At 43.5% G+C, this 260,035-nt stretch overlaps 4 protein-coding genes across 4 annotated transcripts; 3 read left to right on the forward strand and 1 right to left on the reverse strand.

The window, feature by feature from the left end:
* Positions 1–7,069: 7,069 nt before the first annotated feature.
* Positions 7,070–122,531, reverse strand: LOC128713991 (division abnormally delayed protein). Its single transcript, XM_053808865.1, has 8 exons — positions 122,249–122,531; positions 35,484–35,645; positions 28,146–28,719; positions 27,840–28,026; positions 9,134–9,318; positions 7,665–7,869; positions 7,371–7,494; positions 7,070–7,242 (listed from the first exon to the last, which is right to left on the reverse strand). The coding sequence occupies exons 1-8, from the start codon at positions 122,529–122,531 to the stop codon at positions 7,070–7,072; spliced, it is 1,893 nt and encodes a 630-aa protein (XP_053664840.1).
* A 2,469-nt stretch (positions 122,532–125,000) lies between these two features.
* Positions 125,001–126,259, forward strand: LOC128714513 (transmembrane protein 43 homolog). Its single transcript, XM_053809387.1, has 3 exons — positions 125,001–125,096; positions 125,166–125,389; positions 125,452–126,259. Exons 1-3 carry the CDS (start codon positions 125,001–125,003, stop codon positions 126,257–126,259), a joined length of 1,128 nt encoding a protein of 375 aa, XP_053665362.1.
* A 1,688-nt stretch (positions 126,260–127,947) lies between these two features.
* LOC128716208 (protein ECT2) lies at positions 127,948–191,306 on the forward strand. The gene is made up of 13 exons (XM_053811127.1): positions 127,948–128,179; positions 170,412–170,646; positions 177,277–177,412; positions 180,021–180,127; positions 180,203–180,452; positions 182,805–184,292; positions 188,710–188,841; positions 188,940–189,305; positions 189,386–189,782; positions 189,869–190,029; positions 190,134–190,676; positions 190,794–190,943; positions 191,169–191,306. Exons 1-13 carry the CDS (start codon positions 127,948–127,950, stop codon positions 191,304–191,306), a joined length of 4,335 nt encoding a protein of 1,444 aa, XP_053667102.1.
* Positions 191,307–206,343: 15,037 nt separating this feature from the next.
* On the forward strand, positions 206,344–241,147 carry LOC128713190 (sodium-coupled monocarboxylate transporter 1). Its single transcript, XM_053808051.1, is given in 12 exon segments — positions 206,344–206,584; positions 206,679–206,882; positions 206,993–207,141; positions 211,086–211,247; positions 222,026–222,141; positions 224,288–224,451; positions 225,291–225,486; positions 229,936–230,058; positions 236,972–237,119; positions 239,147–239,430; positions 240,836–241,083; positions 241,086–241,147. Coding segments are annotated over 12 exon segments (2,097 nt in total).
* The last annotated feature ends 18,888 nt before the right edge of the window (positions 241,148–260,035 follow it).

Consider the following 260,035-nt stretch of genomic DNA (forward strand, 5'->3'; position numbering starts at 1 on the left):
AGTGCTATCGAAAATAGCAAACGAAACCATGAATAACACAACAACCGCATAAATCAAAGCACTTTAAATCAAAATATCATCCTTCCACCCATTCCTCGCGGGAGGCTAGAAAGGCGAAAAAAAACCCGAAACACCATTTGCTAAAACGTATTGCGCAGGTTATATGGTTGCCAACTTTCCTAAAACTGGTTCCACTATAGAAGATCCGCTTTATGCTGCTTATGCTCATTCGCTTGCAAATGCACTAAGCTGCAACTGAGAGAAACGGGTGGGGCAAGGATATAGCAGTGGTTTGTCGCAAGATTGTCCCAGCGGTGGCCCTTAGTGTGCCGTTTAGTGTGACGATAGTTTTTGGCTTTTATCGGTTTCTGTCGAGTTGTTTAGATATTCCCCACTCAGAATGGGTGTATTTATTTATTTAGCCAGAAAGTTTTCACTACAAATCATTAAATAGCGGGAAGATACGAGCATACGATTCCGACTGCTGGAGGGGTGGCGCAATCGGAGGAGAATTTTAAAAACCCATTCCGAAATGGTGGGGAAAATCGATGTAGAGAAAAGTGCAAGAGGATAGCAAACAAACAAAAATGATTCATTCAACTTTGAAGAGCCATAAACGACAGAAAACGTGGAAGAATGTCACAGACAGATATTAAGAATACTCAATAAATACGGGCTGTTTTATATTCACGCTTGCCTTACGATAAATCTCCAAATACTACACCTCGCTGCTCTTGACAGCTTGTGATTTACCATTGAAAAGCGTGACTATATATGGGTATTATTAAACAAAAATCCTGATGCCATAAAAAAAGCAAATAAAAGAAGCAAAACACAAGAATAACAGTTTCAAAAACATTATTTACCAGCAAGCAAGATTTTTCCAACACAACAAAAGTGATTTAATTTGCGTACAACAGTGCACTTTTGCTCTCAAAAGTAGTGCTTAAAATATTCATATCACAGACTACAGCGAAAAAGGTGAACACAGAGAAGCAGGAAAAAAACCACACAAAATGTAACAACGACACCTTGTTGTTGTTTTCCATCGCTAGGGAACAGCTATAAAAACTGTAAAAAAAACTTGTATCTGAAAACATATTTCCCAACACCCTTGGGGGAGGCTGAAGGCTCTCCAGAAACATATCGAAAGGACGCATTTCAAGCTTCACCAAACTGACCACGTAACAAACACACGACACCGCAGAAAAGTCGGACCAGGCAATGGCCATCCACGGTGACGCCACACTGTTACCAATAAATCAAGGATGTTTTTTGGCATCGGATCAGCAAAAATTGACCCAGTTACAAGGGTTTACATCGTGAGCAGGAATAAAAGAAGCGTAGGTCAGGACGGTGGAATCGGCACTCCATGCAATGGGCGGAATGTGCAGTAGTTTGTCATATGTAGCGAGTTAAAGCAGAACGAAATGTAGTATCACACAGATAAGAACCACATGAATGGTGCTGCGCTTCGGGGGGCCAAAGGGAAACAAATGGAACCAGTTTTTGCTCTAATGTTGCGTTTTTATCCCAAACAACCAACGCGCTTCGTTGGAGTGTTTTAGGGACGATAAACAGTGTCGTTCTCACGTTTTATTAGTTACAAACGTATATTTTTTGACGAATAAAATAAAAACTTTCATCTCCCAGCTGCTAGTTTTGGTAGTAGCAGCTCTCACATTTATATTTATCATTGGCGTAATAGTCCTTTCGAACGCAATGCGTCTGCTTTAATTTTAAGGCGCCTAAATGTATGCATTCTTCAGAAAAGTACATGTCTAATACCAGGAGATCATCCTCGAAGGCAAAAACACTGATTCTCATATGACGGTCTCGTATTATGTTACATTATCCATTACCCTAAGTATTAAGGATTGCAACACTTATGTTAAAACTTGAATTAAGCTTTTGCATGATATGAAATATCCTTGGTCTGAGAAACCAAAATCAACAGAAAATCAACACCTAATGAACTTTAACAATCACTAATTGTAAGCAAAAAAGCAGCAACAGAATGAAAGAGGCATGGTGATTGGTAAAACTGGCCATGTTAGCAGTATTTTACACTGCAAATAATGGCAAAATTTAACGAAAGAAAGTGTGATAAAAAGAAATGCCAGAAATTGTTTATCATAACACTTTGTGATATCTAAAAGCCCAAATAAACAAAGCAAAGTTTACGTTTGTTATTCATTCAGAATAATATGTTTATTGTTTCCGCTTCCTTATACACTTTACCAGTTGGTTTTGACGGTTTTGCGTGCCAGTTGTTGCTGTTGCACTTGTTTCATTACACTTTTTGTATGTTTCTGTTTTTTTTTTATTGCAGCACTTGTGCTGTGTTGTGTGCTAACGGGTTCAATTTTTCAGCAAATCGTTCCTATCATCATGGTATTGGCGTGTGTTTGCGCGCATTTCGGTTTGGTATGAATACGCTCTTGCTTCCATTTATTTGCGTCATCCTAGACATTGCACCGATGTTTTCTCGCAAACGGAAACAAATTAATTCAAGTGGAGTAGGACTCATCATTTAATGGGCTCTCATCGATCAATTGTGCCGTTCGGATTTGCACTTCGGATATGTGCGCTACACGAGTTTCGTGTTCTCCTTTTCCCAATTCCCAACTCTATTCATGTTGACCGGAACCGGTATGTGTGTATATCTGTGTGGAAGGGATTTTTGTTTAATCATTTTTTTGTCAGCACTTGCTTTTTCCTGTGCTTTTCATTTTGTTTTATTTGTTTGTTTTTCGCAAAAAAAACCTTCATATCCTATTTGCCTACATATAATACACATTACTCTTCATTTCCACGACACAATAGGCGTGCATGCTTTCCATACGTTTTCTTCTTACTTCCGGGTAATTTGGGATAATTCTACCCAACTGATTCCATTCCTTTCGTGTTCATCATTCACTCCAACAATTGCGTGCATCAAACTATATTTAATATATATATTTTATATTACCTTCCTAATATCTACCTTGTTTATCCATGTTTTAGTTAAATTAATTTACTTGCTTTTTTCCTGTGTTTGAACTGTATTTATTAGATAAATACAAAATAAATTGCGCTCTTTTCTTTTATTTTCTTTTCTTGTTTCATTTTCCAAACTTTCTTATTTTTTCTTCGACTTCATGATACACACTTACACTTTTCTCGGCATTCAAAGACTTCTAACACTTAATGGTAATAATTTTGAAGTGTAACTTCTCCCCCACTCCTGGTGACGACTGTTTCGATCGGATCTTGAGAAGATCCGAGATGATCCGAGCAAAACAGAAGAAGTTAAGGGAAAGGGGTGTTTGGTAATGGTTTGTTTTGGGTCCTTTCAAAGTGTCCTAAAGAATTCGCCATTCCGGGACACTCCGTACCGAACAATTGATTGTTTTTAGGAAGCATTGAAAGCTAAACTGCAGAATAAAGATGTATGTTCTTTTATTCTCCAAATCCGACTAGAATCCGAACCGGATACGCTAGCACAAGCTCGGAAAACTAGAGACAGAGAGAGGGAGATTGTGCAATTGAGAAAAAATAAGAAAAAGCATAATTGATGTATACTCAGCATACTTTCTATCAAACTACGGTAGATAAAGGAGAGCGGGATCTCTGGGCGGGTGGGGAAGAGGTTCAGGATGACTCACCATCTTCATTTAGCGATTAAGGATTCGGCAGATGATTTGTATTAGTTTCTTTTTTGTTTTAGTTTACAGTTATGACTCGAATTTTGAAGTCTTGATTACTTTCACTACCGTATCGGGTCCAAACAAATGGAAAGAATCAAACATAGGACAAAAATGAAGGGGACAACATAATGTTAGAACGAATCGGGAGGATGATTAAAACCGAAAAAAAATAATACAGAAACATAATCATTGCAAACTTAAGCCTAAGATATATCACTGGAAGTGGAATTAGCATTTGTTTTCGTATTCCCATCCGTATTCTTTTTTCTTCTCTTGCTTTCGTGTTTTGCATTGGTTTTGAAACTCACGTGTGCTTCGTTTGCGTCTCCACGTGGGGGGCGTTATATGCAGAAGTGTTGTCACACCTTTCCTCTTTTGACAGTTTGACTTATAAATACATTTTTTTCGTATATGTATTTTTTGTTTCCTCTTCAACGTTCCATTACAACGCTACATCCGTTCTGCTGATCCGGATATTCTGTGGGTAGTCACTTCAACGTACGGAATAGGGGGTTCATGGCACCATAAGATTACGCTTCCGCACGAGTGTGTCTACGCGTGTGTGTTACACAATTCGATTCTTTTCCCCACACCCTTGCTTCCTCCCTCCCTTTTCTTTTAACCCTCTGAAAGATCGATCTGTCGTAGGGATCGTTTCGTATCCGGTTCCGAACGAGTTTGCACCACTGCATCACCAATCCACTGTGTAACGTAAGCGGCATGTAACGATGTGTTCAATTTAAACTTACCCTTTTTTCTACGAAATTTTGGACTCGGAAGCACACGGATCAGACTGCGTTTGATACGTGCCTCTCCCTTAGTAAGTAGGCCCCCGGGGGTAAACAACAAACTACTAACAATAAATTAATTTTCCTGTCCATAATTTTTGCACAACACCGGATTGTTCATTCTTTTGCTATGCATTACTTTTGCTCGCATCTTCGCAACCGTGTTCCGCAACACCCGACTCGCTTCTCTTTCACACAATCACAGATAGTTCAAACAATTGGGTTAGCATTTCCAGCGATATACTTTGTGTTTTCATTTTTGTTTTCCAATATGTGTCTCGGTCTCGGTGTTAATTGCCGTTCCGTTCTGGCAAAACTCTTCCCCGATGATTAGAACTCCCGCAAACATCGCACTATTGCATAACTATTGCATGAACGTACCCAGAGCACATCAACGCTTAACGACACGTCCGTGAGCACTACTGTACAACGAATCATTCCTCATCATCCATCACAAACACGTCCACACTTGCAACACCTACCAAAAATGTACACTTTTCTTCACATCTTTCATTCCTACTCCCTCTCCTCTGTCCGAAGGTTGCTACTGATCTTGGCAAATGGGTTCGTTGGCCATTGTGCACTTCATAATTCTGGATACACTCTGACTTACATGCACATGCATCAGCGTTACGTTTTAATTGAAATCCATCTTGTTTAGTGAATGGAAAAGAAAAGGACTTTGCCTTGCGTTTATACCCAGATTAAAAACAAAAAATATTGTTATTGGAAGTATGAAATTCAAAGAAACTATCAGAACTAATAGCGAAAATCATTTTTGGGTAAACATTTTTTGCGAGTTGCATACGTTTAGGCGCACCGCATTATGCCTCTTAAATTAACCTTACGACGGTTTTGTTATAAACTTGTGTTTACCTTTGATTTTTTACGCAAAGCTGGAACCGGGAGTAATGGTTGTACCTTATTGCCCTTGAATATTTTCCATAATATCGGCACAACGATACAATGAATGTGTGTAAATATCAATTTTACGATGTGGTGATTCTACAGTTGCATAATTAAATGGATTTGAGTGGTGAAAGAACTAAACGTAATAAAACTATTAACGGTTCCATTTTTGTTCTGACCGACGTTGTACTAAAACTTCGTTCCCGTGGGCTTTGTAAAAGCCACGGAATTATCCATTCTCTGTCTCTAGACGAATTTGTTAACTAGTGAAGAGTTTATGCGTAGGTTGCTTTTCATATGATTCGGGTTTTGCGGAGCTTGTTATACCTATTGAAAAACGGAAAGAAACTCCCTTTCACTTTCTACCCTTACTACTTCTTATTCTACGTTGGTTATCCCATTTCATCCATTCCGTACAGTGTCTGTGCTGTTAGTTATTGATTTAAGTTAAATATTTACATAATATTTTCATGCCCGTTCGATTCCTCCATCTTTTTATGCTTAACGTTTTGTGAGTGTGTGTGTGTAATTTTTTTTTCGTTTCATTTAGTTTGAATTAGTAGAAATAAGAGGTTTATATCATGTTTCTAGCATGAGTTTTGTGTGCTTCTTTCGTTTCATAATGGTCTAGCTACGATATCGATCGGGGTTTTCTTTTTAACGACTATATAAAGTAGACGCCGAGAAGAGACGATAGAGAGAAGGACGAAAAGGGACGCGTCAGAATGATTAGGTGACCTTGTAAACCTTACGCGCACAAACCAAGTGGTTCGCAGTACGGCTCGTGGTCGAATTTTATGAAAACGACTAAATAAATGACAGTGGAAGAATCACGGACTAAATCACTAGAACATCTCTACAACATTCTCCTGCCTGCATGTAGCTGACCGTATGACTTCTGAAATCTTACACCCACAGATACACATACACGCGTACGAGAGATCTTTTCGAACGGGATCTTTCGGTTGAGATTAGCTGAGCAGGCGGCAGCAGCATGCCACAATACGCTAGAACAATTGACTGCTTCCAAAACAGGATGTTGCGGCTGATAATAAAGTAATGCTAGGACTTTGCTGCGGCTGATCCTATGGCTGACGGTTTTTAACTTCCTATTTGTTCCAAAGAAGTAAGATTGCTTCGACGATTGCTTCACCTTATTCAGACATTGGAAGCATCTATACGCTTCCTCCCTAACTTGCTAGCTGCCGGAAAGCATAACCACAATGTAACCGTTCGCATAAGAAAAGTGCTGTTTGTCCGGTTGGTAATATTAAACATGAAGTAGTAAAATCGATTCTATTGACATAGCAGCCATCATTATGCATCAGTAGCTGATCTGCGTCGGGGTAAGAAATACTATGCTTTGACTATAGTGATTGCCTACATTTAGGCGCTACTGAAACATGCGTTGTACACTGCGTGTGGTTGACGGTTCTGCCCGAAATATGACATAAGAACTTGTGACAGTGTTTGGAAGAAGATCGTGTACGCTACGAGTGGATGTGTGTACGCGGTAGCGTGCCTGCTAAGGGTACAGGGTATGCGTTTAAATTTGTTGTATGTTTCACTGTAACACTTGCATGCGTTCGAAACCACAACACGGTGGTACCGGAAGTGTGTTTCGGAGGTGTCACCTATCGTGTGCTAACCTTAATTCAAGGAACAGAAGCGTCCGCCAGCTTTTCAGTGCCTGCTGAATCGATCGTTCAGCAATAGCAGTGGCAGGGACAGGACGAACGTGGACACGGAGAGCAAACTCCAGCAGGAGCTGGCCGAGATTCGTTTCGAAGAGCTGATTTCGTTAAAGTTGGGCGTAACATGGCCGGAATCTCTGAATATAGTGCGTGGACTGACATCTATGAGAAAAAAAGAAAATTAGAAAGAACCATAATGAAAAACAATATTGAAAAAAGCAATAAAAACAATGAATATAAGCGTTCGTATATCACGAATCGTATATATAACGCAAGCTGTCGATGCTTACCATCTCCGGATCCTGAGGCCAGATCTCCATCCTCATCATCATCGGAGGGATAGGAATCACCTGAACCTTCCGCCATATCGGACTGCATCTTATCGACATCACTCCTAAAATTGTTCGATGAGTACTGTGATATAAAGGTGGATTAGAAGAACGAAAAAAGAAAAGATTAATGACATCCCGGGCTACATCTTAAAAATTTTGGAAAGCAACATTTGTTGACTTTTAAAAGATTTAGAATCGCCTAAAATTATGCAATCCAGCTAACAACGATAAATTTTTTTATCTCACACTTACCGCTTTGTTAACGGCCGTCTTCAGATTAATAAGTCGATCGACCAACGTCTGCATGTGGGGTGATACGGTGGCGCTCGCGTTGTACATCACCTCCGGATTGTACCGATTGCCGATTGTCATCACCACTTGCTGGGTGTAGTCACTCAGGCTGCTGCCCGTCCAGCAATCCTCATCCGTCGGATGGTAGTCTTCATCTTCGCAGAGCCTGAAAGTACAGTCACGATGGAGGCAACATGAGTTTGCGGCCAATTAAAATCTCATCCCGCCGCAAACGTGATCTCGGATAGGGAAACGCGTTCGGTTTCCAGGAATTCTACCCCAAAACCCACACATAACTGCACGCTATACCTTCGTACCGATGTGCGCACATCATTAACATTGACACCCACACGTCATCTTTGGGGCGCAGCCGTGCAGCTGTTCAGCTGTCGGCGCGTGATCACTTCGTGTGTTCCACCGGTACGTTACCAAACAATGGAACACGATTGTTGCATGCCTCTGTCGGCACGCTTGCTCATGTGTGTTTCCTTACAAACCAAGATCCAACCGCGCTGCGATTGCAACAGTGCATCGAAAAACGGCCACCAAACAAAAACAAAAAAAAAAAAACCCCTCCAAACCCCGGCCTTTTCTTTCTTGTTGATTTTATAAGTGTTGCGCACGCGTGCAATTAATCGAATCGATTGTTTTCTAACAGGGATGTACGGTGCCGGTGTTGTACATGGGTGAAGAAGGTCACGGTCTTTACGCGTCCGCAGGATGGTGGCGGTAGTGGTTGGGTTTTGCACTTCCAGCGGTGAGGATTTTGTTGCAAATTAATGAAACGCATTCGCCGCCTGTCAGCGTGACGTGTCAGTGTTTCATCATGGCGTGTTTCGGTTGCATGCTGTGTTTTGTACATGCTACCTTCCGTAAACCTTTACAACTATCGATTGGTTCGCTGTGAAAAGATTCCTTTGTAACATGCAATGTCTCTAGGCAGAGTATAAACAATGCTCATGTCAAGGCGCTCGATGAAGTTGCTTTTAACCTTTGCTGTTTTATTGGTGGTACACAAAACAAAAGTTTATACGCAAATAAAATGGTGTAATTAAAATAATTTCCCAATCTGACAAGATTGTAGTAACATAACCTCAACTTGAGCGCCTATAGAAGGCAACCAGAAGGTATCGTGCTGAGCTGTCTTGCAATAACGAGACAACCACTTATAAGTGCAAATGTTATCCTGCTCACATTCGAATAAACAAAACGACCCCTCCTAATGCTCTGCCATCGCCATTAATACCCAATTATCCCACACCCATCTGGAATTGCTTGCAAAGATTGCAATCGGCATGAGCTTGGGTGGGTGTGGGCGAATGAATAAAAACTCAACTGCATGTCAACGCGGAAGATCACAATTGGCTTGGGTTATGGAGATCGACCGTGTGGAATGTTAATTAATATCACGCCCGATCCCAGATACGTACGTCGTAGACAGCTGAATGAAGAGATCCTTGTTCTTGTCGATCGTCATCTCGAACTGGAGCATCTCGCTGATGGGTGCGAGCATCCACTTACTGGTGCCGGCAAGCGTTTGCGGCGTGTCGTCGTAGGACCCATCAGCCAGATATTCGGAAGGCATCATCGATGGCACTCCGCATGCTTGTTCCACCTTGAGGATAAAGCGAAATAGAAGAAAAAGAAAGGATTAGATAATATTTACATCTAGGGTTTCTCATTTAAAATCTACCGAAGTTGCAGTGTCTCGATCGATAATCATGTTTCAAAGTTATACAATATCGGGTATAGGAACCAGTTCAATGCAAATATCACTACCGACCGGAAATAAGGAGTGCTCAGTTGATCGTGGACCTCATAATGCCATCATGGATATTATACAGCAATGGCGCCATGGTTTTTTGGGAGTCTTCCCGCTTCGCTGCATGCAGATATGGGTTGCATATTAATATTAATCAATATGCGGAATTAAATTTCGTTATTCAATCGCAAAAAGAGTCACTCCAGCAACACTCCACGTCGGGCAGGGTAACGTGGGGTATGAAATTAGGATTCGCTAGCGCTACTTGTTAGATCATCATCCTGGAGGTTTTTGGGCGGTATGGTTCGAACAACTAGACCAGAACAGAAGGAAGAGCACCATCCACCGTTGGAGCGCACTTCGCAGTCTTTCGTAGTCTAAAAAGTCATCCAAAATGCATACGCAAATATAAGCACGAACTGCCTATATGGCGATGTATGGGAGGAGGTTTTTAAACGAGCATGGAGAGATTGTCCGTTGGTGCATAAATGGAATGCAAATCAACCGGGGGTGGGGATCGGACACTTGCGTTGCACTGCCAAACCCGATGCGGCGGGAAGATGCAACACAACGGAAAAGCAGCACGGTGGGTTGAATTATTTGAGTGCTTCTGAATGAAGATTAATGTCACGGGCATGCAGATGAGATTTGGTCTCTTCCCATGTGCGGAATTGCGTCGCTTCCGGTGCTGGCTATTTTCACATTTCCACACATTTCTCGATGCTGCTCGTATTTAAATCGTGTTGACTCGAACCAGATTTAAGGCATATAACATTCATTCAATTTGGCCATCGTTCTCTGAAATGAGCTAATAGCTTGAATGACTTATTTTCGTGTAGAAGTTACCGTGCCACGGTCACGGGAGTAGAACTTCCGGCTTGCACGATTCGCACCGTTGCCTCCGTTGCCAGTACCTACAAAACCCTATACACCCGCCGTCACGATGCGCGCGTGCTTGGAATTAAAAATTAAAACTCTCCGTCCAGTGACCATCGACTTCTGGTGCTGTCGTCGAGAGCGTACGAGCGCGCGCGCGCACACACAACGCGGACACGTCAAAATATAATCTTCTCCAATCCCAATTTTGTGCCTGCATTTTTTTTTTGAATCGCCGTTACTGCATTCTTACGTCTCCAGTTTCTGTGTTATCCACCAATTACTCCAATGGCCGGTCCAAAAAAAAAGCGTCTTTCCTCGATGCTTATTGCACGGCTTTCCGGCGTGCAGCGAATTGCTGATGAAGGCTTAAGGAAGCACTCAATCACTGCATCGTTTGTTGCATCGCCAAACGCTGTTGAATGAGAGCCCTTCTGCCTACTCCCCCCCTCCTGTTCCAAAATATGAACAAATCCACTGGAGAATCCCATCCCCTCCGTACGGGGCACGATCGTGAAGGAAACGCGAATACAATTCGCCCATCTTTCCGTTCGGCAGAGCTCCGTGTTCCGTGTTTAAAAAATTGAAATAATTCCTAGCATCAGCATCAGCCCGAAAACTGCGTTCGGAAAGACGGGAATGGGTCTGGGCAAAAGGCAAACAGCGGGAGGAAGGAAAAACAAAAACTCGGAACTGGTAAGGCATCCGTGCTACACGTAGCGATGTTCATGCCCGGTGCAGTACTGCTAGCGTACCGGTTTGGCTGTAGTGTGAACATATAAATCAGATTTATGCTCAGACAAACACGCGGTGGCACGCGTAAACATTGCGCAACCGAACACATACACGCACAAGTACTTGTTCCACATGTTGGTGCGCCGCCCGGAATGCCATTCCGCGATGATTGCGCGATGCGAGAATGATGATTGCGAAGGTGATGGATTAAGTACGTTTGTGTGGAGCAATTGCGTGTGTGATTTATGCTCGGAGTACCAACGCCCGAGAACATTGTGTTGTGGCGGCGTGTAGGAATTTAGTGGATGGATTAACGCAAACCTCGCACAGGGGGCTGCAATGATGATATGAATTATTTCTGCAATTGGGGCTATTTTTTTGGGGGGGTTATGTTTTCTCTCCACCTATACTGTGCGTGTTGGATTGACTCCATTCAACCGCCTAAATACGTGTCGCCTTTCCGCGGAAGGGTTGGAGTGTGTTTTAATGTTGCACTTTGCAAACAATTTTAATCGCTATGATTGAATCCGACTCGTGCTGACGTTTCAATCAATCAGAGATAATGCGGGATGCAATCAATTTTAGAGGTGACGAGGCTTATGCCACTTTTTTATTGCCTCCTGCTTAAAGGGAGTTTAATGAGCACTTATCACATTTCACTAAAGCAGTACTTTAGTAAGTATGTGCACCCGCATGAGTGGAACTCGGAACGTACAAGTGAAGTAAAAATTGCTCCAAAAAAAAGCATCAACTTTATTACTTCCACATCCGTTCCCATGCGCCAGACGCCGCGGTCAGATACGGATGTCTCCATTCTGCCACCGGTATCAACTCAATCAAGTGCCGATCCATTCACACCCAAAACACAATCTACTGGGAGGTGGTTGTTGGGGTTTTTTTTTTTACTTCTCTGGTTCGATGGTGGTGTTTTCCCCATTAACAACCATTTACGAGATGAGTTTTTCTCGCTGTTGTTGTTGTCCTGTTTCCATTCGCTGCTGTGAGATGTTATTATTCCTATTACCATTCTGGCGATTGTAGGTGTATGAGGTTCAGTTACTCACGCCATGGTAAAGGTAACACTCTCAATTAGCATAAATTAACACCTTTCTGCGTAGAAATGGGTGAGGTAAGTCGGGGAAATGGTACAGTACAATTGTATCTGGTGGTGGTTTGTAAAACGACAGTATTTGCACGCCTAATCTAATCCCATGAGTGACCGTCACCAGCATAGATAGTGTGATTTTGCAATCAAATCAGATTATACTATAAAATATTTATAGGATCAATATTGTGATTGAGCACTTTGAAATGGTTCGATGAAATCAGAAAATTCATTAGAAGTAATGGATACCAGCAGGATTGGAGTATCATACCATCGTACCAGCTAGATTTTAACTATAAAACTCATCTTAAATATGATATTTATAAGTGTCGTTTTAGCAACTAATTTTGCTAAAACTTTTAAATACTTATGTGTTTAGCGACTTCTACGGTGAATGATTGAAAATTGCACAGTGGTGTTAGTATCACAATAAAGAGTAAAGAGTTTGACACCTCAATAGCACGAGGATTACAAACTTTCTTTCCAAGTTCAACTATTTGAACTTTCCCTTTTAGACCTTCTAGCATTTCTTAAAGTCAGTTCAAAATTTAACGCGAAAACCACCGCACATCACATAGAATTTATAGTTCAAATTCAAATAAAAAATGACAACAACGGCAAAGTGGCAAAATAAATCAATTTGGGATAGTGAATTTTACTCACCCAAATAACCCATCATAACTTGTACTGTGCATCACTATGCGCCACCTGGGTGGTTACAAAGTACCCACCGTAGGGTATTGAATTTATCCGTGACATTCAATGTGTCACGCCGTTGAATGATGACTTCGAGAAATAAGACCCCTTTTGTTACTACGAATGTCTGCAATGGAGGATACCGTACCTTTTCCAACTACCAAATTTCCACCCATTTTCTGTTGCTTCTGTGCTGCACCAGAGTTGGAGGACTTCCTAACCAATCACTCTCATCACTACCAAAACGTGGCTCGGGTGCGGGTGAAATGCAATTTCACAGACATGATGGCGGCACCTTGTGGCGCATCGTTTCCTTCCATTGCAAACGCTACGAGTTGCCTTTGGAAAACAATAAAAATCAATCACATTTTGAGGTTGGTGATATTTTGCTCTATATTTCATCCACCGATTCGAGAGAATGTCTTAGTACACGAATTGATTGATGTTCGTTTTCCACTTAAGCTACGTGATGGGCTTTTTTAGCTTAACCTAAAAGGTATTTTGGCAGAGGCTAGTGATTGCACCTAGTTTGGAATATTTGAAATGTACTGCGTAACTGCTTTCATAAATCGTTCGATAGTTTCAAGGTGAAGCATTGTTTCCTGTTATTTTTCTAAACTATGTCTTCTAGAACAAAGCGTTCCATACTTAGCTGGCGCCGCTTTGCCATGTTGGAAGATTGGAATCTTTTGCACACGTTTTGCATAATCCGTCCCTACAATACCGAATTCCACACAGAACAACGGAAAAAAATGCCACTGCCATAAAAGATCATTAGTATCCAGTTATGTACGGTGACATTATTCCTGTGTTTATTGTCTACCGCGTGCCGTGTTTGAAGCGCTTTCCGATTCCAATCGGAGAGCTTTGTGATAATTTATGACTTTATTTGATTTTTTGTTGCTTTGCAAAGCAGAACCAAGCGCACTGCCCGCAAACCCGAATGAAACACTTCCAAATAAACGAACGGTGAACGATGAATGTAAAATCGTTTGCTTTTATGAGCACCGCCGTACGATTTGGTGCGTCACAATCGACAGAGTTGCCTTTGGGACCCAGCAGCTGGAATCAGCGATTCTGGAGAAGACCTAGATCAATTTATCGACCAATAATGCGACACTCTGAGCTCATCCGAAAAGGTTTGCGGTGGTGGGTTTCGTATGCGTCATTATAGCCCGCTCACTACAACTACTGATTTCTCGGTGATCTTATCTTTGATGAGAGATATAAAAAGGTTATTTCTAAAACAGGGCATTGCAACCGATCCGGTGGTTGCGTCCATATCATTAATGAGTAGCGGGAGTTGAAAGTGATAAATCTTGTTCAAATTAATTTTCTCATTTTTTGTTGATGATCTTGCCAGACGTGAAAAAAAACATTGCAAATAAGCAACCGCAAGATCGAAGATCGACATCGAGCAGTACCAACGTGACCAGATGAAGGTGTAGTCATCGGTGCTGTATTACGAGTTTGAAAAGTGCTACTGATACCATCAGCAGCAACAGAGAGTGGAACAAATAAAAAACGTTCGCAAAGAATTCACTTCAAATTGCTGGCAAAAAATAACGTCCCCGGAGAGTTGTTCTGTATCTCGCTGGTCAGACACTGAGGTATTGGGGTTAATCTGATTTTTGGCCACCAAATCGGTATAGTTCGAACAAGCGACCGAAACCGAACACCGAAACGCTTTCAAACGGGGGAAGCGGGGTTGGCGACTTTGATGCATTGCTCGCCCAGGCGTCGGTAAAGTTGAAAAGTGTCACTTCTTATTAATGGCAAAATAGCGAGCCCGTCGTTACCGACCGGTGGTTCTACCGCAACCGAGAGACAACATGAAAAAAAAATGAAAGCGAAATTCATTTTCCTCTCGCTTACCCTTAGTTTAGCGATCATTTCGTCATCCACAAAATTGGGCTGCACGTCGGTGGTATTTGCGATTGCCACAGGTTTGAATGTCCTGACAGTGGGCCACTTCGGACCATTGTACCCATGCAGCTCTCCCTTTTCGCAACACCATTCCGAAACGGTCAAATAATGCGATCAGTCATCTTTTTTTTCTCTCTTTACCACAACACACACTCGTCGGGCTGATGAATTCCAATCGATTGCCGGCCGGATTGTGCTAGGGACACTTCGAACGAGCGAGCTTCGAATCGACAAACGACACGGAAAATGACGCATCGTCGAGTAGCACCGGCATGAGAGCCACCGGGTAAGATCGAGAACCATTCGTCTTCGTCCTTTTATCTTTGATCTTCAGGAGAAGTTCCGTGCCCGTACCCATTTCTGCCGCACTTTTCTTCGAGCGGGATCTATTGAACGCACATTCCACCAAGGTACAAACATAACCGGGACAACGTTGGTCGGGTTTTCGAACTGGGAATCTTGTACGAGCGATCAACGCGCATCATCGTAGACACACATACACGCATAAACACTTCAAGTTCACTCTCTAGGATTAGTTTGGCCTATTAGTTTGGTTACGTTCGATCACCGGTTTTTTGGGGTGATGCTTACTTCTGCATTTTTTGTTTGAATACTCATTAATCATTTTCGTTCCGAAGGAGAGTGATGTTACGGAAGAGCGCAAAACGAACCGGGCCGGATCAATAGAAAAACCCGACAGACGCAGCAAAGCGCTTATACAGAGCGGTTTTGTTCTTGTTCCACAACAATGGACATTGAAATTCTAAGGAATTTCGAGTATGCTTCATCATAGCATTATCGAAAACATGTATTCACGTGCATATCCTCAAATGTTTGGTAAAGATTTTCACCGGCTAATAGAGTAATACTGTCGTAATGCTAGGTTTGACGAGCGGGAAAAAGATGCAGGAATAAGTTACAAGAGCGAAATTACTGAGATCCTAGGCTAAGTTAAGTTCTATCAAATCAGACTTTCGAACTTATTTCCGAAAAATTTAAAACCCAAGATGTCTTATACTTTTCACGACTTGAGTTCATTGCACCGAACTAACTGGAACAAGTTGGATGTATGAATTGGAATTCTCTTAAATAAATCGAATGCTGAATGAATTTACATAGATATACAAAAATATTTAAAAAAAAGATCTATTGCAATAGTTGGAGAATTTCACACATTTGCTTGATCATCAACCAAACATTCCAATCTAAGCCAAGGTCCCACCATAACCCGTACCAATTCTTCACCATAGAACATTTAGCTTTCATAGATTTTTCTTCTCCTATTTTCTCAGCTATTTCCCACCGCAAGATTGCTTCACATCAGCAAGAAGAATCTCGATTCCCAGCCATTCGGCACATTATGAATGATAATGCAGTTTTGCTCAAACCCTTGGCTTTTGGGGTAAGCAAAGCAGCCCTATTTGACTTAGGTGTGTATGTGTGCATGCTGCGCCGAGTCGGAAATGGTGATCATCTTTGTCCCGGGCCGGGTCGTCTTCTTCGGCCACATAAGCCTACGACCATTATACATGAGAAACACAGGAAGATCCGATCCGATGACCGGTACAGCAGCACCGCCCGGGCATCGATTGTTAAACCTTCAAGCGAACCCTATGATTATCGAAGGTTTTTATTGTTTCCCTTCAGAGCCCAGAAGTCCCGTCCGTTTTATATTGGCGAACGCGGTCGGTGGTTTGTGTTGAGCATACGGAGGCATCTTCAGCAGCAGCAGCAGCAACAATAATCCGCTACTCTCGTTCTCGTGTGAGACAAACTATCGGGACAGGGCTCGCGCAGCGTAAAAGATGCTGTCTCATTATTTTTAAATTTTCCTCCATCTATCCTCCGTTTCCCCCGAGGATCTCCGGGAGTGTGTCCCGGGCCGAGATTGGGACAGCGCCATCAACCCGACAAAGTCCGATTGCTCGTCATAATTTTCTTGCGCATCCCGCAGGGCACTTCTCCCGCTTCCCTTTTGCGTCCCGACCGAGGCTCTTTCGGAGGACCCATTTAGCGCCGTAAAAGGTACCATCATTTCCGTAATTCCACCCATTCCACGGAGAGCACGATAAAGATCGGGGATCGTTAGAAAATGACACGGACTCGGACAATGTGAGGATGAGCTCCGTTTGGGCCGATGACCGGATGTAGCAACCAAACCAGGAATGTGGACGATGCTTTTTCCGTGTTTGGTAATTGCCTCTCACTGGGACGCAACACCGTTAGTGCATTAGCCGGAGCTAGGGCCACGGTTTTTTGGGAGTATCAATTATTTCATTAATAAAACATTGTTTAAAGCTGCGTAGGTTGAAAACCTGAAACAAAACAAAATCGCAAAACTGCAGTGTCATAATAAACACCCAATTTGGCTAGATTGTTTGCTTACTGCTACATAAAATAAAACAAACCGAAAGGAACAACCTTGTGGTAAACTTGATTTTTAATGCGAAATTTGTGCAACGCATAGCAGAGCAGAACAACGGAAAGCAGGTGAAAAAATGTCCATAAAAGTGTGATATAATGTGATAAGCGTAAAGCAGCAACCTGCTAGTGTGGCGGTGAAAATGCCAAAGTATTGCAAGTCTCCCTGCCGGAAGGAATGCAACAAATAAGCTAACAAAATATTGAAGAAATGATAAGTGTGCATAATAAGCTCAGAACACCTCGGGGGAAAAGGTTTAAGGCATTTTGGAAAGATATAAACCAACTTCTCCCCTCGGCATTGGATCAACAAGTGGATAAAGGAATGGGAATAAACTATATACTTTCTTTCTCTTTCTTTTAATGTAGTTTGGCAGTGGCTTGTCGCCTTCGCTTTCGCATCCCTCCCACAGCGGGCTTGATCGCCAGCGATCTGCGCATGTTGTCGCTGAAATCCGAAAATCAGAAGAAGTGATTCATTGCTAACGTTTCTCACACTTTGCTTCACAATTTTCCACCGGTTCTCCATGTTCGTCGTTACCGCGCGTCTTGTTTAGCGTGCGTTCCCTTTTTGTTTTCCTCCATTCCAAATCATTCCCGTGTGTTTTGTTTCTGTTTTCTGTTCTGTTTGGGATCGTCCCGCGATCCGGCGAGGCCACGCGGCAGCGCCCATTCCAATTTACAAAGCAGGCGAGAGACCAGGCAAGAAAGCCCGAACCGAGTTGCTAAGAATGCCACAGGTCCGGCACGGTAAAAGGAAAATCTTGGTCCGAGTTGAAGATGCCAACTGCAACTAGGCGACGGAGGGTGGCGCGTGGTGCGGTGGATTAAATTCCATTCTTCCCTCTCCCTTTGCAAATGTGTGTTCGTTGATCGTACGAAGTTGGAGCGAGGGTGGGGGTGGAAGTGCGTTTGGTTTCTTTGGAAATTCTTACGAAATATGATCATTTATCATCACGTGTGTGAGTGTGTATTGTGAAGCAAAAACGGCATACACAAACTCTTTAGAAGTTGCAAACGAGTAGAGGCTGTACCTATCGTCTGGGGTTGAAAGATGCCGCATTTGTGGCTGTGTTGGAGTGCATATTTTTGCAATCGTATCAGATTTAAGGGATGCGCATAAAATCGTTCCGAAAATGTCTGCACAGCGCGGACCTTTCGGGCGAAGCTTATCATGGTACATTAGTATGGGAAAGATTTAAATGACCGTTTTGGGCGACAAGACACGAACCCGCTATAGCAATATTTTGGAATTAGTGGAAGGGACTGAAGAGAATAAGTGTGTTGGATAACATTTTTTAAACTATTGGAACGTCGCATCTGTATCAATTTAATGTTCTTAAAATAAATAAAAATGTGTAGTTGAATTTCAGGATGGCTATTTATTGTTTTCCGCATTTTTATTTTTTTTAAATGCCATTAATCGATCGAAGGCACAAGAACTGTAATGTTTTTATCATTCTGCAATGTTTTCGTTCCGGAACAAATTTGTGGCAATTAACGCCATGAATTAGCACAAAAGTCTGACATAATCACCATCAATGCCAAACTGCGTGCAATCACTCAATCAACCGTAAACTGCATACTTCGTCGTTTGATAGATTAGTATTGATTAGTAAAAAAATATATCATGACGCAAACGCTTCGTTTACATGTACCGCCAACTACAGAAGTTTTAAGCGAATGACAACGCACAACATGATACAAAGTCAAAATGGTCAAACATGAACGATCGCAAAGGCTAAAAAAACGCTCCTACCATGTTTTGCCGTTTTTTGGTTGATTAATACTTAAAAGATCAAGTGATCAAGGTGATCACCTAATCTTGCATGCACCAATGTGCACAATGTTCACACAGTGTGGGCCAATTTCGGGGGTGTGATGCTAATTCTTTCAACTTTTCGTCCTCCACAGCGCCGGCAGCCATGTTTAATGGCACATTTTTCATCTTTTGCAAATTTTCTGCGGGAATAAGATGACCTTTACGTATGTACAACATGTGCAAGTGTGTGTGTCCCGCAAGAAACAAATTCAATCACACGTATAATTGATTTTCTGACGAGTCTCATGGACAATAAGGAAGATGATAAAAACACCCCGTAACGGCACAAGTTTACATCGTTACCACAGCGATCTCGGCGCAGGGGGCACCGAAAGTTCAAGGTGAGCTGATCCCATCGCACCGAACGACGAGTGGTAGCAAATAAAACCCATCATTAATGTGCAGGAATCGGGAAGAAATTACTGCTCACTCATCGTGCCGATTAAGCAATGTGCCATCTTTCGCGCATTAAAGGGTGCAAAAACTGATGCGCAATTCCACAAATCACAGATCGATTAGTGCAACCGTTTATTAAGTTTATAGCACATTGTGGGTCATTATAATGTTCCGCCATGGTCTCAATGTCCCGAGACGCACGGTGGGCCTACAATCAAACAATCATAAGTCACAGACACGACACTTATGGCCGTGGTGGTAATGCGCTCACGCACGTCCGCGGCATCCGTGCAATGTTGTTACACATTTTCTGGAGTGTGCAGTCGAGGTGTGCAAATTGATCCGAGGAACTGTGAACATAAAGCGTTTCTTGTTGTTGTTGCTTGGGTACTTCAAGGCTGTGTGCGTGTGAGCCAACTTTTTTTTGTAACAGAAAAAATGCAGCAAACAAAACGCACCATGCAACAAACATCCCAAAAGGGGTAAGTGCAGAAACTGGATGATAAAACAGCGGTAAAGAAAGAAAGAGAATTAGCGGCACCGACGGTCACTGCAAAAGGCGAGCGTTCCGTGGGTAAGCTCTACCACTGCCAAAAAGTATAAACCGGTGGGATTCCAGGATTCCCAAAAACTATGCCGGATGTACACAAACGGTAGACATCGGGCTCCAGAGGCCCACGTGAAATGCGCTCGCACAAAGGTTTTCTTTTTCTTATTGAGGTTTCCCGTTCTTCCCAGCCTTTACATATGCCCTTAAAATGTGCAACGCCAACCAGGGAGCATGGGTGTGTATTGCCCACAATATGGGACCATGGGCACGGGGAACGCAACCAACCGGGTCGGAATCGACAACAGCATATCTTCGACCGGCACAGGACGTGGAAAGGGATGTGGATAGAGTCGCTGGCAAACGGCCACACTAGGAGTTGGTGATGTTGATGCTGTTGCTGTTGCCGCCAGGGTGGTCAAATCCCGATCGCGGGAAGAATGTTGAGCGGCCAGGAAGAACTCACTAGCAAGACTCGCAAGAAAACATCCTCTCCGTAACAAGGAATACCGAGGGTGATGTTGGCTGTGTTGGGTATAAAGGTGCTCCCCCAGTGTTTGTGTGTGTGTCTGTGTGTGTCCTTTTGTCAGCCAGCCCGATCCTTGCTGTCTTACCATTGAAAGGAAGAATGTGCATTGCAATTGTTTCTGTTCTGTTCGCTCGTTTCGTTTTGTTCTGTCATCCCACAGCGGCACGGTGGCTTGACACCATCCAGTAACAAGAGCCAAACAGAGAGAACTGATACCGGGTCCCACTTCCAACAAGGAACGACCCTTTTACCACACAAGCATTAATGTTTAGCCTACCGAACCGCTTACAACGCGGCAACCCGGCTACAAATCGAGATGGATGGAAAATAAATAATAAAACGATTCGAAATCGTTCCAAAACGGGCCAAACGAACGCCCAGGAAAGGGGCTGGGTTTGTTTCCATTTCCAGGTGGATGTGGGGTACGCAGCATGCAATCCCGCAACATTTTCGACGGTTCAAGTGGCTTCTTGCCTAGTCTTTACCGATGTGTGTTTTTTTTCACTCTCTCAGCAAACAACTCATCCATGAGTAGGACATTGCGTCTGACGAGTGAAGGAAACGGGGAAAGGTTACCCATCGAGCGCGGGTTCATAAAACGGTTCACTTTGTTATGGTAGCTCTCGTATAGAAGTCTTCGGATGTTGATTCTACTAATTCGAGAGTGTTGAACATGATACAGGTTTGGCAGCTCCGGTTTGTATCTACCTGTTCCACCAGACAGACAGTAGAGTAATCCTTTTTTTTTCAACTGTTTCTGGCCACTCTGGCGAATGAATTTTAAAGAACAAATTCAATCTGGATACTTCAACAGTATTGGTGAATAACAAAAAAAAAAAAACAGATGATTTCATTGACTTCAGTTTTAAGGAGACATTAAGCTGATTATTATTTGACAATGCTATTAGAATGATATGTTGCAGTTAAAGAATGTGTGGCTGGTTTGCAGCTTGCAGCAGCAGTCGGACACAGGTCACCGAATATTAAAGAGCTAAATAGAGATAGAAGTTTAAGACTATTGAACTTTGAAGGATAATTGAGAGTTGAGGTAACAGAAATTTCTAAATTCCACCAACACATTGATGAACAACCGATTCAAAAAGCTAAGCCGGTTCATGACTTTAATTAAGTGTAACCAGAACGATTAGGAGTCTTAGCTTGTGAGTGAGCTGAAAGTGAGTTTCATTCTAATGCATCTTCTAATCGCTCAAATATTTAACAAATGTAAATTTTAGATTGTTCGCCATGCGTTACCATCCATGTAACACGAAAGTAGCGTGCGTGTACCGCAACTCCCATCTGCTACGGTCGTGGAAATGGAAATTCATTCCTCCCGAGGGCCCATGACTTCGCGTAATGAAACGTGTAAGCGAAGATTACAGCATCGTTAATGGCATATTTCGAATAGATGTGCTCTGCCGTGAAAGCCATCAATGAAAACGATACGGTGGTTTGTTGTGTATGTGTGGGAATGTGAATGAAACCCGAATGTGTGGCATAGAAGCGTATCGGCATGGGCGCCAATCTTGCTGCCGTTGCTGCCGAATATTGAACGAGAGTCAAAGAAATGAAGATTCGATCATGCAAGAGAAGCGAAATATATATGTACGGGAAGGAAACAACAGGAACAAACAAGAACGAAAAGAAAAGTATTTTGGAATGTTTGAGACAGTTGGAACTGGACGGTAAGCGAAGGGGAAAATGGAAAGAAAAAAAAACAGAGCTAAATACAAAACAAGATTCGCAACTTCAAACATAAAGCTACAAGAAAAATGGCAACACATAGAATAGGAATGAAGCAAGTAAAAACAAAACAACGAAAAATATGCAGCGAGCGAATAGAAAAAAGTTTAATACAAAAAGGTAAGCAAGCAACCAAACAAACAAAACTAACGATCGACGTGAGAAAGACAGCCGTAAAGCAGGCGGAAGAAACAAAAGCGCAACGCTGCTTCTAAAATGCGAGAAGGAGAAAAGAAGCGCTAAGAACAGTGAAGTCTCGTTCGAAAATTAACAAGCGTTCGTTCGGATGGGGATGAAAGCCCCAAAAACCGAACCAGGAACGTTAACACTGAAAGCTGCCAACGAGCAAACACCATTCTGCGTGAAGCAAACGATGCTTTGCTGTGCGCGTAGCAATAAGGAAAGCAAATGGTTGATAAGAGTTCAACGAAGGCAGGAGGGGTGGGAGGGGGTGCGTAGTGTTAAAGTTTTGCAAACTTATAACCTTTTGTAAAGGTGAAGAACGGAAGAAATTACTTCCTTGCTCCTTTTGCACAACTGGTCAGCAGGCAAAAGGTGAACTCTATCGACATCGAAGTGTAGACAAAGCATTCTATGGTTGCGTACGCTTTACATTCAATTGTCTTTAAATCATCTCTACACGGTCCGGGGCTCACCGTGACCACCACTTTAAAACACCCGAAAAGCACCGGAGGTATCGAAACGTCAACTGGAATTCCATTCCACCTCGCAACGGGTGGTCACTGGCGTACCACACAGACACACACGCCACTCACGGGGCGAACGCAGCGACAGAACGATCGCATGCACACCGGTGCTGCAAAGTGGTGCCATTCGCAAGAAGTACTGGATGGCACCAGCTTCTTTGGCCGGCAGTGAGCAATGATGCCCGCGGACGGAGGCCGCTGCAGTTGCGAATGTGCGATCACCGCGCGAAAGAACAAAACTGCAATCGGTCGAAGAATGTGTTGCTGGTTCTACGGAGCAGCGCAACAAGCCGAAACATGCAGGCAGGAAGCAGAAAAGAACCAACAACAACAGCACCACAAACAAGACAGCGCACGTATCCAGTTAAACCTGTTTTATGTGTGTTTTATTACTTTGACCAATAACACTTAACGAGAAATTGAATCTTTTCCACGGTTTGCACGACGATTCCGGTCGGTAGGCTCTGGAATCCCTCAACTTCAACAAACACACTCACCTCCTGCATACTATGTGTGTGTGCGTGTGTGTCTCATGACGCAATGAGCTTTAAATAAGACGATCAGACACAGAGACACAGAGACTCACTAGCATCTCTCATCTTCCACACTCGTGCACACCCCTCAAAAGCCAAGATGACTAAGAGCTGGAACTGGTGTGGATCTGCCCCTTATTGGCATTCGGAGACCTGGTGCTGAAGCTGCCCCAAACCATCACAACCGTCACGTCCTCCATTCGTTTGGAGAGGATTTTCTGGTGCGCTTTGCCTTCACCCGGGCTGCTGAAGTCGAAAGGCGCATTGGAACATTCCTTCATATGCTCATCGGAGGTAGAACGAGCAAACAGAGACAAAGTGTCGCGCAACGAAAGTGACCGGGAAGAAACAAAACGTGTGCACATGGTGGAATGGGCACGGCAAACGAGGACGAAAGAATTTGTGAACGAGATCCAAAAGCGAAGGAAAGAAAAGTATACGCGCTTAAACGAGAAACGGAAATCGTTGGTTGAGGAAGGTTAGAAAGGCCATAAAGACGGCTTCAATCGCAGTGCGTCACAGCTCGCAAATGACCGCACGGCTGAAGTCTTCATAACTACTGATGAATTGATTGGCCAAGATTATCTTCTACTTCGACTGCTTCCATAACGATAGATTCTAATGACATGGAGGCTTTTCTAAAAACGCTAAATACAATATCAAGTGTCTAAAGCGCAACACTTTATCATCTCCTATGATTTTCCAACGTTTGGAGCATGACAAAAAACTAACCTTTTTTTTAAATTCAAATGCTTCAACTGAGACGCTTTTGGACGAAATGCAAAAGGAAAATCAACCACACACATGGCCCACAACAACCAAGTACGGGAGAGCGTATATTTCGCAGTGTCAAACTTTGTGCAAAAATCGAAAGAACGTTTCCTTCGGCGCGGTCCTGCCAGAACTTCTATCGTGCTAAACGGTAAAGGAAGAAAGAGGGGGTGGAGGGATGGTAGGAGTGTTGCAAAAAGAAGATGCTAACACACACAGGCAGACAGAGGCACATGAAAAGTCTGCAGAAAAAGTCCCCACGAACGGAAAGCACCAGCACACACCTTACTAAAATGGAGATAATTCATTGCACAACTCGTTCTCTTTCCTTCTCTGGCCTGTCCCGGTCAAACTTTAGCCCGTGACGGTCGCAGCAATGGGTGGAATGAACCATGAGAACCACTTTCAAGGTCTCCCCTGTGCCACCCACCTTCAAAAGAACAGGCACACACACACACACTACCCGGTTCGATCTTTTGCCTGACGGAACAATTTAGATAACGCTCTTCAAGAGCTCCCCCAATGGGATCCCTCGTTGGAGTGACTACATTGTCCTCATCGGTAAGTCTTCCTCCGGTCCAATCTCTCGAAAGACATTATGAGGTTTGGATAACGAGATGCTGGTTGAACGAAATAGAACCATTTCCCAGACGGATCCAGGTTGTACGGGTCGTACTGCTCCACGCAGCCGAGGATAACGACCACAATTAGGAACGATTAGCATGAGTAGCGGACGCTACTTCGACGGTCGATTATCCGTCATCGGTACTCGTTCGATTAGTCATCGAGGCGATGACTCAGGTCCCGCAGACCTCCCCGATCGATGGGAAGACGAGCTTTGTTTCTCTTTTTTTTTACACCACTACACCACACCGGTGAGGCAGGGTGACGAATCGTTGGCACACAGCTGGCGTGTTGATTGTGGTTTGAATGGCTGGAAATTAGTTTGCCAAATGTTTATGGCACTTTCGTGCGCTGACTTGATGTACCCGGAGGCAAACAGAAATTGTTGTTAGCAAAGTTTAGGGCACGGACGGTGGGTAGTACCGTTTGATCAGCAAACTTGATTTATGGTATCTTTATATTTTACCATTTATCCAATCCCAAAAAAAAAAATCTTCCCGCATTACGCATTCGACGCTTCGGAACGTTTCACCACTTTGGGCCGCAACTCTTCAACATTAATGATTAACATAATTACAGGAATTCTAACGAGAGCTCATCATTCAACGAAGGGCCATCCAACAACGTGCCACCACAGCGTCCAGACGATGAAAACTGTTCCTTTCCAGAAGGATGGATAGCACGACTAGCTACAAAGTTAGCACGAGGAAGCAACAGCTCGGTGGCTACTTCTGCTATTGCTATCTAACGAAGTCTAGGTGAGCCGTGTGTTGGTGTCCGTGTATCACCCCGCCGGTTGGTCAGAAACCACTTCTCGGCGGTATGCCGTATGGTACAAATGCTGGAGGACCGATTACTCTCCCGATTTCCAGCAGTGCCAGCGTACCATCTCTCGAGAACCATAAAGCACTCGTTTAAACTGAATTAAACATATGTTATGCGCTCGTTACGTCCAGTAGTGTTTCTCACCGTCTGTTTACCACTGCTACCGGTAAGCTTGAAGCGACTTCTTCTGGTTCCCTGGAATTCTCTCGAGATTGAGACAACGAGAATCCCGTCCCGTTCTGCTGCCGGTCCATAAAGGCGTAGTACTCTAGACAGTGCATTACACACACCCGTGTGCAGCCGTAAGCCTTGTTGTTCGCCAACAAACTGCTGCAAGGTCGACGGAAATGGTCTCTCGACTCCCTGTGTCAGTAGTGTATCCCGAGCGTTATCTTGCGTGGGTCATCACCATCATTTGCTATGCTGCACGCTGCTGCTACAACTTTATGACCATTGAAACAATCTTCACCACTGAAAAGGGCTTTCGCTTAAGAGTCTATGATGAAGTAGGAACTCCAGCGGGAATTCGGAGTTCGGTACTTATTTGTTGAAGATATTACGAAAACAAAACATAAAATTAACTTAAAAAATCGAAGGCGGTCAAAGCGTAAAATTTCGATTTGAAAACTGTCTCTACATGAAATGTTTCAGTGAGCGAAGGAATCAACAACAATAAAATATGCATATGTCGCAAAATAAACATACTATTCAACATAGCTATTTAAATTGAATCTTCTTTCGAGTTCCCTTGTCGTCGGGGTCAATGATTCTAACATTGCTGAGCCTGTAAAACCATCGAACCATACTTGGAAAAATTGCTAAAAGGAACTAATAAACAAAAATGGAGAAAAAAAAACCTCAGTGAAAACAATCGAAACATGACCTGGGCGCTGTTTGTCAGCAGGTGATCCAATTGGCAGTGCGAGAAACGTGTTTTTGCTACGATTTCCATGTTTTGCTTAGGATGAAACGTTCTTTCAAGTTTGTCCAACTCAAACGAAGTGCAAAAATTATAGACAAAATGTTCTACCCCTGAATTTCTGGATATTTTTTATCAGTCCAGAAAGTGCTAGATCGACATTACGCCGAAGACAGCCGCGGCATTGACTGTACGTTTCCGTAACGTTGAAATGTTGGATTTTGTAGATTCGATTTTTTGTGAGAGTTCCTTGCTGGCAAAAAAACGTTTTTCTGCTGTATCGTGGGACAAGCGGATAACAATAGTAGCGCAACTGCCAAAAGAGCATTAGTGCGTTACTGACTTTTGCTGACGCGATGGTACTCGCGATTCGGCGAAACGTTGATTGAACTCGATCGTGACAATTCTGACAAATGTAGCAAGACAGGGAAATATATACACTTAACACACACTCTCGCGGTCGGACGTCCGTGGTAACAATCTCCGATGTCATTGCAAGCGACCAGGAACAGTTGAGTGGGCTACAGTGCTAGCGTGTCTCTACTTCTGCCTTTACCCTTTGCATGTGCTCCGAAAATTGCTTGCTTCGATAAAATGCACAACACTGAAGGGGCAGTTTTGTTATTTTTTCAACCCCCTTCGTCCCCAGGCCGTACAGCAGGCTGAAAGGGTGTGATGTGCTGATTTGCTGATTTGTAATTACCGAAACGCGGAATGATTAAACAAAACCATAGCACATTTGCACACAAATTGCAATCTGAACGTTGCCCAGTTGCTTGTTTTGAGTTCGGTTTTTGGTTGTTTTTACCCAGTGTGTGGCGCGTGTTCGAACAGTGTTGATTAATTTATCCAAACCCGGTGGTGATGGTGACGTTTGCTAAATTTAGCGGCTAGATGGTAAAACAGTTCCCATGAATAGACTATTCATTAACGCGAATTCATTCACCTCGCGGCCCGATGTATGTGGCATGTGTGAATTTTCATCTATTGACCGGTTTGTTTCATCGTCAATGCAGCAAATTGTGCTTACGCGGTTCGTGCGGGTTGATGCATTTGGTCCATGTCTACCAAAACCGGCACCATCATGGGTTCAAATTAAACTAAGTGATGTTTTCTTGAAACATAGCAAAGGCACGATTTTCATCGAAACCGGCACCGCACCGAGTGTTGTTTTCCAACGGACGCTTCCTTGCTCCTACCTGTTTTTCAAGCTGCGGTCCAATTTCCATCGCGTGCATGATGGCGTTCGATAGTTTACCGTCGAGGGATTTGATCTCTGACTCGATACCGTCCTGCGAACGGACGGTACCGATTAGTGGAACGATCGCTTCCGTCAGCGTAGACCAACCCTTGTTCAGCGCACCGACAAACTCAATCAAGCAGCCCCTGGAACAAAAGCAAAACAACGGAAGATGAGATTAATTTTCATTTATAAAAAATGCCTGCTGGTGTTTTTTGTTCGTTTGTCGCCATTTTCGATAACTTTTCATGTTCGCAAAACGCACCTCATCACATTCTGACACAAGCCGGAGCACGGTTTCGCGTGCAGATGGTTGTATCGTTTGCAGCTTCCGCAGTAGTTCATGCGTAGCAGCGCTTTCCGGCAGCTCGGTGCCGATACACCGACCTCTTCCAGCTTAAGCAGCACCTCGGAACCTTCCCGTAGGGCGCGCAGCAGCACAGAGGCCGAACTGACGGAAGACACCAGTGAGCTGGAAAGTTGCTGCGGTACCATACCGAACGGTTTCAGTTCATCGTACGTGTGGACTAGACAGTTCTTGTAGTCACTGTGAAAGTCGCGGTTGCTCACACCCGCCGAGGCTGATCGGCCCCGTTCCGTGCCGTGTAGGACGTCCGAATGGATCGCATGGTGGTAAGCCACCGGGAACAGGTTGCGGAAAAACTTGCCCGTCACCAGCTCGAGATCATCCCCGGGCCGGTCGGCAATCAGGTTGAGCCGGATGGTTTCGTACAGCTCGCGGATCGGTTCGCGGGACAGTGGTGACATCTTGCTGTAGACGGTCGAGAAGAGGATGAGCGTTTTGTTTTCTGACTGTCGCATCAGGTGCAGCAGGTAATCTGAAACGAATGGAAACGATGATGAAATTGGATCAATGTTGGTTTGTTTAGCGAGCGGGTCGATGATTGAACAGCTTGACCTAGGTAATGTTATATGTGAATGTAGTGGTATCTATGTTTCTCATAGAATTTATTCATTTGTGCAAACTGAGAAGGGTCACGTCAACAATCACTTAAGAAGATCAGAAGGATTATGTAACCTGTTTCAAGAGTTTCAGCTAAAGGTTTAAAAACCCTTCAATCAAATGGAATAGCAAGACATTGGATACATTAACGCAGTTAAACTAGTTACTGTCATGCTGAAACATTTTTGATAATCTACTCGCTAAGTTGGTTTTGATTAGTGTATTAAATGAAGATCAAGACTATTCCAAAAGAAATTATGCCTCTCCATAGTCCCAACTCTGAGCTCCAAAAGGTAGATTAGCTTTTTTTCGAAAACTGTCTCGAATGAAAAGAACAAATGCAAACGAAAACAACATTTTCCCAACGGGTCTTGAAATCAACTGCATTCCAGACACAGCATACGCTTAAGAAGTTACAGAACAACACACAAAAAAGACCCTGAACTACAAAAAGGGAAGAACAGAATGGATAAACGGGGATGAATCAGCTTGTAAAAAAGTGCTTTCAATTCCTTTTCTTCCCTGTCCAATAAAGAAGTGGGCAAGGTGAGAACGCGGACAAGAAAATTGCATTCCAACTCTGATGTGCAAACGATGATGCTGAAGGCGAATGACTCAGACCTTGAAGAATTCGATCAGTGCGATGATGTTAGCAACGATATTGTGGTTTGGCACATGCTGAAGGAATGTTGTTGAATTTTGCTAACTAATGCGAAGAGAATTTTATCCTAACGGGAAAATAGTTGTATCAATTTTAATTCAGTCAATATTGCTCTCAATGCTTCAAAAGTGTTTTGGGAAAAATAATACTACAAATTTAATATTCATATTTAATTTAATAAAGCAGCAACAGATCAATGTCCCAGTTCGGAATGTTTTAGCTAAGACGTGAATGAAAAACTTAAACAGACCCCGGCGTTCGTGAGCGTACCGTAACTGGAGATCGGTTTCTAACTTTCATCCGCCCAGCATATTACGCGGATGCTGCGAAACATCAACCAATATCATCTATTCCTGCCCAGTTTGCATCGAAGATTATTAATGCAGTGCACGTGAGTCGCAAACTTTACTGCCGTGGAACTAGGTGCTATAGTTGGGTCGGTTAGATTCATCCGATGACCTGCCACCGTCACCCCGCCACGCAACCCTCCTGTTGGCTCATGATAACCATTTGCCCGGGCCAGAACAAACAAGAATTGCCTTGTGACACATGGCCTAGCCACCGGCACATGCCACAGCACAACTTTTGTTCGGTTTCGCGGGTTGGAAATTGTGTATTTCACACACGACAGTAATTCCAAAGGCATTTGTTAGCCGAGCTGAAACGAACGGATGAGCACAAATTTAACGACGAACTGTTCCGCTTTACTAAATCGTTTCCGGCCACCGGGTTGAGCGTGTACATCCCCATTTGTTCCTGCGTTAGGGTACGATGGGATGTAGGGAACCGGTGCCATTTTAAACGAGCGCCGTGGAATGTGCAGGGAATTCTGGAGAGCCAAAGGATGGACGGCAATACACGCGCGACACACACACCTCGCAGGTAGCAGGGAAGGAAAATTTGCTGAAAAACTTTGCTTGGGAAATGTTGTGCCGTGCTGCCAATGTTGAACGTTCAAGTTTTCTGACATTTTACAACTTGGATTTTGAAAGCAAAAAAATACCAGTCAAACTCGTCAAAAAGTAATGATTTACAGTTCATCAGTTACATGGCCCGCAAAAACAAAAATGTTTGTCAAGTTTTCTTGCTTTTACATTTATATCATTTTCTTCACATGGCCTACATCAAAATGATGAAAATGCTTCAACATTCATTTTCAACGTTATTCAACGCAAAAAAAGATCAGTCTTTTTAAAAGCCAAACCTATTACGGCAATAAAAACACTAAAAATTGTTAACATTGTTAAAATAATATATTTTCCATAATTGAAAAAATTGATCTCCCTCAATCAGTGCTATAAAACATAAGCATGGATTGCTTTGGTGGTATTTTTTTTAACACACAGCGTAATTCAAACTCCACGAGGAGAAACAAAATGCAAACATCATGGAATATTGTACCAAACAATAAACAAAAACTAGATCGAACGCCGAATAAATTGCGTCCCCTTTAGATGATGTGTGTGCTATAGCGGTTGACAAAAAAGAAATACACGATTTATTGTCACACACCCAGCGACCCCGTGTGCTTGATGGCGGCTGTTACCAATTTGTTTCCTTTTTTCCCCAGCTACCCGGTTTGATTTTTTCATTTTTTTCAAAGCAATTTTTTCACCCCAACACAACCGACGCCTCGAAAGCACTCGTAAAATTTCGATTTTGTCGTTCGAAATGACATTGTCATAAAAATTTATCCATTTTTCGTTCATCACAAACCAACGAAAGCAAACAAAAAAAAACACACACATACAGCGCCAGAAAGGCATGAAAGGAAGGAAGTTTGCTGGTGCAAAAATTATAAAATGATAAATCACAGCTTGACGACATGAACGAAAGGTCGATATTTGCCCGGGTGGTTCTCTGGGAGGGGATTTTGTTGTTGTTTTGGTGAACGCTATTAAAATATGTTGCACCTTCGCCTAACACCTCGCAGTTTTTTTTGGTTTGTTTGTGGCTGCTCCACTGTATAATGTGAAGGAGAAAAAAACTGCCAAACTCGCACACACAAGCGTACATTTTAGAAGCGACGTTTCCTCGCCAAATAAGGGTATCCAATTAATGCGACCCCATGGATACGGTCGTTTTCGGAGATGTGCGCCATTGCCTTTCTTTGGTGCGGGAAGCCACAAAAGGCATGGGATGCCGGGAGGGCGGCGAAGGGAGTAATGTATTCCAAACGTGCCACCACAGCGTTCCCGGTGGCTGGGAAGGAAGATCACCGCTAAAAGACGTTTAATGGAGGATATCGCGCGAGCGGATTATACGCTTGATGTCGGATTATTTTCTTGCAATTAATTAGATTATCGAAAGCACGTCAAATATGGGTGTTAGATTGTGATTGGAAAAGAGGTGTTTTTCTAATGAATATTAATCTCGATATGAATTTTTAAAATTTGCCCAAAAAGAGACGCCGCATTTTGGGGCTGGCAGTGAATTTGAATGTAAGCCAGAGGACTCGTTTAATCCGTCAGTGACAAGAAGAATAATCAAGCTCCCTGGATTAATTGAGCTTATTCTAATGTAACTTTTCAATCGAAAGGCTCCACAGCAAATCTCTATTTTTTATCATTATCATTGATTTTCGGCCCGTAACAATGATGATGATTAATAATGTATTACACTAGCTCATATACCGGTTAGATCGGACGCTTGCGGATGGATTACGTGTGCATTATACAGTAAAAGCGATGCAATATTTATTCACTTTTGAACGCACCCGAACCAATCTAAACAGCTAACCGGCATGCATATTGAATTAAGCCATCATACAACCACACAGCCACGGGGCAAGGTAAACCCAAATGCTGCCCATTACTTTATGACCGTTAGCCCCTTCTTCGGCGGTTGCAAAGTTTGGGATGCAATTTTCGACTGCATAAATAATTCAATTGCAATGCACTTCTCTGCCACCGGGATCGATTTTGGGCACTGGTGAATTTGGACACCGAGAAGGAGAGAGAGAGAGAGAAAAAAAGAGAGAGAAAGAGAGAAAGCTTGCTACACCACCAACCAGAGAATGAACATTGGTTGTCCAGTAATAGGGATGCATTTTGCGGGTGCGCAAGAGTGCATACCAACATTTCCCACCCAACCACCGTGCATGTATGTGAAGGCAATGGTTCGTTACTGAAATTCAGTCTCCGGTTCCGACAAGTACACCAGACTGTCCCGCGGGACGTTTGCCCCGAAAGCAGATACGACTCCGGGTGTGCTGCAGAATCACCGCGAGTCAAGTACACAAACACAACCAGCCGTGCCAACCTGGTGTAGACTACCACGGGGTATACCTCGGGATTCGATGGGAAAGTTTAAAATTTGCATAAAACCCCCCGATCCAAGGCAGGTTCTGCCGGTTCTTCTACTGGATGTGCTGTGATTGGTGTTGGTTGCAGATAGGGCGCGTAAAGCTTTAAGGCTGAAACCTGCCAGGAAAAGAACCGACAGACCGTATCGTGGCGATGTGTTACTCTGGAGACGCATTGTTGCATAGATACGTACGTACAGAAATGCAATCCTCCATATTCACCTGCAGTGCCACCGAGAACCGTGGGAAGAAAACCTTCTAGTTACCGGGATTTCGAGCCTTGGATAATGTATAGGAGGTTGGAAGCAATGATACTAAGGCATATTGATGTAGAAAACGAGATCAACCGACACAAAGCAAAGAATCTATTTCAAACTCTACTGGTCTGTGGAGTAAATTTTCTTCGTAATGTGTTTTTATTTCCAAAACAGATTTTTTTAAAACATTTGTTTCCATAAACATGAGAACTATTAACTGCCAGCGCCGCAAAAGTACATCCAGCCATGTCATGCGGCCCCTAAGTACTGTGAGTTGTAAATTGCTCTTCAATTATGTTGTTGTTGGTCGTTGTTGTTTTTTATCGCCCATTTATGACTCAAACACCCACTGGCAATCGACAGCTCGGTATCGATGATTGTTCAAACAATTAGAGCAATTTTCAATCCCTAAACGAATTATACATCCATTTACAGGAAGCATGATGATACCGACACTCAGCGGTACTTCAGTGCAATTGTTATAATTATGTTGTGTTCGATGGAGCAAAACCATACTTCCCACCCTGGAATACACACTGACTGATACAATAAGGTCAAGAGAGTGTCTGTCCGTCCGCCCATCCGAAACATCACCTACTGCCCACAAAACAGAAGTGATGTCACGCATAATTATCACATTAATTGAGGTGTAATTGCGAAGTATTAATCATCACTCGAACGGTCGACTCCCTTCGTCATTCCATCGATGGTAGCGCCAGCATGTCAGGGGGTTTGGGTCGACCTAGTGCACAAGGAGAAGGCTCCATTGGCTCTTGTGTAAACGTATTCCATCCGGCGAACGGTAATTTACATCGTCAGCACGATCATAGAGCTATTACTACCGTTAGACATCGATTTATGTTGTTTGCTTTCCTTCGATGACATAAACATCGAGCTGTCAGTGCGAACGCTCTACGACAGGTTTGCTACGGTTAGCAGTGAATCGAAACACTGATGTCACGGCGATGATACATTGGATCCCGTGTGTCGATCGATTGACTGGTCGAGATGCATAGGAATAGAAGAAAGATAAAAAGCACTATCGTGTCAAGCATAGAATAGTAATCTGCATAAGGTAAACCTGTCCTGCCTTCGGTGAGACAAAACATCACCGACGGACCGAAACTGCTTCAGTTCACACGTTCGCTGTACGTGTTCGTAGTTCAGCCCGTTTAACTTACCCATCCGATCTGATGCAGTGCGAGTGTGTGTGCCATCGGAATAAACGGTGGTAAATAAATTACGGCCAAATCCAGCACAGAAAACCTGCAGCTGCAGTAATTGATCGCATTAATCAATGTCTTTACGGAGAGGTTCTAGCGACCAAGCGACGATACACAGAAAGAAGCCCATCGGAAGACCATATGTACAGGGTGGGAACAAGTGGAACAGGACACGTAGAAGGGAGGATATCTAGTGTGGGCGTTTGCTGCATGTTGTGGCGTAAGCCGGTCGATCCATCTGTCCACCGGACAGACTGCCAATCGAGAATCAGAAAAGGGGACTGCCAACAATAGCCCCAACCAGCGGTGGACTATCTGGCGACTTTGGCCTCGGTATTCCGGTCTCGTAGCGCTCTGGGGTAGGACTCAGGTTTCGGTTGTCTCTGGAGCATCCAACCCACCATTTGACCACGGCCCCCAGAGCCTTTACACCTGAATGTGTTCTCGCCATATAACCGTTCGGTTAAAGCAGTGTTTGATCGATTGGACCTCCTTTGGCTTTGGCGAACGACCACAGCGAGGGGATTAGCGAGCGGCAAACGGTTCTCTTCCCTGCATTTACATTCGGATCTAATAAATTAAGCACTTAACCTTATACGGTCGTACCCGCATGTACGGTGCAAGTAAGGAAAGGTTGCGCCTTTTCGCACGTAGGTGCTGTCAGAGGCTTGGATAGTCATAATCGTACCGCAAGCGTGGCACGATTGATGAGTTATTTTATGGCTATATCATAGCGATTTGTAAAGCGTTGCCGGCCAAAACGTTCTGGGTTTTGCATCAAAAACGAAAACAAGGCTCAGAAGCTGTTCCTTTTACCTTGAAAATAAACACAAACCTAACAACTAAATAAGCTTAATTTATTTACAAAAGTTGAAAAACGTAAGCTTTGAGCTTAAGCTCGGATAATGTATAGGTGTTTGGGAACGATGATACTTTAGTAGCTCGCAGAGGAGTTGCTTGATATCAACGAGTTAATTCTCCATATCATCTTGATCCTGCTGTAGTTTCTTTAATTATTAGTTTTAAAAACATAGCTGCAGGAGCAAAAAGCCGTAAAATTTAAATTATTTTCCAATAGACAAAACTTCTCTCCGTCTTAGCTAACGACTTTGCTCAATAGAAACGCTCGAACTGCGAAAAAATATTCGGCAAGAGCTCTTTAAACTTCTAGCGTTAATTCGCGAGTACACCTACCTCTGTACAGATTAGCCGCCGTTTCCCAGTGCCCCCGTTGGCTTCGGATGTGGTGTTTGACTAGTCGTTCAAAGTTTTTCGTCGCCTTTGCCTGCAGCTGTCGTTCCGTTTCGGCATCGCAGCAGATACCACCGCACACGGGACCTTGGTCGTGCTGGGATCCTGCAGAAAAGGAAGAGAAATGGAAAACACCATTCCGTTAGCACACAGAATACACAAAATATGTATCAACCAAATTTGGAAACTTCCACAATCGGCATAATTGATGCAATTAATTACTTGAAAAATTATTTAATTTTACCTTTTTCGCCGTGCGACGTTTGGCGATACCCATCACTACCTACCAGAGACCTTGGAAGCGAGTATTGTGAAGTATCGTTAAAGAAGTACAGAACTTAAAAGACTATCCTCGTTAAATTATACTCGAGATGTGTAGTGGCAGGGAGAAGACCAAACTCGAGAAAACAGTAAACACGTGGCTCAAAATTTATATTCGATTTGTTTTTCTTTTTTGTAGCTTCGTGTTTGTGTCTGTGTTGGTTTGTGGCGCGATAAGAAAAGCGTCTGATACTCAAGTGTGACGCAGTCGTACCTCATTAGCGCGGAAACACTTTTGCACAGATTTATTTTCCGAAACTCATCCAACGCCACTCTAATCTACCAACGATGACTAGAAATGTGTTGGTGTAGCTACTGCTCGTTCGCCGTATATCAGATTGCGCTACGTAAGTAATGGAAAATGCGAGATGTGCGGTACACTCTTTTCATCACTAACTTCATGTTTTGCACACACACACACACACACACACACACACACACACACACACACACACACACAAAAGGTAGAAAACAAAGTGGATACGAGAGAACAAACAAAATTCGAGCCTCGAGTGTACGAGATTCGCGCGCGAAAACCACCTCCAAGAGTATGCGAATAAAGGATATAAAAGGCGTATAGATGGCATCGTCGTCGCCATCATCATCATCAACACCACAAGCCCACCGACGGCTGCTGGAGCTGTATCGTGCTCCAGAACTGTAAGTAGTTTTCCCGTACCTCACTAGGTGTCTTTTTTTTTGGTCCGTTTTATCACACGGCATGGTCCGGATGAGGACGCAAAATTTGCGCATGTCCATCGCGAGTCACCATGTGCCTGCACAAGGCTGTTGGTTGTACTGCCATTCAACCTTTCCAACATTTACCTATTTGCTGAATCATTTTCCATTCTCGCGCTAGTGTTGCGTAAGAGAATTAAATTAGGTTTCTTTTGCTCTAATTTTATATCATCATGATGCCTTTTAGTGTTTCCGAATTGTATCATTGTCGAATTGTAACGAGTGAAGCATGGTGAAATAGTATTACACATCCCTATCCCTATGTAAACCTCTCACACGTTTCTGTAGTCCTTACTTTTCTATTCGTTAAATTAACTGAAAGCGTTCGTGCCATTCCCCCCGCTGGAGGAGTCGTCAACAAAGATAGTCCGGAGCTAGAACGGGTACAAACAATGGCGAGCATAACAATCATAACAACCCGCTATCAACCATCGCACAGCGCCCACAACACCCACGATGCTTCGTTCGTTATAAGAGGCTTTGGGAGAAGCTGGCATGGGGTTTTTCCAATTTCACTCGGAAGGAGGCTTCTAAAGCCATTCTAAAACTTCAAGCAGCACGATCCCTTTGGCCGATACGACGGTGTAGTGGCTTCATCTAGAAAACCACCGCTTCCAGGCAGTTTCCTCTCGACCTTTTTCCGTGCATTCTCTGCAGTTCAGATGTTCCCCCTCGTTGACTGTGTAAAAGTGCGCCTTGCACGAGTGTCCTTATTTTGTGAGAATTTCCATTCTTTTCTTCTAGATGTGTGGTTACACCTAGCATAGCGTGAAGGTTGTCACTTGCGGTGGAAATATTTCGTTTTTTTTTCGCAGTTTCTCTCCCATAATCACAGTTCACACAGCCTCATCTGCATCATTGCGGTATGCCATCAGTGCGGGGAGAGCGAGCGAGAGAGAGAGAGAGAGTGAGAGACAGTTATGCGACGAAGCGTGTAATAAACCCAAGTGGATTTGGAGACTACGCGGTTTTGTTTGCGAATGCATACATGGATGGGATTATGTAAGTGTATTTTAATCCTCCTCCCAATATGGTGTTAATCAGTTGAAGGTGAAAGTGAATTTTCAGACCGACAGAAAATGGAAATGTAATTCAACAATGGTTGGGTAGACTTTAAACAATTCGTGATAATCGAAAATAGTGGCAACAACTAACTCTGAGATGGGAATTTTGCACATCGAATTGAGTTTTTTATTTTGATTTTCAGACATTTTACGTTTACGGACTACCAACGAAAGAATGACGAAACCTCGCTAACCCAATTCGCTGCAAGCAACAGTTTATTTTTCCAACGTTTTCACCACAAATTATGTAGCTCCGGATGAACCGAACCAGCACACCGCTATCAAATCAAAGTGAAATAGAATCTATCCTGTCTGTTTTTCTTTGATTTAAGCTCGTTCGCTTTCGGCCGCTGCTTCTAATGTTGCGCTTCGTTTGATTCCGATACTCCTATCCATCCGTGCAATGAAAGGTAAGGACAGCGACGGAAAGGAGGAAGAGTTGAAGGGGCAAAACCTGGTGCTGGGCAAGGTTTTCTTTTACGCCACTCGGGATGCTGTAATCGTAGAACTTCATTGAGCACGTGCACCATCTGTTACCGCCCGAGTATCGGAGGTATCTGCCCAACGTTAGGCAAAACCCCGAACCACCCTAGCCGACATTCATCCCACGGTTGGAAAATGCTGAATTGGTGTACTATTTCCGCCGTTCGTTTTCTCCTTAGTTTTGTTGTTCTATGATTTTTCATTCATTCATTTGTGAGGATGTGAAGAAGATAGAAAAAAAGGGAATATTCACACATACACACAAACAGATTCGAAGAGAATGCTGGTTTATTTTATCCGGTTTGCTAAAGTTGAGGATACGAACTTTTTGCTTCGTTCATTTCATCTCGAACGATATCCGGGACCGGGGATCGTTGGTTTAGCGGGCGAAAATTTCCACGGCAAAAGAATCCAACGCACAGTAGACACTCGGGCGGTGGCTGTCAGGAAATGGAATTGTCATTTTATTTCACATTGCTCCAATTTCCTGCCATTGTGCCCATGGTGTTCCATCCATCCCGTTCCCTCCGACCGGTTCCGCAGACGGTGGATTGTGTGAGGACAGGCAAACCCAATCTAATAGCTTTCACCACTGCTAGCAAACGAACGAAAAGCACATGCGATGATGTTTGGCCGTATGCCTGACATTATTGGCCGACACAGAATTCGTATCTGCTAGTGTAGCACTTATGAGACAACGCAGCGACAGCGGGAGAGGGGAATGCACACGAGCGATGAAGAGTAAGAGTGAAGGTAATGGCGTGATGCTTTTAATGCAGAAGGCACAAGGGAAAATGGTTTTACATATTCATAATGGAAAATTTAATTTTAATTCTCTAAAAAATTTCCCCGCTTCAAACGAGATGATGAGCCTGCACGAACAGACAAACGTTCGGATAGGAAAAGGGCTGAGACGGGACGAGGGCTGAATGGTGGCCGCATTTGGGGTAAGCTTGTTAGGAGTTTTCTGAACTCGACCCAAACTCAATTTTCAAGCAAGTGATTGATGGTGGAACATCCTGGGACCTGAGGCCCAGAACATTTCCAGCTAACGGATGCTTTGACGCTGTTCGATCGATCGGATGATGCTTTTCAATCTGTTTGCGTGAAGCGGGATGATGGATTGGCGGATTGGAGGAGGAGGATTTCAATTAGCCTCAGTCACCTATCGATCGCAAATTTTACACACACACCAAGCTCCATACCTCAAAGTGGTTGAAAGACCAGGCGTCTCCATGAAAATGGACGGAAATGCAGAAGTAAAATTATTAAAGCGGTTGTCTGTTTAGAGGGAAATGGCAGTAGTATACCATTTGGAAATTCTGCCTCAATGTACCGCTTGTGCCAGTATGTTCCAATTCGAGGACATCATACGTATTGGTCCGAAATGTGTCACTGTTACACAAACTCCATAAATCATAAATATGCACCCTCACAACATGTGCACATCGATACTAGCTGGTTGCCCGTACAGAATGGACTCTCGCCTACGGCAATATATCCAAAAAGCAGCAAAAAAAAAAAGAGAGATCACTTTCCGAAATCGCAACCAAACACAGCAAAACCCATCTCGAGAGACCCATTTGACCATGAAGCAATACGAAACGAATTGCTTTCCTGTGTGGTTGACAGGCGAGAAGGAGGAAACGGGTGCCATCCTCCACATGACGAAACATGATGTAGTATCCCCCTGGGGGTAGGTGAAGGTAAAATGTTGCCACATATCTTTTCGCCCGACCCCATGAGTCGGATTTGTGCCACCTGCAATGAGCGATGATACGTTGATTAGAATCGAATGTGCAGCACATCCGAAACTGGTTGCCAAAATTCGTGGTCCCTTAGACCACAGTTCCACCGAGAGTTGCTAGTAGAACTATTGCATGCAAAACTGCTTACATCTCGACCTTCCGGCGTAGGAATTGGCAATCGTGTGCATATATTTCCGGCCTAACGACATTCCACAATGGCAATAGAACAACACTGGGCTAAATAGGTCACTGGGAAAAATATAACTATCCCAATCGGAGTGTGGAAGCAAAACAAAAACGGCTGCCCAGGACACCGTTCCTTACCGGGTGCTATTATAAATTCGGTCTGCGGTAAGAGCTTTTGTTTTTTTTTTGACGGCTATTTTTTTCTCCTTTCCACTTATTTTGGGGTGTTGGCCGTGACCGAAGAGAAAACGATTTGTTATGGGAAATGCCGTGTTATCGGCCTTGTATTTCACTTCCGCAAACCAGCAGGGGCACACACACACATGGAGTGTAGAGAGATAGCACATGGCCTTCATGGCGCCATAATGGAGTTTGCAATTTGTGCCCGGATGACGAACATTCTGGAACCCGCCTGTGCTGGTCTGGTGGGTAATCTTTACCCAGAACGGAACGTTTGTCAAATGGGTTGCGCACACTCGGGCCGGGAGAAGCTGGGATTAGAAAATCATTTCTGGCCGTTACCGAGCTGTTTTCGAATTTCGAAGGGCTGGACCAAAGCCATAAGACCAGCTGTGGGTCGTAATTTGTACCCGAAGCCAAAGGTCGATCGTTTCCGGAATTCGTTTCGGTACATCTTCCGGGACGGAACATTTGGGGTTGGACAATTCCTTCCTGCACCGGTGGTACGTGTGTATTGGCACGAAAGATTGATAGCTCTACTGGAGCTTGGTGAATCCGGGGAAGATTCAGAATTATCTGGCATCCGTATCAACGTCTAACATGCGATCTTTTTTTTCCTTTCATTCTTACTCCTTGCTGTCCAAGAATTGAGAAAAGCTTTATCGACGAAACTGCCTAATCCCGGTTTTGAACCACTCCGACAACAATCCAGAATCTTCGCAACTCATTCATCATTTTTTTTATTTTTCTTCCATGCGACAGCTTAATCTTGTTCGTCGTTTCCAAACGGAGATCCCCTTTCATCTTGCCCGAACCGTAGAACACTCGGGACAAGTTGTAAATGAAGCAGAAATGCGTTGGAAATCCTTTCCCAATCCTCTTGCTGCTTGTGGTGTAATGCTTGGGGTTTCCAATTCACTAACCTGCCTACAGATTGAGAAGGGATTACTATACCGTACGTAGGAATGTGCGTCTGTGTATGTATCATGGAAAGGAGATGGATCAATTTACTTAAACTTTTTTACTCCTTCCTTCTACCAGCAACTTTTTTGTTTTGCCTTGGACCAAGTTTTGCCTGCCTAATGGAGCAGGAAAGTTTTTCAAGCTTGAACTCATCTCTCGAATGGGACCATCACATTTTGTGTACAGTAAAATTGGTGCCTTCTTGGTCCATCGTGGTTGGACACAATTTTCGGTCCTTCCTTCTCATCGACGGTTTGGTTTTATTTTTACAAATTTTTACGCCTTAAGCACGTAAGCTTCTGACGGTGTACAACTGTTACACACTTCTTCTTTTAGGTTCTTGCATCGTGCTAAGATGAAAAATTGAACATTGTGTTTTACCATCTACCTCCCGGGAAGTAAATAAAGTGTAACAACCGAAACGAGATTTTTATTCCCGAACAACAGCGAGCGTGGTTCTGAGCGCTTTAATAAAAAATCTCTTTGACCACAGCGGTTTTTATGGGTTTTTTTCGGAGATTTAAACAAAAAAAGAAAAAAAAAAACGTGTGACGTCTATGGGAGTTTGAAGCAATATTTTAAGCACGGCCAAACCCAGCCTAAACTTTTCCTACCGAATGCAAGGCATGTTACCTTGCAGCATGTGGCCGTTATTGAAGTGGAAAAAAATTTCACTGATTAAAACGCTTCAGGCTATTCGTGTGAAGTTGGGAATGGTCAAGAATGCTAGTAAAATGGAACGAAACTTTCACGATAGCGAGAAAAGATGAATCCATTTTTATACAAAAATATAGATGAAAAATATATAAAAAAAAAAACACACGCACACATTCAGCTTGCTTGAATTCGATAGCATTTGCTCAATATTCGGTTGTGCAGCAAAACCGGTTGAAAACGACACAAAAGAAGCCAAATCGTCAACCACAGGCTAATGGAAGCTAACAAGCGTGATTTGATGATGACAATCCGAGTTGTCAGGATGAGGCCAAAACCTGGAGATATGTTTGACATCGGAATCTTGGCAGCATCTATCCTTGCATTGGAAAGCCCACTTTAAACACGTCGGAACGATGAGCAGATATAATGGAGCTGCTTTTCATAGCCAGTGACAATCGAGAGACGTTTGTCATCTCCTTTTCTGGATCACTTTCCAGCTGAAAGCATTCTTTCAAAAAGATGGAGGGGTTTTGTGTGTGTTGGCTATCCTTTAACTCGTCGGTTTGACTCGGTAAAAAATGAATCGATGAAAAAAAACGAACGACCACATTTAGTTCAAACGATGAATGCATCACTAGCTAGAGTTGACGCTTGAACGATGGGAACGATTGTAGATGAGAGTTTGCTTTCATAAGAATGCTGCTACACTGAAATGTACGAAAACGGAGATGGATTTCTATCTTGTATTCGTGTTATGGTAAGAAAGGACAGAGCATTAATTAGGAAGCTTATAGCATATTCGAAAAGATTTTGCTTGGGGGATTGGGGGATTTTGGAGAAGAACTCCAATTAGTCTATTGAGTTATTTTCATTCAAATCTAAATTAAAGGATAACTAAATTTAATATGGCTTTTATCGTTATAAAACTCATTTAAGGTATAATATTTTTTTCCACTGAGTATATCCTTCACACTTCTTTAAATTCAGTCGTAAATTAAACAATTAATAATGATGTTTGAATTCATGCATCTAAAGAGCTACGCTACACTCTCTGGGGACGATATTGGTTAGTATCAAAGCTAAGCGAACCAACCTAAATCAGACCGCTTGTGGTTAACTTTTCCATCCCGTCCAAATTTCAAAGGATAGCGTACAGATGAATCCTTCCATGAGTATTCAAATGATGGCACCACTTCCCAGTACCCATTTTCCTTCAAAGTCAGCTCCCAAAAGTATGGGACAAGCGCACAGGAGAAAAGATGCACAAGCAAACATTCGGTGAAAGCATCACTTCACCCGTAGGCTATTTTTAGAAGAAGGAAAGGAAAACGATTCTTTCATCCCTCGACTCTTACACCCCCAGAGGGGTTAGTTTGAGTTCGAGTTGCGGTGAACTCACTTGACAGAAAATGGTAATCAAATTATGTGCTTCAAGTGATGCTTTCTAAAACAAATGGGTACAGCGGTACAGTAAAAACATTGCCTAACTTTGACTTCGTTTGGTGTTGGGTGGTAGCAGAGTCAGTATCGTGCTGCCGCACCGTGCGTGGTAAGTGGTTCGGAAAATCAACCATACGTCAGACGACACAAAAGCGTTGCTTTATCGAGCGAACACTAACTTTGACTGGTAGGTTTGTCAATCCGAGCGTGTAATATCGTTTTTCACCTGAAGCAGTTCAAATTTTCCGGTCCTTTGGCTGTACAATTATTATCATTTGCTTTTAAATTTTGAAACAATATTCCATCCCCATAGTATGGTGTGTAACTTCATGTTGACTACTATCATCTAAATATGCATTTAAGTATTTAAAGACCTAGCGTAAAACGCTGATATCACTATAACTTTTCGAAGATCAAAACAATATATTTACGCCAAGAATATTGCATTACATCTTCGCGAGCAATACAGAGCAATCACTGACCTGCAACACTGAAAAAGGTCATGCATCATCATAATCTCCATGCACCATCGTTGGAGTCATTTGTCGTTGGCTAAACGTTTCAAATTCATCCAACCTAACTAACGACTCACTTATCCCAACCACATGTCGTGGAAACACTAACTTGTAACTTGTCGGAAGTTACTGCCATATTTTGCACCATGACTTTTTTGCGTCTTTCGTATTGTAAGCATAAAAAACTATACATCTTCTTCCTTGCTACACTTTCAGACAAGATATAGGTCCACCCAATGTACTCCAATAGATGGCCCTTTGTTATAATACTCGGTACGGTATAGTATTGAGCCTTATGCTGTCACTGCAGCTGTCTCAAAGTAATGCTGCTACATATCTTTAGGAAACAGTTACATCCAAAGCACTTACATCCGGTGCATTACATCGTCTGCGAAGAATGACCTTACTTCGCTTACTTTCTTAATGCCATCGGTGTGAAAAATGGTTTACTACGCCAACAGAAAATGGAGAAATTGGTTCACTTTTCTAGACGGAAGGTGCCTTTTTTAGATGGGAGGTTGTTGTTTGATGTTACAAATGTAATCATGAAAATGTTGAAACGGTTTCTTCTTTATCCTTCCTTTCGTATTCTATTAAACTTAAGGAAAAAGGTTCGAGAGGCAAGTTAACTCGTTTTTCTCAAGATTCCTACTTTTTAAAGTAATAATATGAGTTATGTTATATCCACTTCGGATAAGCTGCTAAAACACTTCGTAGCAAACAGTGTGTACCAAAAACTGAACAAAGAAAGAATTTAACCTATCTCATATTACCAGTCCACCATTATTCATGCTACTATTGTCTAGTGACTCTTCTCATCCTAGCAATTACTTAACCCCTTCCTGTCGGCAAGCTAATCCAAAAAAGGGTTCTTTGGAGCGTACAACAATCCTGGTTTTTTTTTTACCTTAGCTTAGTAAAAGTTTTTGTACAAAATAATACGAAATGTGGTTGACCAAAACTGTTCGTCCTTAGCAAGACTCACAGAAAATCACGAGGAATTTAACAGCAAAAAATCCTTCGCAATACTTTCCAGTATGGATTACTGTCCTTCACCACTTGCCGCAAGCGATGGTGATACAAACTGACTATAATTTATTAAAGCGTAAGACTTAAGCCTGTCGCTACAAAATACACACCAGGCAGACGATGGTGCCCTTTTTTAGTGGAAAAAAGGATGAGCGCCCGAAAGGCTCCTGGTAGCGATGTGTGAAGAATAAAATCGCAAAATATATTAAACAAATGACAGAAAAAGTAGACCATTTCCCACCCCTAACACACGGCCAATAGTGCCGGCAAAATCGCACAGGAAACCAAATGACAAATGGTGCTCCCGCATCGGCTGGTGAAAGAAGCAGAGCGTCCGACGAAAAGCTTCAGTCCGTTTTTGTTGGTTTCGTTTCTTGGGCAGGAATTTTATGGGTTCTCCGTGAACTCACACCACCCCGCCAAAGGACGATCGGTCGCTTCCTCCAAACTCGATTGTCCCGGAAAAGAAGAGGCGCAAAAAAAGGAAGTAGTATCCCACGGTAAAGCAATCTTCACGAAATACCGTGCACTGGTTGTAGTCTGCGAGAGTTCCAGACTACGACGCTTGGACGCTTCCGGCACCCGCTGTGCAGGCTTTTGGCAGACCGGAAGAAAGGCAAGGAAGTCTGTCGCAGAAAGGACAAGGAATGGGGGAAGGAGCGGAGGATTTATGACGCTTTCATCGTTACTAGAGCACTGCATACAGTTCCGTTTCCGTTCGCCGGAGGCGGCAATTGCTACACTCTGTTGAAGTTAGCGAATGTATCAGAAGTCCTTTAAAAACGATAACACGGAACGGTGGCAGCAGCCACATTCCATCTATTTTGCATGGTACGCGCTCATTCGCAATATTCATATACATTTAAGCAAAGGGAAGAGCAGAAACTGGCAACCATTGAAACGGTTCCGTATTGCTAGTGCTGGTAGGAGATGTTTCAAAATGCTGATTGCCTTGCCGATGGGTGCTCGTTCAAGAGGCAGGCTCTTGATTACAGTTTAATGTACTCTTTGAGGGTCGTCTACTTCGTTGGAATACAGTTATATCGCAGACAGGGATTCATATGACACTTCAGAAAAAAAACCCACAATTGCATCATATAGCAGACATTCGATAACAATCTAGAGTTATCCATCCCGTCCGGATGTCGTGGATGTCATAAGAGCTCAGCAGTTATATATTACGTAGTAAAAAAGAATAGATAGCGAAAATTAGACTAATTGCCAACCAAATTTGACATTAAAGATATCTGCTGTGTATGCTCAAGGTCTACTAATACGAGTGTTCAAAAACGAAGCACATCGTCTTAAAAACTCTTTAATCTATACCTGAGGTTCCCTCGAAGGGTGCATTGAAACTAACCGGAAAAGACTTAAGAAACTACATGAATGTAAACTTACTCCTCTTGTGATGCATCTGTCCAGCAATAAATCATTGATCAACACCGCTTGATAGAACAAAGCCGAAAGAGCGAAGTACGCGGTACCAGGTTTGAAACTTTGTGCTACAAACTCCCAACAGGTCTACCCATTCCACGCTGTCGGCGATGCAAAAGCTGCACCAAACACCGTGGCTAAACAACTGGCAGTTCCTACCACAAGCAACAGATTAATGTCTGGCTGGTTGGTTTTGCTCGTAAGTATATCGATGAAATTTCCTTCTGCTTAAAGGCTACTGAAGCATTAGTGGAAAATCCGCTTTTCCCCTGTTATACACTAGCCGTGTGGAGCTGCCTAATACTCTCACGAGGCACTGCCGTATCAAGCCAGACCCGTAAGTTACCCCGAGAAGGAAGTTAATTATTTTGATGCACTTCACAACATGCGGGGGACTAGCAACGGACACAGTGAGGCAAGCGTGCCTGGCGCCGTACAAAATGGGTAACGTTATTGAAGGTGCCGGTACTTGTCATCTTGTCACCAGTGTGTATTATGTGGCCTTACATTACGGGAGGGAAATAAGAAAGGTACCTTGGAGTGGAAAATCCTAAAGGAAGGCTGTGGAACTTTCGCTCCGCAAACGTGCTGCTTGTTCCGCCCGCTGCCCCGTTGAATTCTCCGATGCACCGGTAGTGATAAAGCTCGATGACATGCTGTTACAACAAGGGCAATTATCTTCAATCTACTCGTCAAATTGAAAATTGATGTGACGTAGAGCTTATCGCGCCGGTGCTACAAGTGAGCAAACTTGCGTTGCGTCTGAGTGTCGCGTGAAACTAGAATTTTGTCTCATTCTCTCATATCATTTAAAAATCAAACGACGCTTCATGCAATAAATGTTATAGACTATAATAAAAAAAACATTAACTCATTTAATCCATTCAACCTTCTACTTTCACCGATGTCACTCTGCTATAATAAGTCTTATTAACATTGCGCATGGAAAGAGTTGGTCACAAAACGGTTGGTTTAAGTTATCCACAAGATCGCTGAACAGGCGACAGCCAAATTTACGAATTTAGGTCAACAATAATCAGTCATCGTTTTGTGCAACTTTATGTCCTGTTTCCCATCGCCTAAGGAAGCCAAAACAACGCGAACCAGCTGATGCCGTGAAGTGTGCCGGAATTGCAATCATCGTCGCGGTCGGAAGCGAACCTGTGCCCTGAAGCGAAAATTGAAAATTGATAGCATTTTGTCCGTGTACCGGTATATTCAGCCCATTAGCTGGTTCGTATTTCAAGCGCTGGAGGGATGCAGTGTTTAAAAGGGTGCGAGATGTGACAGAGCATCTTCTTCCAGCAGACAGAAGGTTGGCTGAAGTGCAACGACACCCGTACGTTCCAGCCGGTGGTTCCATTTCAACCGCACCGATCTACATCCAGCAGCTTTGGCATTATCGCTCTACGAGAAGCTTAAAGCTTGTGCACACTGGGCTGTTTGGTGCGCTTTTGAGGTTTTGGCGTGGAACGGTTTGTGCGGTGTGTGAGCGTGTTTGCGCTGGCTATTTATTTGCGGTAAACGCATTCCCTTTGCTGTACTCTTGCACATAAAAGCACGCATTAATACTTTTTGCCGGAGCGCTAAAACCAACTAAAACGTGCATCACGCTGTAGCGAACGCTGGTAACAAAGCATGGGAAAAATCCTTTTATCGCTCCTTAAGTCTTAGACCCAAAACACACAAAACAACAACAAAAAACACCGCTCTAGGGTTTCGCAGCCGTTATGACACGGGACGAAGTGTTTGTACACACATGAAAGTGGTTGCATATTCTGTTGCTGGTACGACAACGAATACACCCGTAGGCGAAATGCATCTTCGAGGCAGAACGGTGACAAAAAGAACGGGAAACATTTACCACAACTTGGCGGTTTTGTTGGGTGTGCTATGTCCCTAGTGGTTCTACAGAGGATAAAATCGTTCAAGTGGTGGAAAAATATCTCATATGTTCATTAAAAACTGAACTGAACTTAATGATGTCGTAAGTTGATCATTAATAATTTATGTTGTACTCCAACGGTTCTGTTAAGCATTTTCGCTAGGTTCAGTAGTCTATCTCGATGTACAGATGTCATTGGTTTACTCAGGTGCATACGGAGCCCGAAATACAAAGTGTGGATAAAAAAACCGCGCCTGGATCCCGAAATACAAGCGGGATCGCAGAAATTCGGATTAAGATAATTCACAGTAATGTCGGTTTTAAAACTTTCAAACATGTCCGATTATGCACCCTGATTCGACATACGCATACATCCATCCAGCCTTTACTACTGTACCTTGGAAACTAGTAAAAGGTGATCTCAGCATTGTAAAATAAGTAAAAAAAAAAGTTTAATGGAGTTTCGAAGACATTTTGTCTGGCATTATCATAGTACATAATATGCCTTTTTAACGTCAATCTGTCTCGTATGCTGTCCTTGCTACTGGTTCGCTGGTCCGCTCAGGTTCGGTTGGAAGGACAGAGCTACGTCAAAAACGGCTCAATTAAATCCTTCAGAACAGCCACTTTAACAATCGCACTATAAATCACTTTCCCGATAGCAATTAGAATTAATTGCATAACCACCCAACCCAACAGGAGCGAATTAATTAAATTGATCCTGTCGATAGCAGAATTAAACCATAAAGCTCCAATCGCCGGCCCATTCCGGCATGCGGTTACTCTGACCTCCTGCAAAAAGCTGACCAAAAAAGGAGTCAAAATTATTACACTTTACATTGATCGATTACTGTGAGTCGCCTCACGGTACAGAGGCAGTGACAGGCAGCACGTAAAAAAATTGAAGTCTGATCCCACCGGGGGATCGTTACGATGCGAGCTGGGAGCAAAAAGGTAAGCAAACACAACAGTAAATAACAGTGGGTTCCATAAATGGGCACCCAGAGGTTACTGGCTCGAGGGGCTGCAAGAGATTGAAGAAGAAGAAAATGAAGTGGAACAGCAACAATAACAAAAAAAAAATGGTGCAGATGAGAAGAAGTAGAGCGTACGCAACCTTCGCAAGGCTCTCGATCAATTCCCACCGAGCGGGTTCAAGCTATGGTCGTTAATTTACGTATCGCAACACGTGTATTACCCCTGTGTTGCCATTACCCGTTTGCCGACGCTTCTCCATTCATGTTGTGTTTAATTTTTGTTTTGCCGTGTTAATGGTTTTTACGTTTTTCGCAGACGACTGGAGGTGTCCAATCGAATCGAAGGCTTCGGAGACGAACATTAGCCTCCTTATTTTGCTAAATTTCACTCAGTTTCGCATAATTCCGGTTGCTCATATGCTCGAGCTACCTACGCCACCGACTGTTTACCGTGCCACATGTTGAAGAGCTTTAACCTCTTGAACCGTTTTTTACCGCCCCATACATATCCAGTGCGGTGGCGGTTCCTTCGGCTACGTAATCGTTCCACATTATTGCGATTGCAACACGGATTCGCAGTCGTCGAACGGAACGGGTTGCGACTACCACAACATACAACCATCGTGGAACAACAAAGAGGTAGGCACAGTATCATCAAAACACTAACAAATGTTTCTTTGACGTTGATTTTCCACCTCAAGGGATGCGTTTCAGGCATAGCTAGGGTGTTAGGCGATGCGTTTGCGTTGCCGGTAGTGCGCTCCCGTGCTAGGCTACAAACTTTCATGCCTGGAACGCTATCGAAATGGCTCCAAACGGAACACCTGGAACATTTGGAGGGAGTGACTCGATCTGATCGAGGTATCCTGGAAGCAGAGAGACGATGTGAATTTCTTCTGACGCGTACACGTCCGCATTCGTACCCCTCCAAGTGTTGCGCTGGTTGCGTTGGCCACGTGTTATCCCGCTGTCGTTCGAATTGTTTTGTTTGCTGACCCCTTTTGGATGAAACGTTTCTCTTTCGCTGCGCCGTGTTTGAACCGCTTTCGTTCTTTTGCATACGATGGAACAGGAGGAAGAACAAAACAAAAGCATTCGCCAAAACAACATGTGTGCACGCATGTTTCCACGGAAGAATCAAAACGAAAGGAACAACATGAATTGCTCACATGCCGAAAGCGAAACTATGTCGATAGGCTCCGCAAAACTACCTTTGTGATTTGTTTCCTTTTCTTCGTGCCATTTCTCCTCAATTTGTATGCAGATTGGATACAAAACGGGGAAATAAATAAAGGGGCACACGGATCAATACACGCGTACACATTTTAAAACCAGCGTGCCAAATGCTATAATGGGAAAATAAAAGGCGGATGGGATTGCATGCTGGGGATTTTTTCTTGGCACATTGACAGCTTTAAAAATAGGATTGGCATTGAACAATTCTACGGATAATTAACTTGGTATTCTGAAGTTGAAGTTTTAAAAAGAGCTGTTGAATTAATAACTCCCTTAACTAGGTGCCCAGTTGGGAGATTTTGGCAAGACAAGATTACTTGAAGGTGGATGTCAAACTTAACCCATTTCAAGGACATACCCAATACCCCTATTTATTCAACGCATTAAACACAGACACCAGGTTTCAAATCAAGCCACGAAAAAGAAACCAATGAATCGAATATCAATATTCAGCAAACAGATCATGTACCCGCCCAAAATACAACTACAGGCTGAACCATCCCTTGACACGGCGTGGCGGCACTTGCGCTTCACGGTTTTGCTTCCTAATCATTATGCAAATACATCTCAAGCATCAATCAAACAGAACGAAGCGCCCTAATTAAACATTACCGGCGTTGCGAGCGCTAATTAAATGCTGTTTAACTTGATGTCCTTATCGAAGTGTACACACACCCGCTTACGACGGTCTTAGCTTCTCTCGTCCGCATGTCCTTAGTCGTCTTTCAGTCGGCAAATAACCTAAGTGAAGATGTCTCGTGCGACTGTCAGCCATTTCCGTAAAGCGCAGAAAAATGTCAAACAGGAATGGGTGGGCCTAACTGAGAACAGGGCTTGCAAAACCAGATCTACAGCAAAAAGGTGGCGCTAGGGAAAGATGGAACGGCCAGACACCAGACTCGCGACATGAAATTCGCATTTGTGTGCATCGCGCTTCAGTTGGGTCTCCGGTGTATGTGTGTGTGTGTTGTGTCGTAAATAGACCTCTCTAGGGCTGTTTCGCGACTCATCACATCGATCGATAGCCGTGCTAAGTGCTCTGCTAGCTGATGGATGGATGGGGCGACTTGCGGTTGAACAACATTTGTGGAAGAGTTCGATCTGTCCAGCGTAGGATGGACGTAATTAAGCTAATGGAAAATCCGTCCCGTTACTGACAACACTTCATCTCGGTGGTTCTTGCAGAAGCGAGACATATAACTAGGATAGGTACCATATTTACCCTTCATAACGGAGTTATTGCACAGGGGAGTTGGAGCCGCAGCTCGGAAGTGTTCTAGAGGGAAAAAGCTTCAAGTACAATTTGCACACAGTTTTTGTAAGATTTATTGGAACATTTTCTCTTGGGGATTATTTGATTCGTAAAGCCCTTAAAACTTGCCATAATCTTTTTTCCTCCCACGTGCATCGTGATATCATCAAACTTTGATCTCGAACAGTTTTCCGACAGAACCGACGTAAAAGTCAGCACAAACATGCTCACCGTCCCCGCGTCCTACTGATGTTTGCCGTACACGTGCGTATTGGAAAGGGTTGTGTAAGAACGATCTGCCATTGAGAATGATTTTCGACCACTGTTGGCAAACATTATTCCGTACACGATGGCTCAAATATGTGCTTTGGAAGCAAACAGGACGGAAATCGAACTGCAATATCCATAACCACTCATCGTGATTTCTGCTCCAATCCGTCTTGAATTACTCTTTTCACTTGTTCCATGTTTGTTCCCGTCCCCGCGCGCGTTTGTGTGTGTGTGCTGTGGCTATGTTTATTTATTTTCCCTTTTTCGTATGTTGCCCACTCGTAGCTATCAGATCTAGGAACATGATGGGGATGTGTGTACGGCTGTCGCGCGAGTTTGCAATGCATTTGCTGTGCAAAACATATTCCGTTGCGGCGCACGATGTGTGTGTGGACGGCACAGAGACATGAGACATGAATGCGTAAAATGGTATGCAAATCGTTTCGATGCGTTCTTCCCAGTAGAAGGGCATTTGGCAAATAAAAGTAGTTTTCCAGAAGTACAGAATGAGTCAGAGATATTCAACACGGAGTGCAAAACGAAAAATATATTTAAAAAAAACACTACGAAAGGAAACATTGATTTGTAAAGTTTAAACGTATTTTAGAGAAAAAAAAACTAAATTAGTCAATAGTATTAAAGGAATTATTTTCTATATGCTATCATCCAAATGAATGTACTTCATTTCCAGGATCAATCCTAAATTAAAAATACTTCGAAGCATGTTTGATTTCGTTCCGATGATTCATACTGTCTGCAGCAGAATTGTTTTTCCCTCACACTCAATTATTAATATTAAATTTAAATTCCATGAACGTCGATTCAACGTTTGCCGGCGGAACCAGAAAATGAAACAAAAAAGCAAATTTATTTGTTTGAAATTGGAACCGGATAAAGGGAATGAAAAAGCACACATCCGGCACATCTTCAGACGCACAACATCATACAGCAAAAATGAAAATTAAAGCTTTCCGGGCCGTGTACAATTCCCGCTTGAAAATCCTACGCATTAAAACACACTACCAACAACAAGGATAACACACAGGGATGGAAATGGTTTCAGTTTTTTTGTTTGCTTTATTTATGCAGCATTTACACCGAATGTACACAGAACCAATTGAACTACGCACCACGTTCGTAGTCGTTTCACCGACCGTTGAAGAGTAAAACAAACCGAACGCGTGGCACGCCAGATGGGTGAAATGGAAATTTTGCCGAATGGATGTATGTAAATTCCATTTCGATTTTGCTCCTTCTTTTTCCTCCAAAACTTTTTCTTCCTTTCTGGGACACCGAGCGAAGGAAAAATATACCGGGATACAATCATCAGCATTTCTCTTTATTTGGGCAATGTTTTTGTGCCTTCTTCACATATGCCGCGGAATTGCAGGGAGTTTTCCCCCGTGCCCAAAGGGAATACCTCGTTCGGGTGTAGGGTTTAAGGCAAATTAAACATTAATGAGTTTTGGGAAACGTGTTTGATGGAGAAGATGAGCCGAATCACACAAAGTTAAGTAAACACGCGTACCGTAGGATATTGCACGGTTCGATAAATAAGTCACACAAGATGTGGGTGTGATGTTGCGACGAGCCAAATATCAATTTAAATTACCAGCAATAAAACACTGCCAGGCACATTACATGAGTAAGGGTTATTACATAGTAAGAGGTTTAAATAAATAAATACTGCAATGCAACACCGAAACTCCGCATCGTAACAAGATATCTGATCGTTGTTTGAGAAATAATTCAAAAGTGCTTCAAATTAATTAAATGTGAGTGTAAAAGTTTCGAGCTGTACCTTTCTCTGTCTGCTCCAGGATAAGAAGTGCAAAACTAATGAGCCTAAAGTTATTGGTGAGAACGAAACGCAAAGAAAATATGGGGAAAGAATACCCCGCGCAAGGAAGCAAGGCCGTCCAACATCGATTGCGTTATCGTTCATTCGGTTACTAACCAACCGAAAACCGGTGCTTATGAATTTCGCAAAACTGGCCATTCGGAATATGCACACAAAAAGTGAAATAATTTTCCCCAAAACTGGCTAAACTTTAATGATAAAACTTTTGTGCCATAATGCCAACGAAGATGGCGGGCGATGGTTTCCGCGATAAAGCCAAGTTCGACATGGTTACAACCCATTTTTCGCGCTCCTTCGCCCACCAAGTCGACGCGGCTGCAGCCGGTTTTTGTAATTTAATTACTTTCATTATGATAACAAGAAATTGGTGAGAAATTTAATCACTCTCCACTCTTTGCAATTGAATGATTTCTGTTTTCATTGCAAGGCTGGTCGATTCGGGTTGGGTGGCCGTCTGTTTGTGGGTGGTAGAGGGTCAACACTGCGAGGAAAGCAATTCTAGAAAAAAGATGTTGTTTTTTTTGTGTATTTCACTACTAAAACACAAGATACTATTGATTTGCTAACTAAAAACCTTCGTAGAAAGCTGAATATTAACGAATCGCAAATTCGTAGAATTACGAATCAATAAATGCTGATGAAATCCATTTCTAGTGAATAAAAAAACAAAACAGAGCTTACTGTAACTATACACTGTATCGCAGCTTTCTGCTGAAACGTACTACCGAAGCATTACTGCGCTGTCCAGTAACTGCGCGGTATTGCCTGTCCATTGCCAGTTCGGGCAATTAAAAGTTTCATTACTTCTCTACTTTTAATCATTTCAGGCAAATAATCCACCGCCCTGGCAGTTCGCCACCGGTGGGCAGCAAAAGCGTGACTTCGATTAAAATGTTTTCTCCATCAGCAAAACTTAGATTGCGCTTTCAAAATCCAGCCCCCCCTACCCCTGACTACCCACCACCACACGTACCACGCATTAATGCAAACACTGCTTAAACGGACAGAGTCGGGGTGTTCGTATTACAAACCACAATCACAGCGGTTGACCCGCAATAGGATGGCGCAGGGCGAAGCAGACGGAAAATGTAAACTAATAGTCGAACATGACGCCCCCTCGAACGGAACAGCCAAATTGGATTTAAATTTCCACACAAATACAGCTTGCGCATCGGTTGCGACGAACGAGTGCATACACGATTATGATTTGAAATAGAATTTACAGTAAGGGAATTTATCTGAAAGCGATTGCATCTACAACCACTGGCTCATATTAACAAGCAACCAACCTTCAACGTTACACCCTTGACTCCATCTTAGTCTTCTAGCTTCGTGTTTTGATTCTTCCAACATTCAATTAAGCGCGACATTTCACACCAAAATTGCCGTCTGTCATCCACTCATTAGTGTATGCGCGATTGCAAAAGAAGACAGCGTAGTGCTTGCCTATTATGCAAACGAAAAAGTGATTGCGGTGCACACAGCCTTGCAAAACACAGCAGTGCGCTTAATTGTTCCCTTAAGGGCTATCCAACGAACGCCGCCACCGTCGGTGTGTTGCCTTTATGAAGAAGGGAACGCAAAGAGTTCTAATTAAGAGACTCTCTGCGAAAGCATATCATCCTTTCCTGCGGGTACAAATTATATCGTTAGTGGGAGCGGAACGGCGAGTAGCTTTTTTGTCTGAGAAGCAGCCATGATTCCTGGCGAAATATCAACGGATCTAGGATGCAGATCTGTTCTGATGATGGTTTACCCTGACACTCAGATCGAGCAAATCATACATACATTACTGTGGAACGGTGCTATCGTGACGCAACGATCTCAATTTGCCCGCATGTTCTTGGCTTCTAATGAATGCGTTACACGCGCACGGTGCATTCTAATATTGGTTCAATTAAAACTGAATATCTTAAACTGTGGAATCATTTCATGATCATGCGAGATATCTTTACAGCAACTTTGTGCCCTAAAACTACTTAATAATCCTGTGCAATCCATTTTTATTGATGTTCACACACGACAACCAAATGTGTAAGCAAAATCCCATATACATCAGCAACCCTATTAAATTCCGCAATACACAGAGTACGGCCCCTTATTTCTACAGCTACGGTTGTGCTTTGCTTCCAACCAAAAACCTTGGCCCAAACCAATTTGCATCGTTTCTCCCACGCAATGGAGACGCCTGGTGGTGGTGATGGTAGTAGATCGTAAAAATATTTCCCTACAAATGACCCATCAAACCTCTTTCGGGCTTAATGCCTTCCGTTGCCTTCATTCAATTTACTCACAGCAAAACCACTCCACCCACATTGGCCATCAAACTCCCGTCCATTTTTACACCCACGAACGGGGTCGTGCAAAAAAAAGGAGCAACAGCAGCAGGAAATCCTCTTTTCACCATGGCAGGAATATGGAAGAGATTTTATCGCCAAGCACTTTGTACGTTTCGGCTAACGGACTCTCGTTGACCGTCATTGCTTTTCCCTTTTCCCCACCATTTGATTGACTTACCGAGTGAGCAGAAGTTAGAATGAGCGTGGTATGGTTGGATTGGCAAATATCTCCCACTTCGGATACCGCGCGAATGGGTATATATGTAGTGGGAAAGGTCCATTAGAGTTGATTAATTATGTAATCAGCGGGATGGTTGGGCCCTTTTGTCTGCCAAAAGTGAATTTGTTGCGAACCAGAAATTGGAAGGAACACACCACTACCGGGTGCCGAAATCAAGCACCAAGGCAAATTCACATCCGTCATGCGCTTATTTGATTTTTTATCGGATTATATGCTTAGCCTACACATAACGAGGTTGTCATTTACTCGAAGGTACTAGTGAAGATTAAATAAATAAAAAAAAAATGATCTAATACAATGCAAGCCAATAAGTTCTTGTTTTATTTTTACTTGGACAAACAGGTCCGTGTCCGTATTAAATGTTTACCACAAATTTTCTAACAATTCCTGACCAATATGAAGCTTCCGTTTACCCTCAGCTTGTAGGGTCAGTTAAGAGACACAGATGATGTTCCTCCATTCGTTTTCCTATTTTACTGTCTACTTGCTGCAGATTTTCATACCCAGCCAACCTTTTATCTATAAATCTTGAATTGATTTCATCGATTGCACTGAGACCGAAATAGAAAACCAATGTTCTCACCCGCCCCGAGGGCCGACAAGGCCAAACAGATGCAACGCACGGGTGGGACAAGTTTAGCAGCCGGGCAACGGCGTTGAAGGGAACGCTAAAACTAATGGCCCAAACGGTAGTTCCACAACAAGTACCGTAATGCCTGCATGGACGGCCGGACCGAGCCGACCGAGGGTAAGATTAAGTTTCCCCATCCTGAGGGCTTTGAATTTTAATTTACTATCGTCCATTAGTAAACCGTTGTGTCTGGAGCGGATGGTGAGTGAATGGAAAGTATCTTGCCAGTGCGCCGTTGTGTGAAGCATTCTAAATCAAGCGATCAGGCGATCTGGGCGGCCTACCAAGAAGAGTGAAGTATGCGGAAGATACACCGAAGCAAGAAGCATTACTGCATTTGGCGTGTAGTAGCGTTGAGCTGAAATGAGCTTCCAATCAGTTCTACTGACCCATAGGCGTTCGGTACTCGACTTGGGAGTCGATCCGTTGCATGCTGGCTGGTGGTCGCGTAAGGTGTACCCGATTGTTTATATTCATTACAACGCCCAGATTAATGATGACCGTAAATTTCCGCTTTACCTTCTGCCGCAAACTGCCGGCGTGGCGGTACTCTGCCGGATCTGCGTCCGATATGCGAAGTTCGAGCCGCCACAGAAGAACCGGTTCCATTTATCCCCGGTAGTCCGCTGCTAGTCCAAGGCAACCTTTCTTCGCCCCGTTCAAAACGGAATCGGGGAGTTGTTGTTTAATCTATTTCTGATATATACATTGATCTCATCTTCCATCAAGACGACTGAAACGTTTGGCAGAGAACGCAATGTCGGCTCTCAGGCGGGCGATCCATCCTACCACGTACCTTATGGAGATCCTACCACAGAGCAAACTGGTGCCCGGTTTTAGTGCTAACCTCTAGCACAAGTCGATAAATCGCCCTAGCGTCAGGTGAAAATTACCGTTCAAGAAATTTAATAACTTTCCATTCGGTATTGATCGCATCCATTAAACAGGTTACGAGAGCCTTGATTTGTTGGGTAATTTCGAAAGCGTTTTAATACAAACGCGCAAGGTAATCAGAGATGGTTATTTCTTTGAAGTGTGTCAATAAATAAAACTGTGTTTCTTGGCTTAAGGTAGAAATTACCTATTTGTATAACAATAAATAAATTTCACACCATAACCGTAAATGAATGAATTTTCCTGCAGGTTACGTTGAAAAAAAAAAAAAGATTCCGTTGCAATACAACTAGACAAGTAAAATTAAATACCTTTACCAGCAATGCCCGTTTCAAGTACTTCCACAAAACGATAATGCATTCGTCGAAAGAGAAGTTTTCAAAAACAACTCCATTTCTCTACCGTTGGTTTCTCGAGTGGCAATCAATACATGAAAGGCGCCAACGAAGCACTCAAAAGTGCACTTCCATAACGCTTCCATACACCGTCGGCGTACTGCAGTCGGAACGGTGTGCTTGTTCTGTTCGGGGACGCCAGGTTTACGGTTCCAGGCTCCCGAGAATTCCACATTGCACCACCGAGTACCCGAACCTGATGCAGTCACAGTGGTTCACGTGCCTGATGCGCCAAACAACACCGATTCTTTCGTTTGCTTGTTCGCTACAGAGTGTCGACATTTCTGACCGAAAGTGCATTGTCGTGTGTGGCGGGGGCGGAGATCTCACCACCAAACGCAAATAACAAATGTGCAAATAAACTCCCTCCAGCGGTGTTAGCTTTCTTTCACGACCAGTTCACTACTAGGTAGGTGGATCTTACCGTCGGGCTTTCCTGCACAGCAGGATGGATGGGAGTTAAGGGAGCAAAAATCGCTTACACTAACAGAATTCAATCCCTTCTCTGTAACAGTTAATCTAGTTAGGTTAAAGGGGAAATACTGTCGAGTGTCTGTAGTTGGATTGAGAGCTATATTTTATTCTAGAATTGAATTCTAAACAACTATCTATATGGAACAAACCTTTAAAATTGTGTTCCAATGATATCGTTAATACAAAATGTACGAAGAATTGAATTGAAAAAAAACAACGCTTTCCAACGTTTCATACTACCGGGTTACAGAACCTACAAGCAATTCCACGTCAACATCAACTTTCATAAATTAATAGTAACAGCTCAAACACATATTTGAACAATAAATCTTCTGCACGCAATTCTCTGTTATGAAATGTTCTACATTTTGAAAAATGTATTATACTTTCTTCGTTCGCTCGCCTATAGTCATTGTTGTGACACACGGTCCGGTAGAAAACGGTTCAGCAACTGCGCCATTATGTTTTCGCTGCGGAAGCATTTTAATTTTTCCGACAGGCCCCATTTTGGCCGGCAACTAATTTAACCCGTTCGCAAGTTGGGAATACCGAACGGGGTAAGTAGTATTTTGTGGGAGGGGGGTTCGGGTGACAGCCTTCAAAAGCAACTGTCCAATAGAAGACATTGCTCCCCGGGGTGTGCTATACACGCAGAATGAAGCAATATCGCTTGCAAATGTGGGAAGAAAGTGTCTTTCAAATGTTGTACAGCAGTTGAAGGACGAAGAGCATTGCTTTATCTCGTCGCAAAGATAACTCATGTACCACGCAGTAGCTTAAAAATAACACAAAGAGTTCAATACGACTACAAAAAATTGTATTTTCTATATTTTGCGTTTGCAAAATTCTTTGCCTTTAAACGGGTCAAACAGATGGTGCGATACATTTTCGTCGTTGCAATATTATCGAGAGTTCATTATTATAATCCAAGTTTTTGGTGTCATTAATTGCATTCCGAGCTATACGCTTCCTAGAATGTCTATCTTGGGAATAAGTACAACTTTAGCTCATCGGTGACAAGTGACTGATAAACTTTATTTTACGCTATCAAATTGCATATTTTCCATTCCCATAAGTCCCTAAATAGAATCATCAACTGCCGTTCGAAGCGGAAATCGCTATAAACTTTCGCTGAACTTTGATTGGCCACAAAACTGCTTCGGTGTGCACTTTTGAAGCAATTTTCCTATTGCGAAGAAATGCAGCTGAAGGATGGAATGATACATTTTTTTATTTCATTTCTTGCCTCATTTTTCACAGCCATAGCACTTTCGATCATACTGCTGATTTGAGTAAAGCAAAAGGGGGAAAAGAGATATTAAAGTAAAAAAAAGAAAACAAAAAAACCCGACGACGAAAACTACGAACTAGAATGAGACAACCAACGATCGGCGATGAATTTTGCATACTTCCTGCCGAGGGAGGAAGAAGCGAACCGCCTGACCGGAAGTTGCGTCAGAAGTTTGCGACGTGATGGACAGCCGGCAGCAAACACGCGGTACTGCCTGGTTGACATTCGTCCGTTATGCAAAATGCGCAGCAAATGGAATGGCCAACCCCCCCACAACGTGTAGTCAGTTCGCTTTAGGGCAGGAAATCAGCTTCTGCCGGTTGGTTTCTTCTCTTTTTATTTTGTCTCGTCTAGGTATTTCGCAAAATATTGCGCTCCTGTCACTGTCACGTTCGAGGATAGCGGACGAACGAATTGGTTAAAAATAAATCTCGCCACAAAATATGAATCGAAGACGGTTTGTGAAATGATTATGAAGTATGTTGCTAGGAAGTTGAGTTTTTTTTTTTAATTCTCAATGTCACCTGCCTGTATTGATCAACAGGTTGATTTTTCAAACAGCGTATCGTGGTCTTATGGCTACAATATACCGATTAGGACTTGATGTTCTACATGATAGCTTTAGAATTGTAGATGAATTTTAAAAGCAATATTCAAAAATGTCATATAATTCCTCCTATAAATGTGTAATATTAGGGTTTAATCTGAAGTACATCATCTACAAAACGTAATCAATCATCAAAATGATACAGCGAAAAATTTTTTTTATGGCTTTATAGACAACCAAAGACATTATTATCGATTTCAGAAGTTTCCATTAATTTAATCTGCAAGAAACCACTCTGGGAATAAAAATCCATACCAATGCTACTCGCTACGTTAAATGCTTCTCTGCGTTTATCTCCAAACAATCCACCGAACAAAAAAAACTAGAATTTCTATACAACTCGCAAGCAAAACTCGAATATTCGCTGACATGATATCTTGATTAATTACTAAAGCAGCTCAGAAAGACATGAGATGATCCTTCGTCTTGATTCCTTTCGCTCCTGCTACCGCACATACGGCGGCAGCAGTGTATTTGCATTGGAAATGACTCTAGTTAGCGATTTGTGCTAAAGCTAAAGCTGTACACTGTATCTAACCACCAGCAAGAACCGATGAGAAACGGTTTAACAACGATGGTGGCAGGGTATGGGAAGGTCCTTCACCTACCCGCAATCATTTTCATTCGATCATTTTGCCACGCGTTAGTGCTGATTGCCACAGCAGCAGATCTAGTCGACCTTGCAGCAACAGCAGCAGGAACCTGAGAGTGATACGTCTGAAAAGTGGAACCACGTCTCCATCGCGTATCCTTCCTCTTATAAAGCAAAGCGAAATGAAGCCTGTGAGGCCCATTAATTTCAATTAGTTCACCAAAACACTAGTCATCGACACGACGCAACGACACTCAGGATACCGTACCGTGGGAGGATCTTGGCAGACCCGGACCATGCAGGATGTGATAATGAAGACGACGCGGCAGGCGAACAAGCAGAAGTGGTGGGACACTTTGCAGGGGACCCTGGAGTGAGATAATCGTTGGAGCCGGTTGTCAACGAATGAACCACCTGGGTACTCACCGCGGAAAGGATTAGCGTGGGCGTCTTTTATCCCACGATAGAACGTGCCAGCATTGGTGACACCACCGATATGGTTGGTATGTGTTCTGTGGGATGTGGATAGCAATAGAAGCTTTCGATAATCGCACTCCATTGCTCTGCACTTGCCTTCTTGCGCCAGGCTACGCACATCGGACACGTTTTGTGAGTGCTTCGTGCATTAATGTCGAGACTCGAAGCTGGTCAAATTTATCGTACTCAGAAGTTAAGCCTACCTGTTACTAGCACCAAGGGAAAACCCACGGTGGAATTAATTTCAATAACCTGTAGAAACGATTTGAGCCAGAACTAGTACCTTCCCCTATAGGACGAAATGTTTATCCATCACGTTTATACGAGCAAATTGATAGCTTTACGTCAGTGCACAACCACGAAAAAAATCTAATTCAAAGCCACACAAATTCGTGCCGGAATGGTCATGAATAACTTAGATCATCGTTTCTCGGGTGTTGCAATAATGTACCTCTAACCTTTAGCGTGGTGACGCATTGTGAAGGAAACATTAGTCACCACAGCAAAACCTTCAAGACACACCACAAATCACCGACTACGGCGTCGTACAACTGACATCGTCAACTAGTGAGCTCAGCAATACGGAGCACCGAGCAACATTCCAAACCGGAGCAATGCCAATATGCCTTGACACCGGGAAATAATAGACAAAAAAAAAAAACGAGTACGGCACAAATAGATGGGAAGAACGGATATGCAACCCGGAACGACTCTTATCCACGGCATCACGTCCTTTCTCTAGGTGACATTGGACCCGCCATCCAATCCCATGGTCGTAGCAGTGTCGAAGGGCGTGGAGAAGTGGAACAGACAGTGGATCCCGGGGTGCCACAGTTAGTAGGATTGGTTCGGAGCTCGCTCGTTTCGTAGATGTGCATGATACGGGCTGGGTGATGCGGCGTAGTAGAGCACAGCAGTAGTAACAGAGCGTCAATGCTAGTGAAACCCAATTGCGCCTGGAACGCGGCATTTAGTTGTTATTGTTTCCAATTTGCACGGTGCAGTATTTTGCAATGCGGTGTAGCATGCACACAATGCACATTTGGTTCCCGCCCCGAGCTGGGCACTCTTTTGTGTCTAAGGCATTTCGGAGTCGGGCAGCTCACTGTCATTGGTATCATTATTGGCGAGGTTCTGACTGCAGCAAATGCACAGAAGGGAATGCACATTTCTTGCTAGAAACTCGCACACGCTATGGATTTTTGTGTTTCTGTTTGTTGCAACACCGAATGCGTTGATCCAATCGATCGAATAGCCTATTGGATTACTACACTACCTGGTTGAACCACTGGTGAACCCAAAACCGTGGAACGTGCGCTTTTACCATTCCCAGCAGTGGCACAGCACGGTTATCCGGTGCAAATGAGGATTATTGGGTGCGCTTGCCATTGCTCAATGAGATCTGTTGCCATTAGTGTGGATTAGGCTCCAACGCGAAACGTGTTTCAATTGACACAGATTTAGTAGAGAGACCGAACCAACTCAAACTTTATACTGCAGGGTACTCAAACAATTAACATTTGTTGAGCCGTTGAGCGCTTATAATGGCTGCAAAATAGATTCCAGCGAATTTGAAACAACTCTGTTCTTAAAAGTATGTTTAACATCCCCTTATTCCCTAGGCATTATAGAATATAATTTCATGAACGAAAGCCAAAAAGGCTTCAAAATAAATATCTCTGATTGCTTGGTTATGGTTGGCCTTAGTCCTAGGGGACATTAATATTATATCGCCTTTAATGAAGAGTCATCGCTAAAAACACTGCTAAATAAATAGCAAGCAATTTGCATACGCTAACAAACCACTAATAAGTTCGAATTGCAACTCCACCTGCCCCTGTGCATGAATTCCCTTCACTCGCTGTTAAGGCCACCACATAATTCTATACGCTGCTTGTTCAATATATTTGATAATGGCAGAGGCAGATCAAAATGGCAGCTGAAAAAAAAACGATGCCTCCACGTCACTTGCTAACCGCACTATATCACGCACTTGCAACATCATCTCGCTCAAAAAAAAAGGGGAAGCGCATAATTGCCAACCATTCATAATATTTTATTGATTTAACCCTCAGCCTGTATCACTGCCGATGTCGGCATTGGAATTGTGCCATTAAAAACTCATCATCACTCGCCCGTTATCGAGCAGAGGCGCGCACATGAACTTTGATGGCCTCTGTGTGCAGTGTGTGGCATCGGATGGCGCACAATCGCGCCCGCTCGCACTGTGTTCGGTGAATTGACAACAAGACAGCAGCAGCATCTCGCTGTACGATTCGTTGTGCGCACGGTAACTCACAATCAAACACGCTATCGGTATCGTTCTAATGTCATCGATTGGATCAAATTGGAAATTCCATCACGGAACGAGGGTATTAGAAATCGACGAAACGAATTCCACATAATGCTAGTGGTTTATTACTTCCTGCTTCCTAGTAGTCGATTAATTGATAGAGATTCTCGAAAAAGACATTCTCGTTCGCTTCGTACAAATTGCTTCAAATTATTTGTGGAGAAGATTTGCTGCTGATCTTGCGAAGATATGCGTTTAGCATTCCACGATAATCAACCCATTACGCCACTGATTCTTTCTACGCTTGCAAGAAGGTATTAAATAAATAAGAAACATGCACACAACTCCAACGTTTTGGACGCATTTCTGAATACTTTATAAATATTCAAACATGCCCCAAAATGTGCACGGATGGCTAAGCAAAGGCAAAAGAACGAAGACTCCAGATTTTTATGATTTTTTATGATCTTCTAACCGCTCCGTTGAGCTCCAATAAAGATGCATAATGTCTGGAAGATCAGCTCAGTAAAGCGAAGGAAAGATTTGTTTGTTGAGTTTTTTTTCCTTCCATCTTAACTTCCGTTGCCTTCAGAGATTCCTTCATCTATTCAGTGCCTTTGCTGCGCTACGGAGTAGAAGTACGCATTCCAACAGAGCATACCTGACCACACGCAGTCGTGATAAACGTACGCATATCACGATGCGTGATAATTAATGAAATCAATATCGCACGTGCCTAGCGAGTTGAGGCACGCACGATGCCCGGCACTGGGAAAATGGATTGTGGGTTGAAACTGACGACGGGCCCGTTAAAAGCACTTAACGCGAACCCACCCCGGGGTGTGTGTACCGTACGAAGTGAGTGTGAGGATATAAAATTATTTATTCATTACCATCGAAACCCGTTGGAACATAACGACGGTTTTTCGAGCGAGCTTTCATTCAAATTTTATTTGAGATTTTAACCCACTCCCAAAGGTACCGTTTTTATTTGTTTTGAAGAAAGCAACCAAATTATCTCTTTATCAAGCGTAGCGTCTCCACTATGTTCCGACAGTTGTACTACCACTGTTCGGCACCACGATGAACACGCGTTCCGGTACCGGTGCGCGTTTTGAACTGAATAATGTGGTTAGGACGAGTCCGAGAATTGTGTTGCGTACACGCTCACCTCCGGCAGTGTGGAATAAATTCGGAGTGGAATCGGACGTTACACGCTCTACCTTACGAACAGTAGTACAAGACTTGATTTATAAACCTCTCCAATGATGCCGCGCTGTACTCTTTTTAGTTTGCCGCGCTAGAACCGGGCACATTTCCATGCCATGCAGCACCGGTAAACTATTGCATTCTTTAATTAAGACAGCTTCAGACCTACCGAGCTGCGAACGTTTCCTGCCAACATTCCGTACGCGCCTACACACCCTTACGCGCGGTGGCGAAAGCATAAATCTTCCACTTTGAGGTGGTTCTGTTTCTTCTCCTGGAGATACACAGGTACTTGGCCGGATCTTCACGTTGCAGCATCAGGTACCAGATCTTAGTTGCCCACACATACAGAGAAAAAATATCGCTTTTGTGCCAGCCAAGTGTAACATAAATCAGGCCTTTGAGACTTTGGCGCATTCTGCACGCGGGGTTCACTTCAGATCACCTACCACAGGATCCAGTACCGCCATGATGACAGCATGTCCCTATAAAACCGATACGTGGGGTAAGGACCCACCCTGACAGTTTGGATCCAGTTCCAGTTCTAGTGTGCATGTGGTTTCGGAGGCACACATCAGCAGCTGAGAAGAATTTACGTGGGAGCATCCACGTTCCAATGTTACCGCTGGCAAATGTAAAATCGGCGTTAAGGAAGGGCACAAGCAAACAAAAAAAGGAAAAACAAACGCTTGTTAACTAAGCGTCATTGGCCCGACATAAAAACGGGAGAAGTGTGGGTGGAAGGTTCCCGAACCCGCGGGTTCAACAATTGCGCGGTGAACACTGTGGCACACGCAATATACGCCACACTATTAATCAACGCAATTGTTCGACATCGTGTGCTAAATGTGTTTTATGTCGGACTGGTCTGTCGCTTTTCCACACCGTGCCGAGTGCATGTGTGTGCATTCTTCGTTTGTCGTTCGCCAGCATAAAGCCACGATCTGCGTCGGATTCGCGTTGGCGTGGTTGCTAGCAGCAGCAACAGCAGCAGCAGTATCTACATTCCAGCCTCCAACGGGATGCGTGAGTGTGACGCCAGCAGACCGAAAAGATGAAGATGATGACGGTGGTATGATTTATCAGCCCTTAACTGCTGCTAGTACTGCCGGTTCAGTGGGGCAAGCGAAGACGGAAGAAGGGTCCTTTTGCTCCCAATTACGTTCATGCATCACCATCACCGCGCGTCCAGTCTGCCATGTTCTTAGCCGCGATTCTTGACGGCGTTAATTAATTAATCATTGCTTCACACTCTCGAACCGCTCATGCCAGACGCAATGGCGTGAACTGGCGTGCATTTCGACACTGGCATGCTATTCGTGCGTTGCCGAGTAATTGTTCGACCAGAAGCAGGAGTGTTTGAGATTTCGTAACAAAATTACAAGCAAATGAAAAATTTTGCTTTTTGGAATGGGTGGAGCATATGAAAATCAATCATTATTTGTAGCAATTGTTATTAAAGTTTTTAATTTTAGAAAGTTGAATTATGGTACTGGCTCATGCAATCGGTTCAATTTTTGAACCGCATAAATAAATGCCTTTGTGTAAGTTAATGACACATCAAATGATGGAATCGCAAAAAGCTATCGAATAGTAAGTGAACTCTGATTTTGGATTGCCTGAACGCTTTTCAAAAATAAACTATTGTGCACTAGACAGAAACAAGTACAAGAGTTCTTAAAACATAATAGCAGAAACAAGACTTCCTTACATATCCGGTAGATCGGTTCACCAGATTTAATAACATAACAATATAACTGCGATCGGAAATAGACACGTTGGAACTATATGCCTCACTGCACATTTGCTCGTTGTCGTTGATGTTCTTTCCTAGGTGCAGCCATAACGATATCCCATTCAATGCGCTACATCATGCCATCCACCTAAACACCCTAACGACAGGCGAACTCGCTTTATTAGACTGTTAAGAACCGAAGCGAACCGCACCGAACGTGGAACGAAACTAGAATAAAAATAATAAAATAACAGATAGTTACAACGGCACGGTGCTGTTTCGCCCCTTTTAACATCATCGAGTATCACGTCGCCCATTGACAACATCGCTACCAACGACGCCATTTGCCGAATGCGGGACAACGCAAACTATCGTACCGGAACTAACGGAATTCGATTTCTGTATCACTGCCCGTAATCATCTCGGTGTCATCGCAGCATCCACAAATCGTCACCGTATGCCGCGACAGCCGCACGGACGTGCCCCGGATCGTGTAAGCGCATTCGTTGCACATTCGCTGCGGTTTGCAGTGAACAACCATTCCGGTAGCGAATTGGGAGCGATGTTATTTCACTTACGCTACACCCCACCGCGAATGTTACCAATTTCGCAAAGCCATTTGATTGTTTCGTTTCCGTGTAACCTTTACCAACGTTTCACCGGTAGCCAATGTAGTAGCAAATGGGGGTAAATATACATCCAGCTTTCTCCGTCCAGCATAAAAGCCACAACTGAGCTAACGTACGCTACAAAAATAAAAATCAATAACCCCAACATCAGCATCCGGGACATGGATTTTCGTGTTTGCCATCGCGCCACAAAAATCGAACCCAAGAAAACTGTCCAGCCATTATAACTGAACCAAAGATTGCCGATTGCAGCTTCGCAGCAAGTGACGCGCTGCAAAAAAAAACACACACACATACACAAAGTGAAAGAAATTGCATTTCTTTTACCGCCCACGTTTAGTGTTAACACTTTTTTAACCTGTAGTCTTTCGTTGACATTCCTGGCGCCGGGCGAAGTAAAGTAAGCTAAGGCCCCACGCACACGCGACAAAAAGTAATCGCCCCTTCTTGCTAGGGAACCCGCACGGAAACGGGTTCGCCGTGTTCCGTTATTGAGTGCCAAAGGAGCATCCCCCAAAAGTGCCATAATCGTAAACTGGAATGTTTATCGCGAGATGCTGCCTGTTTGATGCCTTTCGATTCAAACCCGGCGTTTGGCTTTAACGGTTGCTGAATCTGGCCGGCTCTGGCCGGCACGGCAGCAACGCTGTGCTTAATTAGCAAAGCTAAGATCTTACTCCGGGGGATGTTCAACAAGGCGTGGACATTTCCAGTTTGGGCCATCGCCCGGGACCAACATCGCTACGGCAGGGCCGTTTGAGGGTCAATTAAGATCTAAAGGAGGGAAAAAAATAGTTTCGTTTTTTGTCAGTTCTCTACATTCTATTAGTTTTCATTTAAATTTGCATAATTATAGGAACGCCCCATACGGGATATTCCACCACACAGAAATGACGCTTCCCGCCCGTGCATGCGCTGAGGTGTGTATAGCTTAATTTTCTGCGCCGGTGTGTCGACAACGTATTGCCAATTTGCTTAACCTATTTTTCGAAAAAAAAACAGAAGAAACCATCTTCAGCGATTGCTTTTCTTAAAGCTACCTAAATGTACTGCCACAACCTCCACCCATCTGGTGGGGTGTTGAGATGGCGAAGGTTTTGATACACTAAAACAAAACACAGACACACAGCAGCCACGGGTAGGTGGTTTGTTTGCTCGCTTGATTAAACAATAAACGCCCGTGAAGCATCCCCTGCCGTGAAGATGCCTGTCTGGTGGTGCGAAATCCGCTCATCGGTTAGTTCCGGGGTGTGTTGTCGAACGCCCAACGCTTGTCAAGTGTTAATTCGTTTCCAACGAAATTAAACTCCTATTAGTTACAGCCGATCGAGACGACAAGTGGCACCGTGCACAACTTATCGTGCAGCCTCCCCACGGTAAAAAAAGGAAGATCGTTCTTTCTACTACCCCACGTCCGAATTCATCCCTCCTGTTCTCTCCATCCATACATTTAGCTTTTCACGCTATCCCTATGGGCCGTGGACTTCCCGCTGCGGGGCAGGAATTGATTCTGCGGTTCGATCTGCGTGACGGACATCATTTGCAGGGATTCTTGTTGTCTTTTTTTCCAGAGCATTTTCTCCATCCCTTTGCTCAAACAGTTCGTTCGTCACCAGTGTGTGCGGCCCAGACACCAGCATTATTATCACGTTACTTTGCGTAAAAAGATGTTCCTTTGCCAAGTTGGACCTAATCGAACGTGCACGCTTAAGGAAACAAAAACGAAAACGTTTCATATTCATTTTCTTTACCGATACCGACAGTTGACAGCTTTTTCAATGAGCGTTGCAAATGGCGTGAAACTGTCAAAGAAACACCTAACATTCACAGCAAGTGCCACGGATGGGATAAAACAGAAAACAACGCTCCAGCTTCCGAACGTGATTCCTTTGTAATGATTGTAAACCTTTTACGTGTGTGTTTTACGTCCATCCACGGTTGAAGGTGGGACTGTTTTGTGCATGATTGATAGACGTTGACGTTGGCCGTAATTTTCTAGCTCGCTCAGTTAACCATCATTTACCTGAAACGGGAGTAAAGCAAATGATAGTGTAAGGTTAGTTATTGATTCGCCTTTTTTTCCTACAATTACTTCCACAACCACCAGATTAAATCGAATGGAACGTATTGGACAGAAATTGAAATAAATGGGAACCACGCGGTGAGTCAATCGTTATTTTATTGATCAACACTGAAAAAAAAACCCTCTAGACATCTTTTATGGTAGTGAAGCAATTGAAGAACTATAATCAATTGATTGATAGTTTAACTTTTTGTTGTTGCCATATGTTCTCAATTGATATTGCTTTGTCCCCATATGGAGTGATACTATTAATCTCGCACGGTTGACCAATTATTCCTTGCGGTCACTATTCAAAAATAGTTATAATTTTTTTATTTAACGAGTGAAATTTTAAAAACATACCACTTATTTACAAAACGTTATTTGGTTGTTGCGAATAAGTGCATATCTTCAGCTAATTCCTGCTGAACAATATTCTCTTCGTACACACTCTGCGTTGATATCCGTACCCTTTTGAATGTGGTTAGAACAAACAGCCGTACAACTATAGACTGTCTCCGACGTTTTATCGCTACCATCACCTCAACTACCGCATCGTTTCATCTACATTCCACAATTATAATGAATAAATTTAATCAACTCCAACTGAGAGCAAAGTTAAACTTCTGCTTGCTCGACTCCCTTTCTTTCACCGCAGTTTGCGCGGGCCAAAGGATCCGAACCACATGGCGCTGCGTGTATATGGCATAAAGGGAGTAAACACAGCACCCAACCAGTTCTGGTATGCTGTATGCCGTACAATGATGGTTAACATGGATGCAAAGCAACTACAACAGCAACAACAAAAAAGCATCAGAATCGGAGAAGATCCACCCGGCAAACAAACGATCACTAAGCAGCACCGAAACGAGAAGTCACCCTCAGTCGCGTGAGGCGAAATCGCTCGAGATTACATATTTGCTGAAGATATCTTCATGCTACGGGGTTTTCAACTCCTACACACAGCCGTATGGGGCGTGTGATTCCGACGAACCACCGGAAAGCTTCGACCGAACCCGTTCCGTGCCGACAAGGTTGAGAAAAGTTGTACGGTTCCAGTCAAGGTTTTAGCGCACGAATTGTCGGTGAAAAAGTTCAAGAGCCTGAGGGACAGCCCGGCAACATCCGCTCTCCACTGTATCTGTGTGGTGCTATGATGCAACATTGTTGCATCCACCTACACCACCACCATGCGCAGCAAACACGAGCTACATTGTGCGTTTTTTTTACAAAGCGTTACCGTGCATAAAGTGCCGCTCGTTTTCTTTCGATTCTTCGCCCAGAGGTGAGACTGCATCGAGCCAATGTTAAAATAGCAAACGTTGTGCGAGTGCCGCAAAACGAAGCAACGCATTTATCGATGTGTATTTACCTTCTTTTTTTTGCACAACAGTGTCAGACGTGCCACTTCTAGAGATGATGGATTGTGGCACACAGAGCCTCGTCATTTCCAGGACATTTCTGCTGTCTTCATCATGTTCATCAAGACGATCAAGTGTTGTTATTTTTCATTTTAAATCATTTGAACCCATACAGCATTTATACTTTTATGTCCTTTTTTGTATGAATTAAAAGCATGAAATAACGTTTGTTATTCTTATGTGATTAAAACTCTGTGAAAAACTCTCCGACCACCTTCGCTTACTCCTATCGAATGACCGAGTTATCAGTACGTACGGTCACAAATTGCAGGACTTGTCTGCAGTGCGAAAAAATCCGAGAGACACCTCACATAACATAAAAAAAAAAACAATGGTGTAAAAATAAACTGAATAAAAAATCAATATCATTACATGGACATGCCATGCAATCCCCGAAGAGCTTTGATCTTTGATGGAGATGATGAAAACTTCATCTCCAACGAAAGATCTTGATAATGCACAAAAAAATTAAATTAAAAATTTCAATTACCTCGACGATGGGAACGAAAATAAGGGAAAAACCTAGAAAAATAAGTAGAATTGGTATTATTGATCTGCTCAAGCTTCTCGGAAACATGGCCACTTGCCGATTCATATACCGGTTTGAGGAGCGGTTCACTGTCGGTAATTAGTGTACGCGTAACTCAACGCATTTTATACATTCAAATGAAATTCATGGTTATAACAAGGATGTATCGACGGTGCTTTTATAAACAGCTGCAGGCACAGGCTGAATGACTAACAATTTTCGCTCGCTAATGTGCCTGGGGGGTTTTAATTATTCCATACGAATGATGACAAAGTACAAGCGATCGTAAATACCCCGGTATGGATGATTTAACGAACGAGGTGGGAATATTACCGTGACGTATTCGCAGAAACACCTCCATTATCTGCAATCTTGAATGTTTTCAACTGTTATGAACTGAAGATAAAAGTTAATATAAATCATAACAGGCAATATATTGTTCTTTTATTGTATCACTGCACATGAATCATTTCTTAGCATTTTTAAGTAATTTTCACATTCACAAAACAATCCTTAGCTCCGTAGCTGACCAGTGACATATTCTGCACTAATCCAAAGCATGTCCCAGAGCTATACAGTACCGAGAAGTCAACCATTACCTAACTAACGGTTGAGTAAAGCATTGCAGAACATGCAAAACCAAACAGATCTTCAAGAATCAATGTATTTATTGCCATCTTGAACATAAAGCAGCACCCCAGAGCGAATCGAATTCAATTACAATTTTAATTATCACACTGTATCTTCATTTCCTCGTTAGTATTTTGTGCTGCTAACGTTCGTCCAAAGCTACTGTAATGCTTCAAACCAATGCGTTTCTAATCCTTAATAGTCATATCCTCTTTGACAACGAATAATGTGTTTTAGCTACTTATGGGTGAAAAATTTGAATACAAAAAATTTCTTAAATGATTTAATTAATTAATTTCTACAAATACACAAATAAGCTTATAAAATCAACTATTTATAATTCTAATTTGTTAATGCAGAAACCAGTCAAATTTTTTTAGAGATCTCGAGCTGGTTTTCGAGCAGATTGATCAATTTACGAATGTACAAAGTTCAATTAAACATGTTTAAAATCTTCTTGTAAATACTTCTCTCCTCGTAAAACCCTACGACGCTGTGGTTTGTTCGCTGTCTCGCATTAAAAAATAAATAAAACCAAGAATGCACACACAAGTGCATCCACGCTGCAGAAGGCCACATGCACCCTGACGTTAAGAGTGTGTTTACATTCAGAGAGCGTTGCACCAGAACCTGCCTTGCATTAGAAACACCCACGGCCGTTCGTGACGCCATCGACAAACAGCCCAGATAACATCGTCAGCAACAACAACAACAAAAAACCTAAGTTCCGTCAGCGACCCTTTAACTTCTGATACCCTAAAACAACCCAACAAAACGAAGGATCCGAAGCAGTTGTACAAGGGGCCTGCTTGTGGTTCGACGATACCGGACGCTCCGATATGGGTTTCGGGAGTCGTAAATTATCACCATTGGAGGCACTTTCACTGGACCGGTGCACGGGAGGCTCATCTGTCAAGAATCAGTAAATCAAGCTGTCAAATCGGTTCCCATTTCATTCACAACCGGGCCGCGGGAACGGCGTTGCTTTTAGCGTAATATAATGCAATCGCGTTCCGGGCGCGGCGGATGTTTGTACAGTGTGCAGCGGAGTTCCCTTTCCGTGGTAAACCGAATCGATGTGTGATTGATAAAACCGACCCGACCGGATAGAACGGAAAAAAACGCACACGCACGCATGTCTGGAATCACCACATCATCGGTGGTAATATTTGAGGTATTGGTGTCTATAATCGGTGCCGCAGGTTCCGATGTATGGAGGCATCTGTACGTAACGCCATCGATAAATAGCCCATCAAAGCGCTATCAATGTGGTCTAACTAATCGGTCAGTAGAAGGAAGCATCTTATCCAGCCCGCAGCCGTGTACTGTAGCCGACAAAGATGAACCCAGATAAGCTCATAATCATTAAATGCTACATAGTGGCGTTGTTGCGGTCTAGCTCTTATCTAGCCTCCTATTACTATTTGATTCACGTTCGTGTCAGCGTCTCTATCTAAATAGCTAGACAAATAAAGAAACCCGAATCAAACATAACTAAACCAGACGCGGTAAAGATTATATTGTACAAAGTGTGGATAGCTTACACAAGTGATGTCTGGACAACAAAAAATGCACCACCACGTGTAAACAGCTACAAAGCTTTCAGCGTGTACTATTATTATAATCGTTATCACCATCTTTATGCTGCAGTCTGACGGAGCTTCTACCGGGGGTTTATGGGACGCTTCAGTGTATTACGCTCGCTTCAAACTGCAGCCACTTTGTAATGTTTGTACACAGAGTTACATCACGTAGCATGAAAATAAAGCGACCCAGAGAAATTAATTTCCACGTTGACCTGAGGTGATGCTCCTTCCTTCTGAGGTGAGAAGTGTACAACGTTTTTCAACTTATCGTGGATCACGGTGTTATCACCGTCTTCTGGAGCATCCGGCTATACCGAAACCAGACCACCGTCAGTGTCTTGTGTATGGCGCACCCCGTGTGCTGCATGGCATGCATGTGTGTATACTTTATGCCCTGCTTATCTAAACAAACATCTTCATCAGCGACAACGACCCATCACGGGCAGCATCAACAGCGGCGAACGCACCAATGGAAGGGATTAAAAATAATTTACAACTCGCAGCTCCAACTGTCATAACAGATAAAAAAATGGTTGCATTCCTAAACAAGATGAACGGGGAAAATGGTTATGTACGGGACAGAATGGAGTCATACATTCTCTAGAGGATAGTCCTATATCAAATTTCTATTGAATGTGGTTCAAATATTACACGTGTAGTACGACATTGCTTCTATAAAATATACCTGTCGCTCATTGAACGACCATTTGTGCGATAGAATTCAATACAACACATTGTATTCTACAGATGGGACACATATGCCCACCTTGCTCAACGGCATCCAGCAATTTCTTGAACAGCATCATAACGAGCACAATATAGACAATGCACTGTTTACTAATAAACTTCACTTCCACCGATTCCGCTCTATTATCGTAGTCACCTTTATTGTAGTTCTATTCACTGCGTACTACAATGCGATTAGCAGCATACATGGTTGGATAGGGCAAGGTGGTGATTACCGGGCACAAACACCAATAATGATCAACATTCTATTATGCATTGCCGACAAGTACCGAACGGACGCTACCTGCCATGGCCACCCATCAATGGTCGCCGTGGAACCGTCTCAAGTGACATGATTACGTCTCGCTGCATAAAAGCATAATCAACCGACCAAACAAAGGAAACTAATTCATGAAACATGGTATATTAATGAGCAGCACACAGCAGAATGCTTTTCCGGAACGTTGCACCACTATCCAAAGTACCACAGTTGTGCCCACATTCCGCCTCAGTTCCCAGTTTCCTCACGCGGAAGGAAATGAGGAGGCACCAACAATACAAATGTTTGTCGATATATTGTATGCAATCAGCAGCATATCTTAATGACTTTGAAACTGACCAAATTTTGCTCCCTCACAGACCGGAGTGCCTTGTATTGTGGGTGCACTTGGAGCATTCTCAATAGTTTTTTTTTGTTCCCATCGTAGTGAAACGTAAATGAAATGAATCAATTTTCCATCGCCTGGTCGAAAGTGAAATACAATTTCCAACAATAAAGCGCTCCATTGCGATCGATCAGTTAATGGTGGAAATGAAAATGGAACTTGGCTGATGCTCTCCACACCAAGAACCCATTTGACAGTGAGATAAGCCAGCACGAAAAACACTCTCCCCATCAGCGAAAAGTGACACTCTCCATTGACCTTATGTATGGCCCTTGCCCAACCACATCCTCTTCTTACATCTTCATTTGATCCAAATGTCGCATAGCAACGTCGGTGGAAATGAAGAAAAGTAACAAAAAAAAACTCATCAAAAGAGAGAAAAAACCCGAAGCAAAACAATCAATTTTTATATTTTCAATTTTCTCCAAATCACCACTCAGTGCGCAACGTTCCCGTCCAGTTGCTATCGGAGATGTTCATAAAACGAGTGACTTGAGCGACCGGAGATAGAGAATTGATAATGGAAATGGCTAGAACAAACGGTGCAAAATACAACAATGCGGACGCAATTTAAAGTGTCATTTGCAGATAGTTGCACGGGGTGTGGCCAGCGACCGTCTGTACCGATTTTCGTACGTATTTACTTATTCAATGGTGTGTGAAACTGGTTTTTGAATAAATATTGGCCGCACGATTCCTTTTTCAACATCTATCGAGCGCTTGTGAACATGAACATTATGATAAATACACGAGAAAACCTTCTCTGGGTATGTCCAGCACAATGTTAATGATCTTCTTTTAATATTTTGCATGATGAGTTTCAAGTTCCGTTCCACTTGCTAATTCAGGCGAATCACAAACTCGTGCGCTTGGGATTTCACAACGAATGTTTCAAAACCTTTACACCACCTCTGTCCATTAATGGCGTGTGCCCGGGCACAAGAAGTATAAATTACAATTTCCTAAACCTGCCAACATTTATCTCTTTATTAGCGTCAATTAAAAACGTTAAATAAATTATCCCCGCACGTATGAGACGATGGGTACCCACCCGAATCCCGTGTCTGACTATGGAACACCGACCATTCGCGAGGTTTTCGTCACGGCTCAGTACCAAACTCAACCTAATCTTGGCTGGAACGCAAAGGAAACCCACATTTGGTAAGGTACTGGAAGCAGTAGGCATACGAATCTGTCTCATCCGCATTACGGTCGATTCCGGTCGAAAGGTCTTGGAAATGGTTCCAAAGCTTCCGTTCCGCCCTTCCCAACGGTTAGTGCCACGTTCGTCGATTAGCGCTAAAGACAAATGACCACGAACCCTTTTTGCCTGCCTTTTACCATCCCAGCAGTTCTCCGTTACGTGGTTCGTTGGGTTGCCTTTTTTTCGTACAACATTTTCATCACTTTCTTTCCAGCGTCTTTTCGCTTTATTTAAGAACAAGAGTTCCAGCTAAAGTTGGGCTCGGTCGGACCTTCAAGAAGAACTTAATCGCTGTGCGTAATGAGCCGTACACATTTTAACCATTTTTGCACCCCAAGCAACATCGCACCGATGGGGGCTCCATCCGAACGAATGGGTGCTCGGAAAGAGTAGGCGTGAAGAATGATCGACCAGGGCTAAGTGTCCAATTAGCTCACACATTACTGGACAATGCAGCCATGTCGGGTTCCGCGCACGAATGGACATCATGTCTTGTCGTTCATCATCTTTTTCTACTAACTTTGAAGGAATGCCTGAAATCCAAAGTGTGATTCATAATTTGATTATCTGTGAAGAAATCTTTTCCCCTTTGCTTTTGCATTGAATTTCTTCACAAGTTTGAGAAAAACTAAAGAATGTCAAATGTTTTTTGTAAGATCTTAAATATGCAAAGCGTTCAAATTGTCAAGAAAAAAATGCACACGTAATAAAACTCGTTGTAAATTACTCTTTTGTTGATGCTAAAGAACGACCAAAAGATCTCATATAAACGGATAACAGCTTATCGCTGCTATCATGCATAATAAAGAATCATCCAATTTCAAATTAAAATGATGCTCGTGGGAACTAACTCTAATTTAATCCACAATAAAGCACTTTACTTTTTCCCTTTAAAGCAGCTAAACCATCGCATTGCATGCTTCGCCACACCGTTCAAGCAAATGTGTCAAATGGTGGCTGACTGCACAATAGCATTTGACAAAAGCCAAACAAACCCTAACGCGTACCAACCTTTAAAAAACCAACCCGGTTTGGAAAATGAAACCACCGATCTTCACAACGTCCTATCGTGATCGAAGCATCAAAGAAGGCGACACACCGATTAGATTGCGGTTCAAACCACCGGGACAAACGAGCCGTGAACTCCTACGATGCTCGGCCAAAAGAAACCACGCAAGTACACGCTCGAAACACATCCGGGATACGGTTCGTTGCGTTCCATCCACCGTTGTTTGATCGCACATCGTTTTCATCTGAGCGTGGATGTATTCTTGAATGGCAAACCTCTTTTTTGTGTCTGGTTGCGTCTGCAGTATCACAGGCCACCGACAAATCGGTTGCAACGCACCGTGTGCGCTCTGCTTGCTTGCTTAGAAATCTTCATGTACAAAAAAAAGATATCCCCCAATCACCTACGATCCCAACGAACTACGATCGAAAATCTTAACCGATCGATCAAGAACGGTTTGAACGACCGTTTTAAGTAATGTTACTACGATACTTCCACGTTTTTTTTTATTCTTCATTCTGGTGGGATCTGTTTCGGTGTAGCAAACATGCCGCACCTCAAGGACACCAAGGCACTGTGGCTTCGTTCGATGGGCAGTCATCGACCGAAACTGCAAACAACTTTTACCAACCGTTAATGTGCGTTCGTAAGACAAGTTGACACACCGATGGCAGTTTTGCCATGGACTGGCCGCTTCATTGGCGTCATCGACCGATTTATGGCAGATATGATTATAACCTGGTAGGCAGGATATAATTCGACAAGAAACGGTAGTGGCAAAGAGCATTGGTTAGCTTTAGTCTGGAAACTTTTAGTCTGTAAACATTTGTCACACCTTTTAGGGGTTAGTATAATGGAAGAAATAATTTACAATACGGATCGCAGTAAAAGGAGTTTCTACATAAAATATGCATAAATAAATAAATCAATCAACTGGTTCAGGTTGACAAATCACGTCCCTTTGCAATCCCTTTTCTTTGTTGCATTTAAATCAACAAAACAATTGTTGGATTTTCTCATTTATTTTGCCTGATTCATTTTAATTTCCCACTAAACCTTGGAGCAACCAAACAACCAAGCCCTGAAAACGAAACAACCCTTTGTTCGTTCGCCAATGTTTGTTTATGTTTAATCACCCATTTATTTATGTTACATACATCATAAACCATTCGTTGCACTTTGTTGAGCAAAGGAGGAGGTTTTCCGGTGCGGCACAAGATTCGCACGGATTGCTTCCAACGCGCTGACGTCATCCCCAAGTGCACTGTACGCACGGGAACCGCAACAAGTTAATCATCGCCATTTCAGCAGAAATGTATTTCTCTTGCTTCTCGCATTCGTTGTTTGTGTTTTCTTCTGGTGATGGTTTTTGCATTATCGAAATGAGACCAGACCGTCCCCGGTCCGAACGGGTTAGTGAAGAAGTAAATCAATCTTGGACCCCACTCTGTCAACCTTTGTCGCACTGCATTCAGTGTACTAATTTGCAGCCATTTGAAATATGTGTCCTTTACAACAGATGGATTTCGCACGCAGAATTGTGTTCTCTTTTCCATACGGTGAGTCAGTGCGAGTGAGATCACCAAAACTTCAACTTTGTTGTAGACATCACACAAAAGAACAAGTAGTAAGCGGATCCGCATAAAATATGTTAAAGAAACTCACACCACATTTCTGTTAGATTTGAATAGCAGGACATTTTCATTGTTGTTTCATTTAGCAAAACAATCATAGCTAATAAAAAAACATAATGCACATGGGAAACACACAAAAATTAGCCAGGATATAAATAATAGTCCTTTTATTTCCACAAACAATGCCATAAATTCCATTATAGTTCTATTACACGGCCAGCCTCTGACAGGGCTGCTAGCGCTTCGAAAATGATCTTCAACGAAACGCAATCACTGGACGGTCCCTCGGATCAAATTACCTCGATGTACAACGTCCGGTATTAACAAAAGATCACCAAATCCCAGACATACCATTCGCAAAAAAAAAAACAAACAAATTAAAGTTTTCCCTTTACGAACAGCACTGCACTGTCTGTAATGAAATTTATCGCATCGTAAACCGTCTCACTGTTCATTAAGTCGTGAGCGGCATAAGAACAAGGAATTATTCAACTGCTGCCGTGCGCAAGAAATTGCATATCCAGTGTATATCGAAATACTTGCGTTTTTTTTGGAGAACAAAGTGCGAACTGTTCAGGCGCAGCATTAAGACACATTCACGAGGACAGACACCAGTAGTATGCGGAACTGCAGTTCTTTTTCTTTAAATAAATTTTCAATTAATTTCACTCTGCATACCGACCGGACGCGCTTTATTCTTTTAATATTCCCGCTTGCCGGACGCTTGATCAGGGATGTGCCTCGTTTTCAATCCTTTCGCCCCCGGCAACCGAGTCCCCGAACAGTGCGCGTTCTGTCCTTGGAGCCGAAGTTAGCGGACTGCTTTCACCCATAACGCAACGGTGCAAAAAGCAATATGAAATTCTGCCCGGCGAGCGAGCTTGAGCGAAGCTTTGAATAAATAATTACCTTGTGAACGGGTGCGGGAACCGACCTTCTGTGTCAGGCCGAGCATCCGGAAGGCAGCTGCTGCGCAAAGGATGAGGTAACTCAATTCATTACCGTAGTTTTCATAGGTTTTTTTTCAGGAATGAGAAATGAGGAGCCAGAAGAAATTGCTGTACGCCCTGCATTCTGGTATTCTTCGGCTCGGCATCCCAAGGGATCGTTGTTTTGCAAGTGTTCCAACTGGCAGAGACGCCTTTCGGTACCCTGCCTGTCGAGAACGCGAGCACAGCTGTGCCGATTCATACACGGTGACGTCCATTAAGGACGACACATGTGGAGCACACCCAGAGCTTTGATGAATAATTATCGCATGAAATATTATTCATAATTACAGACACTTCAGCGCGCCGGAACGAACATATGTAGGAGAACTGTGAAATAGTTTGCCAAAGACGTCGGAAATATCGCAAGGTGCCTGTGTACCAGGCGGACACGGGATTTCTTCTACGTGCCCAGAATGCTTCAGGACGTCGTGATGTTTGTCCAAGCGTACAAATATGAGCACGGAAATGTACAACCCGATCGGGATGATAAAGATCATTGCGAGCTTGCCAACATGTAAAGAGTCGATATACTTCTCTCCTGTCCAGACGTACCGAACAATGTCAACAATCGCATAAACGACACGGCTGCATCCGCGTGACAATTGATCGTTAATCACCGGAAGTGTGTTATGATCGGAACACCAACAACCATTCCCCAGTGATTCACCACTATTCTGTGCTATTGTGTTGATTTCAAATTTGATGTGTGTGCGCACGTTTCTTCACCAATTTCTTTCATGTTTCCACCTTTGTCCGGTTAATTGCTTCATCCTACGCAATCGGGCTTGGCGCATGGCAAGGGATTGAACACGATCTTGCAGAATAATAAACATCAACTGTTGATGCTGCGCCTGAAGTAAATGCAATGGCGCCATCCATACCTGTCAATGGTGTATTTTAAAATCGAGATTACTGATCGTAGCCGGGAATGATTTGTGAGAGTTGATCTTTGATCTGTCCTATTTGAAAGGAAAAGTACTTGAACCTACTCGTGCTTTTGTGTTCTGTGTTTATGAGTACAAAGCATGCCTCATTATACAAATCCTTAGCAATGTCGAGTAATCTATCTGGCGCTGCATCATATAACATCCTCGTAATTAGCGTTGTTTTAATGACCAATCACTAATTGCATCTAACTGACAAATTTAATTTCTCATAACAAATTGATTATCATCAGTAGCTTCTACTTTAGTGCAAACATATGATGTCCTAATTAACCCTACGTTTTGTTGATGATCCAGCCACATCGGCTTATCCCATTTCTATTCGCATTAAGTGATCCCATCACACAGGAAAAACCATCCCAGTTTTTCTCACACCCCATCGTGTGACTTATTTAGCACCTCACGCCAATAATCCCATTGATGCACACCGAATGTCCAAACGATCGTCGACTCCACTGCTAACGGCGGATGTTCGGAACGGTTCGGTTTTACGACTCACGATTTGTACCATTGATGGCATTCCTCCAACAAGAAATGCATGTTGGCGTTAATGTTTTTTGGTGCAATAAAACTCCGCACATATAGGAGAGAAACAAAAAAAACACGCTTTGTGTGCAAGATACATTTTCATTTGTTTGCTTTTTCACCTTCTATGTGGTGATGTTTGACAAATGCAGAGGGATGAGAGAGAGAGAGAATGAGTTGACCGCACTTATCGAACCGGAAGTCACACGCCTGCAAGACTTTACTAATGCAGTTTTTGTTTTGAATGATTTGGCAAACATTTCGCACATCCTGGCCAGATTTGTGCAGCCCCGGCGACAGAGTCTCGCACTCATGCCTTAAAGGTTTCTCTGCTAAGTGCATAAAATGTAAAATGTTTCCAAAGTCACGATTCCCACGTTTGCTGAACATTTTATCTTACCAAAAAGTGTGTCATTTTACCGGAGCCGTCACGGGCGACGCATGGCGTTTTGTTACTTTAACGCCGCTTCTCTGAAGCCTCACTAGGGGCGTAGTGGAATCTGAGCGACCACATATTGGCTTTGTCCGCAATCCGAACACACTGCGGTGTAAGTCGTTTTATGTTAACAACTTTTCTATTTCCGCCCGGGAAGCCCCTTCCGTGGGGGTGAGAAAATGTCAACGAAGCAGGCGGTGAACGTGCGATCATATGATCTTCTGCAGTAAGGTAGCATTCGTAATGAGCATTCTCATCCACCCATACTGAACAACACTCGCAAAAGGTTGCCCATTCCGATCGAATCAACCAGATGTGGTCAAATCGACGATTACAGCAATTGCTAAGGTGGGTGTGGCGTGAAAGTGGCGAGTAACAGACGTTGCAACAAGCCTCTGAAATCGTGCAAGTGATTTGTACGATTTAAAAATAAACAAATCACACGGCGTGACGTGATTAGACGTGATGTGTTCGCAAAAAAAAACGTCCCAGACATTACGTTCTGGGCTAAAGGCATGTGTTCCGTCGGGTTTAATATTTGTAAAATAGTCAAGATAATAATTGTGTCAGCTGAATGTTGTAAGGAAGTTCATTAGCTGTTTAAAATAGCGCACTACATCACACCGAACCCCGTACATTTCTCGCACTGCACCGCCAGTTCGATGCGCGCACTTCAAAGGTGTAGGCGTGCGCATGAATGCGTGATTACCTCGCGGAAAAAAGGCAGTATGCGGAAAATGATCCAACATTTGCGCTATCGAATCGCCACCATCACCGGGCAGAATGTCAATGAAAATGTCACCGCACGGTTTTGACTGGGAGCAGACGAGATGAGCGCGGGAGACACCACCCTCTTGGGCTTATCCTAACACTGGTGAGTATCTTCATCATTCTCTCACCAAGCTGCACTGACTAGCACTCGGACTGACAGTAGACTGACGGACGTCGTTGCCATGTTTCGGTGTCACTTTTCAGCATCAGCCCATCTCTTGCCTCGGTTCCGTCTTCGTTTCGATGATTATGCAACGACATCACTGCTCCGATACACACAGACCACCAGGTCTGATGATTTGTGTGATGTCTATTTTTTACACCAACGTAGCCAACCTTTGGCCAAAGTGTTGGTGTTTTCAGGGAGCTGATACAACACACGCCAATGCAATCCCCTTCTCAGCACCCATTAGGATGCGGAAGTCGTGTTTGCTAAAATCGTTCGAATGTTATTTTGGGCTAGGCGAGGAAGTACACACTTCGTAACCTCCCAGGTCTTCGGACCGTCGGACGAATTTATGGTTCGTCACGCGATGCACACTTTGCGTTCGTTCCACACCATCGGTAGTTTCTTCGGTCCCTAGTGCGCGGGATTTGATTGGCAGATCACGGTTGACACGGTTTGTTTGATGGTTGGTTTCGTGTCATTGACCGGTGATGTCTTTGTGAACCTGTGCCACCACTGTCAACTTTACTGAGACGAACAATTTAGATGGGAAAACAAAGGTCAGCAAAATGGTTCATTCAATATAACTAATAGTGTAAACTTGAGTGAATATTCGTAAGTTTATGCTTAAAACTTGACACCATACATGTACCAAGAATTGAAAGGCACCAGTTCTTTATTAGATTTTATCCTTCTTGAGGACGATGGACTTGCCTCAGATAACTCAGGCGAGTGTAGTTGAAACAAAACTTAAGAAACGGAACTGAGATTACGAAATGAGTGACGAAGATCACCTACAATTGCACTGATGGTGATCTTCAGCTAGAATAAGAAGGATTTAGATCTGAGAGGGTTCTTAGCTACTAACATTAAAAATGATTTGAATTAAAGGGGAATTTATTTGTCTCCTGATCCAGGTTATGGTCTGTTACTTTCTTATTCTAGTCTGAGACGAAGACGTTCAGACGTATTTTTGAATCCAGTCAGGATGTTTAGTGCTGTCGTGAGAATTACATCTGTAATCGTACCGTCAGCATTAAATAAACATTCAAGTTATTCCCACAATATTGGACATGTTGGTCCCCTGCAATTGATACATTTAAAACCCACAGTCTGTAGTTTTTCACCATCTCCCAACACTCAATTACAGGTATGTCACCATGTGCTATATGCAAACAATTCTTTCTCGCACACAAAGACACAGCGCCATTTTCCCATTCACTGTCAAACAGAGCTCACCTGTGACGCAAACATGTTCGGGAGAGTTAAAAGGATCATTGGATTTTACTCACACCAACTATCATCCCGTACCAATTCGTTTCCTTGCCTTCTGAACAGCCGTAAAAACAGGCCACCGAAAACATCAGCAGCCATCAAACAATTCCCACATGTTGCGCCTGACAAACCCCCGTAGCAGCGTCAAGCGCAACCCAACGCAGTAGCAGCCGGTGGAAAATTGCACCTATTTATAGCTGCCGAAACAACACCAAAAACCATCCTATCCCGGGGTGTGGCTGTGTGCGATGCCGCGCTAAGTCGAGGTACGAATTTTCCCGTGCCGACATTAAATGGGAATGGGACAGGTTATCCCGTGTGGTAGGTGGAAGAACATGCGACACGTCACCATAGTCGAGACGTCGAGGGACAGGGTGGGAATTGCACGGCGAGGACTTTGATGTTTTTCGATACATGCAAGTGCGTGTTTGTGTGTTTTGTGATGAATTTTCACACTCATACACCTTCTCGCCAGTGGCAATACGTTCATTTCACCTTCCCAAACATCCACGCCGGTGGTCGCCGCAAAACAGCTTCATGAAAGTTTCCACATATTTCAGCACCGTGCAACCGTGCATTCCATGTTGCATTCAGTTAAGTTGCAGTGAAGAATATGGGTGGAGGAGTTGTTACGAGTCACACAACAAGGACAAGGCTGGGAGACTATAATTTGACGGTCTATACAAACACGACGATGCTTTCAACCGCTGTCAAATTCGTTTATTACAGTTTGTCTTCTCAATCCTGCGCCCAAAACCACAATAAACGTTAGTCAGACTTACTTTAATGGTTTTGATGAAATATAAGGCAGATATATTTCGGGGCGATTATAATGTTCAGCAAGGTGATAAAAACAAGGTATCTGTTCCGCGTGTCTGGGTGCAGCGCAGAGATGCGAAAAGAAATGCGACCACATTAATGTCATCGAATGAAAACACACAAACACGAGATTATTGCGAATTAATGCATTCAACGGAATGGTGCTTGATTCAAATGCTACGGTGTGGCATAAACGGGGTAGTCTGTAAGCAATATCCGACCCGCCTGAGGACGCTCCAAAGGGCGGAAATCATCTGGCTGATGAATTCCATACAATAGTGTGTTTCTATGGGAGCATTTTTACGCTTGTTTGCGCCGCTAGAACACGACTATTTATGCGAGTCATATTTATGGGGCTGTTTGGTTCAATTGTTGGTACCGTCCCAGAGCATTTTTTTCCTCACTCGCTCCATCGTGCCTCAGCAGGGCTCCATGGAATGGCAATAAAGTACATCGCAAACCGTTTAAATAAACGACAACCATTAAAGCGCTGTCACAATCTACTACGAAAGCTATCTCAATAAGTTTCGGAAGACGCATTCCTTCACTAGTACCGACTGCAGTGACGATCTACCGTGGCCGTTCGCATGCAGATGAAGCACTTACAGTCGTCATAAGCTGGGAGAATAAAAGAGAAAGAACTTCAAGGAAACTACGACCATCCCAACAGACTCTTCTTTTACTTTTAGCCATTGTCTCAACGGACGGATGGAAATTGAAATTTACGTATCACAAACGAGAAAAGATTTATGAAGTTGTGCGCAAATGGGAAAAAACGTTTGCAAGTACCCCACACACGATGCATTGCATTCCGAGTGCACCGTTCCGCTAAAGACATCTATTATTTCTCTAGTCGGCAGAAGCAACTTCTGTAGTGCCGAAAGTCCCACCAAGTTGGATAGAGTAATCCTCAGCCGAGCAAACGGCAACGATTCGCAGCGTGAAAAACACGCTCATTAATGAGAACAATATTTTCCCATAAAGACGTTCCAGCACGCAGCATAACGATGAATTAAAAGCTCGTTAATCATTCCTTTTCCATACGCGGGACAGGTCCCATTTTGGTGCAGCACATGCCAAAGCACTCGCACCAGAAGATCGGGATGTACCCGGGGGCCGCCCGTTTTAATTTATGTCCTCCGCTAGGGCAATGAAATGCGACATGTCAAAGTTAAACGTACTCGTATTATTTTCATCTGCACGGCGCCGGCAGACGGTAGGTGTCAGACACCCGCTAGGAAAATGGGAAATTGAACAAACTCACTGCCCAAGAAAATCTACCGACGAACACCAACTACCCACGATGACAGGAGCGATGTCCCAGCCGTCGTGTACTGCAATTCTTCGCACATTCCTCAGTGTCGACGTTCCGCTAGTGGAGAATTCTAGCAACCACGCAAGACAAATCGTCCGAAGATCCACTGGCGGGGAGCTGCAGGAAAGAATGCACAAATTTTCCCAACACAAACCCTCTCTCCAAAAAAAAAAAAAAAACGCACAACCCAACGAAACCGTCGACGACGAAAGTGACGTACGTGTTTGCATTGCTGGCACAGAGTGGATTTCCCCGTCTTCGATGCATTGCAAAAAGGGATAATTGCCTTCCGGTTGTCACGATCACGTGCGCAGCTGGGACAGATGGGATAACTCCGGTGTCTTCCGCCCAAACCCTACCCAAACGAAGTTCCCTGGGAAACACCATTTCAAAGCGTGCTGTTGTTTCAAAATGATGACAAAAGGAATCCTTTTTTCCGCTTCTTGTTGGAGTTCTCAAGCGAACGATAAATGTTGCATTGGTGCCATGGTTTGTGTGGATCAGCTACCTTGGTGAATATTCTCCCGGGACTACTTCTCACTGCCAGCGCGCGAGCAGGTAACTGTTAACCCGGTACAATCACCAACGGCGAAGATTCCAGACATCAGAAAAGAAAAACCTCCATCATTAGAGTGATTCACCAGGCGTGAATAGTGCCTTTCAGTGATGCGAACAAATTGACGGTACAGCAGCACCTGGATAACAGAGAGCAATAAGTTACATCCTCTCGGGCACTTTCTCGGTTGGTGATGATTAAAACCAATTTTCCACAATCTTGCCTTGCCGGATGAAGGTAGGAAAGCGTGCGCCCGGTAAGTCTGGTAACAATTATCAATGTGGTAGCTATCCTTCCGTTCCGTTTGTTCAAAGTTTTGCAAATCCAGACTACCACATCACCAAACACAGTGGAATGGCATGGGTAGGCGAATGGAAACAGAAGCGCAACCTCCTGGTTTTGATGAGAGCTAGAGCTTTGTGTTTAATCCAATCAAAGAACAACAAACCCTGCTAACCATACTAACACTCTCCGTTCGTGTACTGTACACTCCTTTTTTCCTACGGGGAAAAGCCGGAATAGCTGCTTGAAATAGAACTCTTCAAATATGCAACACCCAAACGATCCTACGAAACGTGGTAGTGTGAACCAAACTGACTAGGAAACGAATAGAAAAGCACAGTGCTCGAGTAATAGTGTTGTTTCCGCGAAAAACCCATTAACTTCCTAAAGAAGTTCCTTAAGTGAGGCGTTCCATCTCCAGGTCTGGCTATGGCAAAGAGCAGCACCAGAAGCGACAGGATCCAGGCTGGTCCGAGAGGTTGAACGAGAAAAATGGAGATAATTTCATAAAACTCCCCACAGACGCGTATAACTCGAACCAAACGTCTCTAACGCGCCAGACCTTCTCATCGACACACGGAGACGGGGTGGCGTATGGGTTGTCTATTTCCTACGCTACGAATAAAGGATGAAAGTTTCTTTCCTTCCATTCGAGGTTTTCCACCGGCTGCAACGCCTCTTCTCACTGGTGTCTACAAAGGGCACCGAACACCAACCTGTGCGTTCGCTCCGAACCGTAACCAACGGAAACGGTGACGCTTGTGTGGAAAGTTTTACTCATCCGAACGATTGTGTCCCACGAGACAAGTATCCACTTTTCGCCCTTTTCCCTGCCTGCCTGCAGAACAATCAAAGAACGGGGCAGCATACACAAACACAATAAAATCAAGAGTTTCACAGATTGGTTTCATTTTCTGTGACTGGGGTGTTTCGCTACGGTGTCATTAAATGTTTTTATTCTAACGTTCTGGGTAGATTGAGAGCTTAGAAGGTACAACTTGAAGACCGATGGTTGGAACGAGCGAAAGCGTACTGGGTTCTATGCTGGTTCGAAGAAAGTTTTCCTCCATCAGGATAATTCCCCCTTGGGTCGATCAAACGTTACAGGTTGAGTAGGACGTACGAGGTTTGGGATTGATGGCCCACTGGGAGTGTCAGCGTGTTACAGTTTTTAACTTTGCCAGCCGATAGTTTTTCTCCGGACGCTTTCTCGCCACAATCGGTTACAATGTAACGAAAGGATACATTTTTATGATCCTTACTAAGCTGTAACACAAATCGTTACTATTTTTTTATTCCTCGGTGTCTTCGGACACTTTGGAAGTTATGTGCGGCAAGTTCTTATTTTAGCCATTTTTGGAAAGAAATTGCATCAAAACATGATAATGAAAAAAATCTGTCAATTATAAAATAATCTACGCATGATGCTCACTTCAATGGAAATAATAATCTTCGCAAGATTTTAATAATCTAATTTCCTTCGACATTGCCATTAGTATACAAGAAAATGCGGGGAAAACAGAACCACATCGACGTTCTTGCTCAGCCCCTCTGACAAACCGTCCAGGTCTCTTGCTTTCAGCAGCGTGGAAAATATCATTAGCGTCTAATGAATTCTCTTTGCCATGATTAATGAAATAAGATTTTCTCCCTCACGGCACGAGCTCGACAACGATGACAATCGTGGGCCGCGCGATCTTCCCGTTCAATCACGAGCATCAAACATCTAGGCATGGTCGAAGCACTTCTTCCGGTCGTTCACATACTTTTCTCTGGTAAAGCAGCTTCGAACGTAAGCAAAAAAACAACAACACGTTGTTCGCGCGTTTTTCCATCAAATGAGAACAAATCATAAATTATATTCACCACACTCCCAACCATGCCACTCCGCCCTCAAGCAGATGGATGGTGTGTTCGGATAGCCCAGTTTAGGTGGACCTTATGACGCCCATATTTCGATTGCTCCAAAAAGTAAAAGTTTTCCTGCCTGGAGCGCGCACACCCTCACTCACGCATATATATATATAACGCACATCATCCACAACGATGACATGGAGGAAAATCTTACCGAAGGCCATCACTCATGGGTCGCTTCCCCGGCAAACCGACCTACTCTCGGGGAGTCGCGATTAGTTGGGAGGTGGTTTGATGCACACTTTTGCCACCCATACTTTGACTGGTGTTCGTTTTTCGACCTCTTCGAGCTCACGACTCAAATCGTGGTCGTGTCGGAAAATTTATGTCCAACACAAATTACGTCACTTTTTTTTCGGCGGAAGGAAAACTGAAACCATGCCACGTGACCGACGGGGACTGTGTCATCTTCTTCTGCTGGTGACATTGGAATGGCGCGAAAATGAAGGAAAATGACACCGTGGCAGTTACGCAAGGTTCGTTACATTGTAGACACTTGCTTTAGAGAAGCACGCAATGAAACATGAATTACATCGGCAGAAGTTAATCAATTTCGATTACTCTATTCAATATGTGCGGTTTTGTTTTTCGAAACGTGTTGTGCAGTAATCATCAACGAGTAACGTTGAGGCTTAACTTATTAAAACAGTTAATTAGTTTGCGATAACCGACCAGAAACGTCGTACGGTATCCCGTAGTGAGTTGTACTTTCGTCTCAAAAGTAAGTGGCAACATATTCTTGCTGTTCAGTTGCGCATTTAAAAACAATAAATAATTATGCCTTAAACAGAGGGGGCGAAAATTACAGCTAACACATACACCAGTCGTTCGCCAGCGCGTAAGTCTGACCAAATTCTTCGACCATTCTCTGGTGGCAAGGAACGATCATAACATTATGATTTATGAACAGCGCCGTACAGACGTTTGACAAATCCGTCCGGTAAGCGCACACCAGCAGCGTCCAATTGTGTGCGTGCGGCCAACATCTTGAAGTTGCGTTAGTAATATTTCGCTGACGAAAGAAACACTTGACAGCGTACGGCGCAGATCGCTATCGGAAAGTAATTATATCTACACTCGTAACGCAAAGTGTAAACAATATTTTGTGCTGAACCATTCGTTTCGAGCAGAAACAGTGCTGCACACGGTCGCCTACTCAGCTCGTACGACACTCGGCCCGCAGACGACGAGAAAACAGCTTCTTATAAGAAGATTCCACAAAGGAACTGCTTGTTTCTCACTTTTTTTGTGCTCCGCCCGCATTTGCTGCTGAAATCATCCACCCTCCCGAGGGTATGCAAATGAGTTTACCTTTTGCCCATAAACTCCCGCACCAAACGGACGGTTTTCGGCATTTCGGGGCTCAAAATTGCTCATTTGCCGTTGACATTCGGCCGGTTCGGGCGCAATAAAATCACAGAACATGATATGCAAAAACCACATTTGCGATGATACTAAATCGATCCCATAACACTGGAAGTCAAATGGCCCTCCGATGCCATTGGGAAATTACTGGGATTGATTTATGCACGATCTGGGACTACGATTAGTTTCGAAAGTCGAAAAATACAAAATCGAAACAGACTAAAATTAATACACGCGACCACTGCTTCTCTAATTGCATCTCATATCGCTTTATGACATTCGGCCTCGAGTTCGGTTGACTCGTGACATTTAATGAGCATTCCTTTTGGTGAAAATGTTTCACGGGGCAGTTAGAAGCTATTATTTATTTTGCTGCGTTGTTGAAGAAGCGATAACTGTGCAATCGATCCAACAGCTTTCTTGGCGCACGTTTGCTCCCGCTGGAACGTTCAAGCGGGAAGATTGCTAAATCAATGATAATAAATGGTCTCTCCGTACGACATTTGCATATAAAACATTTTTTCCCGCATATCCATATATGGCACGATCTCCTAGAGATCATGAAGACACATCTAAATCCATACTCAAAAACAAAGGCTACAATGACTCATTCCACAGTGACGCAGTATCGTCGCGCTAAAACAGCCCATAAACTAACCTAAAATCCACCTTCGCAAGTCACACTCCCGTGCGCAAAGCGATCCCATCGTCTGCGATTGATGCTGCAAGCGCTGTAGTGTTTTAGCGCCCCTGTTCTGTACGACATCAACCATTGCCCCATCTTCAAAGCGAGTGTGGCCGGAAAATCCATTAGAAATACGACCTACCAACCAGTTCCGCAAACGTTCCAAGCTTTTTGCTCCGCAATCCTTCCAACCGGAATGGTGAAAATCGATCCATTTGACAGAGAAATTTATTGTTTGGGAGGTTAAGATGTTCAACTTAACTCACCCTTCCATTTACTGTACGGGATTTTTTTACACTCATGCATGTTAAACATATATAAATATGTACAAGTTCCGCTGTAGCGAAATTGGAGAGCCTTCGAGAGGCCGCGGCCTTTAGCCGCTCTGCATAAATCCATCCACCTTCACCAATGCATCCCATTAGCGTGGGAGATTAGACGACGAGGCTGAAGTTGGTTCGTATAGTCCAGAATTTCACAGCCCAACATGGGGTGATGACCAAAAAAGAGCATTGCGGACGCAGATAGAAGAAAAGTGCAAATTTAAATGCAGCTAACAGGAGGCAGAAATAAAAATAAATGTTCAACAAAACGTTGCTCGTTTATGTGGTCGAAAAATCTATGCAATCTACCATAAGCGATCGCTGGATTTGTGAGGCGTGCGTCGTAAAATAAACCACATCAAATGGTTGCAGTTGGCAAAAAAAAAACACCCAACTGTGGGGTCTTTCTGGTGGCCGTATCGCTATTATCGTGGGTATCCGCGCCCTAAAGTCAATACTGACGGCCAAAACCCAGAAAAAAACCTTCCACGGAATAGAAACCAGCCCGAAAGCACGCTGATTTGCATTTCCGAAGCCAATTCTGTGGCCGGCTTTCGCGGTTCGGTGGGTTTTAATTATCAAACGTCAATAAATCAGTCGGTGGTAAAACAAAGACGTAATTTAGCACCATCTTGAGGAGCCCGTTAGAGGTTCTCCTAGGTTCGCCGTTCTCATTTGCTCAGTCAGCGACATCGGGGGCATCACTTATCCGGCGATCGCGTGTCGCGTTTGGCGTCGTGCTGGCGGCGCGACCGTACGCGAGCACAGATCTCTTCGACGGTCGGGAAGGCACGCGCAAATCTTGCCCGCACCGCACGGTTTATACGTCTCTTGAAGTACTAATAAATTCAACGATGACCCATTCGCGTTCCCTCGCACAGTAAAGGTGGGATGCAAATGACACGGAGCGGTAGTCGCTCGTTTATGTGTTTAGGTTCCTTCAATATAGCGACGTGAACCGAACACTTTCATGACACGCTCGGTTTGCTTCTTTTTTTTCCGCTCTTTAGGCAATCGGAAAACATGGAAAGGTAAGTTCAATAACCGTGTACAACATCTCGTGTCACATCAAATCCTTACAAAACAAGCATTTAAACACACACACACACACTTATCCCCCATGGTCCGTGCAGGACAGACAACAAGTTGTGTCGCGCATAAACCTAGACAATATGACCTCGCACAGTCGTGGTTCGAAGCGCTCCGACTCCATAATCTGTAATTTCACTCCCACACCCCGGAGTACGCCCAAGGCTCCTTGGGTGCGTCCCCGATGGCTTTTGATGACCGAATTCGGCAACAGCAGCAGAGGATGGTCAAAAAAAAAACTCCTCATCATCATTACTAGTCGCGCCATAGACTTCAAGTTGAGTTGCCGAAGGTTAATCCCTCCAGCGGACAAATGGCGATGGCAGAGACGGCGGTGACGACCAGCAATTTGAGTCATATTGATGAAAATAAATAATAAATCGCTAGCAGATGAGCATCACCCCGACTAGACGGCTCAAATCGCAACCGAGTGGTCTATGGCACGGTCACGGCCCACGCGTTCGCGATCAAATTGCCACTGTCGCCACCGACGCCTTCCCTCCGCCATTCCACCACCCCGCTGACGCTGCTTAGAGCTGCTTTGCTGGATTAGCAATTGCATCATCCATGCTTGGTTTGCTTGCTTGCTTGCGCAGATGGTCAAAAACTGCCCAGTCGGCGTCCATCTTGACGATGACGATGGGTTGAAGTAAGATGTGAACCTGAAGAGGAGTGACCAAAGGCATATACAAAAAAAAAACGATATGCAACCCGGTTCTCGAGGTTGAATTTATCGCTTTTGTAGTCGGTGATTTGCTTATGAAATGGAAAAATTATTTGCCGCGCTTCTCTGCAGGTCCGCAGGATGTGAACATGGAACAAAAACACCAGCGATCGAGCGCCAAACTTGAGTCATATGTCTCAAAATAAACGGAACTTCTATACCTTGCGCTTGCTTGCCAGGCGTTGGAATCGACATCGTGCACAATCTGTTGGCTTGTTCTATCGTACCGGTCAAATATTCTTCGTTTGATCTGCCGATCTGAAGGGCATTACGATATTGGTTGATCAATCGCTTGTAGCAGCGAAATGGTCATTCATGGTGCCCGACACGTATAAAAAACCATAGTTTGACGAATCTGCCGTACAGTAGGGCACCCAGAAACCAAGCAACAATATTGTCCGTTGATATGTGGCTATCCTAAAGCGTACCCAAGTGTGTTGCGCAGATAAGAAATACCCATATCTTTCTATACGAGTTTATGATTCAATGATTTGATAAGCCTTCTAACTTTGCTCTACTATACCAGCTCTATCAGCACAAGCTAGTGAAGCTTTTCTAGGAACTAAAGACTTCAAGGGAGGTAAATAACACAAAGATAAATATCATACGAGACTCCCCTTTTGCACGAGTCACGAGTGAAGTAAAAGCGAAAACATCATGCCAGCTTAACCGTAATACCAACACCAAACAAACAACGTGGAACATTCGATCCGTGTCACGTATTTGGGATAAATAAACGATGCACACGCGAACAAAACCGGTCACTTTCAATCAGTTCCATATGTTTAAAAAATGCCGCTTGACACCAGCGTTTACGACGCACAGGAGCCACACGGCCAACCACCAACTGTATGTAAATTTTTGGCCAAACATTAACACAAATCACACGCGCGTGAAGAGGTCGAAATGGATGTATAACTTTACCGAAGTTAATCATCCCCATTAAACAAGCGTTGAAATTGAATGCTATAGTAGCTTATGCTCCTGCGCTTTAGCAGGATCCGGATTTCGGTATTTGAAGTTCGCATCATGACACGCTGACTCACCATCGATGGTAAGATTAGCATTTGAAATCCATTTTGGGCAAGTCAAAACTCTCGAACAATATACAAACAGTCCGCTAGGTGGCACTGTCGCTAAGTCCAATCATTGGGTGATATCTCATTTACAAGGCGCCACCTCAGTCCTCGTTCAGAGATGATCATCCCTTTCAGCAGCTCTCAACCCGTGTCCAATCGTACGAGAAACATCAATAAAATTTATCGTTATTGGTCCGAAGCTACTCCCTGCGCTGCTGCTTCACTGCTGCGAAATAGTACATCCCAGCGCTCGCATATGACAAGCCGGTTTGGGAAGATAACAAAACAAAAAACAACTAAACATAAAGCTATCGCTACGGTCACCTTAGCCCATGAAAGCCTCGAATGTCCAGTGGAGGATTGAGGCACCATTAGATGGGACGGGTTAGCCCATAAATCTCTTAATTTAAAATCAATCAAACAACCCACCGTCTCTACCGCGGCACGGTTACATAGTCGAATGGCAACCGAACCGAAGCCGGTACACCGGGCACCCTGGATGATGCGATCCCACGATATCCGGTTTCGCCCCGGTGACAAACGCTAATCAGCGCCCTCACGACTTGAAAGGCGCACACAACAAAATGGCCAATCAATCGCGGGTCCGAAGCTTACCGGAGCCACCCAGACGCCGTGAAAGGAACGTGGTCGGCGGCCTTTTTATGATCTCCCCTTCTCCCATTGCGATGATTATCAAAAAGTGTACCGAAATCGCAACAACGAAAATTAAAGTCCCATAAAATGTCTCCACACTGCGGTGGGGTTGTTGGCGTTAGCGGCGAACGGTATGTTGGTAAAGGCATTCTGTTTTTGGGTTTACGAAATTTTGCTTTTTCGTCCTCATTGATTGCCTATCTTTCTAAGACTTTAGTTATTTGCTAGTAGTTTGATGAGTGGCACCTTGTTTTTTAAGATAATTTGTTTCTATTTTGGAGTTGGATTTTAGTTTGAACGGTTTGAACACGAATTTCTAATGTAACGGAACATAAACGTAGGTTCGAGGACCGTTATAAGACCGTTTATGCAAGTAAAATTTGTCCCACCAAGAGCACCATGTACATTTGATGCAGTGGTAAGTGATGACATGGTCAAAGGGATGTCGGATGAACGTTTTAGAGAATAATTATCATAATCCGACTTTATTCAACGCCAAATAAGAGTCTCCGCACATGATTAGGGTTTTATTTTACTGGGTAAGCCCATAATCTTCATTTAGCACAAAGAGAGAAATTCTGTAATTTTTAAATACATTTCCAACACTGAGATGGTGAAAAAAGGTAATGTAAACATTTAATGTTAAACTTCAGTTTCATCTACCAAGCGACCATCTTTAAACAACGTTCCAGCGCCGATAGGTTCGATTTTATGCGCGCACCTTTTGACCTGCGCGGTATGTTATTCTTCAGCAGACGCTGGGCAACAAAAAAAAAAAAGGAAAATGACTAAACTTTTCCCTTTCATCTCTCTTTCCTGCGTGGACACACGTAAAATAACAAAGCGCAACACAGCGAGCCATATCGACGTACGTCACATTGGGGCAGCATAAACTTGTGCTCGGAAAGCTCCAACGAACCGAAACCGGTTTGTACCCTTCTTAAGTTCTTTTCTGCATTTGCGATCGCTCTTTTGTACGGTCCTGTTTTCGTACATTCCGTTTTTGCACGGTATTTCTTCAGTTACCAGTTTCCTCGCAACCTTTCCTTAGATTCCAGTCTTAGGTTCATCTCCCAAACAAAACTCACCGGTACGTACGCATTCGAACGCTCCTTTCAAGCTCCTTCACCCGCCTTGGTTGGTTTTCTTTTATTCGCACTGCTCAATTTCATTGCTCATATCGCGAATTCAAACCGAACGAAATAATCGACCACCGTCTGCGGCACTGGGTGGCTGCGTTTCTGCAACCCTTGCCTCCACCCTGCCAATCGAGCACACACACATTGCCCTACCCAGTACGAGCGTGTCGATCGAACTCGATAGCTCCATGAATATGCGAAAACGGCCACATTCCAATGTAGCTGCGGTGGAAAAGAACACATGAATGGTCACACTGGCAGACGGGGAAAACGAACTAACTAACACCGGGAGTACCGGGTGTGGTGCAAACCAACGGGCAAAGGAAACCCCGCGCATTCAACCTCCAAAAACTTTCAGAGTATTGGTAGACCGGGTTCCAAAGCTTGCAGCTGGTGGTGATAGTGAGCCGGTTCGGGAGGCGGAACTCAAATTTAACTGAGTTGTGCCCCCTGACCGGGTTAAGTGCAAATCGGCCAGGGAATGCGATAATTATACGTCCCTTCTACAGATTGCACCCGTAGGGGCGCAGGAGCGCTATCCATCTGGTCGAATTTTCACGATTGTAGCAAACGTTAATTCAATTCTTTTTTTTCTTACTTTATTTTTGCCCAGTTACATCTGGTGCATTTCGACCGCTTTCGTAGCGCACCATTTAAACAGGATTGAAGTTAGAGTCTTTCCAATTATTTTAATTATCCATTTTTGTTTATATTTAACTAATATCACGCTTGCAGTTTCATGCTCCAAAAACATTCCATTGCAAATTATAACCTCGCAAAAGTGACCCAGTGACGCAGAATGCTTTATTTCCTTATACAGTAACTACCCTCAAGGAGAAGTTACTACTTTATGTGCTCTTAATTCTTATTGCCGCACAGACCGGTATACCATCAACACGGCTTAAGCAATGCGTTAACATTGAGTGAGAGTAACTTTATTTGTAACCGACATGAGTAATGTACTACAGACCGACTACCGTGTCCACTCATTCCACATTTCATATTCCATTCTTGACCTCAACGCGCCATTTACGTGTTGCAAAGGTTCTAACAGTAATAAAATATGTACATTTATAAACTACACACAAAGTGTAAAGTTTATTCACGTCCTAAAGGTCATCCAGCATGCGCTTACGGAGTCAACTAGCCCACTAATACCGCGGGTTTGTGAAACTAAAGCCTCCAAAGATGGTTCCTTTTCGGGAGGGTCTTTACCGCGTCCAGACGTTTGACCAAATTATAGTTTATCCATTACGTCCATCATACGACGACTGAATCGGGTCGATTGGAGAACAAAGAACTTCGCACCGTCCCGTCAGCTGCGTGCTTGAGGTGAGCGAGACCTCGCGAAGGTATTAAGACACAAATAGCATAATTATAATAATTACCTTCATCGATGTTTAAATTGCCATCTGCTCCTTCCTAGTTGCTGATGATGGCCGTTAACCGGAACCAGCCGTCAGGAGCATTAATTTAGTTTTTTTTTTTTTAATTCGTTAAGAGTTGTTGACTCAGTCAAGAATAAAATGTCACACAAAAGGAGCTTACGATGAGTTATTAAAAGGAATGGACGGTTTTCTATTTTGAGACTCAACACTTCTCCACGAGGATGAGGATAAATGTGCAAAATTAAGCGTAGTTAGGTGAAGTTCTACATCCCGATATTCTGTTGAATGCTTAGCAGTGCGCAAAGGAAACATCATTACCTTAATCGATAGTAGAAATCCTGGCACCACCAACCATACCTCCCAGGACAAGACGTAAAACATGGGCCAAACGGTCGCCTGCAGCATACATCTGTCATACCTATCCGATTGGCGTTGCGATATGTATTTCCAGGGTCACACACATACACCGGCATACATTCATCACACTGCCAGACCATTGATTGTCCGTCACTATGAATGAATGCTGTCCATCGTCGGACGGACACAGTTCGTGCCTGCTTCTCTTCGAACCCGCGTAGTCATCCCGTACACTTCCCGAATAACCACGTTGGACGAAGGCTCCACCACGCCCCAGGGACATCAAGACGCGTACACGACGTCCCAGCATGCGTCGTAACGGTTTTTCTTTTCTCTTTGTTTTGTTTCTGATGTTGCTCTCCGTGCTGCTCTCCAGCTTTCCCGATGCCTTTTAGCTTTATTTGTATCATCATTATTATTATTAAGACGCTGCCCCGGTTTTTTTTTTTGTTGCTTCGATGATCCTCATCGCGAGCGCGGCGTTCCAGCCAGTTTGGATCCGTCCCATCTAGACCAACAGGCGCACACACGCCAGGTTTCGCCAGTGTGTGGAAGTTTCCTTTAAAGCGAAACAGCAGAGTTTGCAGAGATCGCAACCTGTCCGGGTAGCACCACCACCATTAGCTCCAAGCTGCCTGGTCTGGTTGTGTGTTGTGCACGGAAAAAAATACACAACACATAACATACCTCGGACAGCACCGCACTTGCGCTCACGAACACAAACACGCGCACACGGAGCAAGCTTGCCGGCAATTATGTGAAGGAAAACGGGTTTTTCCGCAGGTTCCTTATTCCTGCACCGGGGGACCACCAAAGCGGCCTGAAACAAGATGACCGTCAAGTTATGCGGCTAAAGACACAAAAAAGAAGCTTCTTCTTGTGCGAAAAACTGTTTCGTTTTGGTTGCAAAGTAATTAAACATGTCAATTCGGCCAGTTTCGTTTCATTAACTTGATATTCCATCATCTGAAGTGTATCGTACTAACTAAACTTATCGTCGAATTTAAATGAGGTTCTATTTGTTCTTTACATCCTGCTATGATATCACTCATCACAAATAATCTTATTAAGACCTAATCCAACATTACCATCAGGAGCAATAGTGTGTACTCCACTCCATTAGAATGATTTCAAGATACCGGAAAGCATCCCATTCTATCCCTGAGACTCAGTTATTTTCTACATCAAATGGTGTACACTCCTGTCGTACACATTGCCCATGAAAAACACATTGGAACTTCACCATTCCCGGACCTTGGTAAGGTAAGAAAAGGGAATTGATTTGATTAGGAATTTAATAATTGATCACAACCCCAAACCGCTGCAGGGTACTGTGGTGGCACGCGTGTATGACTTTCATGCACCAAACACACACACACGCACAGGATGTCCGTCTGTTCAACTCGAAAGCTCCTAAGGATCGATATACGTAACGGAACGATGTACACGCCCGGTTCCCGAGGATGTTCGAGAACCGTTTACGGCTGACATCGAAGGGGAAAACGGTAAATAATTACGATGGAAAATTGATGAACATACACTGTGAAAACACTTTCCGGCGAAGGAGCAGTAGCATGAAGGACTGCGACGGCTACTGCTCGTTGAAGGTGTTTGAAGGTGAACAATCGATTCGGTACGCATGCATGGTAAGCGGCTCTGATGTGCCGGAATGCCAGGAGGAAAAGTGTTCCATTACCTGAAATGAGATAAATATTTGGAAAGGAATCAATAATAAGTTGAGCATCGGTGGAGCAAAGGTCGGTGGGTTTGGAAAGTACTGAAAGTGTCTTTTGAAGGAGAACAATGAAACATGTCCGTGCGTCCGTTTTGATTACTGTCGAATTACGTGCATTTTGCTAAAATTTAAATAAAGAGCTTTTCTTTTTGAGACGTTTGGTTTAGAAAACTCTTTCCGAGAGTTCATATTCATAGATGAAGATTTCCCGTTTGTACCTTTGCAAAAAGCATGAAACGCAGACCATAAGTCTAACACTAATCTTCAGGTCTACACCGACCTGCTAAAAGCATCAGCTCACTTGATGCCACAAGAAATGGCAACATAAATATCACCCCCTTTAGGAGAAATTGCCCTTCGTACGCTCTGGAATAAAGTTACCACCGTCTAGACAATTTCACCGATAACAGCAAATGCATGGATTTTCCAAGCGCACGTACCATGCACACGTTGGTCTCCCTAAGCGCGTCGGCAAAGACTTTATCCGCCTGCACCGGAAGGACGCATACTGTCGTTTTTCCGAATGGTTGAACATAATCGACTGCTGCTGCTGCTGCTGCTAGACTACACAGGGCATACACCCGGTACCGATCTCTCGGAACAGGACCTCCCGGAACGGCGTACGTACATACCAGGGATAATAGAGTTAATGCTACCTCAATCATTTGGGATAAGGATTTTCTTTATCCGACAGTTAACATACGGATGTGTTTGGGAAAACTTTGGGAAAGTAAAGACGACTTGATCCAGATTAGAGGCTTTTGATTTTATAAAGTATTGTGTGCTTTGTTCAGTGGCGTGTGCGAGGTATCGAAGGATTTGACTTGTACAGTTTGAACTCATTTCTAAAGAAAGCTTTAAAGTAAAATAATTTAACACAATTGTTCAGCATGACATTTTTTAATTCTCCCCGTAGAATACGGGGCGGGGGTCTGTCTAATACACAAAAGCTCATGAACTGTAACTCATCTTGGCCGGATAAAGAGTTGACTATCCGGTAGTGTCGTTACATTGCAGGATATGACACCTACTGTAGGTCATTACGCCAGGAAGAAGAAGCACAAATGTCAAAACACTCATTCAATGATCGAAAAACACTACTTCACGCTGATAAAGCATAACCGTATTATTAATACTTTGGCCATGGTGAACAACATGGGTGGTTGCTAAATTTACACACAAAAAACGCTCTACCAGTTATATATAAAACTTTGAAACGCGATGCTTTTTTGATGGGCTGGCGCAATGGGCTGTACTGGCGTCACTTATCAGTAGTCAAAGTAATTAATGATGCGTTACAATCACTTTTTGCTCATTTTGATAAGCGAAAAAAATAAGCACAAAAGTGCGATTTCAAGAGCATTCTTCGTGCTAGCGTTAGACACCGCACTAGCAGAGCCAACAGTCAAACAATCCGAATTCAACATTAAAGTAAACGCAAACAAAAATATTAAACAATCACCAGTCCGCGACGGACGGCCAGCGATGCAACATTCCGGGAAGAAAATTTCCGGCCTGCAGAGATGCCGTGTGGGAACTGCTATAAAAATATTCCCAATCATTTCTACATTGCTCGTTTAAAGGTCAATCGGCAGAGGGCAATGGACCGCCACGCCGCATGTGGTGAAACCCATACACGCAGGGCACGCGAAGAGATAGCGGGGTACTGTGGTCGTGCTAAATTCGTGTAATCACTTTCACCCTCGCATCAAACGGGACAACACGCAACCACTCCAAGACAGATCTGCGAGATGGTGATTTGGTTTTATTTTTTGTTGTTGGTGTGGTCATAGTAAAATGGAATTCTGTCGTGGTACAGTTTTGTTTCAGTGTGTAGTGGGTTCTTTTTTCCTTGTCACACGCGACATCGAACTGTGGAATGGAGCATTCGAACCGCGAAACCCCCTAAAACCGAACCGCCCTGGTGGGAGGGCATCGTTACACACCCTCTGCTATATTTGTTCTCGCTTCAATGTGTCTCTTTCATATGGAGCTGTTGGTGTTGCCGCGTTCAACCGCGGGTTGGCCTGATTGATGACTGACGAGCCAATTCGCGACCAATCTGACGGGTCTGACGTTTTTTCGTTTAATGTTTTTTTTTTTGGTTCGTCTTTTCGCTGAGTGAAGCGCTAGAGGTCGAGCAACTGGGTCCTAGCCAGTTTGTTTTCGGCATGTGGATCACACCATGAAGTGGGTGGTGGAGTGTTGTGGAAGATAGGGAACGAAACCAAAAACACCAATATAACGAACCACACCGGGACATAAAGCGAATCGGATGGATGGAGAGAGCTAACCTTACAAGACACCGTAAATTATCGTTCGTCAAACGAAACTGCCGTCTAGTGGGTGATGAAGGCGAACAAACCGCCTATCCCAATTCCCCAAAGAAACTCGACCGTCGTACAGCTGATGCAGCTGTCTAAATCGAATCGAACGCGATCGTGTTAGATTATTCACAAAATTTGCTTAAAATTAACATGACTATTGAAGTCTCTTGTGGCTTTAATTTTATTGGATGTAGATTTAACTTTTTTCTACATTCGTTTCATAAACCATGGGAACTAATTCAGTCACTTTCAAACTTTAATCGCATTTGAAATGTTTTTTTTTTCCCTCTCCAGTTTCTCAACCTACCTGTCAAAGCTCCCTTGACATTGTGGACACCCGAACGACCTCTCACCTTTGGTGTCATCATTCGCTTGAATTTAGCTGACACTTGGTCGCGTGTGTTTTTGACATACAATTGAATTCTCTCTTTTTTGTGGCGTGCCAGTCTGCGGTTGACATTTGGTCACGTGGGATAGAAAAAGTCACAGTTTGGTTCCATCTTGCCGTGAACCAGGAAATCTGTTGCGATCTGGTACTGAGCAGTGAGCATAATAGGCGAAATTTATGTGAGGGACTATGGTTTGGTAAACTGTTTCAAAAGATTGATTGTAACTTCATTATCATTTATGGAAATAGAACTGATAACAGTTCTAACACAACACAGATAACACAATTAAAGAATTTTACGAAAATGATGATTAATGTTTTGGATCGGTAGCTGCAATGAGAAAACCCCGCTAAAAGCTCTAAATCCCGGGCAATTTAATACAGCTGCGGTAACAATTATGAAGTCTTACATCAACTTACTGGTAGTATAGATAATCCTCCAAATATGACACATTACAGTTACTCGTATCAATAAGACTAGGAACGGAAAAAAACTACGTCAGGTATTGGATGACACAAACAGAGCACCAGGTTTTGAAACGGCAGAATACGATGAACAGAAAATTATGTAACATAATACACCAAAGAAGACCCAGCCAGGAGAAGTTCAAGCGTTCTTATGACACCTTGTCGATTGTCGGCCCTTCTGTAAGAACTCCTGCAACAGCAAGATTAAGAAACGACTGCCGTACCGACAGAAATAACCGAATTCTTGAAAGGAACCGAACCATCCAACACCGGAACAAGGTAGCTCCGGAAGGAAATATGACTCCAATTTCGGTTAGTCAACAAAATGGTGCCGCCCGTTGGTACAACAAACGAAATCATAAAATGCTAAAGTCCCTGTTCCTTGCGCCACCCCCAGTGTGTTTGCAATCACAAACATACGCGCACACATTAGTGAGCAATGGGGCGGCATTAGTTGCCGGATTGTCGGAACGTGCGCACCCTCCGGAGGGATATTAAATGTCCTTAAAATGCCGCATCCTCTCGTTGGGTCATATTTTTTTATGATTTACACGTAACGTGAACCGTAACCGCAGCGTATCCGAAGCATACCGTCGCGGCGAATTTGCATTGATGGGGTTGTACCGGTGGCCACCTTCCGGCGGCGGTTCGATACCTGAGGATTGTTTTCGTATGCTTCTATGGTTTAAGGAATAAAAAAATAGCAACCACCGCCAAAAAATCTGGCAAATCGGAATCTGATTCAAGGAGCGAAGGTTCGGAGGGGCCCTACAAAGCCCTTCAAGAAATCACAATCGGCATTCGTTTTTTGCCGGTAGCCAACCGCAACAGCAAAAGGTTATTTCTCCCTTCGGGGTCAGCCGGGTTCATATAATTATGCTATTTACATTTCGTTATTTAGCTTTTATCCCAACCCATCCGACCCAACGACCTTCCCTCCCATGGTTCTCCATAAAGCGTAACCGAGCCTCATCAAAACGGGGAAGCGTAAACTGCTCATACATGCATAAAAAGTAAGTCAACCCAAAAGCAAACCGAACCGGAATGTGAGAAAATGTGTTGTTTAACTTCGCAGCAAAGCGATAATCATGGAAATTATGCTTATGATCGTTGCCGTTTACTGCTCTCGCTGTATGTAAGCTTGTGCTGTTGGGGGTATGACCACCCAGCACAATTTTGGAATCATTCCGTACCACCGGAAAAGGCAATGGCGGTACAGTTCCGCACGATCTCCCCAAATACAGTCCCCGCGTTGGGGATTGGAGAACAGTTTCACTTGCAAATTATTCGCCTAGTAACCGAGATTACTTTACTTTTCATTTTCAGACCACTCGCGAGTCCACCGAGGGGAAGGCGGTCACAGCTAAAGATGATTGCCCCCTGGAGGTGTCTTAAAGAAGTGGAGGAAAGGAGGGCGGGATGTATGTGTGTGTGCGTGCAGCATAAATTTTGTTCGCGCAAAAATTTCGTCGTCACCAAGTCTCGTGCGAACCACTTGCCACTGGCACGCAACGGACTCTAGCGTGGGGTGAGTCGCTCCATTTATTCTTGCGTCTGTGTTCCTTCTTACGGATCTCAGTCGCTTGGCAGCTTTTTTGTCGCCACTCTGCTGGTGAGGTTCCAGTGTCCGCTAGTCGCACTCGTCGTAGCGTAGTCATGCGTAGTATCGCCCATAAACCATACGGAGTGCAACATACACTGGAGCCGGCAGCGTAGTGTAAGCGATTGGACAGCATCAACCTTCATTGCGGCAATCGCTGCACGGAGCGCTACTTTTATGCTGTGCACGTTCGGTTTACACATGATGCCGGCTCAAATATATGCGCCATATTTTGCTTATTTTTTTGGCTTTTCTTTTCCAGCCCAACCAGCCACCAAGGCGACAGTAGAGCGTTGTAAACGCACCGAACGAAAAACTGAACTGTACTGAACTCACAGTGGGTGAGTGGTCCACCACCGGTAGCTTAGTGTGATTTTCTTCGGGAAAAGTAACATCTAGCAATCGTTCTCGCACAAAAGCGGTAGTAGCAGCTGCTGCTACATCCAAGATCCAAGTGACCACCATTCTGTCGCCATCTGAACCACTCGGTAATGTAAATAAACCCGACACCAAACTGGCAACAACAAAAAAAAACCTTCACCAGTTATTGAGACCAACGGTACGACACACCTTCCTGTGGAGACAGGTTTCGCTCACCCCGCGAAACTGCGTACACACTTGGCAAGGAAAACTTCATGTCTCCACCGTGTGACAGGCGGTTTATACAGGCCATATCGATAAATGGCACGGTTCGTAACTCCGTGTGCCCTTCCCTTTCGATACACGTATATAGAACAAATAAAAGTCGAACCGCGCATGAAACCACCTCCCCTTTGCGCTAGGGACTCAAAACGCCTGTACCGACGCAAAAAAAAAAAACAATCAGTTGCCGGACTGAATCAGGTCGATGGAATCTCCTTAAATGGCACTTTCCGCAATCTTGAGAACCGGGTGAGAGCACGGGTGTACAAGTGCCTGCGCCTTTAGATTATTTCGCTTCGCAAGCTGCGACCAGATGCGAATCCGCTCGTCTAGCACCATATGACATACGGGAATCGTTAGTTCTCGTCATCTGTCAACGCCCTTTGCGGCAGTGCGCGATGAAACCCAAAAAAGAAGGAACTAAAACAGATTACATAACATAGATTCAATAAAACAGTGAGTAATTCGCACAAGCAAGATTTACACCTTGGTTTTTAACATATTGACTCAAAAAATCTTGTGAATTACTTATATCTCCGGTAGCGGAGTGTTTGGCTCAGCGCCACCAGAAGCACCGAAACTCGATGCGCATCATGGGCAGATCAGTAGCGTCCTTGTCCGAAACTGGTTGCCACTGGAAGTCGTCAGTGCCGCGACGCTAGTTTCTGATTCTATTTGAAATGCAAATGTGAGGAAAATGCCCCATACATCCACCCAAACCACCCTAGACAGTGCGGCTGCGATAAGCAAGCACAGAAATAGTCCTACGAGTTGTAGAAAACGCGCACGACCAGTGCAAGAAATTTGAAAGACACTCGCGCTCGGAATACGAGACGGGTTTGTGGAGCTTCCTTCGTTCCTTTTTTATTTAATGGACAAATTAAACAATTTCTGCAGTCACTCGCTCTTCGGCACCGGCCAAACTGGATTTGGTCCTTAGTCAAACATTGACACACAAGCGCACCACAGTGCCACCGCTGAAGCAGCTCAGTAAATTAGGTTAAAAGCTGTGAAATTAGCATACCTCACGGTGAAGAACGGAGGGGGGCGTGCTCTTATCGTACGCTCGCCCGTGAATGGGATGAATTGGCAAGATGTTTATACGATGGTGATACGAAAGTGTCCACTGTTTCGGACCGATCGCTGAGTTTAGTGTTGGCGATAGTTTCGTTTCAAAATACGGGCGTTTTATTTTAATGTGAACAAAAACCCATCAAGTCTCGGCTGAATGTTGCTCCACTTAATGCTTCCATTCCGCTACGCTAAGGTTGTGTTAATGACTGTCGCCATCTAAATCAATTCGATAAACGCAAACAACCGCGATCTATTTTGAGGCGTGACTTCAAGCGCAAATTGTAAAGCAAGCCGAATTGTATCAGCGACATATTAGAATCATTTAATACAGGTAACAAGTAAATTATAACCAATTGATCTCGTGATATACCTTTTACGTTATTGCAATATTCTTTTATGCTTCTCTGCAGTAATACGTAACTTCGCATCATCCTTCAACCACTTAAATTTAGAAGAACTTTATAATTCCCATTACGGACATTTCAAAAAGAAATGTAAACGCAGCAAATCACGCGCCACGTGGCCACCGAGTCACGCATCGGCAGTTCATCATTCGACCGGCTATTGCATATTATTTGCGAAGGGCGAAAGAAACCGTGGAACATGAGCATTGAAATGAGAACATCTTGCCGGTGCAAAATTCAACCACTGGCAGTGTGTGCGCCGACGACTGTACGCGGTTTCGGATTATTTATTTTTATCCCGAAACATTCCCACGTTGGGACACACGTAGCACATGTGTGGGGAAGCAAAGAAAAACGTGCCCACGGTCACATAGCTTCGGCGTGTAGTTGTAGTGTGTTTTTAAGGAATGTTTTTACATGCCCATGCTCTTTTTTAGGACGAAACAAAAAAAAAACAACAAATCGTTCGTTTATCTTCCCATTTCCGTTGCGTTAATTATTCGCTCATTTGTAACATTCTGAAACGGGAAGTAGTAGCGCAGGCAGAAGAAAAACATAACAAATCAAATTGCGAAAAGACATTTTTGGAACGTACGTTACGTGATGCGCAATACTACTACCAACGATCGTCAATGCGTTCACCAAGGGATGAGAGAAGCTAAATAAAAGTAAGAAAAAGCCACAGAAGCAGACGCAGTCATTGAACTTTTGCAATTCGCCGACGTTGCACAGCTGTTTATGCTGGGAGGAAATTTTCAACCACATGATGATGTAACTTGACAAAGGAAAATTTGCCAAATTAGTGAGCCAATTTTCTAACGACCTTCAGCACTACTGCATCATCGAGTTCTTAGCCGATAATCCTCAATTCAATAGAACACAAGATCTGCCCATTCCGATGACAAATCGAAACTCTATTTACATACCAAACACAGTGGATCAGGGCGCCATAAATAAACTTTTACGTTCCAGCATTGATCTTCGGTGCCTGACGTCGATCGTGCGCACGCACGCAGTAGCAAACATGTTTCCTACCCATGATTCCCCACAGCCAATCTTGGGACAACCGGAAGGGGAAACAAAAACAAGCAGAAAGGCTAGAGACAACTTTTTCTGCGCTAACAAACGTCGAACTCTACCTCCTCGCAATCGCTGCCCCGAAAAAATAACATCATGATCTTGTGTATTTTTCACCCAAGCGTACCCGAGGACACAAATCATCGCACCGCATATTTCTCTCTCAATTTAAACCGACATTTCGTGCGCATACTTTCGAGTAAAACAACACGTCCATCGAAAGAAAAAAAAACACTACTCTCGCCATACACCATACAAACAGCGGTTGATGTTTCATGTTGACAGCGCGTATTGATGTTGATAGATATACTAATTGGCAGGGGGAAGGTGGATTTTTTATGCACGGTCGTAGTTTTGAGGCATATTTATGGATGATATTTTCAAGCGCTCCCAAACGCATCCATAACGCTAAATGAGCCAGAAGTGAAAACATAATAAAATTATCAAAAAACATGTTGAACGCGTTGCATATTTGGGCGTCAGACTGTACACTTAGAGCCGTACGACGTAACGAAGAGCTATTCCTGGTCTATTTTACCTAAAAGAATCTATAAAGAATCTAACAAACAAAATACATAAATTTATACGCATACAATATGTTGCGGGGGAACATTCATGAAGTTCATGAAATTTAGATATGAAAAATGGATCAATTGATGAATTAATTGATTTAACAGCCAGCAGAATTGATCACTTCATGAGATCATTTTTTGGATGTTTTCAACTCAAAGAAACATTACTCAACTCTGCTAGTTATGGCTAAAAATATTTTCGGAGGCATCAGGTGGGACCAAGTGGAGATAGTATATTATGAGCCAATGAAACACTGAGGCGGTGTTAGGGTTTTCTGTTCCGGATATTGATCTAGCACACCACCAGTTCTGGATTAAATTCCATTCTAAGTGTCTAATAGATTAAGTAAATTTTTTATGATAAAATCGGCACGAAAAACGAAAATGTTATTCGCAAAGCTGCATTGTTGTTACATCTCTTAATTGATTAAATAATTCACGATTATTTCCCAGCTCAAACAATGCATACAATCGTAGCATAAATCGTATGTGCCTCATATAATAAATCCATCGCAAGCTACCATATTGCGTGACCAAATCATACTATCTACTAAACGTATCCCGTATTTAATATATCACTATAATTGTTGCAACAAATTGTTGGACCCGAGTATGTCGCACACACGCGCATATCATTCCCATAAGCACCCCGTATTAGACCCTTGCTCATAATAGCCTTCCAAAAACGATGAGCGCGCAAAGTTAACCAACCGTGAAACATTAGACAAAGTAGGTGTCACGTTAAAGCGGCACGCCATGGTAGGCTGGCGCTAAAGTGGTCGTGTGGTTAAGCGTCACATTAACGTACCGCTTCGGTCAAACGGTTTTGATGGTTTGTTAACAGCTCCGGATGCCGGCCGGCTGTGTTGGAACGCGTTTGGGCGTGTGTGTGTGTGTGTGTCTGTGTGTGATTGAGCCCCAGAAATAGACACGCAATCGAAAGCAAAAGCACTTAAAGTTGGATAACTACGGGTTTGGAATTTTGGGCTAGGAAGGAACTGAACGAAATTTAACTTACACACCGATGAACCTTTTGATGTAAAACATCGTACTAAAAGGAAACTAAACTCCTATTTGTCCACGAACTCTTCAAATTGGGTTTTGTTCCCTTTTATTAGTAAGTAGCATCTAATTTCATTGAAACCAAAGAGGACACAATTTCGACTTCATAATCACAGCATTATCTCGCCCGAGCCGAATGACTAGCCGTGAGTCACAATGATCAGTAGGACAGAAATTCATCAAAAACTACAATGCTTGAGGTTTGTCCTCTCAGGCAAGCAGGACCTCCTCACGGGTCTCCTTTCCTGCATCATATACACCAGTAAATGTCGGTACGATTCAAAAAGGTACACCCAATAACAGACAGCATATTCTAGACACCCCTTCAAAGGCCATTGATTAGATTCTCGTTCATGAACAATCATCCCGGCAGGCGGAAAGGGGAAAACTTTAAACGAAATTCCAACCCCCCACACACACCCAACCGCTGGGCGGCACCAAACCACCGGTCTTTTGTTCCGAGGGCCGCCGCATACCGATACGATGTCAAAGCATAAAGCACCCACTCCTTCACAGGACACACACCGGTGTGTCGTTCGAGTGTCATCTTCAAACAAGAGCACCGAACCATTCGATCAATGCATACACACACGCACCCGGAAAATCAATCTCATCGCATCACGGTGCACTCCTGTGGGGTATTCAATGGCACGAAATTGCATTCACTGCAGCCCTTCTATCCCGGGCGCTTGTGTGACAACCTTTCAATCTTCCTCTACCAGGACATGACGGCACAAGCGAAGTTAGGAATGGGAATTGTACGATAACCAGCCTCAAAGTATGCTGAAGTGGCGTACGAAACGTTCCAATCCTGTCCTTTTGCTCGACGCGTTTGACTTCAATCTGCACAACCGGGGGGGATATATCAAATTGCAGCTCCAAGCTCCCAAAACGAGATGCTTCCCCAATTGGCCACCAATTTCGATCACATTTTCTGCCCTGTTCGGGAACGTGCGCTTGCATCTAAACTCGAAAGAGTGCAAAATCAACACCCAACAACAATAGCTGGCTGGTAAAAAGCTTCATTTTCGAAATGTTTTTTTTTTTCTATCGAATACATATATTGTTTATCCAAAGGCCAAAGGGAAATGGGAGGAAATTAAAAACAAAAAAACGCGAGCCTCAAAAATCGCGACACCATAAAACCGGATCGCATGGTGGTACGTGCTTCTTTCACTGTTGTGCTTGTGTGCAGCAAATCATTAATGCAAATCCTCGTTTCGTTTTGGGGATCGGGTTGTTGTTTTACTTTTTTTTTGTGTTTTTCATTAGGCAAAGAAGAAATTATTCCAAAATCTGAAATTGGTCGTCGATTGCGACCGATTATGATGATTTTGGGTGCCGTTCGTACGTGCGTTTCTCTCACTATGTTCTGCTCTTTTTCTGTTGTCAAGTCTCGAGCTGCTCTCAGATTACTGTGACGTTTTTTTTGTGGTGCGTCCCAAAACAGAAAGGAAAAACAGGCAAGCGATCAGCAACAATGTATTGCTCTCTCTAACCCCAAAAAAAGCCGGTTTGTTGATCTACATCCGTGAAATATATCGATCGCCGCATGGCAAAAATTGCAACAAATCCCCACCCTGGACAAAGGACAATGTCTGGAACGAGACCAGCTACAAATTAAAATTTGCATGCCACACGTCCACAATTTGACTGCAAAACCACGCACACACGGCAGAATGAAACGAAGAACGGTGTTTGGTTAAAATTTTATGATCCTCATTTTAAAACAAACCAAACCATGCTGCATAGCAGCATATCTCGGATGTTTTGTTATTTTTCTGGCCCCCCTTTTTAGCCCATTCTCTTGAACGCTAATATCACATTTCAGTATAATAAAAAAAAAAAACACATACAAATTTATCATTTTTCCTTGCAAAAGCAAGTGTGCAGGAGGCTTGCCGAAACAGACAATACACACACGCAAAAAAGTAAATCCAAATGAGAGTAAATAAACTACACAAACGGGAGAACAGAACAAAAAATGCCCCCCCCCCCCCCGGATCCCAAAATGCCCCAAACACCATAACCACCGAGACGCACCGTGCCTGGCTGAGCTTCAGCTCAGAGCCAGCGAGGGGAGAAATGTACGACCCTGGAGGTCGACTTCCCACAACACAAATTAAGCGAAACGTCAGTCTTCATTTCGATACAATGTTTTAATTTTAATGCCGAGCGTGATTTTACTATCATCTCCCACCGGAAACCGCATCGTTTTCCCATCTCCCCAGAGCATTAAGTTGAAATCAAGCGGAACGGAGCTTTCAATTGCGAAAAAAGCTTAACAGTGAGCTCGCGGAGAATGCACCAACGAAAAATCATTTGCAGTTCAGTTCTTCCATATCGCATTTTGTTTTATTTAAGATTAATTTCCACTTAACACGTAACCTTTTACGTACCATTTTACTGGTACGAATTGCAGGGAAAAAGATTTAAATTAGCAGAAACCTCTCTCATGCAGCACAACTGGTAGCCTTTTGCACCTGTAAAGAGGTAAAAAGAACTTCGGGGGCTAAATTTGTTATTATTCCACCGAAATGGACCATCTGCGACTTCCATTTCCTGTTGCCGATTGCTCCGAAAAGACCTTCCAACAGAGCGGATGTGCACCGTACAGCGCAAGTTAGAAACAAAACCGGTTTAAAAGTGTAAATAAACTTTAGTAAACATCGACACTAACCATCCACTCCGCACAGCACGGGGAATGCTAAGTACACACACGCACGTAGCCCTGAGTGCTCCGGTATATCTATTCCTGGAAAGGAGTATCTCATCCGGCTTCGGTCAATCCAGTGTGATGATGTGGCGTATAAACTTGCGTACACTCTCGTGCTTTCTAGCAACGAATCGCCTTTCGGTACAAAGGCACATTACCACAAAGAAAAAATTAAAACCAACCGTTCGATTCAGCACCGATTGAGCAAACATGGCGAATCGATGGAAGACTATGGCGCGGCAAATGGGAACTGAGTAAGTTCTATTTTAAGCCACCATTGCACTTGAAACACACGCGCCGTAGTACACGGCGAAAACCACCTCATGAATGAAGCAACGTATACCGCTGCCGAGACATTTCAACGTGGCGAAACATAGCGTCAATCACTGAACTTGCTCTGCTGGCGTGAGGTTTGGTAATTAGAACAGTTTTTGGAAAACCGAGCAACACTCTCCGGTTGCGAACAGAAGTGCTGCGCCGTGAGCATACATTTCCAATGATGGAAATTCACGGAAATCGAATTGGAATTGGAAAGGGCGAAGTGATTTTTCAAACCCTCCATCACCCGGCGCTACCCGGAGGTGCGAATGAATAAATTTATGCTTTCGGGAGCTGTGTTTTTCGACCACTAGCGTGATGGATTTGTTTGGCAGGCACCAAAAGTACTTGGTGCTAATGCATCCACAGACCACACGCAACGGATGGGGAGGGAACTGTTTGGGAACAAGAAACAAGATCAACAGACCCCGCACCACACCACCCACCGGTTTGCTCACCCAAACCCCGGCCGAAATCAATTTTAATTGCTGCGTGTGTATCGGTTTAATGAACGGACGAACATTAAGCATCCATTTGTTGGTAACCTCCATGGTAAAACTATTCGCAAAATCCATCGCGAATTCCAGCCAAATCAATGATGGTACCCCACGCACGCTAATTTCCGCAGCGTACGGAAACTAAAGCTGAGAATTCCATTAGCTCTATCAACACGCGGGTCGGGCTGTATGAATTGTAGCAACACCCGTACACAACACGTGACGTCTGTGGTTCAGTGGCCGGTACCAGCTGAAGGCTAACCAATTTTACTTTACAGCTTCCCCAAAAACCAAAACCCTCGCTGTAGAGCGATCTCGAGCCCTCGATGTGGAGCGGTGGAGTGATTTATGAATGGACGGGCATTAAACGCCCACACACCATGGATGCAAAGCTGGATGCTTTGAATATGAAGCATAATCGGCAACATAATTTAGTGCGTGCAAGGATTTTTGGTTGATTGTGCGAAAAGTCCGGTAGGTAGTGAGTGGAACTATAATTCATAAAATGCTCATGTTCTCCTACTTAGTTGGGAAGATATTCCGAGATGTACAAGAATGTCTGGGACACATCTCAGATATGCAAAGCCATGAGGTACGTGCTCTTTTTAATGAAAATTTCAAGTGACGAAGTTAACCTTCATAGCAAGAAGTTTGTTCGCTGCCGTTTGCTTAGGGTAAGACGAGACAGAATCAAATGACTCATAATTTACGATAAACCGAGAAGACTTTACAACGTATCCTTCGGATCACTCAACCAGTTTGGCCGTGCACCATCTGTGGCTGTAAAGGTGTTGGAACACACTCTTTAAGCAGGCTAGAAACGCTTTAAAGCCGCAAAATAAACCTACTCTCACTAGAGCAATTAATTCCCATCCTAAAGCTCTCTCAAGCAGCCTGAGAACTCACCCGGTTAGAAGCTTTCCCAATCCAAAAATCCCGAGAAGAAGGTCATGGTGCTCCTGCATCCTTTTTCTACCCCGTTCGCGACTCCCCAGCTGGGCGAAGTAATCAAGGTTGCGCTCGACGCCATCGACCCTGATAGGCGGTAGGCCTAAACTAGCAACCACCATCATAACACAATCCACAAGCACACACACAAAAACACCTCGATGCGCGCGTTGCGCCCTTACCGAGATGGTGGTGGAGCGCCATAAAACAACGAGATCATAAATGTTTATGCTCGCAACTCATAAATTGATATAAATACATTGCACCCCCGGTGTGCTCCGTTGGCCGTGGTTCTGCTGCTGATTTTATTTGAAAACAGTGTTAATGCTGCCCGGTGTAGTTGGCCAACAGTTTAGGAACTGGCGCGACTGGTTGGGGACTGGCAGTACCATTACCGCTGGCCAGTAAAAACCCCGGCAAACAGTCCGCCACCATTGGTGTTTATTTCATTTTCCCTTGGTGATGGTTGTTTTGATTAGCAGGAAGATTACAGCCAGGAATTCCAGGGAGTAGCGAAGGTTTAATAATAAATCTATGTTTTTATTATAACAGAAAAAAAACTATTTGTTGCATCAGTTGAGCAAAGCTCTGCAACAAACAGGATTGAAGAATCTGTAGTGTACGGCGGTATGTTAAAGTCATGATCAGTGTTATCTATCTGCTCGTAGTCTTCTTTTCCAATACTCCGCGTTCCAAGCTCACTAAATCCTTCCGAAAAGGTAACGCAGATTAAGATACCTCACATAGGAAAGCGCTTTTTATTTTATTTTATTGGACAGTCCCATCATATATCGTGCTTCGCCTGCAGGACTGACACTATAACAAAACTATCAGAACCGAGGCCTAGGCAACAGAAGTTCCTTCCTGCCATTCGGACGGCGGAATTTATGGCACCAACAATGCTCCTCAGCCTCCGCCACAGTGCACAAAACGTACGCTTTATAGTACGGTACACAGTTTATTGCCACAAACGAACGCTTTGTTTCACCATAACGACCGTGCCCGAGTTCGGTTTTAGAATCGTGGGCACCTGCCCTTAATCCGCATAGGCCGGCGACGAATCTTTCGCCCACCCTTAACAAGGTTGTCACCGCGGACAAACTAGCCGGCCTCGTACATTGCACCACTGCGCAAAGGGCACACGCCGCGTAATGAATGAACGCGAGACAAGCGACAGCAGCGTTGGAACTGGAACGGGTAGCTCAAAGTGCTGGAGAGATATGTGACTCATCTACCCTTCCATCTAGCGGAAAGCGTCCCGGAATGGTGTATGACCCCCCATGCAACATAATCGAAACGCATTGGGCATTCAAAAAATGCCCTCGTTTCCTACACACACACCCACTTACACGCTGCTGTAAACAGATTTGTTGATGACCTACGACAAGCGATCAATAGCTCGAGTTGTCGGCGTTGTTGCGGCGCTTTATACGGCCCTTATCAACCCTGCCACTTTCTATGCGTGATCCCTTTTTTTCTAACGTGTTGTTTTATTTTTTCTTCTCGCTTTGTGAGCGATGCGTTGAAGACTTCACCACTCTCTTAGAATGGAAGAAGCAGTTTAAGGCTGAAGCAGTCACACACAGCGCACGGTTTTAAATGTAAACAAACGCCTGTGCGCTATTATCAGTAAGTATGTCGATAAGAGCTAAAAAGCATGCTACGTGCACGCAAACAGGAGTCTCCTTCACGGCTAATCGAAAAGACCAGCTGATGAGAGAACTTTGCTCGCACTCGTCTAGGTAGCTTTTGGTGGGACAAATATTTTATAAAAAAAAGTGCAATACATAAATTAATTACTCAACCCAGAAAAAAAAATCCTTGCAACCTTCAAAACTTTCGCCTCGCTGCAAAGCTGCCAAAGGCGAGGCAGTCCGAACCGCTTACCCATCGCTTAACAACAGGCCAGTGGGACGCCACTAACACTGATTGCAGTTGGGACCTGCTCCAATCACAACATTGATGCGCACTGTTTACAAACATTTCATGTGTCATGCTGCGTGGCAATGTTTGCATGGCGAAAGACGATAGGGGACGAAGCCATAGGGGACGATACGATCAGTATGTTCTCCCCACCTCCGTCAACCCGTTTGTTACCGAGCAACGGGTACGGCATTACTCTTACTCACGCCATTCCCCAGACATCTTAGACGCCCGGGGTCAACACACACATTTGTCGGCCGGTGTCTTATCGGCTACGGGTGGGTCGGCCAGGGCGTCAACAAAAGGGTGGAAATTAGAACACAGTTGTCCTATCAGTCGTATCAAACCTGATATTGAGATGTATATCTGCGGCGAGTACAGAACAACCCAGGGGACACTAGACCGAAGCCGAACTCTCGAGGTGAAGTTCCGTTTCCGCACGTGTTCTCCATCGAAGCCGATATCAAAACGACGACAGGCTGTTTCTTGGCCGTCAATCAACTTCCATTAATTTAGCACCTCCCCGAGACGCTATGAATGGAAGCGATAGTCTTGGAAAGAAATTGACACATTTTGCTTAAAAGAATGCTTTCTCCCAAGGTTTATTCTTTCAGCATGGGGCTCAGCTAGAATGGGGGCTAATGAACATCAGCACCCGTCCGACACATGCGAACGTCCCTGGTAAGGTCTCATATGTTAGCTCTGTCTCATCCCCTTTGGTGTAGCATTTAATCAACTGCACATGGTACTGCACCCAGCCTGTTTTCACTTTGGCATGTTACATTTCTGCATAACGATCATCCAACGATCACGGCACGATGATTCACAACCGGAACTCAGTTCCCATGCGCTTGGCATATTTATTTTTGGTACCATGTCAATAAACATACATTCGCTCTGGCTCTCTAGCATGCCGACAGAGTGTCTAGCGACCATTGCACACTACACCCGACCGAAAGCCCGGATGTGACCGGATGAAAGGGGTTTTGTTGGTCGGTTTATTTTTATTTTACACTGAAGTGAAGTGAAGAACGACAGGCATGGAGACGCGTTCCGCATTTGATGGAGCGTAACATGTTGCCAACGACAATCAAAAATGTCTTAATTATTATCAAGTATGTCAAGTGAGAATGCTTCTAACGCTTCAATGCTTTCTCATGAATGGACCTTTTCACAATCCAATAACATGCACCCATTCACCCTTACTAGTACCAACTTGTATTTTTGTCCACTTTCTGTGAAGGTTAGGTACAGCCGAAACGTTTGTTTCTTTATGATATCATCGTCCACAGAAGTGAGGCATTTTGCAAAATGAACAAAACGATTTACATTAGTCAATGGGAGAGAAAATCTCGCCCAGGGTAGGTTCCTGTTTCTGAGAATACGAATGAAGTAAGGTCAACAATGAATTCAACAATAAAGATCCCACAATAAGTCCTAAAGGCATTCACACAAATGAAACCAGGGCTATTGTGTTATTTCACTAACCGGAAATAAAAGGATATTTATGTGATTGTGTCCAGTTGAGATCTATTCTTAACCGAAAAATGAAATCCTTTTAGCTTCAAAGCTTGGAGAAAATGGAGGCGTTCTGCTAAAAATCCTAACAAAATTAAAATGATTTTATTCAGAACGATTGAAAAATTCTAACATATTCCCAGGAACTAAAAGGAATTGGAAGGAAAGGTGCCTGTTTTATGACTAAAACTGCACTTTTTTTCCACAAGCCTCTCATGACTTTACACACCGAGCACACACCTTCGAACACCTTTCGGCAGATACGACAGCATGTTTGTATGACTTTACCTCCAAAACAAAAAAAAAAACACACACACACACACACACACAGAAGACACCCCGGCACTTTTATGTTATGCGCCGCCGTAAAGCGACATATCTCTTGAGAACGAAAAACAAAGGCCATCCCGATGACCCGGCGAGATTGTCCGGCCAATGTGCACACGGCGCACCATCATCATCAGCGCATCATCGTCCAGCACATCCACAGGAGTGCTCTGCAAAAAAGTCGTAAAATCAATTTTTATTGCTCTATTTCCCCCGTGTGCTTCCCACGACGGTGGGCAGCGGGCCGAAATGGACCGGCTTCTACAACGGCAAAAGCAAGAGCGCCCTATTCATTCGATTCGTGCTGCAAGGAAGAAAACACAAGGCCCAAGGTACGCACACCGGGAGGTCCTGCAATGGTGCGAGTCCTCGGTGTTGTCGTCGTTGTGCTGGGCCAAATTCACCCTTCTTGCGTTTGCGATGCTATTCTTGGTATGAACGGGAAAAAAGAACAACAGTTAGGTCATGAACAAAACAAAAAAAAACAACCTCCGAACCTGCCATATCCTTAGACGATATCAATTGACCTGTGCCGAAAAGCGGTCATTAAAACGGTGCACTCAAGTGGCAGGCGAATTTGATTCGAGTGGTCAGCTTACCGAGCTAGACCCAGACTGGGACGGGTGCCGAGAACAACAACCTTTTGCAGAAGTAGTGTTGTTACCTTATCTACGTAGAAACGTTTAACGGAAGTATGTTATGAAAAAACGTGTACATAAACAGTAAAATTTAACTATAAGGACACGATGTTTCTCTTAAGAAGAACGTTGTTGAAAGCCAATAACTAAAACTTAGTCAAATTTATCATTATAAATTTTAATTAAAATAAATTATAAAATGCTTCACAACAAACTAAACAAAGCAAATGATAAACAAATAAAGTTTTAACTAAAAATAAATAAAAATTGTAAAGAAAACAGAAAAACATGATGCAAACAACACTCAAGCAAACAAAGAAAGAACACATTGAAAAACCTGTACCAAATTAACTGAATGAAATCGTCCTTATGCAAAGTGCAAGAAGCACAATACCGACAATGTAGTTTTCTAATTAACAAAGAAAACAAAACCCACATCGGAAGGCACGTCGTACGGAACGCATTGTTGTAAGGCAAAAGAGTGAGAAATGGGATCAAACAATCATAACAAAGAATGGAACCAAAAAAAAAGGCACACATTTGCTACGGAACAGTGAGCAAAAGGGCACTATTGTATGTAAGCTAGCTGCAGTGGTACGAGACTCGAGTGGTGAAGAAAAAAAAAGGTAAACCAAGATAAGCACACCAAGCGTGGATCCTTTTCTATCGTAGTTTACCATTCCCGTTGCCCATTATCTATCGAAAACAAGTGTATTTAAAGGTGGAAAATGCACCCGATTGGGAAAACACGATAAAGAACCAAAGAGAAAACGTAGAAAAGGAAAGGTTTCGAGAGGGAAACAGAAACACGCCGGTGGTGACCGTATGTTTCATCGTCTTGCCGATTGGATCTCAGGTAGCTCGTGTTTCGATTGAACCCTGACCCCTTGGTTGTGTAAAGTCAGCACACAGATATACGGTTGGCTGGTTCTGAATGAAAAAAAAAACGGAAACCCAGGAAAGCTCACACGCACTCGCGCCAGTAAGCTGTGTTCCTGGCGAGAGTTTCAAATGGAATGAAAATTCGCCACCCGTCTTTGATAAATGTTGGATCAACCCCGGTACGAAGAATTGGGGTGTTAAGAAAGATGTCCAGGATATGGCCGTTGGGAGGGGGGAGGGAAAAAAAGGTCAACCAATCAGCTTAGGTGTACCATTTTTCCCTCATTATTCTAGCAGCATCAAACGGCTAACACTCCACACCGGTCCAAAGTGAGCGAATGGAGTTGACATTTATCTAACGCTTCGGTATGCCCCCGAAACAGCCCATTCATTCTCTCCCCAGAACCTAACCGTGTGAGGTCTTGAAGGCCAAGTTGAAAGAAACCCACGGTACGGAACACGGTAACGCCATCGAAATAGCTGGGACGCTTGTGCTTTGCGAGATTTACGCACGGATGAGCTCCGGCAAGGATCAGCGATTCCAGCTTCGACCCAACCACCAAACTGATCCTTGGTGTTTGCACGGGAGGGATTTTTTTTATTTATTCCACTTTTTTTCAATCAATTTCGGATTGATATCCTCATCGGCAGCCGGAAAGCTTTCTAGCACATTTTGATTAAGCGCGAAGGCAGAGACACTAAGAAGGGATTTGCTTGCCGAGAGGCTGACCTTTTGGGAATTGCGCATTGGTTGGGATAGCGGGATTAGCTATGTATTGGAGCAAACAAAAAACTGATCCATTCCGATTGACTACTCGCTTGTAGGTTGTTGGGTTTACTTTGGCATTCCTCTAGAACCCTATTCACTGTAAGGATTAATGTATTCGTTTTCCTTTTTACCACGGTTTATATTACACAAAGTTTTGCAAGAAGGAACGAAGTTACCTCAAGATTGAATGTTTTCATTGACCTTTTTTTGCCTTCATTCAATTTAAATCTATTTCGAGTAGCGAAAAAAGTGGACCAGGATCGGAACACACCCCTGTCGTCGTGCGATTTCTATCGGTCATCCTAATCATGACCGATATATCCGGCAAAGTGTAAGACAGTGGTGATAAGGCGTTAATCTGAATCGGTGTGATTACGATTGTACTGCTGCCAGACAGAAGGTAGCAAACATCTTATCGCCAGCGTGCGCGCGGCTTTGGTGTCGCCTTGTCCACACAAAGTGTTGCGTGCGTCTTTTGCGCCAACGATTAGCTGATGATAAATCGGACCTCACAACTTGCAATCACCTGATTACAACAATCCAAACAATACAGCTGGACGTTAAACTATGAAGTGTAGTACAGGAAGTGTAGTGGCACTACGAGCTCAAGAGGTCCGGACGTGGCAATTCTGGCTCTCTTTGACTTCATAACCTGTGCACGGTGGATTGACACGGTGGAACAGTCAGTATTGCATAAGGAGCATACATTCAGAAGATCGTGAAAAAGGACTGTTTTATCCTTTCAACGGACAAATACTTCATTTGTAAATTTGGTAACATCCAAAAATCTAAAAAAATTATTAAATGTGATTCGACAATGTCACACTCAATTTGAATAAAAATAAAATGGCGATAAGTTTATCCTTCGGGCTGGTACTTCGTTGATTATCTATTAATGTAAAAATTTTAACAGCAATTCCCAATTCTTCATATATTCAATTGAAACAAATATTTTTGAATATGATGATAGTATATCTTCTAGTATGTTTTTACTCTCAAGTATTTTAATTATTAAAAATGTGAGGAAATTAATAAAAGGTCCTCTAGCTTGTACTTAACATAATAATAAGACAATAAAAAAAGATTAGCAACATTTACTTGAAAAAGCGTGACCTCCATTCACCAATTTTTAATGCTAAACACCTTGGATAAATCAAATCCTGTCAGCACCCTACACGCTCTATTAAACACGACACTTATTGTTAATAATAAAAATCCGAACGCCATTTAATTCCAATTTAAACCCCGCTTCTAAAACGATACACTGAAACGTCGAAATGGCGGAAACTTTTTAAAAGACATTCCCCGTGCCAAACATTCCAACAGGCAACGGGTGACGGCAATCAATTGTAAGGAGTGTAAAGGAGAAGAATTGCTCGGAATTGACACTTGAAGCCCTTTTCCCCCTTTTATTTTATGAAGAAGCAAAGCTACAACGGGGCCAATTGCAACCGTGAATTAGTTAAGTCCAACAAAAAGGACGAGGGATCTTCAAACAAATTGGGGAACGTTAAATAAAATATAAAACAAAATCAGGGTTCTTTTGCAATATCAATCATCCAGTGCGACCAGCACGAAGCCATAATGGAAAGACGGAGAGCGGAGAGGGCTTTTCCATTTCATTCCATTTTACCCGTGTTGAGATTTGTTGGGATTTCGTTAGGTTACGCTCGTGACTGTCGTTCCCCGGTGTCACGCAATCGATCAAAAACGTGCAAATTTGACACTTTGTTCGCCGTAATCGTAATGAAGCACAGTGTCGAGCCGGTTTGCAACTAACATGTGAAACGCGAGGTTAAAGGTTGCAAATTATTCACATTAAAACAAACAACCGTTTCCATTTCACATTTCACGCAGAACGAACACTTTCCAGTAAATTAAGTTTTTAGTGTATCAAAAATTTGATCGAAAACATAATGTGATTCATATCCTGATTCGAGGAACATTTTCGTTCTTTCCTCGGCATAGTTTATGATTGCAGTTTTTCATGCTGTTAAAACATTAGCCATCAACAGCGGGAAACATTCTTAAGGGCTCCGAACAAGCTTACCCAACCGCACACGGCCCCGCACTGTTGAGTTGTGAAAAGGAGTAGCGAGAAAGAAAGTATGAGTCATATCCGCTTCCATATTTCCCCCTCATCGCATTACCGTTACAGTAACAAAAAAATCACACACACTCACAGAGGGTTAAAGAGTTTCCCGGAAATCGCCCAAACTCTCGGGGAAGCGATTTTCCTTACACGGGGAAATCAAGCTTCTTCCCTTTAAAAAAACACTCGCAAATGCACTGCCCGCACGACATAACCAAGGAACAGGGGTTGTATGCGAAAAAAGAAAATAAACCCCGTGGAAATAGAATTTCCGATCGATCGCCATTCAGAGCAATGGCTGCTGTTGGGAACTAAAGTTGATAAAATAGCACTCCAATGTAATGCGGAGTGCCTACTTGTAGGCGTATTACGCGTTGCTTTTTGGGATATTGCGATGTGTCTGTCCTTATTTTTAGCCTACCTTGATTTGCCGGGCTGACGGTTACATTGATGGAGGAGAAAAAGTTGTTGATACGCTCGCAGGACATGAGCGCGCTGACGTGGGGTGGCTGTTCCCGCTCACCACCACCACCGCCCATAGTGTCCCGGGCCGTCCGGTGCACCCGGGACCAGGTTGACGGTACCGAGGATCCATTGGCTAGGGTGACGGCCAGTGCCAGACACACGACGGTAAGGCGCAGTATCATGGCGGTAGACATCGGTGTACAGTGGCTATAGCTTCGTAATCCATGCGATCGGCACATATTTCCAACCACCAGGATGTTTCACACTTTTTTTTTATTTTACCTCTCACTTCTATGCACTTTTTGCTCACCTACAGACCTCACCTACAGATTTTACTTTCTCACAACACTTGCTTTAGAACTTCATGTGGTAAAGAAGGGGTTGGTGACGGTGGGGTAGCGGAATGCTTATCACACACACACAACACTTACGCACACACTGCACACTTTATCGAAACAGAACACAACACTAACTGAACTAACAACCACAGATAGACGCCTCCAAATCACACAGAATTACACACTGCAATGGACCCTTTTTCCTTGCCTTGTGTATAGGGAAGGTAATTGTAACACTTTTTTGAATTTTTTTCCCCTACAAGCACTACCATTTGAAGAAGGTGATTTGTTGTTTTATTTTGTTCATGCTAATTGCGGTTAAATGAAACAACAGATTAATTGAATAAAACATAGAAGAATATTAAAACAATGCAAACAACAAAGCTGGAAATCTTAAGAAAAGTAACTCGACATATCAGAAACAACATCAATCTAGTCAGCACTGGCAAATCAAAGTAATCTTTGGCCTGAACTGCACTGCCATGGAGACACACTGATAAACCGAACAGCGAAATCTTGAACTCAATCATCCTCTCTACAACACAACACCACTACCGACGCAAGAGCAGCAGCCCTTACTGCACAGTGCATTGAAGCTGCGCACCTATACGAGAACCACTTGTGCAGCATCAGCTGATGAAGATGACGTTTTTCTTTTCCTTTTTTCGTTGCTGTTATTGCTCTCGTTTCTATACTCCATCATCCCACAGCCTCCAGCATCCATCAGCATCAGACACAGCTTGCTAGATGCAGTTTTAGCTTCATATTGCACCTACTGAAGTATTCTTTTTACTCTCATGCATCAACTTACAAACACGCTGCCAGAAGGTGTTTAAGCAAATTTGCCGGCAAAGATAATTTTGTCGCCCACATGTTCTCTTAGGTTCTTGTTTCGCTACTTTGCTAATTAATCTTTTTTTAAAGCACTCAACATGGTGAAGTTCATCACAATTTGCTAGAGTAACCCGCAAACAAAACCGTCTGCGGCTGTGTTGTTACTTTTTTGCACTTGTTGTTTATTAGGACACGTATCAATCAATTCCAACAAATAGACGGTGTGCCCGACAGTGCGTCCGTGCGTACTGTACGTTCGCAACAACCTTCAAGATATTTCACCTTCCGGCCGCACGTTTCTTGGACCTCCACCCGGGTTGCAATCCGTTCACCGCACGGTCACGAAGAGTGTTCCGAAACTGTTTACTGGTGGGTTTAGCGCACACACCGTTAAAGCACACGCAGAATAGTCGCCGGAGCGCGAGCGCGAGAATACACCTCCGACCCGGTTCACCTTTTTCGCTGAACTATAGCACCAATAGGCCTTTTTTCGCATTATGTGCAGTGATGCAATGGCCGGATTGCCAGCGTTGCCAGCCCATAGTTGAGGGAATGTGAAACCGAGCGCCGGAAAGCGTGAGAGTGAGTGAGATGTAGAACAAACAGTTGGGACTATGGTCTTTGCATAATCGGACAGTAGACTATGCTGTATGCCTCAACGTTGGATAACGTGTAAATTCTGCTTAAGATAAAAGATTTGCTGTGCGATTAAAAAAACACAATCCTTCTATAATGTTTAGGTAGTTGCTTCAGTCAATAATATCAGTAAAAAACACTGTTTACTCGAAATTTTGATAAATTATGGACAGTAAAAAGGTCATTTTGTTTAGATTTAGCAATAATTTCAAAGCAACTCCATACAAATATTCGGTACATTTTATAAAACCACCAGTATTGTGGTCCCGTTTTACCTCTATGCTATGACAAGAAAAAGAGATTCAATTTTTTGGCACTATGGAAGATCAACAACAGGTCATAACTTCAAAAAAAAGCCTTTTCGATTAGTGGTTTTGAAAAAAAAAAGACGTTAGAAAAAGGAAAACAAGATTATCTTCTGTACTTTTCAATTGCTTTCAATAACTGCGGGTGGCGTAACTGTCTTACAATTGTGAATCTATCATTGTTCTCAAAACCTTTCAATAATTCTACCAAAGCATTACCGCCGCTAAACATCTTTCCATGCTCAATCAACGATTAGAGCAATAGAATCGATATTACTTGTATTCTGATACAAGGAATGCAACATAAAACAATGATTTCGATCATTTCTTTTATTGAACTGTTTTCGATTGTACACTATGAAGACCAATTCGTAATTTTAAAAAATCTTTTCATTATCATCAAATTATTACCGTCACATGTACGACTGTGCCACTACTTTATAGCATTCGACCGCTGTCAACATGAAGTGTCATTTGTGCTCGGAAGGAAACGAAAATAAACAACGGGCCGGTGAAAATTGTTACGATAACGCCTTGAACGCGAAGCTGTAGTTTGGAAACGGCTGGGTTTGTACACAAAAATAGTCTTCCTGAAATGAGGTTTACGGAGGCCCTTAAATCTTGCTGGGTAACCACACTGTTTGGAGCAGTACTGTTGCTGGTCGGATCGATTGTTCTCATTTGGAACGAGGTAAGTCTGAACGCATCTGATTCGATTGCACGTTGTGCACCAAATGACCTACACTTCATCCCCCGGCAGGGTCGTACCATACGCATTCTTCTATCGTTGGACGAAGCCCTCAACGATGCAATCACAGTGAGTGCCGATATGCCGTACGAAAAGCAATACGAAGGGCGCTTAATTCACCTGACTGGAGCGCTATCGACGGGAGAACCGCTAACGGAACCCGATTACAACATCCAGGTGCAAGCGGTGAAGCTGAAACGACGCGTACAGATGTACCAGTGGGTCGAGGAATCGGTGTAAGCTTACATGCGATACAGTATTTCAAGAAATGTTCTAATGTGATCACTTTTACTTATAGTGAAAATCGCTTTGGAGAATCCGTGGCCACTATTGAAATCGAAGATCGTTCCTACTTTTACAGCAGAGAGTGGCGCGATAATTTAATAGACTCTCGCAGTTTCTACATACGCACCGGTCATCATAATCCTACGTCATTTCCCATCGACTCCACGGTACACCTCTCCGAGCATGTTCATGTTGGGCCATACGAGTTGGGCACCGTAGCAAAGGAACGTTTCAAAACCTTCCAAGAAGTTACATCTGACACGCGTCCCGAAGATCCATCGGTTAGGATGCATGCGGGACTTTACTATCATTGCAACGACATATGGAATCCGGAAATCGGCGACATACGGATACAGTTTGCGTACGCCGGTCTCGAAGGGTCATACGTAACCGTAGTGGGTAAGCTGGAGAATGGCAAGATAGTACCGTACGAATCAACTCACTTTCGCAAAGTACTTCTGCTCGAACCGGGAGAACACAAACTCCACGAAATCTTCCGCCTAGAGCACCAACAACAGCGGCAAGCCACCTGGGGCATACGGTTCATCGGGTGGGTGTTGTTGTTTTTCGCCACGATTTGCAGTGCGACGATAATGCAACACCTTGCCAGGGAGCATCGGTTTATGCGAATGTTCTTTCCCGATACCCATTTTACGCTTTCGACCAATGTTATGTTGTCAATTTCGGTCGCACTGGTGATTGTTTCGATTGCGTGGATTGTACACCGACCGTGGCTGGGTGGTGGATTACTGTTCGCCGCCATGTCACCATTTTTGTACTGTGCGCGTGGAATTATGGGCAGCTATCAGCGGATGGATTGAATGTGGGGGAATGCATACGTTTATGTAAGTTTTAACCAAAAAAAGGAGAGTTTGTATCAGTTCAACTTCAATATGTGATATTAATCGATTTCTTGCGTTTGTTTATTTGTTTTTGTCGAATGAATACTCACAATAAACCAATTTTAACCATTCTTATTCTAACTCATAGACTATTCAATGGAGCATCGTCGCAGTGAAATTTGATTCATTTTACTATTTTCTTTATTCTCCTATTGTGCGAAAAACTGGATAAATATGCATAAAATAGACACAATGAAGCTTTTCTTAACATTTCAATTTAATCAATGAGAACAAAATTATCCTTTTCAAAAAATGAAATCATCCTCATTCCGTTAGGTTTTTAGAGAAAAACCGATTCAGCCGTTATTTCAAACTCGAAGCCAAGTACCGCTGGCAGCACTGCTGTATAGACTGTCAGTTGTGCAGTACTAGAGCAATTTCACAGTGGTTAATGTTAATGTAAAAATAAAAAAAACCCCTTCTTTATCAATCATATAAAGAAACACGAACAACATGCCTCGTGCTTTAAACATTGCTAAAGAATTCTATATTTTTTATGTTAATTTGCCCTCATATTTTCATAGTTTCCAGCAATCTTATTGTATAAAAAAATATTACCACACTCATTTCTTGTCCGCTTAACAACACGTTGTGCGCATCCAGCTGTCACTTTCAAAAAACAACCGTAAAGCCGGAACGACGCACGGCAGAGACGACACAATTGCTTTCGTAGAGTGCGTCGCGCACGATCGCGGGTGATCTCCGGTACGGCGTTGCGAATGTGAATTCAAAGAAAAGTCTCGTGAAAATCCCAATACGATGCAGTTTTCCACGCGAAGGCATCGTCTGTATGTAGTTTTTGCTTCACCAGTGTGCCGTGGTTTGCTTTGATTTTGGGTGTGCGTGCAAAAGTAGGCTCCCGCAGGTGAGAAGCGCGTAAGTGCGTGCCCGGTCGTAGTAGGGCTTCCTTTACAGAGGGCATACAGAGGCGGTGTGCGAGTAATGTGTTTGTTCATTGTGGTAAAAGTGATAAAGCGGCTGAGAGGTATTGAATAATTGTTCAAACAAGTGTTCGATTTTACTTCCCGCAAACGTAGCGTGTACAGTTTTTCCGAGGTAGTCAAACCTGTTTCTGGAAAGGCTTTATTGTGTACGTGTGTGTGTGTGGTTGTACCCAGGGGTGTGGAAAAAGGAAGAAAGGAAACGCGACCGCGCGCGCAACATAAGCCTCACCGAGCCTCTCGGAAATAGGGGCGCCACAGTACAAGTGCGTGTGTGTGTGATTGAACTGTTTTGAAGGTGTGTGTTGTGTATTTGTATGCAAGCAGCAGTACTAGTTCAGCATCATAATTTAAAAGCATGCCGTTTTAATGCTGTGTCTTGCGCATAACAAATGCTCTGTCTCTTTGTTCGCGAATGATCGAGAGTAATTGATTCTCGTCCATAAATTCCTGAAGAGATCAACGTTCAATTTCTGCTAAAAAAACAGAGTGAAACAAAACGAATCTAGTAAGCCAGGAAAGAAGAGATCAAGAATCACCGGTTTTAATTGCAATTTTGTGAGACTTGTGGGATAAGTGAACTGACCCGCCGGAAGAATTGTGGTTTTTGCCGTTCTTTACCAACCGGCAACATTACCATCAACTTACGCATCTCATAACAGAACGATGAAAGAATCACTATCGCTGCATGAGAAGGTCAGCATAATGTCGAGTGGTGGTGGCGTTGGAGGTGGGGCAGGTGATTCCGTGCTAACCGATAAGAAGCTGATCCCGATCACGCATTTGCCAGTGTGCCAGAAGAATCCATTACAACCGATCGAAAATACCGCCACCATGGAGTTGCCGGTACAGTCGGTCTGTGGTGGGACGCACCCGCCAGCCGGAGGAAATGTGGAAGGTAAGTTTTCAGGACAATCGTTTTAAAAATAAGCCTCCTCTGATCACCCCCAGTCTGCCATGTTCAGCACGCATGTGTATGTGTGTGTGTGCGCGTTACCATAACAACATTCCTATCATCGCATGATTTCATGCTGTCTCTTCAGAGGGCATTTCTGTGTGTGTGCTTCCATGTTATTCCCATTTTGCCATCCCGTTTCGCAGGCCGTTTGTACATTTTATGGTGTGCTTCTACTTGCTTTCCGTTTGTACCATCTCGCTTCCCTCATCTGGTCATGTTTGCTTCCTCCGGTTTGCGTTGTGTCCCGTTTTTGTGACCGTACTTATTCTCGGTATCTTCTTTAACCTGTTTCTCTTGCAATGCCTTCTTTTGCCCGACACCCGTTGTTGAGTCATCGACATCCATCGAGCGTCGATTTTGGCATTTTTTGAATCTCTACATTATAACGATTTTTAACCAAAAACGGTTTGGTGTGAGTGATATGCAATGAGATGGAGAGGGATGAACCAAAAGTATGTTCAATCAAGCATGCCAAGAACATACAAGAATATTTGTTTGTTTGAAGTGTTCGAAGTGTGTAAAAAAGAGAAAGGAAGGCATTTATCTGTCTGTTGGCTCATATCTTGTTTCCCTCTATGTTTGTTGATTTTGCTTTTATTTAAGAAATCAATTTATCAATTGTTGAAAATAATTATTTGTTCAATAAGTATTAATGCAATTTTCTATTACATGAAACTTGTTAGGAAATAGTTGGGAAGAACTTTCGTTACTTATCAAAGAGATTTTGCCGACAAACATCTACGTACTTACCTATTGGGGCGGCTGGTAGTGTATTCGTAGCTGCGCCGGTCTTCACCCGATAGGACCGGTCCAAAATCCCATCCGAACCAATCCTCTGTAGCAAGGACTGATTGTCTGGCTACGTGGTAAACTTATGTTTAGTAAGCCAGAAATGGCAGCCATGATGAGCAGAAGATCGTTACGCCAATAAGAGAAAAGACAAAGAGAGAGAGAAACTTACTTATTGGGGCTCCCAATTAGGGAGTCGCCGTCGTCAGTCAATTAATTATCCTGGATTTTTGTGGCGGATGCATCAATGCCATCATTTGTACTCAGTTCGGGCCAACCACGCCCCCTCCGATCATATAGACGACCTAAAAGGACTTTACTGGCTGAGTTGTTCGGTGCCATTCTGATGACATGACCGGTCCATCGGAGCCTGGCGAGTATAATTTGCTGTGCAAATGGGGAACAACATTAACTTCATCGACCAACTCGCGTGAAGCTTGGTCAGAAATCCTTCCTCACGAACATCCGCTTATTGGATAACGACAATGTCTCGTCTAACATGACCGAACGTCTAGCACGACGAAATTGACTGAATCAAATTAATCGAAAGATTAAAGGGGACATTAGTAACAATATTTATGCCATTTTTATTTACATGTCAACATTTACATATACAAAATCAATTAATATTTTACCATATGAATAATCGACTCGAGCATATAATTTTACGATAATAATGCTTTTTCGTCAAACGATCTGTACTTGACGTAGCATTTTATGAAAATGACGAAAAAGCCATTCCCACTGGTCCCATCTTCTCCATCCAGTGCGTTGCGAAGCTGTTGTTTATTTGGTTTCCCCGTAGTCTAGGGAATTTGCTCCACACTCGTCACATCAAACTCGGGAAGAGACCACACCAACAAAAAAAAAACCTCAATTTTGAAGCTGTATGTATGCGCTTTTACGTCACGGTACGTTGAAGATGATATTCTGCGTTATTTCATGTACACAGACATTTATTCGCATTCCGCCCGAAACACATTCTGACTTCAATTGACGTGCCGTGCCAAATATCAATAGAAAATGGGAAAGATAAGCTTATGCAGGAAAAAAATCGTTTGCCATAGATTTTTAACGTATGATGTCATGATTTCGGCTTCCAAGTTGGATTTATTTCCTTAGCTGATTTTTCTGAAGTTAATTTTTATTTTGTTTAAAGCATATGTAAATGTTTTAATTAAACTTTTCTTACACCTGAAGTAAGATTCTTGAATTTATTCACTTTTATTCACGCTAAACTTTTTATGCGCAACACAATCTGTCGTTGGTCATAAATTGATATCTTGGGTTTTGTGTGTATAAAAAAATTCTTGCCTCAAATGAATCCACTATATGACGCTTTTTTATGTAATATTTTATATTTTCCCTTGTCAGGACGATCGTATCCATTTTATGTGCTCACCCTGTCTGTCAGAGAAGCCAACAACACCGCCACCTGTTGTGTGCATAACCCCAAGCTAGGGACGGATCCTTTCGGTCCCGGATCACCCTTTTGCTACCGGTGTAAGGTGTGGTTCCCTTTTTTTTTTGCTGTAATGTTCTCACGGTATCCATCCATCCTTTGCCATTCGCATCCCGATGCTTCGTGTCACGCGTTATTCTTTACCATCTGAAGCATGACGCGAAGAGGGTGCAGGCTAAGCCATTGAAGAGGCGAACAACTCGTTGGTCAGTGGAAAGGATCGCAACATCCGGGCAACAGGTTGATTACGTCCATCCTTTCCTGTCTCCGTTCGGTGTTTCGGATGTTGGGTTGCTTCTTAGGGGACGGTTTAGTAAGGTCCTTCGGTGATGACTGCTATATATCAAGTGGAAGTACTTTTTTCTGCAAGCAAAAAGCAAACAAATATGGTTTAAAGGTGCAGCAGGAGGATTAATGTATGCTATCTTCTCCTCACTGAAAGATGCCGTACAAGTGGGTGGAAAGTTGACAAATCTATACCCACGTTTGCACTGTCATTTAAAAGCACTAACGAGATTCGAACTGAGGCTCTCCCTGATATTTGGCAAACACATCACGGCACACGGTTACCTGTCGTTCTACACTTGGTGACGTTAAAAAGAAACCAGTTTAAGTGCTTCCTCATCAAGATACTAACAAATATGAGTCACATCGTGCGTGAATTACCTACAACGCAGCAGCTTTTGTGAATGAATCGTACCATTCTTAGCTCACCTGCGTTATGTACGTTTTGTATTCCATCCCCATTCTCGCGTTGACAGTTGATGCGAGCTGCGGCAATCCGTGTGACAAGGACACGGTCATCCATTTTGGACGGAAATGGCAGTGAAAGGTGCAGCGAACTGAGGCGCTTATCTTTTGCGTACCTGGTGGAGCTATTTTGAGAACAGTGGTTGTTTTTTTTTTATTTTGGTTCACGTTTAACATGTTGATGGCAACTTTACTGGATGAGTAACAACCCGCTGAGCGTTGTTAAAACAAAAATCCGTCTTCCCTTTCTGTGTTTGGCCGTATGTTTTGATTTTCTTTCACTGCAAACTGTCACTCACCTGATCGAAGGATGTACGTGCAATGGGAAGTAACGTGTTTATATGATATGATGGGGAAAAATCTCACATAAAACACCGTTTGCACCTGATTCAGCAGGTTGTGTGAAGCGAATGGAGAGTCAGTAATGCGTCATGTGGTTGAGTGGTGTCAAGCAGGTAGGCTTCCCTTGACTTAATGTCAAGAAAACGCGACTCTCAAAGTCACTCAAATGACTAATGTAACTTTGCATAATTTGTAACGAACTTTCGAAAACGAACAACGCCCTTTCGGTCTTCGGTCGGGGGAAGAAGGGTTGTTTTGGGTAGATGGTAAAAGGGTCAAGTTTCTTAAGACATCAGGTGCAGGAATACTAAGCAGATGTTAATGAGCAAGAAAAGTGTGTGTGTATGCGAATGTGTGCCTTTTTTGTTGTATTATTTCAGTGTTATCCCTGTCCCAACCGTGTTCTTTTGCCGCTTCTTATTTCTTTAAGACGACTTTGCAATTGCTTCGGCTTCTGCCTCCAAGTTCCTTGGGAATTCAGTTCTTGATGCCCAGCAGCGTACGGAAGGGCAAACTGCTGCCTTCTGCCTCCGCGCAAAAGGGTTTCCTTTTCTGCGAATTGAGCAATTCTTCACCTCGTTTGGCTTAATAGGCCGGTTAATCTTTCCGTTGGCGGTTCCCTTTTTGAACTTGGAGATAGGTTTTATTTTTCTACTTTGTTCTGCTTAACGAAATAAGGTATGGATGGGCTTGTACCGAGCTTAAAACTTTTCGGTTTTTTTTTCGGGAGAAAATAAAAATGTGGATAACACCCAAACAACATCACGGAAAATGAAGTACGGCCACGCGATACGGGCGCGGGCAACAACCACGGGTGTGATAAACGCGATGTGAAGCCCCACCATAAAGAGCCTGGTTTAAGCAACATTTGAAAAAAAAAGGTACCGATTTAGGACTTTGGGTGGCGCAGGAATTTCCTTAAAGACAAACTTCCGTCACGCTGTTTGTAATGATTTTAACCCATTAGGGATGTGCACGTCGCGATGGCTTTTATCTTTGCGAGATGAAGAGCGAAAGGCACATTTTTCCTTTTCGAACACAAATTGTGGAGTTTTTGTTTTGTTGCAACCCTCCAGAAAGGGAAATGTGTCGCAGAGATCCTGGGAAACATCTTTTCCTTTTATCTAGGGTTTTTTTTCGTTATGTTTCACAAACGAAAACCCGAAATTTTAACCTGAAGGTATGTGGATGGAACGAGGTAAGCGAGATCAGAACCGCTAAACAAGCGCAAATGTGTTGTGCGGCTTGATGACATCATTCTTCGCGGGTGGAATGCTTCACACCTTGCAAGCACAAATCCCCTGCAGGTAGTTGATTGCCACGTCACGTCACTTTCGCTCATCGCCCGTCATCGGAACCATCATCCGGCATCATCTCCGGTCATCCAACCAACAAATGCGCGCTCTGTCCCTAATCCTTTCGAGATCAGCGTTGTTCCGTGCACTCACTTCGTGGCATCTCACGGTCAACGGTGCACGGAACTGTGAAGGGGTGCTAATTTTTAGCTTATTGCGGATAAACTTTTTGTTGTTGTTGTTGTCGTTGTGTGAAGAAGTTGCGTCCCAACACAAAAAAGACGTCGTTTGGTCTCGCACATTTGAGAAGTTCTTGTGTTAATGTTTTGTAAACTCCTTTTTGTAAACCTTTAGCTCAGGTGCAGAACTTTGACCCCGGAGGTACGTGGTAAATATGTTTCTTAAGCTTATTTGATTGCTTGTGGTCTAATTTTTGCCACGTACTTTAAAAGTTTCTCTTTCAAATGGAAATTTATGCAACGAAGTTAATAGTCGTGGTGCTGAAATATGGACCGAAGGCTACAGGGAGGATTGCTGAACATAATGCTAAAAAAAATGTTTTCTTTTTAATGTTTTTTTTAAACAAAAAATGTATTTTCTATCAACAGAATATTGTATATTTTTGTATTTTTTTTCTGTATGAATGTTGTTGTATAGTAGAATTTATAAAATAATGAATAGTGTGCAATAACAGAATTTTTACACTATTGATCGTGGGTTGGTTTAGGTATGCTTCTGAGACATGGACTTTGTCCAAAATTGACGAAACTCTCTCTTATCCGCGTTCGAGAGGAAGATGCTCGTAAGAATTTTTGTCCCGTATGTGCGGAAAGACAATGGTGGTGCCGCTACAATGACCAGCTCTATGAGCTGTACGGCGCTGTCGTACTGCGGATTAGACTCGCCATGTTCCGGTGGGCTGTTCACGTCATGAGAATGACACCGGACGACTCAGCCCGTAAAGCTCTTTGAAGTCGTCCACATAGATAGAGGAGGCGTGGTAGGTCCAAATTGAGATGGAGTGATGACGCCGATGCGTCCGCCAGAAAGTAAGTAAATAATTGAGTAATCTAAGCCGGATATAGCAGGACAAGCAATTGAGCCAAGTCAATAAATATGCTGCTTTACATAAGAGAATGAGAATTTGTACTAGAAGTTAGGCATCGGATGGCACTATTCATGCTCGTTCACTATTTCCCCAAAAAGAGTTTGGACACTGACAGATCTAATGTATGAAAAAAAATCTACAACAGTTTCTTTGATGTTGTACCGAACAAATTACGTAACATGGTAATGGATTGTCACACGAAAGAATTCCATTGCAAACGCTTAGCAAAACCAGAATGACAGCAGATGATAGTTGTTTGCTTGATAGTTTGGGATGCAATATTTATATTCCATAATGCAACTTTTCGAACGAGTTGTGAATATTGCGGGACAACCGGGTTGTCGGTCCACGGATTAACGGTGAGCGAAGGGAAGACGATCGGAACCGTCGGAAAGGAATGGCTTCGAGAGATCCGCCAAATCGTGGTAAAAGTTTGCTCCATTCACTCGAATAGTTTAACCTTGCACACTGTATGGTGCACAGGAAACCAGGTTCTTCCTCCGCCGTCCATTCGTCCATTACAAGTGCGCTCTGAATGTGCAATGGTGGCGGTACTTTTAACATCCTGTGACCCCATCGAAACTAAAGTCCCTGGCGTGAAAAGCATGGAAAGGGATGAAGTGTTTAAATTGTATACAAAACTTTGCCGTTTTCTCTAGCTGCTGCTGCATTGCACAGGACGACCTTTTCTGGGTAGTGAAGTGCTGGTGATGTCCTTCCGCCTACCCTCCTTGCGGCGGTCTCCGAAACCACCGACCATGTTAGCTCGGTTAAACGAAGGTCGAACTGTCAACGACGTTAGCCCCCCTGCTGGAATCGCATACACTGGCGTGAGTTTACACTTGGTTTGGCTAACTTTCGAGGTCCTGTAAAATCGAGACCGGGCCCCTAGACCAGCTTTAGTCTCACTCAAAACATCCGGTCTGCGAGACAATGCGAGTTTGGTCCAGACGGCAAGTGAGGCCTGTTTTGGCCGTAGCTTGGCATGCGCACGTTCGTTAAACGACACTGGATGTTTGGTGTGTTGGGGTCGTGTGTCTGGTTCATCATACTGGAGTCCCGCCTCTTTGGCCTGTGAGTATTGTGTAAACAGAGCAACACAACGCACTGATTTTGTGTCGACTGTGGTCGCTTCTGAACGTTGTCATATTATACCAAACCACGCACAAAACTATTGCTTCGGTACCACCGATAGCAGAGCGATGGTTCCTTCTAGCATGAGGATGGTCATTACCGGAAGCGATGGAGGTGTCCTCTTTATCGTTACAGCAGTCCGCCATGAATGCCCAGGTTTCAGCGGAAGGTAAACATTGCAATTGAAGTTGGGCAAGCTTCCCAGTTCTCGGCAAAGGGTGCAAGCGTTTGTTATGCTTGGGTTGGACGTAGGCAACGTTGCCGCTAGTTATCAGCGAAAGTTAGAAAGCCACATGGTACGGAAGGGAAAAGTTACTTGGTGCTAGCTGGAATTTTCGTTGGTTACTGCAGCTTACTGCATTTCCGATGCCGTTTCGAGCCTTCCGGCATGGGAATAGCGTGGTGGCCATCGTTAGGGATGCATACCCGGGATAATGCTATTATAAATGTCACGTCATGGGAAGCGCGAGATTCGGAATGATGACATTAAAGGGAAAATTGAGTTAGGCGTGATTGAGTTTCTGGACTGATGCCTTAGAACAGCAGGAAATATGAAATAATTGGTTGCGATTCGTATGTTTATTAACGAATTTATATATTTTTTAAAATATCCTTCTCATCATTTGGGTTCTGAGTCTTCTATATCGGAAGATCGTTGGATCTCTAGATATTGATTAATTTCTGCTCCTCTAATTTTACCATAAAATGTTCCACATTAAAGAACGGATTTTTCCGTATTGTTCTTACATTTGGATATAGACGATAAAGAAATGCCTACTCATTATCTATTTAACCCTACTTCATTATGTATATTTAAATCAAACTTAAAGCTTATCATTCACTGATGTAAATTGCTTAAAGTCCTCAAACTTTTACAACTTTTATTGTTTGAATCTTTCTGTCCGGGTTTGGTTTGGAAACTAATGAACATCCACCGCATGCTGGAAGATCCCAGCTTGAGCTGTTTCGACTGGGCACAAAAGTTGCGGAAAATAGCAAACAACTATTTATCGAAGCCAATGTCCCACAACCCATACACGACAGACAAAGCCCACACGAATTAGCCCTGTCCTTCTGGTTTGCCGCGTGGTGCAGGCTTAAAGCTGCAAACTCATTGATCCCGGTTGGACCGGGAGGTAATCCTTTCCCTCTTGCATGTACAATTTTGTGGTTAACCAGAGAGTAAACCCTTCTATGCCAGACTATAAACATTGTTATCGGAACAAGGAGTGGGAGAGGCTCTGTGTGTCAGATCAGGTTCGAGCTAGGATGGGCATTGTCCTTCGGTTTGGGAGGAAATGTTGAGATTGTTTTGATTTTTATTGGCAACACAAACCATCGAGTCGGATTGGCATACGAGAGGAGCGCAGTGCGGATATCGGGGGGGATTTTAAAGGAAGAAATAGAATATCGAATAGTCTACCCTTGCTGATGGTTTGCTGCTGTTGCGGCCGCCACCACAAAAGATTCCCTGTTGCTCCCCCGCATTGCCGACGAGGTCGCGTGGCATGTTATCGCTGTACCGCCATGATGGGTTGATCCGTTCGGTTCGCTCTTAAATCCCTTCGAATGGTTTCAAATCGGTTTCAGGCTTCGGAATCACTATTTGCCCTGTGGAAACGAGCAAACCAATTTCCATCTAGTTTCCCCGGGCTCCAAACTTGGTGTGGGTTTTTGGGCTTTTTCCGAGTAATTTGATAGTAAAATGAGCCATCTCTGCAAAGCAGCTTTAATTTTATCGGTCACTTGTGGGCGATGGTGTTGTTGGCGTTGAATTGGTACACCAACGAAACTTATTGTGTGCGCCAGTGTGTGATATGGTGATCATCGGCAGACAGTTTGTGTTGCTAATATGGACATATTTGATGTGGGACTGTTGTTGATGATACCAGTGCAGGAATCGTGTGGTAATGGTAGAATCGAAACGTGATGGTAGGAAATAAAATCAACCCCATAGACTGGGTGGCTGGGTGGTTGTGCGAGCGGTTCGCAGATGTACCAGAGCAGGGATCTATGTTTATTCGATAGATGTTTTGTGGAATAATAAAACTTTATTGCGGCGCACTTGTTGAATAATCTTGCCATGCCCACTAAAATTCAACCCGACAAAGAAGTGTATGTGTGTGTGTGGTTAATGATTTTTTTTTTGTTTTGGTCGATAGGTTTTGTTTGTGTTAATCTTGATGATGCTTGATGCTGGTTGGTACCGGCCATTTCAGTGACGTCCATATGCTCAACGTTGGTAAACTAATATTTTGTTTGGCCCGTTCTTCAGGTTAGAACACCAATGCGTTCAATCGGTTTAAATAAATATGCGTATATACTGTTGGTTTAATTTTAGTTTTAAATCTAAGATGGTTTCTTTAAACAAAACGCAATAACTCTGGGATAGTGAAGTTGTTTTCACATTCCAAAGCTGAATCTTAGCTATATTCGATAAATAGGAAAGGATTTACGATTTGGTGGGACCATTTTCTCGGTTTATATTATGAGTGTCTTTATTTGATTTGGTAATATATTTTCGAATTAAGCAGATCTGCCAATCCATTGTTATTGTGCAGAATAATAATAGTAATTATCGTCTTAACGTACTTTCGCAATTTGAGCTGATATTGCAGTGAATCACAGTAGTGCTCCGCTATAAGGGTAGTATTTATCTTATCTGTTGCAGGCTTCGGTACGTAGTGTCAAATGAATAGAAATTTAGTCAATTGACTTTCATTTCCTTGGTGTGAGTCCAATGGAAGTGGCAGCCAAAGTTTGGTCGAATCTGTTTCGTGCTTTAAGAGCGACCCATAGGCACATGTCTCTGTGGTATGGATCATTGAATTCCACTGGAAATGCAAATCCAAACCGGTGGCGCATTGGAGACGAGCACACGCGAACCTGCACACGGATGATTGGGTTCCAACCGTGGTACCAAACGAGGCAAACCAATTGCAAAACGCAGTAGTTTGACTTGTTTGTGCATCTCTCCTAGCTGTATGTGTGAATGCGCCATTGCGTTATGCGACATCTGTAGCCCTTCTCTCCATCTTTCCGCCACTGTCACCATCATTCCGTTGTAGCGATTTAGGCGGCGTTGGTGTACATGTCGGAATCCTTTTGCTCCGAGGACCCATTACAGTTGACTAACTATTTTAAATCCCCAGCTGGGATTTTGTGGAAATTGGCCAACTTTCTATAGTCGAAAAATAAAAAAAATCACCCCGCCAACAGACGCGAAAAACACTGTTTCCTTCGCGACAACAATAGCGCCCGTGGTGTAAGGGGTAAAAAAGGTGGAAAATGTGGAACCAAAAAGTCGGAGTGTGGCACTTCCGCTCAACGGTGGCACTTCCGGAGTTTCGAGCCGTTTGTTTCATCGGAAAGGACGCTTTCCAGAGCCTTTTTGTCAACTATTAGTAAGCTGCTGCTGGGGCTGGTTAGGCAGATAGAAAGCGCACCCTGGTGGATCTGCAACTGACGTGAAAAGTGTTATCCATGTCCATGGATGCAGAGCGTTTCATTCGCTGTTTGCTTCATTTGATTTTCTCAGATTTTAACCCGGATTGTGCGTTGAAGGCTTGGCTTGTGCACGTGTGGGCTTTCGTGGTGGAAACGGTGGGTGGCCAAATGAAACCTGGCCCTGGTCCGTGGTAGCCATTATTTCTGGGTCCAGCAAACGGCTGGTCGCCCCTTTTTTGTGCTTTCGATTTTGTTCACTTTCTGTTGGGAAACTCGACATTTTCCACTGCACCAACGAGCTGCTGTTGGTCCGATGCGCTTCCTGTTTCCGGTTAACGTTGCGAAATTATGTGCACAGTGTGGAGTCTGCTGCTGGATTTGGTTACATCGATTGTGGCCAGTATGGTGTGTGCCTCTTCTCCTAACGATGCTGAGGTCAGTGGTCGGTAGGTTATATGTTTTCTGCATATCTTTATGTACTCTTGGTTTACTGAAAGGATATGTATAGAGAACTGATCATTTTCTAGAGGGTTTCTACAGGGAGCAACTGTTTTAATTGTTATTCTTATGTCATGCATTATTAATTAACGTTTTTGCAACACATTCAGTTGAAGAGACTTGTTTCTAAGTTGCCTTAATAAGCAAATAGTTTGCTCACCACTGATCCAAACAGTATCATGCCACTCTCAATATCAAGTAACGCACTACATTTTCCGTGGTCTTTAAACCTTACTACCAGTTGCTCTGCTCACATTACTATCTTAACTGCAGCTAGTACCAAACACTACAGGTTTCAGAATTCACGAATGATCGCAAGTGAATGGGTGAACATTTTCCACGAACCAGAATTGTGTGGGAAATTAGTGGGAAATGGAAAAATTGGATGTAGTTTAAAGTTTGCGCATTTTTTATCGGTGCGTAGCCTTACCACTATTCGAACGTTGGGTCCACCACTATTACAGGTTGGTCAACGGTGAAAACCACAGCAATATGCCGATGATGGTAAAGGCTAGTGCTATGAACACCCTGCTTTAATAGGGTTAATATGCTTTAACCTTACCATCCTTTATTTTGCCGGTAAAAATAATCTAATTGGTACCAAACTATTTTTGTCCAGTATATGATGCGTTTGAATTGACGATCATTTCTGTACATGTATCGTGTTGTTAGTTTGGTTAACGACTTTAATTAACTGTCAATAAAGTAGCAGGTCATTGTTCTACAAATAGCTTTGATATTTATGAACCTCAAAAATTCTCAAAACCACATCATTAAGCTGTTTTATAGCAACGTGGAGGCATGGTTGTATCAGGCTACGAGTAACTACCCACGTTCGGCAATTCCCTGTGTAAACATGTATTTATGAACTACCCATATACTTTTTTCCATTTCTCACAGGAAACAAGCTCGTCGGACAATTTGGTGCGGCCTAAACTTTGTTAATAAAAATTCCTTCAACTTTTTGTAAAAAGTGTGATAAACAGATAGCTTCATGATAATGCTACGCGTAACGACGTCAAAGTTACACCTTGTGTACTAGGCACAATGCCTTTAACTTTTTTTTGTCCCATTTGCTTTTGTTTTTCGCTTTGCTTGTCCTCTATTTTTCTAGGCACACGTTTTTGATATGAAGGGTGGCTTCCCTTTGTTCGTTGCTCTCCGTACGGTAGGAAGAGATAGGAAAAGATCCCACCTAAAGCCTCTCCTATTCTATGGTGTTTGTGGCTTTTTTATGTTTTGGTGGTTGTTTATTTTGACCAGACCGCATTCTGACAACAATCAATGGTTTTTTCATTTTTACTTTACCAATAGCCGCGGGATGTTAGGGTTGGGATACACCGCACACTCATACGGATGACTTGTTGTGCCCATTATGTCCGGATCCATATAGAAAGTATACACGATATTGGAAAAAAGTGTGAACCGTGCTTTGAGATGCTACACTACTACTACGTTGTACACAGGAACCTACTGGAACGCGCGTGTTTGCCCTCGGGAAAGAGTTATGGGAATTTATAATCCTCCGGAAAGCCATTAATCATGTAATTTAATCTCAACATATCCCTGGTTTTCTTCGCTGCCATCATTGACTGCTGGCAAATGAAAAGATAATGCTACCGACGAGCGTAGGTGGATGGTTATCTTTTGTGAGTTTGAAGAGTGTTTTCTTTGAGTAGGACACGTTGGGATGTAGGGGGGATTTTTTTTTATCAGGACGATTCACATCTGATGTAAAGTATACTTCAGAATTCGTTAATATTTTTTTTTCAAATAGTTTGGAATTGATCCAGATGAGGTTCTACGTCCTTTGTTGTGTTAGACCTAGTGTCTACAATAACTTTCTCCACCATTGACTATAGATTTTGTTATATTGCTCCACAGGTATATTAGTTTGAAACATATTAAATTGAAAACATTGGAAAAGTTTCTAAAAAACACGAAGGATCGTTTACACCCGAAGCCTTTCTCATAAATTGATTACTCATAAAAGAAAGAAACGAACTCACGTCAATCATTTACCATCAGCTCGGTAATTATGAAGCAAAAAGAGATTCATGTAGCAAGATACCTTTCAAGCTAATGAACAATAGGCACGTTATGTGTCTAGTTTGCATAAATGACTCGAGGTTAAACCCATATAGGCACATTGATCATTTTTCGGCCGTCTACTTACTGGTTGTTCGTTAAAATCGTTGCGAATGAGGGCGGTTTTAATAACAAGTAGTAAACATATTTGCTGCTAGATTCTGGCCGGATGCAAATTGTTGCGTTTGCGAAATCATCCTATCCGATCGGGTGGTAGGGCACTGTTGAAAGACAACCATTGGGAAGAGTGCAGTGCCGTACTGCTGCTAGATGGAGTGTGAATGAAACAGTCGAATAGCGTTACCATTGCATGTGCCGGTGATGTTGATGATGATGAGAAGTCTATATTGGGAACGTAGATTTAGAGTCTACCACAGTGTTGATGGTTTTTTTTTTGTTCTGCACCGTTTGACTGGGCCTTGACTGGGTGAATGATGGGTAGCTATCTTCCGGTTTGATTTACGCATGTTTGTCCTGCATCGTACCGTTGGTGTCTATGCTCTTTGGTGGTAGATGGTGGAGTTGGAGCTCCTGTGGCTGACCACGCTGGTTGTGTGATGTTTTGGTACATGTATCTTCGACATGCTCAAAGAAGGTATTGGCGTACAGCATTGCAGGCATCTAGGGAAAGAAAGGAAAAAATCACATGGGCTCTCACATGGGATCACATGGGGGAAGTATGGTTTGTGTTTGGTGTGCCAAGTATTATGTTTTTTAACGGCTTACACGTTTCAAGAAAAAAGGAATTCGGCAGCAGTTTGCCCTATCCTACGGATGATTATATTAAATTCGTGTGAAAATGGCAAGAAGTGGTGTAACGCACGTCTGCATGCAGCTCAAAGAAGCAACTCGTTCCATTAGGAAGAGTGATCTGAACACTTGTTCAGCCATGTTGAGCAGTAAATCAATTTTCCATTAAGATGCAATAGATGAATTAACCACCACTCCCAAGTCTGATTACTAACCTGCGTGTGTGTAAATGTGCACTTTTTGGTAACCTTTGCGCCAAACCATTCAGCACCTCAACGCCCTCCCATTAAATCATCCAGAATGGCAAATATTGGATGGAACTATCCGGTGTGAGTGGCGTGTGAGAATGAGAAAATGATTGCACGGCATTAAACTCGCATAGCACGCGAGACAGAACGAACAAATGTGCCGGGACAGTGCAGTGTGATTGCATTAATGCCACCGAGGAGTTTGTTCTCGTTTTTCGGTCTCGACGCGTACGGTGACTCGGTGACTCTTCGAACGGCATTCGAATGACTGATGACCCAAAAATCTGTACCGGAGGTCGTTGCGTTCTCGGCGAGGTGCTAAAAGTATTATACAGCGCTGCACGACGACTGCAACGAGGGCGGATGGCGTGTGTCAGACCAGATGTGTAGTCTCTCTTTTAAGATGTCGTTGTTGGGGGCTGGGAGCGTACTCACTCCAATACTTCTGATTTCTCATCCTCATCATCCGCATAGAGTAGTGCCAGTGCGCCGCTAGTGAGCGGATGTTAGGATTAACCGATGAAGCGGTTGGAAAATAATTGCTTTTTGAAGAGCCGCACTAAAAGCGAGCAATATTAGCACCCGGCGAGACAGATGAAACGCTCGAGATACACACCTGTCTCGGAGAGATGAAGTCTAATTGGAGAAGTTGAAGGATGACGCCCGGTTTGTATTTCGGATGCATTTAAAAACCTTTTTCTCGATACATCGGACGCGCCCAGACATGGGGGGAAAGGGGTCACATATCTAATCACTCGTGCGCTTCCACTGGTGTCCCTTAGCCCTGTGCGGTTTGTCTTCCGTCGCAAAAGTCAGCAACGTCGATGACGGATGAGTAATTTCATTCACGCCTTCCCGTGAACCGACACGATGTCATGCTGTCGTTGGCGAACGCGCAAGATAGTGTTGAGGCACGTTGCCTGCGTGTGCGATGCTGTTCTTTGTGTGGAAGCAATTTCGGGGCTGAGTGGATTACAGTCAATATCATTCAATTTCGAAATTACTTCTGATCTTTGGAAGGGTTTCTGATCATTCCATGCTTGTTTAAAGTCGCATTATTCTTCCATTTATTGCCGGTAATTTATTCACACCTTCTCTCACACGTGACACTCATTTGCGGCTACAGTTTCGAAGTACTGCTGCAATATTATAATTATATCCCAGTAATGGTTGCTGGTGGCGAAAGGGAAACAGGAAGCGCGAGTTAAGTAGAATTTTATATGAATGCAGTTAATGATACAGCGCTACTAAAATGGTTAATTAAATGTATCGTCAACATTCATACACACGCCGCCCTGCGTATGCTGCAAACGCCACACCAACCTCCCGTGGTGTGCGGTCACGCCCGTCTGTGTTTGCGTATGGGATTAATGGATTGTGATACGGTATTAAAACGTGCCCACTATCCTCCCCATAGCCGTCGTGTCACCGCGTGAAAATGCAAAACCGTGCCCTGCATGATGCTGATGAACGGTGAGTGCATTAAGCGATATTTATTGTTTGTATTATCGACCATGTCATTGTGGTCAAGTGCCTTGTTTGACGATGCAATTGTTGGAATGCGTTTTTTTTTAATCAATGATTTTTTTCTGGTACAGATTTTATTTGATAAAGATAAACTTGATTGGGTTGTTAAGATGCTGTTAACAATGTTTTATTTTTAATCGATAGTTTGTGGTGTAGGTCGACAGACGTATACGTGTTTAATTCCGAATCGTTTAGCTCTTTTAAAGGATTCCTTCGACCAGTAGCAGCAGTTCAAACAATGAATATCTTAGACACATCTTTCGCTAAACAAACAGCAACAATAAAAACGTTTTGACTGTCCATTGGCAATAAGGTAGAACGCATCGGCATCACCCGAGAAAGATACATCGAAACGCAAAGCCGCATTCTCGTTGTTCTTGTGGACTGTTGGCGAAATTGCGTCAATGCCGCAGTGTAGTACCCCCGGGCACAGGTTTGACTCCACCACTGAACATCATCATCGTCATTTTCGGCATCAGACAGCAGCTGCTCGTCATCCATGGCCGATGGGTTGTGGTTTGTGTTGCACGGCCTGCCACATGGCGCATACCACGGCGTCAAGGTGACGCGAGATCTTCCGTTCTATGACCAATACGCATGTGAATACGTCAGTCTTGGCGGAAGATGGAAGGGTTTTTTTTCTGTTCTCCCCGTCCAACAGCTTCTGTAGACACGGAATAGAGTACCAACCGAAAGAGAAACTCAACAGAAATTGGATTTTTTGTTAGAGTTTACATTTTACGAAACTATTTAATTTGTTAAATTTTCTGAACGTTAACGTTGGACTTTCCTTAACTCTCGGTCTGCAATAAGATTCTTCGTTGCAAAATCTGCTTTCCATTCTTTGTGACTCTGTAAAGTAGCGATATGTGTCGCGCAAAAAAAGTGATGCCACTCACGTACGAACCGTTTTGGCGTCCATCGATCGACATTGTTGTGCTGTCAGACTCGATTTCCCCTTGTGCATTAGACCGGAGCTCTGGTTTGGTGTGCCATTTTCGGGTTACGAATTGTGTACGGGAGTCCCGCAGTCCCCAGACTGGGTGGTGCATGTATGGTGGGTGTGAGTTGCACAACGATCGATGATCCTGTGCAATTGAGGTTAGTTTCGCTGGTTACGAATGTGAAGTCCAAGGTTAAGGAGGTAGTTTTGACAAAAATCGACAAAATACGCGAGCTCACACACATTCCACCCGACCGCAGCACCAACGATATAGCCACGGAAAGGCATCCCTCTTCGAAGTGCAAAAGTAACACGGCGGGGTAACAGAATTTCATCCGTCGATAGTTCAAGCTCCTCTTCTGTCAGTCGTGCCGGTTGGTGAGATGCAAAAAAAAGGAAGGACACACAACGCGCCTGCATTCGTTCCAAATTGCATAAGTCTCCACGAGTCTTCCTCGCCGTCGTGACAGTGAGGGCAACGGTTCGCCTATTTGCCATCCATTACACTCGAAGCATTGGATCCTTCGTGGTTGTCGTTGTTGCTGCTGTTACTCGTTTGGCCCGTCGATGCACGTTCGCTGCCGCAGGTTGGCCTTTTTTCGAAGTAAAATAGCAGCAAATACGTAACCGACGAACCGTGTTTTCTTTTTGTGTGTTGTCACGAGAGTTGTGGCGGGAAGAAAAAGGTTGCGTTTGGCCACAAATCGAATTTCTGGCGCGGTCGTTCACGAAACTGGTGCAATTTATAGGGATCTCTGGCACTGCTTTATTCCCTACAGTACGTAGCGAACAGGAACAGCCGAATTTCTTGTTTTCTTTTTGCGTAAAATTATGAAACTTTTAGAAAGACTTGCACCATAGTTTGTCGAACAAATCTTGGAGTCCTTTGCATATATAAAAAGAATTATGCACTCTTCAAATTTATTATGTTTAAATCTTCCAAAAATTGGATGAATCATCTCACGTTTAGCATTGAAAATAAAGAGACTATTGTTATAGTTTCCAAGCAAAAACCACTTAATTCACCCTTCCTGTTGTATCGCATTTTCCAACCCAAACTGTAAAGATGGGATGGATGAAGCAATCATCGTCCAAACTGTAACGATGATGACAACAAACCGAACGGCTTCATTGCCAGTCGAATGATGAGTAGGACACACACATACACACACACGGGGGTGATGTTTGCCACATGTGCGAAAGTTTTCACGGGTTTCGCGTTTCGAAGGATTTCTCACCGGGCACAGATTTCCATTGGTAACTTCTGTGCCCCCCTTCTTGTTTTTTTTTTTTGTGGAGGTAGTTTTTGTATGTTTGAGGTACCTATTTTTGGTGCCGTGCATGCAATGCAGTGGATACTTTTTCTATACCACGTCCATGTGGCATCAATCGCCCGAGTGACGTGTCTTTTTAAAAAGGGAAAATTAGTTTGTCTCGGGAAAGGCATCAAAACAATCCTTCTTTATTACAACGAAAAGATGGAGAAAGAATGGGGTCTAAGCTTCATCGTTAGTTAGTGAACTTTTTTGATCAGCGGTTGTTGTATTTTTTTTTGTTGCTATTAAGCTGACGTAAATGTACTGCGTAGCTATGACATGAGAGAAAAGTTCATTCAAACTGTATAAAATAAATTAGTACTTAAACTGTCGGTTAATAATTTACAACTAGCGACCATTGTAGTATGTTTGTTAAATAACCATGTAAAACTATTCTTTAACGAATCTCCACATTCGTGCACATTACTTTTTTCCCCCGTAACAGCTGCTGAAACACTGAGCATATCATGTTATAATTTGCAAACCAATCTACCAGCACACCGAACACTGCACACGGTCCACTGCTCTCGCATTCGACCGAAATTTGAGTTGCTGCATAGGAATTATAGGAAGCGAGACATACTGTTTGCCGACCGGGTCTGCAATCACCATAATTATGTGAGACAATCGGTGTCGCGAAAGCTGACAAACGTGTGCTCGGACCGTGTGGGCCGTGGCGCGAACTGGGCTGGCCACTTGCACAGGAACATCCCATTTCTGCTCGGTAACGATGATGCGGGATGAATCTCCCATGCCGCTGCCGTCTAACAGCAAACAATGGCGTTAGGGAGAGGTGCTGGTCGTTGGACCTTCGGGGAACCTCAGGCCAGTGGGTATTTTTCTCACAAGCCACTAAAAAGCTGTCAGCTAGTTGCTTCGTCCTTACAATCCTGCCACCCCCAAAGTAACTCCAGCTGGCCGTCCGTTGAATGGAGCGCTTTTACCGTCGTACAGTTGAGCGCGCATGTTCAGTCCATGCTAATCCGTATGCCGTTTCCTGCATACACGACAACCACCGCGACAAATGGCTGAGCGCCACTAACAGGATCGGTGTTGCTCTTTTTGAGTGAAGTGTGTATGTTGCTTCCGGTTCCGGGTGAACCGGATCTTTGACGGTGTTTCAACAGGAACTGGAGACAAGAAAGCTCCCGGGAACCACACGACCAGACGATGTGTTCGTGGTGATGATCTTGTAGTCTCTAATTTATCACCGCACCGATAAGTACCGTGAACGCAAGAGTAAAAGGTGAACGTCGTCCCGTTTGTTCTAACAGGGTTTAGCTGGATTGGGTCGACTTAGCGCATTTAAAACCCCTCTACAATTTCATCTATTCCTAGTGTTTTTATTGGGCTTGTTCTTCCATAATCTTATTTCGTTCCAGTCAGACAAGGATAGGGATATTAAAATGATGTAAACTTTAAATTGACACTATGATTGTCAAATGCCTTCCCGTGTACTTTCAACAATGAATCCTTTCAGAATGACATAAAAAACGTCGTTGACATCGAGCCCAATTGCTTTATACTCGAAATTCCCTTGCATACCAGCTGCATGTAATAAGAGAGTTCACAAATTTGTGGAATCTGTCAACTGGCGTGCTATATTTCCCTGAGCTACAAAGTACTTGTCCCGCAGTTCGGTTCCCGTATCGGTCAGGTTCCGATCAAATCACATGCGCTACACGTCCCTTTTACGAGGCAAGCACGAGGTCCTTTTTACGTGCAAATTTGTTTTTGTAAGCTCGCGCAGTGCCGACGGCTCCCTCCCAATGTGTGAGCATTCAGCTACGGCTTTTTGTCGCCCAACATTTTCTCTAGGTTCATTAGCGCATTGTATGCGCGCCGGAAGGGAAAATCTTTTCCCAGTCTAGCTGGCGAGTTGCCTGAGCTGACGCGGGTGTTATGGAAATTTGCAGCTGCGATATGCTTTTCACACTCCCCAGTATATGACCGTGGTACATGGCCGAAAAGACAAAAGGCCCCTCTACAGCGGCTGGAGTGGCGAAAAAAGGAAGGATTTTCCGTGGGGACACGGGAACAGCTTCCACTGAACTGGGCGCGTCACAGCAAACGCGACAAGTTTTCGAGAAGCCATCACATGGAGCGCACTGTGTGTGTGTCTGTCTCTCTCTCGGTGGGTGGTCATCAGAGTGCCTCGTTAGTCAGTCGACACAGCCACACCGGGGCATTGTGTGAGGTGCTGAATTGTTGGATGAACAGTTGTTTTTTTTTTCAACTCCCGGTGTGTGAGTTGTTGCGTGTATGCTTGCTTCCTTGGGCTGCGACTAAGGGCGGTGGTTGAGTACGTCGTCGGGCGTAGAGAACATACACGGAGTAGGTAGGAATGTGCTAAGAGGCATACCGGGTGCCCGTGACTGGCAGAGGGACCACTTCCTTGTGGCTTCGGTGTCCAGAGTAGGAAGGTCCATCGACGTCCAACGGTTCGCCGCAACGCGTTGTTGATGATGCTGGGCTAGGTGTAGTTCCTGCTGAGCAGCTTTTCTGTTCGGCACTTCCGCAACCGGACACAACTACGGGCATACCGGCGACCAATGGAGCACGGTATTGTCATCGGGCAACGCACCAACTCATTCCCCATCAAAAAAGACCCGTGGAGGGAAGGCCACACATACTCAAACGCCTGGTGTTAACCAACCACCGAGATAATTCATCACTGCTGATTCCCACACACTCACCCCTGCGCGGCGGCCACTATGCCTCGCTGGCGGTGGTGTCGGTAAAATCTCTAGTTAAAATTCCTTGGTTATCCTTGGGAACACCGTGCATTCGGTGGTAGCGGAATGGAAAGTCACCCTCGGATAGACGTAGTACCTTTTATCGCGTGCCATGTCGTCGGCTAAGCCTGGGGAGCCACACCGACCAGCAGGAGCGCACATTTATTTCCGGCAAATTTCGTGCCTTGCATGACGGGCTATAGTAGCCTCAAAATCATCGCCATCATGAGGTGCAACGAGTGAAGTGTAGTTTCTTGTTGGAATGCAGTTCTCTGTGTGCTTTAGTTCTCAGGAGCAGTATGTTCGTCAGTCGCTATTCTGTGGATGGAAAAAAATATGCTTCTATTACTACTTTTTCATCTGGTTAAACATTGCAAAACGTAGATGTTCTCAAGGCTATGAAATGCATTACGACTGATGGACTGAATGGAGCTGGGATAGGGGAATCAATTTTATTGTAAACTTATCGTAACGAATCTCGATCTTGTTTTTTTTTTCGAACGTAACCACGTAACAATGTGTGTCCCAGTAGAACACCTTCTCGGGGAACCCTTCGCGAGCGTTCCATTTTGCGATGCGATTTTCAATTCCCAGAATCGGTTCACAAACGTCACCAGTTTGCTCGCACCAAACGAACGATAAAATTCGCTTCCATTTGCATTCGGTGCAGGTAATGAGGGTGAAACCATTCCGCATCCCTGGCCAAACAATCCGGCGTGCAGGCATATTTTACGAGACGAGATAAAATTTCTCCCGGGATAATAGTGCAACAGGGAAAAGCGGATGATGAGCTTCCTGTGCCGTCCCGGAGTAGTACCTGTACCTACATCGTACCTGCGCCTATACGAAATCATTGGTGAAGCGGAAAGGAATGTTGTATTATCCTTTGCAAAAAAAAAAAATGTTACCCGTAAAGTTAAGTTCACCGTTAGATGGCGAAAGGACATGAAAATCAAGAAAACCGTATATTGTTCCCTGGTCGTAAAAGAAAAATCCTCTCCTTAAAATGAAACGTACCAACTTACGGGGAATGCGCTCGGGTTGTTGGACTTTTACCACCGAGGGATCCTTATCCTTCGGTCGGTTTAGTAGAGGGAGAGACCTATCGCTAGACGAGCGAACCTCGAATCCTGTCGTTGGTCTTGCATATTTGCATACAGTGTGCTTAGGGTTTTCCTGTTCGGCAAAGTGTGGAATCTTTTTGTTACCCCGAGGACCATTCCTCAGAAGGTTGTGGTCTCATTATTTAGGCAGGAATGTCTCCCGATCCCGTCCATCATCATCCAAACGGTCGGGGATTCTGCGTTATTTTTCTATTTCTTCCTCTCTTTTGTGCACCAGCTTCGAGGTGGAATGCTGAGTCGGTGGTTTGGTTGTGTCGCTTGTTTGGACGTATCATGAAACATTTGCTACCCTGGTGGTTTGGAGCACCAACTTTTTACGTATTGTAGTGATCGGGATTCGGACTGTCAAGCTTTGAGATTGTGTTTTCTAATGTAGTTGTTTTTTTTTCTCTCTATTCTATTTTTAGGTAAGGATTTAGAATTCATCATCACTGCGCATATCTTCAGATAACGCTACTGGACTGGCTGACGTTATGCACTGAGTTGGCCAACGTCTTCGTAGGAAATCATCATCACAAACGCTGCTGTTACACCGATACGACACTTTCGGGGTTGCGCACTCATACTGAAGGGCTCGAGCGTCCTACATCTCGTAAGTCCCCTTGGATACAAGATAGCATCCACTGGAAAGGTCATTTCGGGTTCGAGAGTGCTCGCTTGAAAACGTTTCGGTTAGATGCAGTTGCTGCTAAATTTCCCTCCCCAAAGAGCGAACATTTTTAACACCTTTACGTTGCTGGCGAGGTTTGGACGAACGAGCGTGTGACGATAAGTGTAGGAAAGGTTTAGGGTTCGGATAAAATATTGAAATAGAAAATAAAAATGCATACAAAAAAAATCCTTCCACAACCCCCAGCCTCTCCCCTTCCTAACCCCAACTGTGTAGAGGGGTCTCGTATCGCATGCTGAGGGAAAAGTCCATTGAATAAATTGCAGATTTTCTTCGGCATACCATACAAAAAAAAAACACACGCGATAGCGAAGTATGCAACAAGGTAACGGCGTTGAATCGATAGCTAGGAAAAGCTTTAATAATGCATGAGACTGAAGTGGATGAAAAATAGTAGAACAAAATATAAGACCACTAGAAATGGTACATCTTTTTGACACAATTTTACCGCCGCTTCACGTATTGCTCGTACCAGAGAAGCGTTGACGATGTATAAAAAGAAAGAAAGGTCATGCAATGGAAGCACCATAATGCAAGTCGCAAGTCTCTTTTCTACCTTTTTCTGCAACTGCCCGACCCACGTCTACCGCCGTGCTTCCCGCACAGGGAGTGCGCAGGATTTGTTGTAATCCTGTCGTCACCCGGTTTCATGTCGTTAAGGATTCGCTTTTGAAGTGTAAAGTACTTTACGGTCGTGGTTTGCCGGGAACTTTGGTCGTGCAATCGACGACGGATCTCTCTCTGTGTGCGTGTGTGTTTGTGTACTGTTTGTGACGTTGTGTGTTTGCGGGTAAAGTTGTGCGATGACTTTTCGCTCCGCGGTGGCAGCTTACAACTGTCTAGTATTGGTTGCATTTCGTTCGGAAATCATTGCAAATGCATTGCTCGGATTGCTCGATGCAATCGGTCTGTTGCCTACTGTTCCAGCATCGTGGTATCGACAATAGAGGGAATGAATTATTTATTCGCGGTGAAATGTAATCGTTTATAAAATCCTCATGCCTGCACCTTTAGTGGGTATTGCCAATATTAGTAGCTAGCTTTCAAAAGAGGAGGCCATAGACAAGTGGGGATCTTCGTGTCTACATGAAGTACTGACATTAAGTATTGAATACGTAAAACCAGTCTGTCGAATTAAGCAAATTATTGGAAATTTTGATGCTATTTTACGTTTATCATTAATTATTAGTTATATTTTAGGAGTGTATTTATTTACACTCATACAGGAATGTATTTGTACATTATTGAAGTATTTGAATGAAAGTAAATAAATGTAAAAACCTGCATACCTGCAAAACATATTGATTCGAACAGGTTGTTAAATATCTCACAATAGATAAAACATTGTAACACGTACGCCATCTAAGCCACCGGTATGCAATTGGCGGCACTTCGCTATCCTCGACCGTCGCCGCTAAGCTATTGATAGCTCAATTTGACCTGCTGCTAAACACACTAAAGTTTCCGAGTTTTGCCAAGGGACCGTTCAATACAATCTCGGCACACTTTTCCGCATGTCCCTGTCGCTCCCACCGTTTTCTCGATGATTTGGAACTAATTAAAGCAATAAATAATAAATAAAGATGCTAAAGTGGGTAAACCTTCCGGTTTTAGCATGCATGTGTTGCTTCGCCCGCTAAGCGCCAACGCCGGTTCCGCACGGTCGGGGAAAGACCAATTCTCTTGACCACTAAGCCGTCTGGAAGGAACGCAGCTAATAGAGCTTTTGGGTATTGTTTCTTCTTGTGGGTATTTGCTGGAAAAAGGAGAGTTTGCATTATATGGCTCACGTATCGGTATGCTTTTAGTAGCCCTCTTTAGTTTAGGTCGATGCTATATGCCGTTGCACGGGGCGTATATAGCAGCTGTGCGGGCGAACTAAAGGAGTTGTTAATTGGTGTTCTGGTGCTCTCCGGGTCTAGACAGGGATCGGGGGTGGGCAAAGTTTAACCTCAGTGGCTCCCCGCGGGGAAAAAAGGAAGGAAACTACATTCGTATTTGTGATAACGAAGCAGAATACGTTCCCAGTTCATCCAGGGCAAGCGTTTAGTGCAGTGAAGGTGCTTATCACCATCTGGTGGATGGCGATAGGGTAGGTTTAATGGGGTGTATTTGACTTTAAAAGTACTTGTGGTTTGGTTTTCTTTTCGCATAAGCTATTAATTAATTTGTCTTACAGTTGGTGGAGTTTAGGTAGTATTTAAATATAGTTCTTATCATTTCGTACTCTGATGTTTTAAACCCTCAACATTAAATCCAAATCGTAAATTGATTTGAATTGTTATCGTTACGATCTGGTGGATATTACAGAAATGATAAGATGTAATGCTCATTCGAATGTAATTAATTCTCAAAACACAAATTCCGATCGTTTTATGGAAGTGCTCATAGTATATTTATTTAATGCAAACATTATTAAATAATGTTTGATGGGAATACATATTCGTGCAGTGTTTTTCAGTCGAACTTTTTTTTTATCTGAGCAATTTAAGTAAACATTATTCTTGTTTTTTTCTGTGTTAACAAAACTAAAATGCCAATTTCAGTAGTCTTTTATTTCGTCAGCATTTTTGGTATGTGGCAATACTATTTACTACAGAACCGGCTGTTACTCAGACTGTCCTTCCTACGGTAGATAACAAGCATTCATCTAAAAGTACAAAACAAAAAAGAAAAATAGTTCTAACAAGCGCTGATAGTAGTGGCATGTTGGAAAGGCAAACCCATATCGAACCATATGCTACTTGCGAACAACGGCGGAAGTAAAGAAGGAATCTTCTCGGATGTCCAGTTTGTCTTTTACCAGCCTGACAACGGTCATTTAGTGTGGTTATTGTATTTTTCCCTGCTTCGTTTACACACGCTCACAGTCGCTCACAAAGTGGGTGACATTTCCTCCTTCCCATACGGTGGACGTACAAGGACGGAAAGGATTACCGCGTGGAACCTCGCACCAGTACAGCGCCAGTGGTTCTTTTCGCTATATATTTTGTCTTGGTCAGCCTGTTATCGGGCACCGGAACATTATTGCTGTCGTTGAGAGCATCTTTTGCACCGTTTGCCCAGCAAGGGTCAATTTTCTTATCCATTTCATGTACCCCGGCATTCGTGCCCGGTTTTGTATTGAAGTGGGAAATCCGCTTACTCCGTCGCGTTCTATTTCCGTTGGGCTTTATCATTTTCCTATCTGCTCTATCCTCGGCACTGGCACACAGGAAAGGTTAGCAAAATCCAAATTGCACATTTTCACAAAATGCCAACTGGAATTTGTTGCCCAAAATCAGCCTCCCCCTCCCGGTTCATTGTCGAGACAAACAATATTTGACTGGTAAAATTGTTTGCATGCCTGTTGGTGGCAGGCAACACAGCAGTTAACGTCTCCGAGTTTGTTCAAAACCGAACATCTATGCGACCATATCATGAGCGTCGTGTGTATGAGTGTGTGCGAAAGCGAATATCATTTGCACTGTATCCTCACCCATAAACTTATGTGTTTGCATGTCTTCTGTCTATCGGTTGTGTAGTCCGTACCGTGTACGCTTTTCTTCCTTTGAGCTGGTTGGAAATGGCAATGTGTGACCGATAATCGCTAGCGTTCTTTTGTGTCGGGTTTTGCAAAGGCAAGCCCTTCAACCAGATGTAAAACGGTGCCCTTTTTATTTGCTGTTGATCGATAAGGATAAAACGTTATCCGTTGGGTTAGATTCAGGGTGCTTTCATCCTCTCTTACCATTAATGGCTATCGATGAATAAATATATTTTTTCCATTTTCGATATGTAATAAGAAAATCGTATGTAAGTCGTGAAAAAGGTCGCGTCCTCTTTGTATCAAGAATGTCTTTCCATCGTTCAGAACGTCGTTGAGAGTCTTCCTATTTTTTGCGCCCATTCTGCAACATATCGCTGTTGTAATGCGCGAATCCCTATTGTTGGTGCGCTGAACAGCCTTACCAATATTTCGCCTGTTTCGCAGACCTCTGCACTTGTGCGCTATCGTACGAAACCTTGGCACGATTGTCACGTGGTGATGGGCGGCGCACAAGTTATGAGATCTTCCGTGGCAAGTTGAGCTTCTGCTGTTCTGCATTCGGTCTTCGGTATCATGGTCCAGGTCGTTGCGCTTGCTAGTTGGTGGAGTGAACATAGAATGGATTTACACCGCAATGTTGTGCGATTGCGAGAGCTAATGTCGTCGAATGTTGCGGGTCTTTATGGCAATGGAAAATCTCGTTAACGTACCACCCACTATATGAAGGCAGAACCAGCATTGCTAAATTTATCACGGCGCGAGAGCCGCGAAAGATAATTGTGGGATGGAAAAGATTGGTTCCAAGAAATCGTTGTGCGAGATTGTACTGTGCGCCATCTACGCATGCAGAATCATATTTGTAGTACTTTTTAAATCAACTTGATGATTCTACGGAATATGAGCAAATTTTGTATCGCATCTAGAATTGTAGGCTTGAGATATTTTCCTGTCGGGTGGAATATCTTTAAAATAGATGTGCCTTACGCAATTCTGAAAGGCCCATGTCAATATTTATAACGCTTAAATATTTAATTAATGATTAGCAGACTTTATATTAAATATTGATCATGCAATAATTCAATTTGACAAGTAATATTACTCCTTTGTAAATTATTCAACAGGTTAGGTTTACGATTAAGAAACATAATTAATTATTCTCATTAGTTTTTCGTAGATAAACTTTGAAATATTGAACACTGAAGTAAGACGTTGATGATCTTTTTTGTATGAAATAAAAAAACCTAATTCTAACATCAGGCTCTTCCAATATCAAACTTGATAGACAACAAATATGTCGGAGAGCGCTATCGGGACAAAGAAAATTGAGGAAGTAATCTACCACTTGAGATTCGTTTTCATCACGTACGGCTAGAAATCTCCATCATCGATAGCAAAGTGGTGAGAAGGTTTGCCCCATATTTCCTTCATATTCCCCAGCCTCTCACACCTTCCCTACGACGCTTTCCCCAGCGAACTCTTGATCCATTTGCAATGTCCATCCTTCTTTTGCCACATTCTTTGGGCCGTTGCCTTGCTCAATGTTTGCGTGCGGGATGGTGAGGAATATAAACTTTCCCTGTAAGCTAACACTGACTTCGGTTGCAGTTTTCCTCATTGTCGGGTTCAATATCGTGTCGGGTTCGATGTACTTCCGCATTTCGCACAATTGCATTTGCACTTTGCTTGGCGAAAGGCGCACCACACATGCACTCGATATGCTCTTGCTGACCGTGTGCCTGTCCCGGGTGGCCATTGCGTCCCATGGCCCATCCCTGTTACCCTTTGGTCCCCGGGTGCATTAAAAGAGTTGATGATTATGATGGTGTTCGGGTCGAAGTGGTGTCGTATGGTTCCATCGTATGAAGGTTGTAACAACAGGCACTATCGTACCATCGTATTGGCCTCTTTAAGTTCTCGCAGCCTCTCAGCTTACGCTCGTATCCTTTATCGGTTGACCACATTGTCAATGTTTACGGAGGGCATGCTACAAGCATGCTCTTGTGGAAGTGTGTTAATGGGACTGGTCCTTGTTCGCCGTGAAGGCAGCATAGGGCCGGTCAAGCAACAGCGAAGTAACCGATGTGAGGTTTATGTGGACATTGTGAACACGACGACAAGAACCGGCAAAGCGTGCAAAGAACAACGTAATATTCCGATGCATCGGAAATTGTAACCGGTGGCAGTTTTCTTTAACTACCCCGCCTATTGCGTTTGCCCGTAACAATCGCGTGGTGTCGTGTTAAGTTGATATCATCCTAGTGAAGATGGTGCACAAGAACCTTGAACGCCGCTGGTGTGTTGGGTCAGCGTACGAGTGAGAAGTGTGCAGGAAAAGGTGTTCATGTGATGAAAATTAATATGCTTTTAAATGAAATTTCATTCACTTGCGTAAGGAAAACTGACCAAGGACCGACTGAAACTGGTATGCCATCGGAAGGAAAATTAAGATAGCAACGTATACAGCAGAGTTCATACGTATCTCGCTGCAAAAGGTTTTCTAATTTCTGTGTGCTAACAGTTTCCTGGTACCGGTTTAGAAAACAAAGTGGGTGCAAAACATTGGGAGATACCTTTTTTTCGCATTTTGTTCAAAATTTAATCTACTGCTCAGTTTCAGTTTAGTTAGATTTTGAACAATGAGTTGATCGAGAAAAAAAGTTTCAGATATTTTTTGAATAATGTTTTTTTTTGTTGTTGTTCCTATGTTTGACTGAAGCTCAAAAATAAGAGTGAGATCACTAATGAGAAAACTCTCCATAACATGAAAATTGGCACAGTAATTTTCATCCCTATGGTGGTCAGCAGTGGAAACCTAGTACGGTTAGTTACCATAAACATGTTGATTTAGGTAACGCTTCCAGGAAACGTAAATCCTTGTTTTCAATCCTGCCCTGGGAAGCACCGAAGTGGTTGAAGCGTTTGGGAATTAGGTATAGCCATCGGAACACTCAACTTCTCTGTAAAGTCAATCAGGAACTTGCACCACCTCGCCATCATCACCATTTAGTTATGGCGAGAGAATGTTGCACCATGCCCTAAAATGCCGCATGCCTGGTTCGATCTCTCCGCTATGCAGATGCCACTTGGGTTGCTTCGTTTCTAACACGAAGAACGGGAACGGTAGAGCAGCTGCTCACCGGCATCCCGGTCCTCCCGTGTCCGGTTTGGCGCGCACACCGAGCTTTTGTGTTGCATTGGTGGAAATTAATTTATATTGGACTATCATAAGTAGAATTTGATACGCAATGAGGAACATGGTCTGCTGATGATGCGGTACGTGGAATGTGGTCAGCTTTCGGACAGTACGCACTGTTGGGGTTGGAGTATCTGCATACACTGGTAAGGGCGCGAGGGAGGGGGGGAAGAGTTGATGTTGAGGGAGGGTATGCCTACGGACAAGCATGCGGACGTATTATGACAACACGTACATGCACTAAACAATCCATTATCGGGATTTTCCTTCATCATTCACATTGTGTGTGTCGCCTGTGCTGCGGGTCGGCCGGTAGCTTCGATTATATCCCCCCCTCGAGAGCTGGGAAAGCTGGAATTACTGAGGTTTCGTCTCGGGCGCTTGGGTGGAAAGAGAATGTAGCGTAAATCAATATCTGGTAAGGCACCAGACAGTGCTAACATATCGCAATGTGTGCTAATAGCGGTTGCATTGCTTTAGGTTTATCCCTCTGGCCCGCTCTGTCCAACCTCACCGCAGTTGCGACGGGACCAACTGCGTCAATGGCGATGGGCATCGATTTAAATGTACTTCGGGGAGAACCGTACGAAGCTGCTGCCTCACGTGGGGTGTACGGGTGGGTAAAAGTATACGAGACAACGAGATTGGCGTATCGATTAAGGGTAAAGTGATATGATGGTACAACGGCTGGGCGGCTGGACGGCCGAAGGTGTACGGTGCGCTGGAGATATACGATGCAGATAAACATGTGAGCTCATATGTTTAATTAGGGCTTTACAAAGCGCTGAGCACTCTTAACCCGCTGCTGGAGATAAGCTCTTGTTCAACAACGTTGGCTTTAGCGTACTCTCCCTTTTGACCCGGGGTGTCTCATCCCGTAATCACCTTTAACGGCAGAGACGCACACCCGATGGAAGATGCTGTGCTGGTTGCGAGAAGCTCTTCGTGTTCTGGGTTCATTGGAGATATTCGGGTCATGGGTCTAGGAAATCGTCCTTCACGCGACGATGTACACTGTTGTTAAGGGGTAATAGAATAATGAGACTCAATGTTCCGTTGCTCAATGCTCTCCCTTTTAATGGAGGTCGCACAGAATGCCGGGAAGTGCATGCATCCGCCATGGGGACCATATCTATTGCCGATGGTCTTGTAAGCCTATTTAAGCGAGATTGTTTCAACCCCCTCTAAAAGTCGGGCCCTCGTCGTCTCGTTTGAATTGATGGCCAAGAGCCGGAGTCCTTCCGAAATTATCAACCAATTTCAGCAACATTGAACGATCCATTGCTACTGGCTGTGTGACTGCCCTTAATCCCCTTGGTTGTACACCGTCACGAATCTGACTTCCAGTGCACGGGTACGAAATTAGCCCCTTCATTGCCCTACTTAATCGGGACAGCAAAGAGAACATAGCAGGTCTACAGAACCTTGGTAGCTCGACAGGTAGTCGAGTTGTTTGCTAAATTATTGACAACCGTATTTCGAAGTCAGTAAGCCGCGCTTTGCCGACACTCACTCACTGCACTGTAAAAAGGAGGATCGCGGTGGCGGCAAGCTAATGGTTTTGTGGATTCGGATGTAACAAAGTGAGCTCGCTCGTACGGAGGTAGCAATACGCACCCGCCACACGTTTCGACTAGACCAGCCACCCAACACAACCAGTTGGAACTAATTAACGTCAACCGGTGTGATAATTGAGCACCGGCAATATATGGGACACGCCGAGGGTGACGGACAACTGTGGGAAAATGATGGCGAACGGAGAAGCTGGGTTGGGATTCCGGTACTGAACCTGCGCCCGAGTGCCGGAAATCTACGGGGATGTAGGAAAGGTGTAAACACACCACTACAAGAGTATCTTCCCCATTTTGCCCATGTCGTGATGCTACCCGTTACTCCGGATGTCTAGTTCGCGACTCTAGTCTACCGAGTTGATGATGAGCTTGTGGTTTTTGCGGTTGTATCGGGACGCGTGCTATGCTTCGTGTACTTCCTACTGAAATGAAGTGTCTTTTTTTTTGTTGGTGTTTTGAGTAGGCCACGATGCACGGCAAATGACACAGAGAGAGAAAGAAAGAGAGCAGTTTACATGCAGATCTAATTGCCTAAGTAACGCGATTCTCTTACTGGCAACGTGGCGATCACGTGTATTGGAAGGTGATCTTTTGCTGTTTTTCCAGCTCTTTTCGTGGTTTGCTTGCGATCGACATCACACAATTTCTGTTTTGTTTCTATCGAGTTCCTAAATAAATTCGCAAACATCGTCACCTTGGCTGCTGTTTCTTGCACTTGTTTGTTAGAACCGTGCCCGGTGGCATACTAGCCCCGTCAAGCCAATCGGCCACAAACTCAGATTTATGTGATTGGCTTCGCCGTACGAGCCGGCAACCGAACGGAAGCGGGAGGTCATATTAATAAGTATAAATTGTTGTTCGTATGGTGCTGTTCTCTGTCTTCGTTACGGCGCTGGGCAAGTGACGATACAGTCGTTTATTTAGATAGCACCCACCAAGTTAAGAATTTCACTCGATATTGGTTGGTGGTGTTGTTTCCCCGTTTTTTTTTGTGTGGTTGAAAAAAAATAGCAGCATCATCGTGGCAACGCGGAATATCAATATTGTGGAATGGATTTGCACACGTTCATCTCTCATTGAAGGCGTCAGTGTGTGTAGGGATGTGGGAATACTGCAAATTGGGGCAGATAGTAGAAAATTTTTCATGGAACTATTTAAGAAAGTTTCTCAAGAATGAATGATTTAAAATAATAATGAATAAGGCTTTGAAGGTACAGGTCGTGTTATAATTTTAATCAGAGAAGTATGGTTTCATACCAAAAAGAGCATAAACATGCGATGATAATGAATTTTGAGCAGCACCAAAAGCAAACTCAATCCATGTCCTGACCTTCATCGCCCGATGTCCTTTTGGCAAAGGAAAGGAGCATAAAATCCTTGAACTACTTACCTCCATTGCATCTGGACTTGATGATCCAGTGTTATGGAACGGTGGTAAAATAATGATGTTCCGGTGTTTGGGGTCGTTAAAAGCTTCGGACTCGTTTGATGTGTGTGCCTTCCATTTTCCCGCAGCAGACAAGAGATACGGCTGCAGTCATCTCGGCACCCTTAAAAGAAGGGCAAATATCTAATCGAAAAGACCGATTTGGAAGACTGCTGTGCTGCTGTGCGGAGTGTATAATGCAGAGGCATTTCCGAGGTATATGTCCCGAACTGTCGCCTACAAATGGCGCCACACTCTGTGGACGTACGATGAATTATTATGTCGAGGTTGCATTATGAAGTGACTTCAGCACCGAACAGAATCTATCGCTTTTTCGTTGTATCGGCACGAGCGAGAAGAACTTTCATCTGTCTTTTCGGCTTCTCCTGTGCCCGGTCGCAAAACATCTATCCGACCATACGGAGCAAGATTCCAATAATCTGAAACAAGCAATCTTAAAGGGATGTTGTTTAGATTAAATGGTATCAGGTTGGTGGAAAATGGATCACTTCGTTTGCTGGGTGTACGTTGGCTCGTAGTTCATTCTTCATTGAACAGCCTGGGATTGACCATACCCTCACACTTTACGATGGCCACAGCTGGCGGCGAAAGGTGTTCATAAATTGTTGGTCAGTAGAAGTGGAGCAGTGGTTCGAGTAGCCTTTGGTAGGTTCAATTATTTTGGGTCACAGTTAGCCGTAACGCTTGCGTGTGTGTGTGTTTGCACGAGCTTAGCGTTGCTGATTACAAATGTTCTGCTAATAAGCTGTGCCAATGCGGCCAATTTATGATTACCAGCTTAACATTCATGGTATATTGCAGGTTATTGACGTGGAATGTCTCAACCAGACGGAAAATGTAGATGCCATGTAAAGTATTGCGAGAAATTTAGGACGTAATAGCAATCCATTGCAAACGTCTACGTATAGGGAATAAGAATTTTTTGAACGGGGTTTGCTGGAAAAATCAATACGAATCCCCGATATGATGTTCCTCTTAGTTTAAGATCATAAGCCGCTCATATATTAGCACTACAATGTCGCGCTCTTTGGAAGCTTTATGATCGATTGCCCCTATGCAAGTGGGATGGTACGCTGTCCAGCAAATTACAGCGAATGCCGAATGCACCATTTCGATTCGTCATGGATGCATCCGCCAACGTATGCGAATCGAATGCGACCAGCGCCAAAGCGAGCGTTTGGTGGTGACGTGTTCGTTAATGTCGATGTGATGTTACAAAACGCAGCTGGTGGTTGACGATTTACCACGACGCTCCGTTCGCTAAGCACATTGGTTGGTCCAAAGCTTCAACACACGTGTAGGTAGTATGCAAAGGAAGGATACAGAGAAGGAGCCCGAGTCCCATAAATGCACCGCCTCGTTCTTTTGAAGATGCTTATTTATACAATGCTATCTGTTGGTTTGTGGTCGTCGGCCTTTCGGGACGGGCGTATCATATGTCTGCTAACATTGAAAGTGGCCTCAGCACTGGGCCGTGGTGCTTAATAAGGATTTACTGTACGTTTTGTTGATGTCAGAATTGATAGGCCACCGTACCCATGCCAACCGTCGCTGCAGGTTGCTGCTGAAATGGTTAACAGGCAAAAGCGTTGCAGAGCCCTGAATGTTGTCAGGTTGGCGATTGGAAACCATAATGCTGCGCTATTGTTAGTTGAAATGTACGATGCACGTAACGATGGGTTGCGCTGTTACTGTCAGAACCGACAGTGTAAGGGATATGTTTGATATTCTGAACTATTAGTGTAGTACCTATAAACAGGTACCGTGTTTATGGTACCGTGTGCTGGGAAATACATATATATTTTTTTAAATTTCACGTTACTTTTATGCTTTTGTAAATATAATTTGTAAACGAGGAATTTTCGGTTCGTATTGAACATATATATGGTAGGAATACGAATTTAGAAATTATTGTGTGGATTTTTTTTTTTTGCTTTTACCCCAAAAAATATATGTGTATAGGCTAGAGGCTAGAGGCTTCCATTCGCCGGGAAGGATATTATCATTAAACTTATTATAAGTTAAAAAAAAACATAGTAATTAATTATACAAATTTACCGAAAAACGGTTTATTTCATGTTTTCAATTGTTTCTCTTAGGTCATATTTTTGCCTTTTCTAAATTCGTAACATTATGAAAAAAGATGTGCTGACGAACGCGCAAGGAAACACTTTATGACCTTCTAACAGCGGTACAGCGTCACTTCTTAACCTTCAGGCGAAAGGGCATCCCGCTTTTCCGCGCGAAGCTCGCAGCTGGAAGCCTTTGAATACTTTGCTCTTGGTTAGCAAGCAGAAGGTTGGTTTTTCCAGTGCTGATGCTGCTGCCACTCTTCCGAACACCCTGGATGAGTCTGCAAAAGTACAAGCGCTTTGTGCACTTTTCGCACTCCCTAGCACGTTTTCCCGTTTGATGGTAGCTTTCTTCATTTGTGCAGCTTCATCCGTATTTTTTTTATTGTTGTCGCTCCAACCCATCCAGGGGATGGATGGATGGGGGTGGGTGTACGAGTGCACAGGAAGGAGTGTGTTCGTGTTTCGCATTGTTATTGTGCAGCTTAGTTCATATTTATAAATTCTTTTATCGTATTTTTTTTTGCGAAGTTTGCTATCATGTTTTTCCATTTTGCTTGGGAAAAAAGGTCAATTGGATGTTCGTTCGGGGTTACATTGATCAATCGAGTTTTTATTCTGTTTATCACACCAGGGTGTGTTTTTTTTACTGCTAACCGTTTGTTTAGTAATTGGTGGCATGTGAAAAGCATAATTTTCCATAACAATGAATATCAATGACTTGTGCATGCTTCTTTGCCCATCGTTACAGCCGCGCAACCTTAGAGAGCGAGGAAAAACTTAATCAATTAATCATAATGAAAAGGGTAGCAACACCCAGCGAAGGGTGGAAGTTGGCGTTAATCTTCTCGAGCAAACATAAAGTTCTTGAGAGCTGGTTTCTCATATCAGTGGGTTTTATGGATAATGAATTAGTTATCATTTTTATTTTGTTAATAATTTGAAACTTTCAGTTACAAATCATAGACATGTGTACTGTTGTTGTACCAACAATTCTGTTTTGTATTGCAAGCTGTTATGCTCGTCCGTTCAACAACATAACATCTACGTTATTAAAATTCAAAGCAATACAAGTGACCAAACCCGGCAAAAAGGATAGCCAGGGAAGGATTGGTGTGAAATGTTCGTGCCTATTTTGGGTATCCGACATCCAAATTCAAACACCGATCGGAAGATGCTCGCTGGTGCTTCATTCCCCGGTTTCTGGCAGCATTAGACATTCGGCGGATGGGTGGGGGGGGATGTTTCGGTTTGTGGGTTTTCGGTCAAATCTTTCCCGGATCGGCAAATGCTGCCAAAATTGGTATTTTTGGTCGTGTCGGACGAAATTCCGTACCGGGACGACTTGCGGCGGGTGGTAGCAACTACGGTTCGGATGTTTTGTCCAGTTGTTTTTATATCTCTGCCACGTTTTGCGGCTCTATTGACCGTGCTGCTGGATGGCAAAGGGGAGTCTGTTGTTTTGCCAATCTCTCGAGAAGGGAGTGAAGACGGACGCTTGTTTACCATAACATTCAGCAGCTACGTGAATTGCATCCTGCGCACCATCCTTCCGGCAAATACCCCGAGAATGTTTCCAACTCATGCTGCCACTGTCCAGCCTGCAGGATTCGTTGCTGTATGCCATTGCCCGGGAGGCAAACGGGAGCGAATAATTGATGTTTGTTTATCCGACTGATAAGCAAAGTGGAACGGAATATCTTCGCGCAGTAATTCCTTCCTTCGCGGGTTTTTTTTTTTCTTGGGACGCGTGATGTTGTGAGGCCTTTCCTCCATCTACCGCTTGACCAGTGATGTTTTTTTTTTGCTTCTTCTTCTATGGGCTCCCGAATATAGAACCTTCCTTATTGGGGCGCTGACTGTGAGTTTATGTGTTTTGCTACTAGAACTTTAGCTCTCCATCTCGGAAGAAGCTGCTCAGGACGTAAATTTGCCCGCGTTCCATTGAAGCTGCATCTTTAATATTATATGGCTTTGTGATTAATCCATGACGGTTCTTCCTGTGTGCTATCCGGCGTGGGCATAAAGGACAAGGCTGGCTGCAATATTACTTTTGTTTTCTTTCTGCTGCTGCTCCTTGCTTACAAGTATCAAGATACTTATTTTTCGTTATCATCATCGCTAACCTAAGTGGAAGTAGGATCGTAGGAAGTGAAGTAGGAAAACAAACTGAAGGCATCTTTGTCGTTCATTAGCGATTTATATAGAATTATTTAGCCCATTCAGTGTTGTCTTACCTTTTTACCTTTTGTCGGGGAAGTTGTTCGAAATATGACTAAAAATACGACCCTACAAAAGGGAAGGAAGTAATGCTTTGTGATCGTTCTCCAGGAACATCTTTTGCATGTCTATGTCCATTATGGGCTGTGAATAAATCTTTGAAGAACGTCACCAACTTTCGAAGGAAGTAAGTTACGGTATTCGTACCACGACCTTTGGTGTATTAAAGCCAAGATACCGTCGGCATGTTTAAATAAGGTTACAAAAATCATTTCCGTTGTTATTAACAATTTAGCATGACCAATTGTACAAAGTTACCGTGTTTTGTTACTAGTTGTGTATTTTTTTTTTTTGAACGTTTCCTCGCAATATCTGTAACTCTAATTGATAGGAATCTTCATCGATATTGGCCACCCACGTAGTGGCTTGAAACTCATTATCTGGGGCGCATTGAATTTCAACAAAAGTCCTGGGAAAGTTCGTTTTCTGGTCGATTTGGTTGCTTGCCTGCGTGGGCTAATAATACTCATCATCAATCTCGTTGGGATAGACAAAATGGTGGTTCTCTTTCGCCCTGTACTCGGACCCAGCACGATGTATCGAATGGTTCAATGGGGGAAATTAAGCTTGGCGATCTTCATAATAGATGAAGTTGTGCGCGGTTCGAAGGTTTGGGTAAGGTGATGAAGATCCCAGATCCGTGATAGAGTAGATGGACCATGCCATACCATGTACCTAAGCTCGACTTTGGGGAAAGGTAAATAACACACGTCAAGAGAGAAAGAGTTGGCGAAGGATGGAAGGAAAAAGGAAGCGCTCCGGATTCACTTTGGTACCAGCATCCGTGAGAAGCTGGCGAGATTTCTGTAAGAATCGGAAGGAAGTTTGTAGATAAGAAACTGCCTTCTACTACCTTCCTTTCCTTCTTCGTTACACACCTAGCACTTTATCGGTCGTGCTCTTTCTCCTTCTCCGGAGAGCATAATTTCAACATAGCTTTTCTCCCCGTCCGTGCAAGATTGATGTGCGTTGTGTTCGATTCAGCAATCTCATCGATCCTGTTGGAAACTGGAACGCAAAACGCTGGAGTGGGCTTAAACTGGGGGGCGAGATGGGGTCAGGATCGATGCCTGCCATCGTTCACCAAACGTCGCCGTTAATGTGATATCTTCCTTCCCGGCGCGCTAATGTGCCGCGCAAAGTTGGTTCTGCGGTGGGTTGTATCGCGATAACTAGTCACCGTCTATGAAACGGTCGGTCTTATCCGCTACTTGGTGCGTACCACCGTGGCTTACGACACCGAAAACCCCCCCGAAATGTCATTGGCCACACACCACCACACCATGTAGCGGGCGCGGAACCGATGATGATGTGCTGTATTGTCTTGCGAGGTTGGCATTTGCGCCCATCACTCTATCGACTTAGGGCGCGTCGCGTATTAATTATGCGGGAATTATTGTCCGCTTTATCACCGTGAGTTATGACATAATCGGGGTGCCTTGAAGGATGGATATATGCGCGAACCGAATCCTTCACAGCCTGATGTGGGTGTTGTGAATGGTGGTGTAGATGTGAAGGTGGCGCTAAGCCGTGCGGTACAATAATAAAAACAATGTTCATCCTGCGAACGACTCATCCGTCAAATGGGCGTCCCAGTGAGATGGGGACTAGGGGACCAAAAGAGAGTAAGATATCTTCGAATATCTTGTCTTGTCTGCAGCAACTCGATCATGAACGGCTCGTGCTTCCTAAATCATGATGTGCCGCCTTGCTCGGAAAGAAATTTGTGTGCCTTTTTTCCTCTAAGACGGATGCACCGATAATACTGCTTTGGGACATCGTTGCCTAGATGGAATGGCAGGCCTCTATAGATTGTATCATAAATCATAATGTAATAGCTCTATTAATTACGCATCGTGAAGTTCGTCGGTGTGCGACTGATTTTTTCCCCAATTTATTGCCCATTTTTTCTCCTTTTGTCGTTTATTTCTGACGATTAGTGGTCGTTCAGAGACAAATATTTGGAGCTCAGAAGCTTTTGGAACACCAAATCTGACCTTTCATCCTCACCTCGTCTTGTGTGAACTATCAATATTTCTGTTATTTGTTACTAAAGAATGTTGTTTTTCCACACCCATGTCTATCTGAAGGCATTTGTAATACATGTGTTTGTTTGCATCCCACAACAAGAGGTGGGCAGTGTTGTTATTTCGCTTAAGCAACTCCAAAAGTAAAACCTCGCAGGATATGCCCCCAGCGCGGCCCAGTACGCGTACTCTGTGGTATTTACAAATTTTAATTTACCCATCGTGCACTCCGCTGGGTCCTTTTTCCATCTCAATTTAAAGTTCTTTTTTACCTGCACGTTAACTCCACCTGTGTCGGGTTGTCGTCGTATTCGTTTTTTTTTTTTGCGTTTCCCGCGTATGCCTCTACATTGGTTCGACCTTCAACATCTATGCTACCAAACACACATGATCTGAAACTTTTTTGATTGTTTAGATTGATGTAGAATTTATGTGTGCAATTTGTTTGGTCCGTTTTTGTGGGATCCTTTTTTTTGCCATGCTCTGTTACCCCAAAAAGGATCCGTGCTTTGTCTTTTGGGGGTATGTTATTAAATATGGAACCATTTTTCTACCTTTAGCAGAGTTTAATTGTTAAACATGTTTGCTGTTGGTAAATGTTTGGGGTTTGGGTGTATATAATATGGCAAGTTCTACGAGTTCCAGTGATTATTTTGGGACTATTGCCGGGTTGTTTTTGTAGCGGTTTGCAATTCCAAGCTGAAGTCGCATATTTGCAGATAGATGTAAAATCTTTCACGGTTCTGGGAATTGTTGTAACTAATTACTTTGAGTTTGAACAGGATCCAGCCAGATTTCATGTTTACCGCTTCATGGTCTACTTTAATTTGAACTGAATAAATGTGTAACATATTGTACTGTATAACACTTTCTTCTTCTCGCTGGTTCTATACGCCTATGCCGGTTTTGGGCTGCCTTACCAATCGCTGCGTGTGACTCGAATTGTATAAAAATACAATAACAAAATTTTAAAATGGTAATCGCACATCGTAATCAGGTCACGTTACACAATTTGGCAATATTTGTATAATCACGGATTAAAATTCCCTCCCATCTCCTCTACCAATTGCAAATACCCCTAGTTATGGGTATAATACCGGTATGCCATATAAAGGATTTGTTGATTGTTTGACATTTTAATCCGGTGTAAATTTCATTTCCAGCGAGCTATTTGCCAGGTACGGTAATCGCTACCATTGTTACAAACCTCGTGAAATAGAGTTTAGAGCGATACAGGTATATTCAATGGCGAAAGAAGACGCTCTCGTTCCGTGGTGCAGGTATCGTGACTGATGGTGCTGACTTTATTACCGAGTAAAAGCTGCGCCGCTACTACTTCCCCCAAAATTCCCAAACATTTGGTGAACGGACGCGGGCCCACCCCGAAACGGGTGGAAACTCCGTGGGCACGATAGTGTTGTTGATTGAACGCACAATTTGTGTAATCGGATTTAGATCAAAATCGAATTAATTGAATGCGGCCCTAATCATCCGCTACCGCTTGCCCGGCGGACGTAGGAAGATGTGTTGTGTCTGGCAAACGATGCTATGCTCTGCCCGCTGCTGTTCCGATAACGAACCCGCCGGAAGAGAAAGCCTACTACGGTAACGGATTCCCGGGAAAGCCCAGTTGAGAAGGTGTGCGAATCTGTTTTCCACAAACATCCTTGCTTAAACCAGAATTTTCCTACAATCAGAGCCTGTAAAGGATGGGATAATGCTCGGCTGTTGGCTGATCGTGAAATTTTCCCTCGTTGGCTGGCTGTCTGTAGCGGTGAAAATGCGTTACATCATCTTTTTGATCCGGGGCAAGCTGTTATTGTGGCGCCCCCTGTTATCGGTTGACCCTGGGTAATCGTTTGCGTTCGCCGTGAGGTGTCCCTTTTGATTGGTTGGGTTGGAAAATTGCTTCCGTAAAATGGCCGTTGTTAGCGAAATCAATTTATTAGGTGAGCACAAGAAGATTAACAGTGGGGTTCATTTGGCGCCAGTGGTACGCCATCGGTTCGCTCGGACACAACGCTCTATCCCCAAACTGATCGAACTTCGTGCTAGCGGATGAGTGGATAAGATTGATTTTGATAGAATTGGTTTGTCGCTCGATGTTGTTTTGTTGGCCGAAATCCGCCCGAAAAATATGTTGTTGGGACAAAAAGGGGATTGTTTTTCTTCCTTCACCCAGATGACCTAGAACTCTTAAAAAAGCATCCAATATCCAATGGGGGGATTGTTGACCAGTAATGATTGGGTGGAAATTGGATTTTTCTTGGAGAAATGTTTGGCTTGCAAATGTTGGTTTAAGTTTGTAATTTTATTGGGTTTATTTTCATCAGTTTCCCTCTCTTCCTTTTTATGTTTTGCACAATATTGGGTTTAGTTTCAATGTTTCCTATCAATGCTTCATTAACTGGTAGGTATTTAATTTGTTGAAATAAATTGTACACCTACCAGTTTCGTCCAATTAAAAAAAAACATATTGCATTTACCGTGAAAGTTTACTATCTGTATACCGCCCCTGTTTTAAAGTACTGCACGATAAAATATGTATAGTAAACGATTATATGCACACCAGCTGATTTTATGCAGCACGTTTGCCCGTTTGCACGTGCCTGTTTTCAACAAGCTAATTAATTTATTGAATTACATTTGAGTCACGTAATGTGTAACCTGTTTCGTGCGAATGCAACCAAAACCTGGTAAACCATGTGTGGGTGTTGTGTGTGGATTTGTGTGCCATTGAGTGGGTGGCAATCCAGACGGTATTGCCGTCTATTGAACTGCAAATAAAATGAAGTGACATTGCTGTGCTACTAACAACATAATCGATATGTGGCAGGTGGCTGTTGCAGTCTGCCTGTTAACTGAATCTAAATTATCCCGTTTGATGTTTATGGAGAGGCGAAAGGCTATCGGAACATTGTACGTTAATTAAGTACTGCAATTTTGTTCACATGTGGGTGGGTTACAGGTTAAGTGCATTGCATATGGTGTTGATTACGTGTGTTTTATCACTTTCGCTTTAAACTGTGTATAATATTCTATTTGCATGTGATTTTCTAAATATCTACTCTTTTGAGATGATAATTAATTGCTTCAATATTAACTGTTTAAACTAAATTTCTTTTATTTTTAGTGTCCTTGCAAATTAAAAAAAATGTTGATTTAAGTTGATAAGGAAAAACTGACACCTTCGCTTTTACGACTCGATCAATCATTTATCTCTGTGTACCGCAATAAAGGGAAAGGATTTCCAGCAAAAAAAAGGACGAAACGAAAAATCACTTCCCGCGTCAACCAAATTTCGTACGACTTTTCGTAGGTTACAGAGTTGCGCTTTGTGATACAGTAATGTCTTTCAACCACCCTTTTGGTGTCTAATGAAGAATATGAATGATGAAGTTGATGTGCGTGCGGAGGCTGCTAGGCGAGCAACACCTCCACCTCCGCAGCCAGAAGTGCCAGATAAAAAGCGACAGCGGAAATGAAAAGCTTTAAGCTTTGCTTCAGCTCACCGAAACGATCGTAATTAATGAGGTCTTTGGCGTTTCGGCTCGTTCGCACTTGCGTCATTTTTATGTATTTGTCGTGCCTTACCGGCAGCCGGTCGTTCGATGAATGTCACCAATCTGCGACGTCGGAGCTGACGTAACGACCTAACCAAAACCACCCAGTCTCCCATCCAGTGACAGTGAACTTTCTGACGGATGGAGAACACTCTCGCCTTATCTTGGCAACAGTGCGACCGACAACACATTAACTGCCATTTTCACAATCGTTAACCGAGTTCCGTTCTAACGCCGTCTTTCTTTTTCCTTTCTCTTTACCAGCAGTAATGTCGGTATCAACGTCACCATCAACGCCGGAAATGACTCGGATCTGTCTGGTGGGTCCGGTTGCACAGGATGCGGCAACGCTGGCAGCGGCACAAAGCCTCAAACTGCCGATCGTGACTTCCGACACCGGTGCCGAGTACATCGGGGATGACGACAGCATCAGTACCGTGTTCGTGCTGAGCGACTTCGAAGGCCCAGTTTACGACGCGATCTATAAGGCCAAGCAAAGGTAAGGTATACGGGCTGTCGAGGAAGCAGGGCGTCGTAGTCGTCAGTATCGATATGCAATCGGCCGCATTAAGGGCGCGTGCACACGCGGATCTTTTACGGGTTTATTAAAGCTAGCCGAGACCGGAGAAGGCCGTATTTCTGAACTGTTATTGCCGTCGCAAATGAGGGTTGGGAAGGTGAACATCACATTTGGAGATACCATCTCTTGGGGGGAGGTTTGGTGTGATGTCTTGATGATTCTGTACAAATTTGGGGCAGGAAAACCTGTCGATACGTTGGGTATGGGCTCCAGGATATGTTTTTAATTTATGCTGTCGTGAAAAAAACACTTCCACTTTTGATGGCTCAGCGTGTTTGCTGTTAAGATGAATGTGCTTTAAAAAAGTGTGTGTATTTTATGGGAAAGCTTAAGAAACACGGGAGTTAAGAAACACAGAGAGAGAGAGAGAGAGAGAGAGAGAGAGAGAGAGAGAGAGAGATGCTATTTTATTGGCAAGTGTTTCATTGTTGACTTCGCATTTGTATTTTTGAAATGTATTAAATTCGACTTTTTGTGGGTTTTCAAATTGATTATCTTGTGTTTAGCTTTTAATTAAAGTGTGTCAATTATGTATTAAATATATTACTAGCTAAATCCTTTTACTTTCAAATACCTTGTTAAATATATTCCATTTTGTAAAAGAAGAAGGTTTTGCTTTGCATTTGCATAACTTTAGGCGTTAATAAAAAAATTAAATACTCTCATTCTAAAAAAAGATAAAAGCCAGACAAAACTAGAAATGTAATTACATACTGCTTGCAAACATTACACTTGAGATCAAAATATTCTGTATCCGATCAAACACACACACACCCACCATATTCGTGCAATACACACTACACTTTATGCTCACTCAGTGCAATTATTAGCAAACGATCAGTGAGATTGCAGTGACTGTGCAACATACCACGAACATAGTACACTTTCATTTGTTTTGCATGGGATGTAGGATAGAGAATCCACTCCCCGGATGTTGTCAATTACGCATAGTCGATACGGGAAGTGATTCGTAACAACCCGTTTTCCACTTAGCTTTTTCCACTTCATTGAATGAAGATTCAATTTGTCGAAAACGATAAAATCGGATTTTGTAACGATCTATTTCGCGCCTGATGGTGGATGCAAGGGAAGGCCACTACGTAACGGACGCACGTCGATGAAATCGAACGATGGATATATGAAGAATGGGTAAAATTTAATGTAGTCCGGCAATAAATATTTAGTGTGTGTACACATACCCCGGCCCCATGGGGTTGGACGAGAGCAAAGGAACAAGAAGGGTATACTTGTACCGCCCTAAACCGCGACTTCCCGCGTGTGTAAAAAGCTAAAGGATGTAGTTTATATTAGTGCGCTTGGTGGGTCTGCCCTGATCGACACGCCGATTTCGCCGTTTCTCTACGTTGTAGTACACATTTCCTGCTATGTTCGGTTGGTTCGTTTTTTAGCACACTATGGAGGGAAAGTATGAATATTAGGGTTTCGCTGCATAACAAATGTGAATCATGTCCGTAGAAAACGGTTCGCACTGTGCAGGAACCCGGTGGTGGGGAAGGATCGTTCTAAACTAAATTATCAATGGAAAGGCATTCCCTTTTTTCCCACCTCCATCGGCAACGGAAACGCCGGAGACGACGCACTCTTTCCGGGGATGCGATCATAATCGTATCAGCGAAAATATGTCATGGAAGTCGGGCATTAGATTTTATGTAGCATGAAATCGTTCATAAAATAAACCAGCAGGACGAAGGACGGTGTCTCTCTTTCTCTCTCTCTCTCTCCACCCCTCGCTAAACTGATGGCAGGATATGTTTGAGTGATCGAAGCAGAGAAAGGCTTAAGGAGTGGAAAATGGGGTACCAATTTATTGGACGCTATAAATGCTGATGGTGCCGCTCTCATGGCTTTCCTTCTAGTTTATGTTTTTGATGAATTTGTGCTAAATTTTATGAGCAAATAATGCTAATTTTAGCAGCAGTTGAGCCAAGCACGCTCGTTTCACGTCGGTTTATGTTTTGCGTTCCGTTTGTTCAAGGGAAAATCTTAAAAATCTTTTGTCATTGATAGAAAATGTGTTCTATGCATGGGTTTTGGATTTTGTGCGATTGTTTCGTTATGTTTCTGGTTAACAACAATGTTAATAACTGTGAAAAGTTTTCTTGTTGAGTTACTCATCTTCTTAACTGTCGTTTAAATGAATGTTTAGTGAGTTTTGTTTCCCGATGTTTAACACACCACAGCGAATGATTAATAGCTGCGGTGAAACTGTGTATAGAATCGCTGTAATTTACATCACGTGCACATTGTTTGCTAGTCACACACGTGCCAGATCTAAAAATAATCGTTTGTGTACTGGAATGAAGCTGCCACGTGCAGCCTATTGGAGAATCAATTAAACAGCTAAAAGAATAGAGTAAAATGTCTCATTTTGCTACTTTTCGTAGAAAAGTACATTGAAACACTGTTTCAATCATACAAATCATGCTGCTTTGGGAAAGATTTTATAGTGGTAATAATTATTGTAATGTTGAACATTTAATACTACCGCGTTAGATTACATTCTTATCCCCTTATCCCTGCTAGACAGTTGTACGCAGCTGAATAAAATAAACTCAAGCATTTTATGAAGTATTGTTAAAGTGTGATCGTGCCGAAGATGATGGTACGCATAATGGAAAGATGGTTAAGTTACACTGCTGGAAAGGTTTGTGGTTTCTGGTACTTCACAGTAACAACAACAAAAAAGGGGGTACCTTGTCAAACATAAGGGTATTCCTTCGATATCCAATATAGACAACTATCTCGGTGTGTGAGTGTGGGCGCGTGCATGAGACGCGTGGTGGCATCATTATGATACTCACGTCACCAATAAAAGCTATAAAATAACAATATCAATTTCTGCTAACCTCATGCACTCGCGAACTTTGCCAGTTGCGAGAGAGGGTATTATATGTACCGGTTCGTTTGGAAGGGCACTTACTGTGTGTGTTTCGAGAGCATCCATGGTTCGATCATAAACGTTAACCAAATCCTTACAAGCAGTACCGGATCTCAAACCACAAACCGCTTTTGCGTTCTGTCTGGTTCAGTAAAGCTGAACTTACCACCAAACCGAACAGCTTTTTCGGTTTTTCTCGGTATTCAGGAAAACGGTTCCAATCGTAACGATGGCGGCACCCATGTTTATTCTAGTGCTTTGGTGAGTGTTTTTTTTTTTTGCTCTCCTACTACTCTTTAGTACTTGGTTGCGTTTTGTCACAATACCGATGGCGTTCACCCCACATTGACGTTACAGTTTAGTACAGATAAACAATTAACTTTATAGTGTCCCATAAATGACAGAGTTGTGAAAAGCGTTTGGTTGAAGATTATTTTTTATCCATTCTCCATGCTTAAGTTTCCTCATGCAATGCATGGAAAGACTGGTTATAAACAAGTCACGCCAACTATATCTTAGGGCCCCGGAATGGAAACCCCGTCACACAATAGAGCTTGACTTCTAATGGGATTAGTTGCTGCAGTTTTCTTCATCTGTGGGTTCATCTTGAGAGAAAATTGAGATAATGGCCATCTTTAAAGCGATAAAGACAAAGCGGGTTCTTAGAAAGAAATAATCGAAGCATGTCTACCATTGCTGCCGTCTGTCGGGCCAATTATCCCAGTTTTAACTCTTGGTCAGTTCTGGTTGAGAGGATTGCAAAGATATTGTTAAGTTCTTCACCGCTCTGAAGGAAAAGCTCGATCTCTAACCAACCCATGCACTAGATTTCTGTCGATGCTTACGCTCTCGAGTATATAGAATGCTTGGAATGGTTCATTGTTTTGAAAATCCGTTACCGTTCTGCAACATCCGGGATCCGAGTTTAAAAGCGGAACCTTTCAAAGTCAAACCTCTCCCATCCAATAGCTGCTACCATTTTGCTGTTGCTTCCCGGCTCCATTTGCTGACGTTTTTAAATGAGCCGTCAAGACTTCATCACAAACCGCAAACTGTGAAGTCGTCGGTTGCTTTGGTCTGAGTAGAGTGGAAGAGGATTTTTTTTCTCATTTTTTCTGCTGATTTTATAAAGCTGAAGCAGAAGCATTTCAAGCTAGTAAAATTGATAGAGACTTAAGTGGGGATAGGAACAAAAAATAAATCTCTCCAACATGGTTGCCTGCGTCCGGCAGGCTAAAAACCACAGACATTTCCTTGTTCACAGAGCGGTTTGGTTGGGACTCGGATATGAAGACGGCTGCTCGCACGTGAACAGGAAGGCTTAAAGATGCTTTGTTACCCAGGGCTACAGAGTTTACGGCTCCCCGTGTGCTAACCCGCACCTGTATGCATGGGTAAGGGATTGGTGTGCATTTAAAATTTAAGGTAGATCCATCAGCCTTGCCGTATAGACTGTTGGAGAAGGTGTTGAGCTGTGTTCGATATCGTACGAAAAGGGTTTAAAAAAATCCAGAATACGTTCGTTCACTGCATGATACGAAATGGCCCCGGCTATGTATGGTGACTGACCACACGTATTGGCTTGAGATGCAGTATTTCTATTATCGTACTCTTTCTCCACCCCGATCCGATCGACAGTGAAGATCAATCGGGGGAAATTCAGTGTGTAGAGAGTGTGTCTGTGGACAAGGTGTGCAAACATGAAATCGCTATGTTCTTGGTAGGGCAGTTGGGAGCTTCTTCTCGTTCGACTGCCACCGTACTGTATGCTGTTAAACAAAAGACCGTTTTTCCAATGGATTGATTTTCTCATAGGCTATTGGGAGGTTTTGTGTGTTTCTTCTATACATCGTTCATCCGTGATCATCTCGTTCTCAATGTCCACGAGCGAAGGAAAAAAAACTGTAAAGGAAAACAATTTTCCAACCCATTTTCTTGCATTTCTTAAGGTTCCGCTCGATGAAGTATCCTTTCTTGACCTAGGATCTTCCCCGCTGCTGTATCCCCTTTAAGTTTCTGTCCATTTTCATGATTCCAGGCAACGTGCGTTTGCAGCACCACTCACATTTTTTCTTCTACTGTGCCCCCATGTCGGTTAGCGAATTGATGCAAGAGTTGTGAAAATGTGCTGAGTGAAATAATGACAATGAAGCGATAGTTTCTCGTCCCTTCCACCTGTTCGCTCCTGGCTCCGGGGCACTAAGGTTGCGCCCGGTGCTAAAGAGACTGATGATGCTCTGGTGAATCATCATAGTTTTTTAATTATCCTGCTCGCCCTTGCAGCAGGTTTCGCATTCGTTTTCTTTTTTGTCTTTGTTTTTTTTTTCAATTTTCCTAACCGTTTTGTCCGCTTTTTCCAGCGCTTTACCGCAAGAAAGTTGTCGGTTTTTACCGCAGCTCATTAGTGCCTTTGCACATCGTCTTCTCTGGCAGGTTTGTGAGGGAAAGCATCCGGACAGACTTCTCGTGTCGACGAGGTGGACTCTGTGCTCGTCTTTGAGGGACTATGAAGAAGACAAACTATTCTTGCGAAGGTGATAGCCACAAACCATGCCGTACCGTGTTATCCACCTAAGAGGAGTGTGCTTTCTTCAAGTTCTCTGTCTCAAGTTCCTTCCGTTTGTGATGAATGTTTGTATCAGGTTGGGAATGTGCAACAAAACAAACATTTTTTTAATGGTTAGTCCGTATTATTCTTTTACTTTCACCTGGGTGAATGTACTTAGATGCTACGCTGATTAATTATCGTTTCTCAGTTGGTATGTCCTATTTTTACTAGGGTACTTGTCAGTGGTTTTAATTCAAGAAAAAGAATTTAAAAAAAACACACACATTTCTGCTTACAAATGATTTTCCTTTTTTTCTGAGTCCAAAAAGGTAACAAGCTGCCATGTCGCCTTTTCCCTACTGCTTTAAAGACAATAATGCCTTGAAGGAGTGGAGTCCGGATACTTTTTTTGCTTGTTATTTTTGCAAGACAATCGCTCCCGTTCTCGGGATCAGTTTGCTCTATATTGGTTTGCCCGCTGGGGAGGTGGAAAATCGTATCCCACAATCTTACCAGAGGAAATGAACATTGTTTGTAGAGGGTATGGCGACGATTGGGAACACATCGGGAAATATGACGGCGAGGGGGAGGGAGAAGAATCGGAAAACCTGGGCGAGAGCGCAGTGTGACGCAAAAGAGAAAGAAAAATAGAACGAAACAAAGACAAACCTCAAGGATCGAGAATGAAAAAGTTGTACTAATATTTGATTTTAATGAAGATGCTTGTGCTGAAAAGTTTGCACCAATTTGGGGTTTTCTTGTGGGCTAGTAGCTAGTATTCCTCTTTTTCATTCCGAAAGGATGAAACCGTTGACCGTGCGCGGGGAATGTGGGGGATGGTGGGTTCAGGGAGTGTTGCTCTGATTTCAAAGCAGGTCGTTGCAGGAGAAAAGTTCGATGATAGTGTCCTGTTGAGTTTGCGAATAGTTGTGAAAATTGGTGGAGAATTTTCCATTAAACAAAAACGGAGCCAACATTCCGTCCAATCTTTGTGTTCACTGTTTTGTTGAATGTTTTAGGTTTTTTTGTTACATCTCATGTGTTACCTCTGTCAATGTGGTGTACTAATTGCTTCTGTTTTAATTCTTTTTTGTCGTTACAGGATTCTTGGACCGCCGGCCTTACAGCAGGCTGTAAGCTTTAGTGAAGGATTAGTGTGGAATAATCGTCCCATTTACAACTACTGCATGCGTGGCGTCATTACATGCTTTACCGGTATCCGAAAGAAAGATGAACTGGTAAGCATTTCCTTTGTGTGTTTACATCATGCTGAAAATGTACATTTTTTTTACCGTAGAAAGGAGCGCCCGCACGTTGAAGACAAGTCCATATTGGGTACTGAGCACGTTTTGTGTTTGTGGGAAAGATCCCAAATTTTCCAAACCAGAAAGATTCAGCAAAATCAATGATGGAAGGTTTCATTAGTTTGCCTAAAGCTTGATTAGGTCAATTTTCTGTGTGTGTGTGTATGAGTGTGTATAGTTGGTAGGGAGGAATTGGCAGGGTTAAACCAGTGGACCCATGCACCCTAAATGTTAATGGTTGCCGTGGTTCGTTTACCGGGCACGAATGGGACAGCATGAATATCTGAAAGAACCAGCAATTACCCTTTCATTATTGAATTTAGTTCGTGCCGTCCATCGTCCGGATGGAGCTTTGTTGGGAAAGCTTTTTTGCGTGTATCTCTGTGCTGAACCTTGACAAACGATGTAAGGTCGATTGGAAGGGAAATGCGAAAAGGAAAGGGAATGCTTACAATCGATGATGGTCAGTATTGTACAACTTGCCAACTTGAATGTGTCCCAGGTACGAACTATATCGTCCATTTCGATGATGTCGAAGGTGTTGGAGGAGGATATCCTTCGGCACGAAAGGGGAAACAATTTTGCATAATTTCCTTTATTCACCGTTTGCGGGAAATCGGTTGGCAGTGCGTACCGCGTACGGTTCTTCAGGACGGAAGACCATTGCTCGAAGACGGTGCTAACGGATGGAGTTAGATGGCGGCAAAAGACAGAGGCAACGACCATCCTATGCTGTTATGGTTCGTAGGCCTTTGACGGTGCCGGTGGAAGCGTAGCAAATTGATTCCTGCTGCGATTATTAATCAGTTCGTCCTGAGTTTGACTTCCCAAAACGTGACATCTTCCCGTACGATACCGGAAGCGACAAATCGATTCGGTCGGATTTTGCTTTGGAGTGTTCTCGACCTGGTCCAGCATAGCAGAATAGTTCGATGAAGACGTCATTAGTGAAATTGATTATGAAACCGTCGTGTTTTTCCTGCGTGCCCTGGCCCTAAATGCACACCGGGCCCAACCATTGTCCGCCGATGGGCCATACACAGTGCAGCGGTGCGATTGTCATTACATCCTGGTGCTTACGTTCTACTGCCGGTTGGATAGTATTGATCTTTTGCAGCAAAGCTCTTCGAAGGTGTTACGAGATTGTTGATTTTCCGAACGACTTCTTAAATAACACCGCCCATTCTTGGAATTGTTCGGGAGAATGGTACGACTGGGAAGGAAGATACTATGGACAAGAGGACTACTATAGCTTTATCTCAGGGTTGTTAGCTTACTTACTGCCTTCGAACGAGAGGGGTTCGAAGGAGAATGGCTGGACTCGTTGATTGCGTTCTCAGGTCACGTGTTACTGTCTATGACCTTATTATTATCCTTGCTGGAGGCTTCTGACTGGTAATAGCGAAACAGTCTGATAATAAGATCGGCTGTGTGTGCGGTAATGGATGCGGTGGATGGTTCTTGATTGGATGTTTTTGAAATCTTGTCTAAACCATGTTTTCCTGCCAGTCGATTGATGAACGTTTGACGTAAAGAAGATTTGTCGGATATTTATCCCTTTCCCTTTTCGTAAGAATTCATCTAACTGATGCAAGTGTGGTATTTGTTATGAAGTGAATACTGTTTGCTTGAATAATGGATAGGATGGGTATTGCGAGGAATAAACAATCCGTTCACAAGATCAAGCATTTTAATTCGAACGTCTTGCAGACATATTAAATAGCTATAAATCCTCGACGGTCTGATGTACATTTTATTGATACTAATTGTTGTACATTGCTGAAATACCCGTTAGCGATCCATGGTGGCAGCATGTATAAAAGCCATCGGTAGTCAACGAGCATCGATACAAGAAATCACTTAAAGCTGCACTGTTGGCATATCCTTCGTGTTGGCTGTCGTTCGCCTGTTTGCTAGTACACCAGTACAGAAAGAAATTCTGTGTGGTATATTAAATGAAGTAATATGTTCTACTTTCCTCCCGTTGATGCTCGGTGCGGATGGAAGAACGTACAGTTGGCCACGGGTGGTGGTAATCGTGTCGTACCTGTGTAGAATACCGATCACGAACACTACAAGGCACAAGTAGTGTAATGAGAATATGTAAAAGAATCAAGGCACACGAAACACGTACTACAAATACGATTTGGCGAATCGTTGATAAGATTTCGACGTTCTGTGGACACGATTCGATGTTGGTTGGTGTTGTACAAGTAACACCTCTAGCGTGGGGCGTCGCCAGAATGGTGGTAAAGCTTGAGGTTCAATTTTGTACACATTAGCTTTAGCTTCAATCCTGTGAATGTGTCACCGGTAGACCAGGGAAGAAATATATATGGACAAATTATGCTTATTTTAGCATCTTGTACCAGTGTCACACTGCTTTCGTACAGTTGATACGATTTCTGATTGCTTGGAATATTCAGACTGGTTGGTGAATAGGCAAAGGAAGTTTTGCGTTCAATGGCTAACGGCTTTCTAGAAAGCTGTACTGATTTGGTCATAATTTGTGTAACATATTTCCTCAATTTTTATTTCACAGACGCATCTGGTGCATTTGATTCATTCGATGGGCGGATCGATTAGGAAAGGCATGGACACGAAGGTTACTCACCTGATTTGCAACTCCAGTGGAGGAGAGAAATATCGGTAAGTGGTTTCTCTGGAACAAGATGTGGAACAATAAACTATACCAACCAAAATCACAACTTTTTTCCGTTCCAGATACGCGATGACGTTCCGGTTGGCAATAATACGTCCCAATTGGGTGCTGGAAGCGTGGAAAAATCGCCACGATCCTAACTTTTCCGCGACAATTGAAACGTTCACGAAGCTGCACCGTTTAAAGGCGTTCGAAGGGCAAAAGGTGTGCTTTTTCGGGTTTCCAGAGGAGGAACAGCAGCACATGATCGATGTATTAAAGACAAACGGTGGCATTCCGACCGATCTGGAAGATCCCGAATGTTCGCATGTGGTAAGTTACGTGTTAAACCTAACGGATCTTTTAACAATCAAACAAAAATGAACATTACGCACTTTAGCTTGATTTGGGTAAAATGGGCAAAGAGAGCAGCATCAGTAACATATGGAAATGTTAGTAAATGTTGTTTCCTCCAAGCTTTCCTTCAGCAAATTTTGTATGGTGTATGCTTTCGTACACGTTGTAGAGATGTAACCATGTTTGTTACTGTGTACTGGGGTGGTGATAACGTTTTCTCATTGTTTGCTTTATGTGCACCTTTTTGCCTCTCTCTCCTTCTGTATCATATCTTTTTTTTTTTGTAAGCTGTAAATAAAATTAACTAAAATAAATGGACTTGGAGGAGACGTAAGGGAGAAGGAGACGCATGTTCGCATTGACAGAGTATTCGAGTGAGCGTTGTTGAGAGGGGTCATTCTGTAAGAAATTTAGTAACAATAAATGGACAAATTGGAACCATCCTTTTTCAGCAGCTAACACGGCTGTTGTGCACAATCAGCGAATGTTCGTCTTAATTGGTTGCACTCATCATAGCTTCACATCAGAATCAATATGAAACGTGCTCTTGATGGTCAGTTAGAGCAGTATCATCAAAGTGTAATACAACACGTATAGTAATACGCTCCTATATAACCGCCTGGGTTTGCAGCCAATGCATGGGGCATGAAGGGATTCACAGCTTCAGGAATACATTTGAATACATGAATAGCAATGTTCGCTATTGCATCCCCATACAATCATCAACGCCTACCACGACCAACTCTCCATCACTAGCAACTAATTCCGCACGCTTTCTCACCCCAAACTCACGGGAAAAAAACTATCAATCCCTGACGGTTTCCGGATGACGGTGGGGCAATGTGGTTTTCCATTGAATCGCGTAAATCACCGCCAAGCGTAGTAAGTGTTTACGGATCGCACCCTAGCATATCTCACCACCCTGGCATGTGTCCCCGTGTCGATGATGTGACTCAAATAGCCACTCACAATAAGTAATAGTGTTCTGCGAGTATCGCTAATGCCCTTTTAATCGAGTGTGTAATAGGAGCTTATGACATAATCGTTACTTCAGCTGAGTCCCTGTCCCACCGTTCTTTTGCATCTCACGTTCCAGTAGTGGTACCCACGATAGGGTTTCCAATGTCCCTCTATCCGTGCATGCTGATTAACCTCCGTTCGATTGGAAGCTGTTGGTTCAAACAGTTACTTCCACAGTATCACACCAGCGAACTGCAGCACGGAGGATTTCAATTATATTGTTTCAATTATTTAGCGTCGCTAACTCCGTCCCATCGACCACCTCGCTGCTTCGAAGGTTGTTGTAAATACCGATTTAATTTATACTGCTGTAACTTTTCAAATCGTCCCCGATTGATTTTCATTCGTGTATTCGAGTACGCGCTAGCGCGCCGGGTGCACAGTAATGGATTGTGGAAATTTATGACCGGTGTCCCCACTTTCCACGAGTACCCTGGATGGCAGGATGGTGTTGTACACTTCTCTCTTCGGGCGTTTTGATATATGATGCCCGGGCTTTACAATTTATTCAAAGTGTAATTAATGGATGGTCTTGGTTGGTTCCGTTTTTCACATCCCAACTCGTGCGCGCAGTTCATTAAGCTTATCCTAGCGTTGTTGAGCGTTTGTACGAGGATCTCTTCGAAACCCCTTTTTCACGAAACGCACGCGCGTGCCATGTACGTCCGCGGGGTGATATGTCGTCCACCGATCCATGATGGTTTTCCCTAACACCGTTAGTACGCCCGTCCGTTACCGAGATCCGTGGCGAGATTCTGAAAAGCTTTAATTGATTAATTGCTATCATACTCTCCTTGTGCGGCTTTCCATGTAGATGTAGGATATAGATGGGGGTGCCGGAGGTGTTGGGGCAGGATACAGCTTCGCTTTCATCGAGTTTTCCTCGTGTGGTTCTGGTGGTGTGGCGTAGTGTGGTTGATGCGTGGAAAATCCGCGGTCGCTTCCGAAAGTGCGACCAACCTGTACACATGGATGCCGCCGGGCTCGGTGATTTGTGGTGTGTCCATCAGCGGAAATGGTTAAATAATTGATCATAAATCAGATATCGCTAGGATATCGGATATTGGAGAGAGAAAAGAGGTATGAGAATGGAGTGGTATGTGTGCGTCCATCCGTTTGTATGTAGATTACGTTCTGAAAAGGTAGCACACTTGTAGCAGAGTATTGGCTGAGATTTCAAATCAAATTTCAAGGAATCTGTCAGTTTATACCCAACAATTCAAATCCCTTCTCGACTATTGTTTGTCCTATTTTCCCACTGTTTCTAAGTATGCATGAACACCACCGACACTCGACTCACTTTTTCAGGTTATGCCGAATAGTGGGGCACATTTCATCGATGCTACCATGGCCGTAGAGAGTGCGTCGCCGAAGAAAGCAGCCCAAGAGAGCAAAGAAATGGTTCCAGAAACAAATGGTCAATGCATTTCCGATGAGCAACAGGAGATAATGCATCAGCAGCTGCCAGAGTGCAACAGCGTCAAAGAACTCGCAGTGGAACGCGAGGTTATGAGTGTGGTTTTACCAGCCCTACCGGAAGAGAACGAATCGTCAGAAGGAATGGCAGTAGAGCCGGCAGGAAACGGCATACTAACACACACTCGTCGCAATAGAGGCGATCACATGCTAAGTATTGCGGAAAACGACAACAATCAGAATCAGTGTACGGAGCGTAGCTCTCGTTTAACGATGGATTCGAGCCCACCAATGCCGTACATCGATGAAGTGGTAGAAAGAGGAGATCCTTCCACCGGTTCGTGTGCAACGGTTCGAACAGCCTGCCCCACTCCAAAGCAGGACGGAATCGTACTGACATCGGCCGAAGCAAACGAATTTCTAGACCCAAACAATCTTTCACCGATTCTAAAAACGGGGTCCGAACGTGGTGGAATGGTTGACGAATCGTTCCGTAAAATCGATGAGGAGAACGAGAATGAAGATAACGATGATGACGATATGGATGATTACGTGATCGCCAGTCGGGAGGCGTACAAGCGCAAACGGCCAGAAGATAGCTTCGACGATCCTTCCCTCCTATCGGTTGACATTTCAATTGCATCGAACGTGTACGGTGGAGCGATCGTTGGTGGTTCGGCCAAAAAACCGAAGCTAACCCGTACGGGCTCGATTACGCGCGGTATCCGGCGTAGTATGAGCTTTGCCGCGATAAAGACACCGATCAAGATGCTACGCTCACGGCGTAGTTCGGTTGATCCGAACGCATCCACTGCGTCGATCAACACGATCGAAGCGACATTCAACGAATCGATCAAGAAACCGGTAAAGGAGAAGTTGCGCAGCATTAGGGATAAGATTACCAAGAGCAGCAAGAAGGATACGCCGAAGACGATCAAGAGCAAGGGTTTGATAACGCCGGCCAATCTGGACAGCTTGAAGAAGGTGTGTAATTTCAAGTCGACGGATAAAGTATCGAACGGTAGTGCAGGTGTTGGTATGCACACACCCGAACACTGCAAACTGTCGGATCGCAGTGAGGTGGACTTTAAAACACCGGTAGCGCCAAATGGTTCCGCATCGAAAATTGTTACACGTAGCCGGGGCAAGCTTGTTGGAAATGGTAACGCTTTTGTGAAAAACACAACGCTACAGCAACGTCACTCGATTGCATCGATTGGTGGAGAATCGAACACCGACGTACGTGTGGAGGAAAATGGCTTGACGCAGCTTAACGAAGAGGAAGCTACTGTAACTACAACACATGCAGTATCATCAATGACGATCGATGATGGAGAAGTCATCGTCGGTACCCAATTGGAAGATGCAGAAATGATGCCGGTATTTATAGCAGCTCAACATACCTTTATGTCCGGTTTTCCCTTTTGTCCCTAAAGTTCTTCCTTCTCCCTGCACTCTCAGGAATGTGAGGAAAGTGGTTGTGCAAAGATCGTAAAGTTAGTAGCAAGTATCCCGGTGTATAGTTTCGTACGGTGGTAATTTCATAATAACTCCCATTTCATAGATTAGTACTGATGTTCGATAGACTTATGATGTTGTTGTGGCTGGTGTATATGGCAATGTGGAACTGGTTTTTTCCTTACGAACCCTATCAAGATGTAACGCTCTTGTTGGAGAGTAGGAGAAGGAATGGAATGTCCCTTTTTTTGTTAGTAGTAATCGAATCGAATTAATTGAAAGAAGAACGAAAGTAAGCCCACTAATTGCTTTGTCGACGGCTGCTAGAACAGATCCAATTACGAGTTGGAAGGTTTTAAGTGCAATTTCCGACAAGCGTAATGTGTAATGTACGTAAGGGTAGGAAGAAACAGGAGGACGGTTGGAAATGTGGTCCACCCGCCTCGAATAGATCCTCCGGTCCGGCTGGTGGTCGGTTATATGTTGCCCCTTGTTCCGACAATGGGCTGTCGATTGCTGGAACGCTCTGTGGAAAAGTCGTCCAAAGATCCCCTTGTTCGGTCCGTGACCATAAATGGGTGGAGCATTGCCGGTGGCAATCACTTAATCTGGATTATCCGGATGTTCCCTGACCAAGCGAGTACAGACCAAACAAGCGGTAGAAGTGGAATGGCTGAGGTTGTTCTGAGTACATGTTTCATTTTTTTCTTCATCTGAGGTTTATTCTCAATACTTGAAGGTCTATTAACCTGCTCGAAATTTCCCCGCAAAAGCGTGTAACAAATGAAAACTGATTGTCCTTTGTGTGAGATTGTCTGTTTTTTATACAAAACGACTGCAGAGCATTGTAATTCCTTGGTATGAGACGAAGTTATCTGCTCCATGCCGTGTACTTTTGTCGTGTTTTGCATTGTTTCCGCGATATGTTATGGGTTTATGATTTCCGTTGCTAAGTCCGTTTGTTATTTTCCTCATTCATTTAACGTTTTTATTTCCATTCATTATAAGGATTAATGGCTTATTGAAATTCTTTTTGTTTACACTCTCCGCCCAATATTGGTTTGGATTTGGAATCATATTGGATTTGGTGTTGTGTTAATCTTTTCATACATGTTGTAAACTATGTGTGTATTTCACACATCCACACGTGAAGAAAACATTGTAGATTTTCTAGTTAAATTCGAGGTTTTTTTTTCATGAAGGTTCGGGAGTTTTCCAGTTTTACCCGGAGGATCCAATTGAAATACATAATTGTATCACATTATAATTTTGTATACAATGTATTATTTATCGCATAATCGGACGTTAGCTTCAACCAGCAGCACGTAATATATAACTTCTTGTAGATCCCACCATGTACAGTCGTTCCTTTTTTTTCTAATGTCCCTTTCGAGGTTTTAGATATGTGAATTTGAAACAGCAATATTCTACACGAAAGCTCTTTTCAAGACATTAAATCATACTTAAAATTGCTGTTTGTGATTTGTAGACCATGTCAAGAAGTACATTACATAGACACAATAAAGCCAGATAGAGTAGCAAATGTCTGGTAGAACAAAATTGAAGCCATGGAGCTGTGGCAAAATTCTCTTCTGTCGTCCGTCGAATGTATTTAGCTTATGAAAAATAAAATCAATAACAGATAAAAAGGGTGATAACGGTAGAAGAGGAAAGCAAAGGTGACAAATGAACGTTGGTGGTGGGATAGTAGAGGTGCGATATTTTCATTTCATTCTATTGCTTTCTATACGTACACCTGTGTGCTGCTTTCAAAGATTGAACCCCTCGACATACAATTGCTCACTCTAACGCGAAATGTGTGCATGCATGTGCGTGTTTTGTTGCTAGCACATTGATTCGTTATTCATCAATTGCATTTATGTTTTCATTTGTTGTGTTTTTGCTTTTACTTTAACGCACCGCTGGGCCGTACGTGAGCGCGTGTGCTGCCGGCGACTATTTGCATTAGTCACTTTTTAATTTTGTTTTAAATAAAACTATATAAATATTACTGTCTCCTTTTCTATCTGCCGCTTCATCATCAATCTGGACAGTTTTTGTTTTGGTTTTTCGCGTGCGTTGTTCATGCGCCAAACAAATGGACTGTATCCGGTTTGTGCGGACGAATAAAAACGGGAATTTTATTTGTGCAATTTTAAACGTGGGAAAGTGCTGAGAAAGCTATTGAGAGGATTCGAGAGAATGCTTTTTGTAGAATAATGCAAACGGCGAGGGGTGCTGGTGTGGGTAGTACGGGGTGGTATGACTTGCAACAAAACAATGAAAATGCGGCTTACAATGGCACGCGGAAGTGCGAAAAAGGAGTAGGATATTGGGAATGCACAGGACGCGGGTATATGATTTGTGTGTTCCGGAAGAGCACACTTTTCACGCAACCAGTCGGACATTTACGCTGGTGGGTGGAAATGAAGGAAAAATGTGTCCTCTCAATCGCTCGTAAGTTTGAAAAAAGCTAAAAAAGCATGGAATAAAAATCGCACCGTGATTTTTTGCTAGTTTCCCCAATACCAAATAAACGGGAACACCAGGCGGATTGCCCATTTTTAGGTGTGGATTAAATTTGATTCAAAAACGCATTAATTCCACTACAATTATCATGATGTAATTGGATTTTTTTATAATATGTTATTCAGCAGCAGCAGCAGACCAGAAGCAGAAACGAAGTTTAATTACAAGGGAAAACCCATCGAAATGATAAAGTAAATCTTGTTTTATTTTTCTTTTCATACATACAGTAAGCAATGGATTGTTTTCTGTTTGTTGCTACCGTTTTGTGTAGTTATCGATTGAAAAAACCTTGATAACATTATCCAAAATGTTCACACTTGTTACCGCCGTAATGCCAATGTGCATACAAATGTCTATCGATGGCGAGGTTCATATCTATCGTTCGCAGAATGCTTTTAATGTTTCCATCACACACGTCGTTGGGAAAATTATTTTTATTGGACAGAAAACGTACGCGTGATAGAATTTATTAACGTGCGTTTAAAAAAACACTGTGCGAGAAAAAAATACGCGATGTACACACGGATGGGATTAATATTTTTCACTCTTACAAATTGATTTTCATTTGCAAATTTCGGTGTATGGGTGTGTGGTGTGCGTGGAGTGTTTTCTATCAAAATGGAAAAGTCCCGTGCGAATGAATCATTCTAACGAAGTGGGGAACACTCTGCGAACCGCGGGAAAGCATTGATTGGATGATCGTTATCGGTCGGTCGGTCAACCTGTTGAAGTGTGTATAGCTTTTTGATGTACAAGGGTGTTTTTTTTCTCTCCATCACACACTCCATCTCGAATAGCAAAATTGCAGTTTGTCAAAAAAGAAAAAAAGAATATGTTGTGCTACACCATTTCGACACCATGTTGGTTTATTTTAACACCTCACGTCCATACGGCACCATTATCCTTCATCCGCTCCTGCCTTCGCCTGTTAGCTGGAAGGGGTTTTGATTTTTAATTTATGCTCATTGCATTTTTATATGCGCTTTAAATGGTTCCCTGTGGCCGTTCGCCTTTTTTGGCTGGGTTGTATGCTCAGCCCAATTAACGATCGGAAAGCAAGTAAAATCACATTTCTTTTTACGTCTGTTTCGAACCGAGAATCACTTGCCGCTTCCGGGAATTTGGTAAAAAACTGCGCGGTGGTTGCGTGGTTCCTTGTTTTATCTGTTAGGTTGGAAAATTTGGACCATATATTTGATGTGCACATCACCCGAGACACACACCCACAGGCCATCCATCAATTATTCATCCATTTGGAAAATGTTTAATTCCCGCCGATGAATGGCACTTAAAAGTCGTCCGTATGCGCCACGCTTAATGGTAAGCGCCACTCGTCACACACAACAGGGGGTTTTTATTTGTTGCAACATCTGCAATGTATGTTCCGATTCGAAGGAATTGGAGAGTGTTTGACATGTTTTGGGTCTCCGCTTTCAATCAGTATCACCACCATTTAATATCGCATTGCGTTCCAACATCACCGCCACAACAAATCTTAATCCTAATACCGTTTTGGTGTTTTTTTTTTAACACTAATGCTAACATCTAAAATGACGTGTTTTTTTCTTTGTTTAATGTAATAGCTAATATTATTCTCACGACTACTAACACGGTGCTAACGTCCTTTTCGTGCTTGTTTTCCTCTCTTTTCTAGTAACAGTATTTTGAATACTTTTTCTCGTCCCACTGTATTTCTCCTGCTAATTACAACTGTTTCCTTTTTTCTTTATATAAATTTATTTTGATACCAATTTTCACCACCGGTGCATTTTCTCTCTTTCCTTGATATTGTATTTTTTCCTTGGGGCAGGTCGTAGACGAGCATGTCGTTCAAGCGAGACCGGAAACGAAGAACAAAAACACACACATCGTCAAGGCCGATTGGTTTTGGTACACGATCCAGGCAGGCTATGCGAACGAGATCGACTATCTGTTTGCGGATGTAAGTGTCGTTACCATAGTAACGATCTCCTACATTTCTTTCTTTTTTCAGTTTGTATGAAGTTTTGTAACGTTTTTTTTGTATCGCACAACAAATAGTATTTGGAAAGCATAGCTCACACCCCGGCGGTGGACCGGCGCGATTCATTGCCGGTAAGCTTCAACAAGCGCAAACGGAAACGTCTGTCCCAGCGCACACCGGCCGACGGTGGCGGTACTCCGCTCGGTGTCGGTAAGCGTCGATCGTCCGTGTCGGATGCCGGGTTGCTGTCCGTATCCGGCAGCTTCCTGGACTGTACCGCCAGCCCGGACAAGCATGAGAGCAGCAAGAAGAACATAATTCCCGAAGCGACCAAACCTTCCAACGAGCAGCCGGCAAAAACGCAGTCGATGAGGCACAACCATTTTATGGACTTTTTCCACACGGAATCGAACTACGTTGGCATACTGGACACGATAGTGAAGGTGAGCCTTTGTTGGCGAAAGTCGTACTGCTGGAAAATTAATCCTCTACTTGTGCTTGTTTTTTTTTTTGTGCGGTGTAGCTGTTCAAGGAACCGCTCGAGGAGATGGTCGAGAGCGAGAACCCGCTGCTAAACAAGTCGGAACTGCGGTCAATTTTTGGCAACTTTCTTCCCATACACGATGTGCACAAGCGTATGCTGGATCGGCTGAAGATGATACACACGAGCTGGTCGGAGGAGGTACTGATCGGTCAGATCGTGCTGGACCATCGGGACGATCTGCTGAAAGCTTACCCACCGTACGTGAACTTTTTCGAGCAGATGAAGGAAACGCTCGTCCAGTGCGATGCGAGCAATCCGCGGTTTCATGCATTCCTTAAGATCAACCAGGCAAAACCGGAGTGTGGCCGACAGTCACTGCAGGATTTAATGATACGCCCTGTGCAACGGTTGCCCAGTATCAGTTTGCTGCTGAACGGTGAGCTTTTGGAGCCTTATATATGATCAAATCTAAACACAAAAGGGGAAATGTATAAGAACCATTTGCTGTTTGCCGTTTTCCAGACATATTGAAACACACCGGTAAAACGAACCCGGACCATAAAAAGCTGGACGATGCGTTGAAAGCGATCAAAGAGGTGATGACGTACATTAACGAGGATAAGCGCAAAACGGAGGGACAGATGGCAATGTTTGATATTTTCAACGACATCGACAACTGTCCGGTATGTTGCTCACGCACGACGGGGGAGGGTGGGAAATTTCTATATTGCAGGTTGTTTTTTTTATTGTTAGCGTTTCCTTAATTTCCCGTTCCATCCCCATTTAGCCTCATCTCGTGTCATCGCATCGAAGTTTCGTGTCGCGGTGCGAGGTAACGGAACTGTCGGATAGCCTCAGTGGTCGGGGTGACCCGTTGGTACTGTTTCTGTTCAGCGATACGCTCGAGGTTTGCAAAAAGCGTTCCCGGGTGTTTAACAACGTCAAGTCGCCGAACACGAACTCGTTGAATCTGACGCGTTCGTCGTGCGCAACCACGAAACCGTACAAACACGTGAAGCTGATGCCGCTCAGTACGGTACAGCTGGTGGTCAATGTTGTCGATAGTCCGCGCGCGTTTATGTTGCACTGCCGCGAGCCGGCCCAGAACGCGAAGGATCGCCAGTACTCTTTCAACATTGCGGACGAGGAGCAGGACAAGCTAATCTATCTGAAGAGTTTGTCGAAACAGATGGCCGAGAATGCGTGCCGGACGGATGCGGGCCACTTTCTGATCAACAGCACCTCGGACGAGGTGGACATTGACGTGAGCGACATTAATGTGGGCACGCTGTCGAAAGCGTTCAAAATTGCTTCCAAGACACGGATGAAGGTAGGTTTGCCGTTTGCCGAACGTTGGTGTGTGGTGAAGCTTTAAACGAGGTATTTTAATATAAAATTGGTCGTTTATGTTTTTTTTCTCTTCTTCATATCCTTGCTCTCGGAGCAGGTCGGTCGGGTGTTTTCATTCAACAAAACGCCATCGAAGCTGAAGCGAACCGTTTCCACGCTGATGCCATCACCGTTTGGTAGCACGCAGTCGCTAACGCCCGCTTCCCAGCTGGCACAAATGAAACTGGCAAGCTGTACGAATTTAAATGTAATGTTGCACACACAATCATCATTTTTTAAATTTTGCACTATAAAGTAGATAAGTACTATCCTGTGTTTGTAGAGCCTACAAAGGATTTTTATTCCTTTATCATGTGGAAGATAGAATTGTATCACAATCGTTGTCGTCTACTTGTAGCTTACGTATAACAGAAAACGTTTGTTGGATGACGGACCATTAATCTGTATCGTTTTGTTTTCGTTTCTTCAACAGGAAGTTGGAGAGGAAGCAGCCGAATCGAATGGGTCATCCCCGTCGTCGTCCAAGGTATTGGTAGCACCGATGTCCGTGCAGCCGACGCGCAAGAACAAAAATCCTCCCATATCGATTGGAACCCTTCGACCTCTATAGAACGCGAGAGTACAGCTGTAGCAAAAGGCGGTCCCGATAACGAATACGTCCGTTGAAGTTTCAAGTAGAAAGTTTGCGAAGCCAAGCTGACGGAGTTTTTTTTCGGTTTTTGTCGTTTCTTGAAATTTTACCACCATTGACTGTGTGGCCTTCAAGGAACTACTGTGGAATCGTCCGGCCGTAGATGCATTTCAAAATTTTGTGTAAATATGCAACAGACCCGTAAGTTATAGCTATCTTATCGAAGTGAACATCAGGAACGGTGAAGCAGGAAATTGAAAATGAGAATTTGTGTGTTCGGATGTTAGCAAACGTTCGAAATTAGGTGTTATGATGAGAATTTGTCAATATTTTTCTTAATTGTTTTATAGCCTATAACATTATAATCATACCTTAGCGTAAATTATATGTGCAGTTTTATGGTTTGCTTAATGTTTGGCTCAATTAGTACTCGGTCGAGCCGAGTCGCAGGATAATTGACAAGTGAAGGTGGACGTAAGAAGAAAACAAGCCGCTTTAAAATTATGCGTAGGAAAAGAACCACATAAACGAATATGTGGAAATTTCATCCATGAGAAGTTTTCGATCGTATATCTCTCGATTTTATTTGTGCAGAACTCTCACGTCGTTTGGGCCCTCTCGCTTTATTATTCCTCTCGGTGGAAAGGAAGTGGTGCAGATGGGGGAAAGCGTTAGTAGATCATTGTACAAAGATTGTCCTGAAAAACAACAATCCCGAAATAAAATCATCCTCTCGAGGTACTTCTTGCATTGTGGTTATAGCTACATTATGGAAAGAAGTCGAACCTCTTTTGTAAGTTTGCGTTTTTTGTCTTTGTTGTTAAAAGGGTGTAATTGTTGGTGATGATCATGCAGAAGGAAAGAAAAAAGTACATTTATGTTTAGTAGAAACTTTACGAAAAAAACACAATAAACAATGGAACGTATGCATTATGAGTTGGAAAGAAAAACAAAAGTAGTTGTTGCTCGTTTTTAGAGCACAGGCAATTCAACACAAATATTGATTCTAAGCTCTCTGCAAACCGGAAAACAATAAACCACACAAAACAGTTGCACAAAAGTAGCGAACAAAACAGCACAGAGAACATGTCGACAGCACAAACAATCGAAACACAAGGCTCGCGAATGCCGCAACCTGGTGAAAAGAACCGGATAATAAACGTAACAAACAGAAAGGAAACATTCGAAGAAAATGAAATGGCTACAACCGAAAGTATGGTTTTCCGGTGCCGTGAAAGAAACGAAGGAAAAAAACACCCCCTGTTGTAAAGCAGGGAACTGTGAAGGAATGGAATGCCACAAGGAAGTGCGGCACAAAAACGGTGTTGGGTCGTGGGGAAGATAAAAACTATGAAAATGTAGAACTTTTGCTATCGCTGAGGTATGGGTAACGTTCAAGGTTATGAAAAGTGCACAACAAAACCGTACCACTGTAAAGTAAAGGCAAACGAAATGATAGTGAAGTGAACAAGAGAAGAGAAAAAATGGTGTCCGTTTTTTCTGAGAGAAGGATATGTGCGATATTCTATGTTTTTTTTTTTGCTGGTTTTCCCAAGATATCCGGGGTTTCGCTTCATTGTGTACTATGCGTTACGTACCCGGTACGGCGTAGCCGCGTAGCCTGTGGCATGTAGAAGCAGGGGGAGAGAGGGTGCTTTCTGTGTTAAGTTTTTCCACCATTTATCCACTGGTTTTACAGGTATTTGTTAGTTCTTTGCCCCTGGTACTATCACCACCTGCTCGCTCACCGTATCGTGCGAGTGGTGTCGAGGATTACATGCTAAAAGGACGCACGAGTGCCGGATATCCGGTGGATGTAGTTTAAAGGGGATTGTTTATTTTTTTTCCCCCCACACAGCAGTAACGCGGCCTCGAAGGTTAGGGTCGCACTTATGTTGTGGTTCTCGACGAGCATGATTATGCGATAATCGTTGAGGTGAAGTTTAATTGAATTTACCAAGTCGAACGAAACTTCCCTTTCGAATGGGGCCGGTTTGAACTGTCAAATTTAGCAACGTCAAATTAAGTTATCAAGGGAAGCGCCCTTGACTGTGAGTGAGAGCTTAGCCCAGGTACCCTAGGCACCGGGCTCACATATCGTGAGCTGGTTTGGAAAAGCGGATTGTTCGTGTTACAAATCCTGTGAAATAAAGTGAAAGTATCATCTCTATTCATTGGTTAAATTTACTTCCCCGAAGCAGTTGCCTGTGATCCTTATGCAGCATGCGCCATTTTAAAAGTACGTCAGTGTTTTTGTGAAAATTTGATTTGTGCAATGTATTAAGATGTACGCAATCATTTACATAAGAAATTATTATTGCGTTGTTCTTGTTTTTTTCCAGTTTGAAGAACCGTTTCGCAGAGCGGTACAAATTCCGTAACAAAATAACTGCAAACCCTCCCGGGGACTAAGCTTTTTTTTGTGTGCGTTAAGTGATGGATGCTCAATCACCGTGAGCGGGTTCCTTAGACGCAGTCCGTTGCAACTACCAGCCAAATCACCGACGGGCCGAGCTCTCATTGAACCGTGTCGGGATGCCCCCAGGAGGTCACCAACGTAACGATAACCACCTACCACACGAACTACCCGGGACTCTTCAGCTGTGCCAGATATTTCACATCTCCGACGTTGGAAAACCCACCGGACTGTATGATTACCCGGAGGTGGTAAAAGCGGCACCGGCCCAAGAACGGAGAAAGACTTCCGGGAAGCCCGATAATTGGATCACTCGGGGGAGAAACTTTTGTCCTACGGGTGAAGACGTTTCAACGTCCACACCCCTTGTTTGGCGAGTTCCCGGGACAATCGGCAAACATAATCATCCTTTAGACCGTTGCCCCGGTGCGGTGTATCCTGTGTAAACACAGCCGTCAAACCTTGGACAGTGGCCTTGCGCGTAGTCCAGTGGGATGGAGGAGCAAAAAAAAAAACACACACCCTTTCCCTACGAGTGGGTACAGTGAGATTAACGAGTGCGAGGAATTGGCAAGGTGCGACGACGGATGATTTGTCTTGTTTTCGGGTGGAACGAAAGCACCGTGAGCAGTGGGCAAGGACGGGATGCTGCTGCTGTTACCGTTTCGCATTGCGGAACTATGGTTTTGGGTTCGATTCGTGACCGGGACTAGAACTTCGGTGGCGCGTCCGCTAAGCAATGGAATAACCACACTGCGCTACCCAGCGAGATGCCTGCTGTTATGGACGAGAAAGCAGAAGAAATATACGGTCCTATTCTTGGTACGCTGTGTCCAATACCGTTGAACCCCGGTGAATGTCGATATATGTTGATCGTTTAAGGTCCCCCGGAAAAAAGGGTAATCAGCAAATGATTTGTATATTTTTGGATACACAACACGCGTTGTGGCGTTGCAGAAAAAGCAGAACGGGCCGGGAGAAAGGTTAACGCTGGACACGCGCACAAAACCCCTCGTGCTTGAAGGGATAAAACTTAACCCGCGGGGCAGTTCTGTGGGAGAAGAACGGACAAAAGTGTATCGTAAGTCAACATTAGCACAGTATAACCCATTCGATGAAAGGTAACAGACTGAAGGGTGACCCAGCATGCGAAGTCCTGCGTGTCCGTGTTGGTTTACGGCGAATCGACCAAACGGCCAGGATGATTCCCCGACGTGAGATCCCGTGGGTGGGTGGGTGCGGCTGGTTGATTCGCTCTCCGGCATCAATCATTCGTCCGATGAAGGTCAATCGGTGGTTTTGTGTGCCGGCTGGGTCAAACTTTGCAGACGAAGGTGTACTCTGCAGTGGCGCGAAAGGTTTAGGTCGCACATTTTGTTCTGACGTTTGCAAAAAAAAAAACACACACACATACGAAAAGGCAAAAGGTCAGGACGATGAGCAATGAATTCTAATTCGGTTCGAATACCGATCGAAAGAACGGCCCATTACGGGAGTAAAAAGAGTAACAAACACTGGCAAAGAATTGGCATCTCCGTCCGATCGGATGCTGTCATTTGAAATTGTTTTTTTTTTCCGTTTCCCTTTTCCCTTTTAATCAATCCAGTTCCTTTTTGCCATTGGGATGGCAGATAACCGTTTGGCAAATGTTTGAATGTTTAATTGCTAGCAAAAGAACCCTCCGCTGGATAAAACCCACGTGGGCGGAACTTGCCACCGCTATTTGCATGATTGCGAACGTAAACATTACAGCCAATTCCATCGCGCCCACCCAGTTCGGTCGTTGGTGAGCTTTAAGTGCTTGGGGAGTTTTGTTGAAAAGCCTGTTTTTTTTTAAACAAAGAAGGATTTAAAGAATCGCAATGTTTGGGAATTGTGGATCACCTTAATAGCCACTAATTGTAGGTTAGGTTAGGCAACTAATTTGTGTGCTGGAAAGGTAATTGAAACTGTTTGTTCCAAACTGTTCGGCCTGTTGGGTACGTTCGCACCTTCAAACCATCGATGGGCTGTTTTACTGTTGTATTCTCGTTGAAACCATAATTAGCGATAGTACACGATTCAATTATAGGCACATTACTCACGTAGCGAAAGACTGTTTCAATTTACCTATCGTGTGTCTAGCGTAAAGTCCTGCTCCACAAAACCGGGCCGTTCTTTCGCTTGATGTCGAGGATGCCCTACATTATGGGCTTGAAAGCAGACCACAAAATGGAAGCTTTTTTCTGTGGCAGTTTTGCAGTAAAGCGAAATAATTGGCGGATTGGAGCATTCCGTTTATTGTAAAAATAAATACGTACACGTTTTGCGCTATATTTAGCCAATCGATTCAGCATGTACGCAACAACAACAGTAAAAAAAAGGCTCCGCTCCTGTGTAAGCACATCGCAGCGATGGCACATTGTTTGATTTCTCGTATGATGATGCCATTGTTTAGCTTTTTGCTTCAACCGCAGATTGGCTAATGATTTTCATATGCTACCGCTCGGATTGCTGGTATGCAGCAAGCACCAAGTACGGGCAGACTAATGCGGCAATTTATCATAATTAGAAGTATAAATAAAACACTTGAAACGTGGATGGGACGGTATACCACCGGTATGGGCCCTGGCATGTGCACATCCTGCAGCCCACACTATTATAATCCGTCTGCTTTCTGGGCCTGCACAAACGGGCTTTCAACTATTTGCCCTGTGGAAAGTTGCTCCACAAACATTCGTGTGCCGATGCATAAATGTGCTCCTGCTAGGAATGCGCTTGTTGATGGTTGATGTTTAATAATACCGTCAGGGGCGCGATACGTGCTGCGGCCAAGCGCGGTTATGGGGCCAGTTGGGCAGGACGGGCTGGTAATTGTATGTGTTGTGATAGATAATATTTCAAATCATCAGTTAGAAAAGCCGGGGGTGAAAGCAACAACGACAACAACAAAACAACTGTGAATGTAGGGCGAAATGTTTAAATTGCCCGTAGATGGTTAGCTTGATGATTGTATTAATTATGTTTATGTTTCTGAGAGAAAAAAGCAACTATTGGCGTGTGTAATGCAGCGCATCATAATTTTAAGAACACTTCGATGTACGATTGTTTGCGATGAACGTCGAATAGATTAGAGTAGTGTATTAGATAAATGTGACATTTACAGAACTTGTGTTAGAAGTATGTTTGTTTAGGATGAAGGAAGAAATTTCCTAACATTGAGAACCAAACTTGGAGTATGCTGTTAGGGTGAAGGAAGCATTCTGCTCATATTATCAGTTGATGCGTCCACGAGAAAGTCCGGTTTAGAGGACTCCTGGAGCAGGCCACAACAGCGGTTGTAGTACCGGTAAAGTAAGCAATTAGACTACCTTGAGGCAACTCTATAAGCCTCAGTCGCAGGAGACAACATTGCCAAAGTATTATTCTACATTTTTAGTACATCTATTTGAGTACATTTGGGCAAGTCTTGCATTTTGACCTGAATAATCCCATTAACAACATTCAATACTGAACAGTTTTGAGTAATGTATTTAGACCACGAACCAGCCTAGTTGTTGACACGCTGAAGACTCTTTTGGCCACGCCAGAAATTACACTACCTTCGCAACAAAGAGCTTGTCTCTTGTTTAAAGAGCAACTAGATACGATATCAAGAAAGTGGGGAACACAATCCCGACTGTTTCAAGGTAATATCTTAATGATATACACTTGATATACATTTGTTTTTGCAAGACGAAACCTGTGTTCTATACACAACTAGCTTGCGGAAGATCTTACAAACATTGTATCGAGACAATGACGAGACGACGAGAGACGAGACGACAATCATATCGAAGGGTATTGCGAATACATCTTAACTCGCATGGGGATTGTGTATTAAACCGTACTTTTGAAGCTGTCCATTGCATCGCTTTTATGAAACTATAAGAGAAAATGGAGTGAGAATACTTGTTCGCTTAGTACTCACTTCTGGGAACTTAGAGCTCGATCTTATGAATAGAATGGCACCTTGCAAGCTACTCAAATTTTCACTAGCGTCATTTCTTAGCCATCTGCCAGACAGTAGATCACCCGTTCACGTCAATCCACATCCGATTTCAATGCTCGAGTCCAGTTTGTTTTTCTCAATGAAAGATGCTCAAAAGTCGTCTCCCATAATGGTTTCTTTCATGTCTAGCTTACACAAGATCATTCTCGATCGTACGCTAATTTGATGGTCAAACGAGACTTCAATCATCCATCCCGCGCGTAAGAAAGAAACGATGTCCACTGTGTTTGCTTGTTTGCATTCCCGTTCCCCGTGTAATTCCCCGTTTCGCATGTGAGCGAGAAACGTGACGAACAGTTATAAGGAAACAGAGATAGCGGATACAGAAAATGGACAGTAATCACAAACCACAGTTCGTCTGCGGTGATTTCGGTGATCCAACGATGCATCGGTAATGTGGTCGTTGGCTCGCATACGCCCTTGACTCGGCATCGGCGCATAAGAAACCGGAAACGGTGAAGGTAGCATAACCCGGTTGGAATACACCGATCACCGCACGGATCAGGTTCACAGCGGTTTGCGTTGGGTGCGCGAATGGCAAACCAAAGCAACAGCACCAAAAATAGGTTATTGACGCTTGACTCAGCGTGTCGCGCGATCGTTACACTCGTTGTACCACTTTCAACCGCTCCGATATCGTACATCGTCACCTCGCCGGCGTGTTCCAGCAGATCAAAACAATCGTCGTTAATCAGTTTGGCGAAAAATACGCGACCACCACCGTCGCCCACATTATCCGTCTATTTCGTAGCAGCAGCGGCAAATGGCAATTTAATTAGCGAAATGAACGGACGCGCACAGTACTTTGAGCACAAAATGTTCGCCATCAAATCAATTACCCCATTTGCGACGGACTAAAAATGCTCTTAAAAAGCATTTTGCCCAAAGATGGCATATGGCGCATCAACAGGATGATGGTGATAGTGCTGGTGGTTCCCATTTCGGGCACCATTCGTTCTGGTGACCATCCGCTAACCATCGGTTGTTAAGCTGACTAATTTGTGCCCCACCGGTCCGGTGTTCCGGGGCTGGTTATCGGGCAACAACACTCCGTCAGCCGTGTCCACTCGGCAATTAGATCTCGTTTTACGTGCAGGTGGGGAAAGGGACCCCGGCTGATAGTTGTCCCGGCGGTTGTCGTTTCGAATGTCACGCTAATCAGAGAACTGTTTTCTATTTCTAACTATTTTCGACAAATTTCATTCGGCCAATCGGGTGCATGGGCGATACCAGCTTGGCTGTTTACCGATTGGCATTGGATTGGGATGTACGCTCCATTTAGCTGCGCATCGGTTGGTAATTATGTGCCCGCGTGGCCGCGCGAGATCAGGACGTATTGCATTAGCGGAAATTTGTGAATGCAATGTATTGCGTTTGCACAGGAATGTTGCACAGTGGGAAAAGTGACGGAGGGGGGGGGGGGGGGGGGGTTGTTTTTGTTGTTGTTGGTATCGATAATTATGATGCTACCCGGAATTTGCTCTATTTGAAGTGCTTTCCAATGGTGAACATGCTGTTTGTGGTAAAGGTGATTTTTGGACGCAGCTAATTGTGTGAATTATTTTAAAAACTACCAAAACTTCGTCCGTTGGTTATCAGTGTAATGCGTAAGCCGAACTGAGTGGGCCCTCGGGAAAGACTACGGCCAATTATCTCGTTAACAATTTAGGTTAAACAGCAAGATATAATAAAGTGTAGATACGAAGTTGGTTGTGTGATCACAGTGATATTGCCGGTATAGCTCCCGAATTTATTAAAATATGTGACTACAGAAAAAAGCTGTTTTGGACTTGATGCTCTGTAAAAACTCTGCCTAATTGATATTTGGTTCGTATTGTCCTCTACACCATCAGCTAATGGTTGTGTTCTTCTGAGGGCAATTAAACATCCTGTGTTTCTCACTTTTCTTGCTACATCCTATTATCTGCTTCTATTTCCTATGCTTCATCAATGTGTTATAGAATGGAACATTTGCCTTATTTGTGATGCATTGCTTTTGGTGACTTAATTCCATCTTCAAAAGTGTTCAATGTTTCTCTTCTCCAGACGACACCCGTGTATCTCCAGATGTCGCATACGCCATGCGCAACAACATAACGATGGTTCAAACAACACGTGAGTCAACGTGATCGTGATCGCGATCGGTTGTTTCTGCACGCTACACGCACACTCACCGTCGCACGCACAGGACAGCGTATCTTCGGCTCAGTTTGAACTGGTTCTATCCTTACCAAACCGACCGCGCGCCGTACGTGCACTCAGTGCAACCGAAATGCCCGGTGTCACGGTGCTGCTCTCGTCGCGACCACTGCACTGTGTACACCTGGTAGTTCGAATCGGTTTGATGCGGTTTCCAGGTGTGTGGTACCATGGTTAACGTTAATCGACCGATATGCGTGTGTGTGTTGTTGTTGGTGAGCGAGAGAGTGACACGTTATCTCACCCGAATGCCACTCCAGTTCCGGTAGCGTGTTGCAAACTGTGCTCTAGTCAATGAAGATCATGCTGTGGGGTGGGTGTCTCGCGCCGTCTACCAGTTGCGAATAAAGTTCTTGATCAGATGCCACTCTTGTGGTCATAAGTGATATATCTACCGTGTTGGAAGGAGCTCCGATAGGTTCCGGTGTGGAAAGGTTTCCTATAATCCTAATAGTGTGAAAGAACGTGAAGAAAAAGGTGAATTTCTGCAACAAACAGTGCAAGTGCTGAATGGGTTTAATATTAACAGTTGTCGAATGCGTATTACTAACCGGTTAGGAATGTTTCACCTGTAAAGGGTCCTACCAAGCGGGAAGGTCTTTTTAATTTAAGAAAGTCCGTAAACAAAACAGATGACAAATTGTTGTTGTTAGGCTGTTGTTTCTGGCGATGTTTACATCCATTAGAAAACATTATTGTTCAAACTCACTTCCGGCCCCGGTGTGATTTGATGAAGTGCTAACCAAATCGCAAAGGTCACCGCGTTGTCGGTCAATGTGATTTTGTGTTGTATCCAGGCAAGATATTTGGCCACGGTGGCCGAAGTATGTCCCATTTATATCCATTAGGCGTCGCGTTGCAGGACACATTTTTCCACCAGCCAAGAGCGATACGCTGCGAGACGTGGAATGTTTATGGAAATTTACGACCAAAGTTTAACTATTTTCAAACGTCCATTTGTGACGCAGAACGCGGGAAAGTGCGAGCACGTGTCGTTGGCCGAGCGGGAATTGTGATAAAAGCGAAGCTGTACCGTCTTACCTACCTGCTACTGCACACAGCCTTTCAACTGATGTTAAGATGATTGACGATTTTGTCGTCCGCATTGCTTTTATCTTAGAAATTTGGCCCGAAACAGCCGTTAAAATGTGAGGTGAGCTGTTCCCAGACACTTGACTCAATACGTTTTAATTAGCGCAATAAAATCTCGTTAGCTATTTGAAGATAACTGAGGTGGAGCCCCCTCGATTCACGGTACGGCAGATAGGGAGAAATGGCACGGATTTAGTATTGCAACGCCCAGCTACTTGAATATTTGTGGCACTGGAAATAGTCAGACACTTGACAAAGCGTCTCGGGCCTTCGACACTCCTCTTGGGTACGCTGGTAACGACACTTGAGGGTAAGATTTCCAACAGCCCACCAGACAGACGACGTCAACCAATTCTGCCGAATGGTCATAAAATTAAAGCTTTCAATCTGTGCACCCTCTCCCGACGCAACTAGCACGCGTCACACTGGGCAGGAAATTAAAGCGTTGCAACCCCGAAGATAACGAACCCCTCCTCAGATTTAATTGATTTATTTTCCAAATGTTGCACACTTGACGTTTGCGTCCACCAAAACTAATGAATCCCGAATTCGATCAAAGTAGCACGTGTGTTGTTTATTTTTTTTCTGCGCATAGCGTGACAGACGCTTGGTGTACCAAATTGTTTAGGTTGTGTGAAGAAAATTGTTAAGTGCTTTCAAACCCTGTACACCCTGTGTTTCTACCGTTGTACCGCGCCAAAGTGTCCCCAGCGGCATGTGGAGACGGAATGAATGAAAAAGTTTTCCCAGCCGCGTGGAGTGTTTGGTGAACAAAAAAAAAAAGCTTGTAAGTGATGTATCTGCGCCCTGTGTGTAATCCCATTACGGATGGTGGATTCTGGCCTGATTAATAAAAACGCGTTAATAAACTCGCTTTGGTTGTGTGCGCGACTGGGTGCGTGTGTGTGTGTTACACTTCGGATTAAGACAATTAATTAATGTCAACCCCATTAACTTGGTGTGCTGGGTGGATCGTTTGATGTTCGCTGTGGATGAGACTGTAGATGACTTGCTCCCTGTGCTTTGTTCTGGCAGCAACGAAAAGCGGCCCCATCTGAGGGTCGTTAAGGACTTTAGGTTCTCCTAAAGGTTAATTAGCACATAACAAAGGTCTGGGCGTGGTGAGTTTTTCCCTTTTGTGGTGACAGTCTTTACATTGTCTACTTCGATGACTTTCACCTCAAGATAACTGCTTTTATTGCAGTTCTGTGTCGATGTCTCTAGCATCACCAGAACCTACCGGGACGCATCTGTTTTGCGCCCGTAATGAAATATATTGCTGAGTCAGTCGACCGTAAGTACCTCAGGCATTCGTGTGCCCACTGCCCACATCGGTTTGTGTTGCGATCGCGCTTGCATAGCACACCCCGCTGCAGCTGGTTATGTCCGCCGGCTTTAAGTTTGAACTAGTTCCATCCTCTTCTAGCTCAGCTGATCCGCCCGGTACCGGGTGGTCACCGGTTGGTTGGGCCTTGATGGACTCAGCCCTTAAGGGTGCAAACATTGCAGAAGCTTGCGCGTACACTTTGTGTACGCGGCCGGCTGAGGGATGGAAAATTTCGACTTGGACGGTCTTCGGTGCTAATAGAGAGACACACGTGTGCCACTGTTTTCGGCTGAAAGATGTTCCACTGACCCAGACGCACCTTGCCGTGAATCACGCACACCAACGAAGGAAAACAACGAAGATCATGTTGTTGTTTTTTTGTTCTTGCTATCACACCCTAGAGGGGATGGGGGTTCCTTTTGAAAAACTACCGATAGCAGATAGAGATCATGTTCCGTGCGGCACCGAGATATCCCGATCGTCTGTGTTGGGCTGCGAGTGTGCGTCTAGAGTATGTCACCGATACCGATCGGAAGCTTCCTTACCCCACTCTCGAATGCGAGAACCCACTGTCGGGTGCGATAGGGTGGGGTGGGGACACATCGCGAAAGCATTTTTCTAATAAATGGTGGTCGGTTCGGTTGCGTTTAATTGAGTTTCCTATTTACTCTCGTGCGGTACAGTCGTTCCCATCCACCCCATGGACAGTGTTTAATGGCGTGCGTTATGAGCAGTGGGTGAAAAGTTACTAATAGTGGTCTTTCAAACAGTGTGTTTTTTTTCATGAATAGCAGTTCTCGCTCGAGGCACTGACGGAGTGCACTAACATTCGGGAGGAAAACACGGACTAACGTCCTAGCGCGTGGCTAGAAGCAAGTGAATCCGCGAATGCAATACAGAACGGGAAGCTTTGGACTGATCGTACTGCTGCAGTTTAGAACGTTTCTCAAGTATCGTGAAGTGCCGCACCGGAAGCGCCAATTTCGTTGAGGTAATTATGAATAGCTTGCAATGGGAAGTAGACCACAAGCAAAAAATAACAATCGGCGTGGAAAATCCAACTAGTCATTGTAGCACTTAATGTGTGTGTGTGTATGTGTGAGTGGGTGGGTTCGTCGGCCGAGGAAAAGCGGCAGCACATTATCAGCCATATCAATCTAATCAAGACCCAGTGTCTATCAATTATGTTTCCGGTGTGTGTACGCTCATGCACTCCCGGGTCCTTCTCCACACGCGCGATAACATCTTGATTAATTTGTGTCGATTCGTTTAGCTAACTTTATGCGGGTCGAACAAGGCGTTATCAGAGTTTTTTTTGCAGCGCGTCGTTTCATTTTGCAAAAAAAAAAAAACCGTTTGGAGTTGTGCTTCAGACGCAGGTTGAAGCACACAGCGGAAAGAAGCACAATTGCCCTTATCGTTTTCAGGGTTTTTTTTTCATATTACTCCACCCAACAAATATGCATGGTGAGTCATGGTGAGGATCAGTGTTGTTTGTTGTTTTCATGATGGTGGATGGATGGGATGAGATGGATTCCTGAAATATCCGGTCCCGAAATTAACTTATCGCTCGATCGTTTCGACAAACAATTGGAGCTAGAATATATACGATAGTCACGTTCGGTGCAACAACCTAGCTCAATGCTGTTTGTGTTACCTATTACAGCTATCAGCGAGGCTTTATGCTACGATATGTCTCTTCAATGCGCTAGGTTTGATTGCTGTTTGACACTAATTGTTGTGAGTGGGGTCTTTCCACACTTTTCAAGGGTAATTTTGTTTTCATCCATTTTTCAAAATATTTTAGGAATGGAAAACAGTTAACATTAACCGTATTATTTTATGTACTTTTTTATGGTTATTTAGACCCCATTTAATTTTAAGACGTTAATTTTCTTTCGCCATCGGTTGTTATAGTACGATAATAATATTATTATAAATATTGGTTTGTTAAATATTATATACATCCTACTATGTAGTTTAAATGTTTCTAAAGAAACCCTGAAGCTATATTGATCATAACATCCACATAATTCATAATGCATAATTCCTCTTCATATAACTTTAAATTAAGCAATTGTATTAATTGTTATTTTATATACCAGTACATACAAGTATATTAGGGTGGGCCAGATGGTAGCGATGATGGTAAAAAAACCCATCCGTACCAATCCCCCGTACGCAGGACTGACTATCCATGACTAATAAAGTCACAGAAAGTCAAAAATAGCAGGTCTAAACCTCTTGAGGTTCTCGGGTCGATAAAAAAATTAACTGTTATTTAATCAATCAATTATTGTTATTGAAAATTGTTTAAAAATCACAAGATTGCTCATTAAGCGTGGAAATGCTTCTGAAGGTCGTCAAAGTTTTGCCAAGTGCCCAAGGCCATTAATAATTCCTTCTTAGCCCGTTGGTCATTGTAAGCAAATTGAAGTCAATTTGAGTTACATAAAAGCAATCAATGAGCGAATATTTACTGAAGTTTTTATCTTGGAAGTGATAAAAGTTAGCTTACTTAGTACATTCCTTCATAAATTTTATTGTATTAAACATAGCATTTAATTCAATTTAGAGACATTGAAGGGCTTTATACCGATTATAAGCATTCAACTAGGCTGTACCGCTTAGAAAAAGTTTCACCTCAATTCGGTTAATAAATTTCAACAATAAATTGTTATCGTAAAATGACCCCCGAATCGTTTGTATTGAGTAGCGCACACTTCGCCTCTGCTAGTGTAGATCTTTTTTTGCTAGTCGTGTTGCCCGTGCTGTGATAAGCCAGTCACCAATCAGCATACCGGGCTGTATCTTTATCGAACCAATACCAATGCTCGGGTATGCGGGTCCGGAATCTTCACGAGTATTTTGGTTGGCAGGGAATGAGACCACACTGCATTTCTGAAGATTGAACTGGATGGATCTTCTTCTAACTCAACCGATCTGCACTGCTACCGCTATTGTTACAAGGGACGGTTGGGGTTCGTTACGGTAGGGAATAGATAAAAATGAAATGCACGTCACAACAAATAGCGCCTCCGGTGTGGTTATGGAGCGCGTTGTCACGGATGATAGATGAGGACAGAAGTGCAGTACACCAGGCATAGGTTGGTCTCTCCGCCACCCACTCCGGGACATATCTTGCGAAGATCTTGATAGTGCCGCACGGTATAAACGTTGCCGTGAGCGATCGGACGCGGTTAGTAGGAATTTTTCTTTCAAAACGAGACCATAGGAGTCCCATTCTTGGGGAAGGTGACGGGACTGTGTCGGATCTGTGTTGGTGCGGCCGCCTTCAAGGATTTATAGTGTGGATTTTGTGCGTTAGAATTCTCTTTTGGGAATTTACTGAGCGCTTGTGCTTCCAAAGCGAATGCTATACCAAAGGGACAGCCAGGGACGCATCGTGATAGCACAGTTCCGTACTGTTCTGACGCTGCGAGAATCGCCCCATCGAAAGCGTGCCTTTCTTTAAGGTAGCTTCTATTCACTCACACACACACATACATTCACCCACATACATTTCTGGTGCTTAATCAACTATAGCGGCGAGTGTCAAACGATAATGTAATTTCTCTTCTCAACAGGAACAAAAATACTTTCATCTTCAGACTGTGCATTTCTTCGTGGAGATGTAAATCACTCGCCCACACGCAAAACACCCCTGAAAGCACCAGACCGCCATTACGGTACGAACAGCAAATTAAGTTCTGTTCCACCATCGTCACCTTCACCGGAAGCGACCTCCGAACCGCAGCTTTCAACTCGGTGTGTGTGTGTGTGTAGATAATTCTTACGAGTGTGAATAAGATTTGCCGTACCGCACCGCACCATACTGGGGTCGAGAACAGCCCCTGGCCGTTGTAGTCTGTGTGTGGCTGCTTACTGACCGGAAATCCTTAGCGCGTGCGACAACAAAAGAACAACTCGGTACAGTTCACGGGCGGTGTAAATGGCGCACAAAATGGCCGCTGCAACTAGTGCTCGGTGGTGGTGTCTTGTGGTGCTGGTGGTGTCCTTTGTCACACTTGGTGCAGTTGAATCGGCCTCGACCAGGCTCGGTATGGTGCAGGACGACGTGAAGCTAGTGGAAGACAGTGAAGGAAACGAACCGACGGGAGACTCGAGACCATCGTTTAGTGTCTACGATTACTTGGTTGTCGCAGCCATGCTGGTCATCTCAATAGGCATCGGTAAGGAGGAGGGTCCACCAATTCCGTGTTAGAACTGGATGTGTAGTGCAAAGTTTTCCATAAATTCCCATTTCTTCTTCACCCCAAAACCAAGGCGTCTTTTACGGATGGTTTGGGCCGAAGGGCGCATCGGATGCGGATGGTAGCGAAGCAGCCTCTAGCGACGACTTCCTGCTTGGTTCGGGCATGAGCCTGTTTCCGGTGACGCTTAGTCTTACCACCAGCTTCATCACGGCGATCGAGCTGCTCGGTAACCCGTCGGAGATGTTCTTCAATGGCACCCAGTTCTCGCTAATCGGTAAGAGTATTGTATCTGAGATTGTGTGACGAAGGCACTTTAAGGGTGTGTTCCTACAGGCTTTGGAGTTCTGGTTTCAATCCATAATTTTCCTACCACCTCTTCCACAGTCATCTCGATGGTTCTGGTTGTGCCGATTGCGGTGAAGGTATTCTACCCCATCTACTACAAATTGGAGGTCACGAGCTGTTACGAGTATCTCGGGATGCGGTTCGATAAGCGGATCAGAGTTTTCGGTGCGGTACTTTACATTCTCCAGGTAAGCACGGTGCCCTCCCGTTCGTTCGTCCATGCGTCATTTCAAAACAGGCGTAACGTAGGGCTAATGGGAAAAAGAGTTACGGGAGCTGAAGTTTTCCGCTGAATCCATTCCGGGACGAATGAAGCCCGTAATCATTGCGAACGCTAGCTAGGCTTACGAATGCTCTTGAGTTAAGCCCATCGATTCGCCTTCCGTACCGTGCAAAACTCCCAGCTATGATGGTAAAAGATGGCGCTCCTCTGTGTTCCAGTACGTTGCGGGCATAAACAGTATCGGTTGTATTTTTTTTATGGATCCAGGAATTCCGGATACCGGTAACCGGGAGTTTTGTCTGGATCTTTTTCGCTTCCTGCCCGTTCTGGATGTGTCGTAAACTTAGGTCACGGTATTTCGCACGTCGATAAAACTGTTGCGAGTTACTTGTGCCGTACTTTCAATTCATTCATCCAACGCACCGCCGCCCGCGGCTGCCTGTTTGCCTAGCCTTCCGTACACACAATGCGTTTTCCACAAACCACATTTCCACACGGCGTACCGATCTCGCCATTGGGGTTGTGTTTTATTTCCGTTCACGCACTTGCACTTCCATTCGAGTGCGTTTGCAAGAAGCCTCGTACATGGCAGACCCCCGGATGTGGCTTTCGGATGTGGTTTTTTTTTTGGTTTCTTCTCTCCATCGGTACCGGGACGGATTGGCAGATCCCGAAACCAAGGCGGGTTGATGATGCTTTTGCGTTGATTATATTTGATCTTGTCTTTCATTTTCGGTCGTTAAATCGAATCAACCCGTAGTAGGAACCACCGACAAGTTCACAATTTTCTGCTTTTCTACCGAAACGATGTGTGGCAGTTGTTATGGACTGTTCCGTTCCGGCAAAGGAACCAACCCGACTGCGTTCGGATTGATCACGAGCTGGGGGGAAAGCGATGCGCGCGCTTGGTAACCGGCGATAACCGGTGTAGGGGGAGTTGGGTTTTTCCTTAAATTTATGTTTACCAACTCCCATTCCGCCCATCTTATTTGCATTTTCTTGTTGCCGGTTCTGTGCAGCTTTCTGGGTGTTGCAAAGGGAAGTAGAACCCCGGTACATTTGCCCGGACGCCACTGTATACCATAGCCAGAGATAGCAAGCTGCGAGATAAAGGCTCGTTGCAGAAAAAGGATGACTTCTGTAGTCTGTTTCGAACATGGTTTTTTGCTTCTGTTTCGGGTTTATTTTTTATTGTAGTTTTGCTGGGTATACAATGTAAAGTGGAACCATTTTTCGGGTTGGAATCTTGGTTTTCCTACAAAAAACCAAGGCCCGTTTCCTGCGCCGTTTGTTTGAGATAGAAAATTAAATCGTATGCTTGCCTATATGGACGATATGTTGCTTTCACACCTGCAAGGGCTCTATCGAACGCCTCTCTCGGGAGGTTTATATTTTAAGCGGCAAGAGTTTTCGTGTGAATGTGTAGTAAACCGGTAAAACTGTGATGTCGTTTGCTTCGGTTGTAGATGGTACAGATCTATCAACTTTTTAAGGGTACGCAATTTTAGCCGAAAGCAAGAATTCTGGGAAACAGATGCATGCATTAGAAAATTGCAAAAGTTCTGAGAAGTAATTTTGCAAAGGTGTGTGCTTTAGAGCTTTGATTTTATCATCCACTGGCCGGAAGGTTCAATGAATGTATCGGTAAATAGGGCAACAGTTAAAGTGAAATAATGTTCGTGCAAGAGCTCCAAGCGTTCAAAACTGCCGGATTTATCGATTTGAAAGTCAATGTAGGTCTTGCGGAATTATTTTTCTAACATTTTCATTATGGATTTTGTACAACTCCCACAGGTAAAGTGGGAATAATACACTCCATTACCGATACACAATCTTCAATTTTTTTTTGTGTATTCTGTTTTCAAATCGTACAGCTGAGAATATTTCTTTGTGTAGCTTTTTCTTTTACTCATTCGCCTGCCCCACATGACGTAAATAAATCCTAATTTACAGGCAACTTTCTTTGGTGGCACGTTTTAGTAGTTACAAAGCGAAATCCTTCCTTATCCAACAGCTTATGGGATCATGTGCAAATGGGTTCGTACAGATAGGGATGCGTGCGAAACAAACTGTAGCCTACATTTAGGCGTTAGGCTTGAAGCTTTTTTTTTTTGTTCGCATTCTAATGTCCCACTGACGGGAATAGGAGAAGGATTTCTTTGTTTTTTTGTTCTGCCAAGGAACAAATCCAACCAGCCAGCTCTGAGTGGTAAAATGGCCGCACCTATTGCGGTTTGACCGGATGGTGTTTAATCCACAAGCATTGCCGGAAGGGTGCCTTCATCGTAAGCAACGGTATCTGTGTAGTTAGTACTACATGCGCTTCTAGGATCCAAGCATTCGGGATTGGTCGGAAACGTGCACCAGGTTCCGAAAACGGATGCTATCTGTGATATTTGCCGTAACGATTATTAATCAAACAATTTGTATGTCGCTTTGGGAAAGTACCTTCGTCAAACAATCGCATTTGTGGATGTGTTAGGGATTTCGAGCGAACCATAGCTCCAGGGAATGCTCAGGTTTTTGTTTCATCCAGATAGGAGTGTTCCTCCTTCCCTTTCATATTAAGTGGGGAAGATCTTATATTTTCGTTCCCTTTTTTTTGTAAAAGCATTCTACCGCCTCTGTGAGTGCGCTATGTTTTACAACAATACAGACAAAAGGCACTTTAGTTGCCCAGAAAATGTACACAGTCAGCTTTTCGGTGCTCAGCTCCAAAGCTGCCCCGGCTGGTGGATTAGGTGGAAAGGTAAACTTTATCAAAGGTGGATTAAATGGTGTGATGGAATTAAGTTTGATTGAATTTTATTCCACCGTCAATCCGGGAGAAGGTTGGCTTTGTCTGGGCACGCGTGCCATCCGAAAACAAGCTTGCAGAGGCAGAGCTACATCCAGCAATATTCTCACGGGATGAGAAAAAACAGTATGTAGCCGATTTGATTGTTTCCGGTTCTTCACGTGGCTCCCGAGGGACTGGGCAGGAAAATGTGGAAAGTATCTTCAGCGAATTCACTAAACCAGCCTCTTGTGGAGTGCGGGCCCCTCCCACTGTCCGGTGGTTCTGTGTTCCGGTCACTTAGACCAAAGACCATCAAACCGTTGGCCAGAATTACATTCGTATCTACGATGAGGATTAAGGATTAATTTGAAGCCAAACAAGTGGAGTGTGAGGAGCGCTTCTCGGTACTGGCACTTAATGTCCGAAGGCTTCGGAAGCTACAGTACGTTTCCGTGTTTTGTCTCGAGAAGGCACCAAACCGGAAGTGGACAGGTAATGCGCTGGCTACGACGACATGACCAGCACATTAGCTCTGAATGGGAGGACTTACCCGGTGACCGCTGAGTGTACTCGTGTGTCTCGTTTTTATTGTCACCCCGATGTCCCCGATGTTTCCGAAGGTGGACTCATCAGCCCGTGGTTGCCGTGCTGCTGGCTGCAAACATCATAATTCTCCTTCAATCTCTTGCTCCTAATCCAGTGTCATCTTACCGTCGCATGCTACGGCAAGTAATCCTATCGTGTGCCATTCTTCCCGGACGATATGATGTACTGTAGGTTGGATCCTTTCCACTTGCTGGAAACAAGTAGTTAAGGAGACGGCGATGTACTTACAACGCTATACCGTTGCCATGAATCCATCACAATCAGTTCCCGTACGTGTGTTTGTGTGCTCTGTTGAGACGAATCGGAACGACCTGACCGATGGGGCCGTCCTCCCTGTACGTTCACATTACGGTTGTATCCGGATGTTTTATACACGTACATGGTGGAGCACTTGCGACATACAATTTTCTCAATCTCCCGCCAGCACCATGTTGCCGACGGGGGCGACTGGATGGTGCGGGAAGGGTTAGCTGCCAGTCCTACATGCTCATGATGTTTTTTTTTCGCTCCTGCTTCCTTCACAGATGCTGTTCTACACGTCGGTAGCCGTCTTGGCACCTGCCATCGCCCTCTCGGAAGCAACAGGTCTGAACAAGTACATTGCCGTCGTCTTGATCTACTTTGTGTGCATCTTCTACTCGTCGCAGGGTGGCATGAAGGCGGTCGTTATCGCTGATACGTTCCAGGTGAGTTCCCGTACCCGGTTCCATACTTTTCTGCTGTGTGTGTGTGTGTGTATTCTCATTTGCTCACTGCTTAATGGACTATCGGTGTAATGGATCATCGTACGTACGTCGAGTGTGGGGGTGGTTGTGTGTAGTTGGTTGGAACTGGGTGTGTTTTTTTTTAAAGGCGAACAATGCGCGTTTGTGGCAGGTTTACCGGTACGAACTTCCGGGGCACTTTTTTCCACTTCCACTGGAACGCACAAACAATCTGCAGCAAGTCGTCAAGAAAATGTACTTCACTGTATGGGAGTAAAGCAAAGGAAAACCCCGGAAACAGCATTCGGCACAAATACAACCAAACACTGTCAACGGGCGCTGGGAAGCCCGCAGGCATTGACGGTGTTTTTCTTGCTCCGTGCTCCGGTGGTTGTATTATCTTCGGCAGTACAATCTCACGTTCGCTTTCGCCATGGACTTTCACCCGGACCAAGATGGTGCCGGCACGGCACGACTCCATTGCAGTTTATTACATTGCGTCCCGGTACACGGGCGGCCGTGTGCATCCCTCGTCGGGAACGATTTGCTCAAGTGATTCATGCGTACTCCGGTGCGACCGTCTCCAGAAAACAATGTCAACGAGGCGAATGATCAAGTGATTGTCGTTTGGATTTCTGGTGTCTTTTTTGTTTTGTGTTTTTTTTTGCGTTGGTGTCACTTTTCCCATTTTCTGTGCTGGATGCCATGCGCCATCTTATACGCGCGGTGTTTTGCCTCTCGACAGTATTTATTTCCTGAGTCCGCCAACAGCCATTGAAGATGGTGCGGGTACGATGCTTATCCGTGGGAGAAAGGTAGATCGTCAGTGGTGATGACGCCAGTCAAGAAGCTCTAAGACAAACAGATCAACCGAGGAACAATTCCGTGCTGCTTGAGCTGCCTTGCGCTTGAACAGAATCTCTCTGGTACGTGGAAAAGCGATGGAATGGAGGAATGGAACCACGGTTCGCCGGAACGTCTCGCCTGGGTTTGGTTTGCAGCAGTAGAGTGCCGATAAGAAGGACGGCTAAGCTGTCGTCCAATGATAGGATTACATTGTAATGAAGAGCTCCATAGTCCTGTTGCTTGATGGGGCGGCACACTGCTCACTTAGAGAGACACAGCACGAGCAGATGTGTGCGTGTGTGTGTGTGTTTGCTGTCTTTGCAGACGCTTGACGAGTGCTTAAGAGCTTTTATGTTTATACGTACGTTTTTTTGTTGTTGCTGTGTGTTTTATCTTATTTTACATCTTCGTCTGTTGTCTGGTATTACCTTCCAAGCTTGTATCGCCAGGCACCGATGATTCCCGTGAATTTTGAATAGACAAAGTATACGGATCCAGGAGACAGTTCTCATGTGCTGTGTTGCAACAAGAAGCACAAAATCTCAATCTTACGCGGAAACAAACAAAAACAAAGCCATTCTGGTACGTTTGCTGTCAAGACTGAGGAAGCGAAACAAAAAAGCAAGAAAAGATCAGCAAAGTGATACGGGCGAGCGCATTGAAGTGTCCGTATAATGGCAGCACATGCGTCGCCCACGGATACAGAGCGCGCACCAGGGAAATGAAGGATTCTTCACCGGCACAATAAAGCAAACTTTGCTTTGATTGCTTGTATAGCGTGATGTTTAACAATTTCAAATTAAACAACAAGTTACACACAAGCGGGTTTTGTGAATGGTAAGCGGCACCAAAAGCAAAGTGGAAAGCAATTTGCATATTGCTTGCCGTTCCCGTTTCTTTTTTGTTTGTTTGTTGTTTCTTTTTTTTTGTTTTGTGAATGAAAGATTTGCTTTCCATTCACTGACAATTACAGTGACTGTTAGCGTTCGTGACATCTGACAGCGGAAAACAAATTATTTATCCCACTCCGTTGACGAATGGTAGCAGATACACTGGAAAGATGTAAAATAGTTTCGATGTTTGGGTATTCTCAGTCGAAAAAATAATTGATTTACATTCGTTTTTCAACTGATTTTCAATTTATGTTTCACATTTTGGCAACATAAGTCTATAAAAGGGGTTTATGGCGATAAAATAACTTGTATGTTTGTGGTGGAAACGAATGGTTGGTGATACAGCGAATTGATACGCCTAAATGTATGCAAATCGTTCTACAAAATTTGGGTCACTAGCACGTGTTGAACTTGTTGCATTTCTGAGTAAATAATGTACAAAAGTTATTCCAATCCATTATATTTTCTTGTTTCGTTTGACAACTAAAAAAATACTATTCAAGAGGCTTTCTGCTACGTCTACGCTTTAGATCAAATTAAATTCGATTACTCGCTAACACTAGCTGAAGCGCCTTTGGCGCATTTGTTACAATAAACATCTTCATTTGTGCCATTTATTGCCCAGCTATTATCTCCCCAATATGCTAAAGCTTCTTTATGTAAGCGTAGCTTGTGTATGTGTGTGATGTCATATGGAGACCCAACGACGTGAAAGCCTAATATTATTATGCTCCCCGGGGGTACTTTGGGTTTGAGTTCAACCTTTGCATCGAAGTCACATTTGAGCACGACTGGAAGTGTTTTCCCCCGAAAGCAAGAAAGCTTCATTCATTTTTTTTTCTTTTTTGGCGCAGGCGAACGTCGCTGCGGTTGCTCTATCGGTAACAATTGAAACCGTCCCCGTTATTCCATAATTTGGGAATTATACCGCTGGTACTGTGCAGAATTTCTGCGGTGCTGGCGGTGGTTGTAATTAGACAAATTATGCATTCATTAGCACCCCACACTCCCAGACATTCGAGCTTGATAAAAGCGTACCTCTATGATCTCCGGATCTGGTTTCAAATGTCTTCGTTTCGGTACGAAATTGCGTATTGGCTGAAAGTGGTACCGTGAGTACCGGTGGGTAGTAACTGCGAGAGTAATGCTAATCTGTGGCTTGGGCAAGGCGACAGTGAAGACGCGGGGAATAAATATTTCCACAACACAGCGCACAAACACCAGGCGTCTCCATCGTGCCCCGTGTACAGCCACCGAGAGCGTTTGACGTGGAAGGAAGCGAAGTAAACGCTACCATTGGCGAAAGACGCCCAGTTGAAGTCCTAATGGAAATTTATTGTTTCTTTCACGGACATTTCTTGCAACACAGGCCTCCCGAACGGTGGTGTCGTAGTTTGTGAAGTGTGCTGCCGGTCCGGAGGGTTGGAAAATTTCAACCAACCGCCAGTCTCCCCGCACGGCTGGGGGCTTTTGTCTGTCAGAATAATATAGGTTAGGAACAAAAATTTGCAATTGAAACCACGCGCCATAGATTTCCTTTGCCGTCTCTGTGTGCACTTGGCGTGCTGGGGTTGGGCGCGGAATTTTTAGGGTGCGACATTGTTTCACGCTGATGTGCGGTGAATGGCAGCAACTGAAGCAACAAATGGGTAACAGAGGGATGGCAAAAATAGGCAAAGTTAGATTGCAAAGTGAACAGATGAGTGTAATCTCACCTGTGTAGAATATGAAGATAAATAGCGTGACATTAATGCTATTGGTTCTGATGGCGAGGGGCCCGTGTATGAGGGAAAAGTATGGAGTGCAGTGGGTTGGTAATGCTGGTGCGCAGATACGTGTGTTTGAAGATTGTTTTGCGTACGTGAAAATGTTCGGGTACCGACAACAGGTGGCTAGAACTCCTAGTGAAACCAGGAGCACTCTCAAAGGAATTAGCCGAACTGTGTGCGAGACCCTTGGTTGGGGAACAAAAGCAAATTGGGGGAGAGAAAAAGAGAGAGGGATGTGTGGAGCAAAGCGAGTTTGCTTTTGGCACTTGACATACACACACACACACACACGACCCTATAACTCAACCGCCATACTGTTGATGCGTGTTTCTGTCGAAAAAATCGCTTGGCTGTGTAAATATGTGTACAGAGCGGGAGTTTTCGTTTTTGTTTCTTTGGAATACACAAAATCAAGCAATTTCCTTAAAAAAAATGAGAAAGTGGTTGAATTGTAATAGATTAGGGAGTGGGAAAATAAACAAATTTTCCTGCTCGAGACTGTTATCGAATTGCCGTAAAAACTCTGCAGGGGCAAGTTTGTTTTTGTGTTTTAGCGAGGAGATGTTGCAAATTTATCATGTTTACTTGGCGATCATTCATTTTATAATGTTTGTTTAGCGTGCGTGTGGACGTTACAACCGGTGAATCCATTTGACGGGGAGATTTTTGAGTTTGTTCGCCTAAAGGTATGCAATATATGTTTTTAATCGTAAACCATCCGTAGCGAATATTGGATGTGGTTGTAATGTTGGAAGACCTGACTTAAAAGACGTTAAAATACGTTTGATAGTAAACACGTTCTACGTAATTGCATTTTGTAAGCCTTATTTTGGTTATGAAAGCAAAGCACAAAGAATTACGCCAAAATGTATGCAACGGAAACACACATTACAATCTTCATGATAGTTCGATTGAATGAAACGATTAAAAAGTAATAGATCGAATACCGTTTTTCATTTCTCTTCAATATAACTAACTGGAAACATCCATCCATAACGAAAGACAAATGGAATGATGATTTTAAAGCCATGAAAAATTGAGCAACATTCAATTGAAGGCTCATTTCCTCAACCAACTCAACTCAGCTTCTTGGCGTAAACTAAAATCAGGGTAATGTGGAAATTGACAAAGTATGATAGGAATTGTCTCATGCCTTCCAGCCGTGATATGGAGCGTAACTTTTTTTTTGTTCCGGCGAAACAAAAACCGCTCCGTTTCGTGGTCGTAGTTTGTTGCCGACGGCTGGCCTGACAAACGGTATCCGATTATCGCAATCAGTCATATGGAAATGGGTAGCGAACGATGGTTGATTTTTCTCACGGTTCCGCGTAAAACCACGGGCGTTCAATATGACGAATTTGAATAAATTTTCCCCGGGAAAGCGAAGGCCCGGTTCCGTACTAGCAGTTCCCTGGAGGCGTGAGGTTGTAAATTTGCAAGCCTTCCCTGTCAAAGCCTTTCCCGAGGTTCCGCTCTCGTTTGTCATCCCCGCCACGGGCACGGAAACGCGCAATGTCGTTCCATCGAAATGGGGCTTTAAAAAGGAACGGAATGTAGTGGAAAATTTATTTCCTTCCGTCAACTTATGGAATCGTTTTTGCTCCCTACGGCGCCGAAAGAAAGAAAGCGTTCAGTCACTGGCGCGAGTCAATCATTCCTAAGCAGCTCGTTTCAGTGTTCACCGTGCAATCAAAGTCTTGATTTTCTCGGGAGGTTTTTTTTTTCGTTCTGCCCCCGAGAAAATGGGACACCGTATCGCGATGCTTCGGGAATGCAAAGTAGAAAAAAAAACCGACGAGCTCGCTGTGTTCGCTTTCCTGCCGTGCCGTAATGATACGGTAGTTGTGTTTCCTTGCAAACGCCTCGCAACGCTAGAAAGCCGATGAAAAATATGAACTGTTTGTAAAATCATAACGTGTGCGCTCACCGTGTGATGTAGTTGTTTGGCGCATTGTTGCTGGTTGGTGGCTGCTGCTGCTATGTGCTCGTTGGGAATGAAAATTAAGCTACTTTACTGCGCCATTTGGTCAGACGTGATGCTGTTGGCGAGTGCAAATTTTTTGTTTTGTTTCGCGTTGTTTGCTGAACTGTTTATCTTTCACGTCATTCATGATGTAGTTTCGTTTGAAATTTTCTTTCCCCTGGACGCGTTAAAAGTTATCGGCCACATTATAACTATGGTACTGTACTTCGTACGGCACCTTCGTTTTAAGATGAAGCCGTTTGCTGCACGGACTCGCTGCAGTTAAGATAAGAGTCATTTTCATTTGGTTGTGGGCAAGGCTGCTATTTTTTTTCTTCTCCCTTCGCAGAAACTCAGGGGAGGTGAGTTTGTCTAGCTTTTTTGCAGCAATCATGACGACGTCAGGAATGATCGTTCGTTTCAGCATAATTCTGTAACCGACGAAGCCTTGTTCGTTCGCTTTCTTGTGCTTCCGCTGATAGCACGCTCTGCGAGGTGAGATTTATGCAGAATTCTCGATAAGCCTCGTTCGTTCGTTGGTGCCCTGCCCTGCCGCCGCTGTCGTTCGCTTCACAGCAGGGAAGCCTGTGCGAACACGGTTGAAGGGTTTTGCTGTGTGGATCGGTGATGAGTTTACTTGTGAAGATGATTTCATTTCGCCCGGTGCTGGGCGTTGATTGGCGGGAGGTAAGGGGCAAAGCGAATTATGCAAATCGTAGGTTTTGATTTGTGTAAAATCTGGCACTTCGAGGAACTTTACCATCGGAAGCGTAACCTTGTATGTTGCACGCAATGTTGTTGCTAAATACGAGGAAATGAAAATTGGGTTTTACTAAACTGAGCTTGCATGATCCTAATATTCAATCGAAATATATGTAACTTACTTTAAAAATCTAAGAAGTCACTACGAATCTAGAACGCTAGGTACTTCGATGTATTTCAAAATTGGTAGAGAGAGAAAGGTAGCGATCACTAACATCGTAATTAAACATTTTTGTCATGAGAATTGCATACTTTCGGGCGAAAATGTCACACAGGATATTTTTTAAAGTTTTTGGAAAAATGGATCTACTATTGATGTATTTCTGCTTATTTGTAGTCCGATTTACCAAGAAAAATCTATCACTGCTGGATGTATTGCAGCACTTGGCCCATGTCTCCAACATTTCTACGCTTATTGCTTTGTACAGTCGTGCAAATGAATGGAAAGAAATGTGTGATACGAATTTCCACCTACGTTGTTTATTTTGACTACCGAATGAATGGCGTACTAGAAAGTTCATTCTTCCAGGTACACAGTGTACCGTGAATGTCCTGAAAACTAAATCAATCCATCTTTATCAGCAGTCGATGGGCTTCTTTGGCCCTTTCGTGGGTGTTTTATTCGGGTGCGAATGGCGAGAAAGTGTAACATATTCTGTGCAGAAGCTACCACCGGCTGCTACTTTGCGATAGACACCTTCCTTTACGACCCACCGATGCTGCGCCTGTACATGGGAGTACGTTTGCATTGAGTCTGACGCGAAAGATTTGCCCAAACAAGGGAAAACCATCGAGTCCCGATCATCCTTCCTGCCTGCTGCACAGTTCCAGCAAACACTCTCGTAAAATTACTTTCAATTTGAAGACTTTACCCGACACGGGAATTGTTGTCAACTTCAAAGCTACTTCCTCGTACCGTCGGATGTGTGCTCGGGAGTAATCGATTCCGGAAGTGAGGATTATGCCCGCGTACCCGTCTTGCACGTGAATGACGGCGATTTGTTGAGCGGAAATCTGAATGTCAGTACATGTCTGCCGGCATCGGTAGAATCGCGTGCTACCATGGTACGATGGCGTGCCAACTCATTGCCAGCTTCCTCAATTTCCCGCACGAAGATTGGGAAGGGACCAGTTACTCTTCATTTCGAGCGAGATTTTCATCCCATTCGGATGACAATCAAACGATTTGAGCGTATGTGTATGGGTTGGTGAGTGTAAAGCGAAGGTCTGACGACGTCCCGGCCCCGGGAGTATATCGTTTGGCTTTCCTTAATAGACAATATTCTGTCTAAGAACCGGGCGCTGTCTGATTAGTCTTACACTACCAACGTCGCGTGCGATTGCACGAAAACGTGAAGAAAGGTGTGTGTCATTTTTAATTCCTGAATCGATTTACTCCATCGTGGACGAATACTTGGGTCGTCTCGTGAGACGTGCTGAGAGCGCTGTGCTTCGTGTGGTTCGCGGAAGGGCTAGAGTTTTATAGAAACAGATTGGATGTTTCACCGGTGTGTCACACCATGTCTCGATATCGAGCGAAATTAGATCGCGTAGATTGAAGCTTAGTAGCATATTTACCGAACCCCGGCTAGTGAGTGGCGTCAGTTGGAATCAGTATGGAAGATGGAAATCGTTTTCCTTTTGCTTAATGTTTGTCACATTGTTTATTGCATGGAATGGATTGCGAATATTCCGTTGGTAATTTAAATGTTATCATGAAAAACCCATTAGTTTTCAACGTTTGCTGAGACATTTTTTAATTAAAATTCTTTTATCCCACTACCTTTGTCCAACAAATTGTCAGCGAATTCGTGTTTATTATGCGTTTCGTGAAGAAGAAAAAATAATGAAGTTACCAATGATTATCACTGTACATTAAACGTAGCAATTTAATATGTAGCACAAAGTACCCTCATAAGGCATAGAGCAGTAAACATTGTTTTGCTTCGTATGGTGCCGAAAACAAAAACGAAACGAGATTAACTTCCTCCTGCTATTACATTCGTTTGTTTATCATTTCGTTTTTCTGCCGAATGATTATTGCAGCAAAACAAACCAAAAAAAAAAAAAGAAAACGCCTTCGCTAGCTCGCTTTTTGTCACGCTTTGACAGGAAGTGACGATGAATATTTACCCACCGCCAGAAGATGATAATATGATAATAAATAAGAAAGTGCTGTGCATAAAGGAAGCGGTTCGGGTATGCTTTTTTGTCGTTGTTGGCTGTTTCGGGCCCTGTTTACACCGACACCGTGCTGATGGTGGTGTGATGTCATCACACTGTTAGAGAAATCGTGTTTTGTTTTTGTATGTGTGTTGTCTGTTGTTGTTGTAAGTTTTGGCGCCTGTTTTATTGTCCTTTGCGTCACCCTTTTGTGCTGTTTGGTGGGGTGTTATTTGGCGTCCATTAGCTGCTCATTCTGAGTGAGTCTGTGCCTGGGGATGAAACAAAGCATTTGCTCGAACAAAACAAAACACTAAAAAGCGGCCACAAAGTAGGAGGAGGAGGATGGGCCACGTTAGGTGTGAACGTTGTTGTTTAGTTTTTGTTGTCTTACGTCTTCTGACAGCCGTGGCGGATTTTCGGTGTTAAATTGTTTGTATATGTGAAATGGAGCTGCGGTAGCTTAATGTACCTCCTGAAAATGAAGATATGGTGTGCGTGATAATAGGAAAGATTTGTTTAAATTTCGCATGGTCTGTAGTTGTTTCCTATTCTGCTAAATGCTCAAGATTATTAGTTTTATTTGTTCAACAAGTTGTGGGATGTATATTATTTTTTTATTTATGTTTACATAAAAATAAACCCTTCCCCCAAATAGATGATAAATTCTAATGCAAGTCACAAATGTTAACAAATCGAGCTACTTTATACAAGCGAATATTTAAGTACGTAAAGAAAAATAAGCAACGGTGATTTTTTTCTATGGAATATTTTGCATACCGATTTCTACATTTAACGAGGATTTTTAAGTTTTGCACCTCCACACTTCATGTAATGCACTAAACATTGGTATCATTTTTAATGCAGTTTTCATTTCGGGTTAGAGCTTATGACGTTTTTTTTATATATAAATCATATAACAAATTGTATCCATTAAAATGCGTCTTATTCTAATCTTCGTTTTTTCATAATATAATACATTTGCAAATTGTTCAGCATTCTTTGAAAAAAATCAACTGATCACTCATTCATTACACCAGCTGTCGCGAATGAAATTTTTCGTCGATCCATCTCATGCCGGGTTCGTTCGCTGTTTGAACACCCCGAGGGCATCACTTTTGTCCGAATGTCCCGCACACTGGGTGGAATCTATGAAAAATGGAAATCACCGAAAAACCAACCCCCGGCCACCCCACCTCGAACCGCCTCCAGCACCGGTTAGATTAACGGAAGTTACGCTTAAAAAGGATTTGTGAAAATCAAACCACTCACCATCGGCGAGCCGGTTAGACGGAGTGGAAGTAATGGGAAAACGAAATTGAAACGTGATTTAGAAAGTTTTATTGTTTGCCACGGTTACTTCGCCCGATCGTTGGTGATGATGGATATGGTGACGGTACAACGGATGAGAGAGACGGAAGGAGAGAAGAAGAGTGAGTAGCCGAGTTGTCCGCTAGAACCCATTTCCCATTCCCGAATGGGCCGTCGAAACATTTCGTCCGAAAAAGTGATAGGCGCTCGCGTCCGGAATGTCTCCCGAAGTGTGGCGGACAATGTCAATTTTTCTTTTCTACTTTGGCCTGTTGTTGGAAAATGGCTGACACCAGTGTGGACTTTTCATTGTTTTTCTGTAAGTGTGTGTGTGTTACACTATTATTATCTGAATGAACTCGTGGCGCTCTGGTGGAACGTTTGGGTAGGTTGATGTATGGTAGGAAGTCCACCCGGTCCCGGTGGACGGTTGCTTCCTAATTGAATGCTTTCACTTCCGTTCGGGAAAAATTTAGACAAAGAGCTTACGCCTTTTACGGGATGATGAGTCGGAGGGTGATGCACGAGGGGATGGCAGATGTTGCCGAAAGAGGAAAGAGAAAAAGAGTAAGAGATATCATTTATCATTTCGGTGCAATGTTTACCAAAAAACCCCGTGTTGCCAAAACTTGGCCCAGATTGTCCGGAACAGCTTATTTGAACATTGTTAAAAAGCGAATGGCGGATGGGCAGCAAATTCCACGAGCCCATAAATGGAAGCCTTGAAACGGGCCGCTGGTGTGTGGGTGTGGAGGTGGGGAGATGTCTTATCGCTGGCATGAAGTTTTTGGGGGGAAATGCCGGAAAAGGATTGTCTAGTTAATCTATGCTCGCCCGATTTCGTGCTCATCGAATCAAAAAACTGTCACCAGCACTTTCTTGTATTTATGTTTCGAATCGTTTTTCATCCATTGGATTGGGTGGGTTGCAATGGGGGAAGCGGAAGGAGAAGCTTGGATTAAATGTGAATGACGCTCCGCTTACACGAAAGCTTTTTCAGCGTAAACTGTATCGATTTTATAATACTTTTTAATACATCCTTTTCTTTTGCAGGCTATGGTGTTGCTACTGTCGCTCATACTAATACTCGCACTCGGTACGCACTACTCGGCCGCACTGCCCGAAGTGTTTAGCCGTGCCGAGGAACACGGAAGGATTGAATTTTTCAAGTAAGTTTCACATTTAATTAAAATTTTGCATTGTTCTTTTCTCGCTGACTTTTTTGTTGCGGCTGTTGTAGACGGACACGGTTAAGTGTGGTCCCAGTGCAACTGCATAAACCAGAAGGGAGAAAGTGTGTAGATGAACAATGTCGGGTTTGTTTTTTCTTGTTTGTGTGGTTTGTGGCTAGAAGTATGCAATCACTTTATAAAGTGCAAGTGAAAGCTTACGGGATACGAGTTTGCATCAGTATGCATAAAACCCTATAGGTGTATGCAATTGGTATGGTGTGATTCGTTTGAAGCAATAAATGTTTTTTTTTAATTTACAAGAAAGAATATTGACCAAATTTAGTACAAAAGCTTAAAAAATAATGCAAAGTTATTTTAATTCGCAATAGTATCATAATCTCACAAACACATACTACTCTTATGCTAACCCCATCGAAAATGTTGTTAAAGCAAGTGTTCGGCATCGCTCGGCTAACCTTGGTGTTTCATTTATTACATTTTTCCCGCTCTCGCTTTTTCTTATGCGAAAAGCATTCCTTCCGTCCGACCCGTGTACCACCCGGTCCGGTCTGGCACTAACGTGCCTACCCACTACTTGAAGGTTTTTACCCATTGTGGGTGAAAATTTTATCAACGCACCTAGCACCCGCCATTCCTTCCTACCACCGGATGGGCATCATGTTTTATGCAAGCAATTGTTGTTTCTTGTTGCTCTCGGTTGGTGCACTCACGTACGGCATCTCAGCAGTTTTCCGCTGCCGCTGTGGTGTATTTGTTTTTATTTAATATTTCCTCCGGTGAATTCGGCACTGCCTGTGTCCCCGACGGTATCGCGCACTGTCGCAGCCGATCGCATCACCCGAATTGCGCGCGGACACATTTTCATCGTCATAGTCGTCTGCTGTCGTCGTTCATCGTCAACTTCACGGGACGGTGGCCATGGTGAGCAAGAGAGCGTACAGGAATGTCGTATACGAGCAAAGCCGCTTGAAAGCTGTGTGTGGAAGTTCATAAATATTAATTATGCACATAATTTGCTGTTTTTCGCTGTATGTGTTTGTGTGAACGACCATGCGTCTCCATCGGTTTGGACTCTGTTGGGATCCGTTTGGTACACTCGCAATAGGCGATCTGATTGAAACAACGATAAACAGGCTAGCGAAAGCCCTGGAGGCGGTGCCAAATTATAGGATATTTCGTGCATGGTTCTGAAGCGGCGAAAAAAAAGGCGATTGTCCATCAAAATCACTTCAGAGATGAGTTGGAGCAACATTAAACGCGGACGTCGGAGCGGACCAGTGGTAGAACTCTGCGGGCATCTATGTCAATCGATGCAAGACACAGTCGATTCTTTTATTTATAAACGATGGTTGTATTATTATTAATGACTCAATTACATTTGCGAATGGGGGAAAAGTTATCATGGGTCTGGGTTTTGTTAATAACAAATAGCTCTCTTAAGGAAATCACTTGTTTTTAACTTTGTGTTCGTTTTCTTCATTTTAACACGCGTTTCATAAACTTTCACTCTTTCACTCATAAACAATCACTAAAATGTTAATTGAATTATGTTAATTGTATTTTCTTGGTTTTTGAAATGTCACCAATGTTGCTTATGTTTCGTGATTTTGTTTCTTCTCTTTTCATGATTTCACTTTCACCCTCAACAAACAATTGCTGCTTAATGGATCGTTTTGGATCGATTTTGGGCTGTTTATCGTACTTCAACATCTTCTCGTTTCGTCAAACCTGATGTTCATCGCAAAACCACCACTACCACCACGGAACGTGTTCGTAACCCGTGCCGTACGCCGCTACGACAATGTTGTTTTTGGCTGTTGCGAACGATTGAAAACAAACCCCGCGATGGTGCAACTTGATGGCGAAACAAAACAAAACAAACAAACAAAAAATCAATCTCGCCGACTGTGGAACTTGTATGGGCACAACATACTTCGAATGCTCCAATCCCGATACATGCGTGATGGATTGTGACGGCAACGAATCTTCATGGTGCTGTGCCGTTTTTTGGTTTTTACTCTATTTCTCTCTTGCTATTGCTCGTGGTCCATCCTTTCATCATGCAAAAACACACGTCAACGCCTCACGACGGGACGCACTCATTCATCCGCCGGTTCGACAGCTTCGATCCCAATCCGACAACCCGTCATTCGGTGTTTTCCGTCATCATCGGTGGCTTTTTCTACTGGACCTCGATGTTCTGCACCAATCAGGCGTCCGTTCAAAAATGCATGTCATTAAAATCGTTGAAAACGGCCAAACTTGCACTCTATTTCTCGCTGATCGGTAAGTGCTGATGGTTCTATTTTCTCTGCATTTCGTTGTTACCGAACGGATGGTCATCAACGGTCGAATCATTTTTTTTTTCTCTACGACTGGGAAACTCTCGCTTTTGATTTGTGACTACGCGCTGTTGTTGAGCAGTTTGAAGTTTGTTTTTCGATGAATCTCAGTATCTGTACATATACTGCAACACCGCACATGTTGACTGTAGGTCCGGTTGAATCGGTTTTACATTTGCTCATCAATGGTTGTTGGGAAGCCCATCAACAGAACGAGTAGTGCTTCGAAAAAAGAAATTGTTTAATTTAAAAGCAAAAAAAAAAAAACATTACAAAAAACAACAGAAAACAAACACACGGACCAAACATACCAACGAACAAACTTTTCAAAACTTCCTCCGGTCTCGAACGATCAGTGTTGTGGTCAGCATAGATACGTTACCCGTCGTAGGTACCCAACCGTTGGTGTATTTGACCAAAGTTAATTAAATGTTAGAAGGACAGCTCGAAATAAAATTTTGTTGTTTGTTTGCAGTTGTTTACCGACAACTAATCGTGTCGTTCGGAATTCGCTCCGGGTTCCCGGTTCGATCCGGTCTGGGCAAACGCATAAGTCAATCTAATTGATATGTTTTCGAAAATGGAAACCGTTCGATTAGTTTTGTGTTTGGTGCTTTCCTTCTCATATTGCCTGCCTTCCTTCCGCTACGGTGTGTTATTTTTGCTGGCTTACTTTAATTTCATTTCCCCGTACCGGACGGAAGGGATTAGGGGAGGGATTGGGTGTTTGTTTTCTTTTGCGCGGGGTTTGTTGCTTATTCATACATTTCCGTCCACTTGCAGGATTGATTGCGGTGTTTTTGATGAACTTCTACACGGGATTGATGACTTTTGCCCACTATTCCGACTGTGACCCGCTGGCGGCGGGCCAGATCACGGCCAAGGATCAACTGCTACCGTTCTACGTGATGGATGTGTTCGGACATATCAAATGCATGACGGGCATATTTGTGGCCGGAATATTTGCGGCAAGCTTGGGGTAAGTGAAGCTTTTGCTCTTAAAAATCTTCTAATAATGGTTTGACGTTTTAAACCAATGAAGTACGAGTGTGGTTTTTGATAGTCATATAGCATATAAAGCCATTCCAATGGTTGTTTCGTCTGATTGTCTGTCTTCCCAGATTGTTAAGTGTGGCAAAAGGGTCTACAATTATTTTAAAAAAAATGAATATTAGTATAATTTAGTAAAACTGTATGAATTGACAACCACAGTTATGAAATATTTCCAGGGCAGCCCGTTAAGGATGTTATCGGGCAACCCGTTAAGGATGTTATCGGGCAGCCCTTTAAGGATGTTATCGGGCAGCCCGTTAAGGATGTTATCGGGCAGCTCGTTAAGGATGTTATCGGGCAGCTCGTTAAAGATGTTATCGGGCAGCCCGTTAAGGATGTTATCGGGCAGCCCGTTAAGGATGTTATCGGGCAGCCCGTTAAGGATGTTATCGGGCAGCCCGTTAAGGATGTTATCGGGCAGCCCGTTAAGGATGTTATCGGGCAGCCCGTTAAGGATGTTATCGGGCAGCCCGTTAACGATGTTATCGGGCAGCCCGTTAACGATGTTATCGGGCGACCCCATCCATCCACTCTTTTAGCTTCGTATCATTTGATGAACCTCGTACCAGCCCCCAGAAACTGTAATTTCTGAAATTAGATCACGACCACCCTCTCGGGGTAATTAGGGGCTCCAACTGCCATTGCGCCCAGGGCCTCCAAGGGGATTAAAGCACCACTGACTCTCACCATGGCTAGAGTGTTGGTCAGCAAGCTTGCTGCATGATTGAAAAATGTATTGAATTGCATACCTTTGGGCGCTTTGCATCGTCAAACGAAATTCAACGTTAAGCTGTCACCGAAACCGCGTACAATAAGTCTCTACTTTCCATTTTATTATTCTAAAACACGCAGATCAAGAATATTTTGAAGTTATTCGCTAATAAATCCCAGCTCGATTGATTGATAGCAACCCCTAAGCGCTCCATGTTATTCCGTTTCATAGGAATGTACGAATCTGATATTGCAGTTAATAACCGCAGCTGGAACAGTCCAGGCAGGAAGGCATTTAATGGTGAATGAAAATATGCACGACAACATGCGGTATGCTGTAGACACTTCTCGAATGATGGTTTTTGCCACCGCTCGAGGAAGTGAACCGATATGGGTTAATTATCGCCAGTGGAGTGCAAAAATACCTTGTAGCAATTCGATTTACGAAATGCTAAATGTTTGGGCAAACATGTCTCTCTCGTTGTTGCATACATTGGCACCAGAGGTTGGTGTATTACCATGATTTTGCCACCTGTGAAGGCGAGACTAGTGAAGCAGGGGATCGGATGAAAACCACGATCACGATTGGTGGTTTACTAGTGAAGGTAGATCGCCGAGGTCAGGAATTTTGGTTCGGTGCTATCGATGGAACCACCAGCATTCGATGGTCTGCATTCCATTCAGTCGCTGAGTTTTAGCTAATTGAAATGCATTGATGGTTGCTGATGGACGTTGTTGGAATAATCAAATCAAGGCATCAATTTGCCGGCCCTTGCTTTAGCACTTGACCCATCTGGGACCGATGATTTTTTGGTTTAATTTGTATTTTCACGGTTTTAAAACGAATACGTTATCAGATGCCCTGAAGCGAGGTTATTATCAGATGTTAATCGGATATTGTATTTTGTAACTGTATGGAGCTAGTTTTCCAAATAGGATAGCTTATTAAAAATAGTTTAAATATTCGACTAACCTGAACCGTTTAGTCCAAGATTTGAATGCCGTTTCGTGATTGTTAATCCAATCGCTCCAATCATTCTGCGGCTAAAATCTTCAATTAATATGCCCCACATTCCAGAGTGCAAAAGCGTTAGCTCACTTTTCTCCTCGTTAGCTTTCTGTTCGGCAATTACGACTGATATTGACGAATATCGATAATGGGACGCATTAAATCAGCAACAGAAGCCCGTAGTGACGGGTTTTTGGTGTAGGGCGATGGTAGCAGGCAATTTGGAGAGCACCAACCGGAGGGAAGTGTAAATGTCTGCCGCTGAGAGCTCAGGCATCTGCCACAGCAGACGTAGCAACGAAAACGGCATTACATTAGGTCACTGATGGCCGTTCACTAATCATCGCTACTAAGCCATCCCCGGAGTGCTACTGCAATGGTTCCTTCTTTCCAGAAGGAGCTCCCCATCCCCAGCACGAAGCTTCCGGGAAAGCTTTTTGGAGGGGTTCGATAGCGATGCGGAAGCCCCACGATCATGGCTGCCGCTAGTGGAATGTGTGTCTGTTTTTGTTTTCTTCCGGGCAGCTGTAGATTGAGACACTAATCTTAGGCGAATGGTCGTTTGATGAACGCGTTTCGAGAGTCGGCTTTTGCCCGGTCATCCGGGTGTACAGCAAAAAAGGTAGAAACAGGCAAAGGTTTGATAAGTTTTTAATAGACCCGATTAATCAACTTTACGATCATCCATAAAAGTATGGCATCCGGTTTGCTGGCGGTGGTACACGGGTCGGACTCGTACCGCCATCATAGAAGGTGGTATTTGTTTTCTCCCTCTGCCCTTCAAATAATGGTGCTTTATTGCAGCCGTTTGGCTTTGTGCTGTGCCTTCGTCATTCACCGACGGTCCATCATAATGTGGGCGAGCGTGTGTTAGCTTTCGGTTCGCGTGGCTTTCGTTTACGGCTGTTAAAATTGGATTGATTTTGAGGTGGAGTAAAAGTAAAATGTCTTAAGAAATTAAACTTTCCACCAGTACGGGGTCGTGTTACGATATTCGGCGGCATCAAAAGTGTGGGCTTGAAAGGATCATGGAACACGGCCACGTGCACTGACCTTTTTTTTCTCGAAAGCGCCGCACGGCAGTGTATTCAGAACATCGTCCAGGGGTACAAAAGCAATAAAAACCCTGCAATAGAGGACGCATTTCTTGTTAATCATTAGGGTTGGCTTTTTTTATTGTGGACTCAACAATATGCGGTCCTGAAAACTGGGGAATAAATAGCGAAATATGTTTTGTGGCTGCTGCCTGTTGCAGACACTTTCTTCAAATGAACGATTTGAACTTGTCAGAAATTTGGGTTTAAACCATTTTACTTTCGTATTGCTGATTGAATTTCGGTGGAAAATTGAATTATTCAACTCGGTGACAAAATATTAAAGGTGTAAAAGTAAAATATAGAAGATTATGGTAGTTATGCAAGTTTGATTCAAATTTTGAAGTTAAAATTTCTTAGCCAAACCAAAAGTTTAAACTCTAAATGTTAAACTATTAAATTTAGATTAAATCTGCACCCAACAATCGCTTCAGGCTTCTTAATTTTTACTTCGCAGGCTTCGTTTTTTAAGACCAAGACTGTACACATTACCAAATGCTTCGAAAGCAGTGCATTTTTGTTTTGTTTTTAAGCACAAATGTTCCTCAATGCACTAAAGAGAAGACTCGTTCGAGCCGAAAGTCTTTGCTGCACAAAGACTTCAAATTTGATTGTCAGAACACAAGCCAGCGAATGAGTACTACGAGTTCCTTCCGGTGACTAAACGCCCGTCGCTATGTGTTTCCCTGTTGCTTTGCGAGGGCAGCTTCCTTATGGCCTCTGGTGTGAAGTGTCTTATGCCTTCTTTTCCGCTCTCCTTTTCTTAGCGAGTCCGAACAGTCGTGTGGTGGAATAAAATTAACATTCTAATAAAATTCTGCCTGTCTCGTGCTCGGTCTCTCGATAACTTTTGCCTAACGAGCTGACGTCGGAGTCGGAGACGCACGCCTTTGCCCGGCAACTGCTTTTTTCGGTGCATCATCATTAGACTGGTGTGGTGTGTGTGTGTGTGTGTGTGCGAGTGAAGCCACACGAACAGAGCAAACTGAAATTGAAACAGTTGCCTCGGGATTCGCCTTTAGGGTTCTCTGTTTTTTCTTCTCGAACAGAGCTCCTCGGAAGTCGTCGTGGTCGTGAAACTTCCTTTTCGCATTATCACTTGCCACAATGCTGCTGCGGCGAGTGGGTCGGAATGATGTCGACGCTTCGACCGCTCTGTAGCGCCTTGTCTTTTATGTTGTTATAATAATTACATTCGTATTTGGAGGGCCCCGGAACCACGGTTGGCACGTCTGTTTTCGTGCTGGATGCGAGTGTTAAGAAACAGTGAGCTCAACATTTTACCTTCGTCCCGAACCGCAACCGAATGCCATTTGGCACCGTTCCTTTGCACGGGGGAACGGAGGATCTTAAAACCCTTGAAGAATTCGGTTCCAATTAAGTGCCTCACATTGAAGCAATTTCCAGTACAATTAAGACTGCGGGGCCCCGGCGGCTGCACACCGATCGAGCGTAGAACACTCGCGGCCCTGCAAGGACGAGCACACGAAGCACGGTGTGGGGTTGAGGGACAGATTTCAATGCGCTTCTTATGGTTGTGTGTTTTCTACTCTCTTTGCAGCACCGTGGCAGCGGCACTGAACTCGCTGGCGGCGGTCACATCCGAGGATCTGCTCGAGTCCGGTATGGAGATAAAGATCCCGGACGGGAAGGGTGCACTGTACGCGAAGTGGATGTCCCTGGGGTAAGTAGTAGATGGCGTAATTTCGTTGTACGATTATGACCTTTTCACATGTTGATACGTTTGCCGCGAGATTGGCGCACCCGCTTTATGTGCTTTATGTACGACGGGACTTATGAATTTGTCTCCTGCTGATGGGTTGGGTGTGTTCAACTGGTGCTGTTGGATGGGATTTTATTTTTCACGGTGGTTTTCAGTTTGTTCAATAATGCATTCGTCCGAAAGATGTCATTGAGATACACTTGGCAGCTGAAATAATTGGTGGGTTTTATGGACTTTTTTGTTAAATGGAGTAATTCATCTAACGGACAATAACTTTTAACAAATGTTTGAACATTTTACAAGAAAAAACAAATCAAAGTAAAACAACATTCCTCAAGTCGTTGGCGGAACGTGACAGAAGGTCACGGAATTGAAGTCAAATATCTTTTCCACCGGTTCTTTATTCACTGGTAGCAGATCAATGCCCCCGTCCCTCTGCCCTCCGCCTCCTACACACCCAGCCCTTGAACTAGCCCTAGTAATAGGAAAATAGATGACCGTCGTAAAAATCGGGTGGCAAAATTGTGGGTCACCTGCTTCCCCTGCGCCACCACGAAGGAAAGTTGACTTTTTTTTTGACAGCTTTTCTCACCCTGCCACTGTGTCCTGCGTGTTTATCGATTCTTTCCGCATGTCGAATTACATCGTTTTGCCACCCCGGACATGTGTGGTACCGTTTCCTCTAGATTAACCACCATCACACACGCAACGGAAAGGGTGATGTTAGTTGGGGGTGATGGTTGGGAAAATAAACTGTGTGCCAACTGTGAGCGAGGGATGGAACCGAACTTCCGGTGTCAGGCAGGCCACCGATGTCAAATGGTTATGACCGGCTCTGCTCCTGTGCCTGTGCCAGTGTCCCTCATACGCACGCACATGGTTTGAGTCAAACCGTTTTGTCGTGTTTGCCCTTTTTTCCGTCGAAGGGTAATTTATGACCTGTTACCCATAGACCCGGGACATTCAACATGGCTCAGTGTTGTTCCCGCTTACATGATGCGCATCTTGAGTTTGGGGCTTTTTTTTCCTCTCGGTTTTATAATACATTTGCTATACTTTTTTACCTCCACTTATCTCATTCATCTTATCACGGAGGGGCCGACATGTGTGTGTGTGAGTGAGAGAAATCGAGAAATCGAATGAAAACATCCAGTTCATTACAAGCAGCCTTGAAAGGGGGGTCAGGGGTTTTTTTTCCTCACTGACCCCAAATCGAGCGTGTGCGTTTTTGCTGTGCTTTTACGATCGATTTTGACAGGCGAAAAATAATGGCTTACAATCCGACAATCGCTTGTCCGGTTCTTGTTTTCGCCACAAATGTTTTGTTTTTTCACCGATACCGACCGATCGACGATGTACGTTTTGCGCCAGTTACGGGCGTTACGGGGCATGAGTTTTGTTTGGTTTGGTGATGTGCCGGGCTCACTAATCCCCTTTGCCACTATTCATCTGTGTTTTGGTGATTGTATGGAGCACCATGTTTCGTGATGTAGCAGAACATGCATTTGTTTTTCCTAGATATGGCACAAGATTACCACTGCACGGTGCTCGTTTAAGTTTACGCGAAACCAACCCAGTTAGATTTAATGTTTTGTACTAAAAATTAATTCTCCACCAGGGCGAGTTCGAACACCACCGAGGTGCTCACATCGCCATCGACCGTACCGTGTTTTGGGAGCGTGTGTGTGTGTGTGTCATACCGGCTCCGGAAGGGTGGGAAAAACTATATTGGATATTGGATTTTTCACGCTGCTCGGAAAAACAAAGCCAAAAACCAAAAAAAAAAATGTCGAACCTGCCATACTGCAGCCTCAAGCGTGATGTGCAAGGAAAGAAAGTGTCGAGTGGGAAGTAAAAGAAAAAAAAATGTAAGAACCAGATTTGGCAGAAATGAAATGCATCGGAAAATATCGAAATCTATAAACGAGATAACCGTTTGCTGCCCACACGCTACACACTACATCCGGCTGCGCCGAGCCAATGGTGCTGAAGATTTGAAAGTACTGGCTGGGAGGGGAAAAAAATCGCCCGGTGCCATTCGGCGATACACTGGCAAAAGGTCCGTAATTCTCCGGTGCCGTGGAGTTCGTGGTGGCGTTTCTGACGTTGTTGATCGAAACAGATTTTCACTCGATTCCGATGTGCATCCGCAAGCTGGCAGGTGGGGTTGGATGAACCTGGAGAAATGAACCCTATCTATCTCGCCTTATCTGTGTGCCTGTGTCCGCCGAGGATGCCGCGAGGAGGACAATTTCACTTCAATTGTAGCAGTTGCAGCGTGTCGTGGAAATTTTTGCGCAAAAAAAGATAACGCATTACGGGAGCGAGTGTTTCGGGTGGTAAGGCAAGCATGGGGACCTTTTTTTCCGAATCGGTCCAGTTTTCAGCACTAGATTCGATAGTGTGTATGTGTGTGAGTTTTTTTCCCATCCAAAATCATTCGTTTACCGCGGCCTGCGCGTTGGTCCGCGTTCTAATGGAAAGCTATAAAATCTCGAATCTTTCTCGCCCCATTTGACGTAAGGCTATTCCGTACGCGAACGACACGAGCTGTTCATGGCGGTAGGTTTGTTTTAAGGGATGCCACCACCAGAACATCCGGTTCTAGAGTGCGCCAAAGAGGAACATATCCCTGCAGTACTTAAACAAAAGAGTTCGGTAATATAGAAACACTTCAACTGATAGCTCCAAATGTCCAAACGACTGTGTATGGGACTGGCCATATGAGTGTTAGTGTATGTGTGTATGTGTGTGTGAAAAGCGAAAGATTAATCCTGTTGTTTTTAAAAATTGGATTTTTTTCGCCCATTTCCGTGAACGAAGCAATGCTCGGTTATCGGCAATCGGCCAAGTTTGATTCCGGTCGACCGGGCACGTTTTTGGCCAGGGTTGGGGCAGTTTTGTTATCCGGTTTATTTTTTTTCTGTGAGGTTTGCTGTGACCACAGTGGGCGGCACCCCGATATTCAAAACAAGCAATAAAATGGAAGGCCTCGAATGGCAAATGGCCATATTTTGGGGACGTAAGGTAGAGTCGGAAGTTCTCGCTCCTTTAATAAAACAGGGGCGGCTAGTTTCGCGAAGAAACCGGTTACCATCAGGCAGCGCACTGAAACGGATGTAATTGGATTTTCGCTCGATTTCACCTTTAACCTGTTTGAAATTTCATCTCACGGTCGAGTTGGGAGCCTCCATCTCCGGCTTACTGCCCGCTGACGTAAGCAGTACGAAACACTGTTGACGGGTTTTGTTCTGTTTTTTTTTTCCCCGGGGGTGATTTGCTTGATTTGTCATTTCGATTGGCCACGTGCTTTTTAGCGCCTTTTTGTTTGCCTTTCGATTGTGATTGCGTTTGAATTATTTGCTGCCCCGATCGTGGTGGAACAGGTGCGCCCAGCAAAACAGGGGGATGGGCAGATGCCACCTTCCTAACAAGTGGATGCGGGTTCACCCGGTTCGGGATCCTTCTGTTCATCCGTTGCGAGGTGAAGACATTACGCTATCCCCCTCGACGTTCGATGGTTGTCCGCTTAAGTAGTTTACCTTGCCGGTTCGGTTGGAATGTTTGAAATTCATGACAGCATCACCGGCAGGCAGCAGGAAAAGGCTATTTAATTTGTACTTTCTTACGGCACATTTCGAACGGTTCTATCTTTGGCTGCTGCTGAAGTTTTAACAAGGACAGGCCTACCGTAAGGGAGTGGCAGTGTTGCGTGTGGAATTTGTGATTCGTAAAGTCGTTAGTGGAAAAATTAGCTGAATTGTTTACGTTTTCCATAAAACGAACGAAGGAACGGTTACGGTCGAATCGTAAATCTACCATAACGATTGTTTCCGTGCCGGAGATGAGTTTATTGCAGATCGATAGATTATTAGTTTATCTATTTATTGCAGTTATTACGGTCATGGCATGTATTGTCAAACTTACAACAGATTAACTTTAAGAAATCTTTATTATATATTTTTATATAATACAAATCGATGTATAAGCTTGTTGTTGCAATGGTAATTTGGCATTACTTGTTGACATTGACATTTTAAGTTACACATTGAGTTACCCTTTTCTTTGACTTTAAGCCAAATTATCTCCTGAATGTATGCAATACGCTACACTTTACTTCGAATAAAGGCATCATTGTAATCATTTCACTAACGCCCAAAGTTATGCTTTTAATGTGATTTAGTGTAAAATACGGCCAAGTTAATTGTATAACAATGTCAAATAAAAGTTTTTAGAGCTAATTTTGCCGGGAAGAGCTTTTACTTTTAAATATCCAAAGTTACGTTTAATAGAATCAGGCATTTTGTCCCATTAGCAATCGTATGACCGTATGACTCTCAGAATTTGTTTGACTTTTCAGCAAACGGTGCTGCAAATGTAATTGACTTAGTTCGAACCGTAATAAGGTTCACATTTTAGCCGTAGGGTGTGGTTTGAAGGATGTTTTAGCATTTATCATGTCGCATTCATTATCATCTGAGTCTATCAGCAGAGAGTACATTTACTGGTTACGATGATACACCTCTTGTTAGACTTATGTCTACGCTCAATATAATATGAAGAAAACGATTTCCGATTTAGTGTGTTCCGTATGTGTTTTCCTGCCTGTTCAAACGAACGTTTTCCTTTGTCCCATTAGACACCCGTGCCCTGAAGGAGGATGTAGCAAACTGTTTATCCTAGGACGTGTTTGAACGTTCTGGTGCCGATGCGGTTTACCTTTCATGCTATCAATACTCTTCTTGTACATCTACATCTACATCTACTACACACACACACACAAACAGAGAGCCGAAATAAATACACTCTGTATATTTAGCTACGGTTATTGGCAGGAATAAGATTTCCTGCCAACTTTTGCCTCCCTTTCGGTGCAGATTTGCACGCGCTCTCCCAATTTATCCTGTTTTCAATTCGTGTGACAGCACGTGCAAGCTTCAACCACGTTGTGGAGTTGTGCAGTGTGTTATGATAACTAATAAAAAAACCGTCCTCGAGGAAGAGAGAGAGAGCAAAGTCAATGAGGCGGAACTAAACACGAAGTTCTGCCAATGAACCGTAAGAGAAACGTACACCAACTCCCGATGGCTGGATTATGATCCTAATATTCCATTTCCCGGAAGCCGCAATCGTTCCCCAGGTGTGGTCGCTTTCCGTTCGATTCCCAGCTTTGCCGTACTCCTGTTGCTCGCCTTCAAGCAATCAACCATTCCGAATAGATTCGTTTCGTCTTGCGCCTGGCAATGGTAAATAATAAGTCTGTGACGCTATACGGCACACGGCTGCTAGTTTTGCACGCGGTCCGATATCAACACGGTTGCGTCACGCATCGCCGTCAAAGCTTCACTGTACCGTATCGCCCAGCACTGTCTCAACTGCTCCGTGCTTCTCCGTCTCCGATACGGTGGCGGCTCAGGATGGAGTAGAATTTGCCGTTCCTTCTGTAGCTATTTGCAACCATAACAGCTACTTTATCACGTTCACCAACTGACATTTAGTAACGATTTTCTTGGGTGAATTGTTGTTTGAATTGAGTTGCAGAAAGCTGTAGGATATTTGCCGGAGTGAGGCCTAGGTTTGCCCGTGCTTATCAGTACATACAGCTCTCAGGCAGGTGCACAAGTTTTTCGGAGGAAAAAAAAACCGACGGGAAAAATAAAACATCCGAGAATTGTTGATCTATTGGCGGCGGTTTGTTTTCGTTGCGTTGAGACGTTAGTGCCTTTCAAGTGCCGGCGTCTAGAATATTGGATCCCGCACAGCCTTGCCAACGGAGGCTGCGTCGGCTCACCAACATGATGGGAAATCGAAGCTCGAGTTCTGAGATTTATAGCGCGTGCAATAGATTTTTTCTTTCGCCTCGCCGTGTGCTTCGTCCACTTTATCCGGTGCGTATATTTCTTCGGTTGGAAATGTCGGGTAGAAAGGGAAGGGATTCCGTTTCGCCTTCAACCGTGATCATGGCGGTGGATTAAATAGTTCCTGCTGCTGGCATGCGATATACGGAAGCACTTGAAGCTTGTTCGTCTGTGACTAAGAAGCGCTAGCCAAAAATCCCGATCGACCGCTGCTGCCCTTTCTTCGCTTTTCTCAGCTCTGCGCAAAGGAATAGAAGCTCAGCTTTGTGGCTCCGTTTTGTGGCAGTTTTAGGATATCAGCCAGAGTTTTGGGCACTTTTTTATTGGTTGCGTTCCGAATTTTGAAATAGGTATCAGGGTAGCGTTTTCGTTATTTATCAACGCAAACCGCTGGAAGCACCGAATAGGAAGAGTAATATAGCTCGTTTTGGGGCAAATGTGTAGCTGGAAGTTGGGATTGAAATAAAAACACATAATGGATGGTGCGTGTTTTGTGCGGGTTTTCGAAGCAAAGAAAAAAAAAAGGATCACCTGCCCGAATGGTTCCACGTAGAAGCATTATTCGTATCAACGGCCCTAGCTGTACCGATTCGGGCCATAAGCGATGCTACGGTGTGGAATTTCGATCTGATTGACTGCAAAAGTTGAAGGGTTGAGGATTTTATTGGATGATTAAGCTTCGAGTAGATCTCTGGTGAAACAGTGTGAAATATTGCTTAAAAATACACTGAATGGTTGGTGCGAGGCGATGAACAATGGCGTCATTGTGCTGTCCTGGAAAACATTATTATAACTAGCAAAGATATATCAAAGATGTTTTCCATGCATTTCTCGTACTTTCTTTTATGTATTGCCAATGCCGCGGAACATCTGGTATTATGCATTTTCTTCGATTGCATTTTACCTTGTACTCCAAAGACCAGGGAAGGTGTTTCCAGTCAGCCTGTACTCTTATTTTATTATACAGATCTATCGGTATTCACACTATATTCACATTGCTTCCCTTTACTTCACAGCTTCGGATTGGTTTCGTTCGGTTTGGTATTCGTGGTGGAACGACTCGGTGGCATTCTGCAGGCCACCCTTACACTGAACGGGCTGATCGGTGGCGTCACGCTTGGACTGTTCAGTCTTGGCATCTTTTTCCGACGAGCAAACAGTAAGGTACGTAAATGTGTTTCCTCCATTATTTATTGCCAAGTAAAGTGAATTAAAAAGTGATTTAAATACCGCACACATTGCACACGCCCGGCCAGAAGATTAGACACCCGTTTCATCATCGCGCTTATTAGTGTACTTCTTAATGAGTTTTAAGGGCACGCACCATGGTACGAATAGGGAAAGAAAAGGTGAAAAACAATTACAATACAATAATGAGCCTGTTTGTGTGGCATTAGCTGCACAGTGGACGTGGCACTGTGACACGAGTTGGGTTAGGAAATTGTTATCTCTCCGGGTGAGAGCGGCGCGAAACGGCAGTAGGCGTGAGGTTTGGGCAACCATTTACAAATGCTTTTCACGCTCGAAAGGCGACAAAATTGAATTGAAACTCAATTTAAGTTGTTTAACAGCGTACGACACCCGACACGGTGTGACGATCTTTAACGAATTCAACCCTCCGTATCCACTGGCGAAAGTGTCCAGAAGTGGGGTGCCAAAGCTGAGCAAGCGTTCTAATTCGTGCAATATGATTATGGGTGGTTATGTGTCGGCTCCATCGCTGGCACTCCCACCTTCCTTCCCAGTGTGTGTGCGCTAGTGATTACGCAGCGAGGATTAGATGGCAAACAGTGGCACGGGACGCACGAAAAGCTGAACGAAAAACACTCCACTTTATCCGATTAATCTCATTGAAGTGAAGTTAAATGAGCTTTTTATTGTGTCCCCGGTTTCGCTTGACTTCATGCACACGTACGCATACTGGTTTGAGGTTTGTTGTTCACATACACGTACACAAATCGGAAGAAAAGATGCTTCTATCCATCCTTGGTTCGCATTGTCGTGTGGAGCGTTCTTGGGAGGTACCCAAGAGCCCTGGCTGTGGTGTTGGTCGCCGTCAACAAGAGCGATGAGCGTGAGGGAAAGCCAGCATCAAATCCCACCGTCAACATGGTAAACATACACACGCAGGAGCTGCAAGATGTGACAATGCGTGTTACGTTGCTGCTGACTTCACCCACGACCGGATGATGATGACGATGATGATGAAAAGGATCATCGCTGTTTACACTGATACCGTTGATCAAGACGTACTCGGCTGTGCTGGCATCATTTTATCGGCGAGGTGTAAATGGGAAAGAAATGACATATCTCCTTGACGCCCACTCAAAACGCAACGCTGTGTGATGGGTGTCTTGGGATGTGAGTATGGGCAAAAGCAAAGAAAAGGAAAATCTTTCCCTCGCTAAGATGAATGAGAGGTGGTGATAGGTTTGCTTTACGTTTTTTTTTGCCTGCCTCTTGAACAGAGCAGTAATTCTGCTGCAACAACAAACCGTTCTACCTGTGCGTCGTTCACGTTTTCCATACACATACACACACACACACGCAAGTGGGCAAGTGGAAATTGAAAATATGAAAATTTGATTACCTGGTAATATACCAGTTTTGTGGCGCAATCGCTACAAGATGAGCTTATTATGGATCATTTCTACAGCGCGTTCCTCGTTCGGCGCTACGTTAAGCCCAGATTTCATGGGCAAGCTCGCACAGTGTGGCTTCGGGTGCGTCCCCTAGGTGCGATACTAGCCTTGGGGGTGAATAGTTGCCCACTTGAATGGGACTATGCAACCCGGATGCGGGTGGCACTCGGTGTGTATGTGTGTGGTTGCACTACCAAACGGTGCGGTTAACAGCTTTCATCAAGGGCTTTCGTTGTGATGGATCGTTGTTGTGTAGATTACCGGTACGAGAGGTATTTCAGAATGGCGATTGAACTGTAATCATACCATTGTGAATCTGTTCTTCCCTTGTAAGCCAAATTCCAACCATTTTAAGTACGGTGAATTACATAGTAACTGATAGAATCCTGCTGGTTCGAATATTGTACCAAATTTCAAATTCAAAAATCTTGAAGTGGATGTTTTTAAGTAGATTATTCTCGTTTAAAAGCAAATTAATGTTCAATTGTGTAAAAATATTGGATTAGTTTTGTTTAATGACCCATCATCTGTCTCTTTCCTCACCAACAGGGTGCGCTTCTCGGTGGAATCCTATCGCTAGTGCTGGTCATTGTGGTGGGAGTGTTGGCACAGGTGAACAATGAAGAAACACCACCACTGCCCTCATCGGTGGACGGTTGTAATGCGACGATCCCGCTAAACCACGAAGGATTCGCATACGAAATAGCGCCATCCGATGGTTCGGTTAGCTTGGCGCTGCAGAGCCAAGGACATGAAGCTTTTGAGCAGCTTTTATCGATCGCCACTAGGGACGGTTGGAGCGATGCAGGAGAGTTGGAGAATCATTTCTACAGGTAAGTTTCGATTTAATCAAAAGTTCATACTTCCATGCAAATATTTATCAACTTTATAAATTACGGGAAAGCGTTATTTTTTAACGTACTTGACGGGTTTCCATTCTGAAATATAGCTTAAATCAATCCATTACCAACTGTGCAGTTCCAACATAAGTATACTCGAGTGTCGAAATCAATTCGTAACAAAACTGTTGCAGCTGTCTACAATGAATCCATCGGTAAAGCGAACCCAGTTAAAAAATTGTACCAAAACAGTTAGCTGTTAGGTGTTATTTTCTCTCCAACCTTTCAATTGCATATGTGTAACTTTTTCACCCGCATTCAGTGTGGGTTTCATGGAAAGCAAATTAAAAAGGCAGAAATTGAAACAACCAGTTCCGGTTACCGGGTTTGAAAAATAGCTATTGAAATCAGTGATACTAATGGGAAAAAAAATCATATAATTGTATCTGTGCTTTTCAATCCATACATTGGAATGGATGAATCGGAATTGTGGATGAATTAATGTATAAAGCTGCCTAAATGTATGCAATGCACATTGCACAATCAAACTGTTTGACTTAAACTGCTACCGTAAGGTATTTTTTGTGGGTTTGCTATGGAATGTTGCAATGGGCAGAATCAATGTACTCTTTTTTAGCGTTTTCGTCATAGAACAGCGAAATATTAATTATTATTATTGCAATTGCATTCTTTACTATTTGTTGTAGTTTCTTTTTTTATACTTAAACACGCCAATAATTGAATCTAAACATAATACTTTCACACTCAAATTTTGCCAATAGAATGCAAAAATGTTGTTCATCTGGCCAAGTTTCTATGAGATAATTCTGGGGAAATGGACTAAAAAAGATACTCCAAAGTTGAATGCAACGGAACTGTTTTGCTCTAGTTGTACCTTTTACCTTGCACCGGTCGATAGTGACCGATGGCTGACAGAATGAAGACAGCGAGCACCATTTGATTGGAGTTCATGCGGGGCGCTGCGTTGGAAACGGAAGTTAATTGAGAGTAAACACGAACCCGCTCTGCATGGGATCCATTTTTTCGACGTTCGCGTCGCGTCGCGGTTAGTTGCTAAACCTCTCCAGAAGGCACAAGTGGGCAAAGAAAAGTGTTTGCTCTGTTCGATACGCTGCCGTTGGGGCAGGTTTAAAACCCTCCACGATGGGAATCCTTTGGTAAACAATCATTTGCCCAGGTATCTCACTCTGTTAGCTCCGGATGGAGGTGAGGTAAAACAGCATCAATCAGCTTATCTTTTCTGCTCCCATAATGGATCTAAATGTTGCAGAAGATACGTGTTTATGTTATGTATACCGACTAAACATGGTCTATTGAGTAGTGTATGATTCTTCTTTTTATAACTGTATCTTCTCTCTTTGTATTCCGCTGTTCGCAGACTGTCCAATGACGATGCTGCAGCTTCCTTGCAGAGTGATGTGATAAAAGCATCCACCAGACAGGAGGATTCAACCGATAGTTCGTCCTCATGGTTTGCGGCCGTATACGGAATCAGCTACATGTGGTACAGTTGCCTCGGGACATTACTGACGGTGATCTTCGGCTTACTCATCTCGCTATTCACATCGGACAATTCCTGCAGTTGCTGGAACCGGTCTACCGTTGATACGGTTCTACCCACCAGTAACAGTGCGGTACCCTCCAAGGAATCAATCCAACCTGCTGTCGACAGTGGAGCTGGCAAACGTAGCAAACTCAGCGTTGGTTCGATGGCCCCGCTAGCGCTGATGATGGGCACATCGGTAAAGCACAGCACTGCCGGTGGTTCAAGTTACCCGAAGTCAAAGGAAATTCTTGCGCACGAGGCAAGCATTGGTTCCAGTGTCGCGAGCTTATACTCCATCGACCAGCAGACGATTACCTCCGAGCTTGACGGTTCGTACACGGAGGAAGATAGGAAGGAAGACCAGTTGCGAACAGTGGCGCTTGGGTCAGAAGGATGGACGAATCGTGGAGGTATCAGCGGATACTCCACTTTTTCAACGACACCATCTTCGATGAAGGTGGAAAGTGAACGATTTTAATTATGAATTTCTAAAGCTTCCATTTCCGTACGAAAGGCATTCCCAATCAGTTGGGAGCAAGCGGTACCTAAGGTAGTGATAGATATTTTCGTTCAATAATTTTTCATCCATCGAAAGGAAATGAGACTATATCTATCGGGAGATAGATTCTCTTCTCAGGTGTCCTCTATTATGTAAGGTAGGGTTTTCCAATCGATACTCGAAATTGTGGGACATATGTAATGCTGTTGGCAGAACTGCGCACGTATTTATTCACCATTGCGCTTTATGAGTGACGTTCCACTTCATCACAAGCTCGAAACCGAGGCACGTTTTACCTTAGCCTAGATTGCTATTTTGTTTGTTAAAAGTTAGTGCACCCGGCTTCCCGACGCTCAGTATTTATCATTTTGACTTTATGTACCCTGCAACAGTCGGGGAAGCAGGGTAATGAAAATGTTTAGCTCGTACGTACCGACGATGGAGATGTTGAATCTGATCTGTTGCAGCTGTTTAACTTGTTTGTATGTATGCACGGCAGGATTGCATACTTTCGGGCGGAAATAAAACATCGGCCAACTGCCGGATATTTGTTTTCCAGAAAGCACGACGAATCCCTGTTGAAGGCTGATTGATCGTTTAATTAAGCTTTTCGTTAGGAGCTTTAGGATACACACACTCACACATACATACATACACTCCATTTGGTGCATGCAATATTAAGCGCATGCAAATTGAAAGAAATGCTTCCGTTTGCTAATATCCGGCACCATTCCTGACGGCGGGCTTAGACGAGTGTGGAAACGAAGATTAAAATTTCTTCATTTCCATGTAACAAAACGGCATCGGTTCGTTCCACCGGTAGTATTAGAATCGCTTATCGATACATTTATCATTGCCGAGCTATCAGCGACGGATTTCGCACAGCTTAATCACCGCAGTTAGGCTATAATTGATTCATGATCGATTCGTTTAATCCGATTGAATAGACAGATCGTTTCATAATGTTTGGTTTTTTTTCGGTACATTGTTTCACGCAAAACAACGCAATCGTTCGTAAAATTATTCCATTCTTACCGTTTTTCCAACAACAGACACTCAAACCATCATGCTTTAAATCCATCATCTCAGTTTATGTTAAGCCTAGCATGTCAATAGTTACAATTTATTATGTTCATCACAACGGCAAATGGTACCGGAAGGCCAAACTCAATCAAATTAGTTTTCTTCTGCCCTGCGGAGCAGTGTTGGCGCTCTAAGTGAAGCTACGATTGATGGCTCCATCACGATAGGAATGGTTTGCAATCAATCACAAAAAAAACAACAATGCAAAGTAAAATGTTAAGCCTGCTTCTCCATCTGCTTCCCAGCAATTGGCAATCATTTCATTTCATTATTTATCGATATGGACGCAAGACGGTACGGGAACGAGGGACTTACGGTGACAGTATCACAAAACCCACCGGATTGTTTAGATGGCAATAATAGTTTCTCTTCGTCTGGTTCAGTTGTTCTACTGCATTGTTTCAGGTTATTAGTTTTTCTGATTGGTTTAGTGATACCGGCATTTGCAAACATTGCGGGAAAGGAGAATATTAAAGCGGCTATGTTATGCTCACATGTTTCTGCTTGTGGTGTACGTTTCCATGAACTATAGGGAACTTTTTTTTTATTTTTTTTTTACATCGGATGGAAGTCTTTTTCCAGCGCAATTGAGCTTTTGATCTTGCTAGCGATTTTTAAATGCTGGCGCCTAAATATATGCAATATTTCTATTCCTTATCGGTTGATCATCGCTTCTGTAGGAACTATTACGGTTATTAAAGTTTCCACAACGAATCTAAACTCGTTGGGAAAGAGCCAAGACAGGAGGATTTACCGTCCGACTTGGCGAGAACAGTCAAACGTTAGTTCTTATTGAGTTCTGGTTTGAAAGTCGCTTTATTAAAGAATTATTCTAGCTTATATACTAATTTTCTGCTGACCGATCGTGGTCAGCAGTTTTATACAATTTTCAGTTTTGCTTAACTTAATGCTGACCAATCGCGGTCAGCAGTTTTATACACTTTTCAGTTTTGCTTAACTTAATGCTGACCGATCGCGGTCAGCATTTTTATCCTGCTCGATATCGTTTATTTTTTAAAGTTGTCTTGCATGCATTTTGTTCCGTCGATCGACCTTGTTGACCCAATCATGCGGTGCTGTCGTCAACAGTTATTATGTTTAGAAAGTGATTTCATGTTGTTGGTTAGGATATGGCTTCGTTGTTAAGCTACTTGTGGATTACATATAAGATTAATTAAGGATATGTGCATATAACATAACGTTATTAAGGATATTAGCCTGAAAGTATGCAAGCTGTGAGACAACCAAGCTTTTGTTACGATTTTTATTTTGTTTTTAAGGATTGTAAAATGAATTTTTGTGTTGTTTGAGAGAACGGATATATATTTAAACACGGTTTCTACGTATTACAGATTATTCAAGAACTTACCGGTAATTGTTTCCCATTCCTAAATGGAATTGGAGTATTATACTGTGGGAAAGTTGCAGTATGCTTAACAAAAGCACAACAGCAAGTGCACCAACGTGTTATGGAAAGCAAGATAGAAAATTTGAATCTCCATAATTTAAGGGTTTATTTATAAGCAACATTTTTCTTCCGTCTCTTTCACTTTCTTTCTGTAGTCGTTATCGGTCTCATGTACAACTTCCGGTAGGTGCTTGTACAGGAAACCAACATTGCGTCGGTGCACATTTGGTGTACGCGCAACTTACACCCGCACGTGCAATGTTTATCTCCTAAATACATGTTTCTGTGGGTAAAAGTTGTGCCAAGAGCCAGACTTGCTGTCATCGTATCAGCCGGATGATGGTGGGACTGGGCTGACATTTTTTAAAACGCTCCCATAAAAGAAACACGAGCATACAGACGTTGTATGCGTTCCGTTTCCGGGGCGTGTTTGCATGTGGGATGATTTTTCTCAACCACCCCAGCAAAAAAAAAGTGTGTTTATTTGCTTGGGGTTGGATATTTTTGGGTGAATTTTCTCGAGCAAGTCAAATTTTCACTCCCGCTGCAGGAAGAAGTTTGAAAACAAAGTCCAAAGTCGGAAGAAATGCAAATAAACTGTGTCTCTTACCACTTTTTAGCATAGCCAGTCGGTACGTGTCCCCGTAGAAGTGCTCTCCCTGTTTGGATAAAACGATTGTTGGTTGAAGAGGTTTCTTTGGCAGAACTAGGCTATACGGTAGTGCTTTTCTTTCGACGCCCGTTTCACCCGACCGGACGACAAGGTATCGAACTAGCAAATGTTACCAAGGCCATCTTTTGTATTTGCATCCTACTTTTCTCGGCGACTCACGGCCATCTCGGTCCGGCTATTCATCGTACAGATTTTTTTTTATATTTTCTTAAAACTTATGCAAACTTTTCCGTAAGAAAAGGGAAAACTTTCTACGTCTACGTCTTTTGACGGACCTTGTCGAGAAATTGCAAATTGCACTCACACAATAAAAAAAAAAATAACAGAAGCTAAACCTTCCACTCGCTCGGGCAAAACAGCGCAACAAAGTCGTAAAAAGTGAGTTGTCAAATGTTGCCGTCCTGCATTTTGATAGAAAACTATGACCGAAGAACTGCCACTTGCGTTTGGTTTTTGCGGAAACTTGCATCACATTTAATGTAGGTCATATTATTAACACCTCGTTACGAACGGTAGTTGAAATGGGAAGGAGGAGGGAGACCAAAAGGCGAATGTTTTTAATTAATATTTTAATAGAAAAACATTTATGGTGTCCGATAAAGATATGCAATCGTTTATCAGCGATCTTCTAATAATAATAGTGCTGGCTGCAGCGCATTATGCTGTAGCAAGCGATGGAAATTTAATAATCGAACAAAGGATATCGCCAGAATTGTTACACATGTTATTAAATGGTAATAAATGCATTCAAAATCGGTTTCAAATTTATTAACCCAGCGAGCACACCGGCACTAAATCATGTTTGAGTAAGGTGCTGATTGAAATTATTTCATCACACACGAACACAATCATGGCGTTTATCAGTAGGCTGCGACGGTCTGACAGGCAGTCCCTGTATGCGTTTCACACGCCCGTTCAATCAATTAAAATCCCATCTCCGATGTGATGAATGACAGGAAAAAGGGGCGAAAAATCAACCGAAAACACGGACAACGTGAAGGGCACATTGTGTAAATCGTGATTGTTATAATAAATCAATCAAACTTTATTTGATTTGATGCGAGATCCGGGACGTTTTGTGGTGGAAAATGGGTAAAATAAATTTGAAACCAGCAGCGCGTTGGTTGCGTTGGGAATATTTCAATTGTTTCACCTACTCCTGATAGTTTGCTGACTATCTCCCTGGTACGCTTTTAATCAATACTTGCCACATTCTTTTTTTGTTACTTGTGGAAAATTCTCCATTTGCAAATTGTTGATGATTTGTTAAATTTTTAAGCAGTTTTCGCTCCTCCTAACTCCTGACCCAACTCTCAGGAACACTTTCGAGAAATAACTCAATTAATTGCAATGCATTCGGTATGCTTAGTTAATCAAAATGAACACTCAATTGCTTTGTAATGCGAAATCAAAACCCATAATCATCCGTTGATTTCGGTGGTCAATTGTTTTAGTATTTACTCTTCCGTGGTTTTGTGGTTGTCTATTCATACCACTACGCGAATGTGGTCGAGCCTTACCACTAGAATAGAATAACACTTTTTCCCTGCAATTCGCGTTGTGGTGTCGGTAGCGATTTTGCAACTGGATGGTGACACATCGGCAGACAACATCGAAATAATATCGCTCAATAGAAAATCGCACACGCACACACATACACATACATGCTTCAACTAATAGGTGGAATTTGAACCCAAACAAATCAAACGAAACTTTTCCGCTTGCTTTGATCCGCTCTTCAGCGTAAATCCGCAACTCGCCGAATGCAACGAATAAATATTAGCTCATTCATTTCGGTCGATTTCGAACGTGTGGGCTGTTGATTTGTTTTCAAAAATCGTTCATGGGAAAAAGAGTATTGAAAGGTTATGTAAGCGTTGAGTAATGTGGGCTTTTGAATGCCGAGCACCATATTCATTTGATCAGCTCCAAAGGCAGGCTTAAATTTTTCGCCTGTAATAACGCCTAAAGGTAGGCAGTGAGTTTAGTTGGGATTGATTTTGAATCACTAAAAGCTTTTATCATTTTTGGCTGAATATGAATCTTCCACTTTCGTTCTTAACATCAACTCGCACTGCAACAAATGCTCCACGAAAACGAATAGCAAGCCCATATTCATTACGGCGGTTTCGCAGACAATCTGAAACTACCCTGAGCGCTTTTCGTTCCTTTACATTGCGTTTGTAGCGCAGTTTTTAAGCTGGAAACCACTGCAACATCTCGATGTACGATCGTACAAGTTACCATCTGCATGTCCCTTTGTTTTGTGTTTGACTTAACCTTCCACCATATCAAATTGGTGAACCATTTGAAACGCAAAGAAGGGGCGGATAAAACCTTAGCATGACCTCATCGAATACTGCACTTTCGCCGGCATTCACTAAAACGGAGCACCAGCTTCGAAATTCAGTTTGGATGAAATAATTTCCATGATTTATGATCAGGGCTGTAAATCAGCCTTCCGCACAGCATCGTCGACACTCGTCAACGCTTCGACAGTTCGGACGATCCGTCGGTCCACTGGTGGTGGTGGTGCTGCTGGTGCGATGTTGGCCAGGGAAATCGTTAGTCAAACATAAATCTTCATCGCCGTATTCACCGTTCTTCGCACAAGTCCCGTTCGTCTTTTTTGGGAAGCAGGGGGAAGCGAAAAAAGGAAATCCAACTCACTCACCAGGAAGCTTTACGAACCGCTCATCCATTTCATGTTGTGGATGTGCCAGCGATGGGGTTACGCTTGGGTGAACACTCAAGGGAACCTTTTTGTGGCTGGCCGGTAAAATCCGGTAACAGTAGCTCAAGTTTTTAGCACTCTCCCAGCATGATGGGGTCAACGTTTGGTGAACGGGCGGAGCGGAGGAACCCGGGGCAATGCGGACTGGTGGTCCACAGGCAAGGGCTGTTTATGACGGCTAGTCTCGTGTGTGGACAGCGTGAGCGATGGATGGTGTGCTTACGGCGTAAAGCACCTCTTACACTTAAAACTTGTACGTTTCAAGGGGTTCACAAAATGATAGATTCGGATTTAATCTCACTTGACTGAGCAAACAAGGTAAAGCAAATAAGATAAAGGGACGTTTCGGGGATGACGGGATTGGTGGAGGAAGTGTACACCCCAAATGGGTGGTTCGAATTTGAAGATATTGTGCCTTCGTTAACGAACTTCCTGTTCATATTTCATAACAAATTTCATCCAGACAATGTGTTTTTGAACGAAAGATAATCCTTTGCCTTGCTTATTTTATGAAACCAAGCTGTAATTTGGCTCTGTTAACAGTTTTTAATATTAATTATTATACACGTTGCACTATTGAAGCTTTCTTGAAGTTTAATTCACTTTATCGTCACCAATCAAGACGCCTGGTACTTCTTAGACTTTTATGCCATTATGAGGCTGTAACAGGCAAGGCAATAAAGGAAAAGCGGCTTAAGTAGAGACAATAATAAGCATTTGCATTGTTTTTTTTGTTTGTTTTCCTCCATCTGCTGTAAAATCGTAACAAACTACTTGGGTTGGCAAGGCTCATTACACGAATGTGCTCCCTTGGCAGATGCAGTTCAGAATAATGTGCAACAAATTGACACTCTTGCTGGCGAAAGCTTCCCACGGTGGTACGATAACGGGCAGATTTACCTGCAATCGTCTTACCGACGCCTGTCCAACATCCCAATTATGATTGAGCATCGTCAACATCTTGGCCTAGAAGGTTGTCGGGAAGTGTATTTTGTTCACCTTCGGCACTGAGCTAGTTGTGCCGGTAGTGGAGGGAAGCAGGCACCGTTATTGCGAGCGATAGGATAGGAAGGGTGATAACAAGTTCATGAATTTTCCAATTCACGTCCAACGCTTTCTCATGCCACCGGTGAATGTGTTGCGTCGTTCCGGATTTTGTGACGATGTCCAAGCCGTACTTAACTTTGCTTCATCAACACCGTCCTTCGCCCGAACCGAAACAGAGCACTGACGTACTGACACGGTGTGTCAAGTATTGTTATGAATTTGATAACGATGTCATTAGGAAAAGGATCACGTTTATTACTTGCATAGCTAATGAGAATCGTTCCGCGGGCGGTTAGTCGGGATTGGGTCCGGTTGCAAGTATGTCGAACCAATGTGCACCGAGAATGACCCCATTATGCTCTGACACCAGGCTTAGAACCAGAACTCGCTCGAGCAGGACGGGGATGAGGGTTCGACGACGGCACTTACGAACAAGTTGTACAAGTACTTTGTTGCAAAGTATGGATACCAGCAGAGTAACTAGAAGAGTAACGACTCCGGTTGGGAAGAAGGTTTCCCCGGAGTTGCTCTTTACTCAACGAATCATCTGTTTGCTATTCGTTTTATTTCAGTTTTATCATGCGTTAGTAACTCAAATTATTGAGACTTGTCATTTTTTAACAATTTTTAAGTTTCTAATAATAAACTATGTTCTGAAGTACAATTTTTTTCCAAATGCTTCATTTGGCTGATGTCAATGCCATTAATTGTACATTAATGGCAGGCCAAGACCTTTTGGGGCTGTCGTAGAGTGATAAAGAAGAAAAAGAAGTAGTACTTTGCAATTAAGTAGTAACAATCTTCAACAAGTTTGCCGTGATGGGAAATCTAAAAATTAACTTTTATTTAGAAAGTTGAACTTGAGAAACTTTACAAAGATAAAGGAACCTCACACCGAGCAACAAATAGAGTACATAACTCTAACATATTATTACATTAAAAAAAAATTATAATATTACAATATGTCTCTAATTATCCGATTTATTTCATACAGTTCCATTGTATGGTTTAAAAATACATACACATTGCATACCTTCAGGCGTTTACAATGAAAACACCGACCGACAAATGTTCTCAACGAATGAGTGCAGTTTCTTCGGAATGTAAAGCAGCAATCAATTGAAACCATTTTCAACATAATCTTGTCTTGGCGATGGCAGCACAGCATGAAAATGTAATGAAATGCACATTCCGCAAATGCTCATTTGAAGTCGCTTCTTGAAAGCGAACGAGCATACTTCATTATATCATGGGATAATGTTACGCCGAGTTGGATATGATGAGATATGATAGGATCATAACAACAAAGATTACTCAAGCACCATTTCACGCTAGTGTGTTATGTTTCGGGACTCAGATTTCATCCTGGTTAACGGCGGTTAAATTGAAGATGATTTAAAGTCGGTGAGCTCAATCTACTCGAATCGTGTCGTATCCTGCCTGATAACTGTTTGTTGTAATATGCAGCCTTTTGCTCGGTCGTAATGGATCGTGTGAAACAAAGGGGCTGTACATTTTAAAGAAGCTTTCGAACCGACCACCTTCGACGCGTTGCTGCGTTTACAATCGAACCACCATCGCATTCTCGCAGGAAAGCACCATTCGGATCGAAGTGAAGGAAAAGGAGTTGTGCGACTTGTAGGTTTTCGGTTGTTGTGATTGTGGTGGCCGTGAGCGTATTAAAGGATCGACATAGAGGACTGCTGCTGTGCCGTTTACCACACCACGTGGTGACGTGGTACCAGAAAGGGAAGCTCCTTTAAAGCTCTTCACTTTGGAAGATTTTGGTTGGTTGGTTGAAGTGGTTGAAAGCATGCAAACACACGACCGGTTGCTGGAATTGGGAGAGGGAGAAAATGTGCTGCCTTTTGTATGTGTCTTCTGCTTGGAGATGGATTATAAGTGCATTGCGCGTGGTAGAAGGGTTCGAAGTGAAGCATCTTTTAAGCGAGCTCGGATGCTCGGATGCTCTTTTACGGCACTGTGCTGTTATTGTTGTGGCTGATGTAAAGCTTTTATCCGCTTTTGCATGTTAAATTATGTAGGCTTTACGAGTGAGGAATGGGATTTCGTGTCGCGGCAAGGGTAAACTTTCGTTACGTCTCATTTCGTCGAGCGAAAACTCACCCAAACTGGAATCGTTTTGCAAACGTTTATATATATTTTTTTTTGTAGGACGTGACTCAATGTGGGTGTTTTTGTTTTGTATCAGTTTTCAATGATTTTAAAACGCATTAAAATCGGCCTTATGTTAGTACATCACATTAGAATTTGTTTGTTGTTTTTCGCTCTTTCGTGATTAATTGCTTGACACTAATGTAAAAGTATCACAATCGTGATCGTGATTTGTTTACAGTTTAAGGTTGTAATATTTATTGCTTTTTCCCTGTATAATTTATTGCAACATAAATGTGTACAGAATTAGCATCAGCAGTAAACAAACAAAGAGAGTGAGAGAATAAAAAAGCTAAACTACTTTCCAGCTTCAGCTTCAAAGTTCATGGTTGGTTTTTGAAGGGATGAAACAATTTCTGCGCCGATAAATCATTCACTTGACCTTGCTGGTATCATTATCGACACTTGTAAGGTTTTTGTTGGAATGATAATTAACTTTTTTTTTAACTCAAACACCCACACACACCCACCCAGGTCGCTTCATATCCGATGATACTGATACTGAAAGGCAATTTTTCTACAACATTTGAAACGACTCGTTATGGGTAAAAATGGGATAATATTTCACGCTGTGTTTTATGTTCCATTAATGCTCGTTTTTTCGTTGCCTTGTGTTGTCTTCCTTTTATTGGGTGCATTTTCCAAGTACTTTGAAGGCGGAGTGGCTTTTTAATTAATTATCAATTATTTTTTCAATTTGTTTTGTTTATCGTTGCGTTTGGGTTTACATCAAGGTAAATAATTTGATTCAAAAACTTTTCAAGCAAAAGTACAGCTTGTTTCAAATTCATTTCCATTTTTACGCAAGGGATTGTACTGTTGTTCCGAGCAGTGTTTATCTTATGTGACTAAATTAATTTTTAATGGTTTTAACTTCATTTTCATTTTTTTAACCTATGCCCACGATTCTGTGAACTTCCAATGTTATTAATGGTGTTTAATCGGCATTGGAAAATTAATTTTCTTTCTTCTCATTCCTTTTTTCTATCGGTTTGACAAAAAACCAGCTAGAAGACGGCAGTCAAAAATATCCATAAATTTGATGTTCCGGCACGTTTTCCATTTACTGTCCAGTTATTGGAAAATGAATTTGAGTGAAGTTAATTACGGTGAGTTTATTTTATGATTGCCAGCTCAACATTGGGTAGACGGGGCGTGAAAAATGTGTGTAATTGCTTGGCTTTTGATGTTTTTTGCTTTGTGTGTGTGTGTGTCAAAATTGATAATTCTTTTAAATCGTTTATTTGATTATTCTCTTTTATTTAATGTGTATACTTCGTCAATTTTAATCCGTTGCAATATTGTAAAAGAATATTAATCACGTTTATTCGATTTAAGAGATTCCATCCATAACTCATGTGGTTAAATTTAACACAAACTATTACGTAGATTAATTTTGTAATTAAATTCAATCAACCGATACGCTTCCTTCTACGTACGCCGCACATCTAAACATGGGCTTCCAGCACCATCGAGGTAAAACGCACTGAACAAAGTGTCCCCAAGCCCGTTCGGAATGTGTGCAGCTGGCTGAACGTGAAGTTGTACCGAGCCGAGCGGTTGTAGAACATGTGTAATCTATCTTTACCCCCCTGCCGACAGGAGCGTTGTACAAAACCTTAAGACCAACCGCATGATTCTAGTGCGTGGCGTATCGCTACCATCGTCACCGCTCAGCATCATCATCATCCACGTCATCATCAGAGCGACTGTCGTGGTCTGGGGTGTGTCATGGGAAAACTTCCTTCCACGCGTCACAACAGTAGCAGGCTTAAGCTGATCTAGCACGGGAGAACCTCCACCTCGGATACCTCCACCTCAAAATAGGAAAGAGGAAGTCTACGGTCTTTCACCGGGCGATAACCGCTTTTCTGTAGCATAGAGCGCGTTGAAGCGCGTACATCGTGCCGCTGTGCCAATGGGTTTTCCCCCAAAACAGTCAGAATACTCATCGAAGCATGTAAAAGCGGTATTTTGAAAATTACAAATTTTCACCAAGCGGCTCAGCCTGTGACTCGCGCCATGCTTTCGTGGATGGGTGTTAATTTCCACGCGGTGGGAAGAAATTTCACAGCGCAACAAATCATTCTCGGTGCTTTTATAAGACCGGGCACCCCAAGAGCGTTGGTTATAAAGTAGGCTATGAGCGGCAGATGAAGAATGCCCAGGCGCCATTGTGCTAAGTAGGCTGAGATTCGAAAAATGGAAAAGCCGTGTGGCATCTCCCTCAATCATCCATTTTGTTCTACGGTGTAGCACTAATTCAGATAGCTTTCGTATTCCTCGTCATGTTTTTCCTCTTTCTTGTGAGATGATCTTCAAAAGTTGTGCCAAAAGAATAAAATTAACTCGGTGAAGATGGATCGCGCGTAAGTGTGGAGTGATGTGAGTAATTAAAAGAAGAGCTAAATCTTGCAGCATAAATCATTAAGATTTTGTTATTCCTCTTCTTCTCTTGGTGTGCGTGTCCAACTAAGCCTTGCTTTCACCATCCGCGCCGGGAATACTTACTTACCCAAACCGTTCATACATAAAGCTGCGGTACAAAGTTCGCTCCAAGGAACGGTCGTTCTGACTCTGCGAAGGATATAAAATGCAGTCGTGTTAGAAAAGTAAAACAAAAAATACACATCGTCACAAGTTGTCCGGGATGGGGGCTGCAACTTTGGAAAAGTGAACGAACGAAAGCAATAGTACGATAAGAAGCTACTGTGAATGGGAGAGTGTGTGAGTGGCTGTATGTATACATACATTGGTTGTTAGGTTGCACGGGTGCAAAACCGCGCCAGAATGAAATCCTTGTGGTCCGTAGCCGAAGCTTAATTAAGTGTCAGTTGGTTGCCTTTGTTGAAAAGTGGTAGCGAAGTGGGAAGGAGAAGCGTGAGTAGTACCTCCGCACATGAGCTTCCCAGTGACATACACACACATACTCTCAAAAACTCTTTCTCACAAAGCAACAACACCCCGGGAAAATGCTTCTCACGGACTTACTTTTCCAGTACCCGTTTTAAGCACCACGGCACTCGGACATTGGCACAAAGACACACACAAACACCGCAGGGCAGTAGTGGATTGTTGAGGTGGTAACGGGGGGTACAACACATCTTCTCCAAGTTTATGATCGGATAAAATGTAGTTGAAGTTTATTTACGAGGTGTGATAAAATTCAAAATTAGTTGAAAGGCATGATTTACGACCGAATGCCACTCTCTGCTGTGCCCGCAGTGTAAGAAAGTATGTAGCGGCAGGGGTTTGCTTGCAATGCACGAAGCAATGGCCGGTAGATGGCAAGGTCCTTTCCAGACCTGTCTGTAATGGGTCTTAAGATTAAAGAGCAACGCCTGTTTGAAGTGGTCGTTATTTGTGTCGTACTGGGAAGGATATGGCTTTATAGATTTGGCTTGTAAAACTTGGTGCCCATAATGGGTGCCGGCGACTGTCGGTTGAGTGCTGACGGTGGATAGATAGATGTGCTTTGGACATAGACATTTTGCTATGCTCTTACCCGTTTTGAAACACATCGAATACAGTAAATTATTCACCATCTACTGGACAGTAAAAAAATGTTCTAAATTTTCAATGTTGAAATTAGGTAAACCACGAGACCAAACATATATTGTGTGCAATTCTTGGGTTTAATTCCAACAATTTAAACTATTCGAACTGAATGATAATTGTAATCGATGTAGTTTGATGTAGTGCAAGCTGACTTTCACATCGCTTTAATACTACTAAATCTATAAAATCCAATAGATGGCGCTATATTGTTGTAGCGTGTACATCTGGGTACTTCTGCTGCTGCTCTTAACCCTCAGATTCTTAGGCTGAAAGAGAAACTGTAGTAAGCCTACTATAAAACTATACAAAATAAAACTCTCAACAGTCTAGAATCTCTTGGTAAAACTCTTGGTAGAAGTTCTGTCAAGTACAACTAACTTCAGTTTGCATCATTTTGATATTCTCGCCTAGTTGCACTCTAAGAATAATAGCGTTTCTATGCACAAATGCTCAAAATATCGCCTGTTTGGACTTGAAAATAACAATTCGATCGAGTGGTTTAATTTTTGCGGTGATTTTGCGTATTTTAATACGATAGTTGTTGCATTTGAATTTTATACGGATCTTTTGTCATACTGAATGCATATCTTTAGTGGTATGTTATTGCGACTGATTATAAATCGGTGAAAGTGTTTCATAAACGATTCATAATGTTTTTAATTGATCCTTGCAATTCTATTCACAATAGAACATAGCCCAATTGGGATGTGAACCCAAAAACTAGCGTACTTTGTTTGTTGTATGATCCCATGGGTGGAATCAATTCCCATGCTTATAAACATGCTGCATCACACACACACACACAAAAACTCTGGGTCGATTCATTCAAACCCACGAATGGCAACAACATTATTCGATTTATATTTTCAATCCGGCAACCGGTGCCATCACTCCACGTTCTACGTCTCATTACAAATTTCAATACCCATTTTATGATAGCATCATCATTCCGCTTTCCGAATGTCCTATAAATAATGTTTTCGACAAGCATAAACAATTGCCCGACCATTTGCTACAGCAAACGGCACTGGAGCACTATGCTCGACACTAATGCCTCACAGTTCAAACATTACACCGTGCTAGCACTCGCTACACGGGTCACAAACACAGACTTCTGTTACATCATTCCGTTTCAAAGCGCGGGTCACAGCAACGGTGGCCGTAAAGCAAACCTTTACCTACATTGGCGGATGTTACCTATTGCTCCGGTAGCATCGTTTCGTGTCGATGCTTCCCGACAGGGTACCTGCTCCTAGGGGTCGATTGCGCAATCCCTTGGATTCCACGGAGCAGTACGACTCCATGACCCCTTTCTACGGTGCGCCCATCACGGGTCTGATGCGAGGTGGTGATGGTTCGCCCTTTGCTGCGACATTTCCGGTTGGCCGTTACCGAGCCAACACGGGCATACCTAAACCCGTCCATCCGTCGATGGCTCGGGCTGTTTGGTGGGCAAATTTATTTATGTAGCACAATAAAATATTTATTTAATTATTATTGCCCTTACCGAACGAGGACCACACTGAGGTTCTTATATCGGGCCGGGTTGGGAGTGTGTGTGAGTGCAGTACTTTCGCGCAGGACGTGGAAATCGGCACCGTCGGTTCCCTACGCCTCTTGCCTTTCGCTTGTGTTCTCCAGGATTCGCATTATTTCCCACGTCCACAATGAAGATCACTGTGCAACAACGCGGGTTGGGGAGGCCGGATAGCTGAGGGTTTCCGGTTTTCCCACGCATCCGTCTCGCATGGTGTTCGGCATGCAGGTACTACCTGCGTGTAGTAACATTAAAATGTCACATTAGCGCTGATTTATACAGGTTTGACGTTGTTGAGCTTGGAGTGGTGCAGTGTCGCTCTCTCGGAACTTTCGCCGCAAGGCAAAATCGGCAGCAGGTGCAAGAGGTTGCACTCCTGTATGATAATTGGTTTGTGTGGTTTTTTCAATCCAGAGAGAAAAAAGTATGACAATGGCCAAGAGAAAGGAGGAACGTATTGAGAGAAGAAAGTTGAGAGAGCTGCAGTATAAATATGTTCAAAGATAATTAAAGCTGGACAAGATTTCGAAAGGATTACAATGATTTAAGCTACTTATTTGCTGCTAGAGAATTGTGCCCGATTGTCTGTGTGTCTTCATACAATTCTATGTGTCAGATTTTCGTTAATTGGATTGGATTTGACAAGTGTCATATGTTTGAAAAAGTAATTAATGCCACTGATGAATGCAGACATTTAATTGTTCTTCCAGGCGTATGATTGAAATGTCTTTTGTGGATTTGCAATTATGGAAAAGTTGGAATCATAGTATACGCTAAGTATAAAATATGCTCAAAAATGAATTATCTACCGCAAAAGTGTTCATCACTAACTCTAGTCAGCGTATACAACGCCTAGAAGTATGCAATTATGCAATTATGAAAATTTTTATTTCACCGGACCCAAGCATGCAGATTGACGGATCGGCTACATGCAGCTACAAGTGGCAAATAGTGTCCTCGGTATACTGTTGTGTGTAAAAATTTAAAGAAGTAATTTACGCTTGTTATGCTTACACATCTTAAAAGAGCCATTTTATCACAGTCAGCATCTTCAATCCACGACAAGCGGTAACATCAACCGAAAAGAGCTCCATCCTCCATCCATCGAGTTTCTATTTTGAGTGATGATTGATGCCAACAACAAAAAAGTAACCAGAAGGACATTAGATTTTGTTACCAGTTCACTACTAAATACGGTTCAACATGAGAAATTGCGTGTTTGGTAGCATTCAGTGAACAAAAACCAGCAAACGCGTTTTTGGGGCAGAGGACAACCGTTCCGTTCCGTTTTAAATTCATGTTCGCTTCAGTGTTCCGTGACGGTTAAGTGACGTAGCCGCCTTCTGCCCTGCCGTTCATAGCGTTGATTTTAATAAATGCCGCTTTGTGTGGCGCGCTGCACAATTTCACACGTACGAAATAATTGAACTTGACGCTTGAAGGCTTGGGCATAAGAAATGAAGGCGTGCGATGAAAATCACGAACATGATGTTTAACCGGAAAGCGAACGGAAATGGTAGATTTTTTTCACGAATCAATCCAAAAGCCGAGTTCACTTCAGGTGTGGCCAGGTGGAAACGACACCAAGAGGGATACTGAGAGGGACCAAGATACTACTGACGTTTTGTCTTCTACTCACTTGAAAACTTCTGTTAACAATACGAACAAAACGAAAGAAATGGAATAACAAGAAAATAAAACTTCAATATGCGTGCTTATATAGGGATCCGTCGAAGTGAATGATATCTTTATGCTACAGGCCAAGAACAGCCAAGGGTTCCTAAGAGGAAAATAAAACAAATTAATTATCGGTTTCTACCATCATTTAATCATCACCCACGTACAAGGAAATGTAAAAACAAAAAAAGGTAATCGTTTTAAAAGGAATATTGTCCGCATTTGACAGCTGCATCACCACCACATCACACTCGCTGCAAACTACTTCAATAAAACCACACGAGTCCGAAGGTGCCTCGTTCTATCGTTCGGTCACTATCAAAACTAATCAAAATCCACTCGATAACCATTACAATCCCTCTACGGTACTATTTTCCTTGCGTCCAAAGTGCCAAACTGTTCGCCATTTGCTTTTGCTGTCACGATGCGTTTTATTGCTTGGGCGAAACTATCGTCAGCATCAGCTACTCGTTAAAGTGAACGAGGCGTTCCATCGAGTGGACCAACGGCGAAGGGTAACTGTTGCCTTTTATTGGGATCAGGTTCATAAAAAGAGAGATTGTGTCCAAACAAGTTTCAATTTGATTAGCTATGTTAGTTAATCGTGCGTGGTTCGATTGTTGGGCAGGGTTTGGCAGAATGGACGGGAGTAGCATTATCATTTGGAGGTAAAAAATAACACATCCGGTTCCGGTTGACCCTTCAGCAGCTGGCATTGACAAAACGGATATGATTATTAGTCATTTCGTGGACGGCTTCGTAGACCGTGGGATTTCTTTGTGTCCAAAAACACTTTCAACTGCTCAGTTCATTATTTAAAATTGAAATCAACACCAGCTAATGATGGATCTCTAGCGTTTTTAACTACGAATGTACCAGGGTTAAGCTGGTTAATGGAATGAATTAACTCAGTATTCTTCAGACAAATGATTGATTACATGGTGTCGTATTGCAACCCGACCAGGTGGCGATCGTGTTTAAACGAAAGCATTAATTCCATCCCACGTCGTGCTTTACTCCCGGGCTGGAATGCAGTTTTACATCGATTGCAACATAGTCGTAGGTCGTTGACAGATGGACCATTTTCCGTTGGCTGTCTTCAAGAACAGACCAACTCCTTAAAGAAATCGGCCACCAAATAAGGAAGAAGACCCATCCGCCCTGAAACGTGTAGCTGTACGTGCAAGCCACCCTATCGCACCGAACGCTAGCCGATGTTTGTGCGTTTTCGCTGGCCCCGGTTACTGAGCGCACGGGTTGTGTGTTGGCAAACAGCCAGTAGCTCAATTTCACTATGCACCGTCCGCAGTACACAGCGGCACGTCTGCCAAGCGCATGCGCCACCCCATTCGTAGTCCTTCGACTACGTTTGTGTTTCGAGCAGCCAGATTCGAGTCCGATTCCAGCAGTGCGAGCCCATACGCAAGGACGCTTTGCGTGGCCGAAGCGCACACGGCCACGAACACGAACGGCGGTGCACAGTCTTCGGGCACGGGATGGGTTCGATTTTTAACACATCGCCAAATCGCCGCACCGAGATGCCGAACTGTGCACACACGGTACTGCTGTTTGGGGAGATCACAGGACCAGGCTTCCTTTTCAGTTAACTGCGATACCTCGTGGCAACCGGTTCGAAAGCCCGTAGATTCCGTGATTTCCCAGTCCGTTCTGGTGGCGAATAGGCGTGTGTGGCGTTCGTTCTTCTTATTCTGATTTCTTTGAAAACCTGGTGGGTGGGAGTGTAGCGGATGCGAAGTGTGTGTGTGTGTGTGTAAGTGTGCTGTGTGTTGTGTGTGTCAAGGTATATGATAGAAGGGTGACACCATGTGATTACCACCCCTGTTTTTCGTAATGGTACGGCTTAAAAGTTTGCTTCTCCATTTTCGGTAGTGCAATATTAGCAGTGTGCTCCACGTGATGCTGATGGTGATCTAATAGCACCTTAACGGGAGATCTCGCCATCCACACATCCCCAAGCGTGGTGTGGGCGAATGTTTTGGTAGGTGTGCATCAACGGCAGAAGGAGCAACCAAACACCGCCATACAGTGACAGACGGGCAATGCAGCGCCTCATAAATTATGATAAATTAAGGTGAAAACGAAGATAAATCGATGCGCGCAGCAGCCAGAATGTGTGGCGTAGCCCGTCAACCCGTGCGAGAGAAGCTAACGAGGTCAGTGCCGTATTGCCTGTCGCCTGGCAGTGATGTGCCCTCGAAAGTCATGAAACAGGCACAACGACAGACATGGCGAGTCGATAAATGTGTTCCACGCGCTGTGCGAATATTGTGGCGAATCGGTGGCAGCAAAACAGACCGCCGGTTTTAAATATTTACGTAAGATGTGGTGCAAAGAATGGATGCTAATGGCGGGAGGGTCGGGGATGTTCGGAACGGGAGTGATCACGGTTCCCCGGTCTGATGCAATCCATTAGCGTGTGTGAGAATATTTGGCACCGGTGTACCATACGACCGATCAAGACACACCGAGTGAAGGAATCAACGGACCAGCTGTTTCGCTGTACTGGCTACAGGATCCGGTTCCGGACAAGTGCGGAAGTTCGCGTATCCAACAAGCTGCACGCGAAACATTCACTGACCTGAAATCCGATTAAACTCTATTTTGGTGATGTTTCCCGAAA

The sequence above is a fragment of the Anopheles marshallii genome, chromosome 3, assembly GCF_943734725.1.
Source record: "Anopheles marshallii chromosome 3, idAnoMarsDA_429_01, whole genome shotgun sequence".
NCBI classification, from domain to species: Eukaryota; Metazoa; Arthropoda; class Insecta; order Diptera; family Culicidae; genus Anopheles; species Anopheles marshallii.

Bases quoted from the DNA above. Each gene is read 5' to 3' on its own strand.
- LOC128713991 (XM_053808865.1), bottom strand. From the start codon at position 122,531: ATGTGCCGATCGCATGGATTACGAAGCTATAGCCACTGTACACCGATG. The intron at 28,027-28,145 runs GTGCGTTTTGCG...CTTTTGTTCCAG, and splicing joins TTGTGTCAGAATGTGATGAG to GGGCTGCTTGATTGAGTTTG. The intron at 7,243-7,370 runs GTAAGCATCGAC...TTTTTCTCATAG, and splicing joins GGCCTCAGGATCCGGAGATG to ATGTCAGTCCACGCACTATA.
- LOC128714513 (XM_053809387.1), top strand. From the start codon at position 125,001: ATGAGGTTTACGGAGGCCCTTAAATCTTGCTGGGTAACCACACTGTTT. The intron at 125,097-125,165 runs GTAAGTCTGAAC...ATCCCCCGGCAG, and splicing joins TTGTTCTCATTTGGAACGAG to GGTCGTACCATACGCATTCT. The intron at 125,390-125,451 runs GTAAGCTTACAT...TTTTACTTATAG, and splicing joins CAGTGGGTCGAGGAATCGGT to TGAAAATCGCTTTGGAGAAT.
- LOC128716208 (XM_053811127.1), top strand. From the start codon at position 127,948: ATGAAAGAATCACTATCGCTGCATGAGAAGGTCAGCATAATGTCGAGT. The intron at 184,293-188,709 runs GTATTTATAGCA...TCCTTGGGGCAG, and splicing joins AAGATGCAGAAATGATGCCG to GTCGTAGACGAGCATGTCGT. The intron at 188,842-188,939 runs GTAAGTGTCGTT...CACAACAAATAG, and splicing joins TCGACTATCTGTTTGCGGAT to TATTTGGAAAGCATAGCTCA.